The 226,441-nt window shown below is 42.8% G+C and overlaps 2 protein-coding genes across 10 annotated transcripts; both read left to right on the forward strand.

Moving 5' to 3' along the window:
* The first annotated feature begins 47,688 nt into the window (after window positions 1-47,688).
* Window positions 47,689-176,300, forward strand: PAGE4 (PAGE family member 4). Of its 9 annotated transcripts, XM_032842998.1 has the most exons (6): window positions 47,795-47,944; window positions 71,902-72,032; window positions 172,271-172,353; window positions 172,822-172,927; window positions 174,615-174,746; window positions 176,189-176,300. In XM_032842998.1, exons 3-6 carry the CDS (start codon window positions 172,279-172,281, stop codon window positions 176,203-176,205), a joined length of 330 nt encoding a protein of 109 aa, XP_032698889.1. In that variant the 5' UTR covers window positions 47,795-47,944; window positions 71,902-72,032; window positions 172,271-172,278; the 3' UTR covers window positions 176,206-176,300. The 9 variants fall into 9 exon arrangements, with proteins under 9 accessions (XP_032698895.1, XP_032698889.1, XP_032698894.1 ...); XM_032843004.1 differs by lacking the exon at window positions 71,902-72,032 and having other exon boundaries at window positions 47,689-47,944; XM_032843003.1 differs by lacking the exon at window positions 172,271-172,353.
* Window positions 176,301-220,739: 44,439 nt separating this feature from the next.
* On the forward strand, window positions 220,740-225,778 carry USP27X (ubiquitin specific peptidase 27 X-linked). Its single transcript, XM_032842986.1, has 3 exons — window positions 220,740-220,823; window positions 221,828-222,021; window positions 222,527-225,778. Exons 1-3 carry the CDS (start codon window positions 220,740-220,742, stop codon window positions 224,874-224,876), a joined length of 2,628 nt encoding a protein of 875 aa, XP_032698877.1. The 3' UTR covers window positions 224,877-225,778.
* Window positions 225,779-226,441: the final 663 nt, after the last annotated feature.

Here is a 226,441-nt window from a genome sequence, read left to right on the forward strand (position 1 = left end):
TTGCTTCATTAACATATCAAAGGAGAAACCACAATAATCTCAATAGCTGTAGAGAAAGCGTTGGATTAAATTTAACATCTATTCATGATTTTATTTTGGAAAGATTTTATTTATTTGAGGGGGTGGGGGAGCAGAGGGAGGAGTGCTGCGTGCAGAGCCCAATCTCGCAACCCTGAGATCATGACCTGAGCCAAAATCAAGAGGTGGATGCTTAACTCACTGAGCCACCCAGGTGCCCCTCTATTCTTGACTCCAAAAACCTTAGCAAGGGACAGCTGGGTGGTTCAGTCGGTTGAGCATCTGATTCTTAATCTCAGTTCAGTTCTGATCTCATTGTAAGTGCAAGCCCCACATTGGGCTCCACACTGGGTATAGAGCCGACCTAAAACAGAAACAAAGACAGACAAGCAATAAAAACCTTAGGAAATCAGTTGAATACATTTTCTTAACATAAAAGATATCTATCTACAAGGATTTACAGTAAACGACATACTTCAAATGAAATTTTAAGAGCTCTGACATTTGAAATGTGTCAAGGATGCCTGCTATCACCATTTCTTTTTTTTTTAAGATTTTATTTATTTATCTGATAGACAGGGATCACAAGTAGGCAGAGAAGCAGGCAGAGAGAGAGGAGGAAGCAGAGTCCCCGCTGAGCAGAGAGCCCAACATGGGGCTCGATCCCAGGACCCCGGGATCATGACCTGAGCTGAAGGCAGAGGCTTTAACCCACTGAGCCATCCAGGCGCCCCTGCTATCACCATTTCTACTCAGCATTGTACTGGAGGTCCTAGCAAGAACAGTAAGGCAAGGAAAGGCAAGGAAAAGAAATTAAAAATATTCAAAGATTGGAAATGAAGAACAGAATTGTCATTATTTATAGATGATACTATTGTGTATATGGAAAATCCAAAATAGTCCATGGACAAATTATTACAATTATTAAGAATTTAAAAAGATTTTTGATACAAAAATCCATATTCAAAAATCAATTGCTTTTATTTATTTAGTTTTAAAGATTTTATTTATTTATTAGACAGAGAGAGAGAGAGAGAGATCACAAGTAGGCAGAGCAGCAGGCAGAGAGAGGAGGAAGCAGGCTCCTAGCTGAGCAGAGAGCCTGATGCGGAGCTCGATCCCAGGACCCTGAGACCATGACCTGAGCCGAAGGCAGAGGCTTAACCCACTGAGCCTCCCAGGCACCCTCAATTGCTTTTATATCCTAACAAGAGACAGAAAATTTTAATAAAGATACCATTTATGAACTACTTAGAAGTTAACAAAAGAGGGCAAGATCTTTCTTTTTTTAAAAGATTTTATTTTGGGGGCACCTGGGTCGTGCCCCAGGATCCCATGGTCTTGGGGTCAAGCCCCACATCAGGCTCCCTGCTCAGGAGGGGGGTCTGCTTCTCCCTCACCTGCTCCCCCCGCTTATGCGCGCTCTCTCTCTCTCTCATCAGATAAACAAATTTCTAAAAAGATTTTATTTTTAAGTAACCTGCACACCCAATGTGGGATTTGAACTCATAACCCTGAGATCAAGAGTTACATATTCTACTGACTGAGCCAGCAGGCACCCCAAAAAGGCAAGCTCTTTTAGTTAAAAAGGTATAAAACCTTATTGAAAGATTTTATTTTATTTTATTTTTTAAAAGATTTTATTTATCCATTTGACAGATCACAAGCAGGCAGAGAGGCAGGCGGTGGGGGGGGGAAGCAGGCTCCCTGCTGAGCAGAGAGCCCCTCGCAGGGCTCGATCCCAGGACCCTGAGACCATGGCCTGAACTGAAGGCAGAGGCTTAACCCACTGAGCCACCCAGGCGCCCCTGAAAGATATTTTAAAAGACTAATTAAAGAGATATACATGTTACTGAATGAAAGTCAATGTCATAAAGCTGTCAGTTCCCTCTGAACTGTTTGTAGGTTCGGTGTAAAACCAGTCACGATTTCAAAAGATTTGCGTGTCTGCATATCAAGCAAGTTAGTTCTTAAATTTATGTGTAAGTGCCAACTAGCCAGAATACCCATACTTAATTTAAGGTATAGCGATTAAGATGGTGTGATATTGCTACAAAAGTAGACAAATACCTTTCATTGGAAAGACCAGTGGTCTCAGAAAAAGACCCACTTACATGTAGACTCAGAATAGGTAGCCAATGAGGTGTTGTGATACCAGTGGGAAATGGTTGGACTTCCAATAAGTGGAACAATCCGTTATCCATATTGAAAAAAAATGAACTTGGATCCTTATAACACAAAAATAACTCTAGACATGTTCAAAACCTAAATGTAAGAAGCAAAACCAAAGAGCTTTAAGAATTTAATATAGAAAAATACCTTTATATACTCATGGTAGAAGTTTTTCTTAAACAAGACGCAAAATACTAACCACAAATGACAATTATAAAACATTCAATTACATTAAAATTAAGAATGTCTATTGATCAAGAAACACCATGGGGGTGCCTGGGTGGCTCAGCGGGGTAAAGCCACTGCCTTCTGCTCAGGTCATCATCCCACATCCTGGGATCCAGTCCACGTCGGGCTTGGCAGGGAGCCTGCTTCCCACCCCCTCTCTGCCTTCCTTTCTGCCTGCTTGTGATCTCTGTCTCTCAAATAAATAAATAAAATCTTAAAAAAAAGAAACATCATAGAGTGAAAACAACAATTGGGATGCAAATTGAGAGAAAATAATTCAAACACAATTAACTGATGAAAAGCTCAAACCTAGAATATATTAGAAATTACAAATAGAAAAATCAGCTGTGCCAAGAAATGTGTAAATAAATTATATAGTCACAGAATGGAATATTGTAGAATGAGAATGAAAGATCTACAACTATATGGAATAGCCTGGATGAACTGCACAGACATGATGTTGAGCAAAAGAAGCCAAACAGAAGAACAGGCAAAATGAATCTATTACCAGTGGTAAAATTATAAAGGAAAGTGAGAGAGTGATTATCACCAAGTCCATGATAATGTTTACTTCTGGAAGAGGGGAGGAAGGATGTAATTGGGCAGGGACCCCAGGAGACTTCTCGAATGGCAATACTAGTCTCTAGAGCTTGACCTGGGTGGTTGTTAATGGATGTGCAATTCATTAATATTCACTGAAATGTACATTTCTCAGGCAAAAAAAAAAAGAGAGATCACAACTAAAACAAAATGCAGTGAGTCGTGGGAGTGATGTGACTCTTTGGGACTCCTCTACACCAGCTCGGAGCAACCCCAGTTTCCTTGTCTAGACTATGAAGTGTAGGTGAACTACTTCCTTCAGAACCTCCCTTGGGGTCAAGGTCTTCCCTTCAGTCCTGGAGGTTACCGAGGTTCCCTCAGCCCTATCTGTGGAAGTCATGTTTTGGGGACTTGTTTATTCTGTGTCTCCTGACACCAGCCATTGAGCAGAGACACTCACCTCTTGTGGGATGGAGAGAATATGTCCATTTTGTCCTAAGTCGTTGGAGTTCATCTCGCCTTTGACCTCTTTCATACATGGTTTTGTCTTATTTTATTTATTTATTTATTTATTTAGAGAGGGAGAGAGAGAATATTTGTTTGTTTGTTTAGAGACGGAGAGAGAGAGAGATCTCAAGAAGTCCCCATACCCAGCATGGAGCCTGATGTGGTGCTTGATCTCACAATCTTGAGATCGTGACCTGAGCTGAAATCACGAGTTGGACGCTTAACCGACTGAGCTACCCAGGTACCCCATCTATGGTTTTAGAGCCCAGAAGAGTTAATTTAAAAGCTAGGACCCCAGGGGCGCCTGGGTGTCTCAGTGGGTTAAGCCTCTGCCTTCGGCTCAGGTCATGATCCCAGGGTCCTGAGATCAAGCCCCTCATCGGGCTCTCTGCTCGGCAGGGAGCCTGCTTTCCTTCCCCTCTCTCTGCCTCTCTCTCTGCCTGCCTCTCTGCCTACTTGTGATCTCGGTCTGTCAAATAAATAAATAAAATCTTTAAAAAAAAAAAAGCTAGGACCCCAAGTCCTAGTTGTGTAACCTTTGGGTAAGTCATCTGTCCCCTCCCAGCCTCGGTTTCCCATTCTTAAAAAGGGGCTAATGCCAACTGAGCTTTGGAGAAAATGTGTAATGGCATCACTCATGAACATATTTGATTAATATAACAATTGAGGCTGTATAGCAGGGCAGGCGAGAGGAAGGGTTCTGGAGTGGTACAGTCCAGGACTAAATTGCCACTAGGTCACACCATAGGCAAGTTATTCAAGCACTCTGTGCCTCCCTTTGCTTGTCTGTCATCAGGGGTAATAACTTTCCTTCTGCATGGGGTTACGATAAAGGTTAAATGAGATACTACATCAATTACCTAGGGCAGTGCCTAGCACAGAACAAGTAATGTCAGCTGTTATCAGCCCCCACCCCATGAACTCTTGCAATCACTGTCACCCATGACCCGTCCTTCCCACCCTCAAGTGTGTGTATTGTTATAGTGGTGGATACTGCGAAGGGCAGAGGCCTCCTTGTGCCCCTGACCCCGTCCCTGCCTGCCCCCTTGAGAGGCACTGGATCCCCACACACCCTCCCCAGGGGACCCACACCCTCCTCAGTCTCTCCCTGTTTTTCAGGTTAACCAAGGGGATGGGGCCACCGCCTCATCGGTGGGGCACCATCTTGTAGGGGCCACAGGATGGGGTATTTCTGGCAGAAATGTGGACCCAAGAGAGAGGAAGGAAGGAAGTGGGGAGCACTGTGTTTCCCCACCTAGTAGTGTCCTATTAATGATGTAACAAATCTGCAGCAAACTTGGTGGCTGAACACAACACAAATATACTATCTTATAGTTGTGGAGGTCAGGAGTCTCGCAGGGTGTCCATAGGGGCTGTGTTCCTTCTGGAGGCTCTAGAGGAGAATCCATTCCCTTGCCTTTCCCAGCTTCTAGAGGCTGTCTATAGTCATGACTATGACTATAGTCATATAGTCACTATAGTCATGGCCCCTTCCTCCATCTTCAAAGCCAGCAAAGGCCAGTTGAGTCTTTCTCCCGTCAAACCACCCTGACTCTCTCTCTCCTGCCTCCTTCTTTCACTCCCAGTCAGATAATCCAGGATAATCCTCCCCATCTCAAAATGCTTAACTTAATCACATCGGCGAAGTCCCTTTTGCCAAGTTAGGTGACAGATTCCAAGTCCTACTGCTTAGGGTGTGGCTATCTTTGGGGGGGCCGTATTCTGCCTAGCACTCCCTCCCTCCCTCCAGAGGCCTCCGTGGTCACTGCCAGTGTCCCCACCCTGAAGCAATGGAGGTGGATGGGGCTTCCCCTTGAAGGGAGCAAGTTGCCCATCCTGTAGGGAGAAGGGCCTGTCACCAGATAATTAAGATTGAATGATTCTTGTAATAAGAACAATAACAACACTATCAGCATTTATCCCCCAGTTACTCTGTGCCAGACCCTGGGCTGATTACTTTACATGAATCATGCTTTTCTCACACAGACACCATGATGTAAATTCTATTTTTATCACGAGTTTACAGATGAGCAAACTGAGGCCCTAAGTGCCTTCTGTGTTCTTGTCAGCCCTGAGCACAGTCCTTTGTTGGGGCCTCCGTGATCTTCCTCTGTCTCCTCCACCCTTTTACTTGGCTCAGTATCTTGATCTCACAGGGGCCCCTGCTATCTGTCCTCGGGTCTCAGCCCTCGGCCCAGCTGTCACCTGACCGCAGACTACAAACCCTCCATTTCCCATTCCGGATGTCTAGGTTCCAGGGAAGTCCAGGTTTAAACCTGTGCTTCCTGCTAAGTCAAAGTGGCCTTTTCCTTTCATTCCCAGCAGCGTGGCTGAAGCTGTGGTCCCAGGGTGAGGTGTTAGTGTCCACACGCCTCACCCCTCAGCCTTGGACCGTCCATATTCTAACCTTTACCAGCAGGGGGCGACTCATCTCCAAGACCAGGAAGGCCTCAGGGAAGAAGACCAGGAGGGACTGAGACTTAAACACTCACACCTGAGGGTCGCAGGCCTCTGGGTACATGAGCCCCAGACCTGGGTGTTCCTCAGAGCCTCTCTCTCCGTGTGGACAGCTGGGGGCAGCCTAGGGCCAGCTCTGCCTCTTCTTCCTGGAGGACCCTGATCCTAGTCACTGCACATGGCTTTCCTCTTCCTCCTGCTCTTCTTCCTCCTACCAGAAGCTCGTTTCTGTGGTTAAAGGGAAGTTCTCACATTTGTAATCTTTTTCTCATTGAAACGTTTCATTTTAGTTTTTTCCCCACATGATGGACTGGTTCTGTTGCCTCACCCACAGTGCAGGTTGGGCTATAGCGTGGCCTGTCCTGACGGCCATAGCCCAGGATCCTGAAGGCTCTGGAGCATCCCCGACAAAGCCTGGGTTTAGGAAAAGGCCTCTGTTTCCCCATTCAGATCCTGACCAGCTGCCAACTCTGCCTCCACCCAGTCCCTTCCCAGAGCCTGAACGCTGGGTCTACAGTCCCTAGCTGGGGCAAATGGCTGCACCCGGGCTGCTGGGCTGGGAGACACACAGGCCTCCCAACGCAGGGGATGCTCATGAATGAAGGGGGCTCTGAAATGAGAAAGCAGATTTGGTCCAAGAGGAGGAGGAGCAGGTCAAAGTTGCTGGGGATGACCTGACTTGGGTCTCCCCAGGCACAGGCAGGGGCTGTCTCCCTCGAATTGTTCAGGGCCGTCAGGCAGGTGGGAAGCTCTGCAATCAGAGCCATGGGCCAAGGTCCAGTTGAGGTCCTCTCTGACCACTTATGTCCTTCCCGTTTATCTTCTCCTCTGCCCACGGGGATACCAAGATGAGCTCAGGGAGCTCCCTGCCTGCTTGGTTCCTGTGACCCATCTGCACTCTAATTAGAGTCATGTGTCATCTTCACAACAGATACCCATTAACACTAGTGTAACTTAAGCAAACAGTGGTTCACGTGGTCTGACATGGTTCTGATGATGTGTCATTATTTACTACAGCCAGACTTTATTCAATCACTCTTCCACTGAATGGATAGGTAGTATACGATTTAGGTTCTTGCCATCTCATACTAGCTGTGGTGAGCATTCCGGGACATGCAATAATGGTTGTGTAGTAACTCTATCTGTAGTAGCTAACTGCTGGAAACAACCCAATTATACCCTAATAGGAAACCCTGGGGGGTGCCTGGGTGGCTCAGTCCGTTAAGTGTCTGCCTTTGGCTCAGGTCATGATCCCAGGGTCCTGGGATCAAGTCCTGCATTGGGCTCCCTGCTCAGCAAAAAGCCTGCTTCTCCCTCTTCCACTCTCCCTGCTTGTGTTCCCTCTCTCACTATGTTTCTTTCTGTCAAATAAATAAATAAATAAGATCTTTAAAAAATAATCAATAAAATAAAATACATACCAAAATATCAAAAATGTAAAAATTGGCTTTGGGAGTTCTGTGGGTTTTTTTTTTTCCAAAGATTTGATTTATTTAATTGACATAGAGAGACACAGCAAGACGGGGAACACAAGCAGGGAGAGGGGGAGAGGGACCCAGGATCCCGGGATCATGACCTGGGCCGAAGGCAAATGCTTAATGACTGAGCCACCCAGGCACCCCTAGGGGTTCTGTGAGTTTTAACACATGAATACATTCCTGTAACCACCGCCACATTCAGGATATATGGCTGTTCCATCCCTTTATAGAGCTCCCTTGTGCTGCCCCTTCATAGTCACAACTTCACACGAAAATATGGCCAATTGATACTTCACGAAGGTGTCTCTCCCCATGCGTACCACACTGTCTTGATTATTGTAGCTTTATAGTAAGTCAAAATCCAGGTAAGCCCTCCAATTTTGTTCTTCCTTTTCAAAATTACTTTGACAATTCTAGTTCCTTTGTTTTTCCATATACATTTTACTTATTTATTATTTATTTTTATTTAAGATTATTTATTTATTTGACAGAGATCACAAGGAGGCAGAGAGGCAGGCGGGGGTGGCGGGGGGAGCAGGCTCCCTGCTGAGCAGAGAGCCCGATGTGGGGCTTGATCCCAGGACCCTGGGATCATGACCTGAGCCGAAGGCAGACGCTTAACCCACTGAGCCAATCAGGTGCCCCTCCTCATACATTTTAAAACTGAGTAGTCTGTCTCCACAAAAAAATTTCTGCTGGAATCTTGATTGGAATTGCATTAAACGTACAAGTCAATTTGGGGGAACAGTTGACATCTTAACTACACTGAATCTGTCAACCTGCATACACAGTATGTCTCTTCATTATTTAGGTCTTTCATTTCTTTCATCAGCTTCTTGTAATTTACAACATCCACAGGTCCTGTACGTTTTTGTTAGATGTTTTGGGGAGCTACTGTAAGCTAGTATTGCGTGTATGTGTTTTCTAAGATTTCAGTTTTCAGGGTGCCTGGGTGGCTCTTTCAGTTGATCATCTGCCTTGGGCTCAGGTCATGATCCTGGGGCACTGGGATTGAGCCCTGCGTCAGGTTCCCTGTTCAGTGGGAAGTCTGCTTCTCCCTCACCTTGTTTGTATGTGCGCTCTCGATCTTCCTCTCTCTCCCTCTAAATAAATACAATCTTAAAAAAAAGTTTTTCAGTTTTTACTGTCGTTGCTAGTATACAAGTACAGAAATACTTTTGATTTTTGTGTGTAGGATTTGTATTTGGCAATGTTGCCAAACTCATAGATTAGCTCCAGTACTTTTTTTTTAAAGATTTTATTTATTTATTTGACAGACAGAGATCACAGTAGGCAGAGAGGCAGGCAGAGAGAGAGGAGGAAGCAGGCTCCCTGCTGAGCAGAGAGCCCGATGCGGGACTCGATCCCAGGACCCTGAGATCATGACCTGAGCCGAAGGCAGAGGCTCAACCCACTGAGCCACCCAGGCACCCTAGCTCCAGTACTTTTCAAAACAAATTTATTTTAAAGATTTTATTTATTTATTTGAGAGTGAGTGAGCAAGGATAGAGGCAAAGGAGGAGAGAAAGAGAGAATCTCAAGTAGACTCCACACTGAGCACAGAGCCTGATGTGGGGCTCAATCTCACAACCCAGAGATCATGACCTTAGTCCAAAATCAAGAGTCAGAGGCTGAACTGACCAAGCCACCCCAGCTCCGGCAATTTTAATGTAAATTCCGTGGGATTTTCTATGCAGATAATCATGTCCTCTGAGAATGGGAGTCGTTTTATTTCTTCCTTCCCAATCTGGAAACCATTTACAAGTTTTTCCTTGAATTTCTGAACTGGCTAGGATTTCCAAAATAATGTTAAATAACCAGGGTAAGAGCGGACATTCTTCCTCCTTTCTGATCTTAGGGGAAGAACAGTGGCTTTCCTCTGGACTTCACCCCATGCACTTTTCCCCTTTGCTGAATTTGCTTAGTATCCTTAAGTCATAATAAATATTAGCCTTGGGTACCACTATATGCTGAATTCTGTGTATCCTCTTTGCAAAGAATTGAACCTGGGATGGTCTTGGCGACCCCAACGCCAAGATTATAGATTATTATATATTATAGATTATTATAAATTCTTGGTGAACTTTTATCAGTTTGTAATATCTCTCTTTACCCTGGTAGTGTTCTTAGTTCTGTAGTTTATTCTGTCATCTATTAATAGAGTCACTTGAGCTTTTTTTTTTAAGATTTTATTTGTTTACTTGACAGAAACAGACAGCGAGAGAGGGGAACACAAGCAGGGGGAGTGGGAGTGGGAGAAGCAGGCTTCCCACCAAGCAGGGAGCCTGGTGCAGGGCTTGATCCCAGGACCCTGGGATCATGACCTGAGCCGAAGGCAGACGCTTAACGACTGAGCCACCCAGGTACCACTCGAGCCTTTTCTTTTTAAATTAGTGTTTATCTGGCATATCTCTTTTCATCCTTTATTTTAACCTAGCTACATCATTATATTTGAAGTGAGTTTACTATACACAGCATATAGTTGGGTCACATTGCCTTTTTTATAAGAAAAAAAAATCCATCATTGAGGCACCTTGGTGGTTCAGTTGGTTAAACCTCTGCCTTCGGCTCAGGTCATGATCCCAGGGTCCTGGGATTGAGCCCCATGTCCAGCTCCCTACTTAGCAGGGAGCTTGCTTCTGTTCCTCCCCTGCTTGTGCTCTTGCTCTCTCTGTCTCTTCCAATAAATAAATAAATACATTTTTTAAAAAGAAAAAAAATCCAGCCTTAAAATCTTTGACTTTGATCATTCACATTTATTTTATTTTTTAAAAGATTTATTTTATATAATGAGAGAGAGTGTGTGTGCACACGTAAATGCAAGGGGGTGGAGCATAGGGAGAGGGAGAGAGGGTTCTAAGCAGACTTCACTGAGTGCAGAGCCTCCCTTTGGGCTCAATCTCACCACCCCGAGATTTCAACTTGAGCCAAAACCAAGAGTTGGATGTCCAACCGACTGAGCCACCCAGGAACCCCGATCATTTACACTTAATGTTATTACTAGTATGTTTGGATTTATGCCATTGTGTACCATATGAATTTATACCATTGTGCACAAAGTGTACATTTTATCATTTGTTTTCTGTTTCTTCCCTGTTTTTGTCTCTCTGCTTTTTGCTTTCCTTCGGGTTATTTGTGTGTTTTTTTTTAAGATTTTATTTATTCATTTGACAGAGAAAGAGACAACAAGAGAGGGAATACAAATAGGGGGAGTGGGAGAGGGAGAAGCAGGCTCCTGGCTGAGGAGAGAGCCCGATGCGGGGCTTGATCCCAGGACTCTGGGATCATGACCTGAGCCGAAGGCAGATGCTTAATGACTGAACCACCCAGGCGTCCCTCCTTTGGGTTATTTGAACATTGTTTAGCATTCCTCTTAGATTTATCTACTGTGTTTTTGACTGTATCTCTTTGTATACTTTTAAAAGTGATTTGTCTGAGAGTTAAAATATACATACTTAACTCTTCCTAGACTACCAAAAATCAGTATTTTTACCATTTCACATGGAATGTGGAAACCTTATCACCATACAGGTCCTGTTAATTCCCTCCTTTATGTTCTTTCTTTAAAATTTTTTTTAATTTTAAAGATTTTTGTTTATTTATTTGACAGAGATCACAAGTAAGCAGAGAGGCAGGCAGAGAGAGGGGGAAGCAGGCTCCCCACTGAGCAGAGAGCCCAGTGCGGGGCTCAATCCCAGGACCCTGAGACCATGACCTGAGCCGAAGGCAGAGGCTTTAACCCACTGAGCCACCCAGGAGTCCCCCCTTTATGTTCTTTTATTTTTTATTTTTTTTTTATTTTTATTTTTTTTATAAACATATATATATATATTTTTTCCCCCAGGGGTACAGGTCTGTGAATCTCCACGTTTACAAACTTCACAGCACTCACCATAGCACATACCCTACCCAATGTCCATAACCCCCCCCTCCCAACCCCCCTCTGCCCAGCAACCCTCAGTTTGTTTTGTGAGATTAAGAGTCACTTATGGTTTGTCTCCCTCCCAATCCCAACTTGTTTCATTTACTCTTCTCCTACCACATTAACCCCCCATGTTGCATCTCCTCTCCCTCATATCAGGGAGATCATATGATAGTTGTCTTTCTCTGATTGACTTATTTCGCTAAGCATGATACCCTCTAGTTCCATCCACGTTGTCGCAAATGGCAAGATTTCATTTCCTTTGATGGCTGCATAGTATTCCATTGTATATATATACCACATCTTCTTTATCCATTCGTCTGTTGATGGACATCTAGGTTCTTTCCATAGTTTGGCTATTGTAGACATTGCTGCTATAAACATTTGGGTGCACGTGCCCCTTCGGATCACTACGTTTGTATCTTTAGGGTAAATACCCAGCAGTGCAATTGCTGGGTCATAGGGTAGTTCTATTTTCAACATTTTGAGGAACCTCCATGCTGTTTTCCAGAGTGGTTGCACCAGCTTGCATTCCCACCAACAGTGTAGGAGGGTTCCCCTTTCTCCTCATCCTCGCCAGCATCTGTCATTTCCGGACTTGTTAATTTTAGCCATTCTGACTGGTGTGAGGTGGTATCTCATTGTGGTTTTGATTTGTATTTCCCTGATGCCGAGTGATATGGAGCACTTTTTCATGTGTCTGTTGGCCATCTGGATGTCTTCTTTGCAGAAATGTCTGTTCATGTCTTCTGCCCATTTCTTGATTGGATTATTTGTTCCCCCCTTTATGTTCTTGTTATCTTAAATATTACATAATTTTTCTGTAAGTTTATTTATTTATTTAAGTCATCTCTACACCCAAAATAGGGCTCAAACTCATGACCCTGAAATGAAGAGTCACATGATCTACTGACTAAGCCAGTCAGGCACCCCTGGCCTCCATGATTTCTGAAGAGAATTCTGCAATCATTTGTATCATTGTTCCCCTACAAATAATGCATCCTTTTCCTCTGGTTGCTTTCAAGAAATTTTTTTTCTTTATGGATTTCTGAGTTTGATTACCATGCATCCAGGCATGCGTTGTTTGGGTCTATCTTGTTTGGTGTTTGCCGAACTTCTTGGATTGTAGGTTTATGTCTTTTGCCAAATTTTCAAAGCCTCCAACAATTATTACTTTAAAAATATTTTTAGGGGCGCCTGGGTGGCTCAGTCAGTTAAGTGTCCAACTCTTGATTTAGGCTCAGGTCATGATCTCAGGGTCATGAGATCAAGACCCATGTTGGGCTCTGCGCTCAGTGGGGAGTCTGCTTGAGACTCCCTCTCCCTCTTCCCCTCCCTCTGCTCTCTATCTAAAATAAATAAATCTTGGGACGGCTGGGTGTTTCAGTCGGTTAAGCCACTGCCTTCGGCTCAGGTCATGATCCCAGGGTTCTGGGATCGAGTCCCACATCGGGCTCCTTGCTCAGCGGAGAGCCTGCTTCTCTCTCTGCCTCTGCCTGCCACAATGCCTGCTTGTGCCCTCTCTCAATCTCTCTCTCTCTCTGACAAATAAACAAATAAAATCTTTAAAAAAAATAAATCTTTAAGAAAAAGTAATATGGCAATTCCAAATTGTATAATGGTTCTAGAACCCAAGGTGTGAAAGTATTCAATTGAAAGTATTTATTTGCACTTACTCTGATTTAGGGGAGAAAAGTTCTCCCTATGGGTGCAAACCTAGAGTCATGTATGCCTCCCAGAGGCCCCTGCTTAAAGGGGTCATGAAAGCAAAGTAGTAAGTACTGAGAGAGCCCACTGAATTAGCTAAGGGCATTTGGGAAGATATGGTGCAGGTATAAACATGAAGCAATATCTAATGAACTTTTTGCAAAACAGCAAAACCTCAGAGACATTTTAAAACAGTATTGTTGGGGTGCCTTGGTGGCTCAGTCCATTAAGCGTCTACCTTTGGCTCAGGTCATGAGGCTCGAGCTCTATGTCGGGCTCCCTATTCAGTGGAGTCTGCTTCTCCCTCTCCCTCTGCCTGCGGCTCTCCCTGCTTGTGCACGTATTCTCTCTCTCTTTCCTTCTCTTTCTTTCTCACAAATACATAAATGAAATCTCCAAAAAAATGGAGCTGCCGGGGCGCCTGGGTGGCTCAGTGGGTTAAGCCGCTGCCTTCGGCTCGGGTCATGATCTCGGGGTCCTGGGATCGAGTCCCGCATCGGGCTCTCTGCTCAGCAGGGAGCCTGCTTCCCTCTCTCTCTCTCTCTGCCTGCCTCTGTGTCTACTTGTGATCTCTCTCTGTCAAATAAATAAATAAAATCTTTAAAAAAAAAATGGAGCTGCCGTTATTTTAAAAAGGACACTATGAAAAGATTGCTCCAAATGATTATTTAATTTTATATATGTATATATGTATTTCAAAGCATGGTTACTTTATTTTATTTTTAAAGATTTGATTTATTTATTTAACAGAGATCACCAGCAGGGGGAGCGTCAGAGGGAGAAGCAGACTCCCTACTTAGCAGGGAGCCCGACATGGGGATCCATCCCAGGACCCCGGAATCATGACCTGAGGCGATAGGCAGACGTTTAACCCACTAAGTCACCCAGGCACCCAGCATGGTTATTTTAAATAGAAGCAATTAGGCCTTGACAATATTGAAGTGGGTTCAAGCAGGCAAGGGCCAAGTGCATTGGACATCCTGTGACTATCTCAAAGGGTGAAAGTCTGTGAGTTCCAGAGGAGTGGATCTGAGATTTACAAGGACCGGTGGCAATGCTTTCAGCCAAGGTATTTGGAGGTGTAAGGACCTATTTAGCTAGAGCAACTCCATCTTGGTTAAAAGCCATTTTGTTGTCTGTGCAGTAAAACTTAAACTGACCCTGCCCCCCTCCCCCCAGAGAAACTTACTTAGAAGCAGTCTGGGAAACCAGTAAAATATGGTCAGCTAGTTCCTAATAACAGAGCCCAGAATACAAGGACGAGTCAGGCCATGTGGAGACATCCAATCAGTAAAAGTACACATACTGTCACCCTAACCACCGAAGAATGTAAACTCCGCCTTTTGGGCGCCAACCTTGAGCACCAATTCTGACCAGAGTAATAGGTTAGTTCAAACAGCTACTATAGGGTAAATTGTAATTCAATTGGCCACCTGCGTGTGACCTAACATGATTCTACAATGTTACAATCTCATTGGCCACCTATGTGTGGCCAGACTTTTGCTCTATAAAAGTTAGTCTGTGAGGCTGGGAGGGGTCTCTCTCTTCGGAGGCGGCCCTGGCGGGTCAGTCTGACTTCTAATGCTTAGCATAGAATAGAGCTTTGCATAACTTCAACTTCGTTTCAGTATCATTCCCCTGGCCAGTCTGATTTCTAATACTTGGCATAAAATAAAGCTTTAAATAATTTTCACTTTGTCTCAGTCTCGTTTCGTATAATAACGGACCTAACAGGAGGGTGTCTACAAATTTTGCCACCTGAGTCTTAAGAGTGCCTGTAGTGCATTCAACTAACCCTGAGGATTGAGGAGGTTATGCACCATGAAAGTGTAAAACCAGCCAAGCAGCACAGACTCACTGAAACACTTGACTGGTAAAATGGGTTCTCCCATCCCTATGAAGTTCAAGAGGGGTTCCCCAGGTTGGGCTAATCTTTTCTAACAGAATTTTAACCACAGCAGCAGCAGTGACCTGTCTACAAGGGAAAGCTTTGGGGGTGCCTGTGTGGCTCCGTCATTAACCATCTGCCTTTGGCTTAGGTCATGATCCCAGGGTCCTGCGTTAGAGCCCTGCGTCAGGCTCCCTGCTCAGCAGGGAGCCTACTTCTCCCTTTCTCACTCCCCCTGCTTGTGTTTCCTCTTGCTGTCTCTCTCTCCCTGTCAAATAAATAAATAAATAAATAAATAAATAAAATCTTTTAAAAAGTGGCACGTATCTAAATAATAATTTGGGGCACCTGGGTGGCTCGGTGGGTTATGATCCCAAGGTCCTGGGATTAAGCCCTGCATGGGGCTTCTCCCTCTCCCACTCCCCCTGCTGTGTTCCCTCTCTTGCTGTGTCTCTCTCTGTCAAATAAATAAGTAAAATCTTAAAAAAAAAAAAGAAAGATTTGGCCCAGTGAGAAAACCTAAAACCATGACTTAAAAAGATTGATATCCACAGGACCACAGGACAGGGGAAACAGCACTAAATCCATTTGTGTGAGTGGGTTTCTCTGGATTGTACTTTGGACAGGTGGGACAAGTGAGGTAGGCACTTTTTAAAAACTTTTTATCTTTTTATTTTAATTATTAATTTAATTTTTGGGAGGGAGAGAGGGTGGGCCGGGGCAGAGGGAGAGGAGAGAGAGAGAATCTTAAGCAGGTTCCATGCCCCGTGCAGAGCCCCCCAGGCTTAATCTCGGGAACCTGAAGTCACAGTCAGCCAAAATCAACAGTCGGACGCTTAACCAACTGAGCTACCCAGCTGCCCCACTTTTTGAAAACTTCTTAATTCCAGTATAGTTAACATACAGTGTTATATTAGTTTCAGGCATACAATATAATGATTCGATACTTCTATACCACACCTGGTACTCATCATGAGCAAGGAGGAGCAAGTGTCCTCCTTAATCCCCATCACCTATTTCACCCACCCCCCCTACCTCCCCTCTGGCAGAAATAGGCATTTTTTGTGGCCTAATATTTCCCCACCAATATTGGTTCACGAACACTATCATTTTGTCAGTAGACTAATGGTTTAATGCCTCTATAGTGGTAAAGCAAAGGGAATTGTAGAATTTCTGGTAGGGCCAGATTATTATTTTGTCCAAACCAGAGTCCTCTTTTTATTTGGAACCCACAATTATTAGATTTCCAGTATTGTTTTTCCCTCTCTGGGGACGGTTGTTGGGTATCTCTTGTCAACTTTTCCAAATTATCATTTGGGAGAACATCCCTTTGAAATAGGACAGAGATTTGGCTATTGGTTTCCTGGAGGGCAGCATTTTTGGTGGAAGTATCAACGAGCTAGTTTTCTTTGGTCTCCAAGGAGTTGAGTCTAGAATGCCCAGCAACATTAATAGTAAATAGAGCAGTGGGCAAAACTATGGCATCTGATACATTTTGGACATAAGAACCATTTAAAATTGTATCCCCACTGGAAGTAAGGAAACCTCATTTCCACATAACATTTCACAATCATGGGCTACCCCAAAGGCATACCGACTATTGGGTATAAATGTCTGTGGTTTTACCCTTGGCTAAGGAACAAGCTTGAGTGGGGCATCTAACTCAGCCTGCTGGGCTGAAGTAGCCAAAGGTAAATGTGTTGTCTTGATGACTTCAAAACGAGTTGCAATAGCATACCCAGCACAGTATCTACCATTTTCCATCCTTTAAGTAAGGACCATCAGTAAGCCATGAAAAGTCTGCATTGGTTAGAGGAGTTTCCGGTAAATTGTCATGGGGAGTCAAAAAGTGATCTGTCACTGGTAAGCAGCTGTGAAGGGTTTCTTCAGGATCTAAACGTGGTCCTTGTTCCAAGATCAGATGCCCTAACTATAGAACCTGGGTTTGAGCCAACTGCAAGTTTTCTTTGGAGATTCTATGTCTCTTTAAGGCCAAAACTTTTTAACAGGTGGATGTTTTCCTCCTGTGAAGAGGCTTGAGAAGGGAAAGAGAGGAGCAAATAATCTATGTATTGTAGCAAAGTAGAGACTGAAGAAAACTTTATATCATCCGAATCAGCTTCTAAGGTTTGTGAAATACAAGAACTCCCGTGAAATCCTGGGACATTACTGTCCTGGTGTATTGCCTTTTTTCCCAAGTGAAAGCAAAAGGATGCTGGCTATCCTTATCAACTGGAATACTAAAAATGCAGTGCATGGATCAATTTGAAAAATTTGCTTTCAGCGGGAATGGATGTCAGCAGCACATGGGGGTTAGGAACAACAGGGTGTCAATCAATAACAATGTTATTCATTGCTCCAAGGTCCTGGAAAAACTTCCATCCTTGGCCATTGGGTTTTCTCCCAGGTAAAATAAGGGTATTAGAGGAACCAGTGCAGGCGATAATGAGGTTCTGAGCATTGTAATCTAGTATGGAGTTGATGCCTTGAAAGATTTCCTTATTTATAAGGCATTGATTAATTCTAGGGAGAAGTTTTGAGGGATCTATTTGAATCTTGATGGGTGGTACACTGTGAATTTTGCCAATATCAGTTGAAGATTTTGCCCATTAAGAGGATAGTAGCTAATCTAATAGGAACAAACAATCAGTGTGCCTGGACTCAGTTATAGTGTCATCAGAGATAGGGCAAACTAAAGATGTCAAAGGGTCATTTAATTCCCGGTTGGCTATTTTAATTACCACTGTCAAATTCTGGAATTATTTCCCCCTTTTGGGAGAAAGAAATTCTGGCGTGGTACTTTTCTAAGAAATCTCAGCCCAATAAATGAATAGGAGTTGAGGAGCGAAGGAGGAAAGGGTGTGCATCACTCAACCGGTGCAGACAAAAAGAAACAGGTTCACAGACATGAACCTGTTGAAGCTTATTAGAGGACCCCCCCCCCCATTTGAACTCCAAGGACTCCAAGGCAGGGGCTGTTTGGAACAGTGAAACTGAATACTAAGACTGTATCTATGGTGTCTATAAAGACAAAGATTCATTCCCAGTCTTGTCAGTGATTTCTCTGAGCTGATTAAGAGGGAAGAGCCCATGTGGTCCCTCGGAGCCCTGTCACCGGAAATTAGGAGGACATTGGAAAGGCTGGCTAGAGGGCTGAAGGCTCTTGGAATGCTTACGTTTTTAACAGTCTTTTTTTTCTTTCCAATGCCCTGGTTCTTTGTAATACTAGCAGAAACTAGAAGGGGTTTGGTTTTGTTTAGGGGTCTTTATTTGCTGGAGTTGAAAGTTGAGAATTTTAGTGGGCTTTCTTTTGGGTGACTCATCTGGAATGTGAGCAAACTGTTTTGGCAAATTAACTAAGCCTGGAAAGGACATAGTTTCCCATTCCATCTTCATCCTTTTAACTAAAAGAGAAAGATCCTGGTTCAGTCCATTAATAAACATAGAGTTAAATGTTACCCAGGTGGATTCAATATCTAACAAAAACCCAGAGTTTTCTTTGAAAACAATCTGAAGCTCATTGTAATAGTCACAAACAGTGTCATCGGGCTTTTGTGTATAAACCTGAATTTCGTTCCAATCAACTGTCTTGGGAAAAGCTACTGTAATTGCTTGGCGGAGACTTTCGGTGAGTGTTCTAGCATCTTGGCAGAAGTTGCCATCAAGCTAGTTTCATCCAATGTTTGGCCTGGTCTTCACCAACAAGCATGTAAACTGATTGATACAAATCTGAGAAACCAGGTTGGTAAAAGTTTGAGTGACTATGTCACATTCTGCAGGAAATCAATGGGGGTCCTCAGTCACTTTAGGAAATGCGTTAAGGGTGCCTGGATAACTCAGTCGTTGAGCGTCTGCCTTCAGCTCTGGTCATGGTCCCAGCGTCCTGGGATTGAGCCCCGCATTGGGCTCCCTGCTCTGTGGGAATCCTGCTTCTCCCTCTCCCACTCCCACTCCCCGTGCTTGCGTTCCCTCTCTTGCTCTCTCTCTCTCTCTCTCTGTGTCAAATAAATAAATAATCTTAAAAAAAAAGGAAACTCTTTAACTGTAGCTCCCAATTCAGCCTTAGTCCAGGAAACACAAGAAATTTGGAGTTTATTTGGATCCCCAAAGTGTTTAACTTTAAAGGAGGCAGGTTTTAATAGGTTCAGGAGAGAAGGAAGTGGGGGGAGTTTTGGAGGGAGAAGGAAGTTTGGAGAAAGGATTAGAATGCGGGATTGAGGTATAGAGGAGGTGAAGTCAGTGCAGAGGGAATAGAGGCAAATGGCACTGGAGATGGGGCCTGAGCAAAAGGTGTCTGCCACATGTCAGGAGACAAAGAAAACAGTGGAGGGGGGAAAAGAGGTCTCAGAAGCCCTTTTTACTTTTTTCAATTGTTTATTTGCCTCAGTTAATTTAGAAATAGTATTTTGTGGGACACCTGGGTGGCTCAGTCAGTGGAGCAACCAACTCTTGGTTTCAGCTCAGGTCATGAACTCAAGGTTGTGAGATGGAACCCAGCGTCAGGCTCCACACTTGGTGCAGAGCCTGCTTGAGATTCTCTGTCTCTGCCCCTCCCCCTGCATGCACGCATGCGTGTGCGCGCGCTCTCTCTCAATTAAATTAAATGTAATTTAAAAAGAAATAGTATTTTGCAATAAGGCAAACTTAGAATCCTGAAAATGTTTGGAAGCCTCAAGGTACCAATTAAAATCAGGGTCTTATTCAGTTGTTGTTGTTGTTGTTGTTGTTTTGCTTTGTTATTTTGAACTGTGGCTTTCTAATTTAATTTTGAGAAAAAGAAGTTTTGGGAGATCAAAAGTCTTCTATAATGGCCACTGGTGTACTTTTGGCTACGTTGGTTCATGTAGTTAGAGGGAACCACAGTTTTTTAAACAAATTATTATTATTATTTTTAAAAGATTTTATTTATTTATTAGAGAGACAGCTAGAGAGGGAACACAAGCAGGAGGAGTCGAAGAGGAGGAAGCAGACTCCCGCTGAGCAGAGAGCCCAATTCGGGTCTTGATCCCAGGACCTGACCTGAACTGAAGGCAGATGCTTAATGACTGAGCAACCCAGGCACCCCAGGAACCACAGTTTTAAAACATGAAACCAGCCAGGGTCCCAGAAAGAAGGGGGTGCCTTTAAAGTATTTTGATGACTGGGGTCCCACTTCTTAGAAGGTTTTTCAGGAATAGCCTGGTTCTAAAAGGAATCAGGCTAAAGGCCAGCACCATTCCAGTAGGCACAATTCTAACAGGACCAGTCTGGTTCCAAATGGAGTCCAATCAAAAGCCAAAGAATACTCTCAGAAAGGACAAAGCTTTAAAACAAATCCCAAAGAATACCTGGAGAACTTGAAACACAAAACAAGGAGAACTTGAATCCAGCAGAAAACTTACCCTTAAACTCTATGGTTGGCAAGAAAGCAGAGAGCATAACTGGTTCTGTGGCTACCAGCTCAGATTTTGCTCACTAGTCTTGGAGTTGTTGGGGGTCTTCTCTGGATTCTACTCCTGATCACCAAATAATGTTAACCTTAAAAAGAAAACTATCGGTTATTATAGCTGCCAAAATGGGGTTATTTAGGAATAACAGAGAAGTATAACTGGGGGCATGCAAGCTCTGGCAAAACCATAGGCAAGGTGGGAGAACAAAGGAAAAGAATGCTCTTTTCTAGAGGAAAAGGGGGAGCTGGGAGACACAAAGTCCACTGAAATAAACTAGGATTTCCACCTGCATTTGTTTTTCATTGGCTGAGTTGAGACAGTCTCTCATTGGCTGGGCAGTTGCTGGGAGAAGGAGAAAACCTTTCTCCCTCCTGCTGGGGTAGTAAAGTAGTAGGGACTTCCTGTTGGGATCTGCAAATGAGGGGAAGCAATAGGGCGAGAGATCCCCTTCTGGCCTCCCACCTGCATTTTCGTGAGGTTTCCTTTTCTTACTGTTCACACAGCCTTTTCTGCACTGATGTCCACTGATTGTCTTTCTCATGTGAGTTGAGAATTTTCCTTGGTTCTTCATATGCTGAGTAATTTGAATTATACTCTGGACATTTTGAATATTAGAATATGAGACTCTTGGTCTTGTGTAAACCCTATGGAAGAGGTTTTGATTTCTGTTTCATCAGGCATTGTCTCTTCACAGGCAGGTACAATAGCCCTTGTCCTTGTTCTAGGGCCAGGACAAGGGAAGCAAGTGGGCCTTGGAGAGGAGGGGAGTGGATGAAGATGAGGCAAGTCCTGGAGGCATCATTTGAGGTCTCTGTGTCCTGGAGACGCCAGAAAATGCCAGCGAGAGGCAGATTTGGGAATCCTAAGTAGGCCAGGATAAAGGGGTGGGAAGGCCCCTACTCACACACAAATGGACACAGTGGGCATGCTCAGTGCTGCATGCCTTCCCATTGACCATTTGTGTGGGGCGTGTTCATAGCATACCTCATGCTGAGTGATGCTCCTCACACCATTCCCTGTGGATTCCTTCCTTCTGTCAGACTCAATCTGTAGGTCCCTTGATAAATCCTCCCTGGAGTATAAATGTGATTGGGTATGAGGAAGGAGCCAGTGAGTTTCAGACAGGTAGGGTCTGTGTGGTTCCTGGCCTCTGAGCAGAAATATCCTTAAGGTCATCATTCTTCTCTTCAAGGGCAGCAGCCACCATGGCCTTTGATATCATTGCAGGGCGGGACAAGGGAGGACAACGGACTTTGGCGGAATAGACAAAATTGGGGCAAATACTGGGGGAAAGATTTAAGGTATCTTTGTCCTAGAGGGCCCAGGAACTGCTAAGAGAGGGCCAACTCAAGGATCCCTGGTGGGGCCCGGATAGAGGAGTGTGAAGCACCCAACCACCTGGGACATGAGATACACTGCACCTGCCCAGTGCCACCAACTTTCCCATTGCCCTTTGGTGGGGGGGGGTGTGCAACGCATTCTGGATGCACAGCTGTGAAGACCCCACCCCCATGACGCACACGGGGTTGCAATGCACCTGCGCAGTGGCCTGTTCTTTTAAATCTGGCATTGGCGTGGGCTTCCTGCAGTGTCATCTGGGTGCAGAACTGTGCAGGTCACATCTTACTGTCTGGATTCCTTCTTGGTGACTGAGACTCAATTGGTAGGTCCCCAGATCAGTCCTCTCAGGAATTTAAGTGTGAAGAGGGAGGCAGCAGATTTTGGGAGGGTAGGAATGGTGTGGTATCTGGCCTCCAAGGAGGAAGGTCCTCAAGGTTGTCCTCCTTTTCCTCCAGGAGTCTCCGCAGGCATGATCATTGTCTATCTTGTTGGGTGTGGGACGGGGGAGGACGGGGGAGGATGGTGGATGTGGGGGTGGGGTTGAGGTGAAGATCGGGCATTGTGAGCCGTGATTTAACGTATCTGGATCCTAGAGGTGCCAGCAATTACCGACAGAAGGCAGATTATAAATCTTTAGTGGGGCGTGGGTGAGGGAGTGGGGAAGCCCTCACCCCACCCACACACGCAGGACGCACTGCGCCTGCCCAGTTAGCATTCTCTTTTATATCCGCAGTTGGCGTGGGGTTTGTGCAGTGCATTCTGGGTGCAGAGCTGAGGGGATTGCGTCTTAGCATCTGGATTCCTTCCTGGTGAATGAGACTCAATTGGTAGGTCTTGGGATCAGTCCTCTCAGGAATTTAAGTGTGGAGAGGGAACCAGAGGGCTATGGGTGGGTAACGGTGGTGTGCTTTCTGGCCTCTAAGGAGGACGACCCTTGAGGTTGTCCTCCTTTTCCTCCAGGTGTCTCCCAGCCCTGGCCATTGTCTGTCTTGGTGGGTGTGGGACAGAGGAGGATGGTGGATGTGGGGGTGGGGTTGAGGTGAAGACTGGGCATCCTAGGCCATGATTTAAGGTATCTGGATCCTAGAGGTACCAGCAGTTGCCGACAGAGGGCAGATTAGAAATCCTCAGTGGGACCCGGATAAAGGAGTGGGGAAGCCCCCCACCCCATCCAACACGTGGAATGCACTGCGCTTGCCCAGTAGCATATTCTTATATCCGCCATTGGCGTGCACTTCATTCAGTGTGGTCTGGGTGCAGAGCTGTGCAGGCTGAGTCTTACTGTCTGAATTCCTTCTTGGTGTCTGAGACTCAACTGGTAGGTCTCGGGATTAGTAGTCACAGGATTTGTGTGAAGTAGAAGAGCCAGCAGGCTTTGGGTGGGTAAGGGTGGTGTGCTTTCTGGTCTCCAACGAGGAAGGTCCTCGAGGTTGTTCTCCTTTTCCTCTCAGTGCCTCTGCGGCCATGGACATTGCTTTTCTTGGTGAGTGTGGGACAAGGGAGGATGATGGGGGTGGGGGTGAGATGAAGATCTGGCATCCTGGGGGCCTGATTTGAGGTATCTGGGTCCCGGAGGTGCCAGGAATAGTTGACAGAGGGCAGATTAGGAATCCTCAGTTGGCCTGGATGAATCAGTGGGGAAGCCCCCACCTGACTCTGCACACACGGTTTACCGTGCACCTGCCCAGTACTATGCGCTTTTTAATCGGCCATGTTCATGCAGCGAAGAGCTGTGCAGGTCTTGTCTTAGTGTCTGGATTCTTTCCTGGTTTCTGAGACTCAATTGGTAGGTCTTCGGATCAGTCCTCTCAGGAATTTAAGCATGAAGAAGGAGTCAGAAGGCTTTGGGTCGGGGTGGTGTATTTTGTACCTCCAAGGAGGAAATTTCTCGAGGTTGTCTCTTTTTTGTCTGGGTGTGTCCAGAGCCCTGATCATTGTTTTTCTAGTTGGGTTGTAGGGGTGGGGGTGATGAAGAAAGATCAGGCACCTCGGGCCTGGGCTTGATTTGAGGTATCTGGTCCTGGAGGCATTAAGAATTGCCATCAGAGGGCAGATTGGGAAAACTCAGTGAGTCCCAGATGGAGTGGGGAAGCCCCCACCCCATCCTGCACATGCGGGTCGCAGTGCGCCTGCGTGGTGGCATGTTCTTTTAAATCCGCTGTTGGGGTGGGGTTCATGTGGCGTGGTCTGAGTGTGGAGCTGTGCAGGTTGTGATTTACCGTCTGAATTCCCTCTTGGTGTCTGAGACTCAGTTGGTAAATTCGCGGATTACTTCTTTCAGGAATTTAAGTGAGAAGAAAAAGCCTGTAGGCTTTCTTTTGGGTGGGTAGGCGTGGTGTACTTTTCTGACCTCTACGGAGGAAGGTCCTCGAGGTTGTTCCCCTTTTTCCTCTTGGTGTGTCTGCATCCAGGGCTATTGTCCTTCTTTGTGGGTGTGGTACAAGGGAGGATGGTGGGGGTGGGGGTGAGACGAAGATCCGGTGTCTTGGGGATCTGATTGGAAGTATCTGGGTCTCCGAGGTGCTAGGAATTTGCCAACAGAGGGCAGATTAGAAATCCTTGGGCCTAGATGAGGGAGTGGGGAAGCTAGCCTTCACCCGCCCAACACATAGGATGGACTGCGCCTGCCCAGTACCATGTGCTTTTTATTTGGCCATTTTCATGGGGTGCAGAGCTGTGCAGGTCGCGTCTTGCCATCTGGATTCTTTCTTGGTGTCTGAGATTCAGTTGGTAGGTCTCTGGGATCAGTCTTCTCAAGAATTTAAGTGTGACGGAGCCAGCAGGTTTTGGGTGGGTAGGGTTGGTGTATTTTGTGGCTTCCAAGGAGGAAGGTTCATGAGGTTGTCTTCCGTTTCTCCGGCCGTATCTACAGCCCTGGTCATTGTCTTCTATGCTGGGTTGTAGGGGTGGAGGTGAGATGAAGGAAGATCCAGCACCTCAGGGGCTTGACTTGAGGTTATCTGTGTCCTGGAGGCTGCAAGGATTGCCAGTGGAAGGCAGATTAGGTAATGCTTCGTGGGGCCCGGATGAGGGAGCGGGAAAGCCCCCACCCCACCCTGCGCACGTGGGCCGCAGTGCTCCTGTGCCGTAGCATGTTTTTTAAAATCGGCCATTAGCGTGTGGTTTGTGCAGCGTGGTCTGAGTGCGGAGCTGTGCAGGTGGCGTCTTACCACCCAGATTCTTTCTTGGTGTCTGAAATTCAGTTGGTAGGTCTCCAGGATCAGTCCTCTCAATTTAAGTGTTAAGGAGCCAGCAGGCTTTGGGTGGATAGGGGTGTGGTGTATTTTGTGGTCTCAGAGGAGGAAGGTTCACGAAATTGTCCTCCATTTCTCTGGCCGTCTCCACAGCCCTGGTCATCGTCTTTCATGCTGGGTTGTAGGGGTGGGGTGAGATAAAGGAAGATCGGGCACCTTGGGTGCTTGATTTGAGGTATCTGTCCTGGAGGCCCTAAGAATTGCTAGCAGAGGGCGGATTCGGAATGCTCAGTGGGGCCCGGATGAGGGAGTGGGAAAGCCCCCACTTCCACCCTGCACACACGGGTCGCAGTGCCCTTGTGCAGTGGCATGTTCTTTTAGATAATCTGCCATCAGTGTGGGGATCGCGTGGCATGGTCTGAGTGCAGAGCTGTGCAGGTCGCGTCTTACCATCTGGATTCTTTCTTGGTTTCTGAGACTCCATTGGTAGGTGCTCGGATTGCTCTTACCAGTAATTTAAGTGTGAAGTAGAAGATCCAGCAGGTTTTGGGTGGGTAAGGGTGGTGTGCTTTCTGGCTTCCAACAACGAAGGTCCATGAAGTAGTTCTCCTTTTCCTCTCAGTTTCTCTGTAGCCAGGGACATTGTATTTCTGGGTGGGGGTGGGGGTGGGGTTGAGATGAAGATCCGGCGACTTGGGGGCCGGATTTGAGGTATCTGGGTCTCGGAGGTGCCAGGAATTTCCGACAGAGGGCGGATTAGGAATCCTCAACAGGGCCGGGATGAAGGAGTGGGGAAGTCAGCCTTTCGAACCCACCTCCAAACAGCACACAGGTTACAGTGCGCCTGCGCAATACCATGTGCTTTTTATTCGGCCATTTTCATGGGGTGCAGAGGTGGGCAGTTTGCGTCTTACCGTCCAGATTCTTTCTTGGTGTCTGAGATTCAGTTGGTAGGTCTCCAGATCTGACCTCTCAGGAATTTAAGTGTGAAGAAGGAGCCAGTAGGCTTTGGGTAGGTAGGGGTGTGACGTATTTTGTGGCCTCCAAAGAGGAAGGTTCTTGACATTGTCCTTGTTTCTCCGGCCGTGTCCACAGCCCTGGTCATTTTCTCTCGTGCTGGGTTGTAGGGGTGGGGTGAGATGAAGGGAGATCAGGCACCTAGGGTGCTTGATTTGAGGTAACTGTGGCCTGGAGGCCACAGGATTGCCAACAGAGGGCAGATTAGGAATGGTCGGTGGGGCCCGGATGAGGGAGTGGGGAAGCCCCCACCCCCACCCTGCGCATGCGGGTTGCAGTGGGCCTGCGCAGTGGCATATTCTTTCAAATCCGCCATTAGCATGGGGTTTGTGTGGCATGGTCTGAGTGCAGAGCTGTGCAGGTGGTGTCTTACCGTCTGGATTCCCTCTTGGTGTCTGAGACTCAGTTGGTCAGTTCTCGGATTACTCCTTTCAGGAATTTAAATGTAATGAAGGCGCATGTAGGTTTTGGGTGGGTTGGCGCGGTGTGCTTTCTGGGCTCTACAGAGGAAGGTCCTCGAGGTTGTTCTCCTTTTTCCTCTCAGTGTCTCTGCAACCAGGGCCATTGTCTTTCTTGGTAGGTGTGGGACAGGGATGATGGTGGGTGTGGGGGTGAAATGAAGATCTGGTGTCTGAGAGAATGATTTGAGGTATTTGAGTTGTGAAGGTGCCAGGAACTGCCAGCAGATGGGAGATTTGGTAATGTGGCACGGTGCCTGAATGAAGGATTGGGAAACCCCACCCACTTGCGTTGCAGGATTGAGTGCGCATGCCCACTGTTGTGCTGTTTCTCAGTGGCCATTTTCATGGGCCAAGTACAGTGTGTTCTGGTTGCAAAGGTGTGTGGCTTGCATCCTATTACCTGTATTCTTTTTTACTGAGACTCAGTTGATGGGTCCTCAGATCAGTCTTCCTAGGAATTTATGTGTGTGAGGGGTCAGCCTCACATAGTAGCGATGGTGTGGTTCCTGGCCTCTGAGGAAAAAGTTCAAGATCATCATCCTTTTCACAAGGATTGGGGCTGTCATGGAGGCAAGAGGAACTACTGACCGAAGGAAAATTTAGGAATCTCCAGAGGCGGCCTAGCTCTGGGGGTGGGGGAGCAGTGTGCATGCCTAGCCCTGCTGCATCTTTACCCACAGGTGTGGGGTATGTGCAGTGAATTGTGAGTGTTGAGCTGTGTGGTTCTTGTCTTACTGTCTGGATTCTTCTCTTGCTGAGACTCATTTGGAAGGTCAGCAGATCAGTTTTTCCAAGAGCTTAAGTGTGAGGATGGAGCCAGTAGGGTTTTTTGTGGGGGGAGGGGTATTAGGGCAGTGTGGTTCCTGCCCCTGAGGAGGAAAGTTGTTGAGGTTGTCTTCTCACAGGTGTCATAGCCACCATGGCCCTTGATGTAGTGACAGGACAAGGGAGGAGTTGGAGTGGGAACAGATGGGGGTCCGATGAAGATGGAGCTAGTCTTGGGGGCATTATTTGAGGTATTGGGGTCATGGAAGCACAAGGAACTGCCAACAGGGCACAGATTCGGGAGTCCCCCGAGTCTGAGGGGCCCTGGGTAAGTAGCAAGTCCAATGGTAAAGAAAGGTCCTAGAAATGGGGAACCTTGTGGGGTTGCATCCCTGAGACTTATAGTGTACCAAACAGGACCAAGAGAGGAGAGTGCCCCATATAGTCTTTATTATAGGCACTTAGCTCTGAAATTCTAGTGCAAAAATAATTGTAGACAGGTGTGCCTTTGTGGCTTAGTGGGTTAAAGCCTCTGCCTTCAGCTTAGGTCATGATCCCAGGGTCCTGGGATCGAGCCCCACATCGGGCTCGCTGCTACCCCCTCTCTCTCTGCCTGCCTCTCTGCCTACTTGTGATTTCTGTCAAATAAATAAAATCTCTCAAGAAAATAATTGTAGACAATACATCAACAATGAATGTGGTAAAGTATTCCAATAAAACTTTATTGGACATGTGGAAAGAAAGGGCTTGGCAAATAAGTGTGTGAGAGCAGTAGTTACTCAAGTCTTAATTATCTGGTAGTATTTCTTAAATACCTCCAGGATGGTGAATGAAGTTGTGAAGCCATATCACTTTTGAAATACATTGTGTTTCTTATGTGCCTTATTTAATTTCCCTGTCCACCTGGCCACGACCTGAACAATCACCTTTGCAAACCGTTAGATTCCGTGTGATCGGAGAGCATGCACAATTAAATTACCATTAGACTGACTTTAAAAATATTCTCCATGTTTGGCAGGGTAGGGGGGTGGGGGGAGCAGGAAGCACATTTTGCTGTGTGGCCACAGAAGTGGTCAAATATGACTATCCTCTCAAGTGCATTTTCCAATTCCCAGTATTCTGTTTTCAGTGGGAACTATGAATTGGCAAGTGAGGTCAACATTCAGACCTAGAGCAAGACGAGATGATGAAAAATCTTTGCAGCTGGTTGGGCCTATGGTTGTAAGTACTTGAACATTTGTTTTTTTATTAGTACAAATTTATTTTTGTGGACATGTTGAACTGCTATAGATAGGCTGATAAGGATTTTCCATGCTGATAAGGAGCATTTATCCAGGAGTGTTACATTCTGAGATTTTCTGGATGGATGCTGTTCCATTCCTGGGAAATAAACCTGATGACTTGTTTTTCATGCATACTAACAACAGCCTGCACACATCCATCCCAACATACGTGAAAATAGTTTCCAAAGCCTTTCAGAGTAGCCTTTGTGGGAAGAGTAATTTTATTAAGAATATGTATATTGAATAGTATTGGAGAAATGTCTTTTTTGTTGTTGGTGGGGCCATTAAACCGTTTTATAAATTCCTTGTGGATGTGACCTCTTTACTAGCTGTGGAGAGTCTGTTCTGCCAGTCTTCAGGTCTTCTCTCTGGGTTATTTACACTTAGGTGGGTAATATCTATATGTGTATATATGAGATGAAATGGGCTTAGAATCCTCCTGTCCTGCCATCTTCCGCAGAAGTGAAACATCTTTAGATTTACTTAGGATCAAATATATCTATGTATTCTATGTATTGACATTATTGATGTGTATTAACAACACAACTTTTTAACTGTTTACATTATACACACGCATACAGCAGCCTGATGCTGAGCCAAGTTATGGCAAGGAGCCACCAACTGAGCGTCAGAATATTATACCTGATCAAGAGAAAAAAGATGAAGGAGCATCTGGGATTCAAGGTGAAGGGAAAGGGAAGAAGAAAACCCTCTTGGGGGTGGGATGTGTGTGAGTGTGTGTGTGCGTGCTTTGTGTATCGTGATATTCTCATAACAGAAGGGAAGACAACAATAGGAATCTCAAACATTTCCTGGAAATTGGCTGGAAGAGTGAAGAGAATGGAGTTTGGAACCTAGGGCAGGCAGTTCCTTACTATAGTACGTTTCCCCCATTTTATAAATGAGAAAATTGGGGCTCAAGGATTGTGGTTATCAAAGAGCCATTTGGCTGTTGAAAACAAAATTTATCGTTTTAAAGTGGCTCTTAAGGGACGACTGGGTGGCTCAGTGGGTTAAATCCTCTGCCTTCAGCTCAGGTCATGATCCAAGAGTCCCAGGATTGAGACCCACATCAGGATCTCTGCTCAGCGGGGAGCCTGCTTCCTTCTCTCTCTGCCTGCCTTTCTGCCTACTTGTGATCTCTGTCTGTCAAATAAATAAATAAAATCTTAAAATAAAGTGGCCCTTAAAACAAGTTTACATTCTTCTGTGGTTAGGAAAACCAGAAGAAGGACCCCTGGGTGGCTCAGCTGGTTAAGCGTTTGCCACTTGCTCAGGTCATGATCTCAGGGTCCTGGGATGGAGCCCCACATTGGACTCTCTGCTCACCAGGGAGTCTGCTTCCCCCCTCCCCTTGATCCTGCACCTCTCTCTCTCTCTCTCTCGTTCATGTATTCAAATAAATAAATAAAAATCTAAAAAAAAAAGAACCAAAAGGTTAATTATCCTGAGATTAATATGAGACAAATAATTTCTCCCAGATGTATAGTATTCCTGGTATATGGATTTTGAAGCAAGATCTTTATATCATTCAGGCCACTGTTAAAGGTTTCTAGAAAGCGACTGACCACAATGTCCATTCATTTCTTTCTACTCTCCCGCCTTTGTTCTAACTGTAAAATAGTACACTTACTGTTACTCACAAATAACTTTGCTCTTCCTTTTGGTTCTTTGCTGTGCATAGGATTCACTTACGGAACATTACATACAGGACAGGGCCTTTGGACCTAAGTTTAACTTTGTTAAAATAAAGTTTAAGTTTTCTTTTACCCCTAATGGGGGTGGGTGTCACTACTCTAAGGTTTGTCACAGGTCTGCAAATAAACACTTGGCTAATTCTTCAGAAAATTACACTTTAATTATAATTTAAATCCTATCGATGGTGTAGACTTCAGACTTTGTAGAGTGGCTGCTCACTGCTCTTAGTACACTATGGCAAAAAACTAGAATTATACATGAATTATGGTTTATCCTTAGACTGTCATTTAAAATAAAGGTTTCATAATACAGGAAAAATAGGTAAAGTCCATTCCTAGTTGCTACTAATATTGCAAAAAAGCCCCTACACTGAACTGCATGTACACTTAAAAAGGGTTAAGATGGGGATGCCTGGGTGGCTCAGTGGGTTGAGCCTCTGCCTTTGGCTCAGGTCCTGATCCCAGGGTGCTGGGATCGAGTCCCACATTTTATTTGTCTCTCAAATAAAATCTTTTTTTAAAAAATGGTTAAGATGGAGTATTTTATGCTATGCATTTTTAATTTGTTTGTTTTTGAGATTTTATTTATTTGTCAGAGAGAGAGAGTGAGCACAGGCAGACAGAGTGGCAGAGGGAGAAGCAGGCTCCCTACGGAGCAAGGAGCCCAATGCAGGACTCGATCCCAGGATGCTGGGATCATGACCTGAGCCGAAGGCAGCCGCTTAACCAACTGAGCCACCCAGGCGTCCCCATTTTTAATTTTTTTTTTTTAAAGACTTTATTTATTTATTTGAGAGAGAATGAGTGAGAGAGAACATGAGAGAGGAGAAGGTCAGAGGGAGAAGCAGACTCCCCAAGAAGCTCGGAGCCCGATGCGGGACTCGATCCTGGAAGTCCAGTATCATGACCTGAGCCGAAGGCAGTTGTTCAGCCAACTGAGCCACCCAGGCGCCCCCCCATTTTTAATTTTTTAAAAGATTTTATTTATTTGACAGATCACAAGTAGGCAGAGAGGCAGGCAGAGGGGGAGGGGGAAGCAGGCTTCCCTCTGAGCAGAGAGCCCGATGCGGGGCTCGATCCCAGGACCCTGAGCCAAAGACAGAGGCTTAACTCGGCTGAGCCACCCAGGCGCCCCTATGCTATGCATTTTTAAACCACAATTAAAAATGAAGTAAAAATGGGGCGCCTGGGTGGCTCAGTGGGTTAAAGCCTCTGCCTTTGGCTCAGGTCATGATCCCAGGGTCCTGGGATCATGCCCCGCATAAGGCTCTCTGCTCAGCGGGGAGCCTGCTTCCTCCTCTCTCTCTGCCTGCCTCTTTGCCTACTTGTGATCTCCGTCTGTCAAATAAATAAATAAAATCTTTTAAAAAAATGAAGTAAAAAGGAAGTACTGTCTTCTGAAGTACAATGTCATATATTTTTATTCTTTGTAGTTCAAAACCACAAATTTACAAGGAAGTTACAAGAATAGTACAATCATATATATATACTTAGGTTTATATAAAATTTTCACCTGGATTCACCAGTGATTAATAGTTTTTACCGCTTTGGTTTCGTGTCCTCTTCCCCTCCCTTTATATATACACACACTTACTGATATGTTTACTATTACTACTGTTAAGTCATTTACATAAAGTCCAACTATTATGATCCTTTGCCCTAGTACTTTAGTGTATGTATAGCTTCAGAACAAAGAAAAAGTCATTCTCTGGGCTAACAACTGTACAGAAGTTTGACAGCAGGGGAATGTTATCATTTAATATACAGTGTAAATCAAATTTTCCCAGTTGCCCTGATAATTTCCTTCATATATTTTTTTTGATCCAGAATCCAGATGCATTTAGTTTTTTTCTAAAGATTTATTTGAGAGGGAGCAAGTGAGAGTGGGGGAGGTGCAGAGGGAAAGAATCTCAGGCAGACTCCCCACTGAGCCTGATGCATTCATGTGTGTGTTTGGGGGGGGCTCAATCTCCCAACCCTGAGATCATGACCTCAGCAGAAATCGAGAGTTATGCTTAACTAACTGAGCCCCCCCGGGTGCCCCAGATTTAGTTTTTTCTTTTTTTAATCTGGAATGGTTCTGCACATTTTTTTTTTTTTGCTTCTGCACATTTTTGATGAGGACAAAACAGTTGGTTTGCAGAATGTTTATCACTTTTGGGCTTTAAGACTTTTCTTTCCCTTCAACATTTATTGGCATCTGCTCTTGCCATGTAACATGCCAAGTACTGAGAAACGTGCTTTCAGCCTTGATCTCACAATCTGGTCAGAGACTCAAGTCACTGGCAAGTATAATCCCAAGTACAGTATAGGTAAGTTACAAAGGGGACACCTGAGTTGCCTGAGGGCAGTCTTGAAAAGGGTAGAGGGTAATAAAACCCTGCCTTGCTAGTTTCTGGTAATGGACACCTGAAATAACACTTCTGTAATTCTTACCACATTTATTACCACACTAGCCTAAGGCTTTCATTTCATAACACCGAGGGAATGAATATAATTTCCTTATTCATCTCCCATGTTTTACTTATTTTTTTTTAAGATTTTATTTATTTGAAAGAGAGAGACACAGTGAGAGGGAACATGAGCAGGGGGAGTGGGAGAGGAAGAAACAGACTTCCCGCTGGGGGGGGGACTCAATCCCAGGACCTTGGGATCATGACGTGAGCTGAAGGCAGATGTTTAACAACTGAGCCACCCAGGCGCCTTTTTAATTTTTTATTTATTTTTAAAGATTTTATTTATTTGACAAACTCCTGTTTTGCTTCTTTTTTTTTTAAGATTTTATTTATTCATTTGACAGAGAGAGAGATCACAAGTAGGCAGAGAGGCAGGAGGAAGCAGGCTCCCCGCAGAGCAGAGAGCCCGATGCGGGGCTCGATCCCAGGACACTGGGATCATGACCTGAGCCGAAGGCAGAGGCTTTAACCCACTGAGCCACCCAGGCGCCCCTCATGTTTTGCTTCTTAAATTGATCCCCTTTTTATTTTCAAGGGCCAGCCCCGGAACCTAATCAAAAGGAACAGGCTGGTGAGAAGACCAGGTGTGAGCGTGGAGATGGTCCTGCTGTCAAAGGGAGGGGTCTTGCAAATCTAGAGCCCCTGAAGATGCCAGAGGCAGGTATGTTATCTATCAAGCATGTAAATGACAGGGTGTCTGTTGTCCACAATATTATATTTTTAATAATACCGAGGTAACATCATTGTTCAGTGTGGCTCATATCCCAAATGGCTGATTTACAGATTGGGTCAAAACCATATAAATTACAAGATAGGAAAACCATTTCTTTCAAGTATAAGTTGTTTAGCCAAGAGCTAGTAATTTCAGATACCTGCAGAGAGATCCACTTTTAACAGATCTGTGATGCATTTGTAACACACATCGGTTTGTATGAAATGTGCTGTGGTCCTAGTATCCGCTCTAACATAATCTGTGTGACTCTGGGTAAAACCCTCACCCTCTGAACCCATCTTTTCTCTTAGGAAAGTAGGGGATTCAAAGCAGATCCTTGAAAACCTTTTCAGTTCTGAGTTTGTGTACCCTGGTTGTGTTGGAAAGGATTCACTCGTTTACATAATTTTGAAGAAAATGGACAAAAGCCAAGTATACACAATAAAGAATAAGAACAAGACAGTAACAGACCTTGAATATACATTTGGCTTTCCAGTTTTTCTTTTTCTTCCTCATCTTGTCTTCCCCTTCCACCTCCCACTTTTTTTTTTTTTCGCAGTTTGATGTTACCTTGGTGGTAATGACTTAAAACTGGTGTGACCATGTAATGTGTGCAAATGGGCATACTTCTAAGTATATAGAGCCACTGTTTGTAATTACAACGGGCATATGGGTGAAAACAGGGACAGATGGTCACCCTACTTAAGATAACCATGTAAGGGCTAAACTAGCTTAAAGAACAGTTTTGCACTTTACACAATAGAGTTGAAACATTTGCAATACTAGCGTTTCTATTTATTTCACTTAAGCAATTCCAAGCATGACATTACGGTTTTTGGTATCTTATATTTGGAAGGTTTTCTCAAATCAAAACATGTAATGGGTAACTTTTTAAAAAAATTTTTTAAGGATTTTATTTATTTGACAGAGATCACAAGTAGGCAGAGAGGCAGGCAGAGAGAGAGGAAGGGAAGCAGGCTCCCCGCTGAGCAGAGAGCCCGATGCTGAGCTCGATCCCAGAACCCTGGGATCATGACCTGAGCTGAAGGCAGAGGCTTTAACCCACTGAGCCACCCAGGCCCCCCAATTGATAACTTTTTAAAAGCTTCTGTTTCTTAGGTTTCTCATTTGGTTGATTGGATTCTTAACAGTATAAGAAATCTTTGCTTTCTATTCAAAGCTACCTGAGTAAATGCATTGGGTTTAATCTATTCTGACCTTAAACCGTCCCCTTTCTTTGGCCATCAGAAAGTGTCATTTCTGTACCTTTTAGTGTTGTCTGAATAAAGTTCTCTGAAGTAATGCTAATGTTTCTCTTACAGGCGAATGGAAACCGAAGGTTTAAATGAAGACAAGCTGAAGCCACATGGGCAGTTCTTGTATTGAAAAGTGGCTACATTTCTCTCATTAAAGTTCTGCAGTTTTGTCCAAAGAAGTCTTAGACCTCGTTTGTGAAATTTGTTCCTAGGAATTTGAGGTTATTGAAAGTAGTACTTTTTTTGAAATTTTATATTTTTAAAGCGTAATTGTTAAATTCTAGTGTAGCTAACCTACAGTGTTAAAGGAGTTTCAGGTGTACAATTTAGTGGTTCAACACTGTGGAAAATAGTATGGAGGTTCCTGAAAAAGTTAAAAATAGATTACCTTATGATCCAGTAATTCTGCTACTGGGTATTTGCCTAAAGAAAACGAGACATAATTTTTATATATTACTTTTTCTATCCAGCAGCCTTGCTAACTAGACTTAATGCCAAAAGTTTATCTTTAGATCTTTATCCATTTTCAAAATACATAATCATATCATCTTTGAATAATAACAGTTTTGTTCCTGCTATTTTATATTACTTTAATTTTTTGTTCCTGCCATTTTAAACATTACATCTTTTATTTTCTTCTCTCCTTTTATGCCATTAGGCAGACCCACCCAGTACAGGGCTGAATAGGACTGGTGACTGGGTACATCCTTGTGTTCTCCATGATTAGAAATGGAAAATTTTAAACATTTTACCATAATGTTCACCGCACATTTTTTGTAGATCCATTTTAACAGGGTACAGTCATTCTAGTCTATTCCTAATTTGCTGGTAGTATTCATCTTGAATATATGTTGAATGTCAGCAAACACATACGGCATTTACTGAGATGATCCGAAGATTTTTTTCCTCTGTTACTGTGGTGAATTGCGTTGGCAAGTTTCTGCATTTAAGCCAACTTCGGATTCCCAGGGTAAACAACTTGGTCATGAGTGATCATGTCCTAATGATCTGTTCAGGATTTTTATGTATTTCCTCATGAGTGACACTAATCTATTTTTTAATCTTTATATACTCTGTTGGACTTCAGTATCAAGGTTATGCTAGCTTCATAAAATGAATCGGGATGTAAAATGTATTTTTCTATTTTCTGGAGCTCCAAGGCTGTGAGTCATGTAGGGCTAGGGTTTATATTCAGCTGTTTCTGGATTGCTCCTCTATTGTAAAGCTGGACCTCTACATAAAGGGCAGTGACTTAAGAGGCAGCTCCAGGTTCCCATCTCTTCAAACTTTGTGAGGTTTCAGATTCCCTGCAGGATAACCTATAATGATGCTCTCACTCTGAAAGCTACCTGCTCCTGTTTCTATGCCGATACTCATCTATACCCAGAAGGTTAAAATTGGCTTTTAACTTTCCTAGATAATTTTGATCTGTGCTGTAGGGTAGGGAATGGCTGACCAACCCAGAGCTGTGTACAGTTAAGATAGCTCTATTTATTGAGTTCTTTAATAACAAATAATAACTCACATTTATAGGGTATCATCTGTTAGTCACTTCTCTGTACTGGGTTCTTTATTATATATAAGGTCATCAAATCCTTATGAAGAAGGGATGTCAGAATTGTCCCAAGATTGGCCATCTCTGCCTTCAGTAAGAAGTAGATTTGGGGATTCATTGAAGTTCTAAATTCAAAGCCCTTGATCTTTCCTCAGTAAAAGCTTCTGAAAGTGAATAAGGAAGAACTGATGGCATATGATGATTTTAGTTACAATCTAGTAATTATGTCAGCATTTTAAAAAGACTATTAGAGAGTATAAGCTGGGGGAGCAGCAGAGGGAGAGGGAGAAGCAGACTCCCTGCTGAGCAGAGAGCCCTATGCAGGGCTTGATCCTAGAACCCCAGGATCATGACCTGAGCTAAAGGCAGATGCTTAACCGACTGAGTCACCCAGGTGTCCCATTTATGTGAATATTGTGTGTGTGTGTGTGTGTGTGTGTGTGTGTGTGTATGTGTGTATCATTTGATGTAAAAAGCTTTGTTCTTATCTTGAAGGGTTTCCTAATTGCCAAACAGACCTCATGTGGTGCCCCAGATGAAATCATGGGTAAAAAAAAAATTAAAAATCACATCATGATCTTGTGCTACAGAAAAATAGAGCTACAGAGTACTAAAGCCATTTGAGACAATTGTTTATGGCGAGACAGAAAAAAGAACTTGTGCCCCAAGCCTTATGGTAAAATCTCCTGTCCTTTAAAATTATTCAGAGATGGAGCAGCCACAAATTTCTTCAACAAAATCTCCCATTTGCCTAATAGTTCTTGCTCAGAATCTTCCTTAACTGCCTGATTTCAAACTTATACCCCTATTTCTATACACAATGATAGCAAGTTACAGCTCTGAGACCCCATTTGTAGCTTTACTCCCCCACAAAACAGGCTTTGAAAAGAAGCCTAAAACCATTCTGAAAGAACACCCTACTTAGAATCTACCTTGCTTAGGGAATGGCAGGGTATTACATAAAGCAATGATTAATTCTCCCTCTCACAGAGGTTTAATAATGTTTCCTGACCACAAAGGACTGAAATTCCAAGGTTCAGATACAAAGAATAAATGTAGGGGATCCCCATTTGCCACAAAATAGGTGAAAGTTCACCCGGTTGTAAAGGTGGTTGAAAAAATCAGGGCCTCAGAAGTAGAAAAGGAAAAGGAACCAGGGGGACTGGCTGAGGCAAAACAGCTCTGGATCCTACCTCCTCTGTGTCCTATGGGCTATGCCATGAACTAGGCATGGATTTTGGTCCTGGCTCTGACACTGTGATGGTGTGAAAGGCATTTAAATCCTTTGGGCATGCATTAGGTCTGTTCCCTCATCTTTTAAAAAGATTTTATTTGAGAGAGAGCAAGAGAGCATGAGCTGGGGGAGAGGCAAATGGAGAGGGAGAAGCAGACTCCCCACTGAGTAGGGAGCCCAGTTCGAGGCTCGATCCCAGAACCCTGTGATCATGACCTGAGCCGAAGGCAGATGCTTAACCAACTGAGCTACCCAGGGGCCCTGTGTTTCCTCATTTGTAAAATAGGAATTACAGTGATTGCTGTGATGAATGAGAGAATATACAGATACGTTGTTTGCTCTGGGGACCATCACATTGGTGGGTCAGACAAACAGAAAAGCAGTTGAAGTGCAAAGGAGAAAGGGAAGGGATCCAGGAAAAAAATAGTGAGTGGGGTGGCCAGGAAGCAGGAGGGAAACCAGGACAGGAGAGGAGACTGAGAGAGGTCACTGGATTCCCATGTCCACTGGTCTGGGTTTGCATATGTGATCCTGCTGATAGGCTGGGTGACATGTACCTCAGTACTTAATAGTAAAATAAGCAGACTGGTCTTACACTTAAAAACTAAGATAATCAGACCACACTATTGCATTGATCCAAAAGATATTTACTAAAGAGTCTGGTTTGGTTATCTACCCTTTTGTATATGGGAAGACTTCAGTGAATGAGCTGATGATGCATCATCAGCTGATGATGAGGGCTGATCTGATCAAGTAGCAGGAACAAAAGACAGACTGTGAAGAGAAAAATTTATTCAATAAGTTTTACATGACCTGAGGAGGTGGTTAAACCTGAGCATTTTTATGCTAGATTTGATGAAGAGTGGAAAGTCATGGGAAAACGTGATAGGACAAGAAAAGTTATGAACCTAGTGTAGTAAATTAGGGGAAACACCAGAGTCCTTTCAGTTGGATCCCTTTTAGTGTTTTTGGAGAGAAGGATGCTCCCTTTTCTTTTTTTTTTCTTAAGATTTTTGTTTATTTGACCGAGAGAGAGAGAACGTGTGAGCGTGTGTGCACAAGCAGGGTGTGTGGCAGGCAGAGGGAGAGAGAGAAGCAGGCTCCCCACAGAGCTGGGGAAGCTTGATGTGGGATTCGATCCCAGGACCCCAGGATCATGACCTGGGCTGAAGGCAGTCCCTTAAGCATCTGAGCCACCCAGGTGCCCAAGGATACTCCTTCCCTGTGAAAGAGGGCACCTTTCGCATGAAGGTCTTATGACCTGTTTCAGGAAAAGTTTAGAAAATCCTGCCTGCCCCTTCAGTTTCTTGAATTCCTGTAGCTGAAATATGCAATAGGCCAAGGTACCATGTTTTGGGGTAGTGTGTCCTGAACCCCATCACTGGCTATACTTGATGAGGTGAGTAGCATGTGTCATCCTTATCACTCAAACAAAAACCAAAACCAAGTCAAAACCAAAACCAGGGATGTCTGGGTGGCTCAGTCAGTTAAACGTCTGCTCAGGTCATGATCCTAGGGTCCTGGGATAGAGCCCCACTGGGCTCTCTGCTCAGCGGGGAGCCTGCTTCTCCCTCTCCCTCTGCCTGCCATACCCCCTGCTTGTGCTCTCTCTCTATCAAATAAATTTTAAAATAACCCCCCCCCCAAAAAAAAAAAAACCTTTGAGCGCTTGCTGGGAATCAGGCTCCTTGTTCTGGGCTAGGCAGGCTCTGAGGACATAGGAATGATTCACACGGGATAAGTTCTCAAACAACTCATGGTTAATGATCAGAGAACCATCCACAATGTAATGACGGAGCAAATTTGATGACAGCCATGCAGGGAGCCAGAGGGCGCTCAGAACACAGGAGAGAGAGCCCTGTAACCCAGGGGATCAGGAATGGCTTCCCCCAGGGGAATATGTGCATGCTCTAGGTGCTGTTTCACTATAAATACATTTCAATCTCTGTTACTATTCCTCTTCCATTAAAAAAAAATCTTACTGCTCCATTATTCTCATTCTGTAGATGAGTTAATTGTGGATAAGAGAAGATAACTCTCTTATTCAAGGTACAGCAACTTTCCAACCCTGGACTCTTTGAAACCCTGTGTACTTCTCCTCTTTTTGCTTTTAATATTGTCTTCTGTGTTAAATCACATTCACCATAAACAATTTTCCTTGCTCCTCTTGGCCCATAAGTTCTTTTTCTTTAATTCATCTGGAGTTTATTTATTTAGCTTCTTTTTAAAGATTTTATTTATTTATTTATTTGACAGAGAGAGACACAGGGAGAGAGGGAACAAAAATGGGGAGTGGGAGAGGGAGAAGCAGGCTTCAGGCACCCCAGCTCCTTTTTTTTTTTTTTTTTTACAGCATTAGTGTCAAACTGTCAAAATAGTTTTCAAAGTGACTGTACAATTGGCATTCCCACTAGCAGTGCATGAGGGCTCTAGTTGGTTCCACATCCCCAACACTTTTGGGGGTCAGTCTTTTTAAATTTAGCCATTCTAAATGGCTGTGTAATGATAACTTCTTGGAGTTTTAATTTGCTCAACCCGTTGAGCCTATATGCATTAATTTTCATCCATGTATATTCTTGTGTGTTCAGATTTCCTGTACATGTTTTGTTGGGTTGTTTGTGATCTTTTTGTTTAGGGTTTTATTTTCTGAAATTTTATGGTAATATACCTTTGTATGTGTTTTTATTCATTTGTGTTGGATACTCATGCCCTTCATTTTTAAAGGATCATTCTTGTCTTTTTTTTTAAATAATTTTCTTTTGCTATTTTCTCTGTTCTCAGTGTCTGGAAGGTTTCTTAATTTAATCCTAGATTACTTTTACTAAGACTTTATTTTTTTATTTTTTGAAAAGGTTTTATTTTATTTTTTAAGTCATCTCTATACCCAACCTGGGTCTTGAACTTAAAACCCTGAGATCAAGAGTCACATGTTCTGCGGCGCCTGGGTGGCTCGGTCATTAGGCGTCTACCTTTGGCTTGGGTCATGATCCCAGGGTCTTGGAATCAAGCCCTGCATCGGGCTCCCTGCTCCATGGAGAGCCTGTTTTTCCCTCTCCCACTCTCCTTGCTGTGTTCCCTCTCTCGCTGTGTTTCTTTCTGTCAAGTGAATAAATAAAATCTTTTTTAAAAAAATAAAAATAAAAATCTACTTTTCTTCACTTCAGTAACAATTTTTTAAAGGATTTTATTTATTTGACACAGAGAGAGAGAACATAAGCAGGGCAGGGGCAGGCAGAGAGAGAGGGAGAAGCAGGTCACCGCTGAGCAGGAAGCCCCACGTGGGGACTCGATCCTAGGGCCCTGGGATCATGACCTGAGTTTAAGACAGATACCTAACCAAATGAGGCACCGAGGTGCCCCCAGTGACAACTTTTAAAAGGTACAAAGCAAAAAGAATCTACTTTTCTACCTTTTCTTAATTCATGAATGCTTAAAATATAAACATACAGCTTACCTGATTCAGTTCCCCTGTTGGGTTCTGATACCAATATTATGGGAACTTTCTACAAAATATTGGAAACTTCTTTCCTTTCCCAGTGGAAGGGTTTAAGGAACACTGGCCTTGTGTGTTTTCCTTACAAACCCCGGTGTTCCTAAGCCTTGACAATAACCTAAGTGTTTCTGAAAAGGACAAAAGGTGGCTCATGGGGAGCAGGAATTCTTCGGGTGTATTGACTTTAGCTGGAGTGTTTTCTTTGAGCTAAGTGAAACTCAAACTCGGGGCAAGCTGAAAGCCAGGAAAAACTGGCTGATATCTGCTGTTTCCCCCCAAGTCACTTGATGACTGTCTTTGATTCAGAGATTTGGGTGAAGAGGCACTCAAAGGGAAAACAGAAATGGCAGGCGATGAGAAAGGTGGGGAGATTTTTTTTTTCTTACAGGAAAAGATAAATCCCAGATTATCTGCTTGGTCTGTTTAGACAGCAGTCTGTCCATTAAAGGTGTTGGGAAATCTCTTTTAGTTGCTCAGGCTTTGGGTCCCAGGCCTTTATCGGGAGCTGTGCTCCTGGGTCAGAAGTCATCCTGAAGATGGGTCAGCTCCTCCAGCCTGGGCACCTTGGAGAAGAGATACTTATCTAGGCTGCTGGGATCATAGTCCCAGGCAAGGTAAATAATTGCACAAATTACTCTATGTCACCAGGACAAAGACCTCAGGAGAACCAGAGACTGCTAGATGTGTCTGCTGGGCATCAAGGGGCAGAATCCTAGGATCAATTCCAAAAAGAGGTACCAGCTCCTCCAAGAGCCATGGGCACCTGGAATTCCAGGACTTGAAGGATGAATATTTGCAGCAGCTGTGGGTAAAGAAAGGGCCTCCTCCTTCATTGCAACAGTCTTCTTTGGGCACTTCTGTGTTTTTAAAATTACTTATGTATTTAAAAAGTGTGGTGAAATATATATATATATATATATATATATATATATATATATATATATATGGCATAAATTTTACCACCCTAAAAATTTTTAGGTGTATAGTTCTGTGGCATTAAGTACATTTACATTGCTATGAACCATCACTATCCATCTCCACGACTCTCTTTTTTAAAAGATTTTATTTAATTATTTATTTGACAGAGAGACACCGCTAGAGAGGGAACACAAGCAGGGGGAATGGAAGAGGGAGAAGTAGACTCCCTGCTGAGCAGGGAGCACAGTGGGGAACTTGATCCCAGGACCCCAGGATCATGACCTGAGCTGAAGGCAGATGCTTAACCGACTGAGCCACCCAGGGGCCCCAAGTAAAACTGAAACCCTGTACCCATTAAACATTAAGCCCCCCATTTCCCTCTCTATGTCTCTTTCATTTGTAATTGGTAGTTTGTCTTCTCTTTGTGCTTTGCTTGTATTTGTGTCTTTGGTCAGTTTGGCTAGAGTTTGGACAATTTTATTGATCTTTCCAAGGAACTAGCTTTTGGCTTTATTGATTTTTTCTCTATTGTTATTCTGTTTTTTAATTTTTCTTGATTTATTTTCTTATTTTTATAGTTTCCTTCCTTTAGCTTGCTTTAGGTTTGATTATATGTCTCTGATTTCATAATGTGGTAGCTTAGATCATTGATTGGTGGCCTCGAGGGGGATCAGGACATGCTACTCTAAAACACAGCACCTTGGCATACTGAATATTTTAAGGTGAAGGAGTATGAGAAAACAGCAGAAGCAGGAAGGTCACTCCGACCTTCCCCTTGCCTTTTTCCCCTGAAACAGATCATGAGACTCTCATGTGAGAGGTGCCCCCCCACAATACTCAGAGGAAAAGAGCATCCTTCTCTCTGAAGACACAAGGATGCTGAGAAGAATCTGAAAGAAGAGACCTTGCTAAGTTTCCCCAGCTTTTTTAAAAAAGATTTTATTGATTTATTTGACAGAGATACAGAGAGCACAAGTAGGCACAGTGGCAGGCAGAGGGAGAGGAGGAAATAGGCTCTCCACTGAGCAGGGAGCCCAATTTGGGGCTTGATCCCAGGACCCTGCAATCATGACCCAAGCCAAAGGCAGACGCCCAACCGACTGAGCCACCCAGATGCCCTTCCCCCAGTTTTAAAATCTTTTTTAAAAGATAAGATTTTCTTTATCTGAGAGAGAGAGAGCGAGAGAGAGCAAGCAGGCTTGGGGTGGGGGGCAGAGGGAGAAGCAGGCTCTCCACTAAGCAGGGAGCCCGAGGCGGGGCTCAATCCCAGGACCCTGGGATCATGACCTGAGCCGAAGGCAGACACTTAACCAACTGAGCCAACCAGGTGCCTCCCCCCAAATTTTCTTATTTGCTTAGCAACTTACTTTCATGCGCCTGTAGGTTATGTGTATGTGTCTTTAACTGTCAAACATTTGAGGAGTAGTCTTATTTTTCTGTCATCAATTTCTAGTTTAGCTCTGTTATGGCTAGAGAACATACTATGCCTTTTTTCAGTTGTTTTAAATTTATTAAAATTTTGTTATGACCCCGATGATGGTCATATGGACACGGACTCTCTTGCCTCCTTCTTTCACTTAAAAGGACTCTTGTGATTACACTGGGGACCCCCAAATAATCCAGGATAATTTCCCCCACTTTGATGATTTATTTAATCCCACCTGCAAAGTCCCTTTGGCCATGTGACATGACGTCTTCACCGGCTCTGGGGATTAGGATGTGAGCATCTTTGGGGGGGTGGTTAGTATTCTGTGTACCACACCTCCTTTCCCTCTAGTAACCCTTACGGTGGCTGTCACTGTCCCCAGATTGGTCCACAGAGGTGAAGAGATTTGGCTCAGAGAGTAGCAAGGTCCCTGTCTCACAAAGGAGAAAAGTGCAGCAACAGTCGAGGACCCCTAGGAATACTAGTAACACTACTGTCAGTGTTGATAATTACAGTTACCATTTACCCTGAGCTTTGTGTGGATTAGAGCTGCCCCCAGCCACATTTTCCAAGTGAGAGTCTGAGGCTTAGCAAGTTTCTCGGATTTGCCCAACGGCACGCAGACGGGGAGTAGTGGAAGAGTCAGGGTTAGAAATCAGGCTTTGTCCATCCTCCGTGCATTTAATCACTGCCTCAAGTTAACAACTATGACCCTGGAAGGGTCGGGGGAGGCCTCCTTAAAGTGGATCCTTTATGGATCTAGAACTGTAGGATGGATTTTAGGGTCCGCTAGCGGCCAGACCTCTGTCAATATTGGACCTACAGAGAGGCTATTTGGCGCCGTGGCTCCCTTTGTGTCTCTGACTCTCTCTCTCTCCTTCCCATACATGTTGGTGTGCGTGTGCGTGTGCCCGTGCGTGCACACACACACACACACACACACACACACAAACACAGAATGTGGTGTCTTATATTTGTGGTTTAATCTATATAACTCAGGGCTTATGTATCCACATCATTTAGGAGATTATGACCCTCGACACACATGTGGGATTCCTCTCACAAAGCTCTGTAACCAGTGTAGAACCATCCACAGCCCTGTCCACCCCTCTCGCCTTAAAATGGCCTCCGTTGTTGAGGGTGAGCAGGAGGCATCCATGGAGAGTGACAGTTTCCTGTGGGCATCTGGGGTGGGGAATGAGCAGCAGAGTGTGAATGGTGGAAACGTCTGGACTAGGATTTCTGGGCCCTTTAACGTATCTGTTCCCAAATCACCACTTGCAAGCCACCAGGCGTCCCCTTCTTCACTTGTCCCCGGAGCCTCTTTAGCCCCCTCCTCCAGCCTCAGATACACCCCGTGTCTGCCAGCCCCAGACTGGGAGTCCTGGGCAATGAATCCCTCAGGGCTGAGGGTAAAGGGAAGGTTTTCTGAGAGGAGGAGCTGCTGTGAGTGTCCCATCAGGAGGCAGGATGACACTGTGCAGGCCTGGGGCTGTGAGCACAGAGAAGGGCACCCGGGAGGGGCTGGGGCCTCATGATCACAATAGTGTTCCTGTGGCTGTCCTTATGGGCTTTTTAGCCTCTGGCCAGCTGTGCCCCAAGGCAGCCGGACAACCCAAGTCTGTTATCTGCTTTGTCTGGGCCCGAGTGGTCTCATGGGCGACAGGGTTTTTTTCTGGGGGCGCCTAGTGAGGATTAAATGAGCAGGCACCTATGAAGTACTTGGGATCAGCCATAAAAAGAGGGAAATCCTGCCATTTGCAATAACATGGATGGCCCCTGAGGACAATATGCTAGGTGAAGTAAGTCAGACAGAGAAAGACCAGTACTGTATGATCTCACTGATATGTGGATTCTTAAAAAAAAAAAAAAAAAAGCAAACTCATAGAAACAGAGAACAAATTGGTGGTTACTAGAGGTGGGGGGCTGGGGAATGGGTAAAGGGGATCAAAATACAAACTTCCAGTTATAAGATAAATAAGCTCTGGAGGTCTAATGTACAGCATAGTGATTCTAGTTAATAATACTGTACTATGTATTTGAAAGTTGTCAAGAGATTAGGTCTTAAAAATGTTCTCATCATAATGGGGCACCTGGGTGACTCAGTCATTAATCGTCTGCCTTCGGCTCAGGTCATGATCCCAGGGTCCTGGGGTTGAGACTCACATCAGGCTCCCTGTTCAGCAGGAAGCCTGCTTCTCCCTCTCCCACTCCCCCTGCTTGTGTTCCCTCTCTCGCTGTCTCTCTCTCTGTCAACTAAATGAAAAAATAAGATCTTTAAAAAAAAAAGCTGTCATCATAAGAAAAAATTGTAACTATTTGAGGTGATAGATTTTAACAAATCTTACTGCAGTGATCAGGGTGCCTGGGTGGCTCAGTCAGTTAAGCATTTGCTTTCAGCTCAGGTCATGATCCTGGGATCGAGCCCCACTTTAGGCTCCATGCTCAGTGGGGAGCCTGCTTCTTCCTCTCCCCTCTGCTCATGTTCTCTCTCACCAATAAATAGATAACATCTTTTTAAAAAAAAGTTATTTGAACTTATAGAAACTTTGACCTGTTAGTCCAAATGGGGTCCTGGTCCTTCAGCCTCTCTCAGCTGCCTGGAACATTCTTCCTGGGGTCAAGGTGCACAGAAGCTCACTCCCCATGGTGCCCACACTGAAGGCACTCTGGATGTCTGCTTCAAGGTGGAAGCAGGAGGGGTTAGCCACCAAGTGAGCATCTGCTTGGGGATGCCCACACAATATCAGGTACATCCTGACTGCTAAAAATCTGGCAGTACCCAAGGGACCCACAAACCCTCAGGTGTCCCAGTCTAGTGTAGGAGGCTCACACATATGTACAAGCACAACAAAGAAATGGAAAGGCACCGCAGTATGTAGGTTTGAGAATTGAACGCTGGATCCAGATGGTCTTGGTTTGAATCCTGGCTCCATGATTTCCCAGCTGTGTGACCTCTGGCAGGTCGCTAAACCTCTCTGTTTCTCAGATGCCTCATTTGTAAAACGGAGAAAACAACACTATCTACCTCATTAGGTTATTGTAAGGAGTATAATAGGAGTTAATATGTATAAAGAGTTTAGAACACATCCTGGCATATAATAAATGTTCAATAAATGCTTGGTAGTGAAAAAAAAATATGAAGCATTGAATTAAAAGTCCAGCCCAAGGATGTTTAAGAAGGGACCCAAGGGAAAGGAAGGCAAAGCTGATAATAGCACTACTTTCCAAAGTTATTTCCTTACAGCTTTTTAAAAAAGATTTTATTTATTTATTTGACAGAGAGAGATCACAAGTAGGCAGAGAGGCAGGCAGAGAGAGAGACGGAGAAGCAGGCTCCCTGTGGAGCAGAGAGCCCGATGTGGGGCTTGATCCCAGGACCCTGAGATCATGACCTGAGCTGAAGGCAGAGGCTTAACCCACTGAACCACCCAGGCGCCCTCCTTACAGCTTTTTAAAAAAGATTATGTTCATTTATTTGTCAGAGAGAGCACAGGCAGAGGGAGAAGCAGACTCCCCGCCGAGCAGGGAGCCCGATGAGGATTCGATCTGGACCTTGGATCATGACCTGAACCAAAGGAAGATGCTTAACCGACTGAGCCACCCAGGCTTTTCCGTCTTTCTTAAAGTGTGGTCCTATGGCTAAGTCCCCATCCTTGGGCAGGAAACCTGTCCTGTCCCAGGCCAGAGCTGGTCCTCCCCAAGGCTACTCATCTAGGAGAGCCCTGGGAGCAATGTGGAGACAGAACTGAGGCCAACAAAGCCCAGCCCGCAGCCTCTTGGAGCTGCACACTTCTCTCCGCACGCGTGCACCCATTCTACCTGCTGTTCCCTGTTAACTGCGTGTTCTGTAGAAGGTGCTCCCCCTCATCCCTGCAGGTAAAGGGGCCCATTCATTTTGTATCCTATCCAGGTCTGGTATAACATGAACCCCAGGCATTAATTCTACTCTGCAAATCATTAGCTATAAATAGTCATTTAGAGTGTTTTCTCCCGGTAGTTTGTTCACCCCAAACTTGGACACGCAGCTGTGTGCACACGTGTGTTTCTTTGGCACACGATCTTATAAGTAGAATTGCTGAGTCAAAGGAGTCACTCATTCAACGAGCACCTAAAGAGTGATGGACACTGCTCTAGGTGCTGGGGAGACATCAAGGAGCTAAAAGGCACACGTTCGTGCTTTGGTGGAGCTGACATTCCAGTGGAGGAAGTTTCCAGTTTTTATTTTGACAGATGTTGCCACAATGCTGTCCACAATTATCAACATCCTCAGCCCGCTCCTGGAGTGGGAACTTTGAGGCGGGTGGTTGGATTCTCTGGCCTTTGCCTCTGCGAGATCTTCAGGGTCAGGGCCAGGGCCGGTCCATCTGGGGACGTCCGTGGGCGGTGTGTATGTGTCACGGGGAGACCGGAATGGAAGGGTCCACTGCAGAGCGGGGGGCTGGGTGGGGGGGTGAGGAGGATGGTTCACGCGATATCTGCAAAGAAGCTTCCTTGATCACACCACTAGGGGGACTACAGGAGGTAGGGAGGAACAGTCCAAGTTGGAACCGTCCTCCCAGGTAATACCCCTTCAGGAGGTAGAGATGGAACAGTCAGATCTGGGAGGTACCACTGGGTAGGGGGCATCTATTCTGGAACAAACCATTGTTTGGGTTGGAGAGGCCCTAAGGGCTGCTACCACCCCCGCACAAGGGGATTGCGCACAAGCCCCCGATGGAGGCAGGAGTGGCACTTCCTTGACCGTCCGCAGCCCCCGCTCATTCTCCCAGTTCCCAGCCAAGTCCCAGGTAAGCACCCGTTATACGACCGAGACCCCCACCTTTCCCAGGCTTGCGTCGCAGCTTCTTCGGCCCCGCCCTTCTTGGTTCCTTGACTTTGAATCGGTGGTTTGCGCGTGCAGGGCCTAGCGATTGGATCCCAGGAGAAGGGAGCGGGCCCCAAGGCTCGTTTTGGGATCTCATTGGTCAGCCCGAGCTTTCGCCAATCCCATGGTTATCCGGTGCGCAGAAGGGACGTCAGCCCCGCCCCGGTCACGCGCCCAGCTCCACTGGGCGCAGGTGCGGTGGATGCTTGACAGGAGTTCGAGGCCGTGGTAGTGGGGCTTTCGTGATGGTGAGCAAGTTCGAATCCCGTCTCCGTGCATCAGTGTGTTAACTTGTCAAAGGGACTGAAAGTGGTACTCCTGAAGCCAAATTCAGAGATTACTGGCTCATGGCCATGCTCTGCCTCTTAGTGCAACGGTGTTGGGAGCTGACTTCGTGTGTTCCCCGCTCATCCTAAACGCAGTCACAAGCCCAGCAGGTGCGCGTTTCCTCGCACTCTTTCTTGCAGCGCTTCCATTCATTCGTTCTCTCCACTGCTAAAGTTGCATCATCGGATCTGGGATTTAGAGAAATTTCACAGAACTCACTATATTAAGCAGAAATCCTGCCTGGTCGACTACCCCTAACTCCAGGACCACAGAACAGGGCTCCTTAGAGGAGCCCCAGCCCTCAGCAGTTGGTACTTTCGGGATTGAATATCCCCCCTGTGGGTTTTCCTTTTGCTGTTAATTCCAGAACTACATTAAGGACCTGAAACCAGGTTTATCTTGAAACCACACTGCAATCCAGTATTATTTTTTAAAAAGATTTTACTTATTTATTTGTCAGAGAGAGAGGGAGAACAAGCAGGGGGAGCAGCAGACAGAGGGAGAAAGCAGGCTCCCCGCTGAGCAAGGAACCCAGTGTGGGACTGGATCCCAGGACCCTAGGATCATGGCTGGAGCCAAAGGCAGACGCTTAACCCACTGAGCCACCCAGGCATCCCTGCAATCTAGTTTTAAAGCTAAATATTAATTTTTTTTGGTGGACAGCAAAGTTTATTGAGCGATAATATAAAGCTCCGGAAGAAGGAGGGGACCTGAGAGCGTTGCCTACCACATTAATTTTATCTAAATGCAACAACAAACGCTTGTCTTCACAACATTATATTTCCAACATTTCCTCTTGTGATGCATAATAAAGTGGGGGTGGCTATATAGTCAGAAATAAAAGTAAAGTGAAAGTATGGGACAAAAAAGCAAACTCTAAAAGTGAACGCGAGCATATGCGAAGGAACCTAACTCTTGATCAAATTGATAACTCACAGAGAGTGTATTCTTCCAGATAACTTTCTCTGGTTGTGTTAATATGGGTCATGACACAGAGGAAGGGCTCCATCTGCCCAGCCTTAAGTATACAATTTTGTTTTCTTTCTGTCAAGATTTCTGAATGCATCCTGTTTGTTTTAATCAGAATGCTGTCATTTACCAGAAGCTCATTTCTCTAGGCCAAGGGCAGACTGGGAAAAGAGTCTGTTTACATCTGTTACTTGTCTGAAATTGCCTTGGAATACAAGAGTCAGAACTCAACTTGGCAAGAAGTTTGGCTGGAGCTGACTCACTCTCCTCTCAGGTCCTCCATTCCAGCCCTTGAAGTAGACCAGGTCAGGCTAGCTGCTGTGGGCCATGACCCCAGTGTGGTGCTTGTTATTAGCCTTTCTTAGAATTCCACTCTGATCTCTCTCTTTCTATATCAGAGTGACTGCTGAAAAGCCATTATTTATGTAACTGCCTCTACTTACTACTGTCTGCCCTATGGACTCTAACATGGCTCTAAGACCCCCACACTGGGGCGCTGGGTGGCTCAGTGGTTAAGCATCTGCTTTCAGCTCAGGTCATGATCTCAGGGTCCTGGGATCAAGCCCTGCATTGGGCTCCCTGCTCAGTGGGAAGCCTGCTTCTCCCTCTCCCACTCCCTCTGCTTGTGTTCCCTGTCTTGCTGTGTCTCTCTCTGTCAAATAAATAAATAAATAAAATCTTTAAAAATAAAAAAGTGAAATCCCCACATTATACTCCTCTTCTGGAGAATGCATAGGAACAGGACTGTTAATAGCTGCCCGGACAGACCCCAAAGCCAAAAGCCAACACACCCTGCTGGGATTTTGAGTGGATTGTGTTGAATCTATAGACCAGTCTGGGTAAATTAATATCTTAACAATACTGAGTCTTCTGATCTATAAACATGGTATACCTGGCTACTTATTTATGTCTTTCATTTTTCTCAGCAATGTTTTGTAGTTTTCTGTGTCTAAGTTTTACATATCTTTTGTCAGAGTTATACCTGAGTATTTCCTATTTTTGATGCTACTGTGAGTAGAATTGTTTTCTTAATTTCATTTTCCAATTTTCCAAAATTTTGTTTAGAATTTTTCATTTCGTTAGCTTTTTTTTTTTATAGCTTCTATTGTATTTGCTACATGGATGGTCATATAGGTGATCATAATAACTTTTTACTTTTTATTTTCCAATATGGATGCCTTTTATTTCTTTATCTTACCTGACCGCAGTGGCTCCGACTTCTAGTACAGTATTGAATAAAAGTGATGAGAGTGGAAATCCCTGTCCTGTTTCTGAGGTCGGAGAGAAAGCATTCAGTCTTTCACCATTAAGTATGGTGTTAGCTGTGATTTTCCACAGACGTCTGTTATCAGGCTGAGTAATGTTTCTTCTGTCCCTTGTTTGCTGAGAGGTTTTATCAGAAATCAATGCTGAAGTTTTTAAAATGCTTTCTTCTACCTCTGTTGAAATGATCATATCATTTTTTTTCTTTTCGTTTGTTAGCATGGCGAAAGAGCATAGGTTTTCAGATGTTAAACCAGCCTCTCATGATGTGTTATCCTCTTACTATAGTGTTGTATTTGGTATGCTAAAATTTTTATTTATTTATTTATTTATTTATTTATTTTTTGGTATGCTAAAATTTTAAAATTTTGTGTCTGTGATTACAAAAACATGGGTCTGTAGTTTTCTTGTCTAATGTCTTCATCTGATTTTTGTGTCAGGGTGTAATGCCAGCCTCATAGAATGAGTTGGGAAGTATTTTCTCCTCTTCAGTTTTAAAGAATCTACGTAGAATTGGTATTTTCCCCCTTAAGTATGTGGTAGAATTTGCCAGTGAAGCCATCTAGTTATTTCTTTTTTAAAAATTTTATTATTTTTAAAAGATTATTTATTTATTTATTTATTTATTTGACAGAGAGAGAGAGAGAGAGATCACAAGTAGGCAGAGAGGCAGGCAGAGAGAGAAGGGGAAGCAGGCTCCCTGCTGAGCAGAGAGCCCAATTCGGGGCTCGATCCCAGGACCCTGGGATCACGACCTGAGCCGAAGGCAGAGGCTTAACCCACTAAGCCACCCAGGTGCCCCAAGATTTTATTATTTTTAAGTTATCTCTATACCCAAGGTGGACCTTGAACTTATGACCCCAAGATCAAGAGTCCCTTGCTCTTCCGCACTGAGCCAGCCAGCCGCCCCCTCCCCTTAAGTATTTAGTAGAATTCGCCAATGAAGCTATGTAGTTACCTATTCCTTTTTGAGTGAGCTTGGGTAATTTTTTCTTTTGATGAAATTGTCCATTTTATCTAAATTGTCAGATTTATTAGTGCAAAGTTGTTCATATTTCCTTAGTCATCCTTCTAATACCCATAGAACCAATAGTGCTATCACGTCTGTCATTCCTGACAGTGATCATTTGTGCTGTTCTATCTGGTAATTCATCATTGACTTTGGCCTCGTACCTGACTTGCCCCAAAGAAGAGGCTCCACACCCAGTCCTGTAAACTTGCCTGCGGATTAGCTCTTGAGTCACTCTGATCATCTGTCTCTCTGATCATCTTGGCCCTTCGCAGTGTGAATGGAACAACCTACTCTTCTTATGCTTCCTAAATTCCTAAACTCCTTCATCCTTTCATTCGTGCTAGAGTTTGGGATCTCTTAAAGCAAGAAAAAGGGTTGACACCCCCCTCTTTTTTTTGGCATCCCTCTGGGAGCAGTGCGACACCGAGCTGGGTACACAGTAGGTACACAATGCGTAAGTGAGGACTGATCATCCCCGCCTATAATAAACATTTGGGGTTTTATTTTGACATAACTTCATTAACATCCAAGTTGGAGCTTTTCCCTCCATAAAAAGCTTCCTGTTTCACAGCAGCTACAATTATTCACAAAGACTGTTATGGAGTGTGAACCGATTTAACTGAAGTTATCACGGTTGCAGAGTGAGAACCGCAGAGTTAAGGAGAATTTCAGAGATGACACTATTTCACTTTGAGGAGGGTGGATACAGGGTCCGGGACTGAGAACCAGACTTTGCAGCTTTACGTAAGCCCAGCTGAGGAAGTAAAAAATTCAGCTTCCCTCCTGACTGTTTGATCTGGGCATTGGACTGTGTCCCAACCTTCAGAGATCTCTGGTTTCTGAGAAGAGAAGCCTTTTTGAGGTGAGGAGAAGAGACCTCTGTGACACCTGCTCTTGGATTCAGTCAGGGACCCTCTGATGAACCCTCGGGCTGAGAGCTGGGCTGCTGTTTCAGAGCCCGCAGTAAAGCAGGAACTTCTGGTTCCAGTTGCTTCTTGCCAAAGCCTCAAGACACTTGAAATAGGTGGGAGGCTGGCACGCAAAAGAAAAGAGATTTTGTGCAGCTTAGAGCATAGCATTGAACAAATTGCAGAATCGGCAGCCACACAGGAAGGGGGTGCTGGTATCCCAGTGACGTCCCTAAAGCCTCGACCCACTGGCAACATGCCAGGCTCCCATTTGGTATGGTTGTGGGGAGGAAAAGAGGCATCTGTCACCCTCTCCCCCTCCTGTAGGGATAACCCATCGCAAGCCAGCACTCTGAGGTCACCGTTTGATCATTTCCACAACCAGGGCTCTGGGAGGACAGATTTGGTTGGTGCTTTTGAGCCGGTCCTTGAAATGGGTTTGCGCACAGGGTCTCAAGATGAATAACCAAGCGGTCGAGGGGGGCAGTATTGACTTCCCAGAGGAGGGGTATTGGCTGCACCGGGAGGCATTAGCCTAGCTAATTCACCGTAAACCATCTCCTTTTCATTCAGTTATTCATTTTTTGAAAAGGTTTTATGTATTTATTTGACACACACACACCCACAGAGGGCACAAGCAAGGAGAGTGGCATAGGGAGTGGGAGTAGCAGGCATCCAGCTGAGCAAGGAGCCCAATGAGGGAGTCTATCCCAGGACATTGGATCATGACCTGAGCCAAAGGCAGATGCCTAAGTGAGCCACCCAGGTGCCCCTAAAGTATAGGTGATTTGATGAGTTTTGGCATATACATACACCTGCGAAACCATCTCTACAATCGAGATAGTGAACGTATGCATCTCCCCCAATAGTTTCCTTATCCTCCTTTGGAATTCCTCCCTCCCAGCCTTTGCTCCTACTGTCCCATCCCCATGAAACCACTGTCTGCTCTTTGTTTGTATTTCCTAGAATTTTATATAAATGGGATCATACCGTATATATTCTTTCTCATCTGGCTTCGTTCCCTCAGCATAATTATTTTTAGATTTATCCTTGTTGTTGCTGTGATGTGCTAATTCCATAGCCCTATCTAGCAAGTCTCAAGTTTCCAATTTTACACTCTCATTCCTTTGGCTAAAGGCTCTGATAACATTTATAACACACACACACCCTTGGGCTATGTAAAATTTAGACATTATCAACCATCCAGGTGAAGATCATGTCAGAACTTTGTTTTTGGAGAAGTGGTTTTGTTAGAAGTGTGATAGGGGTAAGGTGAAAAGAACAAGACTTCTAGGCATATGAGAAGTGTCCCTGAGGGAAACCAGTAAAACAGGGAAGGGAGGCTGACTCCTGAAAACAAACGTTTCCTTCCAGCCTCCCAATGTTGTATGTATTTGCGAAGCACTGCAAAGTGCAATAGAATAAGGTATGCCCAGAGGCTCCTGGGTGGCTCAGTTGGTTAGGTGTCTGCTTTCAGCTCCGGTCATGATCTCAGGGTCCTGGGATCAAGCCCTGCGACCAGCTCCCTGCTCAGTGGGGAATCTGCTTTCGCCCTCTCTCTGCCCTTCCCCCTGCTCGTGCGTGCTCTCTCTCTCTCACAGATAAATAAATAAATAAATAAATAAGATCTTTAAAAAACAAACAAACAGGGGCCCCCGGGTGGCTCAGTGGTTAAGCGTCTGCGTTAGGCTCAGGTCATGATCCCAGTATCCTGGGATCGAGCCCCCACATCAGGCTTCCTGCTCAGCGGGAAGTCTGCTTCTCCTTCTCCAGCTCCCCGCTGCTTGTGTTCCCTCTCTCGCGGTCTTTCTCTCTCTGTCAAATAAATAATTAAATAAAATCTTTAAAAACAATCAAACAAATAAAAAAACAAGGTGTGCCTGTAGAGGGCTGGCCCTGTGGCTTTCCTCAGCTTTCTTTAACTTGCCTGTCACAAAATTTTTCCATAGGCACTCGCCTTCATTTGGTGAATAACTTGCCCAGCCTCGCCACTTCCCCTAGCTTTATAATGCATCTTTTGTATGAATATATATCACTAAATACACTTGCTGACTCATGCATGCATTTCATGTAAGGTCTCTTTTGAAAGCATAGATTTAACTTCTCTAGACTATAACATAGGGATGTTTCTTTACTTTCTAAATTAGGTACTTTAGTTAGAATGTTAAGATCTCCATTTTGTAGAACCATAACTATCTTGAAAAACTGTTGCATAACTATTTTCAAGAGCCCTGACTAATCCTGAAGAGGTTTCCAACCATTATGAGAGGGGAGAAGCTGATCACTGCTATAAACATGAATTCATGCATCCTAATGGCTGCTTTACCCCTGAGAGGCCAGTTGCAAAACATGTAAGGCAACTCCTGAGCCCCACAGGTATATGGGGGTGAGGGTCGGTAACAAATGCCATAAAAGAGCAACAACAACAAACCCCGATGAGAGTATTAGGAACAGTTATTTTAATTTAATTATATTTTTAAGGATTTTATTTATTTGAGAGCATGCGTGTGCACACACATGCACACATGCACACGTGCACAAGTGAAAGAGAGAGAGAGAGTGAGCACAAGTAGGGTGAAGGTCAGAGTGGGAAGCTGACTCCCTGCTGAGCAGGGAGCGCGATGTGGGACTCCATCCTGGGACTCTGGGATCCTACTCTGAGCCAAAGGCAGATGCTTAATGACCGAGACTCCCAGGTGCCCCCGGTCATTTTTATTTTAAAGCACTTATACCCTTGATCGGGGTGTCTCAGCCAAGTCTCTATTGACATTTGGGGCCGGATATTTCCTTGTTGTGGGGCCTTGTCCTGTACTTTGTAGGATGTTAGTAGCATCCCCAACCTCTAGCCACCAGAGGCCAGGAGCACCTCCCCTGGTTGTGAGCAATCAAAACTGTCTCTAGATATTGCCGAATGGCACCTGGGGGACAAAATCATCCCCTTGCTGTCCACTGAGAACCACTGCCCTAGAGTAAAAGGTTCTAAAAACTTAAATTGGAAAATAAAAAAGACAGCTTTACTAAGATATAATGCACATACCACACAATTCACCTTTGAAAAGTGGTTTTTAAATGTATTTACAAGGTCAGGCAACTGTTACTGCAATCTAATTTTAGACCAATTTTGTCCACGCTGAAAGAAACTTCATGCCTATTAGAAGTCAGCCCTTATTCCCCACCACCCCAGGCAACCACTAATCTACTTTCTGTCTCTATGGACTTGCCTCTTCTGAACATTTCATATAAATGGGATATCATACAAGTTGTGATTTTTGTGACTGGTTTCTCTCATAATGCTTTCAAGGTTCACCACTTTTTAGCATGTATCAGTACTCCATTCTTTTTTAAGGCTGAATAATATTCCATTGCATAGATAAACCACATTTGGTTTATCCATTCATCAGTTATTGGCCATTTGGTGTGCACCTACCTTTGGGCTATTTTTTTTTTTTACTATTTTTGGATTTTATTTATATTCAAGTTAGTTAACATATAGTGTGTTATTAGTTTCAGGGGTAGAATTTAGTGATTCATCACTTGCATAGAACATCCAGCACTCATTACAACAAGTGCCCATCACCCATTTACCCCATCCCCCCACCGACCTCCCTTCCAGCAACCCAGTTTGTTCCCTAGAGTTAAGGGTCTCTTATGGTTTGCCTCTGTCTTGTTTGTTATCTTATTTTATTTCTTCCTTCCCTTCCCTTGTGTTCATCACTTTTGTTTCTTAAATTCCACATATGAATGAAATCATATGATATTTGTCTTTCTCTAACATATTTTGCTTAACATAATACACTCTAGTTTTCATCTACATCACACAAATGGCAAGATTTCATTCTTTTGATGGCTGAGTAATATTCCATTGTATGTGTGTTTGTGTATTTATTTTTATTTTTTTTAAGATTTTATTTATTTATTTGACAGAGAGAGAGATCACAAGTAGGCAGAGAGGCCACAAGCAGGCAGAGAGGCAGGTAGAGAGAGAGGGGGAAGCAGGCTCCCTGCCGAGCAGAGAGCCTGATGTGGGGCCTGATCCCAGGACCCTGAGATCATGACCTGAGCCAAAGGCAGAGGCTTTAACCCACTGAGCCACCCAGGCGCCCCATGTGTGTATTTATATGTATATATATTCCATATACCACCTCTATACATATATACCATATATGTAATGGAATATAATATACAGACATACACACCCACACCCCCCCGCCACATACCACATCTTCTTTATCCATTCATCAGTCAGTGGACATCTGGGCTCCTTCTATAGTTTGGCTATTGTGGACATTGCTGCTATAAACATTGGGGTGCATGTGCCCCTTCAGATCACTCTGTTTGTATCCTTTGGATAAATATCTAGTAGTGTAATTGCTGACTTTTAGGGTAACTCTATTTTTAACTTAAAAAAAATTTTTTTTTGAAAGATTTTATTTATTTGACAGACAGAGATCACAAGCAGGCAGAGAGGCAGTCAGAGAGAGAGGGGGAAGCAGGCTCCCCGCCAAGCAGAGAGCCCTATGCGGGGCTCGATCCCAGGACTCCAGGATCATGACCCGAGCCGAAGGCAGAGGCTTAACCCACTGAGCCACCCAGGCGCCCCTATTTTTAACTTTTTGAGGAACCTCCATACTGTTTTCCAGAGTGGCTGCACCAGCTTGCATTCCCACCAACAGTGGAAGAGGGTTCCCCTTTGTCCGCATCCTGGCCAACATCTGTTGCTTCCTGACTGGTTAATTTTAGCCATTCTGACTGCTCTGAGGTGGCATAGCATTGTGGTTTTGATTTGTATCTCCCTCATGATGAGTGATATGGAACATTTTTTCATGTGTCTGTTGGCTATCTGGATGTCTTCTTTGGAAAAGTGTCTCCACAGAACATTGGTGTGGGGAGAGAGGAGGTGCGGGGCAGGGTTCCTGGGGACACAGCCTGAATTTCTGTGCCTCAGAGATTTCCAAGACCTTTCAACAAATTTTAAAAAATGAATAATTATTAGCTAATCTTACAACTTTAATCAAAAAGGAGGAAAGCAGTCTCTTCCTTTGTGCTGCCTGTGGAGATGGCAGCCGTCTCCTACTTGGTATCATGGCCGCCCTCAGAACCCTTGTGAAGCCCAAGATCATTAAAAAGAGGACCAAGCATGATCTCAGGGTCCTGGGATAGAGCCCTGCATTGGGCTCTCTGCTCAATGGGGAGCCTGCTTCCCCCCCCACCTCTGCCTCCCTCTCTACCTACTTGTGATCTCTCTCTCTCTGTCAAATAAATATATAAATAAAATCTATTTTTAAGAGATTTTATTTTTAAGTAATCTCTACACTCAACATGGGGCTCAAACTTACAACAACAACAACAACAACAAAAAGAGGACCAAAGAGTTCATCCGGCACCTGTCAGACTGATCAAAATTAAGGTCAAAATTAAGCACAACTGGTGGAAACCCAGAGGCATTGACAATAGGGTGCACAGAAGAATCAAGGGCCTGACCTTGATGCCCAACATCGGTTACAGAAGCAACAAGAAAGCAGAGCACGCACTGCCCAGTGGCTTCCAGAAGTTCCTAATCTATCTCAGGTGCTGCTGACGTGCAGCAAATCTTACTGTGCCGAGGCTGCTCACAATGTCTCCTCCAAGAACCGCCAAGCCACTGTAGAAAGAGCAGCCCAGCTGTCCATCAGCATCACCAATCCCAATGCCAGGCTGCGCAGTGAAGAAATGAATGGACAGCTCATGTGCATGTCATATTTGTGTTAATAAAACCATAAAGCTACCAAAAAAATGGAGAAAAGCGCGAAACAGTTTGGCAATTGCTGTCTGCTTATTTGTGTCTAGGGCACCTCCATGTTTTGTCTCCCAAATTAAAACCCTATTCTTTATCTCTTCCAGGCCTCATGTTTTGACTTGCATGCAATGTGTTTCTAGTTTGCTATTTCCTGTCCAGTTCCAGTTCTACCATCTGGATCTCTACTTTTACCTCCTCATTCCATGATAATCACAGGTCCCTTAATTGGTTCCTCTGCAGCCTCTTTCTAGTTTCTCCTTCTCTTGCCTATCTAGTCTGTCCCAGCCTGGCTAAACTTTAAAACAGCATTGCTGTGATTTGATCTCCACCTTTTGGTCAACCACAGGAATTCAAGTTAATTCAGTTCAATTCAATTCAGTTCAATTCATTCATTCATTCATTTATCAGATATCTTTGAGGCCCGGAATTTACCATGCTGGGCATGCTGGAGGAGTTCCAGATATGCATTAGAGTCCCTGTCTTTCATTAGGACAGATAAGACAGTTAACAAAATACATCTGAGGTGGGGTGCCTGGGTGGCTCAGTGGGTTAAGCCTCTGCCTTCAGCTCAGGTCATGATCTCAGGGTCCTGGGATCGAGCCCCGCATCGGGCTCTCTGCTCGGCAGTGAGCCTGCTTCCCCCTCTCTCTGCCTGCCTCTCTGCCTACTTGTGATATCTCTCTCTCTGTCAAATAAATAAATAAAATCTTTAAAAAAAAGTATCAGGGACTCTTGCTCTTTGGCTCTGCTCCAACCCCTTTAAAAAAAAACATACATCTGAGGTACTATGTGGTAAGAGCCGTTGGAATGGTACAAGCACAAAGATAGTTAGAGATCTTTGCTGGTGGGTGAGATTGTGGATGTCTTTCTGAATGGGATGCACTGAAGAATTGGTACGAATTCTTTGCATGGAGATGGTGGTAGCAGGACATCTGGGGGAGAGGAGAGCATAAGCAAGGGCATGGAAATAGGAAAGCACAGATGATATAAGAGTCAAATAATTGAAGTAGATGAGTAATGAAAGATCAAGTAGTGCAGTCATGTAGACCAGAGAGAGTGGAAGGCTTTGAAAGCCAGGCCAAAGGGTTTGAAGTGTATGTGGTAGACATCGGAAAACAAGTGATCTGGGGTTTGTCTGTCATTACAGCATTCCTGGCTTATTGTCAGGAGATGCTGTGATGCAGTTGAGAAGGTTCTAAGGAGAGGCTTTGGGAAATCCATGAGCTTCTGTCATGAACTCCCTTCATGATTTCTTCTGGTTGCTTTATCTCTTTGGACTGGGTTTTCCTTGTCAATAAATCCAAGTAGGTGGAACAAAATGATCTTCCCAGCATCTCTGCTCCTGACTGTAAGCATGGACCCAGAAGCCCTGATGCTATTTGAAGAATTAGGGATGTTGGGCTAAGGGCTGTGAAAAAATGGCAAGGCTCATTTGTGGGATTTCCATGGAGAAATGAGTCATACTTGGAAACACTGGAAAATAAGAAAATATTTGTTTATAGTCAACCCAACTTTCCTCCTGCACATATTTTTTCCTTTAGTGGCTTCCTTCCCAACTTTAATATAGAAGCTTATAAAATTCTTCAGAGATGAAGCACATGTGCTTTGCCTCATCGTTGTATTCCTAGTGCATAGCACATTGCCTGGCTCATAGCCTCTCAGTAAGACTCTGCTATATGAATAATTTCTTCCAATTTCCATCAAAACCTGCTTTCAGGAAGGAAAAATGTAAGCAAATTCATACTAAGGTATAAATGGCTGATAACCATTTAAATTATGACACTATACTAATAGAAAACTTTCTTAAAAGGAATGGAATAGCCCTTTGCTAAAAACGAAATCCAGCTTTAAGAGTGGCACACATAGACCTGAGGGAGGTTTCAGGATGGTAACATGACGTTCCTAGCTGGGTTCCCAGTCACAGTACCCTTTTTTTTTTCCCCAAAAGAGGCCCCTCAGTTTCCACCTAGAAGCTAAATCTTGCCTCATTCTCTACAAATGCTATCTGTTCTCAGTGGAAATTTTGGGAGTTCTTGCTTCTTTATTTTTTTAAGATTTTATTTATTTATTTGACAGAGTGAGAGGGAGCACAAGCAGGGGGAGCAGCAGGCAGAGGGAGAGGGAGAAGCAGACTCCCCGCTGAGCAGGAGCCCAACCTGGAGCAAGGTCCCAGGATCCCGGGATCATGACCTGAGCCGAAGGCAGACACCCAGCCGACTGAGCCACCCAGGCGCCTCTCTGCTTGCTTCTAAATTGATTTCTGGGTCTTTTTAGCCCATTTCACAGAACTGGGCTTCTGTTCTGTTTCTTCAGCCTGAGTATCTGTCATGATGGTATATCCCTTCCCCTGGATTAATTCAGATTAGAGCTCTGTGCTTATTTCTTTCCAGTATGTCCTAATACCTTTCCAAAACTGACTACCATGGAATCAAGTTTTGGTTACCATAGCCTGTCCAGTACCCATTGTCTTGCCCCCTGTTGTAAGATGCCCCCAAGTCTGACTGACAACCTGCTTAGACTTCCAAGAGTCACATCCATATGTAGCCTGCTCCTTGAACTCTGCAACTATACCCTGAGAGCTAGGTAGAATGCTTGGCACTTCAAATTGGAGCTTTCTCTGCCACCTCACCCAACTCACCTAACTACTGACCTGGACTGCCCTCTGCCATTTGCTGCCACAACTCCTCGGCATTATATTCGCCTGGTCTGCACATCTGAAGGTGAGCCAGTTCCATTGTGAGAAGGGTTTAGTGAGTCTACTTCTAGGCTCTGGCATGTCTTTTTTTTTTAGGATTTTATTTATTTATTTGACAGAGGGAGAGGCAGCGAGAGAGGGAACAAAAGCAGGGGGAGTGGGAGAGGGAGAAGCAGCAGGGAGCCTCATGTGGGACTCGATCCCAGGACCCCAGGAGCATGACCCGAGCTAAAGGCTGATGCTTAATCACCGAGCCACCCAGGCACCCCTCGGCTCTGGCTTGTCTTAATTGAACTTATGTTGCCATGCTCTGGAAGATGGCAAACAAGGGCCCATTTATATGAAGCTCCTGATGTCAGACCCTGGAGATAATAGCTTATCCTGCCAGATTATAAAGAAAGCCACATGGCTAACATCTTCCTGTGGGAGTCACCTAGGCAACTGAGGCTGCCTTGTTGTCACAAGATAATAATCTGACATATGGATATTTTTCTCTAGTTAGACACCTTTTACTTGATTCAGATCTGTTTTATATTTCTCTAGAATTCTCTTCCTTGACACCCGGGAAGGTTGACTTAACTTCTGACTCTGATCTTCCATCTGCTTCCTTGTGTTATGTGCTTATTGCATTCAACTTAAGCAGAAATGAATTTCATTGGCAGAGGGGCCCATTATCTGCACAGGGTAGGTAGATTTCTTTGTGGTATAATTTCAGGCATTCACAGAAAATTTCTACACTCAAACATTACATGGATGCTAACTGCACCATCATTATTTCCATCTAAGCTCTTTAATGGATGTGGCTCAATTTCTAGCCCATGTTTTCAGAGACTCAGAGTGACTTGATAGAAGGAAACAGAAACAAGGCAAAAACTGTAGTTAGTAATTATTATGACTGCTGGCCTTTTGGATCCTCCCTATCACACACCGATGTTTTTAGAGGAATTTATTAACTTGCACAATTGGGAAATGCAGTGTTCTATGCTTTGAGACACAGCTGGATCTAGGGGCTCAAATTGCATTATCAGGGCTCCTCATGTTTTCTTCCTCGGTAGGCAAGAAAGGTCCCAAGGGGAACTCTGATTGGCTGACTTGTGTAATGTGATCTCCCTTTATCCAAATATTGTGCCTAAGAGGGAGGCTGATGCCGACTGGCCAGCTTAGGTCCCAGGAAGCCCAGCCTAATGGTCAGAAGGGGCAGACTTTTGGGGAGGGGCAATAGATTTCTTAAAATTTTTTTTTATTTTAAAATAAGTATAGACTTGCAGGAAATTACAAAAATAGGATAACCTCAGCCTCATCCAGCTTCTCCCAATGGTGACACCTTACCTAGCTACAGTATACTATCAAAACTGGGAAACTGACATTGGTATATTACTGTTAGTTAGAATATAGACCTCATTCAGTTTTTACCATTAAAAAACCCTGCATTTGTGTGTATGTGTGTGTGTGTGTGTGTGTGTGTGTGTAGTTTTATGCCGCTATCACAGTCAAGATCCAGAACTGGTCCATCACCAGCGAAGAACGCCTTCATGTTACCTCTTTGTATTCATTCTATCACCACCCCTTCTCCAAACCGGCTGTACCATCCTACATTCACACCAGCAATGTATGGAGATCCAGTTTCTCTGTGTCCTCACCCGCGTTTGGTATTTATCACTATTTTGTTATTTCAACTGTCCTAACAGGTGCCTGGTGATAGCACATGTTGGTCTTAATTTACATTTCTCTAATGGCCAGTGATGTTGAACATTTTTCCAGAGACTTGCTTACCATCTATATTTCCTTTTTGGTGAAATGTGTGTTTATGTCTTTTGCCATTCCTAGGTGGATTGTTTCCTTTTTATTGTTGTGCTCTAAGAGGTTTTTATATATACTAGATAGAAGGCCTTGGTCGGATATGGGGCTGGCAAATATTTTCTCCCAGTCTGTAACAAGTCTTTTCATCTTTTTTTTTAAGATTTTATTTATTTATTCATCAGAGAGAGAGAGCGAGCGAGCACAGGCAGAGTAGCAGGCAGAGGCAGAGGGAGAAGCAGGAGCCTGATGTGGGACTCGATCCCAGAATGCTGGGATCATGATGTGAGCTGAAGGCAGCCGCTTAACCAACTGAGCTAGCCAGGCATCCCTTTTTTTTGTTTTTTAAAAAAATTATACTAGGTATTTTGGATAGTTATACTTTATTTAGTTTTTAAAAAGATTTTATTTATTTATTTGACAGAAAGAGACACAGCAAAAGAGGGAACACAAGCAGAAGGAGTGGGAGAAGCAGGCTTCCCGCCAAGCGGGATGCGGGACTCAATCCCAGGACCCTAGGATCATGACCTGAGCCAAAGGCAGACGCTTAATGACTGAGCCACCCAGGCACCCCATCTTTCATCTTTTTAACAGAATCTTTCAATGGAAACTGTCTTTAATTTTGATAAAGTCCAATCATCAATTTTTCTTTTTAAGGATTGTGCTTTTGGTGTCAAGTTTAAGAACTTTTATTGAGTCCTAGGTCTCAAAGATTTTTTTCCTATGTTCTGATTCTAAAAGCTTGTTTCTAAAACAGTTTTACATTTTACATTAACTCCATGATCCATTTTCAGTTAATTGTACAAGGTTTGTGGTTCAGGTTAAGGGGTTTTTGTTTTGTTTTGTTTTGTTTTGTTTTGCTTGTAGATATCCAGTTGCTCCAGCACCATTTGTTGAAAAGGCTATGGTTGGGGCGCCTGGGTGGTTCAGTGGGTTAAGCCTCTGCCCTCGGCTTGGGTCATGATCTCAGGGTCCTGGGATCGAACCCCACATCGGGCTCTCTGCTCAGCGGGGAGCCTGCTTACCCCTCTCTCTCTGCCTACTTGTGATCTCTCTCTGTCAAATAAATAAGTAAAATCTTAAAAAAAAAAAAAAAGAAGAAACGGCTATGGTTCCTCCCTTGGATTGTTTTTGCATCCTTGTCAAAAACCAGTTGGGTGTTATTGGTGTGGGTCTATTTATGGGTTTTTGATTCTGTTCCATTGATTATATCTGTATTTATGTTAATACAGTAATTACCTTGATTACTATAGCTATGTAGTAAGCACTTCATCAGGTAGAGTGATCCCTCCCAACTTATTCTTTTTAAAAAATCATTTTATTTTTAATTAAATATTTTGAAATTAGCTTAAAACTAAATTTAAATTAAAAATCAAGTATGTTTTATTTAAAATTTTATTTTAATATTGCTATCTTAAGGTTTGTGCCTTTCCATATAAATATTATTTTGTTTTATTTTACTTTTAAGATTTAATTATCTGAGAGAGGGAGAGAGAGCATGAGCAGGGGAGGGGCAAAAGGAGAAGGAGAAGCACACTTCCCACTGAGCAGGGAACCCTACACTACACGGGGCTTCATCCTGGGACCCCAGGATCAGGACCTGAGCTGAAGACAGACACTTAACTGACTTCAGGCACCCCTCCATATAAATTTTAGAATAAGCTTGTCTATGTCTACAAAACACCTTGATAGGAAATACATTAAACCTATAGATTTGGAGAGAATTGGCATCTTTATTATTTTGGATCTTTCCATCTATAAATATGGCATATTTCTCCATTTATCTAGGTCTTTGATTTCTTTCATCAGCATTTTATAATTTTCAGCATACAGGTCTTGTACACACTTGTAGATCTTATAGTTATGTCTTGAACAACATGGGTTTGAACTGCATGGGTCTATTTATATCTGGATATTTTACAGGACAGTATTGTAAATGTATTTCCTCTTATGGTTTGCTTAAAAACATTTTCTTTTCTCTAGCTAACTTTGTTGTAAGAATACAGTATATGATACACATAACATAATACACAAAATATGTGTTAATGGACTGTTTATGCTATTACAAGGCTTCTGGTCAATGGTAGGTTATTAGTAGTTATGTTTTTGGGGAGTCAAAGTTATACAGAGATTTTCAGCTGCACAGGGGTCAGCACCCCAGCCCCTGCATTGTTCAAAGGTCAACTGTATATCTAAGTATTTCATTTTCTTTGGCACAAACATAAGTGGTACTGTGTTTTAAATTTTGGTTTTCACAAATTTGTTGTCTATATATATATATATATATATATATATATATATATGTGCAATTGATATTTTAAGTGTTGACTTTGTATTCTGAAACCTTGCCAAACTCACTTACTAGTTCTGGGAGGAGGTTTTAGAAGGTTTGTTTGTTTGTTTTGTAGATTTCTTGGGATTACTTATACAGAGCTTTACAAATAGGGATAGTTTTATTTCTTCATTTAAAAAAATCTGCATAAGCTGGTACAGCCACTCTGGAAAACAGTATGGAGGTTCCTCAAAAAGTTGAAAATACAGTTACCCTATGACCCAGCAATTACACTGTATTTACCCCAAAGATACAAATACAGTGATCCGAAGTGGCACCTGCACCCCAGTGTTTATAGCAGCAATGTCCACAATAGCCAAACTATGGAAAGAGCCCAGATGTCTATCGACAGATGAATGGATAAAGAAGATGTGGTATATATATATACAATGGAATATTACACAACCATCAAAAATGAAATCTTGCCATTTGCAATGACATGGATGGAGCTAGAGGGTATTATACTGAGCAAAATAAGCCAGTCAAAGAAAGACAATTATCATATGATCTCTCTGATATGCAGAATTTAAGAAATGAGGCAGAGGATCATAGGGGAAGAGAGGGAAAAATGAAACAAGATGAAACCAGAGGAGACTCTTAATCTCAGGAAGCAAACTGAGGGTTGCTGAAGGGGTGGGGGGTGAAAGGGATGGGGTGGATGGGCGATGGACATTGGGAAGGGTATTTGTTGTGGTGAGCGCTGGGTGTTGTGTAAGACTGATGAATCACAGACCTGTACCCCTGAAACAAATAATACATTACATGTTAATTAAAAAAATAAAAAATAGAGTAAAGACAAAAAAAATCTGCATTTAAAAATTTATTCTATTTTTTCTTTTGCCTTTTTGTCTTATTCCACTGTTAAGAGCTTTAAGTAGAATGTTGAATAAGAAAGATGGGTAGGGGCGCCTGGTTGGCTCAGTGGGTTAAGCCTCTGCTTTCAGCTCAGGTCATGATCTCAGGGTCCTGGGATCGAGCCCCACATCAGGCTCTCTGCTTGGCAGGGAGCCTGCTTCCCCTTCTCTCTCTGCCTGCCTCTCTGCCTACTTGTGATCTCTCTCTGTCAAATAAATAAAATCTTAAAAAAAAAAAAAGATGGGATACATACATCCTTGCTTTGTTCCTCATCTTATGGGAGAAGTATTCAGTCTTTCCCTATTAAATACAATATTAATTACAAGTTTTTTATAAATACTCTTTATCAAGTTAAGGAAATTTTTCTCTATTCCTAGTTTGATGAGTTTTCTTTTTTAAAAAATCATGAATGGGTTTTGGATTTTGTAGATGCTTTTTCTGCCTCAATATCTCTTCTTAGTGAACTGCTTCTTTTACCACTATGTAATGTCCTTTGTTTCTAGTAATTTTCTTTGCTCCGAAGTCTACTTTATTTTTTTTTAAGATTTATATATTTATTTATTTGACAGAGAGAGAGAGATCACAAACAGGCAGAGAGAGGAAGAGGAGGCAGGCTCCCTGCCAAGCAGAGAGCCCAATGTGGGACTCGATCCCAGGACCCTGAGATCATGACCTGAGCTGAAAGCAGAGGCTTAACCCACTGAGCCACCCAGGCTCCCTGAAGTCTACTTTAATATTAATACAGTCACTCCTGCTTTTTTAAAATTAATGTTTGCATTATATTCATATTTCTATCCTTTTACTTTTCACCTACCTATATGATTGTATTTGAAGTGGGTTTCTTTTCCTTTTTTTTTTTCAAAGATTTTATTTATTTATTTGATAGAGTGCAGGAGAGCACAAGCAGGCAGAGCAGCAGAGGAAGAGGGAGAGGCAGGCTCCCCACTCAGCAGGGAGCCCGATATGGGGCTCGATCCCAGGACCCTGGAATCATGATCTCAGCCAAAGGCAGATGCTTAAAAGACTGAGACACCAAGGTGTCCCTGAAGTGGGTTTCTTACAGACAGTATATGATTAGATTAATTTTTTAAAATCTATGCTGCTAATATCTCTTTTAATTGGTATAATTAAACTATTTATATTTAAGTTAATTATTGATATGTTAGGGCACAAGTTTGCCATTTTATTATATTTACATGGCCATAATTATGTTAACACTGATTATTGCTTTAACCCCAAACCATAATATAAATCTGCTGGGAAGATGGGAGGAAGGCAAAGTATGTGTGCAAAATGCTGGAAGAAAAGAGGTAGATCTTTATCTTCTATAGTAGGAAGTCAACTTATAATAGATAAAATTGAAAATAAGTAATATCAGTATAATAATAGCACTGATAAATAGAGGTAAATAATTTAAGGAAATAGTTAAAAGGGTTGAATGTGGTTGCCTCTGCGGAATGACAATCAGAGATGGGTAAGAGTAGAACAAGACATTGCATTTTTTGGGGCACCTGGGTGGCTCAGTTGGTTAAGTGTCTGGCTTTGGCTCAGGTCATGATCCCAGGGTCCTGGGATCAAGCTTCATTTTGGGCTCCCTGCTCAGTGGGGTGCCTGCTTCTCCCTCTGCCTGCTGCTCCTCTGCTTGTGCGCTCTCTCTCTGACAAATTCTTTAAAGAAAAGACATTGCATTTTTATTTATTTTTTAAATTAATTAATTTATTTAAGATTTTATTTACTTATTTGACAGACAGAGATCACAAGTAGGCAGAGAGAGGAGGGAAAGCAGGCTCCCCGCTGAGCAGAGAGCCTGATGCGGGGCTCGATCCCAGGACCTTGAGATCATGACCTGAGCTGAAGGCAGAAGCTTTAACCCACTGAGCCACCCAGGGACCCCAGACATTGCAGTTTTAAAAGCCTTAGAAAGTATCAGTAGACTTTTAGAACTTTATAACTATATTGCTTGATAAAAATATAATTAGTAAATCTAAATTTAAAAATAATACATTATTTTTAAATACAGTTTTCCTTAACCCTGTCTGCCCCTTGGAATTGTCTAGGTGAACTTTTAAAAATACCAATTTTCAGGCCCACCTTATACCAATCAAGCTGGGTCTGGGGTTCAGGCATCAACATTCAAAACTCATTTCCCAGATTATCTGAACGTGTATCTGGGGTTGAGGATGGCTGGTTTAGAACATATATTATCAGTAGACCTTTGGTAAAATGTTAGTGGTAGGGAGAAAGATAAAACACGAAACTCGGGTGCCTGAGTTGGAGCCACGCAGGCTCCAAATTCCTGGTTTGGACTTCATTAACAGCTGCCAGCTTCCCTCTTGTTGGCTCCAGCTTTCAACTCAGCACTCGACAGGGAAAGCCAAATCTGCTTCCCAAACCAATCACAGAAGACCCGGCTTCTCAGTAGCCATGCTCCAGCTTTTAAAAAATAATAATTTATTTGGGGGTGGGGGAGGGGCAGAGAGAGAGAGAGTCCTAAGCAGCCTCTGCACTGAACATGGAGCCCAAGGCAGGACTCTGTCTCAGGACCCTGAGATCATGACCTGAGCTGAAACCAGGAGTCAGATGCTTAACGGACTGTGCCACCCAGGCGCCCCACAGCCCGCTCCCAGCTTTTCCTACCAGCAGCCTCCCATCAGAACCGAGAGACAGCATATGCGAATGGGCAGTGATCAGACCACATATAAAACTAGAACTTGGGGGGCACCTGGGTGGCTCAGTGGGTTAAGCCGCTGCCTTCGGCTCAGTTCATGATCTCAGGGTCCTGGGATCGAGTCCCACTTCAGGCTCTCTGCTTCCCAGAGAGCCTGCTTCCCTCTCTCTCTCTGCCTGTCTCTCTGTCTACTTGTGATCTCTGTCAAATAAATAAATAAAATCTTAAAAAAAATAGAACTTGGGGACGCCTGGGTGGCTCTGCCTTCGGCTAAGGTCATGATCCCAGGGTCCTGGGATTGAGTCCCACATCTGGCTCCCTACTCCGCTGGGAGCCTGCTTCTCCCTCAGCCTCTCTTTCTCTCTCTGTCTCACGAATAAATAAATAAAATCTTAAAAAAAAAATAGAACTTGGCTCTACAACCTGCAGCAACCTGCTCAGGAAAACAGACCCTTATCAACAATAAACAATACAGGAAGCCAGCCTGCTATAAATCATACACCTTCTGTAACAACCAGCCCTAAATGGCCAGGACTTGATTAGTAACTGACAAGCTTCCTTCATTCTCTGGCTTCTAAATTCGGACCAACGGGAAAAAGCGAAGTATGTTCCCCGAACCAATCATCTAGGAAGCCCTGCTTCTAGTTAATCTGCCTACAGCTTCCCCATCCCAATGGCCTCCAGTCAGGGCACGCCTGAAGCCTTCTCTCTCTCTCTCTCTTTTTTACTATAGGCTTTACCCTCTCTGTCTGCCTTTGAGTCTGCTGAAAGGCAAGTGATGGTGTATGACACCCTTGCTCTCAGAAGCTCAGAATAAATGGCCTTTGCTTTTCTCATTTGGTTTGTCTTCATTTCTTTCCACAGGGCATACCTGACGTCTTTCCTTTTTTTTTTTTACTATAAAACTTTCCCACTCTGCTGCCTGCTTTGCATCTCTGCCAACCGTAATTGATGATGCCTGACTCCCTTGCTACAGCATATTCTAAATAAATCGCTTTTTTTTTTAGTTGTTGTTCTTATTTGGGTGGTTTTCGTTGATTTTCACAGTGGGACTGCCAGATAAAATATAGGATGTCCTGTGAAATTTGAATTTCAGATAAACAACAAACAATTTTTAGTATGACTATGTCCCAAATATTGCATAATTGTGATTTGCTCAATCTAGAACCCGAAGCATATGTAAAAATGTAACTCCACACGGAATTCTCAGAGAGGAGCATCTTGACACAAGGCAGCCGAATAATTCTGCTTGGCTGAGCCCTCTGGTTTGCTAAATGCCAATTAAATGACACTTCTAGTTTCTGTTGTGTTGTGTTGTGTTGTGTTTCTGTACCAGAAAAGAGCTTCTCCTCCAATCAGTTCATGTTTTGATTTGTCTCTATCAAGCTGGGAGACTTTCAAGTTACTTTCTGAGCTTTAGCCCCAGAAAATACAAGGCATTTTATTCTAGAAGTCCTTTGCTCCATGTGTGTTAGTTAGGGTGGCTTCCGTGGTCCCTGCTGCCGGTCTCCCCATGCTCTTCTGTGCGAGTCATGCCATTTCAGTTGCCCAAGTCCCTGGAGGTTCACGAAACCTTCATCACGGATTTATTTTTGTCCCGACCAGATGGCTCCAGGTTCCTGTGACTGCATAGGAGTCTTTAGGATTATCCTGTTTATCTTTTCCAGTGCCTGGGGTAAGGGCAGATCTTCATGAAGCACGTTTGTCAGCAGGATAAGCCGTTCACCACCACTGCTGCCTGGAAACCATAACCGAAGTTATTAGATTTCATATACACATTCGTAATCTCCATAGCAAAAGCTGGAAGGGGATAGTTGGCTTGTTTTTTGATGCCCCTGTGGAAAGGTAGCCCCTGACAGGGCTCCGCGGAAAGGAAGGGGACTCTACAGGGGGCGCCAGACGCCCCCCCCACTGAGCCCTTCTTTGCCTTTAAGGAGGTGGGCATGAAAAAGAGAAGCAGAATATCTTTAATGAGACGAATAAACCTGAAGGTAGGTGCGATGTTTAAAGAAACAATAAATCAAACCTGGCACAGACACTATTTCACTGTGAAATTAAGGAACTGGTCCACAGGGAACACTTGGCTTTTATTAAAAAAATAATCTCCACACATTCCCACACAATGGAAGCTCTCTTACATGGGCGCAGGATAAAGCTGACTATGCCCTGGTCAGCGCAGGTTTTGAAAACTTGAAAAACACGCAGGAAGTCACCCAGTACAAGATTTGGGGGCCTTGATACTTACGCAGGTGCACCTGTGCTCACTTGCCCAGCCAAACACATAAATCCAGGAGTTATGAATGACTCTTGTCAGGGGTTTCAGTCACCACAAACGTTTATTGTTCAAGATGCTGAAGGACTCCCAATGGACACAGATTGTTAGATGACTGGTTCTCATTCCTAGGTCAGTTCCTCTTAGGGCCCTACCCATGCAGCGCAGAAGCCAAGTGCACTCAGGAACGGCAGGGGGAGCTACTTGGCCTTTATCCCAGAGAAACCAAATTTCCGACTTTGGGGATCTAGCTGGACAACTCTGCGCCTTGTTCTGGCGGGCCTCAGGAAACTCAAAGGCTACTAAAGTAGTATGCTTGCCTCATAAGCCAATCAGAGGCTTCTGCCTACAAAAGCTATTAGGACATAGTGCTGTCCGCGAAGAGTGCTATTATATAAAGGCAAAAACATGCTGGAAATACTGTCCTGATTTAATCTAGACCTCGGAAAGCTAAGCAAGGCAGTGACAGATGAGTTCTGCGTGTGTTTGGGGGTGGGGTGGGTGGGGTGGGGTGGGGAGGGAGTTAGGGTACATACAGGGTAAACAAAAGGAGAAGCCAGGAAGAACAAGGAACTTTTATGAAAGGGGGAGCAAAGCGGGTGTTGCAAGAGGGGATGTGAGAGAATGAAGAATAGAAAGGAAATGTCAGGGGTGCCTGGGTTGCAGTTGGCTAAGTGTCTGACTCTTGGTCTCTGCTCAGGTCGATCTCAGGGTCGTGGGATTTAGCCCCGTGTCGGGCTCTGTGCTTGGTGGGGTCGGCTTGAGATTCTCTCTCTCTCTCTCTCTCTCTCTCTCCCTCCCTCTGTGCCTCTCCCACCTCATTCTCCTCTCTCTCTAAAATAAAAATAAATCTTTTTAAAAAGGCAATGTCAATGATAGGGAACTGAAATCGCAATGATAGCAGCTACTATAAATTTCCTGCTTTAAATCTGCTAAGTGCTCTTCACCAAATTTCACGAGTAAAGCACACTACTCTGATGTAGATATGGTCATTCTTATTTTACAGGTGAGGAAAGTGAGGCCCAAAGTGCTTCTGTCACTCAAGGTTTCAGTCTAGGGTATTGACCTGTAACACATCATGCTGAGGAACTCGACTGGGCACCAGAAGGAGCTAAGATGCAGGTTTCCGATGACCAGGTCAGTCTGCCTCTGTTCCTCCACACCTTTAAATCTTCCTGCATTAAGCACCCCTCACCCTCCTTTGCCTTCCCACAGTTTATTCATATTGTTAAGCTCCACCATGGCCATATTCATTGTTTTTATTTTAAAAGGTTTTGTTTATTTATTTGACAGAGAGAGAGGGAGAGAGCACAAGCAGGGGGAGTGGCAGAGGGAGAGGGAGAAGCAGGACTCTCTCCCACGATCCTGGGATCATGACCCGAGTGGAAGGCAGACGCTTAAGCGACCAAGCCACCCGGTGCCCCCCACCATGGTCATATTCTTTTTTTTTTTTTCATGGTCATATTCTTGAAGTATTGGTTCATATGTGTATTTTATCTCCACAACCCCTATTGTTTCCTTAAAGGAACGGATCTTGTCTGTCCTTCTGTATCTTTCCCAGAGCAGTGAGCTTAACACACACACAATGATTAATTGATTGATTAGGATTCCACCAAGCATTTCATGTAAGCTCCTTTCTACCTGTTACACTTTTAAAAAAAGATTTTATTTATTGGGGGGCCTGGGCGGCTCAGTCATTACGCGTCTGCCTTGGGCTTGGGTCATGATCTCAGGGTCCTGCGATTGAGCCCCATGTTGGGGGGGGGTCCCTCCTCAGCAGGGAGCCTGCTTCTCCCTCTCCTGGTTACCCTGCTTGTGTTCTCTCTCTCGGTGTGTCTCTCTGACAAATAAATAAGTAAAATCTTAAAAGAAAAAAAGAGTCTTAAAAAAAAGATTTTTTTTAATTTGCCAGAGAAGGAGAGCAAGAGCACAAGCAGGGGGAGCTGTAGGCAGAGGGAGAAACAGACTTCCCATTGAGCAGGAAGCCCAGTGCAGGGCTCGATGCCACGATCCTGGGATCATGACTTGAGCTGAAGGCTTAACCCACTGAGCCACCCAGGTGACCCTGTAACACGTCTAGAGTGCCTGATGTGAACACCTTCATCAACTTCACCTGGGAAGGCAGCTTTTCTGCAAATGTGCAGAATGCAGTGCTGGGCACTGGCACTTTTGTGATCTTTCTTAATTTTCTCTACGTGTATAGTGTACATCCCCATTTTTCAAGATAAAGAAACTGAGGCCCATAGAGGTTAGAATAGCATGTATCCAAGTGTTAGAGTAAGCAGTTAGTCATTTTCTTAAGATTTTATTTATTTATGTATTTATTTGTTAGACTGACAGTGAAAAAAAAAACTCCAAGGTATATTGTGAAGTGACATAAGCAAGATTCAGAGTATTATGCAAACTTTATGTAAAGGTGAGTTTGTGTGTACATATCTAGAATACCTCTAGAAAGAGATACAAGACACCAGTGATCTTAGTTGCCTCTATGAAGGGAAGGGAACCAGAAGGGATGGGGCATGGTGTGGGAGGGGGATGGTTTGGGATAGGGAAAGACAGTGGTGTTTTGTTATAAAAGCCCCTGGTTGGGCACCTGAGTGGCTCACAGTTGGTTAAGAGGCTCACTTTGGCTCCCCTGCTGAGTGGGGGTCTGCTTGTCCCTCTCCCTCTGCTCTCCCCTCCCCACCCCCAGTCTTGTGCTCTCTCTAATTTTATTTATTTATTTATTGGGGTTGGGAGGGAGAGGGAGAGAATCTCAGACTTCACACTGAGCACAGAGCCAGATGTGAGGCTCGATCTCAGGACCCTGAGATCATGACCTGACCTGAAACCAAGAGTCAGACACGCAAATGACTGAGCTAACCTGGCACCCCAGTTAGTTAGGTTTTAACAGAAAGCCTGGAGGCCAGAGAACATGGTCATGCCTGCTCTGGGAAAGTTAGAAACCTGCCCTGGCACCATTCCAAAAACAAAGCCATAAGAAGCTGGATCAAACCAGACAGGCCCATGACAAGGAAAGCCAGACACCCTAACCAAGTAAAGGAGGAAAGGTATGAAACGGGCTCCCAAGAAATCCCATCCCCAAGTAATAAATATTCCACCCCTCTTGAACAACTGTAAGTGAAAGATAGAGACTCAAAACCCCAGGGAGCTCAGCTTTCCCCTGGAGCTCACCTGCTCTCGCATCTTGAGAGGGTACTCTCTCTTTAATAAGCTTTTCCCACTTGTGCTGCTCAACCACCATGTCTGGTCTTTCCTGCAACAAGAAAGCCTTTGGTGACATGCAGGGATGGGCTGGGTAGAGGCTTCAGGGCCTGGGGATCTCCCCAATCCACATGGTAATAAAAGAATGACCCAAAGACATATTGTTGATTATTATTGCACTGATTTGCTTGAACAAAAAACACGAATAACAGATTGATTTTATCAAACTATGGACTTATCTAGAAGAAAGATGAGAGAGGAAAGAAGGAAAACTACAGCTATATTTGGAAATGGTGAACATTGTTTTCCTCTTGTGGGGTAAGCTGGCAACCAGCAAAAGGTCAACTGGGGGTGTTCTGCCCTTGGGCAGCAGACTGGGTCCTGGGGGGGGGTGGGGAACAAGTGTAGATGTTTATGGATTCCCGGGGGACCTTGGGAATTTAATTCCCAGCAATGTGTGACAGGCTGTGTCTGTGCTACATCTGTCACCGTCTTCTCCGTCTCACCTCTGCTAACCAGATACCAGCAACTTTCCCAGAATTTTTCATCTACACCTCTCAGTCACTCAGCACTCAGCTGGGTTGACCATGAGGGCTGCGGGTTCCTTCTGATGCTGATCATGAGTTAACTTTGGGATCATGGCTATGCAGCAGCATTTGAGAACCTGGACATTAGGGGTACCTGGGTGGCTCAGTTGTTAAGTGTCTGCCTTCGGCTTGGGTCATCATCCCAGGGTCCTGGGATTGAGCCCCACATTGGGCTCCCTGCTTGGCTGGAAACGTGCTTCTCCCTCTCCCACTCCCCTGCTTGTGTTCCCTCTCTTGCTGTCTTTCTGTCAAATAAATAAATAAAATCTTTAAAAAAAAGATTTTATTTATTTGACAGACAGAGATAACAAGTAGGCAGAGAGGCAGGCAGAGAGAGAGGTGGGAGGGAAGCAGGCTCCCTGCTGAGCAGAGAGCCCAATGCGGGGGCTTGATCCCAGGACCCTGGGATCATGACCTGAGCTCAAGGCAGAGGCTTTAACCCACTGAGCCACCCAGGCGCCCCTAAATAAATAAAATCTTTAAAAAAAAAAAAAGAACCTGGATGTTAGATGGCGAAGGAGAGCAAAAAGCCTAAGGATGATCATAACAATAAGAAATGTTGAAATCCACTGCATGTCCAGTTTCTTCGTTTGCCTAAGCCCAACCTGGAGAGCAATTCATGAGGATTAATTTCATCAATATTGGTTAAGCAAGCAGCTATTTAGTTAATTGATTGTTCCACTTCTAAGGTATTCATTGGGTGCAATAAAATGTGTTGCTCATTGTCCAGACTCCATTTTGGCTGGTGAGCAAATAAAACTTCTATCTGATAAATTTATGCTCATCTATTATACTTCTAATGCTTGCACTATTTCTTTTGCTGTTTGAGCCAGAGTCTGATATAAATTATGGATAACATGATCTAGTTCAGGAACTCCTAGCTAGAGCATAAATCCTTGCACTAATCAGTGAAATAATGTCTTGGATACTTCTGGTAAGGGAATATGTCAAAATAGTAATAAAATGAGAGCACAGGGAAGTTCAGCTTTGAATGCCTGGAAAGGCTGAATGAGTATACTCAAAAAGTATAGGCATATTTTAGTATGGCAAGCATAGGAAATCCATCTGATTACACCAAAAGAACATCCCAGGGTGCACACTGAAGAAGCACAAACGTATTGTTTATGGTATCACTGACAATGCCTTTCATGTACTCGTGAGTGCGTACCCTGGAGTTTAAATGTGGTACGTGTAGTTAAGGGCACCTGGGTGGCTCAGTCGGTTAAGGGTCTGCCTTCGGCTCAGGTCATGACCCCGGGTCCTGGGATCGAGAAGCTCTGCTTCTCCCTCTCCCTCTGCCTGCTGCTCACTCTGCATGTGCTCTCTCTCTCTCTCTCTCTCTTTCAAATAAATAAATGAAATATTTTAAAATGCAGTATTTGTAGTTAAAAGACCTGAAAGGGTCCTTTCTGGTGTAGCTCTAAGGTGTCGTTTTACTGGTGTCTCTTCCCAACAACCCTAGTCACCCAAAGACAAATCATGTAAGGGTCTATCTGGGAATATTCTCTTTGAGAATGCACTTGCACCTGTTGAGCATATGATGTTGTTTTTGACAATATTTGATAAGCTAGAAGTGTAAATAAGGTGGAGCCTGATAGAGGAGGAATCATCATAATCTCATGGGTCCTTCTGGAATCATTTCATGTGAGGGCTTCTAAGGGTTTTGAGATGAAGATCACATTATCATTAGAACTAATGGCTAGATTTTATGTCAGGGGAAATTAAACTTTTGTGGAAATTGGGATGATTTTGGTTTTAAAAGATCATCAGTCCATTCAGTTCTGTCAAAATTTAATAGGTCAATATGATCAAGGAAGTTTTTATTTTAATGGATGTACCTTACACAATTTCTTAAGTATTTCACCTGTAAAGTGAGATTCCCTATCACTAGAGAGTAATGAATATACTATCCAAGTGGAAAAACAAAATCTATTATTGGTTTTTGTTTGTTTGTTTTGGCAATATATATTAGCCTTTTAGTAGGAGAAGACTACAATCCAAACATAAAACTAATAAACCATTACTCAAGTGTTGCAGGGATGGAAAAACTTTTCCTGTACCCTTTTATGTTCAGTGCATGGGGCTTGCAAATTAAACTGACAAAAGACAGATGAGCAAGACAAAACACTGTTTTTTAATTTTATTTTTATTTTTTAGATGGGGGATGGGGGAAGGACAGAGGGAGAGGGAGAAGAAAACTGCCTGCTGAGCAGGGAGCCTGAAGAACCCCAGGACGCTGGGATCATGACCTGGGCCAAAGGCAGACACTTAACTGACTGAGCCACCTGGGTGCCCTGGAGAGAGAGAATCCAGCATGGAGCCCAACACAGGGCTCTATCTCACAACCCAGAAATCATGACCTGAGCTGAAATGAAGAGCCAGATGCTTAACCGATGGAGCCACCCCCGTGCCTCAGCCAATTCTTTTGTTTTGTTTTGTTTTTTACACACACAGTGTACATACATGCAGAAGTGCTCAGTGATAAGTAACTCAGAAGGGTGGTTAGAATTGGGAGGCTTATATACCTGACTTAGTAGAGAAAAGGGAGGGGGAAAAAGGCTCTTATGAAAAGAACAAATAGGTTTTTTAGGAAAGACAGGTTTTAGGAGAACAAATGGGAGCTAAGAAAGTTTGTGATGTTTGTTTATGCAGGTGCAAGTGGTCTTTCCTTTTTCTTCATGGCCATAAAACTTCCCTGGAGAGGGGATTTATGGTAGATTTACTCTGGGTCTCTCTCTTGGGAGTAAATCTGAAGCAGGAATTTATAGAAGCCTCAGTTACCAGAAGTTTCTGCTTTGAGTCAGATAATGGAAGCTCTGAGAGAACTTCTTTCTACATCTGTTGATTCTCAATTGCCTTCAGCCAAAAAATAATTTTTATGCCAGAGTTGCAGATTTTGGGGTGGCATATTCTATTCTCCTTCAGTGTTGTTCAAAATTTTGTGATTTGGGCTGGAGGGTAGCAGAATATGGCACCCTAAAATATGCCTCTTTGACATGCAGATTATTTTGAGCTGATTTTTTTTGTAAGGAAAAAGAAGACACAGGAGAATCTCTGAAAACAGAGCTGAAGGAACTTTTTGTAAGGGAAATCTCCATTTGTAGGGGTGTCTCCCTCTTTGTACCAGGAAGAGAAGGATGATTTATTTTCGAGAAACTCACTTCAATGGAGAATATGCAGGAAGAGAAGGATGATTTATTTTCGAGAAACTCACTTCAATTGAGAATATGCCTGACTTAAATCTGCATAACAACCTTACTGTACTTTTCCTGGGAAGTTTCCATAACTGCTCCTCCCCCTCCAAAATCTTTCTTTTGTCATTAGCTGAAGATGGTATTTAAGCTGGTGGCTTGGGCCATTTGGGGGAGTTTTATTGTTTTTCTGGGTATCTCCCATGTATATGTGAGGTATACATCTTATTAAACTTCTGTTTGTTTTTCTCTTGTTAGTCTGTCTTGTATTACAGGGAGGTCTTGGCCAAGAATCTAGAAGGGTAGAGGGAAAATATTTTCCTCCCCTACAGAGCAATTGAATAAAACCCATTTGAAAATGTTCAAATGTTTTGTTTTGTTTGAAGTAGGCTCCACATCCAGCATGGAACCCAGTGCAGGGCTTTTATTCACAACCCTGCGATCAAGACCTGAGCTGAGACCAAGAGTCAGCCACTTAACTGACTGAGCCACCCAGGCACCCCATTCAAATGGTTTTTGAGGCAGGGGATCTGAGCTCTGCTTTTCTTTATAGCTTTTCCTGGAAAAAGCTATGATAATTACAGGGCAAGTTATGATAATGACAGGGCAAGACTTGGCCATGTTTCTGGAGTAAAATTTCCTCACCAATATTTTCGTAAAGTTTGAACAAATTTATCTTTACCATTGTGAATAATTTCACAGAGAATACATTAAACGTCTGGAGATGGTCTCTGGGGACATTAAGCAGCCATCTTGGCAACACAAATGCCCATTATTGTGATGAAGGATAGAAGCAGAAAAATGTGCACTTTTAGCCTGAAAGGTGTTATGCCCCAATAATGGGTCCGTGATTAAAGGAGCGAGACTGATACAAAGCGAAGGTCAAGCAAAGCTTTATTTCGCGCCAAGCATCAAGAATCTAACCGAACGTTCGGGGCCGCACCTCTTACAAGAGAGGGCGACCCTTCTCTGTTTCATAGACTAGGTTTTAAGGGCAAAGGCCATGCGGTCGGGCCTGGCCACGCACAGGTGGCCAATGAGATTGTAACACAAACAGGAAACTCCACAGTGATGCTAGGTGACCAATTGAGTTACAATTTACCCTAGTAGACATTTGAATCAGCCTATTACACCTTGATTGGGATTGGAGCCCAAAAGGCTCCCAAAGGGCGGGGCCCATACTCCTTGGTAACCACGGAGACAGTATGCATCCCCCCACTGATCGGATGTCTCCACCTGGCCTGACCCACCTTTGTATCTGGGCTTTGTTACCTGAAGCTGGTTTCCGGGACTTGTCTCCAAGTAAATCCCCTGGGGGAAGGGGAGCAGGGACAGTTTCTAAATAAGTCCTTACAAAAGGTTGACCTATAGTCTGCATAGTTTCGATAAGGATCAAATACGTGCTGGTTGCTACATTCTTAAAGGGTCTCATGACTGCTTGTAAATCTCACCAATGGTTAATATCGAACTGAATGATGAGCACCAGAGAAATCTTGCAAAAGTAGTTTCACCAGTAGAAATATGAAGAAAACATTTATGATCTAATACTCCCCGCATGTCCCCTTCCCCTTGAGCACAAAGCATACAACCACCAGCTTCATCAGCACAAGTGCAGCTCTTTATGCCCATGAGTCCTGTCCCCATGCTACTTCAATAAATTTACTAAGTTGCACCGTAAGGCATCTCAAGAATTCCTTCTTGACCTTTGAGCTCCATGATCCCACAACAATTCTACGTATGAGTTTTGAGATGGCCACTGCTTCTTCTGGGGGGGGGGAGGTTATCAAATTTGAATGAGCCTTTCAGGATTCATGAAATTACATTGGGCGAGCCCCTTTCCCCCCATACTGCAACAGTTGCCTCTGTTTCATTATAATGTTAAAGTCTCTGCCCTAGGAGAAGCATTAGCTTCATTAGCACAGGATGGAGGTGTAGGCGTGGTTTCCAAGTATGCCGGCACACTCTTATGCCCACATTTACATGCTCCGAGAGCCAGTATAAACTGGAAGTGTCTTGGGCTCCTTCTCTCAGGTAAGGAATGCGGTGTCTTGCTTACTTTTGAAACAGCAGTGGCAGTTTTTACCACTGATTTATTGTCTCTGATATAGTTAGACTAGAGACTTAGGAGTTTTCGAATTCTCTTTTTTTCCCTTAAAATCCTTAACTACTGAGGTTTTGCATTTCTTTGTAATTCTGACACCTCCTAGGAAGTTCTTCAAGAAGCATGCTTGGACAGATAGGGCATAGATCATGGAAAACAGCTAGGGGCCCCAAAGACTTCTCTTGTGTCACAAAAGCTATAGCTCATTTTTCTTTTTCTGGAGATCCCTAACTCTTTGCTTTCAGCAGTCTTATGATGAGCCCCTGATTTTTGAGCAAGTTTGCTTTCGTGGGAGGAGATTAGCCCGGTTAGAAATGCCTGAAGGTGAGCTTGCTGTAAGGCCTGCTCAGAGGAAGGAAAGGACTACTGTCCTATGAAGCCCAAAGCCCGGGCTCTGGGACACTGGCCTTAGACAACTCATCAGCAGCTGAGTTCTAACAATTAGTGCCCGGCTGCAAGATAGGTCTTCGGCAGTTGTCTGAAGACCAGTATTCTGATCATCAGAATGAATGCAAGTAAATTGGCAGGCATTGATATCATGATAATATTTACCAAACAATCATTTGGTTGTATTCTTTGTGTTTCAGTAATACTAAATCTATCTGGCATTCTTATAACAAACTATAGAAATGATCCCTCGTCTTTATCTGGCTTTCTTATAAATCGAGATGCCACATATACGAACGACATCTACCAACACTATATTATACGTTGTCCTACATTTAGCAGAGAATGTTATACACAGGTCCAGACTCTTTTCTATAGACATCTATTTTTTAAAACTGGCCGGCAATACAGCAGTTCATTTTATTTGATTTACTCCTTTTCAAAAATCTCTTCCCTCAGTGACACTGCGGCTGTTCCTTACCATTCTGTTATCATGGCCTGTTTCTAAGTGCCCACTTTCAGGTCATTGCTTCTAATGGGCTGTAGGAAGGAACTGGACAAACAAGCGTTAGTTTGTTAGTAAGTGGTGTGTGTGAGGAGGAATTCCAAATCTGAACCAGGGCCCAGGGCAATGAAACAGTTCAGCTCTATCGCATGGGCTGTTAAGGGTATCTTTGAGATCCGTTGCTTTGCTTGGATGTTTCCTGCTTCCCATTTTCTTTTTGGAAGTGGCTGTCAGACTGACACCTCAGGACGATATCACTACAAACATTATTTCCACCAGTCTTGTGCAAGGCACTTGTCTGGGAATATCAAAGAAACACAGGACTCTCTGGATTCTTGGGAACTCAGTCTAATTTGGGATAGTAAATCCTCCTAATAACAAAGTAACACATTACACATCGATCCACTATCAAGTGGTTCAACACTGAAGAAAATCATAAAGATTTCCTGGAAAAGATCTGTGTGGAATCAATTTTCTTTAGGAAAAGTGACAGATATGTGTACAAGAGGAAAAATTTCACCTTATTCCTTTATAGGTTCTTTGCCTGGACTAATAATTAAATCAACATAAGACAGATTAACAGGAAAAAAACAAATTCCATAAGTATAAGAACCCATTAAAAATATGAGACCCAAAGGGCAGCCAGGTCACTGCAGCTTATAAAACAGTTTGAGCTGAGGAAACGGGTAGGAATCTGGGATACAGAGGAGAAAAAGGCCATTCACAGAAAGGCGAGAATAGATGGCTGGAGAACAAAGGTTGCCTTGTTATGTAGACAAATTTCTTAGGTAAAAGGTATTGCTGGTAATAGCTCTCTTCCTAGTACAGGCCCACCATCCAATTGTAAATTTAGGCAGTTGAGGAGGAGGTAAAGTGCTTTTCCTGAATCTGCTGGATTTTGATTGCCTTCAACTTAAAATAATCCTTACGCCAAAAAGACATATTTTGGGGTGGCAAAATCTCTCATATGCTTTGGTGAGAGCAGGAGAAGGCTGTTGAAATATAATTTTCAGAGAAAGGTAAAATCATGACTCTCATACAGATTCAAAAGTCAACACATGTTAAGGAATTAATTTTACTCGTATTAAAGAGAACCAGAGCCTTCCAGTAGTTCAAGCAGTAAAACAGACTTTATTCAGGAACTACTGTATTAGGGAAAAAGAGAGCTCAGTATAGAACTGTGCTCAATTCCAAATACAACAAAGGCACCTGGGGACTTAGAGCCTAGGAGCAGAATAAGGGGATCAGTGGATGGAAAATTACTGAGAGGAGACATCAAAAGGATAGGGAGACTTACTAAATTGAGTTAATAGGATTTTTGCTAAAAGCAGGACAGGAGGATGGGCTATTAAGGGTGGGGAGATTCTGGCTAAAATGATTTAGGATGTTGGCTACAACTGGGCTATGCAGGCCCCCCCAAGGGGGTAGAGTCAACATCAAGGCCTCACTGAGAAGAGTGCTCAGGGAACTTGACCAAAGTTTGGCCAAGGAGAGTGTCGGTCACTTCTATGATAAGAGAGAACAGGTGGATGTTATAATTGGTTCAAAGAAAAAGTCAAAACAGTACAGATTTATATGAAGTAAAGGAATGTTGAGGCAAGTTGCAAAGGTCCACAAAAATGGTTTTGCCACAGAAGGAAGGAGTTCCTTAGAATTGCTACCAAACAGGACAGATCTTACACATCTATCAGCTACCTACATCTTACAAAGATGTGCAAAGTAGCTCCAAGACAGAGAATAGGGCTAGAATCTGATAGGCTCTAGGCGATACAGAGTTCTCCATTGAAACACAAATATTTCTCCTTAAGGAACTTCTGGCAAGATGAATGGAGGGTTAGGAGCAGGGAAGTTAAAAGGAGGAATTTAGGAAGAGTAAGGAAGTCACAAAAGGTTACCCCATTTGGTTGGATTTGAAATGTGATCAGTAGGGGATACAGTGTTTTTTTTCTGGGTGAAAGAGAAGATTTAATTTCAGATTCTCTGAATCTTTTTTTTAAAGATTCTATTTATTTATTTGACAGAGAGAGAGATCACAGGTAGGCAGAGAGGCGGGCCAGGGGGGGCAGGGGGAAGCAGGCTCCCTGCTGAGCAGAGAACCCAATGCGGGGCTCGATCCCAGGACTCTGGGATCACCACCTGAGCTCAAGGCAGAGGCTTTAACCCACTGGGCCACCCAGGCACCCCAGATTCTCTGAATCTTTAAGGCATGAAGATCCCGTGTATGCATATTTGGTCCTAATGGCTTTACGATTCCTATCTGCTGATTCTAGATGCTTCTAGTGCCTGTGGCCTCAGAACTTTTCACTGATCTGGGTATTCTCTGAAGTTGTTCATTAATGAGGTTTTTGAAAACCTTTGGACAGCTTGGAGACAAAGAAGATGAGAAATTTGGCTTATTTTATTTCTATGTTGGCTTTGATTTTTAAAATAACTCTGTACCCCTTGTAAAGTTTCCCCTCAGAACAGTTTTTCCTCTGCATATTCTCTTTTTCTTCATCATGTTAATGGCTGCAGCTTTGCTCTGATGAGTCAAAAGGAAGGATTAGATCTTCACGCACCACTTGCTGGAATAGAGGGATCAAATTATGGAGGAAGGGCCCCTAGGGGGGATAGGAAGGTGAGAGGAAGAATGGGGATACAGGTGCTCCTGGTGAGGGGCAGGGAGTGTAGGAGAGACATATAAGAGAGAGCTAGGAAGGGCTTATCACAACAAATGGTTTAATCAGGAAATGGGGGTAAAATTCCATTTCTGCTAGAACATGCCCACACTAATTTTGCTCAAAAGGTTTTTGAATGCAGCTTTAAGGGATGAAAAACTTTTCCTTGCCCCTCTTAGGGTCTCTGGGTAGGTCTGAAAATTAAACTAACAAAAACAGATGAACAGGAGGAAAGCATACAGATCTGTTTAATATATGTTTTATGTGATGTGGGAGCTTTTATAAGGCCTGAAGTAACAGACCTGAGTATTTTTTTTAAGATTTTATTTATTTATTTGACAGACAGAGATCACAAGTAGGCAGAGAGGCAGGCAGAGAGAGGGGGAAGCAGGCTTCCTGCTGAGCAGAGAGCCCGATGTGGGGCTCGATCCCACGACCCTGAGATCATGACCTGAGCCAAAGGCAGAGGCTTAACCCACTGAGCCACTCAGGTGCCCCCCGAGTATTTTTATGCTGGGTTTGATAAGGAGTAGACAGTTGTTAGAGGAATATGATAGACAAAGGAGTATGAGGTACATGTAGTAAACTGAGGGAAAATTAGCAAGGCCTGTTCCTTCAGATTCTTCTCAGAATTCCTGTCTCTTTAGACATAAGGATGCTCCTTTCCTCTGGGTGTAGTTGGGGCCCCTCTCACATGAGGGCCTTATGATCTGCTTTAGGGGAGAAAGATGAGGGAAGTTGCCTCTGCTGTTTTTTTCATACTCCTTCAGCTTAAAATATTCCATATGCCAAGATACCATATTTTGGGATAATGTGTCCTGATCACCATCACAGCCAAGAATCTTTATTCCCTTTTTTATTAAAAAAACATTTTTTATTATAAAAATGGTCTTATATTTTCTTCTATAGTAGAATTCCCACAGAAACGTTAGGTTTTATGGGATTTGAGGGAATATTTAAGAATATTCATGGAGTCATTTTTCAAATGAGATATAATGGACACAGAACATTGTATATGTTTAAATTGTATAATGTGTTGATTTGATAAATTTATATATAACAATGTGATTACCACTGTAACATTAGCCCACACTTCGGTCATGTCACATAATTATCTTTTTTTTGTGGTGAAAACATTTGAGATCCAGTCTCTAGGCAGTTTGAAGCATATAATACAGTATTGTTGACTATAATCACTATGCTGTGTATTAGATCTCCAGAACTTATTTATCCTACATAACTGCAGCTTTGTACCCTTTGACCAACTTTTCCCCACTTCCCCCCACCCCATCAGCCCCAGCAACCACCATTCTACTTCCTGTTCCTATGAGTTTGGCTTTTTATTTTTAATTTTAATTTTTTAAATTTATTTTTTAGTTTTTTAAAGATTTATTTGTTTATTTGAGAGAGAGAGAGAGCTCGCGTGTGGTCGAGCACGCAGAGGGAGAGGGCGAAGCAGACTCCCTGCTGAGCAGGAGCCTGAACGGGACTCCATCCCAGGACCCTGGGATCATGACCTGAGCTGAAGGCAGATGCTTAACCAGCTGAGCCACCCAGGTGCCCCGATGCCCCAGCTTTTTAAGATTCTACATATAAGTGACAAAATAGAATATAGTACTTGTTTTTCTCTGTCTGATTTATCTCACTTAGCATAATATCCTCAAAGTCCATCTGTGTTGTTGCAAATGACAGGCATTTCTTCTTTCTCATGGCTGAATGATACTCCATTGTATGTATATACCATATCTTTTTAATCCATTCATCTGTTGATGGGCACTTAGGTTGTTTCCATATATTGGTTATTATGAATAACGTTGCAGTGAACACGAAAGTTCAGATATCTTTTCAAGATCCCGTTTTTATTTCCTTCAGATGTATACCTAGAAGTGGGATTCCTGGATCATATAGTAATTCAGTTTTTAATATTCTGAGGACACTCCGTGCTGTTTTTCACAGTGGCTGTATCAATTGACATTCCCACTAACAGTGCACAAGTGTTCCCTTTCTGCTACATCCTTGCCAACACTTGTTATCTCTTGTCTTTATGATAGCCATTGTAACAGGTGTAAGGTGTGCCATGAGCACACTGTGAAGGCGCACACAAGAGTTGTGTCTTTCCACAATGTCAGCTTTATTCAGTCATAAAGCAAAGTTAATCACAATGATAAAGCAGGTTCAAGATTCCAAGCTCAATGACATTTCACCATGTGATTCAACTTGGCTTCTTAAACAGAGCAGGATAGAAGACAAACCACACAACCAGTAAGATAACAGGCGTAGGAAGTTTAATGAACCAAACACAAAGTCAGTCTGTGGGCACGCAGTTGAGATAAAGCCTCAGTCCGGGTCAGCTCTTGGCACTTACTGATACTTACATTCAAGCAGTGAAGGATCTTGGTTCTGTTTGGAGATCAGTTGGTGGCACTTGCCTTTTTTTAAAGTGGTCAGACAGAGAGGGGTCATGTCTGAAGAGTCTGACAGTTTGCTGCCAAAATCCTTCCCTTTTTAAAGGGATTTCATTGGTTTCAGGTCCCTGCAGACCTCCTCTGGTTCTGCTCATTATCAGTTTTGCTCTCTATTAAGGTGACAGTTCATTGTGGTTTTGATTTGTGTTTCCCTGATGACCAGATGTTGAGCCTCTTTTCATGTACCTGTTGGCCATTTGGATAGCTTCCTTGGGAAAACACCTGTTCTGTTCTTCTGCCCTTTTCCACACTGGATTGTTTATTTGTTTTTGGTTATCGAGTTGTATGAGTTCTTTCTATATTTTGGATATTAACCTCTTTTCAGATATATGGTTTACAAATATTTTCTCCCATATCATAGATTGCCTGGGTCACTTTTGGTTAGATGACATTTCTCCTTTCTTTTTTGTGACCAGAGCAGGGAAAGCAGCATGAACCTCAAATATAAGGCCAGAAGGCTCAAAAACCACATTTGTATCTTTGGCTCCATTTAGGCAATGGTCACAGAGTACCCTTGGTATTCAGATGACACCCAACAAAGATTATGGTAGCTTCAGTTTGAGCTCACAAGTGACAAAGACTCTCTCCTTGACCAAACTTCAGTCAGGCTCCTCTGAGACCTCTTTTCAACAAGGACTTGTCCTTGGGCCTTGTCGTCAACCTGGGTAGTCCAGTTGCGGCAAGAATCCTGCTAAGTCGATTTAGAAAGAATCCTCTCTCTCTCTCTTTTTTAAGATTTTACTTATTTATTTAAAGACTTTATTTATTTGAGATAGAGAGAGTGAGTGAGAGAGAGAGCATGAGTTGGGGTGCAGAGCAAAGGGATATGGAGAAGCAGGCTCCCTGCTGAGCAGGGAGCCCGACATGGGGCTCGATCCCAGGACCCTGGGACCATGACCTGAGCTGAGGCAGATGCTTAACTTTCTGAGCCACACAGGTGCCCTTAAAGATTCTAAAGTAATCTCCACACACAATGTAGGGCTCAAACTTAAAACCCTGAGATCAGGAGTGGTATGCTCTACTGACTGAGCCAGCCAGGTACCCTGAGAATCCCCACTCTTGGTATCTGATTACCCTGGTTGCCTTTGGTAAGAATCCTGCTGAAACCCCCTACCCAAGATGTTTCCTTTTGGTAATTTTCCATTTATGAACCCCTCATTCTGCTCATTGGTTGTAATCTTCCCTTGTCCTTGTTATATTTGGAGTTGAGCCCAATCTCTTCCCTCTATTGTGATAGTCTTGACCCATGAAGGGGTCCAGAATAAGCTACTGTGGCATAAAAATTATTTTGAGAAAAAGGCGTTTGAGTTTCTGAAATCTATTATCTGCCTAAAAGCAGAGCCTCCCCAAAGAGCTCAATTGTCATAAATCCCCTTCCTGGGAGCAACCAGGGTTGACTGACCCTTATCACTGGAGAGTAGAAGTCTCCACATCATGCCTGAACAGACATTGTCACAAAACTACTGTTATCTTCCATCTGTTCTCGTAAGGGCCTATTTATCTTTCCAACAAGTCATTTGTTTTCCTGTAAGTACCCTTATCCCCTACCCCCTCCTCTATTAAGAAGGTACATAAGCACCACATTTTAAATCCCTCTTCAAGTTGTATTTTTCTGCAGTGTACAAACAGGAGTAAAGATCTGTTTTTACTCTTGCTCATCTGCTGTAGGAGAGGAAAACAAGATCTCCTTCTGCCCTTCCTAGGGTTATTGGCTGGGGCTCTGCAAATTAGATTGACAAAAGATTAAAAAGAGAAAAACAAATAGTTTATTAATGTGTGCACTTTAAATACACATGGGAATAACTCACTGATGATTAACTCAAGAGAACACATTTTTAGAGAGGTGACAAGATAAAGAAAAAGGTTTTTGGGTTTCTAAGGGTGGTAAATTATGGGAAGGTAAACATATGAAAGAACTAATGGAAGATAAGGGCTAGTTAGAAGACTTTGGTGTGTAGACTTTTCTCATGCTCTCTCTGGGCTGATAAGTCTAGAGTTGTCTCTGGTGATTAACTTCTGTCCTTCCTGGTGGAGAGGAGAGGGGAAACATCTTTACAAATTATGTCCTAACGGTAGGCAAACAGACGGAGGGCAGAGACCTTTTCTTCTCTCGGCTTCTTCTCAATTGCCTTTAGCTCAAAATAAATCCCATGCCAAAGGTGCGTATTTTGGGGAGGTATATTCTGCTACTATTCACTGTATTTTGTAAATTTAACTTATAGGCTCCCAAACACTGAAAGTAAGAGAGTAGAGGAAGTTTTTCCTCCCTGATGTATCTATTGAAATAGTCCTGAATAAAGTCTTCTGTACCATGTTAACAAGTGCCAGAATAATTTTTTTAACAGAAGGAATTTTAAGAGTCTGTAAGTTATCTCCTGCCTCGGTTTCTCCCTTTTCCTTAAAAATACCCTTGTGTTATAAAAGCTTATTGTCATCTCTCCGGCATTATGCTACTGAGCGCATGAGGTCAGTTACATTGGCTTGCTCATTTTACTGAATGAAATTTTGGTAATTTTTTTAAACTGTCATTTTTGGTGGCCTTTTCTTACTAAGCCTTCCCAAGCCAGACACACTGAAGTGTAGAAAAAACACTTTTCACCCATTTTCCTTGCTTTTTTTTTTTTTTTGAGTCAGCAGCAATGGTTGTGGTACACGTGTGAAGTTCCAAACAGGTAGTATGTAGTGAGAAATTAAGTTCAGGGTTATTTCCATGCTGGCTTTGTGGGGGATTCCACTCTGTGCTCGCATTCAAGGGCTTTTTTTTTTTTTAAAGATTTATTTACTTATTTGAGAGGAGGGAGAGAGAGAATCTCAAGCAGACTCTCCACTGATCGCAGAGCCTGATGTGGGTCTTGGTCTCTTCACCCTGAGATCATGACCTGAGCTGAAATCAAGAGTCAGACGCTTAACCAACTGAGCCCCCCACACATTGCTCAAGAGCTATTTTTGAGCACCCATTTGCCAGTCCTTGTGTTAGGCACTGGGATTAGAATTTAGGATGAAATCAACATTGCCCTTGCCCTTCATAGTACTTACAGTCTGCGCTCTATTTATTTATTTCAGAGAGAGAGAGAGAGAGAGAGAGCAAGCAAGCATGAATGGGGGGAGGTGCAGAGGGAGAAGCAGACTCCCCGCTGAGCAGAGAACCCAGTGCTGGTCTTGAACCCAGCACCGTGGGATCATGACCTGAGCTAAAAGCAGACGCTTAAGCGACTGAGCCACCCAGTTGCCCCACAGTCTATAATCTAGACAGAAGACTGGGCCTCTATTCAGGTCATTTCTCTATGAATAAACATGAATAAAGGTTCCTTATGGCCCTTCTGGAGCCTGTAGGGAAGACAGACCAAGGCCCCCAAAGAAACGATTTCATTAGGGTAAAGTATAAAGAAAAAAGGTATGTAGAGAATTTTTAGCCGAAGCTCATAAAGGAGATAACATGCAAGATTGATGGGTTAAAAAAAAAAAAAAGGATATTCTATTGGGAAAGTTAAGTCTTGGAAGAAAGAAACAGCATGGTGTGTACAGAGAACTACAAAGAATACAATACAACCATTAAAATAAGTCACAGAGCAGAGAGTTCCTGGAGAATAGTAGTGAAAAGCAGGGAAACCAATGCCCTGGAAATTCTGTGTGCCAAACAATGTCCTAGAAATTCTGTGTGCCGGGCTTGGGCTTTTGTATGTAGCCAATAAAAGGTTTTCTGGCTATACTGTGGAGGAGAGATTTAAGGGAGCTGTGCTGGTTATCTGCTGTGTATTCCACTCGATCCACTTTCTGTACTTTTTTCTGTTTTTCTCTATGCCCAACGGGCGGAGTCCTTAGAGACCACATTGCTTGTGCTCTCAGAGCTCTGGTTATCTGTAACTGCATAACGAACCACCCCAAACCTAGTGACATAAAGCAAGCAAAATCATTTACTATTATCTCTCACAATCTAGGGGTTGACTGGGTTCAGGGAGGCAGTTCTAAGTTGAGGCTCTTTCAGGAAGTTTAAGTCAGACAGCTGACTGGTGCGGGATTCATCTAGAAGGCTTCCTCACTTACTTGTCTGGTGGTTGTGCTGGCTTCTAGTTTGGACCTCTGCAAGGGCTTTTGCTAGAATACAGTCTGTATATGGCCTCTCTACATGGCTTGGGGTTCCACACAACGTGGCTTCATTCCAAGGGCAAGCATTCCAGGAGAGAGAGCAGGGCAGAAGCTGCATTGCCTTTTATGGCCCAGCCTTGGAAATTATGTAGTATTACTTCTACCACATTCTATTTGTTAAGAGGTGAATCATTAAGGCCAGCCATTATTTATATTTAAGTGGAAGAGAATTAGACTCCACCCCTTGATGAGGGTACTGTAAATGAATTTGAAAATGGTTTAAAATCACTTTATCGTCTAACTTCTGCTTGATTTTGGACAATGTGTGTGTGTGTGTGGTGAGGGTGGTAGTGGGAGGAAGTTTGAGCTCAGTTGAAGAAGTGATAGAAATGGTATTTACCCATGACTCTTCTTGTTCAACTGGAGAGATTCGATCATTTAAGATCCTCTCTTGGGGTGCCTGGGTGGCTCAGTGGGTTAAGCCTCTACCTTTGGCTCAGGTCATGATCTCGGGGTCCGGGGATCGAGCCCCGCATTGGACTCTCTGCTTGGCAGGGAGCCTGCTTCCCCCTCTCTCTCTTTGCCTGCCTTTCTGTGTACTTGTGATCTCTGTCTGTCATATAAATAAATAAAATTAAATTTTAAAAAAAGATCCTCTCTTTCCCACCAGTGCTCATTCTTGTGTCTCTGTCTACTCATTGTCACTACTTACTGTTCTTTGCCTTTGAGGGAGGGAAAAATGACACAGATGATCCTCCACAATCACATTTGTGTCTTTGCAATTTCTAACTCTCATTCTATGGTCCATGAGAGCAATGGTAGCTAAGGAATTTCACAGTGTACTCAGGAGAAGCTACAGGTTGGTCCAAGGTAAACAGCTGAGCAGATAATACAGAGATGGATAATCTAGTTACTATCCCCAATCCCTGTATTTTTAATTATGGTAAAATACACATAAGATTTATCATCTCAACCATTTTTAAGTGTATAGTTCATTAAGGACATTCACACTGTTAAGCAACAAATCTCCATAACTTTTTCATTTTACCAAACTGAAACTTTATAATCATTGAACACTAATTTCTGATTTACCCCTTCCCCAACCCCTGGAAATCACCACTCTACTTTCTATGAATTTGACTACCTCTAAGTGCCTCATGTAAGTGGAATCATATAGTATTTGTCTTTTTTTTTAAATTTTATTTATTTATTTGACAGACAGAGATCACAAGTAGGCAGAGAGGCAGGCAGAGAGAGAGGGGAGGAAGCAGGCTCGCTGCTGAGCAGAGAGCCTGATACGGGGCTCCATCCCAGGACCCTGGGATCATGACCTGAGCCGAAGGCAGAGGCTTTAACCCACTGAGCCACCCAGGCACCCCTAGTATTTGTCTTTTTGTGACTAGCTTATCACACTTAGCTTAATGTCCTCAAGATTCATATGTGTCATAGCATATATGACTTTCCTTTTAAGGTAAATAATATTCCATTGTATGTATATACTACATTTTGTTTCTCCACTCGTTCTCAATGGACACTTTCATTGCTCCTGCCTTTTGGCTATTGTGGATAATACTGCTAATCAGTACTTTCATGGGGTCTCTATTGTAAGGTTTGCATATTATGTATTTTTGGTCTGTATTCAGGTGTGGGGTCTCTGACATATTTGAGGGTTTGTATCCCAAGATATAACTCTGAGGTATTTAGAATCTTTTTCAGTTGGAGTGCCTGGGTGGCTCAGTTGGTTAAGTGTCTGCCTTCGGCTCAGGTCATGATCCCAGGTTCCTAGGATTGGGCCCCTTGTCAGATTCCCTGCTCAGTGGGGAGTCTGCTTGTCCTTCTCCCTACTGCCCCTAGCTTGTGTTCTCACACTCTCTCTTTCAAATAAATAAGTAAAATCGTAAAAAAGGAAATAGAATCTTATTCAGGAAATGAGATTTTAAAATACTTTTATTATCTGTGCTCCAAAATTTAAGTCTGGGGTAATTAGGTTTTGTATTCAGTGTATGTGGTCACTGAAATTCCATAAATCATTCCATGATTTAGGTCTGATTTATTTGGGAGGTCTGGGGTCTTAGAACTTTTAGAGTCTGTCCAAATTTGGTATTTGGTGTTTGAAGCCAGAGTGTTAGGTCCTTGAACTCACTGAGTATCTGTGCTCCGATGTTTGAATCTGAGGTATGTGGGGTTTGTGTTCAAGTTGTACAGTCTCTGAAATCTTTGAAGGTGTGTGTTTCAAGTTATGAGTCTGAGGCAACCGAGAGCCTGTGTTCAGGGCCTCCTCTCCAAACTCTTGAGGCTCTGTCCCATTGTAGGGGTTCAGGTATTTGAGCATTTGTGTTCACTGTGTGAAGTCTTTGAATAATTTGAGGGTTTGTGTCACAAGGTTTGAGTTTGAGGTGTTCATGGGTCTTTGCTCAGATTCTCTGTGTTCCAAGTGTGAGTCTTAGGTATTTGGGTCTGCTTTCAGGGAGCCATGTCCCTAAACTCTTGGAGGCTCTCTTCCAAGGTCTGAATCTGGTGTGTTCAGAATTCTATTTTCAGGGCGGGATGTCTCTAAAGTGTTTTAAGGTCTGTCTTCATGTTTAAGTTGAAGTACTGGGGTGTCTTTGATCAGGGTGTGAGGTCTCTAAACTCTTTGAGGGCCTGTGTCTAGTAAAGCAAGAATGAATCTAGATAGGACCCAGTCTTTACCTAAGGGCTGTCCTGTGTGTCTCACATATTTTTCTTTGCTGAATTATGAAAAGCACCTACTAGAAATGGGAGAACGCACCAACTGGAGCAGCACAGAGCCACTCTGAAGCTCTAGCTGCCACCCGGTGGTACAGTCATAGGGTTCAGTCCATGTGAGAGGCTGCTCTGAGAACTTAAACCACCACTTAATCCTAGAGCCTCTGGCATCTAGGGAGGTTGATTCTGGGGTGGGTCCCAGATAACCAAGAAACTATCTGAGCTCTGCTCTTTAGAAGATTGTGTACTAATGATTCCTAGGGGCATAACCCAAACTGAACCAAGAGAAAAATCAACACACTTAATACCTAAGTAAAGCCAGAGCCTAATGTTACACGGAAATGTCTAAATGAATGCAGAGTCTTGTAGCCCAAGTGCTTGACATCCAGGAGGTACTCAATATATACAGGATAAATGAATGAATCCAAGGGACGGCAGAGTATGGGAGAAGAGCTTTTATTTGCCAGTAAAGGCCTCTGAACTTACAGTCTAGGTCTGCCTATTATACCATGTGAGACTTTTCGTAAGTTAATTCATGCCCCTGAGTTTCAGTGTCTTTTTTACTTGCAAAACAGGCACCCTTATACCTTTCAGATAGGTTTATTGAGAAGCTATGGAAATGGCTTTCTTAGACAAATGGAGGACCTAAAGGCGGTGCCTGGGCCAGAGCAAAGCAGTGCCTAAGGTCACTGTTAAGAATACATTATCACAACCCATGCCACTAGGCAGTGCTATGCATTTGGAGGCCATGAATGTGTGGTGCTCACTCAGTCAGTGGTTTGCACTCCTGTGCTCCCGCACTTCCCAGGGCTGGCATTTTCTCTGTTGGCTTTCATCTCCTGGAGCATCACACCAAACTTGACCACATAGTAACCACTCTTTTCCCAGTTCAGCTATCATCGTTTCTGCAGTAACTCTCACAGTCAGGACACAGCACCTATATTGTTTCTAATTTATACAATAATAAAACCAGGTAGGGATGTGAGGTCCATTTAGAGATTTGGAAAGTGAGGTGAGAGAGGCTAATAAGTAACTTGCCCCAATTTACATAGCCCACAAAGGGCAGCGGTTGGTAAGAGCTGCACGATAACTTGAGCATGTCCATAATAGGTGTCATCTCAGAAGGGACCATAAAACATGACACAGGAATAAGTTCATGTTTCAGCTAGTGTGGAGCCCCAGTTTCAGAGCTACCAAGATTGGATGAATTGAGATCAGTGAGAAATAATGCAGTGTCAAGAGAATAGAGTGCATTTATTTTTTTGCTGTTTTCAAGATTTTCTCTTTCGCTTGACTGTCAACATTTTTATTATGCTATGTCTAGGTGTGGATTTCTTTTTTTGTTTTGTTTTGTTTTGGTAAGTCTATCCCAGGGCTTCTCAACCTTGGCTGCATAGTTGAATGACCTGGGGATCTTTTAATTAATTAATTTATCTTTAGAGAGTGAGGGGAAGAGAGAGAGAGAGAGAGAGAGAGAGAATGAATCTTAAGCAGATTCCACACCTAGCATGGAGCCCGATTCGGGGCTTGATCGTACAACCCTGAGATCATGACCTGAGCCAAAAGCAAGTGTCAGATGCTCAACTGACTAAGCCACCCAGGTGCCCCTAAGTGTGGATTTCTTTGCATTTATTTTATGTGTAGCTTGTTGAGCTTTTTAGATGTGTAGATTAATGGTTTGTAACATATTTAGGAAATTTTTAGTAGTTATTTCTTCAAATAATTTTTCTGTTCATTTCTCCCTCTCCTCTTCTTCTGGTACTCCCGTTATGTACATGTTGGTATACTTTGTTGTGTCCCACAGGTCTTTGAGGCTATGCTCACTTTTCCTCATCCTTTTTTCTTTCCTGTTCCTTGGATTATATAATCTTGAATGATCCATCCTTGAGTTCACTAATTCTTTTTTTCTGCCTGCTCAAATCTACTTTGAGCCCCTCTAGTGATTTTTTGAATTTTAGTGTTATATTTTCAACTCCAGAATTTCCTTTTTTAAAAATAATTTCTGGGGCGCATGAGTGGCTCAGTGGGTTAAAGCCTCTGCCTTCGGCTCAGGTCATGATCTCAGGGTCCTGGGATCGAGTCCCACATCGGGCTCTCTGCTCAGCGGGGAGCCTGCTTCCCCCTCTCTCTCTCTGCCTGCCTCTCTGCCTACTTGTGATCTCTGTCAGATAAATAAATAAAATCTTCAAAAAAAAATAATTTCTATCTCTGTATTGATGTTCTTTATGTGATGAATCATTGTCCTACAACTTTCCTTTAATTATTTATACATGGTTTCTTTTAATTCTGTAAACATATTTATAATAGCTACTTTGAGGTCTTTGTCTGCTGGCTCCCACATCTGGGTCCCCTTAATGTGATTTCTGCTGCCTGATTTTTTAAAACTATACAACTCTCCTGCTTCTTTACATGTCTTATAACTTTCTGTTGAACACTAGGCATTTTGGATAACATACTGTAGCTACTATAGATTCTAATGAACTTCACACTCCCTCTGAGGCTTTTTCATGGTGCTATTTTCTTTTAGTTTATTTGTTTAATGTCTTGCCTGGACTAACTCTATAAAGTATATTTCCCTTACAGTGTGGAGTCTCTGATATCACTTTCCAGTTTTTTCCCCTTGTTTATTTTTAAGCCTAGCTTTCTAGAAGTTACCCCAGGTCAGCATAGCTTAATATTCAATCAATGATTAGAGGCTGTGCTTATACTCCTTGAGCGAGGGATGGGGATCAGGGCACACTACTCCAAAATATGGCACCATGGCATGTTGAATATTTTAAATTGAAGGAGTCTGAGAAAATGGCAGAAGCAGGAAGGTCAGTCTGACCTTTCCTTTATATTTTTCTCCTTGAAGCAGGTCATCATAAGACTCTCATGTGAGAGGTGCCTTCCCTATACTCAGAGGAAAGTAGCATCATTCTCTCTGAAGACAAGGGGATGTGGAGAAAAATCTGAAGGATCAGGCTTGCTAAGTTCTCCCCGGCTTACTACACTTATCTCTTACTCCTTGACCTATTGTGTTTTTCCATGGCTGTTCTCTTTTCATCGAACCTAGCATAAAAGTACTCTGGTTTAATAATTTCTTTCTGTTTTCATTTCCTTATGAAGGCCCCCATGTCACGTAAAACTTAAATAAATTTGTATGTGTTTCTCCTGTTAATTTGTCCTTGTCAGTCTAATTGTCAGATCCAGTCAGGGACTCTAAGAAAATTGAAGAAGACTTTTTCCTCCCCTTTGCTGATGGATCTGTGAGTTTTGTGGGGGATGCTTTACATTCTGCCACATGTTCTAGGGGAGACTAGTAGCTCTCAAGGGTATGCTGCCGTTGCTTTTTAATGGGTGTAGCCTGCCACATGGGCACAGCCTCTTGACCTCTAGGGAGAAGTATGATCTTAACAGGGTGCTTTGGAGCTGTTTCCCTGTTCTCACTGTTAAACTTCTGGGTGATTTGCTGCTTTGTCTTTTGGCCCTGGTTTCATGAAACCATTAGCGTTCTCTTAATTGTCTGACAGTAACATTACTATTGCTTTTGACTACATCTTAAGACATGAGTTCCTTCTGTGGGGGAGGAAAATATTTTCATTCTACCCTTTTAAATTCTTGGTTAAGGCCTCTATCATGAAGGACAGATAAATAAGAGGAAAACAAACAGAAGTTTAGTAATATGTATGTATACCTCATGTAAACATAGGAGATACCCAGGGAAAAATAACTCCTGGAGATGGCTTAGATTTTAGGCCTAAATCCCATTTTTTAATTAAAGACAAAATAATGGTGTAGGGAGGCCAGAAAAAGCATGGTAAACATGGATATAGTCTGTTATGCAGATTTAAGTCAGTGCCTTCTCCGGTGATGGGAATCTCTTATGATTTAGAGCCATCCTCTTCCTCATACAGAGATACACCCTTACAAGTAGAGATTTCCTTTCTAAATATAAATGTCCCTCACAAAAGGGTAATTTCCACTCTGTTTCCAGACCTTCCATTTGCCTGCTGTTTCTCAAAATAATCAGCTCAAAATATATATACCAAATGTACTAAAAGGCATATTTTGGGGGAGATTTTCTGGTCTCCTGTACTCCACTCTGTTCTAAGTAAAATCAGCCTCTTGGCAGAGCTGTGGCGTTACCGGTCCTCTGGTCTTGCCTCTCCCCTTGGGCAGACCTTCTGTGCTTTTGCACTGAAAATAGGGCTGGGGACAGGGATGGTGGCCTGCTTTTCCTAGAGTGACACCTCTGTCCTGAAAGTGGGTGCAGAAAGGGACTGTAGGTCCTGTCTTTTTCTGATTGTCTCTCCCTGCATAGAGCCACCACCCTATGAGCAGGATCTGAGGGTGGGGTTTGCTATTGGGGCTCCAGTATTGCCTTGCTTAGGATACAGCTTCCTCCACACACCATGGGTGGAGGTGGGAGGGGGAAGGGAGCCCTGGTCTTCTCTGCCATGGACTAGAGCTTCTAAAATATAGAACTTGTGGGTGGGAGGTGGGGGCAGATGAGAGATGCCTGCAACCCACCTCTTTGGGGTACAACTGTAGCCCTAATACTGGGAGCTGTGGGTAAATGGAGCCCCCATCTTCTTGGCTGCACTTTCTTGGAGGTAGAGCTTCTGTAACATGGAGCTGGGTAGGGTCAGCGTTTGAGGTAGGAAAGCAGGTTCTAGCTCAAATGCCAGACTCCTGCTATTCGAAGTGTTTATTAGATTTTCTTGAATAAATTCTTCTCAATTTGCTATATGATCTTAGGTCATTTGCTTTCCAGAACTTTAAATGGTTGTGTTTTGTACTTTTTGCCCATTGATTTTTTTTTTTAATGGGGTGAGAGTCCACTGAACTCTTCACACTGTCCAGAAGTCCCATCTGTCTTATGACTCTTTTTGAAAGTACCACGATCCAAGTAAATTAACAGATAAAATGCAGCAAATATAATAAAGGCTTGCATTCAGAAAGACTTCCTATAATTATGTCCATGCCTCAGCAGAACCTGCTGACAAGGATCTCTGTCCCAGAGAGAGCATGGTGACTCATGTTCTCTTTTGTCCTTAGAGGCTTAAAAACCCCTTTTTAAGTTTATTTATTTTTTTAGTAGTCTCTACACCCATTATGAGGCTCAGACTCACGAAACTGAAATCAAGAGTCATACGCTTGCCTTTGTTTAAGGCAAGAGCAGCCTTAGAGTTCTCTTGCCTCTGTCCCTGGGTATATTCCTGCTTCTATAGCAACAGCTACTTACTTGCCCAAGGATAAAGCCATCATAAACTGCAGTCAGTTGTCAAGGACAAAACACTAATGGCATCTGCCAGGAAGACCACCCGGCATGCTGTTTTCATCCCTTTCCCTTGCTCATGCCACACCTCTCCTGCTTAGTTACTCAGCAAACATCTGTGGTGCATCCATGAAGGGTGGCCTTGGGGCACAGCAGGGAAACTCACAAAGTTCTCCTCATGTGGGCTGACATGCTGTCTCTCTCTTCATTTTTTAAAAGATTTTATTTATTTGAAAGAGAAGAGAGCAAGAGAGAGCACGGACATGGTGAGGGGCAGAGAGAGAAGCAGACTCCCTGCTGAGCAGGGAGCCTGATGCTATGCAGGGCTCCATCAGAGGACTCTGGGACCATGACCTGAGCCAAAGGCAGACGCTTAACCAGCTGAGCCACCCAGGCTGACATGCTGTCTCTCTCTCTCTCTTTTTTAAGATTTTATTTATTTATTTATTTATTTGACAGAGAGAAAGAGATCACAAGTAGGCAGAGAGGCAGGCAGAGAGGGGGGGGAGGCAGACTCCCTGCTGAGCAGAGAGCCCGATGTGGGGCTCCATTCCAGGACCCTGAAATCATGACCTGAGCCAAAGGCAGAGGTTTAACCCACTGAGCCACCCAGGCGCCCCTGACATGCTGTCTCTTAAAAGGAATGGCTTTTTCTCTACTTTTTGCCTTCCCATTTATCCCTGACCTAAATGACCATTTCCCTTTCCTCTGAAATTCTGCATTTCCTAAGATGGGGACTGAGCATTCAGCCTTCATCACTGGATGCTTCTGTGGTGAGTGAGCTTGTTTGGTCTTGCTCATTGTTCTCTGCAACTTGATGCCTGTTCTGCAATAAAGGTATCCTATCCTGGTTCTTTACCATTTCTAGAACACCTGTTTATTGTTTGGGAATTTTGTTTGACTATCACATGCGTAATTCTGTCCTAAAACAGCTACTACAGGGTCTTAAGAAAATACCTTCCATTTGTATAGCACTTGTGTATAGCATTTGTGTTAACGTGTGTCGTCCTGATGTTTTCACTATAATTCTGTGATTTCCTGAGGGCAAGTAAGAATCAGTATTTTCCCCTCTTTTACATAATGGAGCATTGATCCCACCAAAGGTAATTTTAGGGACTCATCTTGGATAAGAATGGATCTGAGGTCTCCTACCTCCTAGCCTTCCACAGGACTCTAAAATTAGGAAGTACCCTCCCATCAAAGATCGATCAGTACCTTAGGTTAGAACACAATTTGGTGTACTGAGAGTTCTCTCAATCATTTGGGATGGGGTGAGAGACATTCAGCTGTCGGCTGAACTCTGCAGGTAACTTGCAGACTTCCATTTCCCTCCTGTATCCTCCTCTACAAAATCAGTAGCTAAGATGCACAAATAGGGTTTCTCTCTAATTGTTATATTTATAATTGCTGGCAGGCATTCCAGCTCCACTGCCCAGCTGTATGGGTTCCCACCTTCTGGACCGGACCAAATTTATCTCCTTTGATCTTGGTTTTCCTATATGTAAAATGGGGGCTAATACCCCTTTCTCCTTTATAACTCAACAAGTCATAGGTTATAATATAGATGCCCTAGAATAAGACACAATGACCCGAAGTTAAAAGATCAGGACAAATGGAAGAGCCCACTGTAGTCCCAGCTCTAACAAGGATTATTTTCCAACTACCAAGGAATGGAGTAATTTTTTTTGAGTAATTTTTTGCCCTGCAGCCTCCTGGAGGACTGGTGTCTCATCTGTGAATTTGGTGCATAGTACTTCCAGCCTTATGCTGATCTCAATCTTGTTTCTCCTTCCTCATTGGATTATGCTAATATATTTGTATAGTCTGCTATTTTTGAAGTAGTGCCTTCTATATTATCGCACACAATTCCTAAAATAACTCTTGTGACTTAGGCAAGCCAAGTATTGTCATTTCCATTTCTCTCCTCTCAGCTTCTTCACCCCGTCAGCACTAGTCCCTTCCTGGAGCCTCACTGCATTACCTCCTCCAGGAAGCTTGCCTGATTGGAATCTGGGAGAGCACAGCACTCTGTGTAGAGGTGGGGCCTGAGACATTTGAATGAATGCATGAATTTAGGACTGCCCAGTAGAGTCACTGTCACTTGACACTGAAAAACGGAGGTTCTGACCTTTTTTTTTGGGGGGGGGTGTTTTATCTAAGTACAAAATGCTAAGGTTTTAAAACATGACCATATCTGACATTTGGGGAATGGGCACCATAAAATTCTTACTGTGTGATTACCTTGTTATTACATTAGCACCATTTTTTTTACACCAAAGTGGGGAAATGTACAACTGCAAAGCTTTTTATTTCTATATAAAGCCTAGATGCTTTTAGTGGCACTCACTACTTCCTTTAAATGTGCTGAGAGGCTGGAAAGTTTGGAGACCATCTTTCAGCTTTGCTCTGGAGGAACTGTGTGATATTGTCTGAGATTTTGTTTGTTCCCCGCTCACCAGGAGGTTAAAATAATCCTCTTCTGTTTAGTGTCTATAGCCACAAAATGAAAGATGTATTTTGGGAAACTTGGGGGCAAAGGTAATTATTCAGATGATTCAGGCCAAAATCCATCATGCCATGAAGGGGGAAAACAAAGTGTACAGTTGGAGCTGAACTATCCAATTTGCGTGTTGGCATCTCTCAAGTTCATGGAATAAATTATTCCTTTGCTTGTGTTAGTAGAGAATTTGGGGGAGGGATCTATTAGTTTTTTAAGACTGGTAACTGAATGCTTTCAGGCTACCGACCTTACAACTGAAGGATAACAGAGACCCAGGGAACCTCTAAATCCTGGGAAATTACTAGGATTCTAAAGTTCTTCTACCTTCCAAGGGCACCCCTAAATTACATTCAGAGTGAGGCAGGAGAAAAAGAGTGCTCACTTGGTTGAGTACCCAGTGTGTGCTGGACACTGCACTGGGTGTTTTATGTAACTTCTTTCCCCCTTTAAATACTCATGACAACACACCGCGATCAGAATTTATAGATGAGAAAATCAAGGTTCAAAGAAATTCAAATGCCTCGAACAGCTGGCCAACCTAGGATGAGAACCTCTAAAACTTCGCTAGTTCCTCAAGTTCTTTTTTTTTTTTTTAAGTTCCTCAAATTCTTGAATCATCTACGACAATTACACCTGCTTCTGGAACATTCTAGGTGTAATTCAAGTTAGTTCATTATCAGTTAGATTCATTATTGAGCACCTACAGTGTGTGGGTATAACTCTGGGAGCTGAACACCCTAAGATGAATAAGTCAAGGCCCAAGCTGTTGAGGAATCTGATACGATACCAGGTGAGTCTGATACACATCTTCGTGACAGTAGTACAATGTGAGCAAACTGCTGTGGGATTGCAAAGGTGGTGTGGCTCAGCAGTCTCCTAGCAAAGTCCTTAAGGGCCACCATAGGAGGGAGAGGTCTAAAACTCCAGGATCACCTGGACACAGGATCTGTTCTCCTCCCGCACTAAGCCTCGTGGTTAGATGGAGAACCCCACGTAAGTTAGTTCACAGCAAGAAGCAATGGTGCAGATCAAAAAGAGTCTGGCATTTGAGCAGAGGGGTTCTGGGCTGGGATCCCAGCTCTGTCATTTACAATGTGTGTCATGTGGTGCAAGTTATTTAACCTGAGTCTTAGGGCTTGCTTTTCTAAAAATATTAGGATAAAAATGCCAGTTTCGGGACGCCTGGGTGGCTCAGTGGGTTAAGCCACTGCCTTCGGCTCGGGTCATGATCTCAGGATTCTGGGATCGAGTCCCGCATCAGGCTCTCTGCTCAGCGGGGAGCCTGCTTCCCTCTCTCTCTCTCTCTGCCTGCCTCTGTCTACTGTGATCTCTCTCTGTCAAATAAATAAAATAAAATCTTTAAAAAAAAATGCCAGTTTCGTGGGATTGTTGTGAAACAGAATCTCAAGATCCTTTACATTTTGGTTCTACTCTGTCTTCACCAATGTGGAAATATATGTCAATTTTTATCTCTTGTTCTCCAGACAGAGAGACCTTTGAGGACACAGTGAGAAGCCAGAGCCAGTACACTCTACAATCTCAGGTGAAAAAAGACCAGACCCAGGAGGAAAGCAGTCAGGCAGGCACCATGAAATAAGCCAGAAAAAGATCAGCCCCAGGGTCTGGCCAGGACACTCAGATGTAACATCTCAATGATCTGTTGGAAAACAAACCAAACAGGAATTATATTTACCAGTGATATTATCTGGGGGCTGATGAAGAGGAGCAAACCATAAATATTAAGAAGCCAGGGCTGTAGGCACCTGGGTGTCTCAGTCAGTTAAGCATCTGCCTTCAGCTCAGGTCATGATCCCAAGGTCCTGGGATGGATCCCCACATTGGGCTCCCTGCTCAGCAGGGAGTCTGCTTCTCCCTCACCCACTTTCCCCTGCTCTCTCTCTCTTTCAAATAAATAAATAAATAAAAATCTTAAAAAAAAAAAAGTAGCCAGGGCTGGGAAGACAGGCAGAAAGGATTTAATAGCCAATCTAGTGAAGAAGAAGGCCAACTCTGGAATGAGGCATGCTCCCCAAAGATCCTGGGCTGTGATCTAGAAGTTAATGAGACAGATCGTCACTAGGCTGTGCTGCAGCTGGGAAAGGAGCTAATGAGACTGCAGATCACCTGTCCTCAGGCCAGCAGTAGCCATGTGTCACCAAGTAGGGAGGCCAGTGCCCCTCTTAGAACCACTCATCTGAAACTGTAGGTATGATGTATGTTTGCTTCTCAGCTTCTTATTAGTGACATTGTCTCCCTATCTTGGCCAGGCTGCAATAGGAGACAGTTACCTGATTACCTAGCTAGATAGAGATGCCTCTTGGGAAGGCTGAAGAGGGGTTCATGGATAGAAAAGGGAGACATGGGTACATCGGGCACGGTGAGAAGACAGATACTCTCTTGGCTTTGCTGTGTGAACCCTGGGTAACAGGTACATCCTAGATTACTGGATTTGGATGGATGGTGGAGGCAGGAGTGTATGAATACCTGAATTCCTTTAGATGGGGGAATGGGGCAGAGGGAGAGAGAAAATCTCATGTAGCACAAGCCCAATGTGGGGCTCGATCTCATGACCCTGAGATCGAAAGCTGGATGCTTAACCGACTGAGCCACCCAGGTGCCCCGAATATCTGAATGTTTAACAAGCAAATAAAAGTCTAGCTTTACAAGTGACCTTGGCCATAAACACAGTTGTATTTGGGAATTGGGAAGACCACTCTTAGGTTCAGTGAAGGAATCACAGAACTCAGCAAAGCTATTGTGCTCATGGTTATGGATTATTCTAGTGAAAAGATACAGGTTAAAATCAGCAATGGAAAAAGGCTCATAGGACAGAGTCTAGAAAAAAGACTAGGTGTGAGCTTCCAGTTGTTTTCTCCCAGTGGAATCATATGGACAGTGATTAATTGTCTTCAGCAATGACATGTGACAACATATGTGAAGTATTAGTATTATCAACTAGGGAAGCTCACCAGAACCTTGGTGCAGGGTTTTTATAGGGTGCCAATCATGTAGCTGGACGCCCACGTAATTAACCTTAGCTGCTCAGTCTCCAGCCTCCCAGGGGTCAAGCTGATACCATATAATCCAAGGCCCCCACCATAAACCACAATGTTGTCATAAACCATTTGGTGTGACCAAGGCCTCACATAAACAAAGATACTCTTAACAAGCAGGAAATTCCAAGGGCTTAGAGGCTCTCTCTAAAGAGCTGGGCAAGGGTCAAACCTTTCTTTGGGGTTTTCAAGGTTTGCACAACCCAGATCTGCTGAGTTATCCTTTACTGCACAATGGCAGAAACACAGGAGTGCTAGTCCCCTTCCTTCCAGGAGAACAGCATTGGTTTTGGCATGTGGCTCAATGGTCTAAAATATGTGTATGACTCTTCTCTGCCCAGCTGAAATCTGATGTGGATGCTGTGTTTGGCTGAGCTTGGTGGTAATGTTCTGAAGAGGGAAATGCACTAGATCAGGAGGAGGAAATATGGGTCAGCATCGGAGCTCTGTGCTAATTGACTATGAAGCCACAGAGAAGTCCCTCAACCTACTTGGTTCTAGCATCATCCCCTATCAGACAAGACTGATCTTAATCTACCTCTTGCAGGTAACAACAACCCTTGTTGGGAGGATCAAATTACAAAGTAAATGCAAAGTCAACTTGAAAATCTAACACAATACACAAATGAGATATCTGTGATTAAAAGTGCTTTGCTGTTCAATAGATTTTTTTTAAGATTTATTTATTTATTTATTTGACAGACAGAGATCACAAGTAGGCAGAGAGGCAGGCAGAGAGAGAGAGAGAAGGAAGCAGGCTCCCCGCCGAGCAGAGAGCCCGATGCGGGGCTCGATCCCAGGACCCTGGGATCATGACCTGAGCCGAAGGCAGAGGCTTTAACCCACTGAGCCACCCAGGCGCCCCAAGTCTTTCAGTTTTCAGTTATGAATTCGCCTTAGGGTGCATGGGAATGTTTCATTTTCATGATTCTTCTATCTTGTCACCAACGGTAGCTGAGAGTTGATGACATTGAATGTATTATGCTACCAAATTTGAAGGACAGTGACATTCATTGTGTCATTAATTAAATTGCACTCATTTAACTGATTAGACAAAATGCAAATTTGGAAAAATGCTTTTCAATATTTTTTCCTTCTTATCTATATCAGCCAGTAGAGATTCTTAGTTAGGATTTCCGCAGAAAATATTCCACAAACTGGGCTTTTCCTTCCTCTTGACCACTCACTATGTTAAATATCCCTTCCATTCAAAAGTTAGGGAAGGATAGTTGATTTCAGTCTTACCTACACAATCTCCATTTCTTAGATCATTGCCATTGCTTTCTCTCTGCTTTATACACAGCTTTTGCCATACTGCTCCTCTCACTAGATTAGGGCTACAGAGACTAACAAAAGTGGTGGCTTTTATTTTCTCCCTCAAGAAGGCATTGTAAAAGAATATTTTTTCACATAATTTGTAAAAAAAAATATGGCAGTTGACTTCATTTGCATTACTTAAAAAATATGGCAATTGACTTCATTTGCATTACATAAAAATATGGCAATTGACTTCATTTGCATTACTTAAAGAACTAATAAGACTTTTGGAATGTTTTGTCATGCATGTTAGTAAAGAAGTTTGATCCCTTGGGGAGCCTGGGTGGCTCAGTTGGTTAAGCATCTGCCTTTTGCTCAGGTCATGATCCCAGGGTCCTGGGATTGAGTCCCATTGAGTCCCTCTTCAGGATCCCTGCTTGGCGGGGGAGTCTGCTTCTCCCTCTCCCTCTGTCCCTCATCCTTGTTCTTGCACTCTCTCTCTTGCAAATAAATAAATAAAATCTTTTAAAAAAAGAAAAAAAATTGATCCCTTAATTTTGTTTGTGAATTTTGAGTATTTTTTTCATTACTGATTCCTACAGATATCCCTTCCTCATGCTCTTGCTACTGTTTTTGAAATCACTCCTGCCCCTCTTGCTGGATGTCTTCTTCCCATCTACTGACCTTGCTAATTTCTAAGAGCCTAGAGTTTTCAATGCAGGACTGAGGAGGGCATAAGAGACCACTGAGGGTAGGATCAATTAGCATACCAGTTGGCATGTCCCTTAGAGCGGGTGGTTCAGACAGCTGTTCTGGACTCTTGATGATCTTGCCTCTACATACATGCCTTTATTTTTCCTTTTAGTTAATTAATTATTAAAGATTTTATTTATTGATTTTTAGAGAGTGAAAGAGTGAGAGAGGGCATGTGCAAGCATGAAGCAAGCACAGGTGAAGGGGCGGAGGGAGAGACAGAATCCCAAGCAGACTCCATGCTGAGTACAGACCCCAACACAGAGCTTGATCCCACGACCCTGAGATGATCTAAGCCAAAATCAACAGTTGGACACCTAACCAACTCAGCCACCCAGGTACCCCTGTTTTTCCTTTTAAAAGCATTGCTTGTCTTCTGCCCACCTCCACCAACTCTCACATTCCCAACAACATTAACTATTTGTTTTTAAATATGAATATTCACCTTCCCATGGATCAAGAAGAGCCAGGAAAAAGCCAAACAGAAGGGGAAGATGCCTGGAAAGACACTGAAACCCTAAGGGAGATACTTTTTTTTTTTCCTTTGGGAGAACTGACCTTCCAGAGAAAACAAATTATCACCCTCGTCTTTGTGCTGTGATATCATTAAAGTGACATTATGTACTAATACCCCTCACTTTGTGTTCATGACCTTAAAGCCAAATTAATCTATTGTCACATGGAGTTAGCAAGTTTGTTAATGGCGACTGATCAAAAGCCTGAATTGTTCAATAAAAGCAGCTTTAGACACACAAACAACAGGAAAAATTATCTAGTGGTGATGGAACATTCCTGCTTGCAAAGGAATAACATTCCCATCGTCTATTTTTGGGAACTTCTGCTCTGCTGTGTGAAGTGAGGTTTAAGTGCCTAGAGAGAAGAAAATCCCCAATTAATATGGAGCATGTCCTACACGGTCTCACCAGTGTATTCATTTAACCAGTGAGCATTCATTACTTTCTGATTCTGAGTCCAAGCCCTTACCATACATTTTTCCATTCATAGAAATAATATATGACTTGTGAGTATCTGCTGAGGAGTCATTTATGAAGAGTTTGTGGTCACTGCCTTTGAACAGCTTTTAGTCATGTCACAGAGAAAATGAATCAATAGCCATGTGTGTGACACAGTGTGACCACATGGGGTACTATTATAGAGAAGGAATCCCAAGTGTAGCCTTAGGTGGCATCTAAGCTGAACTCTGGAGGACTGGACACAAGATATAGGGCTTAGCTTGGTAAAGAAGGTGGTCATTGCACAGGCCTGGAAAAGCATTACAAGTATAGATGCAATGCAAAGCCATTGAAAAGTTATAGGGAAGAGTGGATCTGAACATATTCGCCTTTTAGAAAGCTGTCTCTAGTTTCAGCATGGAAAGTTTACCATGGAAAGGCAAACCTAGAGGCAGAGAAATGAAGTTGGTGGTCTTTATTTCTCCTGTGAAGGATGGTGGTAGCTGGCTGGAAGGTAGTGAAGTCAAAGATGGAGAGAAGTGAACATCTTCAATATATGCAGGTGACCCTTAAACAACACAGGGGTTAGGAGTGGCAATCTCCACCCTCCAGCAGTTGAAAATTTACATACAACTTTTGACTCCCCCCAAAGTTACCTACTCATGGCTATTAGTGTAGGTTCCAGTGTTGACTGGATGCCTTATCAATAGCATAAACAGTCAATCAACGCATATTTTGTATGTTACATGTATTACATACTGTATTCTTACAATAAAGCAAGCTAGAGAAAGGAAAATGTTAAGAAAATCGTAAGGAGGGGGACACCTGGGTGGCTCAGTGGGTTAAAGCCTCTGCCTTCGGCTCAGGTCATGATCCCAGGGTCCTAGGATGGAGCCCCGTATCGGGCTCTCTTGTCAGCAGGGAGGCTGCTTCCACCTCTCTCTATCTGCCTGCCTCTCTGCCTACTTGTGATCTCTGCCTGTCAAATAAATAAATAAAATCTTCAAAAATAAAAAAAAAAAGAAAATCGTAAGGAGGAGAAAAATACCTTTACAGCACTGTACTGTATTTATCGAACCCACACAGTTCAAACCCGTGTTTAGGAGGCAGAAGAGTCAACCAGGTTGGCTGGATGATTAGATGTGGTGGAGGGGCTGATATTGGAAAGACAGAAGTCAAATGCAGAGCTTCTGGCCTCTAGGAGCTTACAGAATGCTTGAAGGACATAACCTGTAAATGGAAACCTTGACCTACCCGTTTGGTGTAGTGCAAAGAGCCTGGGCTTTGAAATCAGTCACATTTGCCTTGAATTTCTGTCATACCATCGATTAGCCACATGACAGAGATAGACCGCTTGAACGCACTGCATCTCAGTCTCCTTATTACCTTACAGGTGGTTATGAGCTTCCATATGTGAAAAGCATGTGTTACCTAAGAAATGTTCTATAAATATTAGTAAATATTTCTATAAAATTGTAATTATAATTCCACACCAGGAAGATAATACCAGTCATTATTATGCAAAAACAGTTAAGACTTTTATGGGTTAATGTACATATTTTGGGGGTCAATATATATATATATATTAAAGGGTATTTTTGCTCTTAAAAGATTTTGAGGAAGAGAAAACTCATTCTAGTGTGCAATTAGGAAAACAAATAGAAATATGTATCATGTTTCTGAATATCTCAGGGCAATGGGTTCCACACCTCCCCTCAATCAACGTTTTATCCCTATGATGGGCAGGAAGTCCTTCCACATATCTGACTTCAATCCCTCTTGCTTTATTTTTAGTCTGTCTGCTTTTGCCTGATTCTATTATGTTTCTTCTTGCTGTTCCAAGTGTGGTTATTCTCTTGTCAGGGAGTGGGAGTGGCTTATTAATCTTGTCTCAGACATTATTGTGCTGGGGCTTTAACTGTATTGTTATTCTGATTTCTTAGCTCTGCCTGAAGAATATATTGTCTTATTTTCCTGGAATTGATGTTGCCTTCTCTATACAGCTTGCTCACCAATTTTCTACATAAATGAAATATTTACAGATTCTTTTTTTTCCCCCTAAATGTTCCCTTCTCTGATGGAAATGTTTTAGAATTAGATAGTAGCAATGGCTGCACAGCATAGTAAATATACCAAAAGCTGTCAAATTGTGTACTTTAAAATAGCAAATTTTATGTTATGTGAATTATATCTCAGTAAAATAAAATAGAAAATAAAATATTTTGGTTGTTAAAAAAAATTGTGCCCTTCTTCTGCCATCTTTTTGGTGGCTGTCTTTTTGAATGGCTTGTATTTGTATGCAAAACATTGCCTAAGCCAGCATCATTGCAGTTCCAAGGAAGCCATTTTAGATCCTTGATAATGCAGAAATGTTCATCCCTGCTTTATTTTATTTTAAAAAGATTTTATTTATTTATTTATTTATTTGAGAGAGCGCGCGCGCGCGAGAGAGAGAGCGCACAAGCAGGAGGAGGGGCAGAGGGAGAGGAAGAAGTAGACTCCCAGTGGAGGAGGGAGCCCTATGCAGGGCTCGATCATAGGACCCCAGGATCATGACCTGAGCTGAAGGCAGACACTTAACGTACTAAGCCACCCAAGTGCTGTCATCCCCACTTTATAGATGGGAACCTGAGGCAAAGAGAGGCACCTGACTGACCCAGAGTCACCCAGCTGCTAGACACCTGCAAAGAATGGATCAGACAGCAAAATAGGGGGCTCCAGGCAAAGTGGACTTGATGATTTCTGCTTTTAGAGTTTCCCCGAATCCCTTCTTCAAGGGTACCCACAGTCAGCTCTTGCTCTCTTCTAGTTTTCCTTCTTCTGATCAAATTTGCTTCTGAAAAGGATCTAGCCTACTTCCAATGTATTTCAGAGCAGGTGCTACCATTCTCTGGGAGATTTTTCCCTTAAATCCTTATCTGTATTTAGTAACCAGAAGGTATGGTTCCCTATAGGGAAAGCAGGCACTAACAAGCTGGTAGGCAGCTCAGGGAGGGAATGTTCTGGATTCTCCCCAGAGTTCTTCCAGTGCCGCCACATCACTCCATCTATTTTGTCTCTACCTAAAGCCAACTGTTTATCTGAGTAATGACTCTGTTCTTCCCCCCTGCTGTCCATGGTATTGGCTCTGAGGCTTCACTGTATGTGAGGCTGTATGGGGCAGACAGACCCAGTGTCTGACCCAAGCCTGTCCACAGACAGCTGGTAGACCCTAGTTGGGTTATTTTGAGCCTCAGTATCCTTATCTACAGTCTGGCCACAACAATCCTTATTTTATAGGATTGAATGGAAGTAAGTGTAGAGTTTCCAGGCCAGCATAGTGCTCGGATTGCTGAGCCTGGTAATTTCTCCTTCCTAGCTGCTTCTAAGTCAAAACCCCTGAGCTTGGCCCATGTTTTCATTGCAGTTTCTCTCTTCGGTGCGAGTCCCTGAGGGATAAAAAAAGAAAAAGGAAGTGCTCTTGGGATGGGTGCAATTTGTAATGAGTCAGCATGCCCTAAGAAGTTTTGTATATGCTGCCTGTACTGGGTTGAATTATGTCCCTGCAAAAGATATATCCAAGACCTAGCCCCCCACCCCTTCCTAGTACCTGTGAGGGTGAACTTACGTGGACCTAGGCTGTGAAAATTAATAAAAGGAAATCTTGTTTAGAATGGAGTCGGGGTGGGGGGTGCGCCTGTGTGGGTCAGTGGGTTGAGTCTCTGCCTTCGGCTCAGGTCATGATCTCAGGGTCCTGGGATCGAGCCCCGCATCAGGCTCTCTGCTCAGCGGGGAGCCTGCTTCCTCCCTCTCTCTCTGCCTGCCTCTCTGCCTACTTGTGATCTCTTTCTCTGTCAAATGAATAAATAAAATCTTAAAAAAAAAAAAAAAAGGAGAAAAAGAATGGAGTCCAGGAGGTCAGCAGGGGGAGCTCTAACGTCCTACTTCTTGTCAAGTGCAGACCCGACAGGTAGACGTGAACCTTGCATGTTACTCCAGCGGAAGGATTCAACAAATCCCCTAGGTAAAAAGATAGGCTCTCCTCCTCCCTTGGCAACAGCCCAGCAAGTGAGAGACTGTCACAACTTGGCCCATGAAAGTCCACTACACTTTGAACTCCCAGTTCATCTCAATGATATTTTTGTTTATAACAGTCTATCCAAGTTCCCCCTTTCCTCTGTGAAAGAGTGTTCCTCTACTTTGTTCTGCAGACTTGCCTATGGTTTTGCCGTAGCCTGCTTGTTGCAGATGGCAAGTCTGTGCTATTCCTGAATAAACCCATCTTTATTTTTTTTAAAGATTTTATTTATTTATTTGACAGAGAGAGATCACAAGTAGGCAGAGAGGCAGGCAGAGAGAGAGAGAGAGAGTGGGAAGCAGGCTCCCTGCTGAGCAGAGAGCCCGATGCGGGACTCGATCCCAGGACCCCGAGATCATGACCTGAGCCGAAGGCAGCGGCTTAACCCACTGAGCCACCCAGGTGCCCTAAACCCATCTTTAAAAAAAAAAAGATTTTACTTATTTATTTGACAGACAGAGATCACAAGTAGGCAAAGAGGCAGGCAGAGATAGAGAGGGGGAAGCATGCTCCCTACTGAGCAGAGAGCCTGATGCGGGGCTCTATCCCAGGACCCTGAGATCATGACCTGAGCCGAAGACAGAGGCTTAACCCACTGAGCCACCCAGGCACCCCGTGAATAAACCCATCTTTGCTGGTAAGATAACTGGTGGTTTTAACTTTAAGGCTAACAGGGACTTCTCAGAGTTTATTAAGTTAAAGTGAGATCATCCTGGATTTAGGGAGAGCCCTAAATCCAATGACTGATGTCCCTTATAAAAGAAAGGAGAAGGAGGTTTGATACACAGAGACACAGAGGAGAAAGCCTTGTGAACGTGGAGGTAGAGACTGGAGTTATGTTGCTGCAATCCAAGGAAGCTGGGAGAGGCAAGGAAGGATTCTCCCCTACAGACTTCAGAGGGAGCTTGACCCTGATGACACCTTGATTTCAGACTTCTGGCCTCCAGAATACATTTCTGTTGTTTCAAGTCACCAAATAACAATTTGTTAATTGGTGACAGGAGCCATAGGAAACTAATACACTGCCTGAAGGAAGGATAATTATTCATTAATGGATATGTCTGGAGAAACTAACATGCATGTTTGCTAGTGCTTTCCCATCTGGGTGCATTTAGGGCATCAGGAGAAGCAGGAAGCCTCCCAGTAGCCATCTGTTCTCTCTACCCATCTCCGGGCAAAGCTGCCACCTGCACAAGGATGGATGGTCCCAGATTGCACGTGGTGGGGTTACTAACTGTGATGCATTACATGGGAGGCCCCTGTAGACCTCTTTACATGGAGGCGGAATAAACGCACAGCTCTATAAATATTCTCCCAGAAAGGTCTGGCCTGAAGCATGATTGCAATGGTGGTAATTACATCTCCCCAGGAACGCAAATTGCCAGTTACCATGGTGCTAAGCAGTAGCTGATAATTTTCTTCTTTGACCAAAAATGTCTTGAAATTGCCTTTGATGAAATAGGGTCAACATTATTTTCCTTTTGATGCATTGCATCTATCCATTGAAATGGAAGGAAGAAATCCATTACCAGCTTTCCTAGATAGATAGATAGGTGATCTTTATGTTGATCCCTCCAGACTCACAGAAGCCAATGGAAAGGAAAAGTTGTAATACTAAGTGCATATACTTTAAGGGGATGGCAATTAAGAACAAAGCCCTGTTAGCTTGCAGGGACAGCTTTGTGTCTCTGCCTGCAGGGCTGTGGGTATGTGTGTGTGTGCCAGAGAGAAGCTGAGGTGGCCAGTCCTTCTCAACTTCTGTCCGATAGACAGCTGCTTACCCCACTCCTCGCCACTGGAATAAAATCTTTTGACATACATAGCATCCAAAAGTGATAAAATGCACAGTAGACCCAAGAAATGATTTATGACTATGAGGACTCACAGCTAAAATCAATAAAGAAAGAGCTGGGTGGCTGTTAGTGTCTCAGAGGTTCATTGTCTAACACACCAAAGACAATGCTACAGATGCAGGGGTTATTCAAGCCCTCCCATTTGCTGGAAGCCACTTTGGTACCTCCTCCCTCACCTCTGAAGTTTCCTTGAAGGGAAGAGGGAGTGGAATGTGTGCAAGTTTTGACAGTGAATTCAACCTCCTCTCCTTAGCAGAGCTTAAGGGCCTACTTCCCAGAATGAGCCCATCTGATATTTACATAACACTGGATTCAGCCCATCCCTTTCAGAGGAATTTACCAGTCAGGTCTCTGTCCAGGAGAGGACAACTGCAGTACACCTAACTTGTTTTCTCACACAGGGCTCTGAGCACTACTCAGCCTGGACATGCTCCCATTCAACACCTTTTAGTGGAACAAGTTCGTGCTAGGTAATAAGCAGTAAATATATCTATTATCCAATGCCATCTTCCACCAATCCCTGGATGAGTTTTCAAAATTGATCTGAAATGCTTGAATAAGAATTGGGGAGAAGGAACTCAGGATTCTCGTTGAATTCCTACTGGGTAGAATCAAGAAAACCTGAATGCCTTTGGAATTTTAACTTTGTCCATGAAATATAGGACAATCCAGGGTGTGTGTGTGTGTGTGTGTGTGTACACATGTGCACTCATACTGGAGGATACAGTGAGCATTTGAGTATTTATGTCTTGCAGTTGCTGATGCAAGATGACTTGAAGACTTGAAAATTTTCAGCCATGCAAGTAATGTATTTGTTCAAGTTGGACAAAATAGGGACAAGAGCCGTATGAATGATGGGGAGAATGAGGTGAAGTTTGAAGAAGTTCGTGTGTGTAGCTCTGGGAAATTGATCCTGAGGAGAGCTAGGAATGTGCCTTTGCCTCAGGGCTGTAAATCCCCAAAGAGCAATTTGCAGGGTAATAAGAGGGCACTAACAGAGAGGGAAATAGGCAGAAAGGAGCTGAGGTGTGTATTAGTCAGCTCAGGCTGCCATCACAAAATACCACCCAGCTGTGGTATTTTCTTTTCTGTTTTCTGGAGCCTGAGAAGTCTAAGATCAAGGTGTCTGCAGCTTTGGCTTCTGGTAAGACCTCTCTTCCTGGCTTGCAGACAGCCACCTTCTTGCTGTGGACTCATGTAGTGTCTTCTTTGTGAGTGCAGAGAGGGAGAGTGCGCTCTCTTGTGTCTCTTTTTTTTTTTTTTAAATTCAATTTCAGATTTTAAAATTTTCAATCCAATATAGTTAACATATAGTGTTATATTAATTTCAGGTGTACAGTATAGTGATTCAACAATTCTATATGTTACTCAGTGCTCATCGAGATAAGTGAACTCCTTAATCGCATCACCTATTTCACTCATCCTACCCCCCCCCCCCCCCCCCCCCCCCCCCCCCCCCCGGGGTAAGTATCAGTTTGTTTTCAGTTAAGAGTCTGTTATTTGGTTTGTCCTTTTTTCCCCCGTTGTTTATACTGGTTTTTAGATCCCACATATAAGTGAAATCATATGATATTTTTCTTTCTCTGACTGACTTATTTTGCTTAACATTATACTGTCTGTCTCCATCCATGTTGTTGCACATGGCAAGATTTCATTCCTTTTATGGCTGAATAATATTCCATTGTGTATATATACCACCTCTTCATTATCCATTCATCAATCAGTGATCACTTGGGCTGCTTCCATAACTTGGCTATTGTAAATAATGCTTCAGTAAACATAGGGATGCATATATCTTTTCAAATTAGTGTGTTAGTATTTGTTGGGTAAATACCAGTAATGTAATTACTGGATCATATAGTAGTTCTATTTTTAATTTTTTGAGGAAACTCCCTACTGTTTTGCAGAGTGGCTGCACCAGTTTGCATTCCCACCAACAGTGCATGAGCGTTCCTTTTTCTCTACATCCTTGACAGCACTTGTTTCTTGTATTATGGATTAGTATCTCTCCTTTGAAGTGCACTAATCCTATTGGATCAGGGCCCTGCCCTTATGACCTTCTTTAACCTTAATGACCTCCTTGAAGGCCTTATCTTCAAATACTGTCACACTGGGGGTTAGGGCTTCAATATATGAGTTTCGGTGGGGCAGAGATGGGGGAGACATGATTCAGTCCATAGCAGAGAGGAAACTATAGGCAGTGGAACAACTTCCATGAGATACTGTGGGTATGTTGACTCCATTCCCAGGGGGAAATAAAAGCTCATTAGGCTGGTGCAGTTGCACAACATGCTGTAGGGAGAATCAATTTCTGGCCATTTGGTGATGTGAGAAAGGGAAGGGCAGACTAAAAGCTCAGGTTGCTTGGGAAATAACATCATTTGGTGAATGCTTTAATCTGGTAACCTCTCTCGGTTTCATGATGGAATACTTGTGGATTTTTACTGGACAGATAGTACTAGGTTAGGAAGGAACGAATGAATGAGTGAATGAACAAAGAAGTTAGAGATAGTAGAACTGTAGAATTGCAGCTATAATCCCCTGGGGGTGGGGATGGGGAATGAGAGGTAGTGCTTTCTCTTGCTCATGAAAGCAGTTACTGGCAATTTGTCCTGCCTAGCAGAACATCTGATATCATGACTCCAGGTGACTGTATAATAACCAATCGAGGAATAGAAATGGAACCATTATTTTTTCTGCCTGAAGAAATTTTCTTTCTGTCCTTTGATGTAAAGGCCAAAGGCTATTCACCATGCCACTGAGAATTATAAAATCTTTATGAAATATTTATCAAAGTTTTGAACTGAATGTGCGATAGACAGGAAAGCTGGGCTACTTTAAATCCCTACTAGACCAGTCTTCATGAGGTAAAATGAGATATAAAAATTATGACTCCTGTGGAAGTCACCACATCCAATGCTGTGAGCTCATAGACAGCCACGGATTTTCATCTCCCTGGTGGCCAAATGGGAATCAGGCAGTGGCTAAAGGGAATGCAAAGAAACGCTCCTCTCTTACTGTGATTGTGTAGATCTCATGGGCTCTTCAAAATGGCATGTGGGTCAGTGTTTACTGGAGCCTGGACTAGCACATGTTCCTTCTGGCATCTTAAGAGAAATAATCTCCAGGCTTGATAGAAACCCTTCATCTTGCTTTGAAAACTTGGAGGTCAATGAATATTCACGTTCGCATCTCATTTTCACCCTGATTTGTTAACCTGATCCTTGCCAAACCAGGCCCAAAAGGAAGCAGTTAGAACCTTGACCTTCTAATTTTAGATAAATACCAATCTCTACGTTAAAAACAGTACAAATATTTGTGAATTTATCATTGGGACATAGAATTGGTCCAGGTGATCCTCTTCTCTCAGCATTCAAATTTATATATTTATATATGAAGTTTAAAATATTTATAAGGGTGTCTATGTCTGTATTGATCAGTTGCTGTAACGGACAGAAGGAGGGAAAAAGAGACAAACTTACAGGCTATGTCATACCATGGTAGAACACAAGGCTCGAACATAGGTTCAACCTTATTGAAACCCAGCTGGTCTGACCTTGGGAAGGGCTTCTTCTCATTGAGCCTCAGGGCCTCCCATCTGCAAATGCAGAGAATGAATTCGTCTTTACTAAAGGCCCATCCAGTCTTTTGAATCTATAATCAGAAGTGTGGTCGGATGCTTTTCCATACTCCACCACCTGGAGAGTGCATTCTGCTTTTATTTGCCATTTTGGTGATGGGGAATTTGAAGCCAGGCAAAGTTATGAGAGGCACAGAGCAACTGGAGCTCCTCTCCAACTCAAGGCTCTGGCTTCTGGCTGGCTCTCCACTGTATTAACTGCCCTGTAGGTGTGTGTTGACATCATAGCGGCCTATTCAGAATGCCATCCTGAATGACACCACTGACTGGGCCAAAATGTTACATTATTAAAACATTGTGCAGAGTCTTCTTAATGAGATTTATCCTCCTAGAAAGCAGACATAACAGCAAACATATAAAACACATATAGTATCTTTAGTTCCTGATTATTACCAAAAAAGTTTGAAGAAATTTACACTAAGAACAGGAATAACAATCTTAAAAACCCAGAAGGAAAATTCAGGCAGAGAAGTCTCTGAGAAGCATCCCCAAACTAAGGGCTAGGGAAAATAGACCTCTCCCTCTCTCTTTTTCTCTCTTCTTTCTTTTTTCCTTCTCTTTCCCCTCTTGACTTGTATTAAGTTTTCTGTATTATTTTTCTCTTTTCTGTCCTTTTCTTCTTTCCCATCTATCTGGTTTAAAGTAAATTGAGTCAGGTTTCTGAAACTTAAAGCCTCCTAGTAGACACATTTAATTCTCATGGGAGCTCATTAGGTATGAACTATTATTACCCTCATTTCACAAATGAAGAAACTTGGGCACAGAAAGGTTAAAAATTGCCTGAAGTCACACAACTGATAAATATGTGGATCTGGGATTTTAATCAATAAAGTCTGAATGGTGGGGCACCTGGGTGGCTCAGTTGTTAAGCAGCTGCCTTCAGCTGAGGTCATGATCCCGGGGTCCTGGGATGGAGCCCAGCATTGGGCTCCTTGCTCAGCAGGAAGCCTGCTTCTCCCCCACTCCCCCTGCTTGTGTTTCTTCTCTCGCTGTCTCTGTCAAATAAATAAATAAAATCTTTTAAAAATGATTTTAAAAATAATTAAAAAGAAAGTCTGACACAATTAACCATTAATTTATGTGCTCGTAAGTGTGAAGGCAGATTTTAAACCAGGGTCTGCTTGATTCAAACCCCAATGATTTTGACTTCCAGACTCTGCTACCTGTGATAAAAATGATGATAAATATCACAACAAATGCCCTCTTTAATCCCCATCACCCATCTAGCCCAGACCCCCCACCTCCCTACCACAAGCCTCAGTTTGTATAAGAGTCACTTACGGCTTGTTTCCCTCTCTCCTTTTATTGTGATGAGCCCTGGGTGTTGTATGTAAGGGATGAATCACTGAATTCTACTCTAGAAACCGATATTGCACTGTATGTTAACTAACAAAATTTAAATAAAAAATAAATTTAAAAAACGATGATGAGCATGATAACGACAATAACAGTGATGATTACTGTAGCTGACATTTATTTTTTATTTATTTATTTTTAAAGATTTTATTTATTTGACAGAGAGAGAGAGAGAGCACAAGCAGGAGGAGTGGCAGAGGGAGAAGGAGAGGGAGAAGCAGGCTCCCCGCTGAGCAGGGAGCCCCATGTGAGGCTCAATCCCACTGACATCATGACCTCAGCTAAAGGCAGATGCTTACCGGACTGAGCCACCCAGGCGCCCCTGCAGGTCACACTTATTGAGCTTTTATAACACATCCGCATTAGTCTAAATATATCAAATAAATTAACTCATTTAATCTTCACAAAAACCCTGTGAGGTTAGAAATACTATGAGGTGTTTAGAACTACTCAGTTCTATTCATATTCATATACTGAGAAACAGAAAATTTATTTCTAAAAAGTTTTAATTAAGATACAATTCATATACCATAAAATTTACCCTTTTAATGTGTAAAATTTAGTGATTTTTTAGTATATTCATTATGTTGCATTACCATCGCCACTATATAATTGTAGAACATTTTCATCACCCCAAAAAGAAGGCCTGTATGAGTTAGCACTCTCTATGTGCCCTTCTCCCCGCTGCCCCACCCCCCGGCCCCTAGCAACCACTCATCTACTTTCTGTCTCTATGGATTTGCCCATTCTGGACATTTCATATAAATGGAATCATACAATATGTGGCCTTTTGTGTCTGGTTTCTTTCACTTGGAATAGAGGAAAAACAGCTACCATTGATTGGTTCCCATGACTACGGTGTCCTAAGCATGTTATCAGGAGTTTTGTGTGCATTATCTCTAATCCTCCCAATAACCTTGTGGCAGAGTAAAACTATTATCTTCATTTTAATGAGAAGACTGAGTCACAGTGCTGTTCAGTAACCTGAATAGAGTGCAACAGCTCATAAATGGCAGTTAAAATGCAAACCTAGGTCTCTCTGTATCCAAATCCCACACCCTTGGCACTCCATTGCTCTGTCTCAAGGCCACATGAAAATGTGGGATAGTAATGTGGTGGTCTTGAAGCTAGGGCAAAGGAGTCAAGTCAGCCTGATGGTGGTGGAAAGTACAGCCCCAAGCTCTCCCGGACTGGTGCCTGTCAGTAGGTGGGGAGAGGGAGCACGCCCTCCTGAGCCTGTACTATAGACCTCAGCAAACCTGTCTGCTGAGGTCCTGCTTGACCTCTTCTCTCTGGAGCTCCCTTGAGGCCCCAGGTACACCCTTTGGTTTTACTCAGTTTGGATGTGTAGGTTGAAGAGCTTGTGTGGTGGAATTTTGGTATTTCTTCATCTGACTTTGGGATACAGATGGAATCATGATGAAGCAAATCAACATTTTATGGAGGGAAGAAAAAGAATCAATGAAATTTCTTCAAGCATTCTCCAAAGTATGCAGCTCAAGTACATTTCCTTCTGGGGCTCACTGAATGGGCACCAGCTCTGAATGGGCACCCAAGGCTGACAGCTCATATGTATTTCCATGTGAGGAGGTCTTGGAGTTGCCCATTGGTTTGGTGCACAGAAAGCCATTTATGCTGTTGATCTATACAGACACTTTCTCCCAATGTAAAATTCTTCAAGCTGTGCTCTGGTGGGATCTGGGGTAATGCATTTTGAATAGAGAGGATCATGTCCTATTGATAAAGCTGAGATGTGCACCATGCCATGGTGATAAATTATTCTTTTTTTGGCTTTGGAGGATTTCACATAAAAGAAAAATTGATATTTCACTGAGCAGAATCCTAGAATGTTAGAGCTGGAAGTGACCCCCAAGACTGAGTATTTAGGCTTCCTTGTTAGAGACAAATAAATATACTAAGTCCCAGAAAGGAGTGTGGCACAGAGCCCAGTTATGTGTGGTATCTGTGGGTACCAATGAAATAGCCCACAGGGATCATGATGCTCTGGCTGCTTAACTCAATGAGACCTTAACTCAGTGATCCCCAAATTTTAGTGACACGCAAACATATCCAATGGTATCTTGTATCATAGACATATAGGTTCTTCTGGTTCTTGGTGCTGCCATTATCACTGGCTTTCTTTTGTTAAAAGGTGCTCTCTGTGGGGTGGACCCTGGTCACTACCCAGAGCACTGATGATGATTATGATGACAATGACAACATCATCTCAGAAAATCCCAAGAGTTGTGGAAATGACTCGTGTTCTAGTGGTTTGCAAGGATGCCTCGAGGTACCAGACTCCCCAGCTGCCACCTCTCATCAAAGTCATTCATCTAATGTGCCCCCTTCTCCTCCTGAAGAACCACTGAGTCAATCTGACAAGTGAGGAAACAGAGCAGGTCAGTCAAGCAGAACAAAAATACCCAACACTAGGGCGCCTGGGTGGCTCAGTGGGTTAAAGCCTCTACCTTCGGTGCAGGTCATGATCCCAGGGTCCTGGGATCGAGCCCCACATCGGGCTTTCTGCTCAGTGGGGAGCCTGCTTCCTCCTCTCTCTCTCCCTGCTTCTCTGCCTTCTTGTGATCTCTGTCTGTCAAATACATAAATAAAAAATCTTTTTTAAAAAAAGAAAAAAAATACCCAACACTACGATTAGCTTTCCCCATGTATCAGCCCCTAGAGTCCTTTAATTTACATACTGCACACAAGCAGATGTTTATACTATTGTTTATGGACAATGAAGAATTCAGTGATGTTTTCCGTGCTCTATGTACAAAGACACAGAAATGGATACTACTTTTCTAGAAATAGTGCTTTCCAGAAGAGTTTGTTTCAATGATTTGGAAAATAGAGGTCCAAACAGCTCATTTCTTCAGATTGCTGAACTGATTTGCTGTTGCTGCAACTAGAGGCCTTTAAGAGTCACTGCTGAGTTCAGATGAAGTGGGAAGCTGGCAGGAAAGAGGGTGTCTGGAGGGAAATTTTTTTCTTTTTGACATTGAGGACAGTGTGTCTCAGGCTCCCCTTTTTAAGTTTTTATCTTGAGATAATTTTAGACTTACAAAAGGACTTTGAAAATGGTACAGAGTAGTTCCCACGTGCCCTTCACCCAGCTTCCCCTTATGTTAACATCTTATATAACCGTAGAATATTTATCAAAAGGCATTAACCTTGATACAATACTCTTAACTATAGAATTTATTCAGATCTCATCGGTTTTTCCACTGAAGTCTTTCTTCTGTTCCAGAATTCCACATTGCCTTTGTTGCCTTATTCATGTCATATCTCCTTAGTCTCCTCCTTAGTCTGGGACAGTTCCTCAGTCTTTCCCTGTTGTTCATGACCTTGACATTTGTGAAGATTAGTGGTCAGGTATTTTGTAGAACATCCCCCAACTTGGGTTTGTCTGATGTTTTTCTCCTGATTAGAATAGAAATTTCTCATGATTAGATAAAAATATATTTAAGTTAGGGGAGCATTTTGGGGTTAAATTTAAGAAAGAGAATTACTTTTCTCTGGATTCCTTCACCCTCCCTCAATGTCCTCTGTCTCCATCTCCAGTCCTCCTCTCTCTATCCTCAGTAGCCAAGACTTTAAAAGTACTTGCTCCGTGTCCAACCCAATGGTAGAGGCATGAGGTGTGGCAGAATAAAGGTGCTTTTATCCCCCCTTTTCTTTCTTTTGAACAAGTGCCCTCAATCTCCAAGAAGGAATTCCAGTCTCTTATATCAAGACTGCAAGGAGGTGGCACAGTGCTCCTTTTGAAATGGTTTGAGAAGAGGGGCAATCCCTTTTGCAGCTGGGATTCATCATTACTTATTGTGTGAAAAACAATGATGTCCCATTGGCAAAATATTAAGTTTGCAGTTTTTTCTACTGAAGTCTGAGGGAGCTTCCTGAGCTCTCCACCTGGGTGATGAGATGTTTAATCTCAGAGGTTCTGATATTTCTTTTTTTGGTGGAGGGAGAAACACTAACTCTTAGTTTTCTAGAATTTCTAGAAAGATGAGAAGTGTTATGAAATCATCAACATTGTAGCTCAGAACATGTTTGTTCCAATTTATGCCAATGGCCAAAATTATCTTTTTCTGATCAAAGTTTAGGGCTCTTTTAAAATTTTTATTTTTTATTTAAGTATAATTAACATACAATATTATATTAGCTCCAGATATACAATATAGTGATTTAACAATTCTTTCTTTAAAAAGATTTATTTATTTATTTGAGAGAGAGAGAATCTCAAGCAGACTCCCTGCTGAGCAGGGAACCCAAGGTGGGTGCCATCTCACAATGCTGAGATCATGACCTGAGCGAAAATCAAGAGTTGAATGCTTAACTGACTGAGCCAGTCAGGCACCCTAGTGATTCAACAGTTCTATACATTATTCAATGCTCATCAATTTACGTGTAGTCTTAATCCCTTCACCTCCCCTTCACCCATCCCTGCACCTCCCCTCTAGCAGCCACCAGTTTGTTCTCTATATTTAAAAGAGTCTTTTTTTCTGTTCATTTGTTTTGTTTCTTAAATTCCACATACAAGTGAAATCATATGGTATTTGTCTTTCTCTGACTTATTTTACTTAGTATTATACCCTCTAGATCCATCCATGTTGTAAATGACAATATTTTATTCTATTTTATGAAATATTCCACTGTACACACACACACACACACACACATACACACATATATGTACACATAAATACCATGTCCTCTTTATCCACTCATCAATGGACACTTGGGCTGCTTCCATATCTTGGCTATTGTAAATAATGCTGCAATAAATACAGGGGTGCATGTATCTATTCAAATTGGTGTTTTCATTTTCTTTGGGTAAATAGCCAGTACTGGAATTACTGGATCATATGGTAATTCTATTTTTAATTTTTTGAGGAGCCTTTATACTGTTTTCCACCGTGGCTGCATCAGATTGCATTCCCACCAATAGCAACAGTGTACAAGTGTTCCTTTTCTCTACATCCTCTCCAACACTTATTTCTTGTATTTTTAATTTTAGCCATTCTGACAGGTGTGAGGTGATATCTCATTGTGGTTTCAATTTGCATTTCCTTGATGATTAGTGATGTTGAATATCTTTTCATGTTTCTGTTGGCCATCTGTATGCTTTCTTTGGAAAAGTGTTCATTTCCTCTGCCCATTTTTATTTATTTTTTTAACGATTTTTAAAATTTATTTATTTGACAGATAGAGGTCACAGAGAGAGAGGAGGAAGCAGGCTCCCTGCTGAGCAGAGAGCCCAATGTGGGGCTGGATCCCAGGACCCTGGGATCATGACCTGAGGCGAAGGCAGAGGCTTAACCCACTGAGCCACCCAGGCGCCTCTCCTCTGCCCATTTTTAAATTGGATTATTTGTTTTTCGGGTGTTGAGTTGTATAAGTTCTTTGTTTATTTTGGACATTAATCCTTCTCAGATATATCATTTGCAAATATCTTCTCCCATTCAGAGGGTTGTCTTTTTGTTTTGTTGATGGTTTCCTTCACTGTGCAAACCCTTTTTATTTTGGTATAACCCCAGTAGTTTAATTTTGCTTTTGTTTCTCTTGCAAAAGGAGACATATCTAGAAAAATATTTCTACAGCTCCTATTAAAGGAATTACTGCCTATGTTTTCTTCTAGGAGTTTTATGGTTTCAGTTCTCACATTTAAGTAAAAGTTTAGGGCTTTTTAAAAATGCTCTATTGAAGGGGTGCCTGGGTGGCTCAGACCTTGGGCATCTGCCTTCAGCTTAGGTCATGATCGCAGGGTCCAGGATAGGGCCCTATGTTGAGTTCCATGCTCAGCAGGGAGTCTGCTTCTCCTTCTCCCTCTTCTCCACTTGTGCTCTCTCTTTCTCAAGTAAGTAAATAAAAATCTTAAAAAACTAAAATGCTCTATTGAGCATTAAAGTTAGACAAGATGTTGTTCACAGTGCTGCTATTTTATAGATGATATCATTGAAGTCAGAGAGGGAAAAACAACCAATCACTCGACCAATGAATGTATTTCCCATTTTCTAGGTGCTCAGTTCTTTACTGGTTAGTATAAGGGCATATAGATTTATAAGACACGGTCCCTGTCCTTAAAAAGTTTAAAAATCTAGAACGGGAGTGATTACTATTCTGTTTAAAGTGACAATGATGGGGTGCCTGGGTGGCTCAGTTGGTTAAGCGTCTATCTTTGGCTTAGGTCATGATCCCAGGGTCCTGGGATTAAGCCCCTCATTGGGCAACCTGCTCAGCTGGGGTCTGTTTCTTCTCTCTCTCTCTCTTTCTCGTAAATAAATAAAATCTTCTAAAAAAATAAAGTGACAATGACAAAACAGTGCGTTATGATATTGATGCTAAGTGTCATCATAGTTCACAGATAAGTCCAATAAAAGCTCAAAAAAGCTTTAAAGAGGAAGTAAAAACTGAGTTGGATCTTTAACAACTTCTAGAATTTGGCGAGATAAAAAACCAGATCATAGAAGGCCTGGAATAAAAGGTTGGAGGATTGAGGGCACATGAGTGACATGGGGAAAGTAGTGTTTATAGCACTTTAATTAGCCTGAGCTATGCAGTGCCATCAATCGTTGAAGGCTGGAGAGTCATTCATTGCCAGGCAAGAGTGACATTTATTCTGGGCCTTCTGGAGGTAGCACCAAAGCTACCTGAGACTAGGAATCAGGTAGGAAAGGACAATTGCTGTCTGGATCACATGGGAGAGCCTCTCTGGAGCAAATGTATCCCTGTGTGTTTCTTAATTTAAAAAGTGTATTGGTTAACATTTTAAAAGTGCTTATTATATACTAGCTATTGGTTTATGTGCAGTACTTCATGTAATCTCTCTTCTACAGATTTGGAAACTGAGGCTTGGAAAATAAATAACTTCTTTCAAAATCACAGAGCCAGCAAATAGCACAGTAAAGTTTTCCAAATAGACCTGATTTCAGAGTCCCTACCTGTCTTGATGCCCAATACGTGGCTGCAATATTTCTTCTATGTTAGAGTTGGAGGAACCTTTGAATTCTAGTCCAAGGCCTTGTCTTAATGGAGAGCCAGTCAAAGCCCAAAATAGGGAGAGCGGTGCACCTAATCCCTGATCAATGAGCTCTTGTACAAAATCTTGGTGCATCTGATACCAGGTATCCTGGCACTAGGGATGGGTGTGTCTGATCCTGAGTGCTCTGTGACTTGGGGGGACAATCCCTCTCTAAAGGAACTCAGGCTTTAGATTTTGCTTATTAAAATCAGGGTCCCTACATCCTTCAGTGACTCCTCCCTCTCCAGTTGTGACTAGAGATCTGGTTTAGGAAGAAGCTAAAAGGAGGGCTTTCTGGGCAGGAGCCCATGTACCCAGGGCTGGGAAGTCAATGGTGGAGATGGTGGACATAGACCTCATCACACCTCTGTATTTTGATTCCCATGATTCTGAAGGCTTTTCTGTTTAGACAAGTGTTTTTTAGAACATGGCCACTGTGTGTCCTTGGGCAAAATCCTTACCCTTTTCGAATATCAGCATTTCATTTGTAAAGTGAATATACTGATCATTCTTGCTTTTTTAGGGTTGTGGGTATCAGAATGAAATAGCTTTGTGTTAGTGCACAGAGTAGGCCCTCAATGAACATTAACTCCCTGAAATACCTTGGTAGGATAAGCAGCAGGTGGTAAAGTGGCAAAATCACTTAATCTGGAGCCAGATAACAGTGATGATGCATTTAGGATCTAATTTGGGTATGGTCTTGAGTGAAGGAAATAGGCTCTGGCTATAGTCTGTCACCTGAAAACAAAGGAGTTTATTGTAAATGGAGCGTGTGGTAATTGTTATGAAGGTACATAAGATGCAAAATCTATGGAAAACGAGAAGCCAATAAAAATGGGAAGGGAGAAGGGAGCTGTCCAGAAATCTACTTTTTTGCATCTCACATATTTTCCCAATCTCTTTGTTTTCATGGAGAACACAAGTGCAATGCAAATCTAGTGGCAAACTACAGGTAGTTTTTAGAGAAATTTAATCATAATAATAATGGTAATATGCACCATATGTTGAGGGATGCTATGACCAAGAACCGAGCTGGATACTTTATGCAGAGTACGTTAATTTTCCATAAGAATTGTGCAAGGTAAGAATTACTGAACACAGTTTCCAGGTGAGGAATGAGTTTCTGATTTATTGTGCTAATATTCCAGGTTCTGCAGCTAGGTCACAGTGGTGATGGGATTCTAACTAGGGTTTTTTGGAATTCAAATGGCTTATTCTTTGCTATGCCTGGATATTTCTTATTTTCACTCTGAGCTGGCCTTTCAAGTTGGTCTAATTAAGAGGCTACATTTATTTTCAAAAACTGTATCCAGACCATATAGTGTTTCTGGTGTTCCTGTTTTAGAGGTGGTTTTCAGAAATACACAAAGAAATCAATCAGTCATCCCTTCTCCTTTTACAGCCTGTTTAGGGTCCAGTGGTATTTCACCTTTGGATTCCCTACCTTTTTTTTTTTTTAAGATATTATCTATTTGTCAGAGAGAGAGAGCGCACACAAGCATGGGGAACGGCAGGCAGAGGGAGAAGCAGGCTCCCTGTCAAGTAAGAAGCCCAATGCAGGGCTTGATGCCAGGACCCCAGGATCATGATCTGAGCCGAAGACGCTTAACCGACTGAGCCACCCAGGTGTCCCGGATTCCTCACCTTTTTGACCAGGTGTGATCCTAAACATCATCCGAACAGCTCCCCAAATGAAAGTTCATACTCAAAAGATACATTTTCCATAATGTTATAAATATTTGAAATACCTGTGCTTTGGGATTTGAAGGTGGTTTCAAAAAGAGGTGTTCCAGAAATGACAAAACTCATGTGTCAAATGAGTGGGGTGTGAATTGGTATGTGTGTTGGGGGAGGGGTCCTCCAATGTAGTGGACAAAAGAAGACTGAGAGAGAGATGTGGAGTTTTCTCCCCAATCTTCTACTCCCTCAGTCCCTTGGCCTAAAATGAGACCAAAGGTTTTTAACCCTTATTGTTTGTTCTGTGAACTCCAATAACCCTCAGCTGCTGTTCTGGTTGATGTGGAAAGGCAAGTGGAGGGGAAGTAGAGCCCCCACCCACACAGGCTCTGGCTGTGGGAAATTGGTCCAGGGGCACCTGAAGGGCCCTCAGAAACCTCTTGTAGGACGGAGTTTAAAAGTAATTGCTGAGGGGCGCCTGGGTGGCTCAGTGGGTTAAGCCTCTGCCTTTGGCTCAGGTCAAGATCTCAGGGTCCCGGTGATTGAGCCCTGCATCGGGCTCTATGTTCAGCAGGGAGCCTGCTTCCTTCCCACCCCCCCCCCCCGCCGCCTGCCTCTCTGCCTACTTGTGATCTCTCTCTCTCTCTCTGTGTCAAATAAAAAAAAATTGCTGAGATAATTCATGAGGTTTCTTAGTGGTTTTTTTCTCCATGAAGGATTCCTTGTATACCAATTCCTACCCTGTTGAACTTTAGTTTCCTCACCTAAAAGTGAAGAATCTCTAAGGTCCCTTCAAATTCTAATAATTTGTATTTCTAGTGTCCTCTGATGACCAGGACTTGGCAGTGAGGGTAAGAAACCATTGCTGACAGACCCTCTCTTACAGGTCTTCAACTCATTCCTGGTCAGGGCAGAGGAGACATGATGTGGAACCGAAATGCCCCAGCTTTCATTCTAGGTCCATTCCTCCCTGCCGCTTCCTATGGTAACAAGCAGCAGATGCCACTATGCCCATGTTCCTTCAGCAAGTCCTCTGCCATGTTTTATTGCTTTGGAATTGCTCAACTGATGTGCACGTTGCTTCTTGCCTTCACTCATTTCACTCATTCACAACAAAGATGGCAATCCTGCTAGGTCAACAGAACACAGTTTAATACATTGCAATCATGCAACACATTCAACAAGTGTTTGCCTACCACATATTATATATTCAGAAGGCAACGGCCCCAAGAGGAGTTGAAAAACTAAAGTTCTGCCTGAACCATTGAGACAGAGCTGGGACTGGACTTGGATCCCCTCAACCCTAACCATCAAATCCAGCATTCCAAGATAGCTGAAACTCTATACCCTTGAGTAGCATATCTTGCAGAAATGCAGAGACAGGATGCTTATTGAAAGGAGGGACTTGGGACACCTGGGTGGCTCAGTCCCTTAAGTGTCTTCCTTTGGCTCAGGTCATGATCCCCAAGTCTTGGAATTGAGCCCTGCATCGGGCTCCCTGCTCAGCAGGGAGTCTGCGTCTCCCTCTGCCCCTCACCCTGCTCGCATGGTCTTTCTCTCTCTCAAATAAATGAAATCTTTAAAAAAATAAAAATAAAAAATAAAAACTTTTAAATCGTGATATTCAATGCTACATTATTAAAAACAAAAAAAATGCACATGTGAAAACAGAAGAGGTACAGCTCAAATCTTTTGGAGTCTGCCCAGAATAACTTTCTGATGCATTCCATATTTTTCTCATCCTATTACTCTTTCTTCCTGGGAATTTATTTTTATATTACCTAAACCTATCTTCAGCAATACTGTCCTGGTCTAAAACCTTCCATAATTCTCCATGGCCATAAGGTAATGTCCAAACATCCTCAGTTGTCCTTTGAGGCCATTCACAATGTGGCCACAACCTGCCTCTCAGTCCAGTTCTCCACCCCTCTTCAGGAACAGAGCTCTGCCTGTTGCTTTTTCTAAGACACATCTTTGTATATACTTCTGTGTTTAACGCAATTGAGAGATCAAGGGAATTTTAGAGCCAGGACTTTGAGGCTCATCCAACTTGGATGTTTTAAAAAGAAATTGGAGGGCACCTGGGTGGCTCAATTGGTTGGGTGACTACCTTCAGCTCGGGTCATGATCCGGGAGTCCCGGAATCAAGTCCTGTGTCAGGCTTCCTGCTCGGTTGGGAGTCTGCTTCTCCTGCTGACCTCTCTCCTCTCATGCTCTCTCTCTCTCTCTCAAATAAATAAATAAAATCTTTTTTTAAAAAAAGAAATTGGACATTTTGAGGAAGAAACAGGTGCCAGACAGTATAACATGCTCCAGGTCATAGAGCATGTTAGAGGTCATCATGTTACCAAACTAGGCCCTTGGGCTCACTAAAAGATAAAAATGGACAAAAAGCCAAATGGGAGTTTCAGGCAAGGCTTTATTGGGGCTTACGCTGGAGCACAAGGGAAATAGCACGAAGGAAACAATCCTCAGGCTGACTCCCCAAGGAGAGGTCAGGGAGAGTTTTTCAAAGAAACTTAGGTGGGAAAAGGGTGGTCTAAGCATGTAGAAGCTGTGATTTATTCGCACCTGTGTACTTAAAAGATCATGCTTCTTCACACATCACATGTTTAATTAACATGTTAAATCTCCACCCTGGGGCGTGGTTTTAGTATAATAATGAGGGGAAAAGTTGGTGAAAGTTTAGCACTGGGGTCCATCTTGGCACAGACTGGTTTGGTCTGGTCTTTGCCAGTCTTTGTAGTCAAGTCCCTCCTTTCTTTCTTTTTTTTTTCAGATTTTATTTGTCAGAGAGAGAGAAAGAGACAGCACAAGCACAGGGCAGGCAGAGGGAGAAGCAGACTCCCTGCTGAGCAAGGAGCAGGCTGTGGGACTTGATCCCAGGACTATGGGATCATGACCTGCGCTGAAGGCAAAGCCACCCAGGCACCCCAGGATTTACAAGTTTTTAGTTGAAAAAAAGTACCAATAGGGATGAAGAATTCTATTCCTACTTATAACACTTTTGGGAGTAAATGATGTCTTTTTTTTTAAGATTTTATTTATTTGACAGAGATCACAAGTAGGCAGAGAGGCAGGCAGAGAGAGAGGAGGAAGCAGGCTCCTTGCTGATCAGAGAGCCCGATGTGGGGCTCAATCCCAGGACCCTGGGATCATGACCTGAGCCGAAGGCGAAGGCTTTAACCCACTGAGCCACCCAGGTGCCCCTAAATGATGTATTTTATTTATTTATTTTATTTTTTAAGATTCTATTTATTTATTTGTTAGAGAGAGCACAAGCAGGGGAAGCTGTGGGCAGAGCAGGCAGAGGGCTTAGAAGCAAACAGGGAGCCGCTGTAGGGCTCGATCCCAGGACGTGGGATCATGACCCAAGCCAAAGACAGACACTTAACTGACTGCACCACCCAGTTATCCCTAAATGACGTATTGTAAATGTCCTCCCAGAGAAGAGGAACCATTCAGTACAACACAGCATTGCTATCCCCAAGGAGTAGGGACTCTGGAGATGAATGCTCCAGCTCCTTTATGGGAATCAATTACATTTGAGGGATGAAATAAAGTGATCTGTTTAACATTTATTTATTTATTTATTTTTAAATATTTTATTTATTTATTTGACAGAGAGAGAGAGAGAGAGATCACAAGTAGGCAGAGGAGCAGGCAGAGAGTGAGGCGGAAGCAGGCTCCCTGCGGAGCAGAGAGCCTGATGTGGGGCTCGATCCCAGGACCCCGAGACCATGACCTGAGCCGAAGGCAGCGGCTTAACCCACTGAGCCACCCAGGCGCCCCTGTTTAACATTTATTTAATAGAAATAAGGTTTATTTACTTATTTTTAAGATTTTATTTATTTATTTGACAGAGAGATACACAGTGAGAGAGGGAACACAAGCAGGGGAAGTGGGAGAGGGAGAAGCAGACTACCTGCTGAGCAGGGAGCCTGATGTGGGGTTCAATCCCAGGACCTTGGTATCATGACCTGAGCCCAAGGCAGATGGTTAAGGACTAAGCCACCCAGGCACTCCAGAAATAAGGTTTATTGACAACCTTTAAAACAAAGTCTGGTTCAACTCCTTGCCAAACTATTCACCTTTTCTATGCTTTAATTTTCTTGTCTGCTGGGCTGAGCTAATCACATTATATACCTCAGGGTTATAAGGATCCAACAATGTAATTTTTTTAAAGATTTTATTTATTTGACAGAGAGAAAGAGAGATCACAAGTAGGCAGAGAAGCAGGCAGAGGAGGAGGGGGAACCAGGCTCCCCACTGAGCAGAGACCCTGATGTGGGGCTCCATGCCGGGACCCTGGGATCATGACCTGAGCTGAAGACAGAGGCTTTAACCCACTGAGCCACCCAGGCGCTCCCAACAATGTAATTTTTTAAGGTGAGGGTCTTCATTATTCAATTAATGCTGATAGGAAAACAGTTTCACAGTTTAGAAAAACCAATAATACATGCAAACTTTCAGGATTATATTCCATGCCTTATACCAGAATACATCCCAGATGAATTAAAAATTAGCATATTTTAAAAAGATACTTAATATAGATAAAGCATCTTCACCAACAGAGAAGAAAAAGAATAGGAAAATGGGCTAAAGACAAAAATGACAGTTCACCGAGTATAGTTGTTACGTGAAGTACACAGCACTCTGTCTTGGAAGTGTCATTTCTAAGGAAATGGAGATGTGTGAGGATGTACCCATAGGATTTCCTTCTAAAGTATTAATAGTATACATTGTGGAATTATGGAGGAGTTTGTTTATTGATCTGTATCTTCTTTTTCTATAAAACAATAAATATGTATTACTTGTATGTTTGTGTTGTGGTTTTTTTTTTTTTCAAAGAAAAGTGGTCCTGCAAACCACAAGAGGCTCTTAATGTCACAAAACAAACTGAGTGGGGCCGAGGGGAGGGTGGTCGGGAGAGTGTGGTGGGGTTATGGACATTGGGGAGGGTATGTGCTATGGTGAGTGCTGTGAAGTGTGTAAACCTGGCGATTCACGGACCTGTACCCCTGGAGCTAATAATACATTATATGTTAATTAAAAAAAAAAAAAGTGGTCCTGGACAAAATGGTGAAAACAAAAAATTTTCCTTTACTTTTTGAAATCTATTTCCTTTTCTACAGAACTCCATCCTTCCTTCCAGTCTAATTCCCCATGTGACTTCAAAGATTCAGTCCTCTTACACACACCTGGTTCCCAGCCCAAGTCACAGTTTCACTACCTCTCGGACACTGTGGGACCTCTGAACTTTACCGACTGCTCCCACTACTCATTGCTATTAGCTGTGAGGAGTGAATATAGTTCTACAAAGCAATATCCATTAGTCTAGAGATAAGTTAGAACACAGTTTCTGCTGACGAGGGAAAGGGAACCAGTGTTTTCAACTTTGCATGAGAAAATTGGCACTGTACGTTATGATTAAGTGATTCCCATGTCCCGAGTAAAATGGCGTGCTTCCAGAGGGATGCACAGTGGGAAATCCCCAGCATTCTTGCCAGCAGCCTCCCTGGCTATTCCCTTGGAGGACATGACAAGTCTATTACAGCAGTCTTTCCAGCTGAGTCCTGGCACAGCTTCAGAATCCTGACCCAGGACTCCTGAGCACAGTGCTATATCCTAGCTCCTCAAAGCGTGGTCTCAAAGATGCAGATAGGCCCCACTCCAAGTGTACTGAATCAGGATCTCGGTCTCATTTTCAGGGATGCTTGCATGGTATACAGCTGTGGCAGAGAATTACCTAAATATAACCCAATCATCCCATTTCACTGAGTATGGTTTGAAGTCACCTAGGATATTTTAGAAAAGGGTTTTACATACATTATCTCATTCTTCTCAACAGTCCTACTAGGGTGATACCATTATCTTCTTCATTTGACAAATAAAGGGAATTGAGACATGGGGAGGGATCAAATATTCTGAAAGTCGCTAAGCCTAGAGTCAAATGGTACCATATGGATTTGTAAGGAAAATGATGTATGAGACAAGATCTTGGAATAAAGCTTTTTATAATCTTGAAGCATACCCACAAATAACTTCGATGAAGACGTATCCAGAAATTCCAAGGGGGTACAAGAGAATGTCATAAACTTTTGAAGGAAAAAGAGGTCACCTTCAAGTTCAATGATCAGAACTGCTTTCATGAAGCAGATACATGTATTTATTTTTATTTTAGAGAGAGATCAAGAAGAGGGGCAGAGGGAGAGAGACTCAAGCTGACTCCCTGATAAGCAAGGAACCTGACTCGAGGCCTGATCTCAAGACCCTGAAATCATCACCTGAGCTGAAGTCAAGAGTCGGATGCTTAACCTGCTGAGCCACCCAGGTGCCCTTCATGAAGGTGCTTTTTAAATGTAGCCTTGAAGGATGTAAATAAGGGCGCTGATAGGAAGAGACTGAATGAATTACACTCTTAAACAGGATCTGACAGAGGAAATGCTCAGTGAATATCAGCTATTATAATTTATCTCCACTGTGTTATATTAGTTTCAGGTGTACAATATAGTGACTCAATGATTCCATACATCCTCCAGTGCTCATCATGACATTCGCACTCCTTAATCTCCACCACTTATTTTACCTGTCCCCCTACTCCTCACTCTGGTAACGTTCACTTTGTTCTCAAGAGTTTGTTTCCTGATTTCTCTCTCTCTTTTTTTTTCCCTTTGCTCATTTGTTTTGTTTCTTAAGTTGTATGGCAACTAACTGGAATTAAAATAAAAATTAAATAAAATAAAAAGAAAGTTGTTAAAAGTATACATTTTCATGACATAATTAATGAATTTGTGTAAAACTGAGCCAGAAAATAGTTCAATTTAGATATAAATTTGTTAAAATGGTATGTATTGCATTATGTAAAGAAACAAAATATTTGTAATGTGTAAATTTATGCTGTTACTCATCTGTTTTTTCACTCTCATTATGTTTTATAAGTTATAAAATATTTTAAAGGAAAAAATGTATCTCTACTGTATCCACCTGTGTGTGTGTGTTTGTGTGTGTGTGTGTGTGTGTGTGTGCTGTAACAGTTTATAATGTATATGGTGAGGGTCTCTATAGAAGCCACATGGTGGGTATAAACCCACCAAGCTTACCTAACCCAGCTTTCAAATGTCTCTTCAGGAGGTCATTCTGAGAAATCTAAGACCACATCCCATATATGAATGCCCTCCTCCTGCTAGTCTGGTCACTGTCCAAAAAACCCACGAGAGGGATGTGTGATGTGACTTTTTGTAAACTCATCCACATCTTGCTGCTTAGCCCATGTAGGTGACTACATGGAAGTAGAGGGTGACTACTTCCTTCAGTCCATTCCCTGGGATTGAGGGGGTCACACCCACTGTCTAGGGGGAGTCACAGTTCAGTCCCCTGAACTGCTTTGTGGAGATCTCATTGCAGGGGATTCCTTCTGTGTCTTCTGACATCAGATATGGAATGGGTACCCATCTTGTAGTGGATGGACACATTTTGTCCTCAGATGTTGGGACCATCTCACCTCAAGCCTGACACCCAAATATCCAGAACTTGTGGGTTTTGGAGACTGGAAGACTTCATTTCAAAGCCTGGAGCCCTCAAGTCCTGGTTGTGTGACCTTAAGCAAATTACCAATCCTCTCTGAGTCTCAGGAAAATGCCCACCTTGGAGGATATCTGTGTGTTTTAGTAATGTGCTCCAAGTGCCTGGCTTCTAGCCACCTTCAAAAAATTTTCTGAGCACCTGCCGTGGGCCTGAGTACTGTTCTAGGTGCTGAGGACACAAGAGAGAACAAAACCAGCAGAGTCCCCGATTTTATAGATTAGGTCAGTAAATACATATAGCAGAGAATGGCAAGTGCTGCATAGAAAGATAAGGCCAAGCTGGAGGAAAGGGCATGTTGGGGTATACTGGGGGTGGAGGGATTATATTTAGGGTGGTAGGTGGGAAGGCCTCACTCATAGGGGTCATTAGAGCAAGAGACCAGAGGGAAGTGATGCTAGAGAGAGAGAGAGAGACACTCTGACTTCAAGGTTTTTATCCTGGTGGTTCTTTTCACCTGGGACAGTACCCCCAGGTAATCCCATGGCTGATTCCCTTACCTCCTTCAGGTCTCTCTGCTTCCTATCTCCTTCCTGGTGAGGCCTTCTCAGACACATCCTTTGGAAAATAGCTGCAAACCACAGTAGTCTCTACCTCCTCACCCTATTTAATTTCCATAGCACTCATCACCACCTGACATACATCTATTATGTATTGGCTTAATGCCAATACATAGCCAATGCCAATGTCTCTATTTTTAAAATATTTTATTTATTTATTGGAGAGAGAGAACAAGCAGGCAGAGCAACATAGGGGGAGGGAGATGCAGGCTCCCCCCTGATCAGGGAGCCCAATGCTGGGCTTGATCCCGGGATCCTGGCAGACGCTTAACCACTTAACAGACTGAGCCACCCAGGCACCCCCCCCACCTTTTATCCTTTTACAAGCTGTCCCTTTTTTAAAAGTTTAAATTCAATTAATTAACATATAACATATTTGTTTCAGGGGTATAGGTTTGTGACTTGCCTATCTTTAGAAGACAGAGGTTGGCAAACTATTTATTGCCCAGGGGCCAAAACTGACCCACTATCTGTTTCTGAAGATAAAATTTTATAACAATACAGCCACGCCTATCCCTTTACATATTGTCTACGGCTTCTTTTGCATTTCAATAGCAGAGTTAAGTAGTCGTGAAAGAGACCAGTTGACTCTCTTACCTTAAACTATTTGCTATTTGGTCCTATAAAAAAAAAAAGTTTGCTGACCTCTGTTCCAGCAAGGAACCCCTGTAGAAGCAGGAATTTTGTTTTGTTTATAGCTGTATTCCCACGTCCCAGTGATAAGGAAGCAGAAGTCTAGCTGGAGACAAAGCACAAGCTGATACCCTGAAACCTCTCTCCACCCCATTCCTGGGGGATGTGTGTGTGTGTGTGTATATATATATATATACACACACACATATACATACATATATATATATATACACACACACACACATACATATATATATATATATCCACACACACATACATAAATACATACCTGATTAGTGGGGAGCCAGCTTCTCCCTCCCCCTATGCTGCTCTGCCTGCATATATATATATATATATATATATATATATATATATATATTCTTCCAGGAAGCTCCAGACTATCTTAATGTTAATGCCTTGCTAGAGGGAAAAACAACCTTAACTTAACAATGGCAAGGCCTCCATATCCTTCAGTACTCTTTAGCATATGAAAGTTCTTTTGAAAACCTCCCTTTTCCTTACCTCAACTCCCAAGTATATAAACAGTCACACCTCACAGCCCTCCTACAGCAGCTCTTCTGCCCACAGGTCCTACCCCCACGCTTTAATAAACCACCATTTTGTGCCAAAGACATCCCAAGAATTCTTTCTTGGTCCTAGGCTGGGGACTCCACCCCACTGAACCTCACCTACATCCCAAAACCCCATCACAGCACAGTGCTTGGCTATATTTGGCATATAGCAGGGCCTGAAGAAATGTTAATTTATTGACTTAATGAATGAATGTAGGAGAAGAGTGATTGGAATAACTCGAAACGTAGTCCAGGCTTAAGTTGGATCACGAGTTATGCTAAAGGGCTTGGCTGTTCTCTGATGATGGTGGGGGTGTCCTGTGAGGGTGAGGGTGAGGGAAACTCTACATTCTGTCAGTGAAGAGGTTAAATGGCTGTTTCTACTATGAGATCACTATTATTCATGGCAACATGATGTTAGAGACGTCCTGTAACTGTTAAAGAACCTGGACTGGGTCATGACGGAAGAACCAAGTGGCACTTAGAGACTTTGGAGGATCAGAGGTTTATTAACACCAGCGGGCTCAGAGGAGAGTGTTCTCCAAAGGTCTGAGCCCGGAGCACAAGCAGGGAGGGTAATTTATACCCTTCTACTTCCACGTACTTGGTACTTTTGGCACCCACAGGAAATGGGGTAGGGAGGAAGAACGAGAGGTCCCTTAGAACAATGGGCGGGACCTTTTAGTCAGCTCGGTCAGCCATCTTGGGTACAAATTTTCCCTTATAACAAGTATGGTCATGCAAGCACCATTTGTGGACATCTGGTAATATTGCTCAAGGTAGAAAAGAAGTTTAAGGGAGGACACGTAGGGCCACAAAATATAGGATGTGAACCCTGCTTCTCCCATAGACTGGCAGTGGAGCCTGGAGGGTTGAATAAACTTCTCTATACCTTAGTAGTCCTCATCTCCAAAATGGAACATTAAGAGGCCCATCCTCATTGGTTTGCTTGTAAATTTAAGTGGGTTAATCACATAAAATGTTGGGATTAGTGTCTGTTGATGGGGTTTTGGAATACAGATAAGGTTTGGTGGGGTAAGGTCTGGAGCCAATGACCAAGAAAGAATTCTTGAGACATCTTTGGTGCAAAATGATAGTTTTAGTAAAGCACTGGCACAGGACCTGTGGGCAGAAAGAGCTGCAGCACCATGGGCTTAAGGAGCAGTGATTATATACTTGGGAGTTAGGGTAAGTAAGGAAAAGGGAGGTTTCAAAAGAACTTTCATATGCTAAAGAGGACCGACCTACAAGATACCTATAAGATATCAGACACCATGCCATTGTCAAATTAAGGTTGTTTTCCCCTCTAGCAAGGTATTAGTATTGAGATAGTTGGGAGATTCCTGGAAGAATGTCACACATGTCCCACCCAGGAGTTTGCAGGGTGTCAGCTTTTGCTTTGTCTTCAGCTAATTTTCTGCTCCCTTGTCATCTGTCACTTAGTAAATTCCTAATGAATATTAGCTGATATTAGTGGCTTTCCATTATTTTTTCCTTTCTTTTTTTTTTAAATTAACATATAATGTATTATGTGCCCCAGAGGTACAGGTCTGTGACTCATCAGTCTTACACATTTTGCAGCACTCACCATAGCACATACCCTCCCCAGTGCCCATCACCCAGCCACCCCATCCCTACCCCTACCCCCCTCTCCGTTCCCCAGCAGCCCTCAGTTTGTTTCATGAGATTAAAAGTGTTGTACCCGAGTTTTCGCGTCCGAGAGACCACCAAGGAGCCAACACTGATGCAATCACATGAGGGTTTATTTAACAAGCTTAAGCTTGGGCCCAAGTATACCCGACACAGCAGAGTAGGGACTTGGACCCCGAGCTTAGTTAAGGCAGGGGTATTTATGGGTTCCTGTTACTAAAGCAGGGTGGGGGTCTCTGGAACTAAAGCAGGGTGGGGCTTCCTGTTACTAAAGCAGGGTGGGGGTTCTAAGAACTAAAGTAAAGTAGAGGAGAGTTCAGCCCTAGGGCACAGGGGTCTGAGATGGCTGCTGGAGCTAAGATGGCTGTACTTATGCTAAGGCTAAACCTGAGGTGGGATGGCCTTAATTTTTCTCGGCCTCCACATTTCCCCCTCTCAGAGGAACCTAAGGAAGGACCCAATCATGGGTCCAGGCTGGTATCAGCAATAAGGTTCGATGGTTGGTATTGCTGTCTGAGTACCATGAACTGAACTGTACTGACTCTGTCTTTGACAAAAGTAAGCAACATTAGTGGGGTAAGTGAGAACGGCACAGTCTTAGCTTTAGAGGATTGTCCTTGTCGGGCTGACTTTTCCATTCTGGGACGAAGTCCTTGAGAACGGCGTGTGGGTCAGCTGGCTGGACGTGGGTGTAGTGGACCCAGGGAGTAATCCCGTCGACCTTGAGAGCGGTGGGAGTGGTCAGGATCATGATGTAGGGTCCCTTCCAGTGAGGTTTCAAGTTTTCCACTTGGCGGCAGTGCATCCAAACCAAGTCCCCGGGTTGGTAAGGATGTGGTTCCAGCTCCGTCTCCATCTCAGTGTGAGCAGTTAGGATCCCTGCATGGGCTAGACAGACTAATGCCTGCAGTGACTGGAGTACAGACTGATCAGTCATCGTTAAGGAGGTCCTGATACCCCATCACTCTGGCGTTTGTCATCCACTGGTCTGGTGGAGTCCGGAGATGGCCCTCTATAGCGTGAGTGGTGGTCAAGATGAGATCTTGACCCAAAGTCAGTTTACTTGCATCCTTGACCAGGAAGGCCGTGGCAGCAATTATGCGGAGGCAAGGGGGAACCCAGCCACTACTAGATCTAGTTTCTTGCTAAGATAGGCTACTGGCCTTTGCCAAGGACCCAGAGTCTGAGTCACAACTCCTTCAACTCCTTCGGCCACCCCTGCCTTTTCATCCACATACAAGTGGGAGGGCTTGGTAACATCTGGGATGGCCAATGCTGGGGCACTCAGTAAGGCTGTTTGTAATTCCCGAAATGCTTCTTATATCTTGGGCAGACTGACTGGCAAAAGCAATATCGTCTAAATGAGCTATCGTGCAACCTCTCTGAAGTTTACCTCAAGTTGTCTAGTTGAGGTAAACAAGCATTTAAAAACAATTAAATCTAGAATTTAACATCCATAAAGGTGTGTTATTAAAACATAATTTTTCTCTCTAGAATAACCCTCATTTCCAGAGATAGTCAAATCAGGACTAATTTATTTGAAAAACAAGTCCAGTTTTAACAAACTTGGTCTAATTATTTACATAAGCTCAGCAAGAACAGTGAATAATTATATTAATCTTTTAGAATCTGCTCCGCTGGAACTTCTTATAAGGAATCTTTAGGTTGAACTTATAGTAGCCTCTCCAGGCCAGAAGCCAAGCCACATACTTGCCATCAGACATGCCTGCAATACCTGTCGATATGGGTGAATTCCTCTTCCTGAGGTTCCCAAAGTATCCTGCCAGGAAGTGACATTCTTTACTCACCTGGTGAGGCTGCTGGGAACTCTGTAAGCAAGGTATAAGGCCAACAGTTCCAAAGGGCTTGACGTGGGATGACCTTAATTTTTCTTGGCCTCCACAGAAAGTCTCTTATGGTTTGTCTCCCTCCAAATCCCATCTTGTTTCATTTTTTCCTTCCAATAGATACAGAAAAAGCATTTGACAAAGTACTTCTATTCATGGTAAAAACCTCAAAGTAAGTTGAGAGGGAACATACTCAATAGCTAATATCATCCTCAATGGGGAAAAACTGAGAACTTTTCTTCTACAGTCAGGAATAAGATGGGGATGTCCACTCTTACCACTTTTATTCAACATAGTATTGGAAGTCCTAGCCACAGCAATCAGAAAACACAATGAAATAAAAGGCATCCAAATAGGTAAGGAAGAAGTAAAACTTTCACTATATGCTGATGCCATTATACTATATATAGAAAACCCAAATCCTCCATGAAAAAACTGCTAAAACTCATGAATGAATTCTCTAAAATTGCAGGATACGCGGTGCCTGTGTGGCTCAGTGGGTTAAAGCCTCTGCTTTTGGCTCTGGTCATGATCCCAGGGTCTTGGGATCAAGCCCCACATGGGGCTCTCCGCTTAACGGGGAACCTGCTCTCCCTGCGCCACCCCCCCACCTCTCTGCCTACTTCTGATCTCTGTCTGTCAAATAAATAAACAAATAAATCTTTAAAAAATAAAATAATAAAATAAAATCGCAGGATACAAAATTAATGCACAGAAATCGTATGCATTTCTATACACCAATAATGAAGCAGCAGAAAGAGAAATTAAGAAAACAATCCTATTTAAAATTGCACCAAAAATATTAAGATACCGGAATAATCCTGACCAAAGAGGTGAAAAACCTGTACTCTGAAAATTATAAAACATTGATGAAAGAAATTGAAGACAACACAAAGAAATGACATCCTGTGCTCATATGTTGGAAGAACACATATTGTTAAATTGTATACTACTCAAAGTAATCTACACATTCAATGCAACCCCTACCAAAATAGCAACAGCATTTTTCAGAGAACTAGAACAAACAATCCTAAAATTTGTGGGGAACCACAAGGGACTCCAAAACAATCTTGAAGACGAAAAAGCAAAGCTGGAGTCATCACAATTCTGGACTTCAAGTTATATTCCAAAGTGGTAGTAACCAAAATAGTATGATACTGGCACAAAAATAGACACTTAGATCAATAGAACAGAAAAGAAAACCCAGAAATAAACCCCCAACTGTATGGTTAATGAATCTTTGAAAAAGCAGGAGAGAATATCTAATGGGAAAAAGATAATCTCTTCAACAGATGGTGTTGGGAAAGCTGGACAGCAACATGCAAAAGAATGAGACTGGTTCACTTTCTAACACCATACACATAAACAAATTCAAAATGTATTAAGTGCCTAAATATGAGATCTGAAAGCATAAAAATCCTAGAAGAGAGCACAGGCATTAACTTCTCAGACATCAGCCATAGCAACTTTCTTCTAGATATGTCTCCTGAGGCAAGGGAAAGAAAAGCAAAAATAAACTATTTGGACTTCATCAAAATAAAAACCTTCTGCAGAGTGAAGGAAACAATCCATGAAACTAAAAGGCAACCTATAGAATGGGAGAAGATATTTACATATGACTTATCTGATAAAGGGTTAGTATCCAAAATATATAAAGAACTTATAAAACTGAACACCCCAAAAATAAGTAATATGATGAAAAATGGGCAGAAGGGATGAACAGACATTTCTCTGAAGAAGACATCCAGATGGCCAAAAGACACATGAAAAGAAGCTCAACATCGTTTATCATCAGGGAAATGCAAATCAAAACTATAATGCGATATCACCTCACATCTATCAAAATGGCTTAAGTCAACAACACAAGAAACAATAGCTGTTGGTGAAGATGTGGAGAAAAAGGGACCCTCTTGCAGTTGGTGGGAATGCAAATTTGTGCAGCCACTGTGGAAACAGTATGGAAGTTTCCAAAAAATTAAAAATAGAAATACCATAAGATCCAGCAATTCCACTACTGGGTATTTACCCAAAGAATACTAAAACATTAATTTGAGAAAATATATTCAAACTTTTATTATTGCAACATAATTTATAATAGCCAAAGTATGGAAGCAGCCCAAGTGTCCTTAGTAGATGAATGGATAAAGAAGATATGATAGCTATAGCTATAGATATCTATAGCTATAGCTATAGCTAGAGATAGAGATATCTGCAATCGAATATTACTCAGCCATAAAAAAGAATGAGATCTTGGCATTCGTGACAACATGGGTGGAGCTAGATAGTATTTTGCCAGATGAAGTAAGTCAGAGAAAGACAAATACCATATAATTTCACTTGGAATCTAAAAAACAAAATGCAGGGGCGCCTGGGTGGCTCAGTGGGTTAAAGCCTCTGCCTTTGGCTCAGGTCGTGATCTCAGGGTCCTGGGATAGAGCCCCGCATCGGGCTCTCTGCTCAGCAGGGAGCCTGCTTCCTCCTCTCTCTCTGCCTGCCTCTCTGCCTACCTGTGATCTCTGTCTGTCAAATAAATAAATAAAATCTTAAAAAAAAATGCATGAACAAACAAACAAAAAATGAAATGGACTCTTAAGTACAGAGAACAAACTGGTGGTTGCCAGAGTGTAGGTAGACAAAGGGATGGGCAAATTGATAAAGGGGATTAAGAGGTACAAACTTCCAGTTATCAAATAAATATGTCACAGAAATGAAAAATATAGGAAATATTGTCAATAATATTGTAATAACATTATATGGTGACAGATAGTGACTACACTTACTATGGTGAGCTCCAAGTAATATATAGAATTTTTGAATCAATATGTTGTACACCTGAAACTAATACAACATTGTATGTCAATTATACTTCAATAATAAAAAAATTAAGCATAATGTCTCTGAACATTTTTAAAATCGGTGTCCCAGGCTTTGAGGTTTCTAAATTGTGTCCTAGGGTGACAGGTATTCTATGTTAGGAGATTCTTCACCTGGGTTATGAGGGCTTTGTCCTGCTTACGGGTCTATGTGTCCATATAGAAGATGCGAGGTCTTTTAGTTCTGGAGCTCGTTGTTCAGAGCATGAAGTATCTAGCATTTTGAAGGCCTCTGAACTACATGGAGGTGTGTTCCCAGGGTGTAAAGTCCATGATTTCTGTAGTCTATGTCCCAGAGGATGATGTTTTGGGACTATTTCAGAGGCCCATGACCACAGTGTGAGTTGTCTAAGCACTTTGAAAAAGTGGCCCAAGGTATGAGGTTCCTGGTTAATTGTGGGCCTGTTTCCCAACATTTACAGTCTTTCACCTCTTTGGGGAATCTATATTCAGGCTCAGAAATCTGTAAGTCTATTTTTGGGTGTTTGTACAGGATATTATATCTCTAAACTGTTTGCCTTTTTCCTGATGTGAGGTCTTTCAGCTTTTTGGAGGTTTGTGTTCAGGGTGTGATGTCTCTGAATTTTTGGGCGGCCTATGTCCTCAGTTTTGAATTTTCTGAGGTTTTCTGGATCTGCATTCTTGGTGTGAAGTCTCAGAACTCTATAGGAATCCTTATTCCAGGGTGTAAGAATGCTGAGTTGTTTGGAAGTCTTTGGGGGTATGATTCCTAGGGTGTGAGTTCTGTGGCTTTTAGGAGGTTTGGTTTTAGGGTGTGGCTTCTCGGGGCTCTTTTTGGGAAGGGGAAGAGGTCTATGTAAAGATTTTTTAAGACTCCAAGCTGTACAGGTGCACGGTTAGATTTCTGAATTATTTATGGTCTATTTTCAAGTATATGTTTTCTGTGGTTATTTGGGGGTCTGTGCCCCAGGGTATGAGGTATCTGAATTTCTGGTGAGTCTATTAAGCATGTGTGGTTTGTGTAATTTCTGGAGGTCCATTTCAAGCCTGTTGGGTCCCGAGTTCTTTGGTGTTCTGTGCCCAGGGTATGAGCTTTCTGAGCTGTTCATGTGTCTGTGTCCAGAGTGAGTTGTGGAGTTGCCTGGATGGACTGGTGCTTGGATAGCTCTCTGAGGTCCTTGGGGGTCTGTGCCCAAGATTTTAGGTCTCTCACCTATTTAGAGGTCTTTGTCTAAGCTCAGAGGTACATGGAGTTTATGTATTATACTGAAGTCTTTGGGGATCTATTTTTTAGGTTGTGAGGTCTGGATATTTAGAGGTCTATGTATCTTCAGTATGAAATGGCTCCACTCCAAGGAGGTTGTTGCCCCAGATGGCAGGTCTCTGAGCTGTTTGTGTATGTGTTACCCAACGCATATTAGTAGGCTTTTTGAGGGTCTGTGCCAGGGTGTGAAGACTCTTTACTGTTTGGGACTTTCTGTTCTGGGTGTGAAGTCTGTGAGCTGCTTGGTGGGGAGGGGCGGTCTGTGTTCAGTCCCAGGTGTGTGGTCTCTGTGTTATCTGTGGATCTGTATCCATTGTCTGGCATCTTTGGGGGTCTTCTTCCATACTGTGAAGTCTCTAAGCTGCTTCAGGGTCTTTATAACAAGGTATGAGTTTTAGGAACTGTTTGTGGGTCTGAATCAACTCTGAAGCCTGGGACAGCAAGATGATGGGAGCACATCAGAAAGGTGAGGGAGGCTCTGTGCACTTGGCTGAATACCAGACTGATCAGGGCAGGGAGAGAAAGCTTTCTGAGGGTTCTGAGGGTGGAGGTGCTTATGTTGCATTCTTCAGAAGGTGGGATAAGAGAGAAGACCCCAGTAACCAGGACTCCCCCATTCCTGCAGACATTGTTCCTGACCTGCAGATGTGGAAACCCCTGGGCTTGGGACCTCTCTCACCTTGAGTGACACGACCTTACTATTCTCAGAGAAACAGGTGAGGACTCAGGTAAACTAGGATGCCCTTGCTATGCAGACCCCAGGAGCTGGCTCTGTGGAGAGGGTCACTCTGTGAGTAAAGCTATGCTACAGGGAACATGCTGGTCAGAGAGGGTGTATGTGGGTGTCCACATCTGTCCACACCCTTGGCCATGCCTCCTTTTTTATCCATCTGCCATGGCCTGAACAAACCTCCAGGTCTAAATCTCCAGAGTGGCAGTACTCTGATCCTTTTCTCACAGTCTCCATCCCCAAAGGCTTTAAAAGACCCAATGTTGCTTTTGGACTGTTGGACTGTGTGCCTGCTAGGGGAGGGAGAGGGGCCCAAGATCCCAATGATGATAACAGAGCTGAATATCCACACTGCTCCAGGGTCTTGAGAGTGGGTGGAGGGGCTGTTCCACCTGGGAAGGTCTAACTTTTCACCCACAATGTCCTCCACAGGTGCCCATGGGCCCCCTTCACCTCTTTATAGTGCCTCCTTCTCTGTAGCAGTCCCCCAGATGGGGCGGGGGTGGGACTGGGGTAAGGTCTCACTCCCCACCTACCTTTCCTGGATCTTGGGGCCCACATCCTCTGGGCCTCATTACTCCCATATCTTTAATGGGCAAAAAGGCACTTATGTGTCTCATGCATGTCTGTCCTCCTTCCGCACTCAGGCCTAGGCCCTGGACTTCTGGGTTAATCCCTAAACCCAAGTAATTTCCAATATGATTAACATTCTTGTTGGTAAAAGGCCAGACAAGTCCTCCTCTACTGGGCTATTCTGTGGGAATCCAACCTTCCTCAGCTGGCCCCAAAACACCTGGTCCTTACTCCAGGGCTGAGGGTAGAATGGACAGGGGTAAACAAAACATTTTTAAGGGGATAGCAAGGGATAATGTGGGGGTATTATACATTTTATTTGGGGTAATATTGAAAAGACTCTCAAATGAGGTGATGTGAACAGAGCCTTAAAAATGAGCCAAGTGCTGGGGCGCCTGAGTGGCTCAGTGGGTTAAAACTTTTGCCTTCGGCTCAGGTCATGGTCCCAGGGTCCTGGGATCGAGCCCCGCATCGGGCTCTCTGCTCAGCAGGGAGCCTGCTTCCTCCTCTCTCTCTGCCTGCCTCTCTGCCTACTTGTGATCTCTGTCTGTCAAATAAATAAATAATATCTTAAAAAAAAGAAAAGAGTGAATATCCCGGGCAGACACTGGCTCTGGAATGAGGGGAACAGAAATCAAGGATGTTCCTGGGCTCTGATTGGTCCTAGAGAATTTTCATGCCCCAGTTCTGCCCAGTTACATAAGATTTCCAGAAGTGCTCATAAGTCTTGCTTCCTCCCTCAGATGCTGTGCTGTTATTGGCTACTGTTCTTCACAGGCACCTCAGTAGCTGGGCTGGTCTTCATGACTTTGGAGGCAGGGATTTGGTGCTGGAGTGTGCATACATTTTGGAGTTATCTCTGACTCCTCCCTACCCTTACCCCTGGAGGGATCAGCCAACTCACTCAACTGTAGACATGCCCTAATGATTGGGGCTGACCTCGTGTGAGCTTCTACAGTCATATGTTCCCCCATTCACCCCTAAACTCAGTCACAAGACTAGAAGCATTTCTCCCTCCAGTTAGTCATCCCTGAAGTGCATTGAGGCACTCAACCATTGTCTTTACTTGAAACAAAAATTGGATTTGGATTTTAGGTGAACTTCATAGAAGTTATTTCATTAAACAGGAATCTCGCCCTGGTGGAAGAAGCAGACAGGTAGTGCAGGGTTCCTAACCTCAGGGCACAGAGCCAGGAGGGCTCAGCTTGCAACAGCTGGGTGGGATGACTGAGAGATGTGAGAAAGTGAGGGAGAGGGCAAGAGGGATGAGAAGGTAAGAGGGAGGGAGGAAGAAACAATAAAAGCAAAAAGGAGAAGTCAATAGACATCAGAATAAAAGTTCACACTTATGGATGCTTAATATGGGCCAGACATTGCTTTCAGTAATGCACAGCGAAACTCTAGAAGGAAATGAAGAGGATCAGGGTAAGCCACCTCCAAATATATAGCTTTGGCCCAAGAATTTCTTTGAGCTGAAATACCTGGAATTCCTGAAATCTTTTATCTGCTTAAAAGCAGAGCCTTTCTAAAGGACTCAAAAGAACTAAATTATCATAAATATTCTCCCTGGGAGAAACTTTTGTCTTCTCTTCTGAAGATAAGTAGGTACTACATCCAAACAGACATTGTCCGAAAGACTCTTATATGAAAATGAATAAAGGAATCTTAATTCAAAATGGAGTTGGGAAGCAATTGAGAGAAGGTCCCACTCAAGTATGACTTGTTGTAGCTTATTTTATGTATCCCAGCAGGAAGAAGGAAGATTTTCTCCTTGCCCAGCAAAAACCCAGCCAATGAGGAAATACCACAACTCAGCCAGTGAGAAGCTGCCACTACCTCAAACTCTCACTCTCCTCCAATGAACATTCATTCAAAACAACCTTTCCCAACTCCCTCCTTTCTTCCATAAAAAGCAAGCTCCTGTCCTTCATTCTTGGACCTGCCTATGGTTCATCATGGTTTGCATGCCCTGAATTGCAATTTCCTTGCTATTCCTGGAAAAAAGTCATTTTTGCTAGTTAAATCACTGGCTATTTTATTTTTAAGGCTTACAACTAAATCTCCCATATATTCAACCAAGGGCCCATTTAACTTTCCAAAAAGGCATTTGCTTTTCCCTAAGTACCCTTTCTCCACTTCCTTTTCCCTTACTAGATTAAGTATATAGACTCCAAATTCTAGCCACCTCTTTGAGTAACTCACCACTGAAAGCTCCCAAGTATATAGAAGGCATGTGTTAATAACTTCTGTTTGTTTTTCTCTTGTTAATCTGCCTTTTATCAGTCTGATTTTCAGGAACCACCGCAAAGAACCTAAGAGGGTAGAGAGAGAGAAAATGTTCCTTCCTCTTACAGAAACTATATGATACGTTAGGTGGTATTCTTGAGTGTGACGTTCTGGGTAATTTTCCACTAAGTAATTTTTCCTTGCTTTATTATTTACTTGCATTTTCCTAGTTTACATTAATCATTTTTTTAAAGATTTTTATTTATTTATTTGACAGAGAGATCACAAGTAGGCAGAGAGGTAGGCAGAGAGAGAGGGGGAAGCAGGCTCCCCGCTGAGCAGAGAGCCCGATGCGGGGCTTGATCCCAGGACCCTGGGATCATGACCTGAGCTGAAGACAGAGGCTTAACCCACTGAGCCACCCAGGTGGCCCTCATTTTTTGTTTTGTTTACAATTTTATTTATTTTTAATTTTTGTACATAGCATAGTTATACTGAGTTTAGCATAAGTCTATTCCCACAGGCTTCCACACATAAGTTTACAAACACTTATATTTTAATGAATGAAGATGTAACTTGAAAGATGCATTATACACAGGGTAATTTCGAGGCTTCAGCACAGGGCTATCTACATATGCTTCCGCACTACCCTTTACAAACACTTATCTAAAAGAAGGAAGATGCTTCTTGACTTTTTAGACATAGTGTAATTTCAATGAATTAAGCATATGGCTAATCCCATATGCTTCTACCATTTTGTTTACAATTAAAAAATGATTTTTCTAAAAGATCCTTTTCCTAGCTCTCTAACTATTCCAGGGTAGTAAATGTTTTGATATCTTTGCCAGGTTAGAGATCAGTGAGTGAGCAGGAGTAGTATTTATAGCAAAAGGAAGATCTGACGTGCAGTACGATTGCTGGTATGGGGAAGAACTGCAGAGGGGATAGAAGGTCAGCAAGAGTCTTTAAGTGTTCTGGAAAATGCCAAGGCAATACAGGCAAAACACAGGTCCCTAAGAAGAGACTGTGCATTGTCAAGATAAGTTTCTTTATTAAGTCTTCCTAAACAGTCCCCCAGTTTTGGTTCAGGTGGCTTGTTTGATTAGGTCACAGTATGCACAGAGAGTACTATTTGTGAGCATCGCCAAGATCATGGGTGTAAGTCTCATCTACAGCACTTTTTACTTTCTGAGCAATTCTGAGGATAGGATCACTTGGATCACTTTTCTTGCTTTCTGGAAGGTTGTAGATAGACAAAGGAAAAAAACTGGAAATCAATACATAGTGAAATAATTAGACCCAAATTCTCCCCCAGCAATACCTGTAAAGCCATAAGTAGAAAGTGAAGAATACCATTTGTTGTTGCAGTGAGTTATGAATTACAAGTTTCAGTTTGATCACTCTAAAAAGAAACATGGAAGTGAAAGCAAATTATTAAGGGGAAAATATACTAGAAGAGAGTTAGAAGACTAGAGTTACTATTCTGTTACTAGAGTTACTAAACTATTTTTGTCAGTTACTAGAGTTACTAGACTAATTTGCCAACAGGAGACATATGGTTTGGACTAATTGGATATACTAAACATGGAAGGAATTGAGCACATTAGGCAGGTATTTGGGAAGTAAAATGGACTGCACTCAGCAAGAATTTGGACTTGGGGTGAAGATGAGGAAAGTGTAAAATGTTGAAAGCAGGTTTCTGTGTTGGGAAATAAAATGGGTGATTGTGCTATTGACTGATAGGGATAATATGAGAAGAGGACTATTTTGTAAGGAATTACAAATAATAGAAATTTTTCTCAAAAGGCTCATGGTCTAAATAGAAGTTAAGATAAGGGATTTTTCTCATGATCTATAGTTACATGTCTGTATGAGTTTGAGACCCTATTCCTCTAAGCTCCTTGTATCCCTAATCTCATACACCCCTGTAGTGCCAGTATTGTTTTCAGTATATGTCTTTCCTTTAGAAATATGTACACAGAAAATACATGAATATAGTCCAGTGAAGAAGCTTCAAATGATATCTAAATATATGGACTACATTAGGCTATAATCATCTACCCTATTCTTCCCCACCTCACAGGTGACAAGTGGGATCAGTTAAAGGTGTTTTTTCCAGACATTTTTCTCTGCACTCACACGTCACACATGCACACACACAGACACACATGCACACACATAAGGTCCCACTATGAGCATTACCCACTTACACTGCATTAATAATATGTCATGGAGAAATCCTGGTCAGTACAGATCAATCCCCCTCATTCTGTTCTGTAGCTCACCTGTGCTCCATGGTATAACATGAACACTCATCACTCATTTATCTTCCCATGTATGTTGTTGACTATTAATAGACATTTAATGTTTTTACCAGTTGTTTTCTCCTTCTGTCTTGTGCTCATAGCTCTCTCTCTCTCTCTCTCTCTTTATGTGTGTGTGTGTGTGTGTCTATCTGTCTGTCTGATTATATATTCTTACAAGTAGGATTGCTTGGTCAAAGAGTTTGGTCATTCAGCAAATCCTTATTAAGCACCCACTATGTGGCTAGGAATTATTCTAGGAGTTGGGGAAACTTTAGTGAACAACACAGACAAATACTTCTAAGGGTGGAGTGACCATTTTTCAACATTTTGATGAATCCTCTAACACTGTTGTCTCTCATGGGGAAGTTAATACTCATTTACTGCTGTCCTAAATACCACTCCTGGTTTGGGGTTTCAGCAGCTGACGAAAAATACTCAAATAATCTAGGAGAAGGCAGGAAAGAGGAAAGAGAAAAGATAAACAAGGGAAAAAAAAAACAAATAAAACAAAAACCAGAGGGGACAAACAGAACAACCTCTCTTCCCAATAAGCTGATATCCCTGAACACAATCCTGTCACACTTATTACACTAAATGTTAATGATATAAACAATGAAACATAGAGATGCACAGAGTAGATTAAAAGCAAGGCCCTACTAAATGCTACACACAAGAAACATATACCTTAAATATAAAGATATGAAGAGTTTGAAAGTAAATGAATGGAAAAAGTTATATTATACACACCTAAAAACATAATAAGGATGGAGTGGATATTATAAACCAGATAAAGCATTCTTGAAGCCAGTAAAAGGAAAATGTCACAATGATGAAGGGACAGTTCCTTAGAAAGATACAACAACTATAAATATGTACATAACCTAATAATAGCACCTCAATATACATGAAGCAGAAGTTGACAGAATCATAGCAGGAAATTTGAACACCCTCTTACGTGGGGTTATCAACGGAGACCCTATAGACATTAAAATGGCAATAAGAAAACACAATGAATAACTTCCTGCCAATAAATTTGACAGTGAAGCCAGGGTGGGTAGAGGGAGAAGCCTGTGATGCAGGCCTAAATACAAGCCATGGCCGACCCCTTGGGAAACTCTTTTTTTTTTAAATTTATTTATTTGACACAGAGAGACATAGTGAGAGAGGGAACACAAACAGGGGGAGTAGGAGAGGGAGAAGCAAGGAATCTGATGCAGGGCTGGATCGCAGGACCCTGGGATCATGACCTGAGCCTAAAGCAGACACTTAATGACTAAGCCACCGAGATCCCCCCACCCCCCACCTTGGGAAACTCTTGAATGTCCTATCAGAATTATCCCAGGTTAGGGCTAGACGGTCATGCCTTTATATTTCCCTATTGACCAGTCATTAAATGTAGGCCACCAAGGAAGGAGTGTGACCTTGAGTGAGGCAGCTCTTTGCACCTAAGACAATGCCTGAAGGGGCTGACAGTTGTCTGATGATAGCAGCCCTAGCACATGAAGGACTAGGCCCTTCTTGAAGGGGGATCCGGGTGGTGCATCACAGGTCCCTTTATGAAAGCTTCTTTTCAAAACCAGATCAACACTGTACATAACATGACAGAATGGATTCAGGTGAAGAGAATTAAAGGCATGAAGATTTATTAGAATAATGGATGAATAAATAACAGCATTAATATCTACCACCCACTGTGGGTCAGGCACTGTGGAAAGAACCAAAAATACTGAAAGAAGATATAGTCTCCGTCCCTGCTCTCAGTGGTAGGAGGCACAGCAGACAGCGTGAAATGAAATCTCACATAAAATATGTGTTATTATAATGCCACAGGAGTGAAGAAGGGTGAACCATCTACTGTGCCTTTGGCAGGGGTGGGAGGTATGTGTGTGAATGGGCTGGATTTCCAGAAAGGTTTTAGGTAACATTTTAGCATCTATAAGACCAAGAAAGTTTTGTACAGGATGTGGTATTTGAGGCGTACTTTAAACATAGTCCTGATATTTTAACTGGACTTAGAGTACAATTTGGCTTAGAAAAATATAATATACACAAAGAGTTCTTCTTCTAAAACAACAGCTAATGGAAGACTGTATTACTATAAACAATATATTTTTCCTGGAAATGTTTTTCCTGCCAATGATGTGCTGCATTTTAAAAACAACCATTATATCTTCAGGACATTTTTCCCCTCAGAAAATATAATGGAAATCTATAACAAGCAAGATTTATTTAGGACATTTGAATTTACAGACACTATTTTGGAAATGTGCTTATGATGTTAAAAAATAATTTCCTACCACCCTTTGGCTATGTATATATAGGACCTCTCAATAGGAAATGGTACTTTGTTCAGTTACCTCAGATTCAAATTTTGGAACACAGGTCCCAAAGAATTCAAGACCTCACACCCTGAACATAGACCCCCCCCCAAACCTCACACTCATAGGACCATAAAGATTTCAGAGACTTCACACCCTGAAGATCAATAACCAAATACAACATACAACTCTTGGAGCACTGACCCTCTCAAGTTCAGCACCTCACACCCTGCTTAGATGCCAAAAAACAAAACCAAACAAAAAAACTTGGAAGCAAACTTGGGAAACAAGCCCTCAAAAAGGTCAAACTCCTCCATCCTTGAAAAGAGACCCCAAACACCTCAGACTCCAGCTTTGGAATACATGCCATGAGAATATTCTATGTCATAACAATCTGGACACACCTCTGAATATTGGTGATTCAATATCTGGTACTCAGACCTTCAATGAAGGCATAGACCTCATACCCAGTACACATCTTACAAATACCTGAGACTTCAACCTTGACAGAAACCTTCAACAAGCTCAATAAACTTACTCCTTTAAAAAAAATCCATATAAGTTATATAAACATTAGAATAGGGCCCTATAAGATTTGTGAATATTAGGCCCAGAAAACAGACATAAAAGTCCTCACATCTTGGAACAGAGGCCTTAAAGATTTCACAGAACTAAAACTCTAAACACCGATGTGCAAATACATCAAATTCATTATCATAGACCCTCAAAGACTTCAAACCCTTACTCTCAAAATATAGATGCACAAATACCTCAAAATCAATCCTAAAAAAAACATCTTCAGAGTCAGATGCTTCAGGCCCCACCTGGACATGCACCACCAAACACTTAAGACCTTGACCTGCCAACACAGACCTTCAAAGGTCAGAACCCTCACATGCTGAATATAGACTACAAAAGCTCAGATTCAAAATTCATATAGAAGACTCAGCAATTTCAGAGTCCTCATACTCCAACCACAAATCCCTGAACTCACAAACGCAGATACCCTGCAACATCAGATGGAAACCTGGGAACTCAGTTCATCAAAATGTTTCAGAACCCAGATCTCACAGCCCTATAGAACACAATCAAAACTTTCGCACCAACATCCTTACAGCGTGGAGCGACCTCACACTCAGATCACAGACCCAAAATACTTCATATCAAACTCTGGAGCACAGACTGTTAATAAGTTCGGATAGCTCTTATGCCTTGATCACAGACTCCCAGAGCCCCTGATTCAAACCTTGGCACAGACGCTCAAAAACTTCAGAGTCCTTATTCCATGAACATAGACCTTCAAATACCTCAGATTTAAACCTCTGAACATAGTTCTTTTTTTCTTAAGATTTTTATTTATTTATTTGACAGAGAGAGACACAGCGGGAGAGGGAACACAAGCAGGGGGAGCTGCAGAGAGAGAGGGAGAAGCAGGCTTCCCGAGCAGGTAGCACAATGCGGGGCTTGATCCCAGGACCCTGGGATCATGACCGGAGCTGAAGGCAGTTGCTTAACGACTGAGCCACCCAGACACCCCTGAACATAGATTCTTAAAGAGTTCAGAGACTTCACTTCCTGAACAGGGATTCTAAACAATTCAGACAAAAAACTTGGAACCTAGAACTTGAAACATTTCAAGAACCTTATTCTTTGAACACAGGGCAAAAATACCTCTGAAACTTGGGATCCAAGCTTAAGGTTTCAAAGACTCTTTTTTTTAAAAAAGATTTTATTTATTTATTTATTTATTTGACAGAGAGAGAGAGAGAGAGAGAGAGCGAGAGCACAAGCAGGCAGAGAGGCAGGCAGAGGCAGAGAGAGAAGCAGGCTCCCCACTGAGCAAGGAGCCCGATGTGGGGCTTGATCCCAGGACCCTGAGATCGTGACCTGAGCTGAAGGCAGTGGCTTAACCCATTGAGCCACCCAGGTGCCCCGAGGTTTCAAAGACTTTACAACTTGATCACAAACCCCCAATTACCTCAGATTTAAACCTTACACTGCAGACCCCGGATAATTTCAGAAAGCCTCATACCCTGAACACAAACCAGCAGTTACTTCAGGCGCAAACCTTTGGACTGACCCTGAAAAATTTCAGAAAACATGAGGACACACCTCTAAATATCTGACTCAAATCATGGAATATATGCCCTTAGAGAGATCAGAGACTTCATACCCTAAATGCAGACTTCTAAACACCTGAGGCAAAAAAACTTGGAACAAAAACCTTCAAAGAACTCATGGACCTCACTTCCTGAACACAGACCCCCAAATACCTCAGACCGAAATGTTGGACTTAGACATTCAAAAAGTTTAAAGACCATACAACCTGAAAGAAAACAAGTCTCTTAATTCCTAAGACTAAACCCTAAGAACAGAAGCTGGAAATCTCAGAGGCTTCAAACTCTGAATACAGACCTATAAATAACTGAGGCTGAATCTTTGGGACACAGATCCTTGGAAAGTAGAGAGACTGCATGCTATGAATGCAAACCTCCAGATACATGAAACTTAAGCCTTTGGAAACGGACCCCCATTGGTTTTAGAGACCTCTCACCCTGACCAGAGACTCCCCAAACACCTCAGATTCAAACATTAAAAGATATCAAAAGGTATGAGAGGCCTCACACTCTGATAACAGACCCACAATGACCTTAGGTTCAAACCTTACAACACAAATTTTCAAAGACTTCAGAGACCTCACACTGTGACCACAGACCACCAAATACTTTACAGTCAAAACCTTGAGCTATAGACCTTAAAGAATTTAGAGAAGTCGTATTCTGAATACAGACTTCCATACCCCTCAGAATCAAACTTTACCACAGAGAGTCGTAAAATTTCAGAGACTTCATAACCTGACTACGGACCCCCACCCCAAACAACTCCAGCCAAATCCTTGGGACACAGCGCCTCTAAAATTTCAGACTTCACACTCTGAAAACAGACCCCAAATACCTCATATTCAAAACTTGAGAAAGAGATCCTCTAAAAGTTCAACACATGCTGAACACAGACCTCTGAATACACACATACCTCCCACCTCTAGTCAACCTTGAGGCACAGTCCGAAAAACAGTTGAAGGACCTCGCACCTAGTACACAGACTTCTAGTTACTTCACATTTAAATGTTGAAACAGACCCTGAAGGAATTCAGTAAATGAGAGCACAGAATCCTATGTCAGGCTCAAACTTTCAAACATATACCCTCAAGAGGTAAGAACTTTCAAACACATAACTTACAACTTAAATGCAGGCATTTAAATAACTCAGACAAAATTTTTGAAAGCATACCCTCAGAGAATTTAAGGACTTCACTCCTTGAACTAAGACTTCAAATACCGGGACGCCTGGGTGGCTCAGTGGGTTAAAGCCTCTGCCTTCAGCTCAGGTCATGATCCCAGTGTCCTGGGATCCAGCCCTGCATCAGGCTCTCTGCTCAGCAGGGAGCCTGCTTCCTCCTCTCTCTCTGCCTGCCTCTCTGCCTACTTGTGATCTCTGTCAAATAAATAAATAAAATCTTAAAAAAAAAAAAAAAGACTTCAAATACCTTAGACCCAAACTTGGGACACAGACTCTCTAAAATTTCAGACTTCATGCCTTGAATACAGACCCTCAAGGTACTCACAGAACTTAGACCCTGAACACTCACTCTGTATTAATCAGATTGAACCTTGGGACACATCTCAAAGACTTCAGAGATCTTGCACTGTGAACACAGACACCCAAATCTCTCTGACTCAGACTTTGAGCCACAGACTCTCAAAGAGTTCAGAAACCTGAGACTCTGGGGGCACCTGAGTAGCTCAGTTGGCTAAGTGTCTACCTTCAGCTCAGGTCATGATCCCAGGGTCTTGGGATCCAGCCCAGTGCTGGGCTCCCTGCTCTGTGAAGAGCCTGCTTCTCCCTTTCCCTTTGCCTGCCACTCCCCCTGCTTGTGTTTTTTTTTTTCTCTCTCTCTGTTGAATAAACAAAATCTTTAAAAAAAAAAAAGAAAGAAATCCGAGACTCTGACTGTAGTCCCACAATTATGTCAGACTCAAACCTTTGGGCAGACCTTTAAAGACTTCAGAGAATTCAACCTTGAGCACAGACCCCCTAAATATCTCAGACTTAAATTGTGGAACCTGGCCCCTCAAAGATTTCAGAGACATTACTCTTGAAAAAAGACGTCCAAATACTTCAGATAAAAAACTGGGAAACAAACTCAAAAATTCCAAGGCCCCACTTTGCTTACAGACTCAGATGCAAATTTGGAACAGAGATCCTCTAAAATTTTAAAGAACTCACACCTTGATCAAAAAGCCCAAGTACCTCAGATTTAACTTACAACACAGACCTTCAGAATTTTGAGATGTCATACATTGAACTCTGACCCACATAATTCAGATCAAACTTTGGGATATAGGCTTCAAAGCGTTCAGAGATCTTATACCCTGAACATGAACTCCAAATACCTTACACAAAAATCTTGGAGCATAGCCACTCAAAGTGTTCAAGGACCATATTCAAAGATTTGAGAGACCTCATACCCCACACAGATAAAGTATTCAGAAGCCTCCTGCTCTCCACACCTATACCACATAACTCAGATTCAAACCTAGGGACCCAGAAATGGTAAATACCTGGGTAAATATAATAGATGATTCTTTTCCTCTTTGGTTCTTTTAAAAAAAACAAAGTATTTATTTTTGAGAGAGAGAGCGAGAGCACAAGTGGAGGGAGGAGCAGAGGGAGAAGCAGACTCCTGGCTGAGCAGGGAACCCAATTGCAGGACTCGATCCTAGGACACTGGGATCATCACCTGAGCCGAAAGCGGAGGCTTAACAAACTGAGCCACCCAGGTGCCCTCTCCTCGGTTCTTTAAAGTATGTTTGAGACTTAAAAGTAAAATTTATAACATTGTTTGGCTTTTTTTTCCACAATGGGTTTGCTACCAAAACACAGTTGTCATGAAAACCCTTACTAAATCTAAACCAAAATGGGAAAGGAAAAGACTTGTATCAACTTCATTGTTGTTGGACACATAGATTCGGGCAAGTCTACCACAAATGGCCATCTGATCTACAGATGTGGTGGGATCAACAAAATAACTATCAAAAAATTGGAGAAGGAGGCTGCTGAGATGGGAAAGGGCTCCTGGGTAAAGTAAGCCTGGGTCTTTGATAAACTGAGAGTTGAACATGAACATGATATCACCGTTGAGATCTACTGGTGGAAATTTGAAACCAGCAAGTATTATGTGACTATCATTGATGCCTCGGGACACAGAGACTTTATAAAAAACAAGATCACAGGCGTATCTCAGGCTGACTGTGCTGTCCTGATTGTTGCTGCTGGTGTTGGTGAATTTGAAGCAGGCGTCTCCAAGAGTGAGCAGACTCGTGAGCATGCCCTTCTGGCTTACACACTGGGTGTGAAACAACTCATTATTGGTATTAACAAAAGGTATTCCACTGAGCCACCTTAGAGCTAGAAGAGATATGAGGAAATCATTAAGCAAGTCACCACCTACATTAAGAAAGTTGGCTACAACCCCAACACAGTAGCACTTGTGCCAATTTCTGGTTGGAATGGTGACAACATGCTGGAGCCCAGTACTAACATGCCTTGGTTTAAGGGATGGAAAGTCACCTGTAAAAATGGGAATGCAAGTAGAACCACACTGCTTGAGGCTCTGGATTGTATTCTACCACCAACTTGTCCAACTGACAAGCCCTTGTGTCTGCTTCTCGAGGACGTCTGCAAAATTGGTGGTATTGGTGCTGTCCCTGTGGGCGGGGTGGAGACTGGTGTTCTTAAACCTGGCATGGTGGTCACCTTTGCTCCAGTCAATGTTACAACTGAAGCAAAGTCTGTTGAGATGCACCACGAAGCTTTGAGTGAGGCTCTTGCTGGGGACAATGTGGACTTCAATGTCATGAATGTATCTGTCAACAATGTTCACTGAGGCAATGTGGTTGGTGACAGCAAAAATGACCCACCAATGGAAGCATCTGGCTTTATGGCTCAGGTGATTATCCTGAATCATCCTGGCTGAATCAGTGCTGGATATGCACCTGTGCTGGACTGCCACACAACTCACATTGCTTGCAAGTTTGCTGAACTGAAGGAGAAGATAGATCATCATTCTGGAAAAAAGCTGGAAGATGGTCCCAAGTTCTTCAAATCTAGTGATCTTGTCATCATTGATATGTTCTTGGCAAGCCTATGTATGTTGAGAGCTTCTCTGACTATCCTCCTCTGGATCATTTTGCTGTTCATGACATGAGAATAATGGTTGCTATAGGTGTCATCAAAGCAGTGGACAAGAAGGCAGTTGGAGATGGCAAGGTGACCAAGTCTGCCCAGAAAGCTCAGAAGCCTAAGTGAATATTATCCCCAATACCTGCCACCCCAGTCTTAATCAGTGGTGGAAGAATGGTGTCAGAACCTTTTGTGTTAACTGGCCACTTAAGTTTAATAGTAAGACTGGTTAATGATAACAATGCATTGTGAAATATTCAGAAGGAAAGGAGAATGTTTTGTAGACCATCTGGGTTGTTTTTTTGTGTGTGTTTGTGTGTATGGCATTTAAGTCACTAGTTTTTAATCTCAGTACTTTTTAATGGAGACAGCTTGACCAAAAATCTGTCACAGAATTCTGAGACCCATTAAAACAAAAGTTTAATGAGAAAAAAATTATAACATTGTCCGTAGTTTTCAACATATGTAAATGTAACCAATCAGACAACTATAGCCTAAGGAGGAAATGGTAAAAAGGCCTATAAGGTGGCAACGTTTCTTCATTTGAACTGAAATGAGAAAATATTGATTCTAAGTGGAATATGAACAGTTAAATATGTACTTTGTAATTCCTACTATAAAACCGTATACAAAGATATAGTCAAACTTACAACAGATATATTGAGATGGAATACTGAAAAGTTTTAAATAACTCAAAACAAGGCAGTAAAGGTAAAACAGGAATGAAAAACAGAAGGAAAAAACAGAAAACAATAACATGGTAGGTCTAAATCCAAACATCAATAATCCATGAAATTTAAATGGCCTAACTACATCAATTAAAGGACAAAGACTATCAAAATGAAAAACCATGGCCTAACAATTTATAAACGTAACGATACAGGTTGCATGAAAACAAAAGGATGGCTGGTTTCTGTATAGGGATATACAGAGTTGGAAAGAGCATCACTTCCATCCTCACAAGAAAAAAGCTGTACAAACTGCAACTTAAATAATTTTCTTGAAACCACCATAGAAACGAGTTCTCTGGGGGAAACGACTAACTTAAAATCTAAAAAAGACAGGCACCTATGGGAAGACATAGCACGTGGACATTTGATTATCTGGGACAGATGCCTTCAAATGTCATATAAATCAGTAAGAAAATCCTTAACAAATTGCTAAAGGCTGAGTGTGTACTGGTGTGAGAGTGTGAAGGGTCTTAGGGGTTGCAGACCTGGAAGTTTCACACCTGCTTGCACCCTTTTCCTCTAGAACACCACCAGGCACTGGCAGGGATGTTGAGGAGAATCCTGAGAAGACTGAGGAAATGGGACAGGAGGCACTGCTGAAAGTATACAAACCGATCTTGTCAATCTCCCACACAAAACAAAAGCTTTAATCTGTATGCTGAAAACTATCAAAATATGTTGCCTAAGATCACTGGTAAAAACCCACTTCAGTTGGGAGAAAAATATGGAAACGGCCGTTGAAACTCTTGCCTACCCATTCTCGATATCTCTCCTAGGTAGCAAAAGCCTTCATCTGTGTGCAGAAGGACATCAAAGCTGGAACCTAAGTGCAGAGGTGGAAACCTACTGCAGCTGGGAGAAGGGAAGGCTAGGAGTGGGAGTGGGGAGTGAGGAGTAATCTCTATCCCGGGAGTAATAAGTGCTAGGCTCAGCACTCCATCTGGCAGAATGGCAGAAACTCTTGTGAAGGCCACATAACCCTGAGACCCAAGTCCACAGTGCCTGCCTAATACTGAGACTTAGTAAGAATGTCAGGAAACCTACTCCCTCACTTCCCACCCACCAACAAGCCTCAGAGAAAAAATAGGCATGAAATACAACTAAGAAAGCTCTAACAGACAAACCTTTTCTAGGGAACAACACAATGGGAAGACCCAAATCCAAGTGTGGAGATCAAAACAAGGCACGAGTGGAAGGACTTGAAGGCTCTTGGTGCACTGAGGGTAACAATAAACTTAGTACAACTCCTTACTAAGTTAATACTATCCTAGCAGAAATACCCCTACTAAAATCCTATGAGGAGTAACTGTATGCTCTTCTCCTAACATACACAATATTTACTTTAGTATCTAACTGTCCTATACAACATGTCAGATTTTCAACATAAAATTCTTTTGCATACAAAAAGGTAGGAAACACACAGTCTGGAGGCAAAGCCAAACTTGGATATGACACAGAAGATGAAAGTATCAGAGAATTTAAAATAATTGTGGTTAATATGTTAAAGCTTCTAATGGAAATGGGAATAAGAGAGGAAGTCTTCTCTGGTGTCCCAATTAAGCCTTATTCTTAGGCAAGCACTCTGGGTGTGTGTCTTGGGGGAGTGCCTTCACAATATTCCTGTCCCTTCCTCTGTGGGTAGAGTTTGTTTCCCCTGTTCACTTCTCCCAGCAGCATGAGTATACCCACCTCCCACTTTGATGCCCCAGCTCCTGAAGATGGAAGTTTTTGTTACTTAGGGAAGATAGGAAAGTAGGTCTGGGCCAAGTTTCCTTGATGACCTCCATTGCCTTCCCCTAGTTGTAGTGCAATTTTACCAGTGCCTGCAGATTAAGCGTTTTCATTCTGTAAGGGAGATCAGGGAAATGGGTCTGGGAGGATTTGGGCCATGGCTGTTCTATTCTTGCTAGCACCACGGGAAACCTTTCTGGATTCTCTGTTTGAGCGTAGTGGTATTTCTGGAGGAAAAGCCTGCAAGAGAGTGGGAACCCGACATGGCTGAGTCCCTTGAGAGCTTCGAGTTCCCAGGCTAGGTCCCCAGGAATTCATCACAATTTTTTGTTTAATGTTCATAATGGCTTCTGCCCCTGGTAAGCAAATGTTCCAGTCCTGTCTTCCTGCAGGCACCTAGCTCCCTCCAGATTTTGGGAAGACATTTACTCTATGACCTCAGTTCTTTGATGAGTCCACGAAAACTCATTAATTTGTAATTCATCCAGTTTTTTCTTTGATGGGATAGGCAACATCTTTCCAGCTCTCCATCTCTGAACTGAACTTCTAGGTCATATGGTACGTGTATATTTAACTTTATGGGAACCTGCCAAACCATTTTCTAAGAGTGGCTATACAATTTTGTATTTGTGCCAATAACATATGAGAGATCCAGTTGTTCCACATCCTTATCAATACTTACTATTGTCAGTACTTTATCTTTTTGTCACTTAACAGGTATGTATTGGTATCTCTTATGGTTATAATTTACATTTCCCAAATGGCCAATAATATGGTGCATCTTTTCATGGGCTAATTTCCCATCTATATACCCTCTTGGATTTAGTGACCATGACTTTTTGCCAATTTGTAAATTGGGTTGTGTTTTTTTCTTATTATTGAGTTTGGAGAGTTCTTTATATATTCTGGATGGAAACCCTTTGTCAGATATATGATTTTCAAATATATTCTCTTTGTAGCCATCTTTTTTTTAAAGTTAGTATTTAATCATTTTAAGGACATTGAGGAGCCCTCATGAAAATTCAAACATGAGGTGGGATTTTATAATACACACATGCATCCTCAAAATCGCAGCCTAATCTTTCCTATTCTTGTATAATCCTAAGCCAGCCACCTTATCTTGGGCACTTTTAAGATACCTTGAGCAAAAAATCAAGTGCTTTGCAGCTCTAAGTTCAGAATATTAGGCTGCAATATGTTTGACCTTGTAAAGAGGAGATTGTATCAGTTCAAATTAATTATCTTCTATGATAGACAGAGAGGCCTTAAAGATAAACTAATAGGTCTTCAATTATTCAGGCCTGAGCTAGGCTTCTATTTCTGTCCTTTAGTCTTATTAATGATTAGTTCTGTGGTTTAGGAATCATACTCCAAGGAATCCGAGAGTTCTATAGAGGATCCCCAGAGGCGGTCTAAGAGATCAGCAAAGCACGGACAGAGATGATGAGCTTCTAGGAGACTCTCCTCTCTAGCTTCAAGCAGAGCAGCTATTTTTTTTACTATTAAGTTTGGCTATATTTTTTGTTTAATAAACATTTATATTTTGAAATGATTTTAGTTTTACAGAACAGTTGCAAAGATAAAACGAAGAGTTCCCATATACTCTTCAGTCAGATTCACCTAATGTTAATATCTAATATAAACATGGTACCTTTGTCATAACTAAAAAAATTAACATTGGTACTGTGCTTGGAGTACTGCTAACCAAACCACAGACTTTATTTAGATTTTGTTAATTTCTCCAGTAAGATTCTTTTTTTTAAAACATCTTATTTTTAGGGAATCTCTACATGCAACATGGAACTCAAACTCACCACCCTGAGATCAAGAGAGACACGCTCCAATGACTGAGCCAGCCAGGTGCCCCTCCACTAATATTCTTTAAATGTTCCAGAATCCAATCCAGGAAATCTCATTGCATTAGAGAAGATTTTCTTTTCATTCTTTTGACAGTGTCTTTAACAAAGCAAAAGGTTTTTTGCCCCTAAAGAGTTTATTTATTTATTTATTTATTTGACAGAGAGAGACACAGAGAGAGGGAACACAAGCAGGGAGAGCGGGAGAGGGAGAAGCAGGCTCCCCACTGAGCAGGGAGCCGGATGTGGGCCTTGATCCCAAGACCCTGGGATCATGACCTGAGCCAAAGGCAGCCATCCAACGACTGAGCCACCCACGCACCCCACAAAGCAAAAGTTTTAAATTATGATGAAGATTGACTTAACATTTTTTTCTTATATGAATTGTGCTTTTTGTGTCATGTCGAAGAATCTGTGGACAAACTCAAGGTCTCCTAAGTTTTTTTCTTTAACTTTTATAGTTTTCTATTTTACATTTGGATATACAGTCCATTTGGTATTAATTTTTGAATATGATGTGATATTTAAGTAGAGATTCATTTTTGTTGTATATGACTGTCCAATTGTCCCCATACCATTTATTAAAAATATAGATTTTCCTTGCCTTACAATGGGATTATGTCCCCAAAAAACCCATCAAAAGTTGGAAATATTTTAAGTTGAAAATACATTTAATAAACCTAACTTACCAAACATCATAGCTTAGCCTAGCCTTAAACAGGCTCAGAACACTTCATTAGCCTGAAGTTGGGCAAAATCATCTAACACAAAGCCCATTTTATTTCATTATTTTTTTGAAGATTTTATTTATTTATCTGACAGTGAGCGTGCACAAGCAAGTGGAGTGGCAGGTGGAGGGAGAGGGAGATGTAGGCTCTGCACTGAGCAGGAGCCCACTATGGGGCTCAATCCCAGGACCCTGGGATCATAACCTGAGCTGAAGACAGATAACCAACTGAGCCACCGAGGTGTCTCAATATCTTTTTCTTAATAATTGATAGAATATGTAGTCAGAAAATCAGCAAGGATACAATAGACAATTTGAAAGATGCAGAACACGAAGACTCACTTAGGAAGAAATAGATAACCTGAATAATCCTTCATATATTAAAGCAATTGCAATTTTAGTGAAAAAATGTTCCCACAAAGAAAACTCCAAGCCCAAATGGCATCACTGGAGAAGTATAACAAATATTTGAGAAATAAATAATAGTAATTCTATACAAGCTCTTCCAAAATAATGAAGAGGAAAGAATACTTTTCTGCTCATTCTATGAGGCCAGAATTTTCTTGATACCAAAACCAGATAAAGATAATAGAAAACTACATATCAATATGCCCCATAAATATAGATACAAAAATTCTATGCAAGATTTTAATATATTAAACCCAACAATATGGTGAAAAGATAATACATCATGACTGAATGGAATTTATCTCAATAATACAGGGCTAGTTTAATATTTGAAAATCAATCAATGAAATTCACCATAGTAATAAACCAAAAGAGAAAAGCCCATATGATTGTTTTAACAGACGCAGAATATTGAACGCTTTTGCCCTAATATCAGGAACAAGACAAAGATGTCCACTCTCACCACCTGTATTCAATATTGTACTCAAAGTTCTAGGTAGTATAATCAGGTAAAATAAGGAAATAAAATGCATACAGATTGGAAATGAATAAGTAAAATTGTCTATTCACAGATGACATGATCATTTTCATAAAAAATGTGATGGAATCTATTTTAACAGTTTATTTTTTTAATTTAAAAAAATATGTTATTGATTTATTTGTCAGAGAGAAAGAGAGAGACAGAGTGCCAGCCAGAGGGAGAAACAGGCTCCCCGCTGAGGAGGGAGCCTGATGTGGGACTTGATCCCAGGACCCTGGGATCATGATCTGAGCCGAAGGCAGATGCTTAACTGACTGAGTCACCCAGGCACCCAGAAAATTTGATAGAATCTAATTAAAAGCTACTAAAATCAACAAGTGAGTCTAACAAAGTTGCAGGATTCGAGGTCAATGGAAAGAAATCAGTTTTATTTCCATATACTAGCAAGAATAAAAAATTGAAATAAAATCCAATACAATTTACAACACCATAAAACATATGAAATACATAGGGATAAATCTGACAAAAAAAGTGATAGATATGTACACTGAAAACTACAAAACACCACTGAGAGAAATCAAGACTTAAGTATATAGACAGGTATATCTTGTTCATGGGTCTGAAGACTCCAAATTGTTAAGGTGTCAATTCTCCCCAAATTAATCTATGAATTTAACACATTCTCAATCAAAATCCCAGCAGTACTTTTTGTAGAAATTAAGCTGATTCTGAAATTCATATGGAAATACAAAGGACCTATATTAACTAGAATAAGATTTCAAGAATTATTATAAAACTATATCACAATAGTATGGTGCTGACATAAAGGTAGATAAATGGAACAAAGCAGAGAGTCCAGAAATAAATCCATGCACATATGACAACTGATTTTTGGCAAAGGCATATACAGGCATAAGAGCCAGCAAAGGCCAGCATGACGAAGGTAACTTCACCAGTTGTCTAACTACCAAGAAATATGTACATAAGTAGAAACTCAACCAAGAGAGAAAAGTCCAAAGCTGGATGAGTACAGGTGAGAAGCCTGAACACCATCAATGAAGACTGAAAGCACAATTATAAATTGGGGATTGGTTGGCACAGAAAAGGAACTCTGGAAGCTTCTGTATAAGGAGGAGAGAAGAAGGGGGCATTTTCTCCAGGTGATGGAGCTGCCAAGAGGGATAAAACCTTCCTAGATCCTCTCCATTGCTTCCAGTGAACCACCCCAAAATGCCAACACTAAGTAATAGCTATCTGAATTCATGTGAATGTGTATATGACAACTAAATGTGCATGAGTAGTATCTGGAGTTTATAGATTGTTGGAGTCAAAGTTTAAAATGACATGCTTTGTCAATCAGATTATAGGAACTCTCCTTTGCAATCAGGAAAACTTCCTTCATGATTAGCATGCAGTTGATTTAAAAAAATTACCCACAGAATATTTATATTCTCAATCTATTCATGCCCTTACTGTACTCTACTATTGGTCAAGGACACAAAAGAAAAGATCCCCCTCTCACCCATAGCCCGAATCTCTAGCCAGCGATCTCTGCAGTTTCCAAGCATGTAATGACCTACCAGCATCTATGACTTAGCTCATGATGTTCTCGTGCCAGTGCTGCTTCCAGCACATATGGTACTTAACACCACATCACCTCTTGTGGATGATGGTCATGAGGTTGCTAAACTTCTCCTTGAGCTAAAAGGTTCAAGGGAACTTGATCCACGATGCAACACAATATAAAGAAACAACCAAAGGCAGTGGGATCAGACAGGTTTAATCCCTGGAATACCTTGTCAGAGGGTGTGATGTCAAGGCAAGTTGTAAATACTCTTAAGCTGCTATTTCTTCATGTAGAATTTTTTTTCAAATCATTAAGGAAGTAGGCAGGCAATGATTCATGAGGATGTTTGCTGCAGCATGGATGATAATCTAGAATGAATGTGTAAGACATATATAGATAGATAGATCTATCTATCTATACACATACATACATACATATATATGGAAATATATGCATTAAAATGACAAAGAGAAGAGAGGATTTTTTTTTTAATGAGGAGGAGAAGAGGGGAAAAAGTGGAGGGAAAGGGAGAGACAATCTTAAGCAGGCTCCACGCCCAGTGTGGAGCCGACATGGGGCTTGATCTCATAATCTTGAGTTCACAACCTGAGCCAAAATTAAGAGTCGGATACTTAACTGACTGAGCCACCCAGGCGCCCCAGAAGAAAGGTTTTTAAGGAATGCTGGAATCCCAGGGTTGTTTCTCAATTCTCTCCTTTCTGACTTCATGTATTTTTTTACTATGAGCATGAATTACTTGAGTAATAATGTTCACCTTTATTATTTATCAAGAATGTAAATTCAGATATTAGCATGGGACCATTTTCTCCCATCAAAATAGCAGAAAAAGAACTAATGTTATACCCAACAATTACAAGGGTGGAAGATTTTTATTTATTTATTCGACAGAGAGAGAGAGAGAGAGAGAGAAAGAGATCACAAGTAGAGAGGCAGAGAGAGAGGGGAAGCAGGCTCCCTGCCGAGCAGAGAGCCTGATGCGGGGCTCGATCCTAGGACCTTGAGATCATGACATGAGCCGAAGGCAGAGGCTTAGCCCGCTGAGCCACCCAGGCGCCCCATAAATAAAATCTTTAAAAATAAAAGAAAACGGGTCTTTTTATATACAAGCTGGAGTGTGAAATGGTTTCTCCTATCTTTGAGTCATCTAGCAAGACAAATTAAAAACATTTAAAGCCCCCACTTTCCTTTCATCCAGCAATTCAGTTTCCAGGAATACATTCTAATATGAGAAAAGCATGCTACAGCAGAAGAATATGATGTTCATTCTAATTTTTCTTATAATAGCAAAAAGATGAGGAATAATCAACATAAAACACACACATAGATGCACATGTATCTGTTTAAAATAAACAATATTATACTATAGTGTTCTATGCCTTTTTGGTATTATTTAACCTTATTTAATGGACATCAGTATGTACCAATATATGTTAATTTATCTAATTCTTCAATGGCTGCAAAATTTCCATTGTCTAGTTTTCCTGCAACTCATATGAGCAAATACATTACTGAACACAGGCAGTTTTTGCATTCTTAGAATTGTTGTGTATATACTGCGGTCTACTTGGATGAATATACCTTTAGAATGAATCCCAAAAGGGAGATGGCTGGGAAAGAATGCTTAGTGCATTACTAATTGAGAGATACTGAGAGTGTCAGAAGTTTCTCATGAACCTCTAAACCTGCTTCCTCTCCTTCATGTAAAGGATTGGGGATGGGTTATACGAGCTGTTGGGGCTCAACACAGACACAACCCATAACACCCTAGCTATACCCTCTATTGCTCTCTCTCTAAGGCTAGCTGTTGGGATTTCTCCCAAATACACACGAAGGTGGTGGTTATGAGCAGTAACTCCCAGGTCTGGTCCATATGAAGACCCACAGGGGCAGTACCTAGGCCAGAAGAAGATGAGACAGGGAAGAACAGAGCACTCCCCACCTCCATAATTTTCTGAAGCACACACTTTTAGTATGTGACCTTACTCTTTCCCTCCTCCAGGTATTGGAAACAGGCTGGGTCATTACCCGCTCACAGTACAGTCACAGCTGCCACCTCACCATGGCTTCAGCATGGCCTTGTGTCTATACATCCTTCTCATAACTGACCCAGGTAGCATATATCACATTTCTCCCGCTGGTTTTTTGGACAGTCTGAAAAGGGCTTACCTTTGGCCCATGTACCACCTGGGCCTTGGACTAGGGTTGGACCTTGATACGTGTTCCACTCCAGACTGGGCACAGTCACTAGTCCCTATTCTTTTTTCTTTTTAAAGATTTTGTTTATTTATTTGCCAGAGAGAGAGAGAGAGAGAGCACAGGCAGGCAGAGTGGCAGCGGAGGCAGAGGGAGAAGCAGGCTCCCCGCCGAGCAAGGAGCCCGATGTGGGACTCGATCCCAGGACGCTGGGATCATGACCTGAGCCGAAGGCAGCTGCTTCACCAATTGAGCCACCCAGGCGTCCCACTAGTCCCTATTCTTGATTATCACCTCCAACAATAGTAAATGGATGGACAAAAAGTCTCTTTTCCTTCTGCTATGGTGAGGAAGGGGAGGGACAGGAATGGCAGAAAGGGATGCCTTTTGGATCCCCTCAGTGGTCCTAACAACAACACTATTACTTCCAGGTGTTAATTTTGCCCAGAATGAGATGACCTCATGCTGGGATTTAAATAATAATGACATGAGAGTGGAACTGAGCAATTCTTAGTGACTGAATTATTTGTGAGGAGCAGATTTTACTTGTGCCATAAAACAAATAAAATGGAATGCTATCTACCATCTTCACAATGATACAAACAAGGTCTTGGGAGTACCTGACTGTCTTTGGTCAGAGTGGTTGCTCGGCCCTGATGTTGTCCGAGTATGAGGTTACTTGGAAGGCTTGAAGCACAGGGCAAATTGGAATTTTTTTTCTTTAGTTTAGACTCCAAGCTCTCACACAGACTGGACTCCATCTTCCCAGTGTCCTGAAGAAACTTGATCCTACCCAGAGAGCGCAGCTGATGCCAACAGACAAAGCACCAAGGTCAGGGAGACAGCTGGGCAGCAGATAGTCTTTCCAAGAGATAACAGGAAATGACTAAGAGCCAATAAAACAGCTCACCCGAGGAGAAACATGAGACTGAGGCCAGATCCCACAGTTTATGCTGATTAAAGAGTATGAGACCTCAATCCTTCTCAGTAAATCTTTATTTCATACACAGGAAGATCTGAATTGTAGGAACAGCTCCTGATTAGATATTAAAAGTGGTTATCCCTAATTAGTGAAATCAAGGAAAAATTATATATTCTTTACCCTTGGCTCTAAATTGGCTCTAGATCTTGTCTGTATGAAACGGGGAGGGTGAGAGGAAGGCAGAGAGGGAGGGATGTGGCAATCCTACTTCTGCCACAGGGGATCTTTCTAACTCTCAAAGAATGTGTGGTTCTCTAAAGGCAACCTGCAGAGTTTGGAAATGAAAGAAAGAAAGGGTTTTTGGTGGGGGGGGGTGGAGATAGGCAAGGGCAGGGCAAATTCCTTTCTGTCTTGTAGGTGTCCACCTACCTTTGCTTGCCAAAAGCAGGAGTAGTGGGCTGCCTGTCCTCCTCCCCCCTCCCCTCCCCTCCCTCTTTCCCTGACAGTGGAGGACCAGACCACCTAGGTCATGGTGAAGCCTTTGGAGGTTTACCAGATGCAGGAGACCTACAATCCTGAGGACTGCATTTTACCTCCTGTGTTACCTGTGGAGTACCATGTGTCTTTGGAGCCCTGGAACATGCTGGCTTCAGGAAAACAAATTATACTTATTGTCTGAGAGGAGTAGGAAGTGAACTTTACCAAATCCTCTCCTTTTGGGATCATGCGGCACATACACAATGCTACATAACCAGCTGTTTCAAGTTAATAACTCAATGTAAGCAGCACCAGTATGACAGCAGACATTAGTCAGTATTGTTTTTGATGAGTAGCCACATTCCACTTTCAAATGTGCCTCAGTTTAGTTATATAGCAAATCCATGACCATTCTTTTATAAATTAAGCTTCTTTGGAAAACCCATGTATCTAAATCTTTATTCACATCCAAGACAGTTTCCTTAACATAACGTTTTATTATTTTTAAAAGATTTTTTTCATTTATTTGAAAGAGAGACAGAGTGAAAAAGATAGATCATGAGCAGGGCGGAGGGGTAGAGAGAGAGAAACAGACTCCCCACTGAGCCAGGAGCCCGATGTGGGACTTGATCCCAGGACCCTAGGATCATGACCTGAGTGGAAGACAGATGCGTAACCAACTGAACCACCCAGATGCCCTAACATAAAGTTTTAGGAGTAGAAGTGCTGGGTTACAGGATATGTACAGGTTTTAAAGCTCATATATTCGAATTTAGCAATACTTTTCTTTACATTTTCTGGATTCTTCTTATGCTTAAAATGGCTTTGCACACTTTCAGAGCCTAAAAGCTTTCACACATCTCTGGGGGAGCCTAAGCTTCTCTTGAGGGCCCTGGGACAGCTGCACCGAGGAGAAAATTTGGAGGGCCAATTGGCAGGTGAAATGCAGGACTGGGAACAGTCCTAGACACACTGACATATTTGGGGGGTGGAGAAGGGAAGGACAAGTATTCCAGGATTCGGAAACAATGCCCTGTTCCAGGCAGGGCAGAGTCTGCTTGGTTGGGGAAGGCTGGATCCACAGCCTATGTGACACACACATCACTGCCCATACCCACAGGTGTTATTACACATACCTCCAAAGCTTGGGACTGGCTGGTGAAGCTGACTCCGCAGAGGTTGTGTTTAGGTGGCAACGGAAGATAGATGCCATTTTTCTTTCCCTTTCTAATTCTCCCATAGGCTCTCTGCTGTCTCTCTGCAAGTGTAAAATCAAATAGGGTGAATGCATGAGTGTGATGGGGAGCCAGCAAGACTCAAATAGATCGGGGCAGAGAGATCTGTAGTCTCTGAGAAGGAAGTTCCTCCAGGTCATCATCTTTCTCCTCAAAGGTCCTCTGGTTGCCATGGCCCATGTTGTGGCGGGGCCAGGACAAGGGAGGACGGTGGGCTGCAAAGGGGTCAGATGAAGTTGGCGGGAGTCTTGAGGGATGTTATTTGAGGTGTCTGGGTGCCAGAGGTATCACATACTGCCAACAAAGGGCAGATGCAGGAATCCTTGGTGGGTTCCCAGAAGGGATGAGGAAAGCCCCGCCCGCGCAGCACATGCGGGATGCAGTACGCATGCCCAGTGCCCAACACTTTCCCATCAACCACTGGTGTGAGGGCGTGTGCAAAACGGTCCCTGTGAAGTTCCGTGCAGGTCGCATCGTACCATCTGATTTCTTTCTCACTGTCTAAGACTCAATAGGTAGGTCTCCAGATCAGTCTGTGTAGAAGTTTAAATACAACTGTGAGGAGGGAGCCAGTGGGTTTTGGGTGGGTCAGGACCATGTAGTTCTGGTCTCTGAGGCGGAAAGCCTTGGAGGTCTTTTTTCTTCTCATAGGCGTTGCAGCCACCATGGCTTTTGTCACGGTGGAGAACAAGTGGAGGGGAGGGGGCCATATGAAGATGGGGCGGAGTTTGGGGCATCATTTGATATATCTGGGTCTTGGAGGCACCAGGAGCTGAAAGAGGGCAGATTTGGGAATTTTCGGTGCAGCCCTGGGTGGGGGGGCGGGGAAAGCCTTACCGCGTGGCATGTGCTGTAGCAGTGCGCATGCCCAGTGCTGCAGGCCTTCCCATCAGCCACTGGTGTGGGATGTGTGCAAAAAGCCCCGTGTGCAGAGCTGCGCCAGTCGCGTCTTTCTGCCTGGATTCTTTCTCCCGGAGACTCGATCATTTTCCCAGGAGCGTAAGTGTGAGTGAGTGAGGAAAGAACCAGGGGCTTCAGGCAGGTCGGGGTGGTATAGTTTCTTGTCTCAGAGGAGGAGGTTCCCGAGGTAATCGCGTTTCTCTTCATGGGTCTTGCAGTTGCCATGGGTTTTGTCTTTGTTGGGGGGTTCTGAGGCAGGGGAGGATGGTGGGTAGGTGAGGAAGGGGGCATCAGATAAAGATGGGGCAAATCTTGGTGATGTTATTTGAGGTATCTGGGTCTTGGCAGCACCGGGAACTGCCAATAGAGAGCAGATTCGGGAGTTTTTGGTGAGGCCTCCGTGAGGGGGGGCAGGGGAGCCCTTCCCCTCGGGCACTTGCAGTGCACATGCGCAGTGCCTAGCTGTGGTGAGGCCCTGGGTGGGGGGCAGGGAAAGCCTTACCGCGTGGCATGTGCTATAGCAGTGCGCATGCCCAGTGCTACAGGCCTTCCCATCAGCCACTCGTGTGGGACGTGTGCAAAAAGCTTTTTGTGCAGAGCTGTGCCGGTCGCGTCTTTCTGTCTGGGTTCTTTGTCCCGGAAACTCAATCATTCTCCCAGGAGTGTAAGTGTGAGTGAGTTGTGGTGGTTGATGTGGGGGCGTGTGCAAGGCCTTCTGGGTGCTCAGCCTAGCAGTTTGTCTTAACTTGTGGATTTTTTCTCACTGAGACTCAATCAGTAGGTCCGCAGATTAGTCCAACCAGGAGTTCAAGTTTGAGTATGAGGAGGGTGCTGCCTTTCGGTGGGTAGGGGCAGTGTGGTTCCTGGTCTCCGGGGAGCAAGTTCTTTGAGGTTGTTATCCCCCTCACAGGTATGGCCACCATGACCCCTGTGGTGGTGGGGCTGGGAAAGGGGAGATGATGGGCTGTGGAGGGGAGGGTGCCAGATGAAGATGGGGAATCTAAGGGGTGCTATTGGAGGCATCTGAGTTCTGGAGGCACCTGAAACTGCTGACAGAGCACAGAATTGGGAACGGTAGTGGAGAGGTGGACAGGGCTATATATTACAAAATCTCTCATAGCGGGGAGTCCAGTTGTGAAACTAAATCTTTTTGGGAAAGTCGTATGTCTTTTTTCAGGTACTTGAAGGCCCCTTGTCTGCCAAATTCCTGTGAAACAGAGGTTTTGTAGACAGCCTAATTTGATGCGATTGGAAAATAAGCAGTGGTTATAAATTCAAGATTAATAAAAATTATTAAATTTTTTAAAAGAGTAATAAAAGATTTTTATAAGATGAGTAAATTATTAAATTAATTAAAATTAATAAAAACTGATTTTTTTTTTGTTTTGGAAATCCCTACAAATGTAAAGAATTTATAACCAGCAGTTGGCTGTGAAGATAGTCCAGTATAATTATTGTTTTATTACAATCTTCAGTTAATGATTTTCTACTTGCAGTGAGAAATATGAGTGCTCGAGTAAGATCAAAATCTAGAGGAAAGGGAGATGGAAAAAAATCTAAGCTGGATGAACCTGGAGTTGTGAGTGCTTTAACATCTTCCTTCCATTGCCAGAAATAATTTTTTTATGAAAAGCCATTGAAAAAGTTGTTGAACCAATATAGATCTGTTGTTTAAAGGACTTCCTTGTTGAAAATGGGTGAAAAATTAATCCCATGAGAGAGACTGAGCAAAAAGACTTATTTTCTGTTGTTGCACGGACATGTAAATTGGGCTGGAAATTATCTCTATGGCTTTCTTATTGTACTTTTTAATAAACAAATACCACATCTCAGAAAAGATTAGAAAGGTTTCCTGAAATATTGGTCCTTATAATTCCTTTCTCAGAATATTTTCTATATAGAAAGAATAATTTTACTGAATACTTACAGAGAAGAGCATAAGAAAGATTCAGATTTATAATTATTTCCATGTAGTATGTATATTTGTGTCTTCTATCATGATAGTATTAATATTAATACTCTTTATTTGCACCTACCCTCTCCCAAGGCTAAGCAACCAGGTAAAAAAATACCTCAAAAAAAGGAACCACCTACTGAGGATCCAGATGTTGAGCCTGGACAAGAGAGAGAAGAAGGAGCATGTGGGGTTCAAGGTGACGAGGGGATGGAGAAACATGTTGTATTTCATCTATTAGGCTCTAATAGTAATAGAAATAGATAAAGGGTTCCCTGAAAATTGGCTGGAAACCTGTTTGGTAAGGGAAAGTTATAGTTGCAGCCCCTCTCTGATAAGTTTTCCTTCTTTGAGCACTTTACCATCCCATATTTTAAATTATTTGGCATGCTTGGGGAATAGAATTCTTGCCAAGGCTCTAAATTAACAAACCAAGGGAAACGATATTAAATTTAGATAGAATTTATACTATATCACTAGTTAAATTTGGCCTTTTTTGAATGCTGTTTTCTGGGCTTAAGTCATTGCATCAAACATTTAAGCAAACCTAGATATATTTTGATTAGCTCTTAGACTGTAATTTTTGAAATCATAGAGAAACAAAAATGTGAAATCCTTTCCTAGTTGCTGTTGAAGTCTTCAATATTTTTGTTTTCCTGAACCATAATCTAGTTGTCACATATATTTTTTTAAGATTGATTTACTTTAGAGAGGGGGGGGGTGCGTGTGTGAGTGGGAAGAGGGGCAGAAGGGGGAAAGAGAGAATCTCAAGCTGACTCCCTGCTGAGTGCAGAGCATGATGTGGGGCTTGATCCCACAGTCCTGAGATCATGACCCAAGCTGAAACCAGGAGTTGGACGCTCAATTGATTGAGCCACCCAGGTGCCCCTAGTTGTCACATAGTCTTTTTCTTTTTAACTTTTTACTTTAAAAATATTTAAAACTTACAGAAAAGTTGTAAGAAAGTACAGTGTATTCTTATATCTTCTATGTCAATTCACTAATTGCTAACCTGTGCCACATATTACCTTTACATTCGATAATAATACACATTATTATTGCTAAACCATCTGAGAGTAAATTTCAAATATAAGCCATCTGAGCATAAGTTTCGAATATAACCTTTTATTCTCAAGGTAACTCAGTATCTGTTTCCTAAAAAAGGGGGATATTCTTTTACATAACCCCAGTACAATGATCAAATTTAGGAACTTTAACATTAAGAAACCTTATCTAATATGTAGTCTTTTACCCTAGTAATAACCCAGTTTCGTCAGTTGGCTTAATAATATCTTTTATACCATTATTTTTTCCTGATCCAGCATCCAACCCAAAACCACCCATTGTATTTAGTTGTCATCTCTCTTTTTCTTAGAAGTGTACTTCAGTCTTTCTTTGTCTTTCATGACTGACATTTTTTGGAGTCAAAAATGATTGTTTTATAAAACGTTCTTCAGCTTGGGTTTGTCTAATCTTACTATTGGTAATGACTTTTTCAGTCATTTTTGGGGGCCTTCTTGGTGTCAGGTAATGTACTAGATGCTGAAGATAAAAATATAAACGAGAGAATGATTTCTGTCTTGAGCTCACCATCTTGCCAGAAATTCATGTAAACAAATGGCTGATCTAGTAAGTATAATAATAGAAGTGTATATAGGTTACAAAGGTGACAACTAAGTTGTCTTAAAACAGTTTTAGAAAAGGAAACACTTCATAGAGGAGATAACGTATGAAAAAGACAACTCCACTTTCTAGCAGAAAACTTTTTAATGCTCAATGTATTTTTATACATCACATTTTTTGCAGTACTAACCTACAGAGCTGTATTTAGTAAGATTAATTTATGGTTTACTGCTTACATTAATAATTCTGTTTATTTATGTAAGAACCTGAACTGGAAGCTGAAAGCCAGGAAAAGGAAAAGGGTCTGGAAAAGACTGGAGGTGAGCGTGGAGATGGCCCTGATGTGAAAGGGAAGACTACACCTGATCTGGCATTTGCTAAAGTTCAAGAAGCAGGTAAGTTATCCATTAAGAATGCAAGTCACGGGGTTGGTTTTTCCTGCAATATTATCATACCTTTGTAATAAATCACAAATATAAAGATTATTTGAAAGGTAGTTCAGACATCAAATGTTTGATTCAAAGGTGGTGTCAGAGCAAAAAAAATATATCAAAGCCATGTTGTTGAATTATAAAATATGGAAGTATTACTTTGGAATAGAAGTTCTTTGAAACCCAATGCAAGTTGTCAAATACTTTTAATTTTTTAATTTTTATTGTTTGTCAAATACTTTTTATTTTTTGTTTTTATTTTTTTTTAAAGATTTTATTTATTTATTTGACAGAGAGAAAGAGAGATCATAAGTAGGCAGAGAGGCAGGGGGAAGCAGGCTCCCCACTGAGCAGAGAGCCTGATGTGGGGCTTGATCCCAGGACCCTGAGATCATGACCCGAGCCGAAGGCAGTGGCTTAACCCACCGAGCCACCCAGGTGCCCCTGTCAAATACTTTTTAAAGTATATAAATTATTTAACGTAGTCAAGTACCAATTGGATATCTAAACAACACAGTAGTATTGATTTTCTTTTTATTTGCCTAAGCTATTTCTCAAAAATAACTATTTTTATATCTTTTAGACACCAAAAAATAATATGGATCTCTTTGTTTTGGCTTTTATAGGTTAGTTTGTTGATTTTTTTTAAACTGCGAGCTCTACCAATGAGAAATGGTAATATTTTCCTTCACATTTTAATGTCCTCTATGATGGTAGTGTTGTATAATTAGTGTGATCTGTAATTTTTTTTTTTTTTGGTGACCGTGTAATTATCATCATCTAAACCAGGCCACTCTTGAGAGTTAAAGGGAGTACTGTTGACTGCTTACACCAGGACAATGGATGCAAATGAACAAGATGGCCACCATACTATAAATAGACCATATAAAGATTGAGCTTAGATCAACGAAATAATTCTGTGCAAAAGAGACAAACCAAATGGAATAATGTCCTTTGTCCTCTGTAGTTAAAACAATTCCAAGTATGACATTATTATTTTAGCTGAAATGGATGATTAGGAGATTACTTCAAGTGAGTGAATTTGAATGACACTGGATTTACTTGTTTTGTTTTGCTCTTGGAGTTTCTACTTGGTTGATTTTCTTTTAACTGAAATCACTGGCATATTTTGCTCGCTACTTAAAATTATCTTTAAATAAGCTCTTGGAATTTAATCTGTTCTGGGTTTGAGAAATCTTTTCTTCATACCACCAAAAGGAGTGATGCATTTAAAAAGTTAGTGCTTATATGCTGAAAATGTACATTTGCATAGAAGTCTATCCCCTGGTTAGGGTTCTGGTTTTAGTTTCATCTTATAAAACCAAAGCTGTAGTGTCCTCCGTGTACTTTTATTATTGTCTAAGTTCTGCTAAGTGATGTACCCAACTGTTACGTTTATGTTTTAGGTGATGGACAGTCATAAGTTAAAAAGAAGAGAAGCTGAAGCCACACATACAGTTTGTTATATTGATAATTTGGCTTAAATTCTCTCAATAAAGATTTAAAGTTTGCTCTGAAGTTGTCATGCATATCTTCTGTTAAATCTGTTCCTGATATTATTATAAATGGTATCTTTAAAAAACTCTCTGTGTTCTGTTTACAGCTGCTCTAATGAAGGCTATTTATTTTTGTGTAATGATTTTGTCTGGCAACTTGGCTAAGTTTATTCTAATAGTGTCTCTTTGTCCTTTTGGATTTTCTACATACACAATCATACCATATGCAGATAATAACAGTATTCTTTCCTCCTTCTGAATCTTTCTACCTTGTAGTTCTTGTCCTTTACAACACTGGTCACATCCTTTTGAGTACAATGTTAGATAAAAGCGATGATAGTAGACATCCTTGTATATTCCTGATTTCTCTTTCAACATTTTCACTATGATGTATACTATAGATTTTTAAAAATTAGATATCTTTTATTAGATTAAGGAAGTTCCTTTTTTTAATTTTATTTTTTATAAACATATAATATATTTTTATCCCCGGGGGTACAGGTCTGTGAATCGCCAGGTTTATACACTTCACAGCACTCACCATAGCACATACCCTCCCCAATGTCCATAACCCCACGCCCCCATCCCCCTCCCCCCATCAACCCTCAGTTTGTTTTGTGAGATTAAGAGTCACTTATGGTTTGTCTCCCTCCCAATACCATGTTGTTTCATTTACTCTTCTCCTACCCCCTTAACCCCCCATGTTGCATCTCCTCTCCCTCATATCAGGGAGATCATATGATAGTTGTCGTTCTCTGATTGATTTATTTCGCTAAGCATGATACCCTCTAGTTCCATCCACGTCGTCGCAAATGGCAAGATTTCATTTCTTTTGATGGCTGCATAGAATTCCATTGTGTATATACCACATCTTCTTTATCCATTCGTCTATTGATGGACATCTAGGTTCTTTCCATAGTTTGGCTATTGTAGACATTGCTGCTATAAACATTCGGGTGCACGTGCCCCTTCGGATCACTACGTTTGTATCTTTAGGGTAAATACCCAGTAGTGCAATTGCTGGGTCATAGGGTAGTTCTATTTTCAACATTTTGAGGAACCTCCATGCTGTTTTCCAGAGTGGTTGCACCAGCTTGCATTCTCACCAACAGTGTAGGAGGGTTCCCCTTTCTCCGCAAGGGAAGTTCCTTTTTATTCCTAGTTTGCTAAGGGAATTTACCATGAATATTTGTTGAATGTTATCATATACTTATTCCACATGGATTGAGGTGATCTTAAGAGGTTTTTTCATTAATCTGTTAATGTGGATTCCTAGATAAACCCAATTTAAGTCATGATATAGTGTCCTCTCTATGTATTGTCGGATTCCCCTCTCTAATGTTTTGTTCAGGATATTTACATCTTTGTTCATGAGTGAGATTGGCCCATACTTTATGTACTCCATCTTGGGCTTTGATATCAAGGTTATTCTGGCTTCAGAAATACAGGGACGTATGTATCTTCTTTTTCTGTTTTCTGGTAGAGTTCATCTAACTTTGGGATGATTTCTTAAGTGTTTGATAGAATTTATTGGTGAAGCTATCTGGACCTGGTTTTTAGGAAAGTTTGAAATTAATGATTTAATATTTTATATTCTTTTGTTAGTTTGGCTTTTATCTTTATAGGGCTTTGTCCATGTTGTCCAAATTTTCATTACAGAGCTGTCCATAATATCCTCTCATTATTTTCTTAATGTCTGCAGGATCTGTAGTGATACTACCATTTTAATTCTTAGCATTGATAATTTGTGCCTTCTCGCTTGTATTCTTAACCAGTCTCACCAGAGGTTTACCAGCATTACTAGGTTTTTCAAAATAAGCCATCCTTTGGCTGTGCTGGTCCTATTCTATTTTTGTTCTTTATTTTATTAACTTTGTCTCTCACACTTACTATTTTTGTTCTTTCTCTGTTTAATTTGCTGTTCTTTTCTTCTTATTCCTTGAAAAAATGTTCAGCTTACAGATTTTCAGCCTTTATAATGTACATTTTTAAATTATAACATTCTTGGGGCATCTGGGTGGCTCAGTTGTTAAGTGTCTGCCTTTGGCTCAGGTCATGATCCTAGGGTTCTGGAATCGAGCCCCGCATCAGGCTCCCTGCTCTGCTCTGCTTCTCCCTCTCCCAGTCCCTCTGCTGTGTTCCCTCTCTCGCTGTGTCTCTCTCTTACAAATAAATAAAATCTTTGAAAAATATTAAATTATAACATTCTTCCTAAATAGAGCTTTAGCTTCATCTTACGAGTTTTGGTATATAGTATACTTGTTATTTAACTCAGAATATTTTCTAATTCTCATTCTGATTTCTTTGAACTATGGACTACTTCTCATTGTATTCCTTAACTTTTAAACATTTGAGGAGCGCCTGGGTGGCTCAGTGGGTTAAACCTCTGCCTTTGGCTCAGGTCATGATTTCAGGGTCCTGGGATCCAGCCCCGCATCAGGCTCTTTGCTCAGCAGGGAGCCTGCTTCCCCCTCTCTCTCTGCCTGCCTCTCTGGCTATTTGTGATCTCTCTCTCTGTCAAATAAATAAATAAAATCTTAAAAAAACCAAACATTTGAACATTTTCTGTCTTTTTGTTGTGCAGCACAGATAGCTGATGTAGCTGTTCATAAGAGACACAGCTAAGGGACGCCTGGGTGGCTCAGTGGTTTAAGTCTCTGCCATCGGCTCAGGTCATGATCTAAGGGTCCTGGGATGGAGCCCTGCATCGGGCTCTCTGCTCAGCAGGGCGCCTGCTTCCCCCTCTCTCTCTGCCTGCCTTTGCCCAACTTGTGAGCTCTCTGTCAAATAAATAAATAAAATCTTAAAAAAAAAAGACACGGCTAAAACATAAAAATTCAGAAAATTTGAAAGTAAAAGGATGGGCAGAAGATAATCTGCACAAAATAGCTAAAATAAGCTTTCAGATAAATAAGCATTACTAGAGAATACAGGATATTTCATGTAGAAAAATTCCATTTGTCAGGAATACTTAACAATTTTGAATATGAACCTAATGTGCTTCAAAACATAATGGAAAAAATGGCAGAACACAAGGAGAAAACAGCAGAGTAAGCAGACAAAAATCAGTGAGGAAGGATGTGTAAGATTTGCACATTGATTAATAAATGGGATAAATAAATAATAAATAATGGAAGTAGAACTGTGTATTCACCAACTAAATACATAATCTTTTCAGTGTAATAATTCTGTCAGAGTATCTATGCTGTATATTTCAGTTGTCTGAAATTTGTATTTTTATGGCCCAGCATATGGTCAATTTTTATAAAAATTCCATACGTGTTTGAAAAGAATGTGTATTCCCTTGTTGAATGTAGGTTACCTACGCTGCCTAACTTAGTGTTTCTACCCTGTACTTAATTTTAATGCTGTGGTCCCTTTGCCCTGACAGGGCAAGGACCCTTGGACAGTGGCTCAATTCCTGTGATGTTTCTCAGCATCCACTTGACCTTTAGGAAACGAGTTCATTCTTGCCATGTCAGAAAGCGATAATAGAGCAGGTTCCTATGTTGCGGTTACTTTTCTCCCAGCTGTCCTAGGCTGCTGCTCTACAAGCCTTTCTCTTTGAAATTTCTCCAGGCAAAAACCAGACATCAGTCTCCAGGGGATACACTTTATGCTCTATAAAAACTTGGTCATCACACTCCATTCTCACTGCATCACTAGAATGGGTTTCTGATTTTCTATAGCTCAGAGCACATGGCCGGTGAAATGCCAGTCTTCCTTTCTTAACATGTTTTAGGTGTCTTTTAGTGGCTCTCTCAGATCTCCATTCAATTGATTTTAATTGAGGTGGGTAACATAACCTCCTGTTCAACTCAGGGTAGGGACGATTTCTTTCACACCAGCCTCCACTAAGTTGATAATCCACAACTTAGGTATTCTATTTTCCATAGACTCTTCTTTAAGGGGTTTTCCAACTTCTAACCGTCTTTATGTAGACTGCTTAGGCTAGCAGAATCAAGAAATGTGTTTTCCTATCTCTGTCAAATGTGAGGTTACTTACTGCCTATTGTTCTGTTGTCAGAAGGCATTTGGATATAATGAATTTAGGAGAGAGGTATAAATTTGAAATTCATTAGAAATGTAGAAAGCATTAGAAGTCATAGTGGATCGACAGGAACTCACCTAGGGAGAGATCATATATGGAGAAGAGAGCCACAGGCAGTCCTGGAGCCCTCTACATAAGGAAGAACTTAGGATTGAGAAAAAGGACTACCAAAATGTAGGAAAAAACTAGGTGAATGTGTTATCAGGAAAATCTAAAGGAAATAAATTGTTGAAAGAAATAATAAGCAGTCAACAATTTAAAATGGTGAGAGGTCATGCAAAAAGGGTATAGGAAACTGTTAATCTGGTAAGATGGATGTCAGCAGAGACCTTCATAAGAGCTACTTTCGGAGGAGGAGGAAAACCTGACTAAAGAGGATTAAGTTGAAATGGGAGATGAGTAAATCGATATAGTGATTATAGAAAATGTATTTTGATGGGGCTCCTGGGTGCCTCAGTGGGTTAAAGCCTCTGCCTTCAGCTCAGATCATGATCTCAGGGTCCTGGGATCGAGCCCCGCATCGGGCTCTCTGCTCAGCGGGAAGCCTGCTTCCTCCTCTCTCTCTCTGCCTGCCTCTCTGCCTGTTTGTGATCTCTGTCTGCCAAATAAATAAATAAAAATCTTAAAATGTATTTTGAGTTTTGATGCGAGGAAGAAGGAAATGGAAATTGAGCTAGGAGGCTGACATGAGGCAAGGAGGGGGAATTATTTTTCGCCTGAGTGATAATTAAGGCATGTTTGTGTGCTGGTGAGAATGGTACAGGAGAGGATGGAAGACCTTGATAAGGCCATAGGGATGGGATCCAGGCACAAATGGAGGAGGTGGCCTTGGATAGGACTAGGGATACCTTTCCACAGTAATGTGGGAAGGCTAATATTGGAGGACTGAAGGAGGAATTTCTGTCTAAGTAGAAGAGGTAAGATTAGAAAGCAGACTGGGGACTTCTACTTTTCCTTTTATACTTTTCTATGATTTTTGAATTTTTAAAAAAAGATTTTATTTATTTATTAGCACAAGCAATGGGGAGGGGCAGAGGGAGAAGGAGAAAGACTCACCACTGAGCAGGGAGCCTGATGTGGGAATGGATCCCAGGACTCCAGGATCATGATCTGAGCTGAAGGCAGTTGCTTAACTGACTGAGCCTACCCAGGGACCCCAGTTTTTGAATTTTGAAGGTGACTGTATCTGTTTTTCTAAAATGATAAAGATCCGCTATTAGATTGGAAAAGGATTTTTGTTTTATTTTTATTTTTTTAAGTAGGCCCCCATGCCCAGCGTGGAGCCCATTGCAGGGCTTGCACTCAAGACCTGAGCTGAGATCAAGAGTTGGACACTTAATTGACTGAGCCACTCAGGTGCCCCAGAAAAGTATTTTTATTTTTTATTTATTTTTAAATTTTATTTATTTGAGAGGAAGAATGAGAGAAGGAGAGAAAGAGACCATGAAGGGGGGAGGGTCAGAGGGAGAAGCGGACTGCCTGCTGAGAAGGGAGCCCAATGTGGGACTCGATCCTGGGAGTCCAAGATCATGACCTGATCTGAAGGCTGTGGCCTAACCAACTGAGCCACTCAGGTGCCCTGAGAAGTATTTTTAAAGAGAAGCTTATAGTCACTTACTTTGGAGCCATCTTGTGCTCCAAAGGGTACACATGAACCCCTAATGGGAAAAACCACAACTCTTATCTGCTTCCTTTCCTTGGCCAAGGTGCAACCAGGCCTGATGAACAGATAATGGAGACATTCTGCCGGGGTCACATTAAGATCCTTAGAGGCTCTGAGCCTTGAAAAGATTATGGAATGCCCTCCTTCCCATTTACCATATGTATTTCATGATAAAAAATTGATGGTAGGGACACCTGGGTGGCTCAATCGGTTAAGCGTCTGCCTTCAGCTCAGGTCATGATCCCAGGATTCTGGGATTAGGTCTGGCATTGTGCTCCTTGCTCAGCGAGGAGCCTGCTTCTCCCTCTGCCTGCCACTCCCCCTGCTTGTATGTGTGCTCTCTCTCCCTCCTCTCTCTCTCAGGCAAGTAACCATTCTTTAAAAAAAAAATTATGGTACAATGGGGCACCTGGGTGGTGCAGTTGGTTAAGCATCCAACTGTTGATTTTGGCTCAGGTTGTGATGTCAGAGTTGTGGGATCGAGCCCAGGGCCACACTCTGTGCTCAGCGAAGAGTCTGCTCTAGGACTCTTTCCCTCCCTTTGCCCCTCCTCTGTGTGTGTGCTTTCTCCCTCTCCTTCTCTACCCCTCTCTTCCTTCTCCCAGTCTAAAATAAATATTGATGGTAAAATTTTTGTATTTTTCCATGATGTTGATTTTGCTGTTTCTTTGAATAGCAAATTCACTTATCAAAACATTCCTAATGATCTCTTCCTCCTTGCCAGAGGTCCCTTATTTGGCCATCAGGGTGACCTAGCGCTGACTCCAGTCCTTCTTTCAGACATTTATCCTTCCCGGTCGATCACCTGGTCCTGGATTGTTATTTAGATGCAAGGAAATCTAGTATAGCCTGGACAGCATACTCCGTTTCCATGTCTGTCATGTGGGCACAGGAGAGAAGTGCCAGCTGGGTCGGAAGGGTGCCCTAAACTAAGTACCTCATGACCACAGGAAACCAATTTGAGGGTTTCATTGCAGACCTAAAGGGCAGGGATTTACGGCAAGGATGCTGGGGTGCTTCAGGGAATTGGAGCAAGAGTTGGCTTAGGAAGGTGGGGCAGCAGGGCAGCTCTGGGTCCTTAGCTTGTGTCATTCTGCCCCTCCTACCATCATCTGTGGTGTGTAGCACAAAACCCCAGAGCATGGAACATATGGCACCCCCTGTCTGTCTACTTTATCTGAGGGGATTTAACTCTCCCTGTACCCTGGCAGAACCAACATAGAGGCAACCTGACGGCAAGCAGGCATCCTATCCTCCTTCAGGGCTCTTAATTTTTTTTTTTTTTTAAGATTTTATTTATTTATTTGACAGAGACATAGCAAGAGAGGGAACACAAGCAGGGGGAGAGAGAGAGAGAGGGAGAAGCAGGCTCCCCGTGGAGCAGGGAGCCTGATGTGGGGCTTGATCCCAGGACCCTGGGATCATGACCTGAGCCAAAGGCAGACGCTTAACTGACTGAGCCACCCAGGAGCCCAGGGCTCCTAATTCTTGACAACCAACTCCTGACACTAACCCCTGGAGGCCCAGGCACCATCTCCTCCCTTTTAGGAAGGGGCCAGGCTGCAGGGCCATGTCCAGTGCTAAGCAAACAGAAGTCCGCTAGGGTATACTCAGCCAGCACGGCCCCACGGGCCAGGCCGTGTGTACCGGGCCAAGGCCAGCCATCCCAGGACTCAGGGAATAGACTCTTCCTAGAACACCCTCTTCTCGATCTTTAAACACTGGCTATCTCCTTTCCAGCTCTGTCCTGACTCCCTGGGACCAGCACCTGTGGCCACTTTGGCCAAGTGCCAGCAGCTCTGCGTGCAGGAGCTTTCCGAGGCCCCCAGACCCAGGCCTGCCCCTACCCTGCCAGCAGCTCCACTACCGACGCTGCTCTCTGCCCCCGCCCCTCCCCCAACTCCCACCTGCTGCCCACCCTCCCTGCCCCGGGGCTCTGCCAGCCTCAAGGGGCTTGGGGCGGTGTCTTCCCCTTTCTCAGCTGTAGGGGAGGTGTGGGCAGTAGACTTGGCCTCGTGGTGCCTTGTCCCTCCCGCTGCCCCCGGGCTGCTCAGCGTTCCCTGGGCCAGAAGGCTGACTGCCAAATCTTCCTCATGCCCTCCCCCGCCCCCCGCCCACAGCTGTGGGAGCCCGAGGAGGAGGAGGTGAGGGGCAGGCACAGATTCCGCAGAGCAATGATAAGATGGGCAAATGGACGTGCCTCCTCGGACCCAGCAGCCTTGGGAGCTTGGCCCCTCGGGATCTGAGGTCCAGGCCTGTCCCCAGAATGGCCCTGGGGCTTCGTCCTTCTCGGGAGGGGCAGAACCCGGGGTGGGAGGGGAGCCTGGCACGGGGCTGGGGGCAGGCTCAGCTGTGGAGATGATGGCCTATCACGGTCTCTGACTGCTCCTCAGGACCTGGCCTCTGAGGGGCCATTTCACAGCCCCAGAGACGTTTCTGGACTTGGCGATTCCTCAGTCCCTGGCCCCGCAGTGCTGGGGGAAGCTGCATGGACGAGGGGAAGGATGGGGGAGGAAGATCAGGGTTGTACAAGGTGATGCAAAGCCTGTTCTCCAGGAATAGTGTTGGTGTACAAGGTAATCTCTCCCCAGCAGCCTTTGCTGAAGTGCAGTGTGGACCGTGCTGTGAAAGAGAATCAAAGAACAGATTTGGCCCTTGGTTCTTCTTCTTAAAACCATGGCTCTACCTTTGAAACGTAGGTGCTCCTGTTTGAATCTCAGCCTTTTTGCTTGTAAAATGGAGAGAATTCCTACCTTAAACAGGGATTCCACACCGACTAAGTGAGATTTTTAAAAAATGCAGTGTGCAAAGGCAAGAACTAGGCCTGTTGTTCCAAAGGCCCTGTGAGTGTTGGCTGTATCCAAGTCTGAATTTTCTCGAGGACCAGGGCTAGAGGCCAAGATCCACCAGAGGTATGGTCCAACCTGCCTGAGAACCACCCACGGGCTTCCCTTACCCTGGGTCACATGTCCCCATTCCCTGCAGCTGATCAACAGCCTTTCTCCCCAGAGCTCACTGTCACCTGGGGCTCCAGTGCGGCCCACTTGCTCTTTCCTGCACATGGGAGTGCAGCCACTGTTGCATCCAGGGCCCATAAATGAGCTCCTCAGCCCAAAGCAGCCCTGGCCTGCATCTGGATGGCCAAGATGAAATGCTAAGCAAAGATTCATGCTGTAGAACACTGTGTGGGATATGATGCTGTGTGTGTGTGTGTGTGTGTGTGTGTGTATGTGTGTGTGTGTCTAGAATATATGTATAAAATATGCTTGCATATTCATTTTCTATCAATATCAACAGTAGCCAATTTTCATATCTATGAGAATTTACGGGTGGGTACCCAAGAAACTAACAGTGGTTATCCCCAGGCAGTGGAACTAGGATCATGGGCCGGGAGGAGAGAGGACTTTAAAATTCTTTGCCAGTCATTACCATTTTTACCATGTACTTGTATTACTTTTATAATGAAGAAAACTTGAAAGATAGAGATGAGGGGCACCTGGCTGGCTCAGACAGTGGACTGTGCGACTCTTGATCTCGGGGTTAGGAGTTTAAGCCCCCCTTTGAGCACAGGACCTACTTGAAAAAAAAAATCTTATAAAAACAAGGTCTAGATGATAAATTGATATTTAGATACAGATGATAGAAAATGGTATATTGGATAGAAAATGCTATCTCGTACGGTATAATGGAGAAATGTCAATATGAGCCAGAGACAGGTGAGCAGATCCGTCCGTGTCTCCGTTTCCTCACATATGAAGTGGTACCTATTTCATAGGATTATTGTGATGATTAAGTGATAACCCATTAGAGCTCTTGGAACAGTTCCTGACATACAGTAGGTGCTCAATAAATGTTCTCTTCAGTGTAAAAATGGTGTGGAGGGAGAAAGGCTGGCTTGATGTGATAATCTCTTTCGCCATCTTGTGGTCAGTGTATGACATGCAGGAGTATGCATACCGGTAAGGCCTGTCCTCCAGGGTCTCTGTAGGTGAGTGAGTTCAGGCCCCAGTGGGGTGGTGAACCTATGACTTTTATTATTTTTTTATTTTTGGGGGGAGCGGGGAACCTATGGCTTTTAAAATAGAAAAAGAGTTTATCTCTGTCTGTCAAATAAATAAATAAAATCTTAAAAAAAAAAAAAAAAAAAAAAAAAAAGGGGCACCTGGGTGGCTCAGTGGGTTGAAGCCTCTGCCTTCAGCTCGGGTCATGATCCCAGGTGGTGGGATCGAGCCCCACATCGGGCTCTCTGCTCAGCGGGGAGCCTGCTTCCTCCCCCCTCTCTCTCTGCCTGCCTCTCTGCCTATTTGTGATCTCTGTCTGTCAAATAAATAAATAAAATCTTAAAAAAAAAAAAAAAAAGAAAAAGAGTTTATGTGAATAAATAACTTTATAAACAGGCAGGTGAGACTTTATAAATAGCTAGATGAGTCTTACAGTCCTCTACTCTGCTCATCTTTGCTCTCAGATCCAGATCCCCAGCCCTGACAGTGTCAAGGAGAAATGGTACATCGACTGCTTCTTGTTTGTTTTGGGACCTCTCTTTATCCATCAGACTTCTTAGTTGCAAGCAAGAGAAACTGTTCTAGCTTCTTGAAGCAGGAAAGGGATTTGGGGGGTGCCTGGTGGCTTCGTTGGTTGAGTGTCTGCCTTTGGTCCGTGTCCTGATCCCAGAGTCCCAGGACTGAGCCCTGTGTCAGGGTTCCCGCTCTCCCTCTACCCTTCACCCCGCTTGTGCATGCACGTGCACGCTCTCGCTCTCTCTCAAATAAATAAGTAAAATCTTTTTAAAAAAGAAGAAGAAAAGGGATTTTTGTTAATGGCTATTGGGTAGAGCTCCAGAAAATCTCCAGCAGGGGACAGCATCTGGCTTGGGGGCTAGACAGCTAGAGCTCGATGCAATCCCACCTACTCTAAGGACAGGCACTGCTGAGATGAACCCCAGGACTGTGCCATTAGGACATCTATTGTAACTGCCTGTGAGAACTCGGGGTCTCTAGTCATACTCTATGATTTTCACCAGGTGTGGATTCCATTGGAAAATCATCTCCTCACTTGTCTCTCTCCTGACTCAAAGTCTTGATGGGGAACATCTGCTGGGTGGAGCCTAGGTGTGAGCTAGGCTGAGTTCTGCTTCCCACCTTAGGGAGGCAGCACTCTTGATTCAGGGGTTCCAGAAGTTTAGAAAGCCTACTCAGAAGAGGCCGAATAGGGCAAAGGGCACAGTTCTGTGGCTAGGGAGAGGATATTAAGTATGTGTGCTTCAAATCCCATGTCCCCTCCTGTCTAGCAATAGGTTGTAGATATGGTCCAGGCACTGCTGACGATCTAGGTCTAACTCTGTTAAAGTCCATGTTTATTAACCAGTAATGCCAGATGGGAGGATTCTTTTAGGCTGGACAGTTCATAGAGGCAGGGACCATGTCTGTCTGGTTTACCACCGTATGCCCCAGCGGCTAGCTTGGTGCCTCAAGCCACGAATGAAGGGACAAGTTAAGCTGGCTACTTTCCCTCTGTAGTTGTAAATTTTCATGGAGGCTTAGGGGCCTGCTCTCGGGGAAGCCAAGGGATACAGTTTGGGGGATGTCTTGTTAAGTAAGCGAGATCACGAGAGACGTAGCTTTCCTTGTCCCAAAGTACAGCTTCATGTGGAGTTTCTGCCTCTCCTCCAGGAGGGTTCTGCAGGAATAGATGCAGTCAGTGTCAAGGACAATCGAGCGGGGGCCACCAGATTTTACTGTTCAGACAGATGCTTTCTGGAAAAACTTCTGCGCTCAGGACGTATTTCGAGGAGGAGTGTATGCACTACTCCGACCGTGGCATTGCTCAAGATCGCCTGGTCTGAAGGCCTATCAGAATTGAACCTCTACATCTAGCAGGAGGTGCCACCAGCTACTTCAAAGGAGATCCGCTCTACTCATCACTGAATGGCACGTCCTGGTCTCTGGCTCCAACTGTTGAAAGGCACGGGCCGCCAGAGGGAGCAGGTGTGCCTCCACGGTGGTGGATCAGGGCCCTTCCCATTTGAATCCCCCTCCTCCTCTGCTCCGGAAAACACCACTGTGGCTCAGCAACAGGGAAGCCAGCTGTGTGGGGTTCCAGCCGCCAGTCACCAACCCAGAGTAAGACGGGAATGTAAAGGCCTGCCTTCAGATCACATCCACTGTAGCACTTTGGAACTTACTGGTCACTCAAAACCTGGCCTGCCATCTCTCATCATTTCTGGGGTTCCCAAGACCCTCCACACGTCCACCAAATTCGATGGAAGGACTCCAGGGACTCAGTATCTAACTGTAGTCATAGCTAAGGTTTAGTGAAGCAGCCAGATAAACAAGAAGAGCAACAAGAGCAGCAACAACAAAGATACAGATGGGGTCTTGAGGCTGCTGTGAGGGCGGTTACCAAGCGAGCTCTTCCTCCCTAGTGGAAAGGCACAATATGGAGGGGATGTTTTTGCCCAAGGACGCTCACTCAGTGTCCAAGATTGTGTGTGGGTGTGTATGTGTGTGTGTGTGTGTTTAACTGGGAAAATGGTCACTAGGCACCCTCTACCTAGCACGTACCCAAATTCCAGAGTCTCAGAAGGAAAGCAGGTGTTCAGCATAAATGACATTTATGCAAACAGGTGAGGGACAGTGGACCACTCTTATCAATTAGGGAACAGGTCAAGTGCCATATGTATTTTCCACTGCTGTTGTGACAAATCATCCCAAACTCAGAGGCTTAAAGTATACAAACTCTTATCTTGGCACCCCAGAGGTCAGAAGTCCAGTCCAGCCTGACCGGGCTGAAACCTCGGTGTCGGCAAGGCCACATTCCTTTCTGGAGGCTCTAGGGCAGGCTCCGGTTCCCGCTCACTCAGGCGGCTGGCAGAATTCAGTTCAGAGGTCCCTGTTTGGTTGCCGGCCACAAATGGAAGGCCATTCCCAGCTCTCCAGGCCACCGCATTCCTTGGCTTTCGAGCCCTTTCTCCAACTTCAAAGCCAGATCAGTGAGTGGCGTTCATCTCGAGTCACATCTTTCTGGGCCCACTCCTGCCATTGCATCTGTCTTGGCCCCAGCTGGGAAAAGTTCCCCATTTTTTTAAGGACTCCTGTGATTAGATTAGGCTCACCCAGATAATACAGGATCATCTCCCCATCTCGAAGCCCTTAACCTTAATCACATCTGCAGAATACCCTCTGCCATGTAATGTGACATATTTATAAGTTCTCAGGATTAGGACGTGGGCATCTTCAGGCAGCCAGTATTCTGCCTTTAAGGGCCAAGTTCTAAGACGGCAGCTGAGAGAAAAAAAAAAAAAAAGGCAGCCAAGAGCCGACCTTGTAAACAAGACTTTCTAAAGCCAGTGGTCTCTGCTGTATTTTTTAAAAAAAGATTTTATTTATTTATTTGACAAAGAGATCACAAGTAGGCAGAGAGGCAGGCAGAGAGAGGGGGGAAGCAGGCTCCCTGCTGAGCAGAGTCCATTGCGGGGCTCTATCCCAGGATCCTGAGATCATGACCGGAGTCGAAGACAGAGGCTTAACCCACTGAGCCACCCAGGTGCCCCAGTCTCTGCTGTATTAACTATTTCCTGCACACCTGTGCATATCTGAAGGGGCATCATTAGTGATAGCTGACACCAACTAATAGTGTGTGGCCTCTCTCTCATTCTTGTAACGGTTTGGACTTCATGGACAGCTGGACCGGAGCCCAGCTCACAAAGACACCATCCTGCTCCAGACACCTTCTAACCTTGGGGCTGGGCAGGGCGGTCCCTTTCCCACCCTTCGACCCTGTTAGAAACCAAGGGCAAAGAAACTGTTAGGCCGAGGTGATTGTTAGCCCTGCGCTTGGCAGAAAATGGGTTCCAGTTTAAATTTTTAGCTATGGATGAAGAGCATGTTCCCTGTTTTCTCTGATTCTCATTTCCTTATCTGTGTCTAAGTATCCTACGGTCTTACAAATTTAAATGAGAGAAGGCGCATTCCCAGATCCTAATGGCTAGTGTGTAGGAGCTGGAATGTCCAGAGGGAGCTGAAACTCGATTGAAACCTCTTATTTCCACATGGAGCGTCCTCTTGGGAGAGAAGGAAGAAAAGGCAGAGGCTCACTTTTAGGATCTAGCATGGTCTTTTCCCCCTCTTGAACACGTCTCTTTATTGACAAATTTATTTCTCCTTCTTTCTGCGCAAAGTGTGACGTTGTGAATTATTAACCTTTGTTTTTGACCCCCAGCTCTAGCTTGCCCTTGTACTCCTGGCCCAGCCTCATTCACAGCAGGTCCAAGGCTCTGCCCCGGGGGAGAGTTATTTTAGCAGAAATGCAAATAGAATCAAAGAGCCCAAGATCAGCTTTTGAGTTTCAGGAGAGACTTCAGGAAATTTGCACAGAGAAAAATAGGACTGAAAGAAAGGCCCTTTTTTTGAGTTGTAGGATCTTAGGTCTTTGAATACTGAGAGATAAGGACCTGGTTATCTGCAGGCCCAAGAATATGCAGTCGGTCCCAAGGACTACCCGCTCTCTCAGGCTAGATAAAGATCCCGAAGACTGAAGGGAGGGCTGAGAGGGAGGCAGAGAGATACTGATGACATTCAAGGCCCAGGGGACTCCAGGCCCCATTTAAGACTCCACTGAAGCCTTAAGGAGAAAGTCTCCTCTCTCTCTCTCTCTCTCTCTCTCTCTCTGTCTCTCTCTCTCTCTTCCTCTCTACCCCCTCCCTCCTTGCTTCCCTCCTCCTCCCCTTCCTCCTCTCCCCACTTCCTCCTCCTCTTCCCCCATTCCCTCCTCTCCCCTCTCTTTCTGTCTCTCTCCCTCTCTTCCCACTGGATTTGGGTTCCCTCTCATCTCTAAATATCACAGTGGTATAACCTGGAGGACCAAAGGGCCACTTGATTAGCTTCTAGTCTGGGCTTTAGGACTGAGAGAGGAAATGAGACTGTGGTGTTATCGAAGGTCTATCACCAGCTCTTAGCGTGGGAGGGATGTGCAGCCAAGGGCCTGTATTATTAAAGACTTGGAGTTTACCTGATGTGGACCCTCAGCAAACCACTTCGGGTTCTGTGAGCAAAAAGACACTGCTTTACTGGCTTGGTAGTCACTCTCAAGTGAAGACAACATTTCCTTCCGTTCCTGGAATACCTGTGAGGTTTCCTGACAGCAAGGTGACAATGTCCAGGCCACAACAGGTCAAAGACCAAGCCCCCTTGTTCTGGCATCTGTTGTTCACGGAGAGATGTCAGGTTTCCCTGTTTGTGGCTGGATGTGTGCTTGACCAAGGCAGCGATCAAGGAAGTATCAGGACAGCATTTTGAGGGACCCACATTGGGGCAGATTGAAATTATTAACAACTCAGCGACGTCCAATCCCTTCTGCCTGCAAATTACTAACATTCCATGGCTTCTCGCTCAACAGTCCTCTGAATTTGGGAGAGCCTTCATGTAACCTCTAGAGAAAAGGAAAATGCCCCGAGAGCACTGTGTATCATGGTGAAAAACAAATGAAGGTTGTTCCTCCAGCTGGGCTGCCTGGATGTACGTCAGGAGCAACTGTGAGTCCCAGTGAATTCCAGGCAAACTGTGGCGCACAAGTTGATTTTTGTGCGTTTTTTCAAGGGGGAGGGGCTGGAGAGGTGATCAGAGTCTCACAGGGGTCCAAGATTGACGACATTTTTGCAGGAGGGCCTCCTGGATATGTACTTTATTAGCTGCGCACCCGGTGAAAACTCATTTGCCATCCCTACGTAATAGTTTTCCTGCCCGTAGAGTGGGAAAAACAATACCAAGCACACAGAGTTATTGTGAGGAATTAATTAAGGTGCTTTGTACATAAATGGATTTTAGCCCTCCTGACCACCCCAAAACGATCCACATTATTGAAGGGCGATCGGCTGGGATTTGAGATATCAGAGATATGCATTTTTGCAAAATGTATGTGTATATAGTTTGTCCGTGACATACCGATGTGTTTAATTGTCTTTTTTTCAAGGAATCGCTTTCATAGATTATTTGGTCTTGTGTGCTTTAAAAATAATGATGATGGTGATCATGATAATTCCTTGTACTTGCGTCGTCAGGACCTCACCATTTATCTCATCAGTTGTTGACAAAGCCCTCCTCGTACTCTTGTAAATGAAATGAGGCTATTGCTGGGTCCGCAGTGTTTGGTTGCTATGGTTTGAGTTCGTTTCATAAGCTGTTGCTTGGCAATCCCACGCGTCAGCTGGCTCTTTTTCCTCCGCACTCGCACCACACGTTGTCTGAAGGATAATGAGACAGGCTGGGCAAAGGAGGATGGCGGTCCCCAAGCACTTTCTATCTTCCCGCACAGTGCTGATGCCTGATAAATGTGTCAAGAGCACAGCAATGAAGTGGTTATGAACATGGGATTTAGAGTTATACAGACCTGCATTCAAATTCTGCTTTGGCGTCTGGCTCGATGTGACCTTTAGCTCTTCTCTTAGAAGCCTGTCTCAGTGTCCTCCTGTGCAGAGTGGGGGATGATAATTCCCAGCTCGTAGAGTGGTTGCAAGGATCAAGGGAGAAGATCCGTAACTTTCCTGGTTCTGCAGTAAAATGCTCTGATGGAGCAGTCAGTTTGGATTTAATTTGTACAGTGACGTCCCATTTTTCTTTATACATAGAATGAGTGGGCCCGCTACAAATCCATGGAGTAAAACAGGAATTTATAAATAATCAGTACCAAGGAAAAGAACGGGGGGTGTGATTACCAAAGGGAAGACGAATAGAGATGAGCAGATACAAAATACCCGAAGAAGATGTCCACTCCGGGCAGTGGGTAGGAAGGCACTGTGCACCCAAAGGGCTTGCATGGGGGGAAGACTGTCTCCTTCCTGGATAAACACATATGCATGGGTGTCAATGTGCTGGTAAAGCAGCTCTCAGGGGGAGAAAAACCCTGTTTGGTAGCATCTGACAATTTCCATGGTGTAAATACTCCTACTATGGCTGATTTCAAGCTACCAACCTGATGTCTTTGAAAGGAATGTGAAGTTGGAAAGAGATGCCCCCCATCTGCTCTCAGGAGCCCAGTGAAACCTTCTCTAGTACAAAACGAATTCCTTCCCCAGGGGCAGCTTTATTGTTGTTGTTGTTTTCTCCTTGAAGGACATTCCCAACAGGCTCCTGTCTGTTTTTAGTTTAGGGAGGTCTGTTCTCAAGACAGCTCTTCTGGCCTTCAATTTTCTCAGACTGGAAGCACGTAGTTGAGGAAATCCCTGTTGTTCAGTGCCAATGCACACCTTTGTAGGGCTGGCTTTTGTGTCCTTTCTGTCCCAGGACCAGGGCTCCATGACCTTTGCAAGATCCAGAGGAGACTCAGGGGTTGGGTATCATCTAGGTTAATGTCCTATTTGAGGCAGTGTCTTCTTTCAAGATTATTTTCTCTTGTCTCTCTTTTTTTTTTAACATAACCCAACTGAACCATGCCCTCTTGTCATTGTCCTTCATATTCCTAGTTCTATGATGTACACGACCTTAGTATTTTTATATTAGTCACCAACCCATTTTGAAATTGATCACTTTTAAATGAATCTGTGCCACTATACGACTTCTCATCTAAGAGAACTTCAGTGTAGTGGTCTGGTTCTGAGAACTGGGGGGAGGGTTTGAACCCCCCAACGGACTGACTGGTTTCAAGTATCGGTGATTTTCATTCACAAGAGTAAGACACATTGACCAGCTTCTGGTGAAACTATGTTGTATGTGTTTTACATTTTACATGTGTTCAATTTGTATTTCCTCCTCATTTAATATCTGGCAGTGTGCCATTAAATGGCTTCTGTAGTCCCAGTGCCCCCCAAACATAGTGTTTCCCCTATAAATCAACTGAGAAGTACCAGTATGTTTATGTTTTACAGATAGCAAAAGAGAAAGTTAGGTATCCCACCCTACAACTTTCTAAGGAGGGTAGGCCTCATTAATGGAAGAACTGGGGGGGGGGGGTCTAGGTACAAAGTTATGAACCTCCATATAATTAATGGTTTGTCACAAATATGGGGGGGGGGAGTTTTCAGTAGTGGGTGGAGTGTGCGAGTTTGGAGGGAGAAGCTAGAAGAGACTTCAGTTTCCCTGAAAGAGTAAGAGGAGTGATCAGGAGGACCTGGGCAAGATCTGTGAGGGAGAAAAGGAAGCCAGGGCCAATGGTGGTGCGATGGTGCAGGTGGCAGGGAGGAGATAGGTCTGATTTAGGAGAAGAAATAATGTCTAAGGGGACTTTCAAGTTAAATTCTGTGGGGGCAACCCTCCTAACACATCTTCCTCTGGGAAATACTCATTTAATGATATAATGCTCACTGTTTGTTGGGAATGGATTCTCTATGGTAACTATGAACAAAATCTGGTTTCAAGAGTTAGAGATGGAGAAGAACAGAGCCTGTGGGTCAGGGAAGCAGACATAGCTTACATACAATCTTGTGTAAATGAAGGGACATATTCGCTTGAAAAGACCTAGTGTTTACCACTCACTGGTTAGGCTAGGATGGAGGGTATTTACTGTTCCTGGCTGGAGGACCATAGGCTAGGGTGGCATGGGGAGGACTCGGATGGAGTCCCATCGAATGTGAGCCTGCAGGCTCCTGGAACTTTTCTTGGAACTGCCACCTGGGCTGGGCTTCATGTTCTCTAGAGATACTGCCTTAGAGGGACAGACCTTTTCTGGGGATAGTCTTGCCAGATGTGGAAGAGTAGATTCTCAGCAGGAGGAAAAAAAAGTCACTAAGATCAACAATTATTTCATACCAATGTTTTCAAACATTTGTATACCAAGAAGGAGCTTGGGTAGGGGTGGGACATTTATTCCTAATCATTTGTACCCTTCAGCCTTTGTGCCCAATTATTTAAATGTTGCTGGAGAGTGAGGGTGCTATTTTCTACACACCATGAAAAAGTCTTAAAACTTTTCAAGTCCACTTTTACATTTTGGGCCAATTTTCAGATATTAAGAGGGTTTATTTCTCATTTATTTTCAGGAAATTGTGCCTCGCTGCCTTTTTGCAAAATTAAAGATTTTATCTCTAGCTGTGATTTATTTAGAAGCTAACTGAAAAGGAATACAGAGGATGTGGCTGAGATGGCTTGGCATGATGTCATGGCCGGTCAGGGATTACAGTTCTCAGAACCCCCACCCCACCCCCAATTCCATCCAGGGAACTCATACTTGCTAGTGGAATATGAGGGTTACTACATGGCCAAATAAGGGGTCGTGCCTTCTCCATGGTCTCTTTTTCCATTTGCCAGCTAAATGGAGGCAACGTTGGGGCCCTAGACACAAGTGAGGTCATAAGATAGGAGGCCACCACCAGGCAAGAACATCATCACTGGGTTTATGGAGCAAGAATGAAACTTCTATCATAGATGAGTGGATAAAGAAGATGTGGTACACCCACCCCCAACACACATACACGCTCAGAGGAATATTATGCAGCCACAAAACTGATGAGATCTGGCCCTTTGCAACAACATGGAAGGACCTAGAGACTATTATGCTAAGTGAAATAAATCAGAGAAAGACAAATACCATTTGGTTTCACTTATATGCAGAATCTAAACAAACAAGACAAACGAATTAACAAAAAGCAGAATCAGACCTGTAAATACAGAGAACAAACTGATGGTCGTCAGAGGTGAAGGGGGTAGGGAGATAGGCAACATGGGTGTTGGGGAGCAGCAGAGACAGGCTTCCAGTTATGAAATGAATAGGCCATGGGAATAAAAGACACAGCACAGGGAATACAGTCAATTGTACTGTAATAGATGGTGACAGATGGTGGCTCTCCTGGTGGTGAGCAAAGTGTCACATGCAGAGTTGTTGAGTCACTGTGTTGTACACCTGAAACTAGTGTAACATCGTGTATCAACTATACTCAAAAAAAGAAACCTAAAACAAAACTCTATTATGTTTAGCTGTTGATACCGTGTCACGGTTTATCTGTTGTAATAGCTACTGTTACTTTAAGCAACAGAGAGGGGTTTTGGGGATTTCTCCAGTCATCAGTCCTGCAGAGCATGACCTTGGAAAATGCTCTGCCTTTCCAAATTCTCCAACTTTGAAATACATTTCAGAAAACCAGATAAAAATAGTGCCTGGGGCGATGGTAGCCCTGTGCTTGCGGAAGCCCGCAGTCTGAGCTGGGTCAGGTTCTATCAGGGTTGCCTCACAGGAAAGAGCGCACAGGCAAAAGGACTGAGGCCTGGGCCCCCAAGGGGGTATTTAGGAGTTTGTCGGTTGGAAAACACAATGCTAACAGGAAGGTGGTTGATAGGAGCCTAGGAAATGCAGCCAAAAGGTAGAAAACTCAGAGTGTAGATGAAACAGGGGACTCAGCCTCCACAAGTGAGTCTTCAAAAGCAGAATGATGATGGGGTGCCTGGGGGGCTCAGTGGGCTAAGTGTCTGCCTTCGTCTCAGGCCCTGATCCCAGGGTCCTGGGATCAAGCTCTGCTTCAGGCTCTCTGCTCAGCGGGGAGTCTGCTTCTCCCTTTCCCTCTGCTTCTCCCTCTCCCTCTGCTGCTCCCCCTGCTTGTGCTTTCTCTCTCTCTCTCTGTCAAATAAATAAATAAATAAAATGTTTAGAAAAGCAGAGCTATAAGCAACAAAACAGGTGGGAATGATATGAATGCAGAGATGGGGAGGGGCTGCTTTGGTGCAACTACCACTTGTATAGTTTGCATGGCCTACCGCCTTCTGTGTATTTCCCCTTGGGCTGCCCAGGGCCCTCCCAATCCACTGGTCCTTTAGCTAATGCCTGGAAGAACTGCATATATAAGCATTCTACATAGGAGTGTGCCTTCCTCATTCTCTGATTGATGGGACATACTCTGGGGGTGGGGGTGTGAGGATGCAGGGAAAATGAGGAACAGGGCTGGTGAGCAGGCTGCCTCAGTTACCCCAAAGGGGCTCAACAGGTTGACTCTTGGAGCTTGGTGCTGTTCCATGTGGCCCCAGGGAGATGGGCAGAGCCCACATGCCTAGTTCCCACATCTGGAATGCTTGAAGCTTGTAATTCCTGCTCTTTTTCTTTTGATGTCCCGCTCAAGATGATCTGTATATCCTCCTCTCTTCTCAGCTTTTCCCTTTTGGATCTAAGCCTCTGGTGTCCGGGGCCTGGGCAAAACACAGTGAGACATTTCCCTATTAAGTCAATTTATTCTGAGAGGGGAGATGCAGAAACTGAAAGTAAATTTCACTGAGGATAAGGGCTTCTAATTACCTAGGAGAATGATTTCCTGCCCCAACGTATGAGAGACTCCTTTCATCTGGTCACTAGTCTGCGATCTGTGAGGAAAGAGGCTCTATACCTGATAGGCCTTAATGAGGGCTTCTAAAAATGAGAACGGGTTACTGGGAGTCGTTGTCTGACAGAACACTGGTTTTAATATCCTTAGTAGAGAGTGTTCTCATAGGAAGAACTTTATTGTGATCGGCATGTTGATTAGTCAAGGTCCAGTTGTCCATGGAAGCCATTACTCCAGTTACTCGAACAGGATATGGATTTAATGTGGGGGAACAAGGGACTCACAAAATCTTCAGAAGGGCTGGCAGAGCAACTTCTAGGCTCAGCTGCTGGGAATGACTTAAGTAGAACAAGCAAATGAACTGGCCCACCAGGAAGACTGCCACCTCACTCAGGAAGCTGGAGAGTCAGGAAGTTTCTTTCCCAGCAGCTAGACTCAGGATCACACCACCTTAGCCACAACACTGGGACCCAGAATCAGCCACTAGATCTGGTGTCTCTGCTACCCTAGCCATGCTCCTGAGATCAGGAAGTTGTCATGATCTCTGTTTTTCCCCCGAGCCACACCAGGCCTGCTAGATTCATTCACGGCTGCATAATGGAGGCCTGTCAGAAGGCCACCTTTCTCCCCATTTGATGAAATTTTCAAAGCGAATTCTCATATGAGTACACCAGCTTAACAGAACCTAAATTACATTCATTTCCTTGTTTCAGAGGAGTAAGAAAAGAGAGCTTTTTACTTTCCAGCCTCTGTCATAAAGGAGGGCACACTAGAAAGGGGTCAGCAGAGTTATCTGGCAAGCCAGTCTGTAGAGTTCATTACTCATCATTCTCTGCCCAGAGAAACAGCCCTTACCCCTGCCCCTGACAGTCTGAGATGGGCCTTTCGTGATATGAAACAGGCCCAGTTAGATAAAGGCGTCAATTCTGCAAGCAAAACAAATAGTAGCAATATACTGTCACTGGGCTGAGGAACATTGTGCTGAGTGCGACCTGCATTGACGTAAATGATAGAGATAATCAAAAATATAACAAGGCTAGATCTATGAAGTGAATATTACTGTCTGGAAAAGAAATGAAAGCTTGGAAATGATTTTTGAGAAGCAACGCCTTAAAAAGTTGTGAAATCAGGCAACACTACATATATATTTAAGGACACAAACATATCCAAGACAATTTCCCCACGTGCCCCCTCCCCCAGTTTTATTGTGAAATACTTGACATACATCACTGGAAAACTTTAAAGTATACAGCATGGTGATTTGATTTACATACCTTTTGAAATGATTATCATCATAGGTTTAGTCAAGATAAATTTTAAATATATTCAGAGTGCTTGTCTGTGGTGAAGAAAGGGGAATGAAAGTAGAGATGTGAGGTAAAGGTGAAAAAAATAAAATAAAAATTAAAAAAGAGAATAGAGGGGCGCCTGGGTGGCTCGGTTGGTTGAGCATCTGACTCTTGATTTTGGCTCAGGTCATGATCTCAGGGTCGTGGGATCAAGCCCTGTGTCAGGCTTCCAGCTAAGTGCAGAGCCTCCCCTGCCACCCCTCAAATAAATAGATCTTTTAAAAAATTAAAAAGAGAATAGCCTGTACTGATTGATGATAAAAATGTGCCAAAATCTGTGGGGCTTGAATAGTTCAACTTCTGGTTTTGTAACATTGAAATAGGATATGTGAAAATGACCAAAAATGCTAACTACTGGTAGGAGGCATGTATTTCAAAAGAATTTACAGCTGAGATCTTTGCCAAATAGAGTCGGAATAATTGACTTAAACTATATTTAAAATATAAAAATTGTAACCTATTGGACAGGAGAAAATATTTGAAAACCATGTATCAGATAAGGGGTTGGTATCCAAAATATATAAAGAAATCCTACAACTCAATAACAAGAGAAAAAGCAATCAATTAAAAAATGGCCAGAGGAACTAAATAGGAATTTTTCCCAAACATCCAAATGTCCAACAGGTACGTGAAAAGATGGTCAACATCTAATCATCAAGGAAATGCAAGTCAAAACCACAATGAGATGTCACCTCACATGAGTCAGAATGGCTAGAATCAAAAACACAAGAAACAACAAGTGTTGGCGAGGATGTGGAGAAAAAGGAACCCTTGTGCACAGTTGGGAACGTAAATTGATGTAGCCACTATGGAAAACAGTATGGGGGTTCCTCAGAAATTAAAGCTACCAGGGACGCCTGGGTGGCTCAGTTGGTTAAGCATCTGCCTTGGGTTAAGGTCTTGTTCCCAGGGTCCTAGGATTGAGTTCTGACTCAGACCACTTGCTCAGTGGGGTGCCTGCTTCCCCCTCTGCCTGCCACTCCCCCTGCTTGTGTTCTCTTTCTCTCTCTCCGTCTCTGACAAATAGATAAAATCTAAAAAAAAAAAACAAACCAAACTGACACTATTTAGTAAAATAAATAAATAAATAAATATATGTATATATACACATACATATATATGTGTGTGTGTGTGTATATATATATATATATATACATATATATATACACATACAGGGAGAGAGAGAGAGCGAGCTATGACACAGTCCAGCAACCCTACTTCTGGGTTTTATCCAAAGGAAATGAAAAACAGGGTATCAAAGAGATATTTGCACTCTCAAGTTTTCTTTAAAGATTTATTTATTTATTTTTAAGAGAGAAAGCAAGAGAGTGAGTGAGCATGGGGAGAGGGGCAGAGAGAGAGAGGGGAGAGAGAATCCTAAGAAGACTCCCCACTGAGGGTCCTGTGGGGCCCTCTAGGAACCTACCACAGGGTGTGATCTCCCGACCCTGAGATCATGACCTGAGCTGAAACTCAGAGTCAGAAGCTTAACCACCTGAGCCACCCAGGCTCCCCTGCACTCTCGTGTTTCCTGCAGCATTATTTACAGTAACCAAGAGATGGAAACAACCTAAGTGTTCATCAGTGGATGTGGGGTGTGTATGTATGGAATGGAATATTATTCTGCCATGAATGAAGGAAATTCTTCCATCTGTGACAACATGGGTGGACCATGAAGGCATTATGCTAAAGTGAAATAAGTCAGACACAGAAAGATAAGTACTCGCTTATATGTGGAATTTCAAAAAGCTGAACTTGTAAAAAGAGAGTAGAGTAGCTGTTATCAGAGGCTGGAGGGTGGGGGAATAGGAGAGATGTTTAACTTGCAACTAGTAGATAAGTAAGGCTGGAGATATAATGCACAGTATCGTGATTATAGAAAATAATAGTGTAGGGGCACCTGGGTGGCTCAGTGGTTTAAAGCCTCTGCCTTTGGCTCAGGTCATGATCCCAGGGTCCTGGGATCGAGCCCTGCATCGGGCCTCTGCTCAGCAGGGAGCTTGCTTTCCTCTCTCTCTCTGTTGCCTCTCTGCCTACTTGTGATCTCTCTCTCTGTCAAATAAATAAAAAATCTTAAAAAAAGAAAATAATAGTGTATTACTATTATCAAATTACTAAGAGACTAGATCTTAAATATCCACACACACGCACGCACACCAAACGATAATTATGAGACATGGTAGAGGTGTTAGCTAATATGCTGTTGTGGTAATCTTTTTGCAGTATGTAAATGTATCAAATCAACACATTGTACACCTTAAACTTACACAGTGTTACTTGCCAGTTATATCTCAATAAAAAATAAAGTAAAAATTAAATATCAAGATTAAAAGAAAGATAAATAACTCCCCAAATCCTGAAAGACATGAAAATACAGAATTTTTTAGAAAGCTTGGAAAATGTCATACTGGGTTTAAAAATTAATTAAATGTTCAAATGAAAAGCCTAGGAATGTTCACTTCCTCAATTGTGATAGAAAAGTGCACGGTGGCAAAATAATATCAGACTGATAAAAATTGTGCAAATAGAAAACTTACTGCATATGAAAGAAATACACAATGCAAAAATGAAACATTTTAAGTTAGTTTCTAAGAATTCATGGGGCACCTGATTGGCTCTGTCAGGCATCTGACTTGGCCTCAGGTTATGATCTCTGGGTCCTGGGATTGAGCCCTTCTTCTTCTGGCTCTGGGCTTAGCAGGGAGTCTGTTTCTCCCTCTCCCTCTGCCCCTCCCCCAACTCAAGCGCATGTGTGCATGCACGTGTGTGCGCTCTCTCTCTCAAATAAATAAATAAAATCTTAAAAAAAAATTCACAAATTGGAAAAGCACTGTGATGCCAGAACAGTAACATAAAATAACTTTCAAATGAACACAATCAATAGTTACAAAAGCATAAAGTGCTGTTGGGAAATAACTCATTTTCAGACCATTTGCAAACTTAAAAGGTTTATGAAAACATTAGAAACAGAACAGAGAGAATAAAATTAGTTACCTTAAAATGAAATATAAAGAAGACGATCAGAAGAGCCACAACAAGGAAACAACTCAGTAAGAACCTCAAACAAGTCTACTTGACTCATAAAATCATTAAAAACTAAACCCAAAGTCATTCAGCTTTACTGAAAGGTCCTAGTTATTGATTAGAAACATTTCATCTAAGACCAATTTAAAATTTTACACTTGTACTTTGAGTCCAAAGCAAGGGAGATACGTACAAGTAGCTGAAACTCTGTTATGTTACTGAGTTTCACAAGCCAAGCAAGAAAGCTCATGTTAAAACTTGTAGCTTGGAAACAGTTTGGAGGAAAATCCCTTGGACAATAAGTCGGTCACTCTTTCAAGAAATTCTTTTTTTTTAAAGATTTTATTTATTTATTTGACAGAGAGAGAGATCACAAGTAGGCAGAGAGGTGGGCAGAGAGAGAGAGAGAGAGAGAGAAGCAGGCTCCCTGCTGAGCAGAGAGCCCGATGCAGAACTTGATCCCAGGACCCTGAGATCGTGACCTGAGCCGAAGGCAGCGGCTTAACCCACTGAGCCACCCAGGTGCTCTCTTTCAAGAAATTCTGCATCACTGACAATCTTGGAGGCACAGAGGACAATACTGTGTGGAGAGAACATGGACAATTTCGACTCTCAGCTGAAAAGTGATTCAGGGTAGTCAGGTTATAGCTGTGAAGAAATGTCAGAAATACTTTTAGTACAATGCTGGGTGTTATATGCAAGTAATGAATCATTGAACACTACATCAAAAACTAATGATGTACTGTATGCTGGCTAACTGAACATAATTTTAAAAAATGAAATACTTTAAGCGATGTATATTGCTTATTTTTTTTGTACTCATAAGAATGACATATGAAAAGATGCTATGCCTACATAAGCCTAAAATAATTATTTCAATAAGTAAAAAAGTATCAGTGCAAAGAAAATGTTATGGTAGGTTTAGTTGGCAGACTTTTTACTTTTTATTGTAGCATTCCATAAAATAATGGTATCTGGGTCTCCATGATCCCCAGGGACATTAATGAGCCCCACTTTGTTGCCACCTCGCATACCCTCAGCCCTAGCCAGCAGGTGAGAGCCACCACTGAGGCTCTGATGGCTTTGGTGAATAGTGAGTTTTCTGGGCTCCCCATGGAACTCGATCTTCTGACCTTGTGTTGTATCCATTTCAACATGTCCAGTTCCTTCAGCCTCTGTAATTCTTTCTACCATCTTCCAATCAACTCAAGCATTTCCGCTGCATCCAGTGTATGCTTCTGCCTACTCCAGGCTTCTAAGAACCACCCTAGCAAGAAACGTGCCCCACTCCTGGGGTGTTCTGCTAGGGTGTTAAGTCCTCCTCTCGAGAGAGCACCCTCCAATGGATAAATTCTTGACTTTTCAATGTTATGCTCTAGCTGCCTTGATCAAGTACCTCAAAATTCAATCCTAGGGCTACTCACCTGGCTCAGGCCATTATGTGCTAGCTAATTCAGCTCTTCTTACAGTACAGGATCTCTTTCCTTCCTTATCAGGCCCAACATATCTTCAGTTGGATTACACTGGGATTTAATACAAGCTCTTAGCCTGGAAGCCAGGAGAAAAGATTGGGGCAGCTCCTGAAAAGGAAACTGCTTGTTGCATGGGGCCAAGCCTCACTGACATCTTTCAGCATGAGACAAGTACAAACTCTTTCTAGGGAAGGATGGATTACCACTTCAATTCCAGGGAATTTCAGAGTTCAGGGAAATTTACAGAGCCAGCCTCTTAGGAGTATCTGTGCAGATGTCTCCGTCCTATTTTTCGGGACCCAGGTTTTTTGTTGTTGTTATTGTTTGTTTTATTTTTGTTTTCCAGCCAGGGCTCTGACTTGAGCATGACTGATTTGTCTGGGATGAGCATTTAATCATCTGGAGGCTCTTATTCTCAAGGTCGGAGTCTGTTCCTCTGATGTATCTGCTCTTCTACTGAAGGAGAAAAGGGCATCTTTATATGCTATCAACGAGGTCCTCTGGCTCTTCTACTTTGCCATTAATTGCTTGCCAACAGCCCTCAATTCCATTATCCCTTTGTCGGGCATCAATACAAATTAGTAATAACTGGCCAACTTCACTGACCTATCTTTCAGATGCCAGAATCCATGTACGTGCAAGGGCATTTCCTTCCTGAAGACAGTCCCCTGGTCACTACCGGTGAAATCTTTTGTATTTGGGTTATCACCTTGTGGAGACACTTGGGAACCTCTGCATTAAGGAAAAATAAAAAAGAACAATCCTGACTGTCTAGTTGCAAATGATCCAGTAGGAAAATATTCCCAGGAATTCAATTTCCTCCTGTTTTTATTCTTAATTCTTTTTTTTCCTTTTTTAAAAAAGATTTTATTTATTTTAGAGAGAGAGAGGGATCACAAGTAGGCAGAGATGCAGGCAGAGAGAGAAGGGGAAGCCGGATCCCTGCTGAGCAGAGAGCCAACTGATGCGGCTGATCCCAGGACCCTGAGATCGTGACCTGAGCTGAAGGCAGAGGCTTAACCAATGAGCCACCCAGGCGCCCCTCATAATTCCTTTTTCAAAACAATTTGTTTTGTGGGTTTTTCTTGGTAAACTTAACCCAGCTTCCCCCAATACTTAACATGTTATGCAAAAGAAAGTTGGCTTTGGTGCAATGTGTGTGCCTAGTTCTATGTCATTCATTCACATGTAGATTGGTATAACCACTGCCACAATCAAGATGCAGAATTGTTCTATCTCTGAAAAGATCTTCCTGTTACCTCCCATCGTTATCCCCATTTCCTCCCTACCCACCATTCCGAACCTCTGGCAACCACTGATCTGTTCACTCTCTCTTAATTTAGTCACTTCAAGAATGTTACATTAAGTGGAATCATTCAGTGTGTGACCTTTTTAGACTGATTTTTCTTCACTCAGTATGATGCCCTTGAGATCCATCCAAATTCTTGCATGTACAGTTCATCTTTTTATTGTTGAGTAGTACTCCGTGGTATGAAGATACCATAATAGTATTCCATGAATGGATATACCATTCACCTACAAAAGGACATTTTGGTTGTTCCCAAATTTAGCTATTACAAGTATAGCTGCTATGAACATTCAAGTACACATTCTTGTGTGGATGTAAGTTTTCATTTTCTTTCATTTCATTTGATACGTTTCTCTGCATCTTTCCCAGCGCTGGTGGTGTGACAATTTTTTGTTTTAGCTGTTCTAATAGGTGTGTGGTGCTATGTCATTATGATCTTAATTTACGTTTCTCTAATGGATAGTGATATTGAATATCTTTCCATGTGCTTATTTGTCATCTGTTTATCCTCTTCAGGGAGCTATCTCAAGTTTTTTGTCTGTTTACCAATTGGATTTGTTTTTATTGTTGAGTTTTGAGAGTTCTTTGTGTATTCTAGGTATGAGTCCTTTGTCAGGTATGTGGTTTGCAAATATTTTTTCCTGGTCTGTAAGTTATCTTTCATTTTTTAGAAGAGCCATTCCCAAAAGTTCATTTTTTATTTTGATGAAATACAATTTGCTAATTTTTATTTTATGGGTCATGATTTGGGTGTTGTGTCTAAGAATTCTTCACCAAGCCCTAGGGCCTAAAGATTTTCTCCTATGTTTTCTTCTAAGAGTTTTATAGTTTTACATTTAAATGTGAGATTTATCTTGAGTTAGTTTTTGTATAAAATTTGAGATCTGAGTAGAGGTTCTTTTTTTTTTTTTGGTCTATGGATATTCAATTGCTCCAGCACCATTTGTTGAAAAGACTGTCCTTCTTCTGTAGAATTGTTTTTGCATTTTTGTCAAAGATCAGTTGGCCATACTTGTGCGAGTCTGTTTCTAGGTTCTTAATTCTGTTCCACTGATCATTGATTCTCTGTCATAGATCTCTATCCTTTTCAATTAATATGTCTCTCCACCAACACCACGGAGTCTTGATTCCTATAGCTATAAAGGAAGTCTCAAAATTGGTCAGTGTAATTCCTTCAACTGTATTCTTCTGTTTCAATATTGTTTTAGCTATTACAGTTTTTTAATTGCCTTTTTAAAAAAAGATTTTACTTATTTATTTGATGGAGAGATTGAGAGAGAGCACAAGTAGGCAGAGCAGAAGGCAGAGGGAGAGGGAGAAGCAGGCCCTCTGCTGAGCAGGGAGCCGGATGTGGGGCTCGATCCCAGGATCCTGGGATCATGACCTAAGCGGAAAGCAGCCCCTTAACCGACTGAGCCACCCAGGTGCCCCTTTTATTGCCTTTTTATGTAAGTGTTAGAATAGCCTTAACTATATCTATTTAAAAACCCTGCTGGAATTTCTATAGGAATTGTATTAAAGCTACATATAAATTTGGGAAGAATTGACATCTTTATATGGTGAGTCTTCCAACCCATGAACACAGTATGTGTCTCCATTTATTTAGATCTTCTATGATATCTTTTATCAGAACTTTGAAATTATCAACATATGCATCCTGTGTGTGTTTTGTTAGATATATGCCTTGAGATTTCATTTTTGAGGACAACAGCAAAAGATATTGTGCTTTTAATTTTGGTTTCCACAGTATTTGTTGGTAATACGTAGAAATGTGATCGACATTTTTGCATTGATCTTGTATCCTTCAAAATTGCCAAACTTGCTTATTAGTTGCAGGAGTTTTGGGGTTTTTGGTAGATTCCTTGGGATTTTTTATGTAAATAATCATGTCATCTGAACATAGAGGCGGTTTTAATGATTCTTTCTGATCTCTGCTCCTTTTTTGGTTTGTTTCTTGTATTATTGCACTGGCTAGAACTTCCTGTACTATGCTGAATTGCAGTGGTTAGAATGAACATCCTTGCCCTGTTCCCAACCTTAGAGAGAAAATATTCAGTCCATCACATTAAGTATGACACCTATAGATTTTTTTTTGTCAGTGTTCTTTACTAAGCTTGGGAAGTTCCTCTATGTTCCTAATTTTTAAAGGATTTTTATTGTGAATAGTGTTGATTTTGTCAAATACTTCTCTGGATCAATTGATATGACCATATGATTTTTCTTCTTTAGTCTGTTGATATGGTGGATTACACTGATTTTCAAATTTTCAAGCAGCCCCTCATTGCTGAAACAACATCTACTTGATCATGGTGTATAATTTTTGTATATATTGTTGAATTTTTTGGCTAGTATTTTGTTAAGGATTTCTGTGTCTGTATTCATGAGTGGTATGGGTCTGTAATTTTCCTTTTGGACTGTCTGTGGCTGATTTTGTTATCAGGGTAACAGTGGCCTCATAGAATGAATTGGAAAGTATTCTTCTCTTCTCTTTTCTGTAAGAGATTATATAAAATTGGTATTAATTTTTCCTTAAATGCTTGGTAAGATTGTCCAGTGAGACCATCTAGGCCTGGAGACTTCTGATTGGGTAGTTTTCATAGTTACACATTCTTTCCTTAATAGTTATAGGGCTATCCGAAGTATCTATTTTATATTGGGTGTGTTGTGGTAGTTCGTATTTTTTGGAGGAATTGGTCCATTTCATTTAAATTTTCATATTTATGTGTGTAGAGTGTTAACAGTTTTCCCTTATTACTATTATTTTTTTATTTCTTCAGGGTCTACAGTGATATCTTTTGCTTCATTGTTGATATTGGTAATTTGTATCTCCTTTTTTTGTCTTACTAGAAGTTTGTCAATTTTATTGATCTTTTCAAATGATCAGCTTTTTGTTTCATTAATATTCTCTATTGTTTTCCCATTTTCAGTTCTTTATTATCTCCTTCCTTTGCTTGATAATTTTTCATTTTTGAAGCAGCTTAGATTACCGATTTGAGACTGTTCTCTTTTCTACTGTAAGCATTTAGTGCTATGAATTCCTTTCTCGGCACTGCTTTAACTGTGTCCTGCAAATTTTGATATGTTGTTTTCATCAGTTATATGCATTTATAAAAAATTTCATTCTTCTTTGATCCATGGATTATTCAGAAATGTGTTCTTGAGTTTCCAAGTGTTTGGAAATTTTCCTATTGCCTTTCTGTTATTGATTTCTAGTTTGTTTTTGTTGTGATCAGAGAACACAGTCTGTATAATATTAATTCTTTTAAGTTTGTTGTGGTTTTTTAGTGGTTCAGGATATGGTCTATCTTGATAACTGTACTCTGAATGCTTACGAGGAATGTACGTTCTGCTGTTGTAGGGGGAATATTGCATAAATGCCAACTGGATTCTAGTGTTTCTGAATTCTTCCTATGTCCTTGCCGATTTTCTGTGTAGTTTTTCTATCAGTTGTTCAGAATGATATGTTGAAATCTTTAACTTTCATTATGAATTTATTTCTCATTTTATTTTCTCTTGATGAATTTTGTAGCTGTGCTCTTCGGTTTATACACATTTCTGAGTGCTGTGTCTTCTTGGCATATTAACCCTTTTATGATTATGTAATAGCTTCGATAATTTTTTTATTAATAGACTTAATTTTTTAGAGTAGTTTTAGATTTAAAAAATATATCAGATAGTACAAAGTCCCCATGTATCCCTTGCATGCAGTTTCCTCTATTATTAACACATGACATTAGTATGGTACATTTGTTGCAATCAATGTACCCATATCGATACATCGTTATTAACTGGAGTCCATACTTTATTCACATTTCCTTAGTTTTCCCCTAATGTCCTTCTTCTGCCCCAGCATCGGATCCTGGATAACAGTTATATTTAGTTACTGTGTCTCCTTAACAAAATGGACTGCTTCTCAGATTTGGCTGGGACAGCTTCTCAGATTTTCCTTGTTTTTGGTGACCTTCACAGTTTTGTAGAGGTTAAGCATATTGCAGAGTGTTTCTCTATTGGAATTTGCCTCATGTTTTTCTCATGATTAGTGTGAGATTATGGGTTTTAGAAGGGAAGATCTTAGTGGTAAAGTGCCATTCTCATGACATCATATCAAGATTATAACCATCTATGTGATGTCGATTTTGATCACCTGGCCGAAGTAGTGTTTGTCAGGTTTCTCCACTGCTTTACTTGTTTACTCTTTCCAAACTATACCCTTTGGAAGGAAGTCACTATGCGCAACCCATAGTTGAGGAGGGAGTGCTCAACCCCCTTGAGAGCAGAGTATCTACAAAAATTATTTGGATTTCTTCTGCAAGAGATATTTGTTTCTTTTCCCCATTCATTAATTTATGCAAACATTTATTTATAACAATATGGACTCATGGATGTTTAATCTCTGGTAATTTTCTTTGCTCCAAAGCCTACTTTCTCTGATATTAGTATAGCCAGTCTTGCTTTCTCTTAATTAATATTTGCATGACATATTTTTACTTCCTTTTACTTTCAAACTACCTACATTGCTATATTTGAAGTGGGTTTCTTATAGATAACATATAGTTGGGGAATGTCTTTTTCCTTTAATCTCCTACTACTTTCAACTAATGGCATTTTGACCATTTTGATCATTACATTACACTTTAATGTAATTACTGATAAGTTGGAGCTTATGCCTGACATTTTGTTTCGTTTTGTTTGATCTCTTTGTTTTTGTTTCTCTGTATTCTTTTTTCTCCCTTCCTGTGGGTTGCTTGAACTTTTTTTAAGAATTGAATTTTTACTTACCTGTAGTGTTTTTGAAGTGTCTTTCTTTGTATTGCTTTTTGAATTTTTGCTTTTTGGATCATTTTTAAAATTTTTATATGACATTATATGTACATGGAACATTATATATATGTTGTTTGTAAATATGTGCGTGTGTGTATATATGTGTGTGTGTGTGTGTGTGTCTCCATACACACACACAGAGACAGAGAACACAAACTTTCTCTCTAGGTATTACATTTTTTACACATACATACTTGTCACAGCCTACTTTTACCAGTTTGGGTGAAATGCAGAAACCTTACTTCTTTTTAACCTACTTCATTTATAATATAATTGTCTTACATATGTTCTCTGCATACAGTGAGAATTATATCAAATAATGTTGTAGTTTTTTTGCTTCAACCATCAGACATAATTTAAAAAACTCAAGAGGAAAAGGAAGATCTATTGTGTTTACCCATATTTTTACTTTTTCTGTTATACTTTTTCTTCTTCCTTATATCATAATTTCTTCTTTTATAATTTCCTGTTTGGAGAACTTTTTTAGCCATTCACTCAGGGTAGGTTTGCTGGTGGCAAATTCTTAGTTTTCCTTTATCTGAGAATGTCCTGGTTTCCCCTTCATCCTGACGGATATTTTTGCTGGACAAAGAATTTTGGATTAACAGTTCTTTCCTTCAGCACTTGAAAAATGTTGTGCCAATACTTTCTGGCCTCTGCGGTTTCTAACGAGAAATCTTCTGTGATTCAAATTTTTTTTTCTTATAGGCAAGGTATCATTTCTCTTACTGCCCTTTTATTTTGTCCTTTGTATTCAGAAGTTTGAGTATCATGTGTCTTGGCAGGGATTTCTTTACGTTTATACAGTTAAGGATTTATTCATCTTCTTGAATCTGTGCATTTATGTCTTTGGGAAAAATTTAAGCCATTATTTCTTTACCTTTTTTGAAGGTTTTATTTATTTGTCAGAGAGAGAGAGAGCACAAGCAGGGAGAGCAGTAGGCAGAGGGAGAAGCAGGTTCACGTTCAGCAAGGACCCCAGTGCAGGACTGGATCCCCGGATCCTGGGATCAAGACCTGAGCTAAAGGCAGATGCTTAACCGACTGAGCCACCCAGGCATCCAAGCCATTATTTCTTTAAATACTTTTTGAGCTCCACCTTTTTTCTCCTTTCCTTTCCTAACTTTGATAACACAGATGTTCAATATTTTGTTATAGTCTCACATGCTTCTTAGAATCTATTCATTCCCCCCCTCACACTGAACTGAATTGTTCACACTGAACAATTTCTGTTGTTCTATTTTTGAGTTCACTGATTCTTTCCCCTGTCTCTTCCATTCTGCTGTTGAGCCCATCTATTGTAATTTTTAAAACTCCAGTTATGATATTTTCTGGTTTTAAATTTTTCATTTAGTTCTTTTTTATGTCTTCTATTTCTTTGATGAGGCTTTCTATGTTCTTTTATTTTTTTCTATTTTGTTTGTAATTGCTTGGGAAAGTATCTTTGTTGTTGTTTTAAAAGATTTTTTTATTTATTTGACAGAGAGTGAGAGAGAGAGAAAGAGCACAAGTAGGGGGAGTGGCAGGCAGAGGGTGAGGGAGAAGCAGGCTCCCCACAGAACAGGGGAAGCCCGATATGGGACTCAATCCCAGGACTCTGGGATCATGACCTGAGCTGAAGGCAGTCGCTTAACCAACTAAGCCACCCAGGTACCCTTGGGGGAAGCATCTGTATGAACATCTATGTCATGTTGTTGTTGGTGTCTTTTGGTTGTCTTTTCTTATTCAAGTGGAGATTTTCCTGGCTTTTGATATAATAAGTGACTTTTTAAAAAATTGAAACCTGGACATTTGGGGTTTTATGTTATAAGACTCTGGATCTTGCTTAAATCTTCTGTTTTTTTTTTTTTCTTTCTTTCTTTTTAATCATGCTTCTTCTAACACTGCTCTGACATGGGAGCGGGAATACCACTTCATTGCCGTCAGGTGGAATGAAAGCTGAGGTTCCTCAGTCAGCCTTCATCGGCACCTGTGGGGAGGGTTTTCTAATTACTGCTTGGCAAGGTGGAGGTTCGGGGTCTCTGCTGTGCTTCTGCTATTACCACTCTGGCTGAAAGGAGCAGGGATGCCTTGTTGTAGTTCCTCTTCTAACCTCTGCTTACAGCACAGTGTGGAGGGATTCTTGTAACTGGTGGATGGTGGTGAAAACACTGATTGTCCACTGGGGTTCCTCAGACACCACCCCAGTGGGGAAAAGAGGAGAGATCCCTTGTTATCATCAGGTGGTCAGACAGTCCAGGCTTCCCATGTGGTGTCCATGGATACTGTGTCAGACAGAGGAGGAGGCTTGTCACCACCCAGGAGGAATAAAAGTTCTACTTCCCAGCTTGCCCTACTCTGGAAGGGTAGAAGTCTGATTTCTGCACTTGGCCTTTGTTACCATGGGTGGTGCTGCAATTTATTGTTTTCTGTGGGGATTGTCTGGAGTAGAGTGGTTGTTATCGAAAACTTTTCTATCTTGCAAGTTGGCCTTATTCCTGGTCCTTTGCCTGAGAGAGCAGGCTTTTCAGGAGGGTTTTTTTTTTTTAAACCTGTGCTGTTGATATCTCCAGGTTTTCTGCTTCTGCAGTCCTCAGTCTAGAATATATGAAGCGAAACAAAACCAAACCTCAGAGAACTCACTGCTGTGTCAAGTCCTCGGTTTCTGATGTCTAGAGCCAGTCTGCCCTTTTCTGTCTGCATTCCAGTCTTCTTATGTTCATTTTATATACAATGTTCAGGGTTTTTAACTGTATTTAGCAGAAGGAGTAGGGAAAAATACACCAACTACATCATTCCCAAAGCTGATATTGTGTTTGCTTTATTTTAAAATTTCATCTTAAGATGAAAATATTTAAACATAGTCAGAAGTAGAGAGATTAGTGGAGTGAATACCCTTTACTCAGCTTCAACAATTTTCAACATTTTGCCCATCTTGTTTCCTTTATTCTCCCCATTGTGAGGTTTGTTGGAGTCTTTTAGCTCAAATCCTAGAAATAATATTATCTCACTCAATGTGAGTGTGCATCTCTAATAGAAAAATGCTTTTAAAAAGATAATCACAAGCACTGGGTGTGGTGCAAAAACAATGAATACTGTTACGCTGAAAATAAATTAAAAAATTAAAAAAATATATATATGAAAAAAAATTGGACATGCAGAAAAGTGGTCAGGAACTAGATGTATTTTGAACAAAGTGTTCAAAGGATTTACTGATGAGTATATGTGAAATATGAAAAAAAAGAATAAGAGAGTGATTACAAAAAAAAGCTTTAAAAATAATTTTCATTATAAAAAAAAGATAATCACAATGCCATTATCACATTTCACTAATTAACAATAAATCTTTGATGGACTTAAATACAAAAAAAATACAAATTAATATTCAAATCTCCCCAATTGTTTCAAGAAGTGTTTTTAAAATTGTTTTTCTCAAAATAGGATCCAAACCACATGTAACATTGTATTTGGTTGTTACCTCTCTTAAGTCTCTTCCAGAAACCTATAAATTTCCTAGGCCAGCCACAGAAAAACAAATACTGCATGACATCACTTACATGTGGAATCTAAAAAAGTCCAACTCACAGATGCACAGAGTAGAATGGTGTTTTTCAGGGACCAGAAGGTGGGGGGAACGGGGACATGTTGGTCAAAGAATAGTACAAAGTTTCAGTTATGCAGGATGAGTAAGTTCTGGGGATCTAACGCACATCATGGTGACTATAATTAATAACACTGTAGCGTGTACTTGAAATTTGCTGAGAGAGTAGATCTTAACTGTTCTCAACATAAGAAAGGTAACTATGTGAGCTGATGAAAATGCTAATTAACTTGATTGTGGTAATCATTTCACAATGTATACGTATATCAAAACTTCATGTTGTACACCTTAAATACATACATATTTACTTGTGAGTTAGACCTCAATAAAGCTAAAAAAGAATCTGTAAGTTTCCCATCTTTTTCTCATACTGTTTTAAATCCCAGTTACCATTGAAGAAAACAGGTCATTTTTTTTCAATAAAATATTCCACATTCTGGGTTTGCCTGGTGGTTTTTTAGTGGTGACAATGAACTTTTTCTTCTATCTCCTATATTTACTGTAAACTGGGAGTTAGAGGTAGACACTTGACTAGATCTGGGTTCAAATTTTAAAAAAATTTTTGGCACCAATATATCATAGGTGGTGCTTACATCAGGAGGCACATAATACCTAACTATCTCACTCTTAGTGATGCTATAACTGATCAGTGGTTTCAGGTGATAATCAGTTTGATCCCTCCATTGTAAAATTCTCTATTGTCATTTGCCTGAACGTTTTTCATCAATTCATGGTCATTGCCCTAGATTAGTGGTTTTCAACCAGAGATAATGGTCCTCCATAGGACATTTGACACTGTCTGAAGACATTTTTGATGACCGCAACTTGGACAGCCCCCAAATAAAGACTTATCTGTCTGCAAATACCAATAGTGCTAGGGTTGAGGAACCATGGCCTAGATTTGTTATTAGGGATTGTAAATGGTGATACACTAATTCTGTTATTCCTTTTGTGTTTGCTATCTGGAATTGTTGCATAAAGAAGAATATCACTATTTGGTTACCCTGAAATATTGTTCATAAAGGAAAGGCAAGATAAGTTCTTGATTTTTCCCTTTATTAATTTTTGCAATAATAATTTGGTGCCCTCGTATCAGCCAGGGGTAACCGATGTTTTTTAATGTCACTCTGAAATTATGTATTTCATACATCTGATGCTTGATTAATGGTAGATTTTTTTGATGTGCTTATTGTCCCAATGTAGGCAAGTGGGGATTCCCCTCCATCTTGGGTCCCGTGTTCCTTTGACAAGACTACCTTAGTCTTTGATATGGCTCTTGCTTTTTGGCAAAAACAAGACATTCTAGGCTCATTTTGTACATTTCTTGTGACAGACAGATGAACAACTATTTCTTGAAGGAGGATTGACTTCTTTTGGTGGGAAATCATATTTAGAGACCACAATCTGAGCATTAGATATACTCATTGCTACTAGGTTGTCATTGTTGCTACGTCTTTTCAGTGGACAGAGCTAGGAAACATTTATTTTTCCAGAAAGAGAAAAATAAATAGATAAGTTCATAATCTTCTGTAAGTATTTTTATTTCCCCAACTTTCTTACACAAAAGTTGGCATCTGTATACAATATTCTATACCTTGCTTTTACCGGTTAGCAATATATCCCAGATATCATTCCCATAGAGATATCTGATTTCATAGTATTCTACATTTTAATTTACTAACAATTTTTTCCCCAGTTTTCACTGTAATTTATTCAACTGGTCCCCTAGTGATTGACATTTGTTGGTTTTTTTCCCAGTCTTTTGTTATTATAGTATTGCAATATAATGTTAATGTAGTGTTGCAATGAATGGCTTTGTGCATATGTCATCCTGTCCTTTTGCTGGTGTATCTTTGGGTTAGATTCCTAGAAGTGGGATTACAGAGTCAAACAGCGAATACACATGTGATTTCTCTAAACGTTGTTAAATTTCTCTCTATTAATTCCAAATTTTAATATAATTTTGTTTGTATTGCTTTTAGTAGTTTTAAAAGGAACCAGATTTACTTGCAACCAGTAGTAAATAAGCCGTAGAGATCTAATGCACAGTATAGTGAATACAAGCAACAACTTTATATTATAATCATCAAACTTGCTAAGAGACTAAATCTTAACTATTCCACCACAAAAAGAAATGATAATTATATGATGTGATAGAAGTGCTATCACTACAATGGCAATCATATTACAACAGAGAAATGTATCAAATCAACATGTTGGGCACTTTATACGATTTTATATGTCAGACATATTTCACTAAAAATAAACCAAATAAATAAAAACTTTTAAAAATTAAAAGAATTAAAAAGGAATAAAATTTTGAGAAAGAACACAAAGTGTGATTGGGATTTTTAACTACCAGTTTTGGTAACAAGATGTACCCTTCCCACGCTTCAAACTTGAAAGAGACATTTAGGACAAACACAAGAAGTCCGATTCCACACTTCAGTGAGTAAAATTGGAGAATGTGTTGTTGATTGTGCTTCTGTCAAAGCTCAGGCCCAGGGCCCTGCTGCATCCCGCAGGGCTGACCTCCAGCACCAGACCCAGATTTGGGGATTCCCGAGTTTCCTTAGAGGACAGGGATACAAGGGTTGGTTGCTTGGCCAGATGCTGTGCTGGAACACAGGAGGCCATTCAGAGGCCGGAGTATGAAGCCGATAAATAAGGAATCAGAAGTGTAACTTTGACAAGTGTTGAGAGTAGATCTTGAGAGGCAGAAGTCTGAAGGATGATAGAGTTGCTAAAGGCCCGGGGAAGTTGAGGCACAGACTACCTCAGGCAGCAAAAGCTGCGGGAATGGCTGGTTAGAATAGGATACAGTGTAACCTACATCATTGGGGTTGATGTACATCCCTCACAACCATGACCTTGCTCTCTTGGTGAACCTCCTTTTTTTTTTCGGCCAGAGAAGGGCCCCAGCCACTGGAATCACAGATATATAGGCTACCTGGGGCTAGATGTGTACTTAAAGGAGACCTTGAATTCTTCCATTTTATGCCCCTTGCACACCACTTGGCCTGCTGCTTCCTTCTGTAGGGCTGGCACCTCCTGGATCCCGATGAGCCTTTTCCTCATTCTCCTGGTTGTTGGTGTGGCTCTGGGGATGCAGGGCGTGAAGCTTGTCCTGCTGCCATGCCAAGTAGGGGACTCTGAGCTGGATCCCTGGACATCATGAATGGGCTGGTAGGGGGGCTATTCCTGAGCTTAGCGAAGTGGTCTAGATGAGATGGGAAGAGCCCTCCTGACCAGCTCCTAGACCCAAGGGCTCTGGTGCTGAGTGTACTTGCCGTTCCCCCCTGCAAGTGAAAACTTGCAGGTGACGAATGGGATGTCAGGGGCCTGGATAAAGTAGGTGTCAGACCTCACGGTTGATGGTAGGTATCTTCTGAATGGGAACAGGTATAGAAGCAGAGAGTAAGCACAAGGGAAGTCAAGCTACTTAAGGATTTTGTGCTGCATTTGTACAGTGAGAATAGTATCAGTACCTACCTCATCAGGGTGTTAGGAGGTTTATGTAACTTAGTAAAATACTCCTAAAAGTGCCTGGCATATAATAAACCATCAATAAATGTTAATTATTTGATTATAATTATTGTGTGTAAATCAGGAATCATATCATGCCAATCCCTTTCTACTCCCCAGCCAAATGATTCCCACTGCTTGTGGGAGAATATTAAAAATCTTATACAATGGTCTGCAAGGCTGCAGGTGATCTGGTCCCTGCTTGTGTCTCTATCCTCATCTTATATCACTCTCCTCCTTCTTGATCACCAAACTCAAGCCATTCTGGCCTTATTTTCATTTCTTAAAATTATGAAGCTCCTTTTGGCCTCAGGACCTTTGCACTTGCTCTATGCTTTTGTAATCAGGAAAAAAAAGTTAAAAAAAGAGATACTAAAATCCAGAATCAAGAGGAGTTTGAGAATATTGACTACATAACAATCTTAAACATCATAAGGTTAAAAAATGAAATAAAATACAACAGTCAAATGACAAATGGGAAAAATATACTAGAGTATGACCGACGAAGGGTTAATAGCCTAGTGGTAAAGAATCCAAACTCTAGATTCTGACCACTGGGTTTGAATCCCAGGTCCATCATTTATTGGCTGTGTGACCTTGAGCATCACTCAATTTCTCTGTGTCTCACTTTCCTCACCTCTAAAACGAGGATGATAACAATGACAACACCGACTTCCTAAAATTGGAGTAAAGGTTAAACCTATTTAAGAGAACAACTCTTGGCATACTTCAGGTGCCATATAAGTGTCACTTATTATTGTTAATAAGAAGCCAAAAAATAGGCAAATGATGTGAACAGATAGTTCACATGAGCAGTAATACGAAATAGCCAATAAACATTTGAAACTACGGTCATCTTCACCCATAATGAAAAGAAAAGAATGCATTCGTTTATTTCACAAATGCATTAAGTGCCAAAGAGGCACTGGGAATAGTGAACATCTTACTCTCGTGGCTTTTATAGTCATTTTTTATATGTGTGTGTAATATTTAACACATCATGTGGTGATAGTGTTTTGAAGGAAAAGCAGATATGGGGTGTTATTTTATATAGAGATCAAGGAAAGACTCTGGTATTTAAGCAGCAATCTGAAGTGAGGGAGAAAGCTTGAGGATTTCTAGGGGAAGAGCTTTCCAAGCAGAAAGAACAGTAAAGGCACAGGTTTGGAAGCAGGAGCCAGCTTAGCTTTTTGAAGGAACAACAATAAATCCAGTTTGTTTGGGGCAAGGCTGAGTTGAGAGGAAGTGAAGTCTAAGAGACTGTGGTCAGACTCTACAGGCTTTAAAGGCTAGGATAGGACTTGGGACATGACTAGGAGTGAACTAGAAAGCTTGCTATCATTTAGAACTGTAATCACCTATACATGACTGTGATCCAAATAACAAAGGCTCAAACAGGATGATGTTTCAAGTGTGTTATTGATTCTGACACTATCGACTGCAAGACACCCCATTACTGTATGTACCACCAAGAAAGAAAAAAAATGCCACCAAATATAATCATAAACTGTCAAAGATTTCAGAGATGCTGAAACAAAGAAGAGGTGTACCTCTTATCTTAGAGTTGGTAAAATATGGCTTTTTTTTTTTCTCCCGTAAGAATAGGTCCCGAGGTAATCCGTTTTCTGGTGGCAGGATGGCTACTCAGCTATAACCATTATATCCTCATTTTCAGGAGGAAGAAGGAGAAACTAGGAAGGGGGAAGATGCCTTTTTTTCTTCTGTATTGATTTTGTGAAAGTCTCCCCCTTAAAACCCACTGGAATTTTTATTGGCATTGCAATGGCTGTGTAGATCCACTTGGAGAAAACGGCCTGATGCCCAATATAGAGTGCTACATTGTAGCTCAATATGTATGTTACAGTCTCATTTATATTTCATAAAAGGTTAAATGTATAAGAATAAAGGTATAAGGATAAATGGATAAATGGATAAGATAAATACCTAAGATAAATGTATAAGAGAAAAGGATAAATGTATATAACACCCACTCCCCCTGCTTGTATCTGCATTGAAAAGTTCACAAAGCATACATAAGAAACTGTTAACAAGTAGTCATTTCAGGGGAATAGATTGGGTGTGATTGGCAGGAACACGAGAGGCTTCAACCTTTTGTGTTATGCCTTCTTCTAAACCCTTTTTAAAAACCACAAATATTGGGGGCACCTGGGTGTTGCAGTCAGTTAAGCCTCCGGTTCAGGTCCTGATCTTAGGGTCATGAGATTGAGCCCCAAGATTGGGGCTGCCCATGAAGTCTGCTTCAGATTCTCTGCCTCTGCCCCTCCCCCAAAGTGCTCGCTCACTCTCTCTCAAATAAAGTCTTTTTTTTTTTTTAGAGATTTTATTTATTTATTTGGTAGAGAGAGACACAGCGAGAGAGGAAACGCAAGTAGGGGGAGTGGGAGAGGGAGAAGTGGGCTCCCCGTGGAACAGGGAGCCTGATGTGGGGCTTCATCCCAGAACCCCTAGATCACGACCTGAGCCACGATCAGATGCTTAATGACTGAGCCACCCAGGCGCCCCTCAAATAAAGTCTTTTTTAAAAAGCCCCACCAATATTGTATATACTAGTGTTATGATAATAAATATAAACCAGTAAACTTAAAAGTGGATTGTGTATTACCCGGGGATAGAGGTATTCTTTATGGGGTAAATTAGCAGACTTTTAAGAGAATCAACTTCTACTATCCTCAAATTTCATATTTCCTAAAATCAATCTGCCAGTGAACACATATGTGGTGGCAGAATCAAGCTGGTTCTCTCCTCCATCTCCTCTTTCGCAATGGTCCTTTTTGCATTTGACAAAACAAAGCATACCTTTCACCTATCCTGATTCTTACTTGGGTGCACTGCCCCAAGGTATAAAATCCACAGGGCTCCAGAGAGACAGTGCTGAACACTGTTGTCAAGGGTGAAGAAAAAAAAAATTGCTCTAACAAATGAATGGGGATCAAATCCTTTTGCAATTCAGATGGCTTCGCATAAAACTGAAGGAAAACCCAATGGAGCTGTCAGCTGATAAATCAGGAAAAATAATTTTGAAGACAAATCATTGTGTAATCCTCCCCCCTGCCCCACAGATCTCCAAAGGAATTCAGAGACTTGAGTAACATTGCTAAAACAAATGTCCATTCCCTTTTAGTTATTTATATAACCAAGGTTCCTGTGTGCTAACATTTAACCAAACACAAAGTAGAAAAAGAACTGATGCTGAATCCTGTCTCATTCTAGCGATAAGCAATATTTATCCATAGAGACACCCATTAACTTTTTTCCAAAAAAGACCTCTATCTTTAATACATTTTAATTTTTACATTTAATAATTACCTATCAGAATTTTAATATACTTACAATTTTTTGCTCCATCACATTCTAATACTAATTGTCATAATAACTCAAGCAAGAGTAAATTTTGACACAACACTTAGAGCTTTAGGTTCACAGGAACATTAAAAAAGCATTTAAATAGAAAAATATGTTTACATATTTTGCTGCAGGGAAAGATGATAAGATTATCAATAAAGTAATTTTGAGTGCAAAAATATATATTACGTGGGTAAAATTCTATTAGAATAGAATGAAGAACTTAGAGAGAAAAGGAAAAATGTACAGCTCCCAACCATCAAGAACTCGTCTGTGAATTTTTAAAATGGATGATGGTGGCTCTCAAATCATTAAGGTAATTAGGTTCCACTAATTTCATGTAAAATTGTAACATAACAATTTTGTTTGTGAATGTTAATATTTGTCAGGATTCACATTATTTGCAGCTGACATTTTTGATGCAAAATTTTAGATGTCAACACAAAAAGATGTGTAAAGGAGCCCAAGGTTAAAAAATATTTTTAGAGTGTATTTGGATATAAACCAATAGTTTTAGAGAAACGTACAAAACATATGTTCAAAGAAGTGTCATATACTCTTTTGCCACCTTGTGGTCAGAACCGTGTTCAACCCCAGTCGTCTCAACTATAATGAGGAGGGGTCTCTCCTAAGTCAGCCCCTTTTGCTAGCCTTCAGTCAGATCTTTGTGAGGTAGATGCAGTGACATTTGCCAGGACTGAATGGAGACACATGCAAGCAGGCTGACGCACCCCCCCCCCCCCCCGCCACGGCACGTGATTCACAGCAAAAGCAACATGCAATCAGGAAAAAAACGTTAAGGAAGTACAACAAAATTTTGACTTTTCTCATGAGGACTACTTAAAAAAAAATCAAATGTCAAACTGTTTCCGATATTTTTTTTTCTCGATTCTTTTGTTTTTGGTGCCTCTTCTCTGCTGGTGACCCAGACACTTCCTTAGTCTGCCTTTTGGGGAACCCAGCCCTGATTGTGGCCCTGGAGCCAGCTTGTTTGTTTCTGCGCTGCCCACAGCTCGCAGTACAACACCCAGCTCTGGGCTGGAGCCGAATACCCCCCTTCGCTGGGCGAATGATGGCAGAGTCTCGGGACTTCAGAACCTGCTGGACATGTGGGCTTCTGCGGGAGCTTGATTGGGAAGGCAGTCAGGTTGCCATGGTTAGTCATCAAGGGTGGAGGGTAGACAGTCTTAGGCACATGGAGATCTTTCGATCTTTTTGAGGTCTGTCACTTTGCGGAGGTGGGATGACCGTACCCTCTCCAGCCTCACTCTGCTCCATGACCTCAGTCATTTTCAGCAGCCGCAGCAGCGTGGGGGGTGGTGGTGGTGGGGGAGCAGGAGGATTCCTTCAGTGGGTGTGCTAGTTGCAGTTCCTCCAGTTGCAGGCCACAAAGGGCAGGCATTTATTGGAAGGATGCTGGGGTGCTTCAAGGAATTGAAGCAAGACTTGGCTTAGGAAGGCAGGGCACCAGGGCAACTCCTGGGGACTTTAGCTGTATGGGAACCAAGCATCCTATCCTCCTTCAGGGCTCCTAATTCTTGACAACCAACTCCTGACACTAACCCCTGGAGGCCCAGGCACCATCTCCTCCCTTTTAGGAAGGGGCCAGGCTGCAGGGCCATGTCCAGTGCTAAGCAAACAGAAGTCCGCTAGGGTATACTCAGCCAGCACGGCCCCACGGGCCAGGCCGTGTGTACCGGGCCAAGGCCAGCCATCCCAGGACTCAGGGAACAGACTCTTCCTAGAACACCCTCTTCTCGATCTTTGAACACTATCTCCTTCGCAGCTCTGTCCTGACTCCCTTGGACCAGCACCTGTGGTCACTTTGGCTAAGTGCCAGCAGCTCGGCGGGCAGGAGCTCTCCGAGGACCCCAGACCCAGGCCTGCCCCTACCCTGCGAGCAGCTCCACTACAGACGCTGCTCTCCGCCCCTGCTCCTCCCCCAACTCCCACCTGCTGCCCACCCTCCCTGCCCCAGGGCTCTGCCAGCCTCAAGGGGCTTGGGGCGGTGTCTTCCCCTTTCTCAGCTGTAGGGGAGGTGCGGGCAGTTAGACTTGGCCTCGTGGTGCCTTGTCCCTCCCGCTGCCCCCGGGCTGCTCAGCGTTCCCTGGGCCAGAAGGCTGACTGCCAAATCCTCCTCATGCCCTCCCCCGCCCCCAGCCCGCGGCCTTGGGAACCCGAGGAGGAGGTGAGGGGCAGGCACAGATTCCGCAGAGCAATGATAAGATGGGCAAAGGGACGTGCCTCCTCGGACCCAGCGGCCTTGGGAGCTCGGCCCCTCGGGATCTGGGGTCCAGGCCTATCCCCAGATTGGCCCTGGGGCTTCGTCCTTCTCGGGAGGGGCAGAACCCGGGGTGGGAGGGGAGCCTGGCACGGGGCTGGGGGCAGGCTCAGCTGTGGAGATGATGGCCTATCACGGTCTCTGACTGCTCCTCAGGACCTGGCTTCTGAGGGGCCATTTCGCAGCCCCAGAGACGTTTCTGGACTTGGCGATTCCTCAGTCCCTGGCCCCGCAGTGCTGGGGGAAGCTGCATGGACGAGGGGAAGGACGACGAGAGGGGAGGAGACGATGAAGGGGGTCAGAGCTGCGATTGGAGCCGAGAACTGGAAGCGCCTTAAAGAGACTGCGCGGTCCCCGCCCCCCTTCCCGCCAGCCTCAATGAATTAGAGCTGTGTTTCCCAAACTTGCCTGATCATAAGAATCCTCTCGGGCCCCAGTTAAAGATACAGGTTCCGGAGCACCTCCCTTCGCGATTCTGATTCAGTAGGTCTGCGGGTGGAGCCGAGGAATCTGTAATTTTAACACGCTCCCCACGTGATTCTCGTGAACAAGCAAGTTTGGGAAATACTGAATTAAAGGAAACGGGGCCTGGCTGCCGTAGCGGCCTCCGCTAGGGGGCTACGGCGGGAGGATTCCCGGGGGGCGTCGCCTGCTTCCGCCGCCGCCTCCTTCAGTGAAAGTCCCTTTTGGGTCCAGCTGTCACAGCCGCCGCGCTCCCTCAGGCCGGGCGGGGGACACCCCAGGTCTGCGTGGCCCCCGCGCCGCCACGCCCAGTGGCCGCCCGAGCCCTGCGAGCAGGGGGAGGAGCCGCCGCCAGTGGAGGCGGAGGAGGTAGAGGAGGCGGAGACGGCGGAGACGGCGGAGAAGGCGGAGAGGAAGGTGGAGGCGGAGGCGAAGGTGGAGGGGAAGGTGGAGGCGGCGGGGAAGGTGGAGGCGGCGGGGAAGGTGGACGCCGCCGGGAAGGTGGAGACCGCGGAGGGTCCGGGCCGCCGGCTTGAGCTCAAGCTGGAGCCCGAACCCGAGCCGGTACCGGAGGCGGAGCAGGAGCCGAAGGGGGAGCCGAAGCAGGAGCTGGAGGATGAGAACCCAGCGCGGAGCGGCGGTGGCGGCAGCAGCGACGAGGTTCCTCCCCCCACCCTTCCCTCCGACCCCCCGCGGGCCCCCGATCCCTCTCCGCGGCGCAGTCGTGCCCCCCGCCGCCGACCCCGGCCACGGACACAGACCCGGCTCCGTACCCCGCCGCAGCCTAGGCCACGGCCCCCGCCCCGGCCCCGGCCCCGGCGCGGCCCTGGGGGCGGATGCCTGGATGTGGATTTCGCTGTGGGTCCACCAGGCTGTTCCCACGTGAACAGCTTTAAGGTGGGAGAGAACTGGAGGCAGGAACTGCGGGTGATCTACCAGTGCTTCGTGTGGTGTGGAACCCCAGAGACCAGGAAAAGCAAGGCAAAGTCGTGCATCTGCCATGTGTGTGGCACCCATTTGAACAGACTTCACTCTTGCCTTTCCTGTGTCTTCTTTGGCTGCTTCACAGAGAAACACATTCACGAGCACGCTGAGACGAAGCAACACAACTTAGCCGTAGACCTTTATTATGGAGGTATATACTGCTTTATGTGTAAGGACTACGTATATGACAAAGACATTGAGCAAATTGCCAAAGAAGAGCAAGGAGAGGCTTTGAAATTACAAGCCTCCACCTCAACCGAGGTTTCTCACCAGCAGTGTTCAGTGCCGGGACTCGGGGAGAAGTACCCGACCTGGGAGACGACCAAACCCGAGTTAGAACTGCTGGGACACAACCCAAGGAGGAGGAGAATCACGTCGAGCTTCACCATCGGCTTAAGAGGACTGATCAATCTCGGCAACACGTGCTTTATGAACTGCATCGTCCAGGCCCTCACCCACACACCCATCCTGAGAGATTTCTTCCTCTCTGACCGGCACAGATGTGAAATGCCAAGCCCCGAGTTGTGTCTGGTCTGTGAGATGTCGTCGCTTTTTCGGGAGCTGTACTCTGGAAACCCGTCTCCTCACGTTCCTTACAAGTTGCTGCACCTGGTATGGATACACGCCCGTCACTTAGCAGGATACAGGCAACAGGATGCCCACGAGTTCCTCATTGCGGCCTTAGATGTCCTGCACAGGCACTGCAAAGGGGATGACGCTGGGAAGGCCGCCAACAATCCCAACCACTGTAACTGCATCATAGACCAAATCTTCACAGGTGGCCTGCAGTCCGATGTCACCTGTCAAGCCTGCCATGGTGTCTCCACCACCATAGACCCATGCTGGGACATCAGTTTGGACTTGCCTGGCTCTTGCACCTCCTTCTGGCCCATGAGCCCAGGGAGGGAGAGCAGTGTGAATGGGGAAAGCCACCTGCCAGGAATCACCACCCTCACGGACTGCCTGCGAAGGTTTACGAGGCCAGAGCACTTGGGAAGCAGTGCCAAAATCAAGTGTGGTAGTTGCCAAAGCTACCAGGAATCTACCAAACAGCTCACCATGAATAAGTTACCTGTTGTTGCCTGTTTTCATTTCAAACGGTTTGAACACTCAGCCAAGCAGAGGCGCAAGATCACTACCTACATATCCTTCCCTCTGGAGCTGGATATGACACCGTTCATGGCCTCGAGTAAAGAGAGCAGGATGAATGGACAGTTGCAGCTGCCAACCAATAGTGCAAACGATGAGAATAAGTATTCCTTGTTTGCTGTGGTTAATCACCAAGGAACCTTGGAGAGTGGCCACTACACCAGCTTCATCCGGCACCACAAGGACCAGTGGTTCAAGTGTGATGATGCCGTCATCACCAAGGCCAGTATCAAGGACGTTCTGGACAGTGAAGGGTATTTACTGTTCTATCACAAACAGGTCCTGGAACATGAGTCAGAAAAAGTGAAAGAAATGAGTACACAAGCCTACTGAAGCGATACGCAGACCTACCTGTCATGGGAGATGGCAACACCCGTCTGACAACTGGCATCGAGATTTAAAGGACCTACTTGCGTGGCCCATGGGCCCGACAGAGTAAGAATTGAACAGTACCCAGTGTCTGAGAGGTCCTGGTTGGAAGAGAAATAGACGGGGCGGGAGAAGAGGCTCTAGTCTAAGCAGTCCCTTGAAGGAAAATTCAATGGCAGGAATGCTCTAGGCAGGGAAGGCAGGAGCAGGGAAATCCCGACACTGGTACATATCCTATATTCCTCCAAAAGATTGTGTGGGAAAGTGTGGGGTGGGAGGGGGGTGGTGTGGGGGGGGTGTGTGCCCTTGTAACCGTAAAACATCTTTCTCCATGGGTGTTTCAGCTTCAACTGACCAATCACATAACAGTTATATGTTCGGCAGTGGGGGTGTGGGTGGAAAGAAAAGTATACAAATGCAGCCCATGACCTATATGGGTATGAAAGCGGAAAAGTGGAGGAGGCAAGGATATCTCATTGACAAACACCTTTGCCAGTTTCTTTGTATTCGTGATTTTTTGTGCTATTAAATGCAGTATTAAAAAAAAAAAGCCTGTGGGGCTAGTGAAAGGAGAAGAAAGAAGGGGGCTTGTATAAGGGGAGCGATTGCTCCAAAAGTAGAGAAGACAAAAAAAAAAAATCCTGTAAGATAAGCGACCAGCACAGACAGGCCTCAGCTAAGAGTATAGTGTGTGAGTGTTAAAAAAAAAAAAAAAGCTGTATGATATACTTGAGCAAATCAGTGAACCTCTTTGCGATTGTTTTCTCATCTGTACAATGCAGATAATTCCTACCTTAAAGGGTTATTGTTAAAGATTAAATGATATAAAATGTGTCAAAGTATAAAGTAAAAGGCTTGGAACTTTGTAGGGGCTCAGTAAACGTTTGTTGGATCTGAAACTTCTTTGGACCAGGACCAGAATGCATCAGAGGTGAAGATCAGTCCTTCCTGAGACCGTGGACGGAACGGACACGCATCGTGTCATGTGCAGTATCTCTCTCTCTCTCTGTCTCACACACACACACACACACACCCTTATAACCCTCCAACACTGTCTGCCTGGACCGCTAAGACAATGGAGTCAACTATGGTCCCCATATAAGCGCATTACAACCAGTGCCATGCCAGGGGAGGGGGGAGAGTGCCCCAACTGTCTTACAAAGTCATTCCGTCCATTTGGAAGACCATCGTGGTGTTTTCATGACTCAGCACCCTTGTGATGGGACTCTCAGGGCCAGTATGCTGCCAGGCTTCCCCATGAGTGTGTTTGCTGGCCCTTGCCTTCCCTGAGCATTATGCCTGTGGCTATAAGATCCACCTGCAGGCATAGATCCATAGGACTGTTTTCCAAAGCTTGCCGGTCTGCCAGCCCAGGGATATCCATGGAGTGGCACCTTGGTCTCTAAGCCAGAACAGATAAGACAGATGAGATGTGCCCAGGAGGGGGTGGGCACTGGCGCTTCCTTCTTTTCTCTCTAGTGCCAGGTACAAAGGGACCTATAACCTGGAAAATCTTGCGGGGAGGGAAA

This window comes from Lontra canadensis, unplaced genomic scaffold, assembly GCF_010015895.1.
Source record: "Lontra canadensis isolate GAN:19392208 unplaced genomic scaffold, GSC_riverotter_1.0 scaffold134, whole genome shotgun sequence".
In the NCBI taxonomy this organism is placed as follows: Eukaryota; Metazoa; Chordata; class Mammalia; order Carnivora; family Mustelidae; genus Lontra; species Lontra canadensis.

Bases quoted from the DNA above. Each gene is read 5' to 3' on its own strand.
- USP27X (XM_032842986.1), top strand. From the start codon at position 220,740: ATGGCAGAGTCTCGGGACTTCAGAACCTGCTGGACATGTGGGCTTCTG. The intron at 220,824-221,827 runs GTTAGTCATCAA...CCCCGCCCCCAG, and splicing joins AAGGCAGTCAGGTTGCCATG to CCCGCGGCCTTGGGAACCCG. The intron at 222,022-222,526 runs GTGGGAGGGGAG...ACTGAATTAAAG, and splicing joins CGGGAGGGGCAGAACCCGGG to GAAACGGGGCCTGGCTGCCG.
- PAGE4 (XM_032842995.1), top strand. The intron at 172,354-172,821 runs GTGAGTGCTTTA...CCCTCTCCCAAG, and splicing joins AGCTGGATGAACCTGGAGTT to GCTAAGCAACCAGGTAAAAA. The intron at 172,928-174,614 runs GTGACGAGGGGA...TATTTATGTAAG, and splicing joins AGGAGCATGTGGGGTTCAAG to AACCTGAACTGGAAGCTGAA.